Raw genomic sequence first — 278,137 nt, 5'->3', positions numbered from 1 at the left:
ACCTATACTGTTTATCTTCCTTGTAAGGTATTCAGATTTGGAAATTAACAGCCAGTTTGGGTGACAGATGCAAACTCTTTAAGGAAAAAAATGCATTTAATAACATTTATATTGCTTTATCTAAACTGGAAAACAAACAACCAACCTAAAATCCTCCTAAACTGTAACATAAACAAAAACAACCCCTATGTAGAGTTGAGTGGAAGAGCACGTGAACTCTCTCTTTTAACCTTGTAATTCTGATTCCTTGATTTCTGCCTTGATACCTTGATAATGAGAGTTAAGCAGTTGTGCAAAAAAATAATAGAGATTTCTTTTACCCTAACATTTTGCTATCTTAAGCAGTTCCCAAATTAAGTCATGTTTGATTTTAGTCCTTTATCTAGGGTCTACCAGGAAGGGTGTTTTATGTAATTCTGGCCTCTATTTAACACTAACCATTTAGTATAAAAAGAAAAATAAATATATGTCTATAATATCTATCATAAGCATCTCCCCAAATTAGTTTATTCCTAAATGATACAAAATTTAGGGAATTAAAACCAACTATCATAATATTCTACATAATGACGTGTTATTCTTTAATACCATCACCTAAAGTAATCATTAATGGCAATCGTGGTAAATTATTTTCGGAGAGTCAGTAGCTACTTTACCTCTGTTATCATTACTGGTTGTGTTATTTTCTAGAAGTAACTATGTGGGCTGACCAAAAGTAGGAAGTTCAGGTCAGGTTACTGGCCTTCCTATTTTCTTCCTGTATTTCTGGAGAAGATGCTTTTTTATTGCCTAGAGAAAATTAGGCGGGGAGTTTAGGTCAAGATTTTCCCATTGCAGACTGATTGCAGTACGAATCTGAAGTTCTCAGGTGGAAGGACCCAAGAAATGATCTTGTTTGGTTCCCTCATTTTCCGGCTGAAGAGACAGAACCCCAAATCCCAGGACATGCTCCAAGAAGCCATTGCACATGTGGGTAAAGTGACTGATTATAGGATTTGTCATTTTGGTGAAGCTTAAAATATTCTATAGGTAATATATGTAGAAGGAATATATTTTGTAAGTGGATGTGGGTGTGAAGAGTACCAGTGCTGAGGACCATAAATGTACGATGAGTCTATAAACAATTTAGTGTCTGAAAATGAAGCTAACAGTGGCAATTTAGTTGGCTTTCACAAGAGGTATACGTATACAGATATGGAAGAATGTTTATACAAAACTAAAACACACGCATAATTTTCCGCAGGCCATTATTTGCAATGCTGTGGACCTTGAGTTTGTGCTGTATTTTCCTGATCTGCACTGATTCCATATTATCCAGGCTAACCACAGTGATGCAGAGGGGCTAACTTTCCTGAACTAGACACTTGCCGGACCCTCAGTAGAGAAGTGAACTAACAGATCCAAGGATTTGTCTTTTAAAAAAAGGGAAGACAAGGGGAGCTCTTGGTCCAGATAAGAGTGGTTTGAAGAAAACCTGTCTTGAAATAATGAGGGTGTGTTTTACAAAAGATTACAGCTAGCTGCTTTGACTTGCCGTTAAATAAAGGAAAAAAAAAAAATAGTCTTAATTTTAAGAAGCTCTTTAAAGGAGGAGTGTTGCCATATATAACTGATTGGTAGGGGAATTGACCTCTTTTGAAAGAATCCTGGATTAGGTATTCATGCTTCGGAGATACAGTTGGCAGAATGTTGGTAATGTATGCAGAGAAAAGCTTGCCTCTTAAGGATCTCTTTAAGGTGAATAGACTCTCATCCTAGGCTAGAATGCAGTTCCTATCCACAAAAATCTAGGAAGATAATTGCGTTAACACACCAGTGTTACTGATTTATAGAGCAATAACAAGAGCAATGGAAAGACTGTTTTTTGACGATATGGAACTTTCTGGTTTTCAGATTCTGACATTTAGGGAGGAAAAGATGCTTTTGAACAGTTCCTTTGTTTTCTTGTATTTGTGCTTCAGTAAAATTCCAAAATAAGACTAATTTCTGTTGTTCTTAGCTTTTGTTTTCCATGTACTCTCTTCTCTGAGTATTTCTAAATTTCAAATTGGAGAGAAATCAACTTTCTGAGTACACTTTCACTAATACTAAAATTCATTATATACGATTGTTATTTTTAATATCTTGAAATGTTTTATTTATGTTTACATTGTACAAAATAGATATTGACATTAAGGTCATATGAAAGTAATATTCAGAAAAATAAGAACTACCAATTTAATTTCTTAAAAAAACCTCCAAAACGCTGAAATAACTGCTATCTAAAGCATATCAAATTTAAAACAATTATTATGACACTGCCCTTTTGAATAAAATTGGTTCTAATCTACTGGCTAAAAATATTTATGAAAACAGTAATCTAGTTCGTAGTTTTATCCAGTTCCACTTTGCATTTCCATTTGAGGATAATTTCCTTACATTCTATGCAGCGAGCAGGAGATGGCAGCATTACTTCAGTGGTTCCAGAAGACGGTCAAACTGCTCCCTTCTGTAAAGACAAGATCGGGAGCTGATGGAGAGTAGGCATTGTAGCAGCAGGTGCTGCAGTGTGTCTATCACGCAGGATACATAGGAAACAAATGTGAAATAAAACTATTTAATGCCTCTGAATGCTGCACATTTTTACGCATATTTTCCAGTGTAATAGCCCCTTCCCTTGTAAAAATGAAATGAGTCAGATGTTGAGATTTTTATGGGATTTAGAAAGCTGTACATGCTTAACAAAGAACTTGACTCTACAGCTGTGGGATTTTTAATCCCTTGTTTTTTTTCTATGGAGTAGCAATTTTCTAAGAACACTACTAATTTTCTAAGACACTCATCTTCCTTATTTCTTCTTATTTCTTTTTTATGGAGTAGTAATTTTCTAACACTAGTAATTTTCTAACATGCACCTTCCTTAGTCTCGAATTTCTAAACATTTTAAGAATGAGGAATAAGGAACCTGGGTCTCCAGTCCATAAAAATACATATGTGCACTTGAAACTACTACTGTCTGTTTTGTGACAATGTTACTTCAGGAGAGAAAAGATTAGATTGGTGAATTTACGGGCCTCAAGGTCTCAAGGACTCGGCTTCGTTTTAGTATCTGATTCGGTACCTCTCCTTGAGGAGGCAGATTCCAAGGAATATAAACCTATAGTTTTATATTCCTGGATTAAAGTCCTGGGTTAAGAAATACATAAATATACATCCTGGATATTTTGCTGAAATACTTTTTTAAAAAAATATATAAATTTATAGTTGTTATGTGTGTAAAGAACTTACTCTTTCTTACCTTTCTTCAGGACATTTAGCCAGTTATTGGAAGAGTACCTGGAGAATCAAAACTTATTGGCTTTACAAAAAAAGAGGAGAAAATGAAGGCCTAAATAGGAAGTTTTCTTGCTACCTATCTTAGGTCCTTGCTCTGGTTAAGAAAAAAAAGACAAAGGATTTTTTAAAATTGGAATATTGCATTCCAGCCTTTACCTTCATATTAAAAATCTGTATTATTAGACGTCTTGTTTAGGAGATAATTTCCCAAACCCTACCTTTACAATATGAACTTCTGTTGCTCATTTTCATTAACCTTTGATGTTTAATTTCTTCATGTCTGCATGTAATCTGCTTTGGGCAATGCTTGCTTTTTTCTTTATTTTGAGAAAGCAGCCCTTCCACAATGGCATAAACTTGATCTGTGTGTACTAAACAGAACATTTTATTAACATGATAACTTTTTTCATTAAAATCCTGGGTTAAGAAATACGTAAATATAGCTTTTATGGGTTCACCAGAAACCCAAAGGTGAACCTGAACTTTAGTCTACCATTTGGCAGCTTATATCACTGGCAAGGCTACTATATCAGAAATAATGACTTGAGTGTGAGTTTGAATGAATGAAAACCATAGACATTTAATCATAGTTCAGCCTCCATAAATACTAGGAAGGGAATATCTGATCTTAAAACCTATTTTCACCTTTTGCTTTTAATATGCTTGGTCTTCTCATTTAATAATTGTGAACAGAGCCACTGGCACTAATTTTCATCCTTTTTGACATACTAAGGACTTTAAAATGGGATTTGACAAGTTTTTGGTGTGTTTTTAGGGCCAACCACTGGGCATCAGATTAGTTAGTAGAGGTTGTTATGATGGCCATTTGAAAAGTGATAACTAAGACAGGAGAATGCAACGGCTTAAAATATACCGGGGGTGCCAAAAAATGTATACACATGACTTGTATTCATCTTTTGTTATAGGTATAGATTGAGTATTACAATTTTAATGCAGTTTTTTTCCTTTCTTAAAAATGTGTATACGTTTTTTTGGCACCCTCTGTATACATGAGAAAGAGGGAGGAAGGGAGGGAGGGAGGGAGGCAGGAAGGGAGGGAAAGAGAGAGGGAGGTTGTTCAGTTCATGCTAGCTTTATGGTCAGGGGTATTTGGTGCGAATCCTGGCTTTGCCAGTTAGTGATTGTGAGACACTAGAGAAGTCATTTAGCTTATATCAATCGCAATTTTTTTTATCCAAAATAGAAACACTAATTTTTGTTTTATGGGTGTTTTGTGAAGATTAACTGAGATAATACGTGTAAAGTGCTTAGCCCCAAACATAAATAATAGTGGTAAATATGATGATACAGAATTATCACAGCAGAATTAAAACTGTCCGTAAAATATAATCAGATTGCTTTTTCTTTGCAAAGCCCTAATCTATATAAAGATAGTTTTAAAATCAGTTAAAACTTATGATATCCCCTAAGGAATAGATTATAACTTTTAGTTACATGGTGCTTGAGACAATATATTTATGTAACCTTCTCAGAAAAGTCTTATAAATACCTTTCATAGGCCATGGACTTCCCAGTCCTATGGGTTTCATAGAAGCCAGTCTAAAGATTATTTAGAATGATTATAGAAAACTCTTGTGCCCAGTGGGACTTGGTCTGTTCAGATTCTTCCTCTTGGCTTCAGCTCTCCGCTGTGGCTTTGTGTCTCCACAGATAGTGTGCCTGTTAACAACATTGCTTGTGGCCCTTTAGAGCTATTACTCTAACAGCATTTCTGAAACAGGACATTCATTTTTGTACACTCCTTACGTACTGGATGTTTAACACAGCATGCTACTTTTCATTTCTATAGATTTTTGTTGTTGTTACCTATGAAACAAAATGAGTTTAAATATTTCCAAAATCTAGGCCTTTTGTCTTGAACTCTCTTTGATATTGGGTCCTTTGTGTTTTCTTTCAATTGCAATTTAGGTGTTTGAGCAATGAAGTCAGATAATGTCCCTTATTCTGCATTCTTCTCTCCCTGACTTTTCTTACGTCCTCAGGCTCCTTTTTGGCACAGCCCATATTAGCTTATAGATTGCATATCCAATTAAGTCTCTTGAAGGTGGGGAACATTCTTCCTATATGCTTTCCCAATGCCTAATATGATGTTTTGTTCAAAAGGTGCTTTAAAAATGAGGACATGTATATGGACTGTGGTCATATTTTGTGTATTGGGGATACAAGAACTGCCAAATATGGTTAAGCCAAAAAGGGGGCTCTTCATTCTGGAAAGATGACAATTGAAAATTATGACAGGAGGGGCAGCCGGTTAGCTCAGTTGGTTAGAGCACAGTGCTCTTAACAAGGTTGCCAGTTCAATCCCCACGTGGGCCACTGTGAGCTGTGTCCTCCACAACTAGATTGAAACAGCTACTTGACTTGGAGCTGATGGGTCCTGGAAAAATACACTTAAAATAAATAAAAGGTTTTTTGTTGTTGTTGTTTTTCCTTTTTAAAGAAAATTATGACAGGAAACTTACATGGTACAGTTTGAACAAACCCAATCTTTTCCAATTATAATTTAGGCTATATTATGTAAAAATTAAACAAAACAAAAAGCTATTTTACATATTAAGTAGATAGCATTTTACTCCAATAGGCTGAAAAGAGAAAGTTTGGATATACTATGTAGAGGAAAAACATAGAATGAATGGAAGCTGTATGTTTTGAGTACATCTCAACTTTAAAGGTAATGTGAGTTGTCACCATCTTGACATCTCTACCAAATTTGATCCAATCTCTTGGACTGCCAGGACCCTGGCTTTGACAGCAAGGCAGTTCTTATGCTTTCAGGAGTCAGAAAAAATGGAATATATCACAGTTTAACTTTATAATTATTTTTTCTTTGTCCACAAAACCCTTCATCATCCTCACCTTCCAAAACACTAACTCTGGTTAACACAATACTTCTGGCCCATGCCTGCACCCACACAGCTGAATAGCATTGCAGAAAAGCACACAATTAAACCACCTGGTTTCGTGTTAAATATAGGTGTGCAGGTAGATTAGAAATCATGGTGGCAACTTTGGAGAGACGCTCCTTTCTGATTGTTTCTATTTTCTCTCAGTGAAATAAGAACGCAAGGTCACCAGGAAGAATTAGGATGAGGGAGGAGATGAGGGAGATCTGAAGCAAAAGGAGACATCCAGGAGAATGATAGAATGGATGGGCAAAGGATTGATCCCATATCCCGTTCAGTCACTGCCCCCAATTCCTATTTACATCAAAACCCCCCCACAGAGTTGTTTATACTCCCATCTTACATTCTGTTTCCACTTCACCTTGAAACCACTCCCATCAGGTGCTCACAAACAAAACAACTTCTCGTCAAGGTTACCAATAAATTACATGTTGTTAAATGGAATGGTCTATTCTCAGTTTTTAACTTTCTTGACTTCGCAGTAGCTTTTGACATATGATCACTCCCACCTCTGTGGAAAACTTTCTTTACCGGTCTTCTAGGATACGCCACCCCACTGTTTGTTGGCTGCTTCATTGGCTCCTCCTTCCTGGTCTACATTAGCAATTCTTTATCCTGTCTCTGACCTAACTATTGGACAACTCAGGTTTCATTCCCTGGATTTCTTCTCCATCCACACTCACTCTCTTGGTGGTCTCATATATATATATATATATATATATGGAAGGCTTCCAGATTTTAATTTCCATTGCAGACCTTTCCCCTGAACACCAAATGCATATACCCAACAGCTCACTTGACATCTCTACTTGGATGACTAATAGGCTTTTCTAGCAAAACTTCTGGTCTTTCCTCAAAAAACTTAATTCCAGACCTGATTCCTCCCCATTGCAGTAAATGGCAGCTCTAGTCTCTTAATTGCTCAGGCCAAAAACTTGGGAGTCATGCTTACCGCCTCTTTCTCAGCATATCCTGGTGTTGCTACCTTCAACATACAGTCAATGTGGGGTGATCTCTGACCACCTTCATTGCTTCCATTCTAGTCTAAGTCACTTTTAATCTCCCACTTGGGATAGCTGCAGTTGCTTTCTAACCAGTGTCCCTGTTTTTCCCATTGACTCCCAACAGTCTGTTCTCCCAAACAGCAGCTACAGTGATCCTTTGAAAATTTAAATTAGATCGTTTTACTCCTCTAGTTGATTTCCATTGACTCAGAGTAAAAGCTAGTCCTTCCAATGACATATAAGGCCCTATATGATCTGACTCTGCTACTTTTATGATTTTTTCCTACTTTCTTCCCTCATTCACTTTACTTGCTTCAGGACCTTTGCACTTGCTGTGCTTTCTGCATGGAATGGTCTTCCCTATGCATTTGCTTACCTTGCTGTTTCATTCCCCTCAGGTTTCTGCTCAGATGACACCTTATCATTAAGGAATTCCCTTGATTACCCTACTTAAAAGAGAAACTCCTGCCCATATTAGGACTCCTTTCTTTCTTCTCCACTTTCTTTCTCAATTTGTCTCTGTACCACTCATTGCCATCTGACATCCTATATTTAAATGACTTACTTGTGTATTATGTCTTCCTCTGCTAAAACTTGATTTTTCTTTTTATAAATGGGGAGGTAAGGTAAGGGAGGCCTTTGTGAAGAAGTAATTCTTGAAGTGAGATATGGAAGAGGAGGTGGAGAAGTTGAGTAGGCCAAGAGAAGGTAAGGTTCTTTCAGGCAAAGGGAAATACACATACAAAGGTTTTCTTCCTGTGGGAGAAAGCATGGTGAGAGTACGGGACTAACAATGCCCCCATTCCCTCATATTACTGGCCTTCTCTCTGATGGCTGAAATCGTGGCCACCAGAGCTATCAGGCTCAGTTCAACACAATGATGACCAGAAAGTAACTCTGTTAGTCTCTCTTGTCCCAACTTAAAAAATTCCAGGAAAGAACTCTGATGAGCCCTCTTGGGTCAGGGGACTAATTGGAGGAGTGGAGTAGTATGCCTGGGCCAGCTTGGGTCACTTCCTCACCCCTACACCAAACCCTGTGGCCAAATACTATGGGTTCCATAAAGAGATGGCAGCTACCACTCAAACTCCATGTTACAATGGTGGAGAGACATGTTTCTCCGAGAGAAAATGAGGATGATACACTGACTGGACAAAGCACTAAAGTATGAGGGATTTTTTTCTCCTTTTTTCTTTTTTTTTGCTGCAGTTCAAGAATCAAATGGTTGGGGACATAGTATTCAAGAAAGCAAGGAGATGTCACCATGCTGGAGCTCTGAGAGGATAAAAAATCAAAACAAACAAAAAAACTTAGGAGAAGTTTTCTGTCACAGGAAAGAGCAAGCCAGTTTTAAGTTAATCTCTGCTCAGTTGATAAATGTGCTGTACAATTCCCAGGGAAATCTGTTGCATATAAAAGCTTTGTGTTAATGGGGCCTTATGGAATTAATAAGATGGGATGTGTCCTCATTTGAGGAGAAGAATTTTGAGAGCTACAGGAGCAGCTGTTAGATGATGTATGGTGATTGCCAACTCAACTGGGAGTTGGGAGTTTTTCAGAAAAAGAGAGAAGTTGATAGGCAGCTATCAGGTAAATGTTAGCACTATTTTTTTTATTCAAATCTCGGGTTTGTGCTCAGTATTTCCGATTTGCTTGTCTACATCCCTTTTCCACCATTCTGTGAGTTTATGGAGAGACTGGCCCAAAAAACTGTATTCATGAGCATCCCTGTGTTTGCTAATGAGAGGTACCAGCAGGGCGGGAAGGCAATAAGTCTGGGGTATTTAGTCTGAATTCCCATGTTGGTTCACCCTGGTCCTATACAATGGTACGGCATTCCCACCTCTCTCCAGGGATAGTATCACCTTTCTGCTATTGCTGGCCCTGGGATCCTGCGTCATTCCTTACACTTTCTCCAAACACTGCTTACTCTTTTTGTAATCAATCCTTTCATTATACTCTGCTCAGTTATCCAATTTATTTCCTGCTGGGACCTGGGCTGATATAAGGACATAAGGTATTCTAACAATTTTAGGGAGATAAAGAGGATCAAGGAGATTGCAGAATGTTTTGTGGAGTTTGTACAGAAGCACAAAGACAAATCTAAGGAGACTGAAGTTCTAATACAAAATGCCCAGCAGAGAACACTTATACCCACTGACACTAGACATGTGCAAATAAAGAATAAAGTAGCCTGAAGTCAAATGGACCAAGTCTATGCTGATCATCACAAAGATAGGAATCTGAATTAGGATACATTTTGGAGAAATTTACAGACTGATGATGTACTTTCCTCAATATTAAGCTCCAGCCAGTCAAAGGTTCATGGAAAGGTGGTAATAACTCACTTTTTCTATTTCCTTGGCATCTACACCCTCCAGCCTTAATATCTCCTTCTTTGTTACTTTTATTTAGCATGTCCTGTGATTCTTGCATGATATTGATTTGTAAAATAGGATTAACAAACAGGCCACCACCAGTTCACTGTGTCAGAGTAGCTCTGAAGGGGAAGACATCTGTGAGGGATAAATGAGAGGGAACTTTTGCAGCCAGAAGAACCTAAAATAAGCAGAAGGGAAAAAAAAACAACAACAACCTGGGACACTGCAGAATTTGGCAAGCAATTCATAACCCCAATTTTTCAATGATAAAGGGACTTTCAGGAAAAAAGTTGATGAAGACAGCAGCAGGCTGGGCACTCAGGATCAATAAGCATAGTTTTTTGAAGGTGTGTACAGTGATATTGCAGTTGTATTTGAGAGCATGCACAGTGCTAATCAATTGAATGTAAAGCATTAATTATTGTTCTTTATCATTATCTTAACTTTGTGACGCACCTTACAAAGGGCTTGCATATTGAAAATGCAAACATTAGTTGAATGAATAAATAAAAATTAATCTACTGAAAAATAAATACAAACCACCAGCATAGTAATAAATGAACACTTTTGTTCTCTGTTATATTTTGCTAATTTAACTGATTGTTGTTTTGTTTGGGATCTACTAATTGACATATTAATTGCCAATTATTATACCGCTGAAGAGATATGCTGAGCATCTGTTCACTTTGCTTAAAGTTAATTGCTGTGATTTCAAACACCTTTGGGGTCCATCCCTAAATGAGTTACAGAAAAATTGATGAATTTGTTAATCATTTATAAACAGCCATTGTGACATGTGTGTAAATATTCAAATGAGGTGCTCATGTTGTCAAGTTACTGCTTATTCCTAATTTGGATCTTGTGTTTCCTCGGCCATTTCTAACCTGAGCAAAAGTATAGGTGACAGAGCAGTGAAAGTATAATGCCTCTGTCAGATGAACAAGCAAAAGACATCCCCAGTTGGATAATCACTACCATCACCTTTATGTATTTATGAATTTCCATATTAAAGAATTCTGTTTTACTAGAATTTTATCAATGCACTATAGCTGTTTCAAAAGCTAATTTTGTGCCTTCTGTGGTCATTAGGTAAGAGGAAAATGAGAAAATGTTTTTCATATGTTAGGTTCATATGTAAATTTAGGTGCAGCTTTAGCCTTGAGATGAAACACTGAGCTCCTATAGATTTTTTTACATACTGTATAATAAAAGTCTGCAATCTGATACCTCACACATCTCCATTAACCTCTGACATTGAATTTGTTCTATTCTGATTGTTTTTTTATTGATACAAGTGTTTGGTGAGGAATTAAGGAGTTTTCCTTCACAAATGTTTTGTTTGATTTACAGCATTCTGGCTGTGATATTCCTGGTTAGAATATTTTGCTGTTGAAATTGTTGAAGAAAAAACATTAGTTGAATTCCCAAAGGACAGTGTGCATCAGTTCTATGTTAAGCTCTTTGTTCAGACTTATTATTTCAGCCTCCAAAATGTGTTTTCACTAACATAATAGCGCGATAAATGCAAAAGGTGTGTGCACAGCTTAAAACATTTGGAAGTGCTTCCACCCGTTGCTTTTATACTGGTCAGTTTACTTTTCCTATAATGGTATTTCTATTCCATGCTCTGCTCTCCCACGGGTTTCTGAGAGGTAAGCATGACCTGTGTGGGAATTCTAGTTTTGGACTTAAAAACTGGAGGGGCATGGCAGTTTTTCTCTTATCTGAGTCCTCCAACTTTCTCCCTTCTTGTGTACATAGATGTCCATTTCACTTGTTTTCCTTTGACTATTTATGTGCACGTCTGTAACTTATGGTACGTAAACCTTCCAGTTAACAAAGAGTTAAGTGTCACGTTCATCCTAGATTTTCCATGCTGTTTCATTCTTCTTTTGACCTTCCTAATCACTTCCTGAGCTTAAGCACTTAATTGTGAACCACCAAAATATAGTACCATCACCAAGACAGCCTACATCACTAAGACAATTTAGTGCTTTATACTCTGTATCAGCTTTTTTCAATATGGCAGCCAGTGACTATTGAGCAATTGTAGTGGGGCTAGTCCAAATTGAGATGTGCTGTCAGTGTAAAAAACACACTGAATTTCCAAGACTTAGCACAAATAAAAAGGATGTAAATCATCTTTTACAATAATTTTTATGTTGGTTACATATTGAAATGGTAATATTTTGCACTTATGGATTTAAATAAAGTGTTTTATTAATAAATTAAAAGTAGTATTAAGAATTTTTTTTCTCCTTTATATGAGGAGACTAGAAAATTCTTTTTCAAGTGTGGCTACCAGAAAATGTGGCTCACATTTGTGACTTGTGTTATATTTAGATTAGACAGCACTGCTCAACATCAATCTTTCTCAAACCTGGTTACCCATCAGAAACATCTAGGAAACTTAGAAAACACCCACAACTTCCTGGGTCCTACTCCACACCTACTAAGTCCAAATACATGGGTCTTAGGAATTTGTACTTTTAGAAAGTTCTCCTGATAATTTTGAGGCTGCCGGTGAGTTGAGCAACATCTGAATTTCTACTCTATGCCCCTCTCTTGCTATATCTCATGACATTTTTTGGTCCTGGATCTCATGTACTATAGAAAGTTCTCTTTATGTCACTGAATATGGTTGTGGGTAAATCATAAATAAAACAAAAACAGACAAAAAAAAACACAAAACCCCAACCTGCTTGCTTAAGTAGTTCCCTTCCCTTAACATATTTAAATTTAGAACTCTTTAAAAATGTGCTTAATAAGTAAGAGTATTTGCATGATGTTATAGAAACCATCTTATGTGATACAGTGGGACCAGCCATAATTATTTACTTTTCTTTAGGACTTTTACATTATTTTTTTAAGAGGAGTTTTAGGTCCCCAGCAAAACTGAGAGGAAGGTACAGAGCTTTCCTACATATCCCCTCCCCCACACATGCATAGCCTCTGCCGTTATCAGCATCCCCACCAGAGGGTACATTTGTTACAACTGGTGAACCTACACTGACACATCGTCATCTAAAGTCCATAGTTTACATTAGGGTTCACTCTTGGTGTTGTATTATTTACTTTTTAAAACACCATGGAGGGTGGTGATATATTTATATATCAAACATTTTATTTTAACTTAAAAAAATATGTACAGACATTCCTTTATCAATCTTTTGATATAGGGCCAGAATGTTTTCAAGATATACTGGTCTGCTGATTAGAGCTCTCCAGTATCTCTCTTCCATAAGCAACAGCCCAAACACCTCTTTTATAATTTCCATTCCATTTCTTTAAAATGTAGAACCATCTTAAATATACTTATGAGGCAATCTGTGTGCAGTACTTTCTAGATTATTTTGATTTTTTCTAACCTTCTGTAGTTTTGTCACTCATTTTGGCAGAGGTTTTTCTACTTATCTTTTGAAAGCACTTCACTTAGTCTCCACAAAGATAACAACTTTGATTTTGCTCTTATGTTTCGTAAGTTTCATATTTATTAAATTACAAAATTCCAATAGCAATTCCACCTGTCACAATCAGGTTTAGGAATAAACTTATTTGACTTTTGTTAAGCATAAAACTCATCTGGCCGGAGGAACATTGTAAAGGTCTCCTAGTAAGGCATAGTCTGCTGTTGAACATTAGATTGCCCTGGGTGTTGGTATACACTGAACAGAAAGAATCGCTAGCATGGTGAATTAATCTGGCAAATCAATTAATTGAAGATCATTGAGAGAAGCTCTATATGAAAAGCAATATAATAGCAATAGTAACTGATATTTATTTAACACTTACTATGTGCCAGAGAGACACACAGAGAGACACACACAGTGTCTCTCTGATTTGGCTCACAAACATCCTTTGAGGCATGATTTATAATTAGCTTCATTTTATGCATGAGGAAATCGAGCCTTCCAGAGATTGTCATTTAAGGTCAGACAACTTTAAGTTTGCAGGTAAAATTTAAATCCAGGTCAGTCTGATCCCAGCATCCAGGACCAACTTGTAGCTTCGAAAGCCTAACCCTGACAAGAGGTTTTATGCTCTCCCTTGCTGGAGACCTCACTTGGCCTGACATTGATCTATGGGACTGGGTCACGGGCAGAGACTCTGCAAAGCAAGCCATCATCATAACAAATAACTTGCATGTGTGTCCTAGATCAGAGGACAACTCTATAAACCTTTTTAGAATATGATGAAGCATCATGTAATTAATATATCGAATGGCTTAAACCAATGAAGAGATTGGGTGTTTTGAAACAAACTTTGCTGAGAATATTGCTTGAGCTAGAGCCCAGGCTTCATGGAGATAAATAAATTCTTATCCTTATTTCTGGACACTCTATCCTGGGATCCCAAAACCAGGTATTCATCATGCTGTCTCCTTTGCGGTGCTTTTTCTTGGTGTGATAAATGTGGCTTCCTGGAAAGGCTGCTTTACGCCAGCCTTGAGGCACAGTCCTTTTAGTTCAAAGAAAAATAAATTGGCTTCAGAAAAAATAAAACATCACTGTCAACCTTTTAATCCTTTCTTTTCCATCTTCTTTTTCCTGACTACGGTACCATGCATAGTTCAGTCTTCAGGGATCCATTGTTCATTTCTAGAAGAACATCAGATGACTCAGATGTGCACTTTTGAGTGCCTTTTATATGCTTTGTCACACCCACATTTGTATGTGATCATTAATCACTGATGGATCAATCACTTAAAATACTGCCTGAGGCTATCTCTGCCCTCAACCACAATTTTCCTCCCACAGGAAATCTGGGTGGATAACTTTGCTAAGGTGTCATTTGGTAATAAAATATTTTACCAAGAAGTTTTTAGTGAGCTATGAAACACTTAGAGCGATTTACACCTATTTTCTTGTCTTTGCAAGTGAATAATGGCATTTACTTTCTTTGAAGTATAATTAAGTCTGAAGAAGTCATTCTATTTATTTGGTAGGTCTGGATTGTCTGAGACTTTATTTGAAATTGCCACATTGGGAACATTTTTAAAAAATAATTTTGGCGTAAATGTTTTCTTAAAAAAAAATCAAGCTGTGTAGCTTCTCTTTTGCACTGGTAAGAGCAATCAAAATTATCCTGTGACGTTTTCAGTTCATAAAAACTTGCTGCCAACTGTTAGAGTAAAAGTGAGCAACTGTTAGAGACTTAAACTCAGTTGGACATAGATTGGCTGTGTCGTGTAATTTAAATGTAAAGATTTCTGGCTGCCAGAAAAAATGCTGCCATGAGTAGGACGAAAGGGAACAGGAACACTGAAATTACTCTTCTGTCAGGCCTGTTTTTGGGTGTCTGTGAGACAATATTAAGCATGAGTTTCATTTAATTTAAAAAAATGTTAACTTCATGTTTAAATCCGCTTTCGGTGAGAAGAGATTCTGTCATTTCCCCCCAGAAGATCTGCATTTCAGCATTGGAAAAACAATTTGAATATCAAGAGAGGATGGAAAGCTTGGACATGTATTTATAGATGGACAAACTCAAATAATTTGCAGAGGGCACTGGAATTTGAACAATGACTCGCAAGACTCTTGTAAAATAAGTATTGCTGGTATAATAGATGAGCGGTTCTCAAACTGGTTCCTAAACCAGCAACATCAGAATCACCATTTTTATTTTATTTTTATTTTTATTGGGGAATATTGGGGAACAGTGTGTTTTTTCCAGGACCCATCAACTCCAAGTCAAGTCATTGTTTTCAATCTAGTTGTGGAGGGTGCAGCTCACTGGCCCATGTGGGAATCGAACCGGCAACCTTAGTGTCATGAGTACTGCACTCTAATCAACTGAGTCAACAGGCCGCCCAGCATCACCACCTTAGAGAGGCAGATTCTCAAGTGCCACCCTTGTCTTCTTAAATCAAAAACTCTGAATTAATTTTGGTACATGGTGACAGATAGCAGTCCAGTTTCATTCTTTTTCATGTAGCTTTCCAATTCTCCCAGCACCATTTATTGAAGAGGCTGTCTTTTCTCCATTGTATGTTTTTTGCTTCTTTGTCAAAAATTATCTGTTCATATTTATGTGGTTTTATTTCTGGGTTCTCAATTCTATTCCATTGGTCTATGTGTCTGTTTTTCTGCCAATACCATGCTGTTTTGATTATTGTAGCCCTGTAGTACAAGCTAAAGTCGGGGAGTGTGATACCTCCAGTATTGTTCTTTTTTATTAAGATAGCTTTGGCTATTCGGGGTCTTTTGTGGTTCCAAATAAATCTGATGATTTTTTGTTCTATGTCTTTAAAAAATGCCATTGGGATTTTGATGCGGATTGCATTAAATCTGTATATTGCTTTGGGTAATATGGCCATTTTAACTATGTTGATTCTTCCAATCCATGAGCACAGAATGTCTTTCCATTTCTTTGCGTCTTCTTCAATTTCTTTTAAAAATGTCTTATAGTTTTCAGCATTTAGGTCTTTCACATCCTTGGTTAAGTTTATTCCTAGGTATTTTATTCTGTTTGCTGCAATTTCAAAAGGAATTGTTTTTTGTATTTCTTTTTCTGAGATTTCATTGTTAGTATATAGGAATGCAATGGACTTTTGTATGTTAATTTTGTAGTGGACAACTTTACTGTATTCGTTTATTGTTTCTAATAGCTTTTTGGTGGAGTCTTTAGGGTTTTCTATATATAGCATCACGTCACATGCAAAGAGTGACAATTTAACTTCTTCATTCCCAATTTGGATGCCTTTTATTTCTTTCAGTTGCCTGATTGCTCTGGCAAGGACTTCCAACACTATGTTGTAAAGCAGAGGTGATAGGGGACAGTCCTGTTGTGTTCCTGAACGTAGAGCAAAGGGCTTCAGTTTTTCACCATTAATTATGAGATTAGCTGAGGGTTTGTCATATATGGCCTTTATTATGTTAAGGTATTTTCCTTCTATACCTATTTTATTAAGTGTTTTAATCATAAATGGATGTTGTATCTTGTCAAGTGGTTTCAAAATGGATCAAAGACTTATGCATAAGACCTGAAACAATAAACTGCATAGAAGAAAACATAGGTACTAAACTTATGGACCTTGGGTTCAAAGAGCATTTTATGAAACTGACTCCAAAGGCAAGGGAAGTAAAAGCTAAAATAAATGAATGGGACTATATGAAACTTAAAAGCTGCACAGCAAAAAAAAACCATCGACAAAATAAAGAGGCAACCAACTGAATGGGAGAAGATTTTTGCAAACAGTGCCTCCCATAAGAGGCTAATATCCAAAATATACAAGGAACTCTTGTAACTCAACAACAAAAAAACAAACAACCCAATTGAAAAATGGGCAGACAACCTGAAGACACATTTCACCAAAGAGGACATACAAATGGCAAATAGACATATGAAAAACTGCTCAACATCACTAATCATCAGAGAAATGCAAATAAAAACCACAATGAGATATCACCTCACCCCAGTCAGAATGGCTATCATCAACAAGACAAATAGTAACAAGAGTTGTAGAGGCTGTGGAGATAAAGGAAACCTCATACACTGTTGGTGGGAATGCAGACTGGTGCAGCCGCTATGGAAGGCAGTGTGGAGGTTCCTCAAAAAACTACGAATAGAATTACCAATATGACCCAGCAATCCCTCTCCTGGGTATCTACCCAAAAAATCTGGAAACATTTATACATAAAGACACGTATGCTCCAATGTTCACTGCAGCTTTATTTACGGTGGCCAAGACATGGAAACAACCAAAATGTCCTTCGATAGATGAATGGATAAAGAAGTTGTGGTATATATACACAATGGAATACTATTCGTCAGCAAGAAAAGATGAAATAGGACCATTTGTGACAACATGGATGGATCTTGAGAGTATAATTCTAAGCGAAATAAGTCAGAAAAAGCAGAGAACCATATGATTTCATTGATATGTGGTATATAAACCAAAAACAAAAAAAGAATAAGACAAACAAATGAGAAACAAAAACTCATAGCTACAGACAATAGTTTAGTGGTTACCAGAGGGTAAGGGGGAAGGGGGTGGGAGATGAGGGTAAGGGGGATCAAATATATGGTGATGGAAGGAGAACTAACTCTGGGTGGTGAACACACAATGGGATTTATAGATGATGTAATACAGAATTGTATACCTGAAATTTATGTAACTTTGCTAGCAATTGTCACGCCAATAAACTTTAAAAAAAAACAAAAAACAACTCTGGAAATAAGGCCCAGCGTTCTGAGCTTAACAGTCCCTTCAGTACATTTTGTATACTAATATTTGAGAACCACTGCCGTACACAATTATTCCAATTGGAAGAAAATTTTGGCACCTCTCTCCAATCTCATCACTTAATATATGAAGATCTGAGGCTCAGAGAAGTCATGTGGTTCATCCAAGGTGTTGTTTCACGTTGCAAAGGACAAAGTCAAATAATAACCATTTAGTTAATGGAAGTTTACTGTAGGGATATATGAGGCATCACTGATACCAAGTCTTAGACTATCATTATGTAGACTCAAGCATACCTTTTTCACTGTTGCTATTACATCTAATACCTCTGATTAATGACCTTTTCTTCTCTTCTTCTACCTCACGGCTACTGCTTACTTATATCTTTACTGCCTTATTGCTTTTGCTTAATGCCTTTTTTCTCCATTGGTACCAGTTTTGCTGTGTTGTTGTTGTTGTTTTTGTGTGTGTCTTGTTTTCCAGTTTCTGCATCAGTCCACAGCCTGTGTCCCACTCTTTGTGTTATTATTTAAAGTCCCTAAGAGAGAGGATCTGGTATAAATTGTGGAGTTCCCCAATAGGCAGAGCTCTCGTGTCAGACCATCTCATTCACTCATTCATGTATTCAACAACTGTTTGTTGAGTTTTGTGTCTTTCATTATTCTAGACTTTGGAGACACAGTGGAGAAGATAGACAAAATATTCCGGCCTCCACAGCTATTAAATCCTATTTAGGGGGATGGACAGAAAATGGACAAAGAGTAAATATTTACAGGTTCACAGTCTCTTATCTGCGATTCTAAAATTCAAAAAGCTCTTCAAACTGAAAGGTATTTCCTAACTCAGTTGGCAAAAACGACCTGACCTGACGTGAACTTCTCTGGCAGCAAAACGTGACCTGGAGAAAGGTGAAGCTATTTGTGGTCTTTGTTTATTCCTCTTTGTATGAATTCCCATGCACTGCATTGAAGAAATACAAATGTTTGAGTATGAGGACCTGTCACAGGCCCTATGGGAGTATGCCATAAAGCCAGCATAAAAAGTCTAAAAAAAATTGAATTCTGAAACACAATTGGTTCCGTGGGTTTTGGATAAGGGTTGTAGCTATCTAAAAAGTGTTGCTAAGTGCTATGAAGAATTTTTTTTTCATCTATTTACTTAAAATAAACTATATACATACTATTAAGAATATTGATGAATTATTAATAGTCATTATCTCAAGGAAGTATATATGCAGAATTACGCGCTTAAAATAGAAATTTAATCCTGTTAGTTTGCAAGTTCTTTCTACAGGAAGCACCTGAATAGATCATGCTTTCTTGGCCTCACTGTGTTACTCATACAGATTCCTAACATGTCTCCAACACGGTGAGTTGTACCATCAGAGGAAGTTGACCTAAGTTTGACATCCATCTTATGAAGAAAAATTAATTGAGATAAGAGACTAGAGAAAAATGGGAAATGCTATGTATAATGTTATATATATATAACACATCTGTCTGTCTGTCTATCATCTATCTATCTATCTATCTATCTATCTATCTATCTATCTATCTATCTATCTATCTATCATCTTTATATAATGTTTTATATCCTAAACAGTAAGGATTGTTATAGTTCTCAGCAGACATTCAACTCTAGGGGAAGTCACTAATGTGTGGGGATGAGGAAATGTACTCACCAGTAGAAGATAAAGGGGCTTTTAAACAATTCAAAAAGAACTTAAAACTTCTAATCAATTCACACCAACTGATTCCTTAAGCACATGGAAAATATTATTAAAATTATGGCTCGATGTAGTAGGATATTAAGGCTCTTAAAGCATGGAGAGTGCAAGTACACGGATTTAAATTGTGCCCTTCTATAATGAGGACGTAAATGATTGTTTAGGTCAATGATGACTAAGTGGATTAATTAATGGCATGGAGAGGAGAGTATGAGGAGCAAGGGAATCTGAATTACCCCTCTGTGGTCCAACCTAAGCAAATTTATGGCCTTTTTTTTACATGCAAACATGGTAAATGGACATCTTCAATGCAATTTAGTGATAGCATCAGTCTTGCCAGCTTCACAGTTTGTGATATTGTTTATATTGAAAAATTTTCTCATGTTACGCTGCACGCAATAGTCACCTACTAGGAAGTATTATTACTAAATTGTTATCAATGTGTTTAAAAGTATAAGTGGCGTCTGACTCCATTGCCTTTCCTTATTATTTTAAGTGGATAATTTGTAACACTATTTAATATGCATTGAATCGTGCCATAAGCCCAGGATAAACCTAGTGAATATTGAAGGATGGATATGTATCTTGTTATGTGCTGAATTTCAGCTGTTCAGTGGTTTCTGGCTTTTTTGTCTCTAAAATTTTAAAATGAAAATTTACATTTGGCAAAAGATCATGCTGTGAGATCGACAAAATAACAGTGCTGGGTGAAAAGTTAAGAATCTCTTCATCATTCCTCTTGGCACGTGATCACATAATCTCTGCTTGGATATTTGAAATAATACTCAGCCACCTCTATTTCTTTTCATCATTCCATTTGTGCTTTACACAGAGTAAAGTACATGAGCAAAACTGCCTGTTTGTGTTTGTGAAGTTACAGAGACCCATTCTATTTTTCTAGTCTTTGACATATACTATTGTATTCTACCCTCATCTTCTCTTTCCCAAGTTGTCACGAAAGTTAGTTTTTGCAACTTTTCTTTATAGTTCAGGGTTTCTAAACCAATTTGTCTCCAGCAGAAACTCTTATTTTGTATTGTTCACTTAAAACTTCAGATACAGTCACAATAACTTAGCAGTGTTTTGATCAATACAGAATATAATGATACTAAAACTTTCCTGCATCCAGAATTATACTGTTATTTTGCAATCCTGTCGTATATTTCTATATTTATTCTTTTATTCAGAGCTGTTGTCTTTGATCCTTTTCTGGCACCTCATTTGAGCTATTCTGGGCCTTAAGATTTTTTTCATTCTGTCCTACAGATTCATGGTTGGTTGTGTAAGTGATATGCAGAAATTAGCCTATTTACTGGTAAGTTGGTAAGTTGATATGAAAGCTACACATGGAAAAAGTTCAAGACAACTGAAAAAATTCTGATTACATTGACTAGAATTTTTGAAGCAGAATTTTCATTCTGCTGTACATTTTCAGGTGATAACCCAATTGTTAACAATACTCTCAGTACGTTGTGACCTACATTTATTGATTTTAGAAAATGTCAGTTGAAGTTAATGTTCAAGATACTGAGCCATGAACTAACAAGTAATAGCTTCAAGTAGTGTTGATGTGTATAAAGTTTTCTGAGAAAAAAATACAATATCGTTGTACTTGTTTTCTATAATTGACCATAAGGATGTTAGAGATTCTTTTTTTTTTTTTTAAACTTATGTGGTTAGAAGAATGAGTTACAGTGTTGATTACAGATCTTCATTGCAGACCTTCAGCTTATGAGGTTAGGAGAGTGATTTATAATGTTGACTATAGGTCAGATTGTCTTTGAGAAAGCCGTGCTTTCAACACCACAGGATTAAAAGGAAAAACTGAAAGGAAAAACACTATATTAAAAACAAGCCCTCCTCCTAGCTCCTATTCTCAAACTCCCACTCTCCCCAATATCCTGCTTTATAAACCAGTGTAAAATTGATGCTGGTGACTGATTGTCTTTGCCTCCATGTGTCAGCTTCCTTCCCTACTGTTTTACTTTTCCCCAGCCTCTCTGTCTATGCTCATTACTTTTACTCACTCTTGTTCTAGCATGATTATTAAACTGGTTGGGTCTTGCTTTCAGGTCTGTCGGGAAGGAAATTCATAGCTATGGCCAAAGACAATGGAGGGAATTTCACATTTCTGGTTTTAGCACCATATTGCTAAGGGAATTCCATTGTCATGAAAAACTGGTTGGTTACCAGATTTCTTAGACTTCACTCATGGATGTAACCCTTACGAAATATCAAAAAAGGCAAGAATCCAAGAAAGCTGTACTAAATTTCTCAGAGGGAGTTATATTTTCAAGGTGGTAAACTTTTAAATGTATTATGTATGATTCCTTAAAATGTTATAACTGATTTCCTGATTAGGCAGAGTAACGTGGCCAAAACTATCAGAAAACTACAGCAAATAATAGTTTCGAAAAACTACCATGTAAGTATCCACACTGGATGTGGCAATATATATACTGCATGTTAGTTTCATAAATTAATTTGACATTCACTTTAGATTTAAGTGGCCTTACTTTTTATCTTTCATTTCATCATCTTCACTCTAGAGTTTCAAATTGACAAAAACTTTCTTAATTGCACCTCCATCTAACATGGATAACTTCGTAAGTAGAAATTCTAATTCATCTGATATTTTAGTAAAACCAAGTAACCAACATAAATGTGATATTATTTTTCATAAAAATGACTCTCTTGGGAGAAACCTATTGACAATGACAAACTGACCAGATTTTACTCTTCTAGTGGGTAATATAATCAGAAAACTGTGGAGTGTAGTCCTGAATAAATGTAAAATAGTTCTTTGGAGGAGTCTAATTATTGACAAATTATGAGTCTTCCAATGTGCCCCACTGCACATGTAAACTGTAGTTTCACTGAACTTACCTAATGACCTTGTACACTAAAAGAGCAAACGTTGAGTGGTTTATCAATGTCAGCGACACTCTAGCTGGATGAAATTTGAGTCACCTTGAATGTGTATATATGTTTTTCATTATAATAATTTGTTTAGGAGGTATATCTGTATTACATGTACGTGTGAAATAGAATTGTCTTCTGCAAAGAGATAACCAAATATTGAAGTGTAGGCCAGGGAAAACATTGAAGTGTGGACTCTGGATGGTAGAGGAGATTATAGGAAAGACCAGTTGTCAGAGAGCTAAAGTAGCATTTGGGATTATTGTTGAATGTCCCTCCAGCAAGTTTTATAGTTTCTCTGTTGTTCCCTGGGTAATAGAGTAAAAGTTGGTGATTTAGACCAGGAACAGAAAATCTGTAGCAATTCAAACATGGGCTAACTTTCAGTTAATCTTTGCTCTTTCTATTAGAAGGTAATTGGTTAAAAACATTGAATAGGATTATAATAGAAATGTGTTACTGTAGAATCAGACTAAAAATCTTGTAGCTAAGTGAAACTTCCCAGTCAGTCATGGTGCTCCTTACAAGTCTTCTCTAGTCTTTTCATCCAATTACAATGATTCACTCAGAACTCTACATTTTCTCTCCACCTTGTTCTAAAAACAGCACAACTCATTCTTAAAAGCAAAACCAAATCTTCTACAATTCCGATGTTTGCTTATGCCAAGTTATTGTACTAAGTTTAATTATTCCTAGCATTCAAGTTCTCAATGTAGGTTGGCTGTGCTCCTTTCGATTGCTCACTTCGATCTCAGTTCTGGGTGGCACAGGTATCAAAGCTCGGTGGGAGCTAACGGTAAGGACGTGGCACCTGGTGATGGGTGAGGGAGGTGCCTCAGTGGGGTAGCCTGAAGTTCGGAAGCTCTCAGGCCAAAGTGAACACTTTAACTTTTATTTCCCCAAACCTCCCCTCTCCCTCGTTGTTTCCTCACCCTGAAAAAGAGCCAATTATGAGAAAAGTTCATACAGGGACAAGACAGTCTAGTCCATGTCCTCTTTGGGTATGGAAAACAATGGAAAATCTCACAGGACTAGGATGGGAGCTGTCCAGGGTTATGGTGAGAAGGCATATCAGACGGTCAGAGGCAGACCTGGATCGTTCAAGCACTTCTTTAGGAAACTGAGGGATAAAAAGAAAACAGGGCCTAATCCCAAAGATTTTCAACTTGGATAACAAAGTGGGAACCATGGACTGTTTGGACTGAAAGGGAAGGAATGTGGCTTCCCGGGGTAGTTGGAAGAATGTACAATAACTTCAAACATTATAAAAACTCTTATTTCTTGTCCGCTGTTTGTACTTCTTGCATGTCTCACTGCAACCCCGGAAGTGTACTGGAGTATTTATTATTCTGGGCACTGAATTCTGGAAATTCTTCGTTGAGGTGGATGCCAAAACACTGATTTTTTATTAAAAGTATTATAGTAAATACATGTTGTCAGATATTTCCTCCAAATAGCTGAATAATTTGTAAGGTAGCAAGAGGCCACTAAGAGAATACTTTAGACTCATTACAAGTTAAGTTACACCCACCAAGTATTGTGGTCCCTGAGCAGCACTAGACTGAGTGCAGTGGACTGACGGTAGGTGGTTCAATTGAAATCAATGCTGAACACAATCAACGTCAAAATGGGATTGGTTCAAAGGATGAGTGTTATAGAAGTTCAGAAAAGAGAAAGAACTATATGGACTCGAGCGATCAAGGAACCTGGAAGGAAGAGGTGTCACTAGGGTATTAAGCAGTATTATTAAGGTATTCAGAGAAGAACAAAGATGTTTTTATGTTCCCCGATGGCAGGGAAGTTATTACATATTAAGGGAGATGGTGAAGAACTTTGGCTAAAACAGAGGTAAAAATTATATAGAGCTTTGAAAGTCAGTCTGAGGAGTATAAACTTTTTACTGAGGTAATGCTAAACTATTAATTTATGGATTGCGTTTTACAGTATAGCATCTTGATGAAAGGAGGGTTTTAGGAAGATTGTCTAGAAGAAATGCAGTTTGGTTTGGAGAGCTGCAAAACCGGAGTTAGGGACGACATTGAGGAGAAATCCAGATGGGGCTGACCGAGGCCCAGGGAAGGTAAAACGGGTAAGAGGATGAAGGGAGATGGTGCTGTCTGTGAGATGCAGCAGTTTGGAAAAGTTCAGACAGGCTCACAGTTAAGAATGATCACAGCTGAGAGGAGTGACAATCACAATGCTCCCACCAGAGAGAAGAAACCAACTTTCTATTTTTGGAGAAAGAAATCATGTGTCTTGATTTTTCGTGGTGGATGCACATGGCACAACTAGTTTCAGTGCTGAGGCTGTGGGCTCTCCCTGACTGCACAAACAGGCATTCTGGAAAGATTTTTCTAAGAAATTAACTGCATGGAATATGAAGGCCTGTCGCCTCTTGGTTGGTTCTAATCTGTTTGACATAGTATTTCTTGCCAAGATGATGCACGTCAGTTTCATTTTCATCACTGGATGAAAATGCTTGGAGCAGGGAAGCCAATTCTGTGCGTGGCTGGTACTTTCTAGGTTCATGGATTTCAGTAGCCTCAGGTGGTCGCCACACCTTAATTCCTGCAACCTCCCAAGCTCCTTGTCTTGAAGTTCTTTAAAAGCAAGCCTCAGAACCCTAGGATATAGTCCAAGCAATCGGTCAGCCCACTCATCTACTCAGCCCACTTGAGGCTAAACTGAGTTAGGGCAATCTGGTTCATTCTCCAAATGTTTATTGACAGGTTATTTTGTATCAGGTTTGCCATGGAGATCACCCTGTAGTGAGGAAGTCGCATAACCAGACTGGCAATTAAATATATCCTCAGACATACCATGATAAGTGCAGTGTAGGATAGGGCTTTGGAGCAGGCTGTCTTTGAACTCTAGCTCCACTACTTAATGGCTGTGTGACACTGGGCAAGTGACTTAACATCTGTGTTTCATTCAGTTCTGCCATCTGCAAGTGAAAATAATAATAGCACGTAACTTCCAGGATTATCTTGAAAGTTAATAGAGGTGATATAAAGAAAACTATTTAGAATAATACCTGGCACAAAGGAAGTGCTCAGTACATATCAGCCGGTATATTCCAGCCCAGAGGGAGGGTGGCACAGCTGATTATAGTTAGTACATATGAGAGGTTGATAGCTAGAGTCTATACTTTGAGCGTCATGGCCTCAGTGCTTGACCACAGGGGCACCTGAGGAAGAGGAGGAAGTGGTGAGGCAAGGCTCTGTCTTGTCCATCTCTCTGTGGCTACAAAAGTGGCAACAAATGTAGCAATAGTGTCTGGGGAGCAGTATTTCATAGGTGCTCAGTATTTGCTAAAAGAATGGGAGCTCTGTCCACAAATACCAGACGGTAATTCTAACAACTATGCATAGTATGAAATGAGCTTTGATAACCCACCTTATTACTGTCGATTGGGAGTCGTCTTAACTCATCCTTTTAATCATACTTTCTTCTCTTTTTTTCTCCTTATTCTTCGCGTACTTCTAACAGGAAAGGGGGATTGGACATCATTTTTTCATCAGTTGGTCAACCTCAAAATATTGTATTTTATCTATAGAAGCTGTCCTATTGTTGCCTCTTTGACTAATTAGGAATGACTTTGCCAAAGCAGAGAAAGTACACATCCCAGAAACTTGTTACTCACTAAACTCACTTCATGAATTAATCCAAAGTCATTTTCCACAGCAGTGGGATTGAAAGAGAAGCACAGGTAGTAATGAACCGTAGCACTTACCAGTTTACCCCTCAGAGCTCAGCCTTCTACCAGCACTTTGGTGCATGATCCCAAGAAGGCAAGAAGTAGAGAAAAGGGGTTAAATAAGCTTCTAAAATTGTCAAAAATTTCCAAGGGCCATGTTTAAAAAGCCTGGGATTAGTCTGTGGAAAACCACTTATTCAATTATTAAAACATAGTGATAGATAATGCTCTTTTTCCTTCACCAGCTGCCTGGATGTTTGTTAAAGCTGAGTTGTACCCATTGATAGTAAGGATTACCAAGGGTTTGCTATTAAGTGACCACTGTGTATTTCATTATTTAAATGCAAGGAAAATATAACTTACTGGTAAACTGTGCAGAATTTGAAACAAAGTACCCTTTTCACTTTTGTAGGAATGTAGATGCTAACCAAATGTGTCTGCATGGTTTCAATTAAGCGGAGGAATGTTAAATGTAAAGCTAAATTGATGAAAATAACCAAACTTTCTGACAAACCAATAAATTGGAGTCTAGAACTCATTGCCCATACTGTATGGCAGCCAGAGAAACATTGCTGCATCATCAATTTTTAGCTAATTTTTTGAGTTAGTTTATACATGAAAAGAAAAAAGGAATGCTAGGAAAGTAATTTAAATTCTTCCCAGCTATAAACAGAGAATATGCACATTGGATGTAGACCTTATTCTTCACAGTATGCCGTTCAACTGATTGTTTATTCTTTAGCAATTTCCTCAGTGAAATTTTTGGAAACTTAAGACAAAGTTTTCAGGGAACTCTCATGTCAACATTTTGGCAAATGATCTGGCAAAATGCTAGTCACTGGACTATTTTTCTTAACTCCTCAGAACTGTTCCTTTTAAAATGATGTTTTAATTTTCTTTTAAAATGATGTTTTAATTTTCTTTCCCTTAAATTTTTTAGTCTGCAAGTAGCTGTCATATTGAGATGACAATGTACTAGAAAAATTATGAGTTTGGAGAAAATTCTAAAATTTCTTGCTGAAAACAGAGGATAAAATTACATAGTCAGAAATCTTACTCTTTGCCTATTTCTGCTTATGTCAGAAATTTCCATTTCTATTAGAAATGTATCTCTGAATAGCTTTGCTTTATTTGGGGGGAATTGACAGGAAATAAACTTTTTGAACAACAACAAGCAAGTGGAAGCTGAAGGCACCCTCTTTACCACTATGCTCTTCATGTTACATGAAATGGGCATCTCTTGCTAAAACATTGCCCAGGAGCCCGGCCCCCCACATCTTAGTTCCCACTGTCCTATAGGTTCAGGGGTCTCCTGTGATCCTCTTTGCTTAGAAAGAACGGCTGCCAAATGTAGGGAGGAGGGTCTCTTGGTTTTCATGGCCCTGCCCCAAGCTCAGAGTGTGCCAGGTGTACCCTGGTTCTAATTTGGTACATTTCCAGTCAATGGCGTATTCAAAATCTATTTAGGCTATAATTTTAACAACACCAGAGAACAATCAAATTTTTTTTTAACATTTTTATTTATTTTAAGTGTGTTTTTCCGGGACCCATCCGCTCCAAGTCAAGTAGTTGTTTCAATCCAGTTGTGGAGGGCGCAGCTCACAGTGGCCCATGCAGGAATTGAACCGCCAACCCTGGTGTTACAAGCATCATGCTCTAACCAATGGAACTAACTGGCCGCCCTCAATTTTTTTGAATTAGATGGTCACTCAACACATTTGTTTGCTGGTCACTCAACACATGTTATTTTTTGCAGGATTAGTTTTTAGGGGCACTGTCATAAAACTACTTTACATATGTGTTTTTAGATCATGTTTTCAAACCTTTTAAAATGTTTTTCAAATTAACCTAAAATTTTAAACCAGACATCATTAAATATATTATATATTTACTTCAACTTTATTTCCCTATTTAAATTTTTCTTTACCTATTTAAATGGCATCCAGAGGGGGAAAATAATTTTGTTTGGGAGCAGGCAACACAGTTTTTCCTAAATGTATCTTTGTATCCAGTTGTTTCTAGTGGTTCTGACTTCATACAAATGCTCAGTTAATATTGCTGCTAGAGTTTCCATTAGCTTCTGTATGAGTATTTAAGACGTGTGGTGGTGCTCTACTGATCAATCAAGTATTTACGGCACCTTACATGTAATAATAACTATCCCTTCAAGCTTTGTGTCATTCACACATTTGATCAGCTTAAACTTGTCCAGTATTCATTCACATGACATATAAAAAAATTAAACATCTGAGTTCTGTGATAAGCCATTGGACATTTCCCCCCCCGTTCCGTTGATCTAGAAATATTGTATATCCTTTGCTCAGCCTTGGGATACAAACATAAAGACTATTACATGGTCTCTGCCCTCAGACACTCACAAGAGAGATAACAGTAATGCACTGATTGATAGATATATTTCAGACAGCTATGAATCCATTTAATGTGGTTTTCCTTAGGTCAGATTCCTCATTCTTTATAAAGCACCTTACTATATATGTCAGGTAATATTATAGGTTTTAGTAATGGATAAAACATGGTTTCTGACCTTTATTTCATCTATAAATTTATGCTGACAAGACTTTATCAAGAGTTTTGCTATAATCAAAATCCACTATACCAGTTGACAGGATAGTTTCAGCCAGGTGCTTTTATAAAATTCAGGCACAGAGAGTTGGTAGGGAGCAAGTTTCATTCTCAAGTTCAGGACAATACCTGAAGCTTTCTGATACTCTGGTTCCTCTGACTTTACCATCCTCTTTTCTGGGTTTGATTATATTTTTCTAATCACTTTGGCTTTAGAAAAATCCATTGTGTTTTTGTGCTTCTTCTCCATCCTTTCTTCTCTAGACTTTCAAAACTCCTTGCCCTTCAGTTCTATCCAGCTCTGCTCAACTGTCACACTAGTATTTAGCCTTTACTCAATTTATTGCCCATTCTAACATTAGAACTTTCAAAAGCTATGGAAGCATATCTAATAAATGTGTTGGACATATGTATCCATCATTATACATTATTACTCTCATTTTATGCCTTTGTTTTAAATATACCTGAGATAACTTTTGTGTCTAGACAAAAGAAATTAAATCATGGGGTAAGAAACAGTACTCTTGACCCCGAAAACTCAAGGCCTGATAAGCACAAGGTTGTTATAAGGGGCAGTGTATTTGAAAGTGGGGTTTTCAGGAGAGTTTTTATTCACAGTCCTGCACTGAGAAATACCATTAGGCCCATTTGATCAGATTTGCCCTTCAAGGACCACCTAGAGGATGTATGAACTTTCCTCTCACAACATAGAACCAAATGCAGTCAAGAAAGTTTTCTGATTGTCTGATGGTCGACTATTTTATCATCCTTTAATTACAGTTCTGTCTTGTCATTTTGGTAGAGAAGTGATAACATCCAGATTCCACAGTCATTTATGAGTAAGGGCCTGTTGTGTGTAAGCACTCTGATAGGTACTTTCACAGTAATTCATTATTCTTTATTTTAAGAAGTGTATATCTTGATCATTTATTATGTGCCAGGTTTGTGTGCTATATGGAAGATTTGATATTTGCTCTCAAGTTTTGGGAAAAATCCCATCGAATATAAAATATGAAGTTAAAGCCTCTCAGAAGGTTCATGCTAACTTTGTGTTGATTTTACCAAAATAATTGTGTGAAAGTTTCCCATATTCTAGAATATTAAGCAACAACAAAACAAAATGAGAAACTTTTAATATAGGGATGCTGTTGATATTTTTATTTAGTTTTCCCCAACACAACTCAAAACAAAGCAAAGATCACATATGGGGGAAATATATACATTTTTCTTTCTTTTTACCGTTTTTTCTTTCCTTTTTGTCTTTTCTCCTGCTTACGAGTCACAGTAATGTATGGTAAAGATAAATTTGTAATATAATTAATACTTTTGTATTTTACATGAATTTTAATGTAAGTACTCAAATTCAAACTGAATGGTTTGGATGAACCCAATTCATATATGAACAGTAACTAGTATAATTTTGGTCACCAGGAAACTTGTGTAACCTACTCTTGGTGCATTCCTTTATATTTTCCTTTAAAAGTGCTGCCTTTTCAGTGTTAAGTGCTAAAAAGATATTAGAATTAAACTTGGAATAGGCTCAGAACTCAGATAGGAAATCTCATTCCTAGTTCTAATTTAGCTGTCCCATTAGCTGTATTCCTTTGCTTCTCCCTAGTTAGCATTGGTTAATTTCTGTTGAATAACAATCTTTAGGAATTCACTAAAAATCAGTTTAATTTTAAGGGCCTTACTAATGATAATGGTAATAAAAGTAACAACAACAACATCAATAATAGTTGTTGCATCAATAACATTTCTTAGGCCAAGCGTTTTAAATACACCCTCTTTTAATCCTTACCGTCATAGATTTGAATTTGAGGCTTAAGATAATTGTGTTCAATTATTTGTAGTATCAAGAGAAACATTTGAAAAGATTGTAATAGCAGGGTAAAAAATGGACGAGAGTTTACAGTGTAATGGCAATCCCTGAGATTTAGTGGGAAACCAGTAGTATCCTTGGGGCAGTCTTTAGAAAATGCTTTTGCACATGGCAACTTTCTTTTTCCTTGGGATTGTAACCAGGGCATTTTGTTAACAGAGCAATTTATGTCAAATCCCTTTCTGAGCCCAAGAAAATGGGCCTTTTGCTTCCAGGTTGTATTTCTCTCATCCTTCCAAGGCCAACGTTTGAAAAAAGCAGGATTCAATAAATACAGGAGCCTGCTAGGAACACTTAGCCACTTGGTCTTGTGACTGTGGCAAATCATTCACTTGAGAAGAACGCGAAGCTTTTATTTCCCATTATGGGAAATACAATCTGGGTGAGATGTTCTTTAACGGGAGTTGTTTGTGGGTCACTTCAAAGTTACCTGTGCTTACCTAGGGATCTCTCCTTGAGGACACTGTTAGCATCAGCACCCATGTGTCTGCTTTTAGTTTAGAATGCACATTTCTCCTCTCCACACACCCCTCCCTTTCTATTTGTCTGGTAGCTTTGCGGACTCAGAAAGCCTCTCTCAGGATGCAGTGCAGAGGGATGTGATTGCCAAACAACCAGCTGAAATTTAGAACAATCGAGTCCCCTTTGGATGTAATTTTCTGCTTTACCAGCAGTTTGATAACTAAGGACTATAAAGGTTGGTGATTCCATTGCCCTATAGACTGTCCGGTTCACAAAATATTGAAACATGATATTTTCCAAATGCTGAGAAACTGTGATGGAGGAAAAGACTGATTGATAGTATTTTTTTATGTATAAATTCCTTCTTAGAATGGCCTTTCCTTATTGATTATCTACAGTAATAAATAATCAGCCCACATAAGTTATTTGAATGTACGTATCTATGGCACAAAAGCCATTGAAGGACTCTTTGCATCCTTTTGATGTAGAGTGATGATGTCTTTCCTTAAGAAAAAAAAGATTCTAGTTTGATTTTTTTTTAAAATGTTACATTCACTGAGAATGGGCTAAATACCTTGCACTGTGTCAGAGAGTAAAAAAATCACAGTTCCTGTAGCCAGGAAGCTTCTGATCTACAATAGCTCAGTTCCATAACCATGCACTGTCCTATGGTTTATGGTACTTATTATGATTATATCAAATATTATAACCAGAAAAAAGACAGTAATTTTCAAATTATATTTTTACTGTGACTATTATTTAAAATGCACTATATAAATAGGCAATACTGCAAGAAAGTGTTCTGCAGTCAAACAAGTTTGGAAATGTGTGATTAGGCCAAGTTGAACAGATTCCTTCAGTGATCCTCTAGGAGGAGGGATCCTCAAATTTACTTAGACCTCTTTTTCTTAAGTAGCTTCAGGGGCAAGGTCCTATGGAATACAACTTTTAATAAGTATATTAACTTTTAATAAGTTTAAAATGTGATTGAAAGGAGGCTTGTGGGGCTAGAAAGTTCCAAGGTGAAAGTTCTTATGGGACTGAAAGATCTGCTATGTCGCAGGAGTGTCTAGAACCTGGAAACATTGTACCTGACGTGCTAATGCTCCAAAAATAATAGCTCCTGCCTTGCCTTGTGTCCTCAGCCTTCCCACAGTCCTCTTCTGGTAAGGGATGACTATGGAAGGAATAACCAGGAAGATCACAGAGAGGGGGAGAGGGGGCAGCTGCATTGACACGATGGCAAATCCCTTGGCTTGATTTGGAGAGCAGCTGGGTTAGGCGTCACTCCATGAATCTCCTGGGATAACTCAGCTCCATGACACTTTCGTAAACCTGAGCATTTGTTTTACCAAATGAAATGTTTCCCTGAGGCTTTGTGGGTACACAGGGATGGCGGAGGCAGCTGTGAGTGAAGTGGCCAATACATTCCAGGCACCCGTCCAGGCCTCTTGGATTTCTCCTGGACATAGATGCCCATTTCAGGGGAGACTTCTAATGGTGCGTTCCAACTTTCCAAGTGCTTTCACATAGTTTATTGCATCAATCCTTCTATCAATCCCCTGCATTCATATGGCAGGGATCCTCTCTGTTTTAGATATGATATGAGCAATTTAGGTTTAGAGATTAAAATATTTGTCTAGAGTTACATGCTAAGGAAATAACCAAATCAACATTATCACACAGACACAGTGCTTCTCAAGAATCACCTGGATATTCTGATTTAATAGGTAGATGGTCTGGCCATAGATTCGTAACAGTCTTCCGGGAAACTCTGAGATGGCTGGTTTCTGCAAGACCATACTTTTGAGTAGCAAGGTTCTAGACCCCATTGCCTTCCATAAGTAAGAAATTAATTGAAAATGTATGGACAATTTATTTCTCGAAAACCATCTTACAAAGGTGTCACTTGAGTAACTGTAAGACTCAATGGCGGTAGATGTGTCTCTATGATCACATAGTTATGCTGCTCATACTCTTTCAGCCAAGTCTGTCATTGCTTTGGACAGGCAAACCCTGTTCTGTGCTTTGCATTGAATTCTCTTTTTTTCTAATTCACATTCTTTATTCACATCTGTCCATCTGTCCCCCCATGTTTAAATAGCTCACATTGTCCCTTCTACTAATTTGGATCTATCTAATTCTTTAAAATTCAAAACATATTTTACCAAGAATTTCCCCCAGTTGAATTAAACCATCCTAATCTATCTCAGGTCCTCATTAGTGAACACGTTTAAATATTTATCTATTAACTATTTTTGTGGTCTATAATATATTGTGCATAATCCACATCTTTATATAGAGTAACATCTACTATAAGGAAAGAATAGATTTTTAACTGTAGTTCTCTTGTATCCACAAGAGAACTACGTAGAGAAGTATGTCAAAATTATAACTTGATTTGGTAGAATGAGTAAGGAGTGCTATGTTACAATAACAATGTAAGGTAATGGTTTCCAGCTGGCTTCTGAAATCACACAGATTTGATTTGAATCCCAGAACTTCTATCTATGTGACCTGAGCAATTTATCTAACCTCTTCTATACAATGGGAATAAATGATAGAATTTGTGTTTTAAAATTATATGTTCAATAAATGTTAGAACAACATGTTCTGTTTTATAGGGAATAATTGATGTGTGCCTGGTATTGTCAAAATGTAACCCAGGGAATCTCACTTTGGCACCAATTTTATAAAATTGTACATGAAGATAAGGTGCTGAATGAATAGATTAATGACTAATTGACAAATAAATACCCTTAAAGGCTACAATATATGATCCTGCAGTCTTTGCTTTGTAAAGCTGTAAGATTTATTTTCTGAATAAAAAAATATTATTATGTATATTTATAAACTCCAGATAGAATCATATATATATATATATTTTTTTCTCTATATATAATTTATCTCTCCCTCTCTCTCTCTCTCTCTCTCTCTCTCTCTCTCTCTCTCTATATATATATATATATATATATATATATATATATATATATAATTCTCGTGCTAAAAATATATTTTGAAGGGTCTTGTTAGCAAAAAGTCTAAATGAAGATAATCTGTGACCTTATCAAAAGTTTATTTTCAGTAATGTGTGAAATAGGAAACTCAGTAACTCTTACTGGCTGTAATTAACATATACAAAATATTTTAAAGTAATTCTGCAATTTATTTATTTTTGGTCTGAAATATAAGAATTTGAATGTAGAACTGAGACTTCAGGTTTTTCCTGGAGCTTGGCCCATATTGTAACTTCTGTCCTTGACAAAAATCCTAGTGCCCCAGATCCTAGTTCTAATTTAGCTGTCACATTGGCTGTATTCCTTTGCTTCTCCAAGTTTAAGCTGCTAACATATTCAGGGGAGTCAGAACAAGAGAAATGTAGTTTTTTCTCAAGTTCACAGAGTGTGCGTGTGAATCTGGGCCCTGAAGAAAATGCTAGATATGGATAGTTCCAAGGGAGAGAGAGAGACACTAAAGGAAAAGGAAGACTGAGAGGAAAAAAACACATAGTGTGTCTTAAGGAAAGTAAGGAGCCTGGCCTGCTTTGAATGGACTGCCCATAGTATAGGATGGAGAAAGAGACATATGATGGAGTAAGTAAAGGGGAATTTGTATAATCCCATGTGATGGAGGAATTTGAATGTACTGTTGAAGGTTTGCACTCTAAGGTTTGTTTGTTAGAGCAATCACGTGATGAAATCCATGTTTTAGTGATAATATCCAGACATGTAGTGTGCAGAATGGTTTGGATCCTGGAGAGACCAAAAGCAACCCCATTTAGAAGTTGACTGCATCAATGCAGGTGTAAGGTGAAAAGTGGCATTCTAGGGAAGTGGCCATGGTAAAGCAATTGCATTAAAAGAACTAGAGTATTCTATTGTCTATTTGCATTTAGGAAGGGAATTCTGTTTATATTTGCATATAAAAAGGGAAAAATTCACCCTAACCTAGAGGTTACAAATCCAGGCAATTGGCACAATAAGTGTCACAAATGGCAAAACTGAGGTGATTTGTTTGCTCATACATATGTTGCTTTGAGGTAATTCAAGGACATTTGATTGAACATACTTTGTGGTCAACTGAGTCTCAAGAGAAAATAGAAGTAAAATTGAGAGGAAACATTACAGAAGTGGTAGTTGAAGTGTATGACCACATAAATTCTCTAATGGGATAAGCTGAAAAGGAGAAGATGCAGTAAGCAAAGAATGGAATCATGCCTACATAGAATGGAAAGCGGTAAAGTGTTAATTGGAGACAGAGGAGGACTGGTTAGTGAGATAGGACGTGAATCAGGCAGAAAGCAAAGTTGTAGGGTTTTTTTGAAAGCTGTTTAATTAATTGTGGGTCACATAGTGGAGAAGTAAGACGGCAGATTCTAGGGGGGAAACTATGTTCTTTTTAATTCACAACTTGCCTCTGAACTTCTATGCATACATTACTAATTCATGTACACATTCGTGTAACCATGGAAATATTTATTGAATAAATTTTGAAAAATAGTGATACAAAATTAAGCAGGATTACTCATTCTTGATAAATTTATATTGTGTGCAAAAATAGGCATAATCTTTTTAGCACATCAAAAAAATTAAATTTTTTGTGATCACTCCTATGTGATCACTCCTATAAAATACTTTCTCCATGTCCCCAAAATGAACTCCTGATATTTCAAACATGCTCCTTCCACAGTAAATGACAACACCATCTTTCCCACTGTTTGGGCCAGAGATCTTGGTGTCATCCTTCACTTCTTTCTTTCTCTGAAATCCTCCTCCAATCTGTTGGCAAGTTCTACTGGCTCTGCAATCGAAATATATCCAGAAATCTGGCCACTTCTACCCTTGATGGAAGACACCATCATTTTCCACTTTGGCTGTTACAAGTCTCCCAACTTGTTTCCCTTTTGTCCTTTCATACAGTCCAGTCTCCATACAACAGCCAGGGATACTTTCAAGAAGATAAACATATAGTTTTTTTTGTTCAAAGTTCTCCAATGACTTCCCATGTTACTCAGAGTAAAAGCCAAACTCCTCACAATGGCCCACACGGCCCTATATAATCTGGTGCCTGCTACTTCTCTGATCCTGACACCTGTGATGGCCTTGATTTGTCCAATTCAGGGATACTGTACTTGATGAGTCCTCTGCTTGGATCTCCTTGCGGCTCACCCTCTCAATTCTTTTCGGAATCTGTTCAGAGTTCATCTTTTCAAAGAGGCCTTTCTTAATCTGCTTATTTAAAATGATAAATCCTAGCTCTTTATACCCCCAGCCCTCTTTCATACTTTACTTTTCTTTAGTGCACTTGCTACATTATGACAAAATACGTATTTTATGTGAACACTATTGGAGTAAGGATTTTTTTTCATTGCTGTATTCATCGCAGCTAGAACTGGTTTGGCACTATAAGAAGCACTCAACATATATGACTAAACCAAATTAAAAACAAAGTCAGACTAATTTGATTTAACAAAATCACCTGCATTCATCTTATATTGTCCCTTGGAAAATTGTTTGTATTGCCCATAGAGTATTTTATATTTCAATCCAGTTATAATCCAATGATAAATTTCAAAGATTGTTTAAGTATTTTAGGAAATACTGGTTTCAAGGGGAGCATTACTTTATGGGAAGTAAACTACATTTGTAGTAAATGCATCAAGGAGCTAAAATATATGAGAAGGTCCTGGCATGGATTACCAGTGATTATCAGCTTCTCAACAGTGTTCTCCTGGCTATAAATATGTCTCACTTTCCGTAGTCAATGATTTAATGAGAGGCAGTGTGGCCAAATGGAAAGAGGCTGAGATTTTAAGAATCTATGTTACCCCTCATCAGTTATGTGACCTTGGGTAAATTATTTAACCTCTCTTAAAGCGATGATGTTTTCTTTTTAAAAAAATGGTAACAACAGTGAGTTCATTGTGATTATTAAATTAAATCTAAAAAATTATTTGAGAGCACAGACTTTATTTTGTTCATTATTATATTTTCAGTGAGTATGTGACGAATGAGTGTCACATAGTACAATCAATAAAATAAATATGTGTTGAATTAATGAATAAAATGTACAAAGCACTTAGGCTGGTGCCTGGCACAATGGAGGGACTCCACAAATGGTAGCTATTTTAATAATTATTAGTAAATTAACTATATTTCTTTAGTTATGCAAAAACACTTAGAGATTTAATCACATATAGTAGGTTCTAGGTGACATCAACTGTTTGTTCCTTATTAAATAGAATTGAAGATGTTTGAGCTTAAGGAATATTTTTAGCACTAGAAGTAATGTTTTCTTTCACTTTTCTCTTGATGAAAAGCACCATTCAACACTGAAACTATAGCTGTAGTTAAAATAGAAGCTGCAGTAAATTTTGGTTAACAGTTAATGTCAAAACATAATTTCCTTGAGTTTTTCTACAAATTTGATGGCACAGTAGAACTACAAATAAATGGTCCTGATGCTTTCAACTGAATTGTTTACCCATGCTCTCCATGTATGGTGCTACCATGGCAGAACCCAGATATGGCAATGACCAGTTACACCACCTTGTACGCAGACCTCTGCTGATGTGTTCAATGGCTACCAAGACAGCATTAGCCATATTTACCTCTGAATAGAGAAGAGTTAACAGCAGTGGGACTGGAATCAAAAGATCTAAGTTTTAGTCATGAGACTTCAGTAACCAGTCACATAATATTAAATTATTTGACTTAGTTCTTGATCTATGAAAGGTGGATAAAAAGTGCATGCCGTATCCACCTTTCAGTGTAATGTAGAAAGGAAAACTACTTATTTTGGTTGCTTTGGTTGTAATCAACAAAATAACATCTAACATTTATTTAAATAAAGGGACAGTTTTAATAAGACATCAGGCATAGTTTATGAAACCAGAAATAGGCTGTGTAACTAGGCCTGAGTGAAGTGCTGAAACAGAGATCTAGAAAGCCCTTAGAAACCATAGCTTAGCTGCTTAATCAACCACCTTTTCTCTACACAACTTGGTTCTTTATGTTGCATTGTGTTTCTACTTAATTTTCTTAGTCTTCCCCATAGACTGGCTCTGTTGGCTGGCTCATTAACATATGAAGTCCTCAGCTGGTAATTGCAACAACTAATCTAATAACTTGACAGGCAGTGTGTTGTCAGAAAACGAATTCAACCTCTCTATGTTTTAAGTGAGAATTCCCAGAAAAGAAAATATCAGAGACCTTGCTTGGGTTAGAAGTGCTTCTGGTCCAATCATCTATGGCCCAGATTTGGGTCATATGTCTTGCTGCCCTCTCGAAGGAACATTCTCTTTGAGACAGGGTATGGGCAAATTCTTTATTTTTTATTTATTTATTTTTAAGTCTTCACTTTTATCTTTTAATATTTTTTTATTTTTAAATTACAGTTGACATATAATATTGTATTAGTTTTAGGTGTACAACATAGTGATTCGACATTTATATAACTTACAAAGTGATCACTCCAATAAATCCAATACCCATCTGACATCACACCTAGTTATTATAATATTATTGACTATATTCCCTATGCTGTACTTTACATCTCCATGACTATTTTGCAACTACCAATTTGTACTCTTTAATCCCTTCCCCCTTTTCACCCGTTCCCCAACCCTCCTCACATTGGGCAACCATCAAAATATTCTCTGTCTATGAGTATGTTTCTGTTTTGTTTGTTTATTTTGTTTTTTAGATTCCACATATAAGTAAAATCATATGGTATTTGTCTTTCTCTGTCTGCCTTATTTTACTTAACATAATACACTCTAGGTCCATCCATGTTTTTGCAGATGGCAAGATCCCATTCTTTTTATGGCTAAGTAATATTCCATTGTATATATGTACCACTTCTTCTTTATCCATTCACCTATTGATGGACACTTAAGTTGCTTCCATATCTTGATTATTGTAAGTAATGCTGCAATGAACATATGGATGCATATGTCTTTTGGAATTAGAGTTTTGGGTTTCTTTGGATAAATACTCAGAAGTGGGATTACTGGGTTCTTCCTTGTCTCTTGTTATAGCCTTTGTTTTAAAGTCTGTTTTGTCTGGTAAGTATTGCTACCCTACCTGTATTTTTTGTTTTTTTCCATTTTCATAAAATGTCTCTTTTTTTATTAAAACTTATTGGGGTGACAATGATTAGTGAAATTACATAGGTTTCAAGTGTACAATTCTATAACACATCATTTATATTTTCATGAAATACACATATCTTTTTCCATCCCTTTACTTTCAGTCTGTGTGTGTCTTTCGATCTGAAGTGAGTCTCTTGTAGGCAGTATATAGGGGTCTTGTTTTGTCACCCATTCAGTCACCCTATGTCTTTTGGTTGGAACATTTAATCCATTTACATTGAAAGTAATTGTGGATATATATATAGTTATTGCCATTTTATTATTTACATTTATGTTCTTATTTTCCCCCCCTTTTTTTCTTAAAGAAGTCCCTCTAACATTTCTTGAAATACTGGTTGGTGGTGATGAACTCCTTAACTTTTTCTTGTCTGGGAAGCTAAAAGATTCCTCTGTTCAATTTGTTGCTATGTTAACATTACGAATGCTCTTTGTTATATTATATAGGGTCTTGCTTGTGAGAATCTATGGGAAACTTTCCTTTCTAGCCTCACTAGGAGTGCTTTTCCCAAATAGTTGTTATGTTTTAATCTTATGGATACCGAATCTTGTAATTTACTCTGTTCAGTTTTCACTTTGGTTGTTTGAAACCACAGAACCAAATTTGTGATCCTAATTAATTTATTTATTCCTTCAGGTCTCCAACAAATTAATGAATGATGTTTAAAAATTCTCAATTTCTCCACTTTTCTTCTATGAGTACATACTTGCATCCAAATGGTGTTTGTGGTACCTGTTTAAATTGCTACCTTAATTGCCTATTTCTGATTTTTTTTCTTTTTAAAATATTGCAAACTTACCTATAAACTGAAGGAATGATTTCAGGGAGCAGTAAAAGAATGGAGAGAATACCCACTATGGTAATAATGAGCTGAGTCTCGTATTTTAAAGAGAATGTAAGTTTAGCTTTGCTCTGTCACTGGAACAGAAGTGTTGTAAACACTTGAAAATCACTACATCCAGGCTTAGGCTCCCTTTGCTCCATCTTATTCTATAAACCTTTACTCATGCCCTTCAATATATGAGAGAATTGACCTCATTACTATTTATAGAGATTTTACTTACACAAAACTCAAGGCCCTTCAGAGGCTCTTAATGTTACAGTACCTGTCGAAATGACTTAAGTCAGTGAATTGTTATATGTTCCAAAATATTCCTGTAAAGAAGGGGTGTACCTCATTCCCTCTTTCCCAATTCAAGGACAAGAAGGGGTTCTGATTCTGTACACAATTGCATGAAAGGAAAGGATATTCTCATTATGTTGGGGAAAGTCTTCTGATGTGTCACAGACCATTCTCCTGTCAGACAGAATAAGGTAATGATAGACGATTTACACACATATATCAGGAGAAAGCGCTGTGTATTCTTTCCCTTCCTTCTTCAACTTTCTCTTTTGCTGAATAGTTTTCTTTAAAAGCTAATATCTCCATTGTAATATAAGATGCTATAAATATCTGTACTTCTTTCTCTTGGTTTAATAGGTTAAAAGTCACGTTTACCGTGGCATCCTTTTATGGAGAAGAAAGAATACAGAAAAATTGTCTATTAACAAGTAGTATATAGCTAGAGGAAATAAAAGAAGTTGTCTTTTCACAAGCTGAAGTAACAGCCTGATAAATTCAGGATCAGAGGTCATGGAGACAAATATTTGGTTTTATTTCTGAAAGGGCAGAATAGCATTATCAAATCTCACACCATAGCATAAAAGGTTAAGCCAATAACTGTGAAGGACTGTCCAGACGTTTTTCTTTTACATCTGGGGGTTAACCTCCATCTGGAGTTTTTGTTCTTTGCATGTTTTGAGTTTTGTGTGTATGTAGCCAAACTGTGAAAAAGTCCATCCTAAGGAGTCATATCTCTGAAATGATAGAGCATTTTCGATTAAGGTCCGAATTATTCAGTTGTTTAGCTTCTCTTCTGATAAAAATGATAACAATCAAACTGACAAGACTCAAGAATTTCTGCAAGGCATTTGGCTGAGCTACATATTATTTGCATTTTAGTATCACGTACCATTTAAATAAGAAAATCATTTATAGAAATACAAGAAGAAATCTTTTTAGCAAACCAACTTTGTTCTGCATAGGAATCAATATTTATTGTTTTAAAGTGATATTGTGTAGGAATTATGGATTTATTCCCTTGAAAACATACCAAAGGTGAAGGGTTCAGGATGGAATTCTCATTGCACTTTTTATCAAAGAGCTGTACTTTATATTATTTAATACAGTTACATTTCAACTTCAACATAGATTTTTCATACTAACAGCCAAGTGTTGCTTTTGATGATCTCTGTAATGCCTGTTTCTGCCTGTGCTTGTTAGCATTGTTAGTGGGGATTCTCCTTTAGCCGCCTGGGGTACCATATTGAAAGACAGTGCCAAATCTGGAAGGGCCTCCTATACCTCCAAAGAGAAATTGTGACGTGCATTTTGTATTTACTGATTGTGATTATAGCCCATGTTTTTAAAAATGGGTATTATAAAAATGTATGAATCACTGATAGCTTTCTTTAACCTTATTTTTTGATGATCATATATACATTTCCCAAATCATCTGGATAGGCATTTGCTGTAATATTTTTGGAGTGATTTCTATGTGCTTCCAGCCTTGAAACAGCAAAAGAAGGAAGAGTGACTGTGCCAGATCTTTCTGAGTCAGTACGTATCTAACCGATTGCTTTTCTTCAAGGAACCATATATCAATCAGGCTTAATTTCTAAGAAATGCTTTGTTAGGCTTGAAGCACAACTATTCATTATTTCTACAAGTATAATAATAGCAAAACACAGAAGCTGAAAAACAGTTTTTCTTTTAAAGGGAGCCAGTTTGTATAATTTATGAGCATAATCTTTTTATAAAATTTTACAAAAATCCTTCCGTCAAACTTTTGCATTCCAATTGAGCTTGATAGCTTTGAGGGTTTTGATGATCTAGCAGGTATGAAGCACAATACATTAAATGCAGTGTTGACAAAGGAAATTCACTAGCAAGGGTTTCATTAACTGGGGATTAAGCTAAAACCCTTTGCCAGAATTGCCAATAAATGAGACTCTAATCTAAAATTTCACATTAAGTTTAGTACAACTAAAATACTAAAATGTATGTGTTCACATGTGTGTGTGCTTGCTGAATGAGTGTATGTAAGGACAAATCCTAAAATGAGTTTTTTGTGTGTTTTTTTAATTAGTTGGCTGGAAAAGTACAATTTTTCCTGGTTGTTTTGTAAATATAATGTACTAAGTGGGAGAAAATCCCACAACTTAAAGCATACTCTATAGATACATCCAAACAGATGCAGAAATACATAACTGAGAGACTGAAAAGTAAACTCTTCACTAAATTCTATGGGTGGGTTTAGGCTGATTTGAGAGAATATCTTTAATTTTATTTTACAGAATGGAGATTTAAAAAAAGCTATTTGTAAAGTTGATTCTGAAAATACCACTCTGAAAAAATACTTTGCAATTCTTAAAACTTTTCTCTTCTATTTAGATTTGGTTATGGTTATTAAACTACCCTAAGTTTAGAATAAAGACAACTCAGACATTGTTGAACTTTTTTTTATACTACTGATTAAAGTATAAATTTTGAAGCAAAATTTTTTGTAATTGAACATATTAACAGAAACCAAATTTGATAATTAAATTATAAGAGTTTGCTATTTATTAACCATATTTTTTAGTTAAGGGTACTAGCTTTACCAACTTTTGGTCTGAAAAATTTGAATTGCTAAACTTCAATTTGTACTGTTACGATCTAATTTCAATCATGAAGTTTGTGATAAATATGGAGGTGTTTATAGAATAATCATCCTGGGAGCTTCAAATGAACTCAGTCTAGTTCCTACTCTGAGGCTGATACATTTTTACCCCGTGCCTGCAAGTGAGTGAACTGAAGCTTTGAGAAGTTAAGTGAGCTGCTGTAGGCCTTGCGTCTTGTTTGCGTCCTGTAAACGGGGAATAGGATGCAGGTAGGTTTTCCATCATCTTGTTAGTTTCCTTCATTGCATCACACAGCATTTTAATTAATCAATATGCATTTTAAAAGTTTTATTGTGGAATTTATTAATTCTAAATATATCTGAAATTACAGAATAGTATTGAAACCCTTATATGCTCGACATCCAGATTAAGTGATTATCATCAGCTCATAGCCAATTGTTTTCTTCATCTATATCCCAATTTACTTTGCTTCTACCATATTATTTTGAAATAAACCCTAGATAGACATTACACACATACACAAAAACACACATATATACAAAAGATAAAATTTAAGTTTATACTGGTGTTTCCACAGGACTACAGGATTTTAATCGCTCTAGTTTACATATATACTTCTTTTCTGTAATGCTGGGAATCCTGGTTCTCAAGTTTGTTAGAATTAACATATCATCTAATTTGCTAATTACTAATTTGCTTTTGCACATTACCCACATAACAACCTCAGAATAATAATAACATAATGACAATATTATTGCTGAAAATTGTTTAATGTGTGTGTGTGTGTGTGTGTGTGTGTGTGTGTGTGTGTGTGGTGGGGGATGTTTGGACTGTGTTTTTACCCTTGGGGTATAAATTCTATTTAATTTAATTCTTCTTCAGTTACTTAGAGATGATGGTAAAATGACTAGACAAATAAAATTCGGGACTGTTCAAGCATAGGAGAAAATCTTCCAGAGAGCCTCAGAAGTTTATGCGGCTGCAAAGTTAAGCACAATGTAAGAAATTGAGTAGGTATTGAAAAACAATTTCTTTACATCTTGCATTGGTCAGTGAGGTCAGATCATAACCAGAATACCATCTATGTTCCCTAGTTCTTTTCTGAAGAGACAATCGAAGACATTACGAGAAAAGAAATTTTTCCTTAGAGACTAGGAAAATATAAGTAGGAAGAAAACTAGAATTATTTAAAGTGGTGGATAAGCAAATGTTGGGAGAATAATTGAGTCACAGTCCTCAAATATAAACTAAGTTCTTAATTCCACTAAGAATAGAAAGTAAAGACTGGATGTGAAAGCTGATGAAAATGAAAATCAACCAACCATTTTTTGGGGGAGTTTTATTAACCTGAACAGGGCTATGCATTCTAGGGGAGACAAGAATATATGAGACATAGTTTCTGTTTTCAGAGTTAATGCTGTCATAGACACTCTCTGGGGATCTTCCCAGTCCCTCTTCTCTGGCATGTACTCATAGGGCTTGTCTCAAAACATGCCTAATTTTGTGGTGTAGTCTGTCTCCAGTCGTAGCTCATTTGTTTAGGGGTGGGTATGTGGACCTAAGTTTAGATAGTCATACTGTCTTTTAAAGAAAATATTATTTGAGACTAAAAGAGTTAGGTCTCCATCTGTGCTAGTCTCTTGAATACGGAGGTGTGTAACTCTGATGTAAGGTGGTCATTTGTTTTTTGGTCTGGTGGACAGAATTGCAACAAAAAGAGAAGCGGAAAGTAGAAAGAGGAAAGTAGCCGACGTACTGAGAGAAGGAGTGAGAAAAGGTAGAAAGAATAGTCCCCTGGCTCCCAAGAACTTTCCAGTTTTCACTTTGATTCTTTCTGGAGGCTTAGTTGTATTTCTGCCATTGGACTCTGTGAGACATTATTGCACATTCTTTTTGTTGTTGTTGTTTGTTTATTTTTCCCTTCTTCACTCACTATCATATATGAAGAATATCAGTTACATCTAAGGATTCACATGGAGTTATGATTGAATTGATAACACTTGCTATTATATAATAACTAGTGAGATTTCTTGAATCCTCTGTGTTGGTGTTTCACACTTTTCACTCAACAAAGGAGAAGAATGGATCCTAAGAAACAAAATGGATGTATTGTGCTAGATATCTTCTATTTGCTCCTCCAAATCTATTCTCTGTCCTTTCTCACCCTCAGGGTTGACCTGTATGGATCTGAATGTTGGATCAGTGTTCTCAACACTGTAACCATTTTCTCCTTTCAAATTTCCTTATTTTATTAACATTTTCTCCCATCCTTCCTTTTGGCTTGGGATGGTAAACTCTGTGTTACTGGACTGTCTTTGTCAGTTCTCCTATAGTGACAAGTTTGTAAACAGTATTTTTATAATTAACTCTCCTTAAATTATCCTATTCCAAGTGTATCAGAAATTTTCTGTGAGGACCCTGACTAATAAAGATGCTGAGTAGCTTGGGGCGTGTTGAATCTGAGGGTCCTAGAGATACATATTGAAGAACTTTCCAAAGAGAAGAGATGGGGAAAGGTCTAGACTGACAACATACATTTGGAAATCTGCAGAAAAATAGAAGATGAGGTCACCCATCTGGAGCACCAGGCTGATGACAAAATACTGGGGACACAGGTATTGAGGTGGCAGAAATCGCATGGGGAGCTCACAAAGGAGGGAAAGATGGCACAGTATTAAATTATTAAGAGAACAGGAAAATGCAACATAACAGTAATAAATGGGGGGAGGGCTTAAAAAACAGGGGAGGGCTTAAAAAAATGGGGGAGTGTCATCAGTTTTTATATGCAGTAGAGAGAGCTAGTAAGATGTAATTTAAATAAAGAAAAACTCTATTGAATGTAGCAACTGCTAATTCAAAATTCTGGAGGCAATTGAAAAGTCATTAGTGACCCAGTAATGTTGTGGGGGATAGAATACAGGTTGATGTTGTTGGTTGAGGAATGGGTTCGAAAAGAAGTGGAGTCATTTTCAAAAAAGGTTTTGTTAAGAAAGGAAGAAAAGTGACTGGACACAGTAACATGGCATGAAGTTTTGGGAGAGGTTATGCTTTTTCTGTTTTTTTAGAGCATAATGAATTGCTTTTATTTCGATATATATCCACATCACAGTATTAAGTGGTCCAAGGTTATACTTTTTTAACATAAGGAGCACTTCAGTATTCCTGTACTTCCTTGTAATAAACTTTTCTGTTTTTCTCCCCTTCTCTCTATCTCCCTCCCTTTCCCTCTCTGTCTCTCCCTCCTTATCTCTTTTTTCCTAATCTACTTACATTGGTCTCTGATGTTTGCAAACAAAAGAATACTGATTAAAACTTGCATCTTCTATGGCAATAATAAAATTAATTACCACCTCCTATTATGTGCCAAAGGAACTTCAGAGAAATTTCAGAATCATGGATAAAGAAATCACATGAAACAATAGCAGCAACTTGCATTTATTACATCCCTGGCACTGGGTTAAACTCTTCAAAAACAAGATCATGCAGCCCTATGAGGAAGGCACTGTTAGTGGTCCTTAGCAACTGTGGGTTAAGGAAGGTTAATTTTCAGGCCCAAGATCACACAGTTAATATGTGACCCCAGAACCTGAGTACATAGCCACCATGTATTGACTTTTAGGCTAACTATTGATATCGAGTGTACAGAACTGTCTAATTTCAAAACCCTGATCAGACATTGAAATAATGACTCATAGGTGGGGGAAGATACAGTCAAAGTTGAACCATTTTACCTAGTTAATAAATTGTTAAATATGCAATACTTTGCACTATACCAAATTAAAATTTTGAGAACCACCATTGATCACATGAAAGAAGGTGAAAATAAACTTGGAGAACATATTACATAGTAAACACTTAAATACTGCTCTTGTAGTAAAACTTGTGGAAATAAAATGACATTTTAATTGAAAGAAGGATAATTTTCAAAATGCTGGACTAGCAGATCCAGACATATAATTTGAAAATTTTCATCACAAACTTTATTCCTGTATCATTTTTTCCCCTCTAGTTCTCAGTCTAAGTTTCTCTGTTTAATACTTGGGGGGAGACCTTAAGTATTTGAAATTTTACTTGCCTTTTCTTTTCAATAGAGTCAGTGGAATAAAAACTCCTTAGGACCCAAAATATATAAAACAAGTATACATGAACAGTACTTTAAAATGCACTCAAGTTTATTAGAATCATATCCACTGTTCTTATTTGTGTCAAACAGAAAAATGAGATGGCTTAAAAAATAATAAACTTTTTTTTCTTTCAACAAAAAGCTCCTCAGATAAGGGTGGTCTCAAGTCATCAGTAGCCGATCTGACAGAGTAAATCTGAAACAAATTGCAGCCATGATAATCCCTCTCTGGTATGACATGCTGACCAGGAAAGAAATCACAAGTGTCTCAGAAATGAGTTGGCTTAGTTGGTGAACAATACATTCATTATCATCTTATGAGATGAATGTAATCTCTTTTATCTTTAGACATTAAAGTACTTTTAAGGTACAGGTATATTTATCTGGATAAAGTAAATGATCATCTAATTATCTTTAATAATTTTGAATCCAATATGGAAATTTAAAATGAATGCATTTTGTTCAGTCTATCATTTACTTGAATTGCTTAATGATCTGTGCATGAAATGGCATTAAATAAAATAATAGTCAGAAATTTGTGAAACTCAAATAAGGTTTAATTAATGTATAAGGCTGCCAAACAAATAAACATCATTGTTCAAATGTTTCTTGGGATGAAAATGGAAAGCAATGAATTCTTAATGCCCATATTTGGTTCTTATCTCTGATTTTGCACCTAAAAGATGATTGCACCGGCACTGTAGAATCATATTTTACATAACATTTCAGGGTTCCCATAATAATACCGTAATTAGTAGTTAAATCAGAGGTCTAGTCATTAAAATAGCAAGAGTTATATCACAGGTCAAAAGGCTTGATCTGGAGAATAGAAGTAAAAGGCTTTTTGTTTCATCAGGTTGGTTTTATTTTTAAAAAGTCTTTATTTTAGTTGCTTATATTTGGACTTAATACTTCTTTTTTATTTAGTCCATTTAATTTTGGTTGTCTCCACTCCAGACTTTTGACTAGCTCAAGAAATTATTCCAAGTAGAGTTACAGAGGGAGAGTTTCAGGTGGATAAAAATATGACACTTGCAGTATATGTTAAATAGCTTATGAGAAAATAGCATTTAATGCCATAAACAAATTTTTAAAAAGATATACGAGAGATGATTAAAATATGGATTAATTTGAAAAAGTATTATATTCAAGCCTCAGAAACAAGCTTTAATGCTAGGATTTTTTTTAAAAAAACTCTACGATAGCAAGCAATTAGAAAATACCTTTTTTTTTTTTTTTTTTTTTTTTTTTTTTTTTAGCAATTGATACCCGTAAAAAATTCAAATATACCAAAAAATGATACTTAGATTTTTTTTTGCAGGCTGATTCATGTGAAGTTTCAAATCTAGCAAGGAAGACCCAAGCGTGGTTTTTATTAAAGCTTAAACAACCAGCTAGTGTAATGTTCCTGAAGTTTCATCCATCATGCTACCAATTTCTTCATACTAAGGAAACACTATATTCTCTTGTTATGTCTCACAGACAAGAAATACATTCACAAAGTTTTGCCAGTGACAAATGGATAATTGCGAGAGTGAAAATCATACACAGCATAACGCTAGAAGGTGTTCAGAAGTTAGGGCAAGGAGATTTCCAAAGCATTTTACAATAGTATGAACCCTATCCAGTTGATCCTTAACTGGTGAAATTTACATTTTTCGTGGTCCCACGGAATTCAGAGTTTATACAAAAGTTAGCAGTGGAAATAATCCCAGGAATCACCCTGTATTTAGGTAGGGAAAACAAGTCTTTATGGAGAGCATGTAACACAATCATAGACCACTAGGATGAAGTTTCTGATAGAAATTATAGCACAAAGCTAGTTTGCAAGAGAGCTTATTGCTCTCATATTGTTGGCAGATTAAGACTAGTTAGGTGCTTTTTAACAACAAGAAAATATTTGAAAATTAAATATCAGACAAATGAGATGAATTTAGCTGCTGAATAAATTATTACTCATTATTACTTCGGTGAAAGCAGGCTATTATACTACCAGCTATGTTCAAGAAAACTCACAACGTGCTTCTCACTTATGGTGACCCTTCTTTGGATGTCTTATTATTTAAAGCAGAAAGTTTCAATCTCATAATTTTAGGGCTGTTCTGTTCTACCATTTTGACTCAGAAAATAGTAGTCTTGATAAGTAACCAATAAAAAAAAAAGGTGAAGATCAAATCTGCACACAATTCTTTTTATAAACCAAATTCAGATGTGCAAAATGTGATCAAACGACATTGTTCTTAAACCAATAACAGCCACACATACAATCAGAAATCCACAATGGCTTTGGTAAAAATTGATATGGATCAATATCCCTCAAATTAGCTAAATTTTCATTGATGATTAATATTGTAAAATTATTTTGAAAGTTTACTAAACTTGGAAAAAATAACAAAAAATGTAAATGGTTAACTGTGCCACTTTGAAAATTATCAAGGGATTAAACTGACAATAAATTTTGCAAAAAAAAAATCATTGTATATAAAAATTGATCATTAAAGGTAAAATCTTGATTAAGATATTTATTTTCATAAACATTGATTCAGATTGCACTCAGATACAGTATAGTATATAAAAATGACCAAAATGATAATATTCTATATTCAAATTTATGAATTGTTCACTTATTGACACTTAATTTTCACTTATTGACAGTTTAATGATTACTTGTGAGGATAAGACCAACCCTTTACTTCAGTATTTCACTCAAAAAAGTTACGTTCTGTAAATTTACTGAAATATTTAGGACAATATTTAATGCTTTCAGATATGGTCACTCTCATTCCACTTTGATTTGGTGAAGTGTCACTGACTTTTCACATTTATGGTGTTCTGCCATTATTTATTTTAGAAAAATAAGACTTGAATGTCAACTATAATTTTATTTATTTATATATATATATATATATATAGTCACAGGATGTAGAGTACAGCATAAGGACGAGTCAGTGGAATTGTAACAGCTATATACAATGTCAGAGTGGTAGTAGATTGGGGAGCGTGTACTTTGTGAGGCATGAAATGTCTAACTATTACATTGTTTTGTACACCTGAAACTAATAAAACAAATAAAAATTAAAAAATAAGACTAATTTATGTCTAATAAATATTCTCTATATTACTAGAGTTTATAACAAATTTAAAGAGATTCTCTGCATGTATGTGAGCATTGAATAAAGAAAAAAATGGAAATACGAAATTTAATTCCAGCAGTCTAAGACAAGTTCCATGTTTAATAACAAAATTTTTACCAATAAAGCCACTCAGTGTATATTTTTAGAACATTTAGGACTAGGATTTATTTCAGGTGGATTTTCACCATTTTCATGGTAATAGAGGTTTGAAAATTCATCATCTTTATTTTCTCTCTCTTATTTTTAATATCCTTTCTGTCATCAATCTCTTTATGAATCATTCACATGTATTTTCCTCACTTTTCTCATAGCCACAGTCTTAGCCTCTACACAGAACACTTCATGCCTGGATTACTCTGATTTGCCTGTCTTTAGCCTTTCTTCGCTCCTCTCTATCCTTTATATTGCTTTCTTACAGCCTGGATTTCCTTTAAATATCTATAATGATTCCTTTCATATGCAACTCAAACTTCTGGTTCGTTTTACTATCCGACATTATCTTGCCCGCTTAAGCAATCTTTTCTAATCAGATCACTTCTCTCAGAATTCTCATGTAGGTACCCACAGCCTCACTTTGTTCAGTCTCTCTTTACCTAGAATTCCTTTGTCTTCTTATTACCCCTCTGTTGTTCCACATCAACCTTCCTTTGAATATTTATTTCAGTGTTCACCTCCTCATTAAAGTGTGTTCTGAACAACCCTAGCCCATGTTGAAACTCTACATAATTGTCTCTATTGTATAAGTTCAGCCATGGACTTTTCTTGAATTGCTTTTTTAAATTAAGTCTTTCTCCCAGATTTTAAACCTAAAAGGAAAGTTCACAATGCATTGGGCTGTGCTGAGCAATAGAAACCATTAAGTCAGTGAATAATAGTTGGACTTGAAATGAAGTACTGAGATCTAAAGAATGAAAATGATTTAAAATGTTCTTTATCAATAATACCAAATACATATGCTATTGTCAGGCTTTAGAGACCTTAAATTGTTAAACAAAAAACCCAAAAATGGGAACTTAAATTTCAAGATCTCACATATTCCTTTGTGATCACATACATATTAAAAAGAGTTAGAATTTAAATTTAAAACAGAAAGAGGTTATTCAATGAATGTGGCCTTTTTCTATAAAAATAATTTATTTTATCAGAAGGAGTCATTAGAATTTAGCTAAAGAAAGGACTCTACCGATTTTAGCAACCCTTGTCCTTGACATAACTTAGGTTTTTACGAAAAAATGACTTTTTAAAAATTTTGTTGGTATAAAACTATCTCACAAGCACTGTAGCCATTATCTGCTGGAGAAGGCAAAAGGCCTAAATTACAACTACTTAAGAAAAGTGTTTTAGGTTCTTCATCAGTTTGCTGAGAGACTAGGATAAATTGAATTTGATTTCTCTTAACTCTTATCTCCAGCTTGATTTATTAAGATGATTAAGATCAACAACTAATTTCAGTGTTTCTCACAAAATATTCCATCTCATATGGCAATTAAAAATACATTTATCATATCATAAATGCTCAAACACCATGTTAGATTTTCTTTGAAGGGGCTACTCCAGACAGTCTGAAGTTGGAAATGCCATGTTCTCATCTCTGTTCTGTCTTCCAAATCATAGCAGTCCTTCATTTTATGGCTGAAAGAGTTCTCCGGGATTCTTCAGTTCTTTTTTTCCTGTTCCTTATTTTTACTTTACAAGTTCCTCTGATTTTCATCTTGAAGAACCAAACTGATTTTCTGAAAGTATAGAATTCACTAGTCCAAGATTACCCAGATGTAGTCTTTGTAGGTATGTTAACCTTCCCTCTTTCCTCTAGAATCTGAAGACCAGAGATTGAAGCCTAACTCTACCATTGACAAACCATTGATTTTAAACCAGATAATGTCTCAGATAATGTGCTTATCTGTAAAACCTGTGAGTGATAATAATGCCTGTTTCACAGAGCTCTTTGGAGAATTGAACTCACTCTGAAGTATCTGGGTACAGTGTCCTTTTCTACTTTGAAAAAATATATTACTTGACTGATTCTGGATATGCTATGATATAAAAGTTCTTAAAAATTAAATTATAATACATGTGGATTCATCACGTAATAGATTTATTTTTGATTTCACCTTCTTCATGTGATGCAGAACCAAGAAAAAGTTCATCTGCACTCACTGGAAAAAATGAGAAACAAGAAGCAGGAAGTATAGATGAGTTTACAGACAAAACTTTTTGTGTGAGATGCTCTCTTTCCATCTTTCCATTTTTTTCCATCAGTGTTTCCGTCATCTTTTTCCAATGCCAGCAGTGTGTTTGCCCAATTTATTCCTTCATTCGAACATGTTCACTGAGTACTTACTGTTTGCTAATCCTTTCTGCACCTTTAAGACTTCTAGTTATTTCTAAGAAGTGTCAACACTTTAACCAATTACTGTCTGATCTAATACTACTAACCTATTAACATTAAGTCCACTGAGCACAAATAAGAAAAAAAGATTAGAGAAAATGGTACAATTATTGAACATTTGATACTTTTAAACAAATATTATAATTACTTTATATAGCAATAAGAATTAAAAATCCAAATTGACCTATACTTATTATTCTCTCCTCAGTGGCATATCTAAGTCAGGGTAGGGTGGCAGGAGCAGTCTCCCTTGAAGGAAGGCAGTAAGGGGATGCACTGCCCTTAGAGAGTTTAAAAACAATAATGCAACCAACTTTTAGTCAATCTGCTTTTTATTATCACCATGTGCCAGGAAGCCTCCACAAAGTTAATTACAAACTATTCCTTGGAAAAAAAAATATTTTGTTTGTCTAAGTTTAAACAATTGATATGGTTACTGTTCAGTTTTAATTACATATGTATGTGTAAGCTTTAAATTAGCACATTTTAATTTCTTATTCTTTAATAAACGTCATTTTCTACATGAAAGTGATCTGGAAATTTTCCAGTTTTATAGCCTGACCCCAACACACACAGACTCAGCTACACACATTCATGTTTAGAGCAAGTTCTTAAGGCTTCCAAATCCTTCTAAGCTCACTGTGGGGGCAGTTCATGTTCACAACTCTTGTGATACTGGTTATTCTTGTTTTGTAAGTACTGGATTTGAAATCAATGATGACAGCATGGTGACTGCTAAGAGAAAGAAAGAGAACTTGAGTTGCATCAATTCTATTGTTCTATGTATTCCCTTAGAATTTTATTTATGTTTAAAACTTTCAACCTGTGGACTCATTTGAAGCCCTTAGACTTGATTCCGAAGAAACAAAAACAGAATTGCAATTTCTGGAATTTATTGTGAAATGAGATTTTTATGATTCTTTGTCACACTATCCTTGTACTTACGTATCTTCCTATTTGTATGTCTGTTTCTTTATGGTAAAGAACCTTTTCAAAGCTAAAACTGTTCCTTTTAAAACATGTTCCTTAATCAACAATAAGCAAAGATAAAAAAATCGGACTACATTGCCTATGAATACACAAAGATCAACTTTGATAAAGTCATTTACAAATTTGCAGAAGTTAAGCTTCCAAAGCAGAAAATGTAACAGTTATTATTCACTACTGTGATTAACTAATGCGCATGTATATAAACTTTTTTCTTTTTCAGAAAAACGCATTAATGTATAAATATGTAAGTATGTATTTAATGTATAAAATTTAATTACCTTTTCCCTATTTTGTAATGTAATCTTTTTTTATTTTTTAATTAACATGAATGTATATACAAAGTTCAATAAAAGAAAAATTTGCTGCTTACATTTCTTCTATGGCCATATTATTATTTGTTTCATTACATGATTACTGCTGGAGATAATTTTTTTGAATGAGGAGGTATTAAAAATGATATTCTCCAAGTATATTATTGTCTGTTCATCAATATTTTAGGTACCTAAAAGCAAATGAGAAAAATAAATAATATTTTCAACATAACTCCAGAGGATGCCAAAAGAGTTTAAACAACATACGTTGTCAAAGGTAGACATTGTGATTTTAAAAACAGTTTTCTTGTTGAAAGACAAGAGAAGGAAATATTAAACAAAGTTCCATGTGGACATACCTACCAACATTTAAATGGCTGTTTGTCATTAAAATAATTCCAGGAATTGTTAGGTAGCATAATTGGTGCAACAGTTCCCCAGCCCCCCAACACCAAGTTTAGGAGAAGCAATTAAAATGGCTGGCTATGGAAATTTTGAAAGAACATTAGTAAATTGTGTTTAAAAATTTATGTTTAACCCAGGTGAAAAAATCCAAAGCAAACACTAACAACATCTCTCCCTTTCATAGATTTAATGATTTCAAAAAAACAAAACAGAGCAGAAAATTTTTATCTTCAAGCCTGGCTACTTCCTTACTTTCCCTAACCATCTCCCCCAGTCAGGGGGACTAGACTAAACTAGACGAAAAAAATTTTTTTTTCCTGATCTCTCTAAACCAGAATGCTCATTCACATGACTTTACTCTAGGGAAGCTATTTGACATATGAGAAACCCAAAAGCAACAGAGAGAGTGAGGAAAGCTAATTGCAGGTCTTTGTCCTGAGATAAGAGCAAGAGGCCAAGGCCTCCAGCTTCTTACTCTAGACAGACCAACCTGTCTTCAGTGTGTTTGTACTGTTGATTGTGTGTTTTTAAGTTTGGAGACTTTTCCAAAGTGATTAAATATCCAGGGAACATGTCCTGTCTACAAGGAAAACATGGATTTGTCTTAATGTTTGAGTGTCCCAGGTAACACAGTCCAGGGACATGAGGAAGACTTCCTGGTAAAACGAAGCTTAACTGCTTCCAAAATTCTTCTTCAATGAAAATTTCTTTAATGAGAAGCAAAACTTTTCACTCGAGAATTAAAAAGAAGACTGAAAAACCAAGGTGTAAGTAGTTTGCATGGGACCCTTTCAGATGCTTTTCTTGAATATAGATTTTGCTAAGGAAAAAACTACTGGCCATACAAATGGACATTACACGATGGGATACATATGAAGGGGATGGCGTGAAGGCAGGCAAAATATGAAGCAAGACAGCTTGTCATAAATTATATGGTGAAGGTCATCTGCAGTACACCTGTTCACATCTATATTTGAAACCTGGTATCCAGCTACTCATTGGATGCCTACAGCCTTTTATTTTATTATACCACATGGTGTTGAAATGTGTTTCAAGCCCTAGAATAGTCATGAGCTCTTCCTAATATCAAATTGACTTCCACATATGATTACTCAAAGAAGGCTTTGGTGAATGGGAAATGACTAATCTGAAGAATGAATCTCTGCCAGGGTAATGATCTAGGTGACTACCTCTTCCCAGCCATATATGTATCCTGAAATTCTTAACCCAGAGGCATTCCAATGTCTCAGTAGGAAGATAGTTTGGTTGGAGCGAGGACAAAGTCTTTAAATAATTCTGAATAGGCAACTTCTTACTTTGCCTATGGGTAGGACTGGCTATGTGTCTAGATATTCTGTAATAATATGGAAAAATCTACATTGGACTCGTGGTTTTTGCAGCAGACACTAAGCCTTTCCCAATAAGCAGGACTCTTTGGTATGGATCTAGTAGCCTTTCATCTCAACAGAGAGTAAAAACATTTTATTAGATCCAAATACTTTTGTGGTAACTTACATAGAAGCAAATATCTAGGGTATCCTCGGCATTGATTTAAATGTTTTACATGCATTACTCTTGCTAATCCTTAAATAATCTATTGTTATCTTATCATCCCTATTTCATGGATAAAGAAGCCAAGGCAAACAGAGGTTAGGTGATTTGAACTGGAGTTGCTGGGATCTGAAACCATGTAGTAGCTTGTATTAGAGTCCATGTTCTCAGCCACCACTCTACACACTCTTCTGCCCATGACCTAGGGAAAGCTTCCCTCACTGTCAAAGGAGAAGTAATCACAGGTATCCTAATAGCACCATTTATCTCTGTAATGCACACATTATTCTATAGATGTTACATTTCTGTGTCCCACTAGAGTGTGATTTTCTTGAAGACAGATGCTTTATTCATTTTTGTTGACTCTTTGTAAAACGAATCAGTTTGTGATATTTGTTTTATGGACGGCAGTGCAGGAGAAGTCAGTTACATAGGAGAGACCTTTTTTTTTTTTTTTTTTTTTTTAAGAAGGGCACAGCTCATAGTGGCCTATGTGGGGATCGAACCAGAAACCTTGGTGTTATCAGCACCATGCTCTAATCAGCTGAGCTAACCTACCACCCCAATATAGGAGAAGATCTGATTCGTGTCTAATGAGCCTGCATTGCTATCTATCACAAAATGTAGGGAGTTTTTTGTATGTAACTGGCTCTATAACCAAGTCTGAGCTGGATATTGCTTTCTCAGTAATAAGACTGTAGAACAAACACAAAATGTACCTTTCATGACCCAAGCATAGGTTTTGGGAAAACCTTTAAAACATCAATTTGCTGTAACACAAAAAATTTTAAAATCTAATTAGAGTATACCAAGCTTCTGGATATAAATCACCCAAATAAAGGGGACAGAGAAACTTGTTAAACCAAACCACAGAGATATAGTCAGCAATATCCAGAATGTGAGAAACTCTGCAGGACGAATGACTAAGGTTCTTCAACAGTAAAGTACAAGCAAAAAGTAAAATGAGAGGGAGAAGCTATAGATGTTCAAATGACAAGCAATGAATCAAACCAAATGCTCTGTGTGGATCCTGACTAACAAACAAACTGAAACAAATAAAAACACTTCAGAAACAAACGGGGAAATTTGAATAGTGATAGGATAATATTAAGGACTTACTATCAATTTCTTCTTAGCTGTGAAAACGGTGGTTATGTTTTAAAAGAATTGTCATTTTTTTTAGAGACACACTCTGAAGTATTTAGGAATAAATGATAGGATGACTTGAATTTGCTTTAAAATCAGCTTGTGATATTTGTTTTATGAAATCCATGGTGAATTTACCCTGAGTGGACAGTTATTTAATCTGAGTCATGGGTACACATGTGATAGACTCATCTCATTATTTTTGTATGATTTAAACTTTCCCAAAGTAAAAAGCTTAAATCTTTTTTTTTTTTTTTTTTTTTTCATAAAAATAGCTTACAAGTGCAGTATGGTTTTCTTATATGAAAACGTTTGGAATTGAATACTTTCTTGTCACTCATTAGTCAGTTATTTGCTCTATCAGTTACATTTCGCTGTGTGCCAAACCACCCTGTGGGGACAGAGCCCCAGAAAGTGGTTTACAGGCTCTCGGCCTCACGTGGAGGGGTGCTGGTTCGGGTAATAGATGACCGTCAGCTGTGGCTGATTGGCCGTCAGCTGTAGCCAGTTAGCCAATTGGCCGCTGATATAACTGCTGCAGCTACGGAGGAGAGCCGAGGAGAGTAGAAGAGCAGAGTGGAGGAGAGTGGAGGAGAGTCGTCGGTCGGTTGGCAGAAAAACGGACAGGAGGTCGCACGTCCGGTGAACCCAGTGTGAGGGCAGAGCCCCAGAAAGTAGTTTACAGGCTCTCGGCCTCACGTGGAGGGGTGCTGGCTCGGGTAGTAGATGGCCATCAGCTGTGGCTGATTGGCCGTCAGCTGTAGCCATTGAGCCATTAGCCACTAATATAACTGCTGCAGCTATGGAGGAGAGTGGAGGAGAGTGAAAGAGAGTCGTCGGTGGGTTGCAGACAAAACGAACAGCAGGTCGCACGTCCAGTGAACCCAGCCTCCAGTGAGACCGTAGTGGTATGACTCCCCTGCCTATGGCTCCGTGGGTGTTCCTTTTTGGCGTCACCATATCCTGCGTTCTTGTGTGGGGAGCGGGAGCAGAGACCCCGCAGGCCGCCCCGCACAACAAATGGCGCAGCGAGCAGGGTCTCCCGCACGACAAATGGCACAGTGAACAGGGTCTCCCGCACAGCACATCCCTTGAACAACAGTCCCTTACTTTGTCCCTAAATCTGCAATTTGGGTGAGGGTAGGCGGGGACAACTCATCCTTGTTTTACGCAGCATCTTCTGGGGAATCTCACCTGGGATCTGGAAGATTTACTTTCAAGAAGATTCATTCATATCAGTTGTGTTAAAGAAAAAAAAAATGTTTAATGACACTTGTTAAAGATGGTAAGGCAGATTTTATTCAGGACCATTGTGATAAGGATAGGATTTTGCAGTTGGGGACAAGAGATTGAATTTACCTCTGAATACAACATGGGCAAGTGAGAATTTATAGCCAGGGAGCTCAGTGGGGGGCAGTGTAGAAAATTACTAAGAGGAAACAGGGTAAGGAGGGTTCTGGCTAAATTGACCTAAAAGAATTCTGGCTGAATAAAGGCCAGGTGATCAGACATCACCTGAAAGAAGTTGGCAGGTGAGGATCCCAATTAGATATCAAGAGTGATCGGATATCAAGGGTGGGTGGGAGCGGGGGTTCTGGTTAAACTGACTCGGCAGGGTTCTTGGTAAAATTGATTTTATAAGGAAGTGCACAGATGGGCCTAGGAAAAAGTTCAGGGATCTGGCTAAAGTTTGTTCAGGCAAAGAATCTTTGTCGGCTGGCAAGTTGGTGCTGGCTGTCAGCGTGAGAGTTCCGCCAGGGCTCTGAGCTGGGGCCTTGCTTTTTCTCTCCCTGAGCTGCTTGGGCTTCCTAAGGAACTGACCCACAGTGTAGATTCAAGAGGGAAGGACATAGACTTCACCTCTTATTAGGATGGTGTCAAAATCTTAGAGGTCAAATTTTAAAACTGACCTACTAACCTCCTTCACAGTCACGCACAGTGCCCTGGGACCGTGTCAAACCACAGAACTATTTTATGAAAATAACTAGAATATAGGTTATTGATGTTTGGGCCTTTAGAGATAAGCAGCTCTCCTTATGGTAGGCCCAGCCTATGAGTATAGATGGTGTCCACCTTCAAATAGCCAACACTAGGGCAGGCTGAGGTAAGAAAGGGGGACACAGATCCCTGGAATCGATTGGTATGGCTGCGAGTTCAAGTGTGGTGGCAGGGAAAGTAAACTACTGCTGAAGCCTGACTGCAACTGCCCTCCCCATATCTCTGCGGGATCGTGGAAATGTCCTTAGCGGACTGGCCTGTCAGGGCTGGCGCCTCACTCATTTTTTTTGCACCCTAATTGTGTGGTAATGCCAAGTAGTCACTGCCACCCAATTTTGCCCACGAATGTGGTACACACAGGAAATTCAGAAGTGGGGAGGAGTGTATGGAAAGGCTGACAATGGGTACATTTTGTGGACAAGATTGAGGGCTAAAAGAATGATTGGCAAAAGGGATAGTTGGTATACTGCTTGACTTGTACCAGAAAATGAGAGACTTAGATTTTCCCCACAAGTCTGAATGCATTCATTCAGCTAACATGTTCTCAAGGTTAGAACCACAAGTAAATAATGATTTGGAATATAAATGATTTTTCTTCTGAGACTTTTTCAGCTCATTTTTAACTATGTTTTGTTGCCAACCATATCTTCTGGGAATCCTTTTCTGCTTAGCTGATTTCCATCCATCTGTCTTTAAGGAATTACTTTAATTGATACATTTGCTTTGTTACCTGCTTCTTATGCAACTGTCATTTCAGACACCTCTATATTTGGTTGTTCAACAGACATTTATTAAGTACCTCCTGTGAATTGTGCTTGGCCCTGGAGATCCTGGCTATTGAGATTTTAAATGAAAAATATATTTCATGAGAGAGCTACAAAAGCGATGTGGCAACACAGTAGAGAGGAATGTTTGCCTTGGGAAGGTGGGGAAAGCTGCATAGAGCAGGTGACATTTGAGCTAAATCTTGATGAATGGGTGGGAGCCTGCTAGTTGGAGAGAGAGGAAATAACATGTTCAAATGTCCAGAGTCGTGAAAAATTCATGGTATGTTGTGTGATAGAGAAAGTTTAATGAACTGGCTCAATGGGGAGCGATATGATTGGTGAGGCACTTTCTCTTGTCATTGTTTTTTGTTTTTTTTTCTGACCTAGACCGAGAAGAAAAACATTCCAAAGAATTAAAGCTCTCTACATCACAGACTAACAGAACACTGGTGCCCTACGTGTCTCCCATGCCCATCTGGAGTAAAGAACCAGAGTTTCGACTTCCACTTATAGGCAAAGGAGAGCCAATGGAAGACGTGAAGCAGGTGAATGAAACGATCACATTTCTTTGACAAGGTAGTGGGTAGGAGGTGATGGGCTGGATGGGTTTGAAAAGATTGGAAGAGGCAGAGTCAACAGGATTTACTGTTTTATTGGCTCAGGAGGTGAGTGAAAGAGAGGAAGGGAGGCATTGTGTTTGGGCATCTACTACGGTGCTGTCATTTGCTGACAAACACGGAGGAGTTTTTTGGAGGAGTGGGAAGTGGAAGAAATGAGTTCATCTTTGGGCTAGTGATACCTGTGGAATCTGAAGTACATCCAGGTGTTGTAAAGAGTCTGATGGTCAGGAGTAACTAGTCACTCTTAATCATCTCCAGATTTCTCTTTAAGAAATGCTTCTTTCTTTTTCCATATTGGTGAGCTGCCTACAGACCTCTGGTTATCACTTGTTTTGGAATTAAGAGTCTGATGCTCTTGACCACTCCTGAGCATCAGACTCTTTTTAAAAAAGATTTTTATTAAAAATATAGCTAACATACAGTATTTTATGGGTTTCAGGTGTACACATAGTTGTTCAACATTTATATACCTAAAGAATAGATCACCATGATATGTCCAGCAGCCATCTGACACCGTACCACACGATCATAATATTATTGACTATATTCCCCATACTGTACATTACATCCCCATGACTTATTTGTTTTATACCTGGAAATTTGGACCTCTTATTGCCCTTCACCTTTCCCCCTTCTTAGTTTTTCAATTACAGTTGACATATTATTTTAGTAATTTTAGGGGTATGGCATGGTGGTTAGACATTTATATAATTTAAGAAGTGATCCCCTGACTAGTCTAGTTACCCACCTGGCACTATACATAGTTATTACCATATCATTGACTATATTCCCTATGCTTTACTTTACATCCCCATGACTACAGAAGTACAACTATCAGTTTCTGCTTAGCTGATTCCCTTCACCTTTCCACCCTGCCCCAACCCCCTTCCATCTATCACCCCCAAAAATCTAGTTTCCACCTGACACATACATAGTTATTATAATATTATTGACTATATTCCTTATTCTATATCCTATATTACCACAACCAATTTGTAGGATACTTAATCCCTTACCCTTTTTTCACCCACACTCGCAATCCCCCTCCCTTCTGGCAACCATCAAAATGTTCTCCGTATGTATTTGTTTGTTTTTTGTTTTGCTTTTATTTTGTTCTTTCAATTCCAAGTATGTTGGTTCTGGGACCTCTTTGGAGGGGCCCTGGTGCAGGCCCAGGTCACCCACTGCCTGTGACTGGCTGGGGACTACCTGTAGGAGTTATAAAGCAATCCTCAGTTTTTTGCTGTCTGAGCTAAACATGGAGGCATGTGGGAGAAGCCACGCTGAGAACTGAGGACAGCTGCCACCAGTACTGGGCCTGGGGTAGCTCTGAGAAAAGGCAGAAAATCCGAGTCTTGGTGCCACCTGCTGGCTTCCTTAAAGCTCAGGTGCTGATAAAGCCTTGTGTAGTATGCAAGTTGTGTGAGGCAAGGTCTCAGGGAGTCACTACAGTGGCAAGCGTTGTGGTCACCCGGTTAATGTGGACTCTGGTTTGGTGCCAGTCCTGAGGCTGGAGCTACTCAGGAAAAGTCTCCATAATTTTCCATGGAAGATTGCAAGGTGGGTGGGGCTGACTGCTTAACAAGAAAGTGTCTCTGGGGGAGTTGGATAGGGTGGGGTCCAAGTGAGTCAGCAGGGCAGAGCCCTGGAGCTCAGCAGACCAATCAGATTCAGATTTGACTGTAAGCATAGGGGAAGGGCTCAATACATTAAAAATGGTGGCCACCTGCCAGCCTCACAGGAGAAAGATCCCTCACAGGGAAAATGGTGACTGTTCTCCAGCCTGCCTCGAAGCCACACACCTCAGTCTGCTCCCTGTATGCCTGTGATGCCCCTTGCATTACTGTCTCTTCACTGGAGCCCAAGATGAGTGCCTGAGAGCAAGTAAGTCTGTGCACCAGCTGTTTAAGAGGACATCTGGGTTTCCCACAGCCTTCCCTCCCACCTGAACCTTGGAATCCCAACTGTTTTTCACAGCCAGATGTTGTAGGGGCTCCTCTTCCTGGCACCAGTACTCCGGGCTAGGGAACCTGGTGTGTGGGGTCCTTCACTCCTTTATGGGGAACCTCTGCAGCCAGGTATCCCTTCCAATTTTCATCTGCCACATGAAAGTTTGGGACCAGCCCATTTCATGTTTCTGCCCGTTCCTACCAGTCTTGTCATGGCATCTTCTTTATATCCATAGTTATAAAACCTCTGTTCAGCCTGACTTCAGGTGGTTCTTCAGGTTGATTGTTTTTACTTTAGTTGTAATTTTAATATGTTCATGGAAGGAAGCAGGCACAGTGTTTATCTACCCTGCCATCTTGGGTCTCCTCTCCTGAGCATCAGGCTTTGAGTAGATTCTGTACTTTGTTTAATTTGACAGGACATTAGTATTTCTCAGACCTTTGCTTCCCAACATCTCTATTTAAGACTGCTTTGGGGAAGTCACATCTTTTTTGTTAATGGTTATATTCTCTTTTCAATCCCTGGATTCAATGGTTCTTTAAGATAACATCTCTTAAAATATGTAAACATTTTTTTGGCACTATACTGTACACATATATTTTTCTTGCAATTTTCTCTTTCACTTTGTTTTCTTGACTCCTGTGACTGATGTCTTTACACTACGGCTTTTCTTACTCTGTTGTGTGTCTCAGAAACCAGTTATTCTTAATCATCTCAAAGTTTCCCTTTAAGAAATTCTTTTTCCATAGTGGTGAGCTGCCCACAGGCCTCTGGTTATCACTTATTTTGGAATTAAGTGAGTTTACATTGTTGAATTATTCTGTGCAACCTATTGTCATTTTTCAGCTCCTTCTAGAAATATAAGATATTGGCAAGTTGTAGCTATTATGTGCTGTTTTCTGCTGGGCACTTAGGTATCAATAGCAATAATAGCAAAGATTTGTATATGTGCCAGGCACAATTCTAAGGACATTATATGTATATATTAAGTCACTTGATGCTTACTGCAGTGCCATCAGGTAGGTACTATTATTAGCCCTACTTTATAGCTAGAAAAATAAGACACACTGAATAAATTGTTCAAGGTCTCACTGTAAATGGTCAAGTTCTCAACCAGATTCCTGTCTGTGCACCAAGTGGGCCTTTCACTCCACCATTTTGGTGTTCACAAATTGTTCTTTTTCAAACGAAGCTTCTCACAAATGTACAACACTGTTTTTAAGTACTGAGGCTACATGGCCTCTTTTCTAAAATTTAGATAATGTCTCAAATTACATGGATGAAATAGGTAGTCTTATTTACTAAGGTCAAACTGACAAATGCTATGGAAGATGTGTCATAGGAAATAAGTATTGAATTTGACCTTTGTGAGCTCCAGGCATTACTTCTCACCATTTTTTTCCCTAAAATCCTACGTGGCTGAGAAACTATTATCAGAACCTCATCGAGTGATTTAATGCAAGTCAGTGAGTACTTTCTATCAAACTGTGCCATTCCAGTGTCAAAAATACTGATGAGTACCAAGCGGTGTTTGGTGTCTAAGATCTAATTTTAGATTTTCTGAAAGTGTACGAGGAAACTACCATTCTGGATTACCCTGAGGATTTAATTAGATGTGTAGGCTATTAATTGGTCATTCTGATTACAGCATAAGTTATTATGCCACCAAGGCCTGATAAGTATTATGAAGATTGCACTTTTTGTCAGGAAGCCCTGACCTCTCTTTTAAGCATGGGGTCCATTCATAGACAAATACTTTTTTTCCCTAAACTTTCAGGCAAGTCAATATCAGTATACATAAAGATGTGTTTCCTGGTATCACAGAAGAACTGTTGGCTAGCTGTTTCATGTGAACAGCAACAGTGAGACAGCTTATTGGATGAACTACAGTATAAGGACAATTTCTTGGAAATATATTCCCTGATGAATATTTCATATTCTATCACTGTGTGGTTAAATGACATTTCTGTGTGAAAATTTGGAAATATCAAATTCTCTGTTTTTTTGAGTGCCATGGTAATTAATAAATATGACTTGATTTTTTAATTTTTTTGCAATGTGCATAGTGCATATTATACCATGGTTTCCCGAAAATAAGACCTAGCCAGACCATCAGCTCTAATGCGTCTTTTGGAGCAAAAATTTAATATAAGACCGGATCGTATGTTGTATAAGACCCGGTCTTATATTATATTAAAATAAGACCCGGTATTATATTATATTATGTTATGTTAAATTATATTATATTATTATATTATACCCGGTCTTATGTTAAAATAAGATTGGGTCTTATATTAATTTTTGTTCCAAAAGATGCATTAGAGCTGATTGTCTGGCTAGGTCTTATTTTCAGAGAAACACTGTATTTAGCTATTTAAGACAAATTTTTGCTCTTTTTTGTCTTTTTAAAAACATCCACATAGAGAAACAAAACTTACTGTGGCAATTGCTCGTGACCAATTTCAGTTTCCAGGTATGTTTAATTTCTGATGGAAACTCTATCATGAGCAGTATTAAAATTTTATACAATCCATGAATTGTAATTATGATGGTGAGGGTTGAAGTGTGAATGGGCAATAAAGATTTCTTCTATTTTTCTGAGACTGTTAGCTGCTTTAAAAGGAAAACTCATGTTATCTACTTCCTTATTACGGGAAGTAAGATCATTTAGGATGTTTGTCTCTTTTTTTTACATCTTATTATTCTCCAAAGTATATCAATAACTCCATTAAATCTTATTTTTTATTTAAAAAAAAAAAAAAAAAAAAAAAAAAGATTGCCAGGGGTTCTTTTTCAATTTTGGTCAAACAACTCTTTCACTTGATTACATTGTCAAATCCACGTAGTTTCTGAAGTGGGCTCCATGCAGTCTCCATACCTGAGAGAATACCAGACTTCCTGTTTCCTCATTTACATGACTTCTCAAAGTCAGCATTTTGATAATGACTTATAATGAAAACGATCCTTTTAAAAGGAATGGCTTGCCATTGCTATGGGCAGGAGGCCTTTTGGGTGACCCAGCAGCTTAAGTCATCTCTTTATTTGAGGATAAATGATGAAGGGGAGTCTGAATGGGTTACCAAGTTATAAATTAATCTTGAGGTACTCAAATGATTGTAAACCACCCGAGCTTTCCTCTCAGCTTTTAAATCATATGATATCAATCTTTGCTCATTTTCCTCTGGGTAATTTGTTATTATGCTTATGGTAACCAACTCCACGAGACATTAACCGGCAATCCACATTACCAGCGAGTATACATTACAGCACTAAAATAAAAATAAACTCATTGAAGAAATGGCTGGAGACCTCAACCATGCTTTTCTGTCTGCAAAATGGCATGACAGTTTGAGGATTTGTAACTGAAAATAAATTTAATTATGGCACTACCTTGCTGCTGCTAATTAGTGCCTGAGATGTGTATCAGGAGGGCAGCACTGCAAATTTGGAAGAGGGTTCATGACAAAGGCAGGATGAAAAAATGGGCTGCCTCTTTAACTCTTACTATCTAAAGAGACATTTAAATTAGATCCTGGAAATTACCTTTTCTGTTTATGTTAGCAAGGTATTTTTCTCTGTTACCTTGGTTGAATAGGGAAGCAGCTTTGTAACATTTTGCATTGCCTGCATGAAGTGTTTTGCATACCTGTAACCTTTCAATTAATGTTATTTATGTTTCAATAAACCACCACGCTACTTTTCCAGATGTTCTAATCCTTCATGTAAATGAATTTATTAGATCCAGCCACCAGACTCAATGAAATCTGCCAAATTCACTGTCTGGGCCACATACCATGGTGTTTAAGCTATATTTGCATAAGCTTGTTCTGTAAGTGTAATCTTATGTATCATCTGCAGAGTTAAAGTTTCACTAATGTAAATCCCTGACAAATCAAATACAGATGTAGCTTTTTGCCCTCAGGGTTGAGCCTGTCAATTTTCTGCTCTCATATCTACCTCCTCCTCCTGGCGCTGGGCCCCCCATCCTCAACTTTTTTTCAATACAACTAATCTTTCAAAATTGTTTATGTAAATACATTGCAGGTACTAAACATGGCAGTGAACAATGGTTGCTCCGGCCTTCTTTCCATCATTCTGCCAGACTGAAATAAGGTTGGCCAGGCATTTGAGGGGAGCTAGTTGTACCACCTGGAAAAATTTGCCCTGCCAATCAACGGATAGCAGACAGATTGTTTCAGTTTGCCTAGAGATGTTTTAGATAAGGAGGAGTCAAGCTCAATCAATGAATTAATGTCAGCCGGCAAATTCCATAACATAGCCAAGGTAAATAGGCCAATAGAGAAAGAGGAGGGGGTAGGCTTGGTGTGGGAGTGGGGGAAGGGTCTATCTACTCATGCCCACTCTTTATGGTTATTGTCACAACCTCAGTAAAAGGCAGGATTCTTCTTTAGTTTCAGTGATTAGCTTCAAAAACTCTTGACAGGTTTAAGCCATGTATAAAAAGAAGGAAAATATGACTGCTGAATGTGGAGGGCGTTAGTGTTCTTTGGGTTTGTTTTTGATTATTTTAAAGTCTAAATATGTTTCCTCCGCTGGTGCCCAGTTGCTATTTATTTGGCTTTAGCCTTTGATCCCCCTTATGCTGGCACATCATAAAAAACATATTCCTGCTCAAGTCTTATATTATGTAGTTTGTTTCTGCTCAGGGTATTCACCAGGCAGGGCTGTACCCACTGAATAAGCCTCTCTTTGTTTTTGATAGACTCCAGGTGTTTATCGCTATAAGTTAGTAATGGAGTTAACCGCAAGAAGCAAACGGAAAAAAGAAGGAATTGAGGAAAATTCTGAGTTTGATAACTTAGGAGTCTGCCTTCTGGCAAACCCCTTAGGAGAATAAATACCTAAGAGACCTAGCTTTTGCTTCCTAATCTAGTTGGATGAAATTGGGATTTCAGTGTGCGTAGATGCTCATTCATTTTATGTGTCCTATGAGTTTTTTCTTTGAAAGAGACCAAAAAACCTTTTTTCCCCTTGCATTTTCATCACGGTACTGAAATGAATAATGATGGCTATTCCAGGAGAGATTACTGATAGCCATATTCTTGATCTGAACTAGAAGGATTAATGCCAGAAGCAATTTTCCACCTGTGGTAACTTTTTCTTTCCCATTTGGAGGGGGAACAGCAGGGGGACAGTAATAAAATTGGGATGGATGTCTGATAACCAGGCAGTGAAAGTAATCAAAAGAGCCCTCCTCTTCTCCTTCCAATTTTCAATTGGGGTTCATTTTATTTTTGCATTCCTTTTCTGTTCAACCAGATATTGTTTCAGGACATTAGAAACTAATTTAAGGATATTTTGTGATTGTGAACAAGATTATTAAAAAGTTTGTCTATTTGTCTACCTTCTTTGTTTATACAAACGTATATGGCTTCTTCTGTGTTATGGATCAAAGCTTACTTTTGAATACATCGGGGATCCAAGAACAAAGATCAGGGCCTTTGGGGAATGTAGATTTGTTGCCATTAAACTAAGACTTCTAGTTTTTGATAAATTGTCTTTCTCATCTGATTTAAGTAAGGCAGTCTTAGGCATAATAAAGTTTGTAGCCAAATGAGAAGATTGTGGGGTTAAAAAATATTCATTGAAAGTATTTGGTACACACAGATGCAGTGCCTAAGGAATATGCATTTCATAAAGTACTACTTTGTGAAATAAGAAAGTACTACTTGAAGACATTTTTGAGCATGTGCTAGACATTGTTCTAATATCTTTCCATGAGTTAACATATTTAATTCTTTCACTGACTGATCTATGAGATAGTCATTGTTAACATCTTCATTTATTGAGGAGAAGGAACAAAGCATTTAGGTCATTTGCCCCAGCAGCAAGAGAATGGCATAGCCAGGAATAAATCATAGGCAGATTGACCCCAAAACTTATGTTTTGTACCAGGTTTGTGTACAATGCCAATAAGAATGGGATATGTTTCCTAACTTTCTGAAACTTATGCTGCTAAAACAGAATTTTCAGTTAACAAGATTTTATTTGAAATGTTAAAGGAGAAATGAGTTCCATAAAAGGTATAACTTAATACCAAATGTTCCATTATTTTGCTTGACTTTTTTACCACACAAAATATAGTGGTACTGACATAATAAGTCTACTCAAAAGTTAACATTTTTGACTTTCTTGAGATGGAGATTAATAATATCATTTAAAAACTCATTTTTGATGTCTATTTTCCATACCTAAATAGGTGTATACAATAAATGTGCGTAATCTCAAGCAAAAATGGTATTCATAGGACTACAAGTTAAAGAGACAAAAATCTATTCTTACTTTGGTCTTTCCAGAGTAGTAAGTTGCTTCTTTATTATATTTTATTATATTTCATTTTTTTATGGTCTACTGTTAATCCAATCCAAAGTTTTCAAACTCAAATTAGATTCTTCAGTTGCCCAAATAAAAAATTAAGAAATTTCTAGTTTTTTATTATCTTGGAAAGAGAGGGTAGCTATTAAGAAAGTAGAAATTGGAAAAAGAATTGGACTCTAAAGAAACTCTCTAGTTAGCTTTCCCAAAGGAAAAGAAATATTTAAGAATCAGCAATCTGTTTGGGCATTTGTCCCTCTGTTTATGTGCCAATAAAAGGACTAGGTTGGCATTCTTGATAACTGCAGGTCCCTATTTATTGAAAGCTCCATTTCCCTTATGGAGCCATGTGACCGAGAGGGAGGGAGAAAAAGGGAGGCAAATAGGTAGTTCTATTTTTAGGATACACCATTTGATAGTACCTTATTTTGGGGCGGGCCCTCTGCACAGACATTTCTGGATCCATTTATAGTCTATTTACCAAGATATACACTCCTTGGACATTCTATCACCTCTCTACTCCATAATATACATAATGGTTAAGAATGTTTTTTTCTTTAAAAATATATTTTTTTTACATTTTTCAATTATAATTGACATATAATATTATATTAGTTTCAGGTATACAGCATAATGATTAGACATTTATTTATAAGAATGCTTATTTAAATGTATGTAAACAGTCACAGTACAGCATTTCTTTCATTCCCCTTTACGTTTCTCAGAGTACATATTATCATATTCAAATGTGTGTGGAGCAGGTCTTTAGGCCTCTCTGTAAAGGTCAATACAAAGGATTTGTAAGTGCTCTGAACAGTCATCACAAGATGCTTTTTCAGGTACCTTGCAGTTCATGGGGTTTATGCAGGAAACATTCTTCTCAAGAAATAGGACTTGAGTTCAGCATGCGGCTCCACAAAATAACAGCCATTGAATCAGCCAGAATACCTCCCAGCAGGCTTGAAACTTCTCGTGGAGAATGTATACAGCTGGTGCCACAAGACCAAGCGTAACTCCAAACAAGGCCAGGGCTCCCTGCACATTTGCAAAATGATGCAAGTGGAGGAAGAAATCATTATGTTCCTCTCACTGCAAGCTGGCACCTACCGTAGCAACACCTCCAGAAACAATGAGAGCAGCACCCCAACCATGACCAGCAGCACCAGGGGTAAGGGACACCTACACACACTCTATATTGATCGCTGCCTCACCTCTTGCGTTTCAGCTGCCCAACTCTTTTAGATTTTTGTCTGAAGGAATAAGGTTTGGAGAGCAGTGCCAAAAGGATACACATTCCAGTCACTTGTCCAATTTTTCTAATATTTGCCAGTCTTCCAGACATGTACATACTTGGACCAAATTGCTTTGGCCCCTTGTGGAATCGCTTTTAGTGAACTGCATTTGGCATCATGCCCTCAGTAAGGGCATTGAGGCAGGCAAAGAGAAGCAGTCACAGGAAGTGATTGTAGTTTTTATTGAAACAATGTTCTTAAGTATGTTGTTTATCAGTATCTTCTTTATGAGTCCCCAAAGAGACATTTCTGTTAAGCCGCGGCCAAGGAAAGCTGTCCTGAGCAACTGGTATGCTTCTCACTCACAGACACCAGGAATTTTATAACTGCTAGTTCAACAAATATTCAAGTAAATAAAGTCTTAAGAACATAGTCAGAATTCACCATTTTCACATTACTGCCAAGTATTTCATCAACGAAATGGGCTAAAATTTATTTGGCATAAAATTGTTCTATCAGTGGTCATAAAATCTGCCAGTCTTTCAATGCAGGTGAGAAAACTGAGTTTAAGAATTTGCATTCACAAGAGATAACTGTGCTTCCAAGTCAATGAGGATGGTGATAATAATTTGTTTTCGAGAGTTTTTTTTTTTGTTTTTTTTAACCTACTCATATGATTTCAAGGATTTTTGTTTTGAGTTAATTGATAATAAATTGAAGGTGATGAGGAGGTAAATAGTAATGTAGAAATTCTGATGGTGGCAAGGCAGAGAAATGTATCAGGCAAAGAAAGGAAACAAATCTTAGGGACTACAAACCTCCAGAGGTTTTACTCTAACTACTGGCATGTTAATTGGGTCATTTACTTTATATCAATTTCATTTGAATAAAAAAGATAGAGGCTTTTATTTGGGAAAGACTCTATGCTGTCTTTGGTATGTGAACAGTAAACGACAAACATTAACTTCAGTGCCCAGAGGAAGGTGGCCAGATGATGCACTTGCAGGAAATGCAAATTCTTGGGCCCCATGTACTGCAAGAGAAACTCTGGGGTGGGACAAACAATCTCTGTTTTAACAAGCCCTGTAGGTGATTCTGATGCCCGCTAAAAAAAGTTGGAGAACCAGTGCCATAAAACAAACGTCAATTTACTCTATGGCGATGGTTCTGTGTCAAACCTTTTCTCACCCAGATTGACTGTCCTCATGCCTAGTCTCTCAGAAGGAATTGCCCCAGGCTACAGTATAAGAAACACTACCTGATGAAGGAGGTATCACTGATCAATTTTATATTTTTCCTTGCATTACAAGGTATTGTAACCATGTAATTATGATTCAAGTAGAGAAGTTATTCAACTGTTATGAGTCATCGATACACTTACCTCATGTAGTACTTTTTCTTCAGAGGTAACAGTTTACTATGACCTAGTAAGATTTTCAGGGCAGAGCTATTAGTAGTGGCTGAATTGGCTGAACTGTCAATCCCAGAGGTCTCCAGGGAGCAAGATCTGACACTGTGGTTTAGAATTGCAGAGTAACACAGCTAGAAACATGGAGTTTCATAAGAACCAAAGTGAGTCACACAAAACCTAGTAATTCTGTCCTTTTTTTCAAATTTTTGAAATTATAAAAATAATAATGCTTATTATATAAAAATGAAAACAAGCATAACTATATTTTTTTCAAAGGAAACTTGAAGTCTCTTATAACCCCCTCCATTTCTTCCCATCTTGTAAAAGTTCTGCTTAATTATTCTTCAGAGGTAATTACCGTGAACAGTTTGGATGTATCTCTCTAGAATGTCCAGCCTATAGAAACATATAAAAACACACCATATTTGAAAAAACAAATTAAATTATACTCTACCTACTATTATGCTACTTGTTTTATTCCACTAAAGTATATTGTGGGGCAAGTTTCTGTAGCTGGGATTTACAGAAAATGTGATTATGAAGAATCAATCCATGTATAAGCTTTGGTAGCTCACATTGCTGTGCCAGAGAGAACCAAAGAGTGTGTTCTGGGTAAATCTACAGCGTGGTTAGGAAGAGAACACTAGTACCAGTGAATCAGAACAATTATGAGCTGAATTGCCAGGGAATGTTCATGCGTGGTTTTGAAATGAAGACATGTGAGAGAGACATCAGTAAGGCTCAATTGCCAAAAAGTTGTTCCTGGTAGAGAAGGCAGCAAAATGCAAAGGATCAGGACAAGTAAAAAAGAAGAGGTGCAGGCAGCACTGAACTTTTCAGTTTTGCTCAAGCAGGAAACAAGTCATAATAACAAGAGCAGAATTGAGCACGGCGTCTGTGAGAATAAATTAAAAGACTGGTCTGGAGTGAAGGGGGATGTTTGGGAATAGTGGGAAATCCACTGGATTAGTGGGGCAGTGGGAGTGCATTTGGCATGAAGGCAGATAAATTTAGACATGATACTGTAAAATGTTTAGAGAACAATAAAAATGAAGACATTATGTGATACGGCCAAAAAGGAACATCTTTCCTTGTTTACATTTACTTATCTAATAGCTATCTCATCTTTTTGAAAGCAAACAGACACAGCCCTTCTTTTTCAAGCAGTTTCGTAAAAGAGTACTTTTTAAATAGTATCCAGTTTTGTAGAGTAGATAGTTCAATAATGTATATATCAATTTGAACTTGCACGATTTATTATGTGATGGTCTATAAACGAAAGTATTGATTTGTATAACAGTTAAACCCAGAGGAATAGATGCATGGCTTTAAAAACTATTTTGGTTATGTGTTGAAGTATAATTTGTATCTATATTTTTATTTCTAATAAGAGGGTTCATTCTGAACCACAACTCACTCACTACTTGCCACGCATAACAAATACTGTTCATAAAAATATATAAATGGCATAGGCATATGTCTGGTACTTCTTCAAAGGGAAACTTTCTCTGACAAAATACATATAATTCTTTCGGTGGGCCACAGGATTCACTGAACATTATAGCATCAAAGTATAATCATAGCTGCCTGAGAGTCGCCCTGGATAGAAGAGTGTTAGTTGGTTTTGAAACAGGCTGAACATTTAGCAAGATTTGTTTACTTCTTCTCTTTAGACTAAGATCAAATGAACAAATTCCAAGTGAATGTTATAATAGAAGGAGACAAGGGAAAATGAGCAACAATATTCCATTGCTGACCTTTCCCCTTGTATTGAAATGTGGTGTCCAAGATTTCACAGTTCCTCTCATGGTCCTGAATCATGCATAGGATAAACAGGATTTTCCCAAGAAAAGCAGCAGCATATCATGGTTTTACAAATCTGTATTTTTATGCCATTAATTAAGCCTTTTATGAGGTGGCTCATTATTTTCATGAGAAGACAGCACCACACTAAAGAATCTCTTTTAGACTTTATATAATAATAAAAAATGTTGGGCATGTTTTGTTTATTTCCTTTCTAAGTGCTACACAAATTTAAGTACAAAATTAGTTTTAAAAAGTCATGAAAGGATGAATTAAATTGTTTCCAATAGGATAGAAACACGTTACAGACAGAAATTTGGGAAAAGCCAAAGAAAGTCTTAATCTATCCATTCTTCCCAATCTATCTTCCCCTTGTTTTGCAAAATCCATCTTATTTTAGGATTTAAAAATATTATACCTAAAACTTTCCTTTCTCTCTTTTTCTCATGTTTCTTTCCACTTTTTATTATTGTTATATATTATTGTTTATATGTTGTTACTATTATTATTATTATTGTTATTATTTTAAGCTCTGCACTGGTGAGAGTTTGGTCTATAAGTCTGGGGCAGTTTTAGACACCAGTTATTTTGGTCTACTAATCTTTCCCAGGCTCTCCCTATTTTCAAAACACGTTCTAATTTGGGGTCACATGGATCATTTATAAGGAAATGCCTTTTTGTAATCCACTTGCCCCTACATATATTTTTATTTGTAATATTTACACAGCTAATTTGACCGGAGGAGAAACTGCTCTTGGAACATGAGTGATTTCTACACAAAGAACAAATTTAGTTCCAATCAAGATCTGCATGATTAGGAACGGGTGTTCAGGGCAATTTGGAATTCAGGGCAGCTACCAATGTAGCACACGCTTAGATTTTTAGATGTGGTGGTGAACTGCTGAAAAGAAACTGGCTGAGATTTGAGCATCATTTGAAGTGGAAAAAGAAAAATAGCTTGTCTTTCGGCTTCATGCCATTTCTTCCTTTGGTATCTGAAAGTTTTTTTTTTTCTTTTTTTCTTTTTTCTGGTTTGGGGGAAAAAGTGAGGCACCAAGGACTCTAATAGTAACCAACAATGTTTCCTCTATAAGCGAGGGATATGTGCCCAATATATCTCAGAAAAACTAGGTCTAGGAAATTGTAGACACATTCTTATCACCAGGATTAGAATAAGAGGAATAGAAAATTACAGTGTTCTCTCTTCCAACATGTTTGATACTGGGTTGTTTAGAGTAGTTTTAGCTGCAAGCAATAAAAACCTGACATAAACTGGTTTAACCTAAAGGGAAATTGTTCCAATTTCTACAGCCTAGAAATTCCAGAAGTAAGCCTTCAAGTCTGGTTAGTGTAGTAACTTAAAAACAATATCAAGTGCCAGAGCTCTTTGCTTGTCTCCCACTCTGCCTGGGCCTGTCCAGGTTGCTTCCCCTTCTGGGTGTGAGGGAACAGCCAGGAGTAACCAGGACTATCTCTTCCTGGGGTACCTCCAGTGGGAGGGAGACAAAAATTCCTCTCCTTCAAACAAGGTAAGGGATTTTTCTCTGCAATCTGGGTACACCTGTGAATCCATCAGAGCCATCAGGAGAATGCCATGTGCTGATTGTTTCTGAGGAGTCAAGCTTCACCCTAGTTCTAGCTGGGTATAGACTCAGCTCCTGTTTTGTTCCTGGATGCTGTTTGTTTGATGCCAATTGTGGAAAACATTTTTATGTGCCACAATTAAAATTTTATTCTTACTGGAGAGAATGACATTAGTAACCAGAAGTTAGTACCGTTTTAATGTAGAATCGGGAACTGGGAACAGTGGGTGCATGCGATAGAACCACGTGATATATCAAATTAATTTGTGGGGATCATCTGGGAACATAACCTCCTTTTAGAGCACTGTTTCTATGGAAAAATGCATTCTGAATTTAAAAAACCAACTTTCAATTAAGTAGGCTGCATTGATTGCCAACATTTAGCACAGAGTCTTGTATGGCGTAGGTGATCAATAAATATGTGTTGTATGACTTTGGAAATACAACCCATTTGTAAGTGGAAAATGCCTCTCTGCAACTCAACTCCTCTCTCAAGGAACTTTCAGTGGGAGAGATGACATAGATAAGAAAGCATTAGTGATCAGTGGAAGAAAGTATATAATAAAATACTGAATCGAATATCACCAAGAACTCCAATTATATAGTGCAGCCATTACGATCTAAGGGCAACCAGGGAGAAAAAACCAGCAATTATTGTCAGAGTGTGTATTTTTAGAGTTAAATAAAAGAGATCTAAAAGAATAAAAGAAACAATCAATATGTTATATTATAAATATTAGGTTGGTGTAAAAGTATTTACAGTTTTTGTAATTATTTTTAACCTTTTAAGCCACAATTACTTTTGCACCAACCTAATGTCACTTAATAAACTGTGAAATTCAGAATTATCCGTATAGTGTTAGATTTAGGTTCTATAGCTACAGGTCTGTGTTAAAACATTAATAACAAGTTTTTAAATCAAAGTATTGCTAACATGTGGTCAGATACGTTTTCAGCCCTATGATTGTCACATGTCTAAGAATTTCATCAGCTATAATTTTAAGAAAAATATTTTTCAGTTTGAAGAACTCACATAATAAGGACAATGTCCTAGATGTAGCTTTGTTTCTTTAGAGCCATGTGGGAATGGGTCATGTTGGAGGAGGCCACCACATTTGAGTAATAAATTGAAGAATCTAGGAAGCCTCTGTTGCCTCAAAATATGTTTTCTATTCTATCTCCCTGGTGAAATCCCACCAGCAGATATTCACTCTTTTGAGTCAGCATATGTGCTCTTTTGAAAAGCTAATCATTCACCTGAACATAAAAAGTAGCTCAAAATCATTCTTCCGTCTCTACAGCGAAACCTGGTCACTGAGACAATTTATTAACATATAATCACTGATTGGCACCTACCATGAACTGGACAGTATGTAAAGCTCTGGGTTACAAAGATAGCTTATAAGCAGTCTCTTTTTCAGAAGCCCACGATTTAATTGAAAGATAAGCTTAAACATTGTGATGTGATGGGAAATGTTACAGAGATGGCAATGCTGATTCACATACTCGGTGGGAAGGAATGAATACTTTGTGAGGATGTGGAACTCCAGCATAGGGCAGACAGCAAAAGGGGGCTTTGGTGAGATGGAATTTCTCAGATAGGCATAGGAATAGGGCATGATATGGCTAGACAAAGTAAAGCTAGCACAGGTCCTATTTTAATTATTTAAAAATAACTTTTGTAAGAGGAACCTTTTATAAAATAATATCTTAAATTGAAACATTCATGTAACATTTGTTTTAAATTTAGAATCAAGAGTGTAGTCAATTAATAACCCTTGACAACAGAATGTGTAAGACAAATGTTACAAGATACTTCGAATATTGTGGTGATGTCACTCTTGTTCTCCTTCATCTCCCAAATACATAACAGATGAAGGTAAAGTGACAGACATGTACACAAATGATGGTAATAATTGTAAGATTTGAAGTTACTCATGACTGACAAACCGTCACAACATTCCTTGCTTTTCTCCAAATACTCCTTCTTATGTCGGCAGCAATTTCCTGTGCAAAATACCAGAGCAATTTCTCTCAGGACTCAGTCTCACAGTCATCATCCAGACATTATTTCTAAATTATTTTAAATATTAACTTTGACTGTAAGTCCTGATAGTAGGATTCATGGATGTATGCTTTGATTTGTCAGCAAACCCTGTTCACAGCACCATCTTTAATCTTAGATCACATTTATGTGATTGTCAACCCATAGAAAGCCCTCCTCCATGTTTAAAGCGTAAGCTGTAGGACTTTGGTATCAAAGTCCTTGGAAGGTTCTCAGTCCTTGTTTTAAGTACGAATTACACTATCATGTGACCACATGGTTTCTCAGTCTTGGTACTTATTAATGTTTTGAACCAGACATTTTTTTTTGTTTGAGGGGAGGCCTTCTATTAGCAATGGAAGCATCTAGACCCACTAGACACCAGAAACATTCCACTCCCATCTGTGACAATCAACAATATCCTTAAAGTTTGCCAGATAACCTCTGGGGGCAGAATTGTCCTCAGATGAGAACTACTGGGCTATATACCATAGCAATATCCACTTCTCAGCAATGTAATTAATGTTTTTAGATCTATTTTATAGGGTTATAAGATGTTAAAAGGAAGCCTATACAGGACTCAGTGAGAGAGAATGGCAGAAAAACCAGATCAACACCTGTAGCCAATGATATCTCAGAACACACTTGACCACACATGACAGCATATGAGGTCTGACAATTAAGTTTGCGAACTTGTTGCAATGATGTTGCTAACCTTTTTTGGTATCAGAGGGATTATTCATTATGAATTTGTACCAACTAGACAAACAGTTAACCAAGTTTCTACTTGGAAGTGCTGAAAAGGCTGCATGAAAAAGTTACAGGACCTGAACTTTTCGCCAACAATTCATGGCTCTTGCATCACGACAATGCACCAGCTCACACGCCACTGTCTGTGAGGGAGTTTTCAGCCAGTAAACAAATAACTGCATTGGAACACCCTCCCTACTTACCTGATTTGCCCCCAATGACTTCTTTCTTTACCCAAACATAAGGGAAATACTGAAAGGAAGACATTTTGATGACATTCAGGACATCAAGGGTAATATGATGACAGCTCTGATAGCCATTCCAGAAAAAGAGTTCCAAAATTGCTTTGAAGGGTGGACTAGGCGCTGGCATCAGTGCATAGCTTCCCAAGTATTTCAAAGGTGACCATAGTGATATTCAACAATGAGATATATTCGCAAACTTCATTGTCAGCCTTGTATGACACAATCAGGAGGAAGTGAAGTGGGAGGTGAACCCTGTGGTATGAAACAATAGATTCCTTTTTGTGCGTGACGTTTTTTTCTTGGTTTTAAAAGTAACACATGTGTTTATTACAGAAGCAAAGTAGCATATACATGAGTATGAAGAAGAAAAAAAAAATTAGTCCTTGCTCTACCGGGAGATTTTGGTTATTGTGGTAAATTGTATTGATTTTTCTAACATTTACTGCTTTTCTATGTGATGTGTGGGGTCCTCCCTGTAATAGGATTACTCCTCTTGCACTCGTGAAGCCAGCCATGTCCATGAAACTTTCTTTGGCCAATGATATGTAAGTAGAAATGATGTGTTACTTATAAGTATAACCTTTGAAAGTATCACATCATTTCTCCTTGTCTCTTTTTTTTTCCTGCTACAAGAAGGACAAAGTACAAAAGAGGGGCTGCTCTTTCAGACTAATTAGTAGAACGAAGAGGACACATGAAGCAGAGCTATAACCACTGACTGCCAGCTGAAATGAACCAAGGGCAAGAATTTAACCTTTATTGTCCTGTCACTAAATTTTAGGATTATTTGTTACTGCAGCAAAATTTAACTTATAGTATATTTTATTCTAGTCTTTTCATATATATATGTGTGTCTATGTATTGAATAAAATATAGGTATATTAATTATTATATATACATATCTTTTCAAATATATATTTAAAGTAATTGGAGAGTTTTCACTTAACGTGTTTCTTTGTGATTTACTTTTTTCTCTTTGATAATTTTCAAGTATAATTATCCCTCTCTTACATGAATTTTAATGACTGCCTGATATTCCACTGTACTAAGTTATTATACTTTTATACATTATTTTATACATTATTATACTTTTACTTTATTTTTCAATTAACACCCGTACACATGATATTCCTACACAGAAATGTTTGTGTGCATCTATAGTTATTTTCTTAGGATAAGTCAAGGAAGGGAAGTTGCTGAGTAAAGATTATGAACATTTGTAAGTCTGTTAGTAGAGACTGCAAAGTTGTTCACTATAATTATCACTGTCTTAGACTCCCTCCAGGGTAGATCAAGGAGTCATTTCTTCACACCCTCATCAACACTGAAGATCAACATTAAGTGTGAAAAAAAGAACTTTGAAAAATGTCATGGAGTAAAATACTATGTTTTTCAGTTTCTTTTCCTGGCTTGCTAGTGAAATTATTGTTTGGCATGTTTTTTGTTTCTTTGTTTTTTTAAGTGCTCTGCCTCTTACTTTCAAAGTCAACAGTAAATTGGTTTATGAAACCTGATTTTCCTACTTAAGTTGAATGTCTAGCACGGGTAGGACCAAAGATCCAAATCAACAATCCAAGAATGATCCCTAAGTAATTTGGAATAACAAAATGTAGTAGAAATATTACGCGAAAAACTTTATATAAAGATGGTTTCTAGTAAAATTTGAAAGGAATAAAAAGGCAGAGAAGCAATGCTGTCTGCCACTCATTTACCCAGCAATTTTAAAAAATAAGTGGCTAGAAAGAGTGAGGTGTTGTTCAGATGTTGAAGCTAGAGTGTTACACAAGATAGACAGGCTTCCTCACTGCAGAGCTTGCAGACTAATGGCCAAAGACAAACAATTATACCAGCAACAGCCATTGAATTTGATGCTGCCCTGATAGCATAAAGTCACAGCCAAATAATGGCATGACAGGAGTTCCAAACAATATCAGACACCCTCTTCAAAATATTCCTGTGAGGAATATGTAACGAAGTAAGTGGTAATTTTAAGATTGAATCATGTTTCTTTGCTTCTCCAAGTCTGCTCAGCCAAAGATTTGTACAGTATAACATAGGAGGGCAGTATATAAGATATACAGAAAGAGAGGACATATTGACAAAACAATATCACCTTATATTTCAGGTCTGTCTGTGTTGCTCTAGTCTAGAAAGCAGTGAATATGTCTTAGCTCTTAGCTGATATTGCTTTGTTAACATTTCTCTGTGATGGTTCTGTCATTATTATTCCTCTATTTCCCATATATATACTACATTGAAAAGTTAAGTTCTTAGGCAAAAATTATAATTACCATATATTTATGTACACAAATATATTGATTTTATCTTCATGATTAAATGTTAGTTATTGAAATAGAAACGGGTTTTTAGAAGCTACATGGCTGTTTGGGTTTGTAAAACAAGTTAAACCTGACAATAAAGCATGTGCTTTAAATTTCCTTGGTTTGCGGCACTGTTTACTCTGGCGGCAGCCCTGTGCTTAAGTCAAGCTTTCTCTTGCTCCTCCATAAACTGTTACATGGTAGACTGATGTTGGCCAACCCCGAAGGAAATAGCTGAAAGCAGCACATTTATTTTCAATCTTATACTGACCAGTCATACCTCTAAGTTCCTCATTAGACTGTGAAAATGCATTCCAAGTCTGGGAGAACATCACAATATGAGTCCCCCAAATTTTGATATTTTATAGAGAAGAGAAGAGATCATCATAATTTAATTGAGACTTTGCAAAGTAAGCTGTTGTTTATCTAGCTCAGGGTCTTCATATCTTCATTAGCTTTTTAAAATTGTATCCTAAAGCAACGATTTACTAGATGATAAAAATATGTATTTACGGAGTTTGTCATGTTTTACATTTTGGTTGATGGTGTTAATTTGTCTTGATGTTTGAGTTTTGGTTAAGCAGAAAAAGCATGTCATTCATATATATATATATGACCTTTATTTGCTGTGTAGCTTTATGAGATAGTACCTCAATTAAATAGGAACTTAGACAAGAAAGATTCTTTGAAAGCTGAGATAATTTCTTGAACAAAAGGAAGGTTTAATAGTTATTCAAAACATTAGATAATTTTTTTCTGGAGTGGTGGGTTCTGCATGTTGCTATAGAAAGTATGATTTTTCTGCTTGTATTTTTTAGACACTGCTCTGTTCTATAGCAGCACTCTCGTTGGGTGTTTCCACTCTTTTCCAGCCAGAGTCGCCACCAAATCAAGCATTTTCATTCATTCATTTGTGCACTCATTTACTGTTTGTTCAACAAATGTCTCTGAACAATCTACTATGTTCTAGTTCCTTCTATTATACTAGGGCTAGATAAGAACTACAAAAAAAAAAATCCATGCCTTTGATTTATGTCCTGGAAAATCATAATACTTACATATGTGTAATGCGTTGTGACTTATAGAAATATTCACTTGCACTATGTTATTTGATTCACAACAACCCTCTGAGGTAGAAAAGACAGACATTACTTACATTTTATAAATTAGATAGCTGATTTTGTGTTTTTGAGTAGAATTTTGTGTTTTGAGTAGAATCTACTGAATATTAATCTAGAATCACAAGTTGAAATTTTATTTATATGGTACTTACAAATGTTGACCTAGACAGTAGCAGTCTCAGCAGAGTAGTGAGGAGGGAAGGATGATTGGTTGAGATGGGAAAGAGGTAGAGACAATGACCTTTTAGAGACTCCTTTTGAGGAAGTGGGGGAATAGGGTGACAACTGAAGGAGAACATGAGATCCAGGAAGGTCTTTTTAAAGACGTTTTTGAAGTATGTTCACATGTTAATAAAAATTAGCTAGTAACAAGAAAAGTACTAATGATACACGATAGAGAGAGGATTAAGCAAAAACTCTCTAAAGAATTTGGAAGAGCTCCAGGGTAAAGAATAGTCTTAGAAGAGAAGAGGAAGAGTTCATTCAGTTTAACAGGAGGGAAGACAAAGAATATAGCCATGGGTAGGTAAGTTGGTAGATTTGGTGGTGGAAAATGAGATAATTTTCTTCGAATTGATTCTATTTTTCCTAGTGGAATAAAAGAATCGTTAACTAGGAGGGAGGAGCAAGCAAATGGTGTTTGTGTTATAAGGAAAAAGGAAAGGTGTCAGATAGTCATTATATATTCCATTTTACATTTTTAATGTAATAGTTTTTTTCTTTCAATTTCCTATATAAAGATAAAAAAACACTAAACCTTAGAAATTTACATAATTAAAAAAGTTTTCACTATTGTTATTATTTATTTATATTCATCCATAGGAATTTTTTTTACCTTAATGTAAGATCATATAGATGATTCTAAACATCCTGTCTTAATGGACTAAATTTACGTTGTTGCCACATGCCAAACAGTACTTAATATGTCAAATTTTATTGCTGGTAATGACTGTTTGCTAGTTTTGAGGTTCAAAGGAAAGTGGTGAACAGGGAGGTAGAAAAGGGTAAAGGGTGTCAAATACTTGATGATGGAAAGAGATTTGACTTTGGGTTGTGAACACACATGTAACATACAGATGATGTATTATAGAATTGTACATTTAAAACCTATATAATTTTATTAACCAGTGTTGCCCCATTAAATTTAATAAAAAAAATAGGAAGGTAAAGTACAGCATAGGGAATATAATCAATACTATTGTAATAACTATGCATGGTTTCAGATGGGTGGGTACTAGACTTACTGCGGTGAACACTTCATAAGGTATATACATGTCTAGTCACTATGTTGTACACATGAAACTAATATAATATTGTATGTGAACTGTAATTGAAAAATAAATTAAAAACAAAAAGGAAGGGAATTCTGACCCATGCTACAACATAGATGAAACTTGAGGATGTTGTGCTCAGGGAAATAAGCCCAATAATATGATTCCATCTATATGAGTTACCTAGAGTAGTCCAGCTCACAGAGAGAGAAAGCAGAATGGTGGTTGCCAGGAGCTGGAGGCAGGGGGAAAATGGGGAGTTATTGTTTAGATATAGAGTTTCTGTTTTGCATGAGGAAAATGGTTCTGGAGCAGGATGGCGGTGATGTTTGTGCAATAATGTGAATGTACTTAATGCTACTGATGTTAAATTTTATGTTACGTGTATTTTACCACACAAAAAAATTAAAAACTAAAACAAGTAGACAAAAATATTTGCTGAATTAATGGTGGTTATATCTGTTGCTCAACTCTGCAACAATGTCTTATAAAGTTGAGTGATAGTTCTTATAAAATTTCAACAAAATTTTTATATTTCTAAAATGTTTACCAAGGGATGGATATTGTTTGGGTCAGTTCTCTATGACATTTCTATGTGTCTTATGACAGCTTTCGTTCCATGCTATCTTTCCAAGGCTGTTTTCTGTGCATGTGGCATGGTACTTGAAAGATAAAGAACCTTCTGGAATAGAGGGCAGATTTTCTTCCTGACTAGGGTAATAGATATAATAGTGCTTGCTGGAAAAGGTTGGGAAGATATGTTAGCAACTCCTTATAAGACCAGGATTTTCCTAGGCTCAGAATTCCTCAGCTGTGATACAGACCTGTTATGTATGCAGCATCCACCTAGACTTACATAAATCCCATGGGACTTGAGGTGCAAAGGGAATTAACACAAATATGAAACTCATGGTGACTTCTGTGCTGTGAGTAATAAAGTCTTTTGTCTCTGACCCAGGAGTCTTGTGTCTTTGGACAGCATTTATGAAATTGTGGCCAGCTAATTGTTAACTTCAAAATAAACAAAAATGTCAGGAACTTTTCACTGTTCCTGACATTTCACAAGCCATTTAACATCATTTTAAATTGCAAAGCACTCTTCATCTATTCCTTGGCATTCTACTTTTGCCACTAATCCTTTCCTTTATTTTTCTTTTCTTTCATTCGTTTTATTAGTTTTAATTTGCAGGATTGAATTTGAACAATTATCTCATTTAACATTTAAGACATATAATGTGTTTTAAAGTCTTTTAGTAATAGTATTTAAATGTTTGGTAACTTTTCCTAATTTTTTTTTATTTTTTATTTTTTATGTATAGTTAGTTCAGAAGAGTTTTCTTCTGGGTGGAAATAGTAATTGCTTCTGAGTCATAGCAAGCAATGGATTGAATTTTAAACTTTGAAGATCACATTCCAGCCAAACTATTTCCCAAGGAACAGAAGTCCAAGCACCTCCCTAAATATTAAGCAAATGACAGCAATAATTAGTAGGGGAGCTTTGAACTGACGATGGAGGGCAGTTCACTGTGGTTGACCAAATTTAGACGAGGTAAAAGGAAACCTCGTAGATACAGGCAGAGTAGACACCAGGGTCAGTCACCAGGGCAGGTCCAGGGAAGGCCCAGCTGGCTATTTTCAAAGAATGCAACCAAAGAGAGGGTCTTGGACTCCATCAAAGAGTAAGAGAGACACAAGCAGCATAAAATACTCTGGAGATGGCAAGGGAAAATTACACCCTGTGCTTTTAGGACAGCAGGATGTGGGTTGACAGAATCAAGCATGGAACTTTCCTACTCAAAATGAGTCAGGGGACTTCCTACTCAAAAGACTCCTGATCAAAGGCAGGAAGTAAATAAAGATCCCGATGCACCCGGACCCATGATACATTCTGCACAGTGAAACCCAGTCGAATTGCTTCCCAACTGGTAAAGAAATGTCATGAAATAGACGACAGCATGTCTAATTCTGGAAAAACAGATGGATCTTAGTTGGGCTCCTGAATTGTCCTTGTTAAAATTTCAATAAACATAATTAACTATTTAAATACGCAAACATTATCGATTTTAATGAATTTAATGTCAATTTAAGGGATTAAAGTTATAGGCCATCAAAACACTTATTGTGAGGTGCAGTACTTCAGTTATCATGGTATTCCATTTCTTCCTAAATGCAGTAATGTAAAAAAAAAAAAAGTTGTAAAAATAATAAGCTTTCATAAGTATTATTTTTTTGGGGGGGGAGATAAAGTGTTGTCAAATAAAGCTTTTCTATTGTGCTATTTCTACCTGTGTATAAAAGCACTTGGTCTTTGAGATCTGTTTTCATAATGCTGCATGCTTAGATTCTTCTTTTTTTTTTTTGAGAAAGAAGTTGGAATGGATCATTGATGTTTAAGTGACTTTTCTTAATGACAATTGAAACGAGTCACCAAGATAATCTTGATTAAAATTTTAATCATCATATTTATAGGATGTTGACTACCCCACCCCCACCCCTAAATAGCTTGCCTCACAGAGAAGGGAAACCAAATAAATGGGTGAGTTTGAAGGTGAGAAGTTGTACGAAGTTTGTCCCATATGCCATTTATTTCTTTATTTAATGAATGTTTAATGCAAAACAGATGCTTATCTATCTGCCCTTATGGAACTTTCATCCTGGCAGGGGGAGACTGACAATCAACAAATCAGATAATATGTCAGGTGGTGATAAGTGCCATGGAGGAAAATAGAGCAGGAGAAGAGGGATAAGGAATGCTGGGAGTGGGATGGCAATGTTGTCAATCAGATATTTTGAAAATACACAGCTGATTTTGATGTGTCCTTGTTCAAAGTCTTTAAAGCTGCCCCATTACCTTCAGCACCAAGATCACACTTCCCAGCCTGATATACTCGACTCTGCGTGGTTTGACCCTTGGCAAACTCTCCATTCTCAACTCCTTTAATGCCTCCAGACACACTCTTCGTTTGGCTGTACTTAGTTACGCGAACTCCCAGTTAGACCGTGCTATCTTCACGCTTCCATGTGTCGACTTGTTCATGCACCAGAAAATGCCCATCTCTTCCTCTCCAATTCTGTCTACCTAGGAAGCTGATTCTTATTTTGTAAGACTTAGACCTAGCATCAGGTCTTCTTAGAAATGATCTCAGATCCATTTTGTCTGCTGTCACAGGTCAGTTTCAAGCCTCTTGTTTCCAGGGCCCTGTGAATGGTTCCCCAAGTTACACAGACTGTTCACAGTTCCACAACACTGTTCTCTGTGCTTCTCTCTGTTCTGACACCTTTCACACTGTGCTATATACAGACATTTGGAACTGGGTGGGCATAAACAAATGGTGGCCTCACTCACTTCTAATTGGTTCTTCTCACTGCAGTGTAAATTACTTGAGGACAGGGTTTGCATGTTTTCATTTATATTCCTTGTTTCTGTCATGATCACAGTCCCTGGCCCATGGTATGCCTCTCACAAATGTTTGTTTAATCAATGAATTTCATATGTCAACATTCTAATCAAGCTCAAAATCTTGATTGATTTAGAGAAAAATATCCATTACAGTGTTTTTCTACACACTAATATTAAGATATAGCAACATGAATATATCCACCCCCATTTTTTTTTCTTTTCTCTTCACTATTGTAGATGCCATATCACATTCTGAGGACATGATAATGTCTAACATTCATGGAACTCATAGTATATATGCCAAGCACTGCTGTAAGCCTTTTACATGTAACAACTGATTTATTCCTCATGGCAATCCTAGAGATGGGTATTATCAATTTCCCTGTCTTGCATGGGCATAAACTACTTAAATATCTTTTCCAAGGTCAGTCATATCACTAGGTTTTAAATCCAAGTAGCCTGACTCTAATTCTTGTGTTTTTAAACAAAACACCCTATTGTCTAATTTTTACTAAGCTTCAGAATGTAAATTATTCATTCCTTAAGAGAGGGGAAAAGAAGCAGCTGAGAAAAATTGGCAGAGAATTTCAACTACTGAAATTTTTAAGGGTTGTTTGGCATGGTGTGGAGGGTGCAAAGTACCTTAGGAATCATGCCAGAGCTTTGAACTTAAGCCTCTAGGTACAGTAAATTAGACACATGATATTCTTGTCATCTGCTGTCTTCAATAATAATTCATTTAATCCAGTAAAGGATGGTAAATGCTTTGGAATAAATACAAGATGCTGTGGTTTCCATGGAGTGAGGTAAAAAGATATAAAACAAATAACCAACTCTTTGTAGCCGGCAAATAGTTTTTCCACTATAGACTATATGTCTTGTTGGTATAATAACAACAAACATTTGAAGACCATGCTTCCAGGCACTATTTCATTTGATTCCTTCCGGAGCGGAAGGTAAGTCGTGTGTATACAATCCCCATCTTACAAATGCAGACTCGAAATGTAAAAAGCATGATTGCAGCATGTGAATGACATCACTTACTCCTTTTTTCCTCTCCTCCTCATCTTGCCTTTTATAATTATAGCAGGCAAGAGACCTTAATTGCACTTGATGTTATATATCTAATATAAAGTGATATCAAAATCAGTACAGTTTTTCATTAACGCTAAGAAAATGATTTATTGAGAAATTATCCCTGAACTGGTAAAAATTGATACATAGGCCATCTCTACATGGTCTCTTCACTTTTTGGAACTTTTAATTGCTGTTCTTATTCACCAGGGTGCTAGTTCTTCTATGCCCATCCTGGAGGCTTCCACCTCCTGCATTCTTACCTGGGGAGAGCCTGGAATAAACAAGAATGGTGGTTCCCAGAAATCTATATGAAGCTTTTAATGATATTTTAGTGAGAGTGACCCATGGTTCTCTACAGAAAGCAAAAGACTTCATATCTTCTACCACATTGAATCACTATCACACCCTCTGATGTATGTTCCAGGTTTATAGATGAAGAATTGGCACATAAGATAAGTGACTATATTCTTCTCAGGAGTTTCTCATTGGCCTCTCTCTCTGTGTTTCTGTGAATTTAGGTCTGCTGGGAAGCATGAGAAAAGGTTTCTCTTTGCAAACCTCTCCTTCCCACCTTTCCCCATCTAAATAAACAGCACTATCACCTACCATTTGTTTGTAGTAACAAACGTAGGAGGTTTCTTGATTTCTCTAATTTCCTTCTTCCCACATCAAATCCATTGGCAAATCCTGATGACTTTAATTTCTAAAACATAACCAGAATCTTCCAACTTCTTTACATTGCAGAGTTCTGTCTATTTCTTTTAGGGCTAACATTCTTAGGACCTAGAACAGTATGTATATGCTATGTCAAAGGTGCTTGATAAGTATTTGTGAAATGAATATTTCAATTCCTACACATGTGGTGACCTTCAAAATGTTTAACAATATGTAGGGCAGTAGCTTAGACGATACACAGGAATACTGGTGTCCAGAAAGTTCCCTGTTATGCCAGGTCTTAGCCCTTCAGTTACTGTGTCATGAGGCAGATTTGTGGTCCTAAGGGAGAAGATGGATCGGACAGGAAGGTGGATGGTGGTTCAGTATTTTAACAACTGAACATTATAGTATGATTTTATCTGTGTGTAACAGATACCACTAGCTACCATGGTCTAAGGTACCATCGCTGTTCTCAGGGTTTCTTAGTTTCCACTATCCACCTAAGTTCTAGAGTGATGGTTTTAATATAATAATCAGATCGCGTTATTCCCTGTTTTGGATTCTTCTCATTACCCGTACAATAACCCAAACTTTTTTTTTTAACACTTATTTTTCAATTAGAGTGGACATTCAATATTACTTTATATTAGCTTCAGGGGCACAGCATGTGGTTAGACATTTATAATTTACAAAGTGATCCCCCCAATTAGTCTAGTACCCACCTGGACCTAGACATAGTTATTACAATATTATTGACTATATGCCCTACGCTGTACTTAAAACCCAAACATTTTCAGCCTGCAGATGTTCGGGGGATTTTTTTGACTCAAAGTCTTTGAACTAGCTACTTCTCCCCAAATACTCAATGGCTACCTTCTTCCTATCATGGGGAGAATTGAAGTGTAATCACATTTCTTCAGAATGAACTTTTCTGACCTCCCTTCCCTCAATAGTAAGGAGCTTTACCAGTCATTCTCTCTCTCTTTTAATTCTTTGGGTGGAACTCCTTGCTAAATATTGTGCTTGTGTTTTTATTTTCTGTCTCATTCTCTCCACTTAAATTAAGCAGAGCTCTGGAACTTTATATCTCTTGATCATTACACTATCTCCAACACCACCTAAAAAACAGTACTAGGTGCATAATAAGCTTTTAATAAGTATTTATCTTTTCATTGAATGAAGGCACCAAATATGCATCATAGGCCAGAGTGTTCACAATTCCTCACCTTAGTATTACTGTTTCTTAAGTGTTAGGAGATACTTTATTTCTATCACTGTGCTTATGAACTGAATACCACAGCAGAAGGAGTGTTGGAGATGATCCCACCAATAATTCACTAAAACTGAAGTATTTAAAAAGTTATGAAGCCATTAGGGAGCAAGGTAACATACTCCTCTTATTGTAGAGGCACATTTTTCACCTGGACCATGTCGTTTGGGGAAGGCTGCTGAAAATGCATCCTTTCTTCAAGAAAAGTAACTTGCATACTCATCTCATTTTCTAGAAAACATTCTGGCAGCCAATATAATCACCTTGCTGCAATAATAAATAAATGTATTTACCTAAATATCAACCAGTCGTCATGAATATTCCTTAGATCACAAAAAAAGATGTTGAGGTACAAAGATTAGGAATATAAAGTGCTCCATTAAAATAAAGCAGGAAAGAAGAAATCTGGTAAATTTTTATTCTGCTTTGGCTTTGTAAATGCTACAGAGTATCAGGAAAGTGCATTATTACTTTGTAAGCCAGCAGCCCCATGACTTGTAGACTATTTATTTACTACATCAAGAAACGATCAGGCAGGCAGAAAACCCTGTGAATCCTGAATTCTTAGATGAACGTGAAAATGTTACAACTCTGCGAGATTTGACTTGTCCTCAATTCCTCGGGAATAATCAGTTTGAGAGGGTCCAGGGAGAGCGTTTCCTGTTGCGGGTTTTCTTTGTCTGTTTCCGTAAGCTGTATCAGATAGGAGTTAGGTTAGAAGTGAAACATGACATTCTGACAGTGAATCCAGCAGACAGATTCTTGGCAGCATTCTCAGTTACACTTGAACTTCTGCTAAGCATGTGATGAAAGAGTGTTTTCAACTGCACCAGCTGTGGAGAGGTTAATGAAACAAAGGAAGAGAAACAAAAGTGCTCATAGCAGAAAGCTTCTGGCTTTGCTGATTTTTTTCTGGTTACAAACAATATGTCAGAGAGTTGTAACTGCTGTATTGTGTTGGCCTTAAAATCATTTTAAACAAGTTGAGCTTCTGAATGAAAAAGTTTCAGGGTAGCACATCAAGTGCAATTTTACATATTTTGGTCTAGGAAATGGGAAGTTCTTAGTTTGCCTTAGACAGCTTGAAATTAGGCACATTGTTATTTACTTTGCTGGCGACCTTGATCTTTCCTCCGAGAAATAGGAAACTACACAAGCTTTCTGATTCTCAAGATATGCAGAAGTCAAGGTGGTCTTGCCTTTGTGGCCTGGGTGGGGCAATTTGTGTTTTCTGTCCCTCTTCCTGTATTCCACCGCTTTCCGGAAGGGCCATGGCCTGTGGAACCTTGCTGAGCCTGGTGCTCAGGAGGTGATTTCTCAATCCTGTCTTATGCGCAGAAGGTCATTTGCTGTCCTGTGAACCAGAACTGTTTAAACTGGGAAGAAGAATTAAGCAATACCCTGGGAAACTGCCTGCTTAGGCCTTTCCCTGAAAGTTAGTGTACGGAATGCAAGAGAGGGGGGACATTCACCAACTTTCATGTCTCCCCCACATGTCCCCACCTTCGCAACATCCAAGGTCTGATGCTCAACGTACAGAAGTCATCTCTGCTACATTATTATTAATACATTCCCATAAGTTGAAAGAGGTTATAAGGAGTACCGTCACTTCACACAGGCTTGCATCAGGAAGAGAAGAATAAAACCAACTTGTTATGGTCAATTTCAATATTGACTGTTAAACTGGAGGCCTGTTATATAAGTATTTGGGGGTAGAATGAATGTGATTTACATCTGTCATCTGGGAGAGACGGCGTTTATGTTTGTTGAGTTGAACTGGGACAAAAACAAATTATGGACATCCTAAATTTGCAATGATTGAGAGAAAGTTTAAATGTTGTTTCTCCCTGTAGTTTATCTAATATCTATCTGCATCGTTTCATCCATCAGTGGCTTAAAAAACTCAGAGATTCAGAAATTTCTCCTCAAACAAAATTGATTATGATGGAGACCATTTCTGAAGAGTTGCAGGACTCCCTACAAGTCTCAACATCGAACTCTTTCCCCTTCTCTTCCTGACCCTCAGGCTTCCAGCTGCTCTAGCTCATCCATTCTCTCTGCTTTAGAATCTTCTCTTCAGTTGTGCAGTTTCTCAGGAGTCTTCTCTGTGACTCCTGGATTATTCTCTTGAGGACTGGAGCGCCCTGGCAGCAAACACAGGAAGCAAATACACCTGTTTCTGAACCAGAAGACAGTCAGCTGTACCGACATCTGGATTTATTAGGTTTGTAAATTAGGGAATGATTAATTACAGCAGTGAGCCCTTTTAAACTATATTTGCCGCAGGATAATAAATGTCATTGGGTTTACACAAATGTGATGTGCAGAGAGGTCTGTTTGGGAGGACTCTGAGGTAGATCTCAGTAAAGTATTAGAAGAAGTAAAGAAGGGCAAAACTGGGGGAGGTGTTGAGTTCGTTGGAATGGTTTGTGAGAAGCTATGTTTTCCCCCCAATTCTGCCTGCACTTTATAACCATAAAATTGTCAAATACTGATTTGCATGTCAAGACAAGAAGTTTTCGCTTCTCCCTTTTCACTTTGCAGCTAGCTTATGAAGAAGAAAGCAAGTCATAGTATTTTTTCCACTCCCCACCTTTCCCTTGAGAACTCAGTAAAGCAAACATGACTTTTACCTATGCATTACTTAGAAGTCACTGACAATTTAAGAAAAAGAAAAAAAAAAAACAGTTTCAGGGTGAGACATCTTCAAAGATCTCATTTAATGCATCATTCTTAGCATCAAAAGCAAAGCTGTATTTTTATTGTGAGTAACATTTTTCTGGACCTTAGTTTTTAATCTCTAAAATAGAACTAAAATGCCTGGCTAATAGAAAGAAGATAGTTCAACATATGTGTAAAATCATGATATCTAGCAGAAAATGTGCAAATAAATTTAAGGTTCTGTGTTCTTCCATATAAGAAATATAATACTTTCTGAATTTGATAGCAGAGGTGAACATAAATTAATTCCCATAATATAATTTTCACAAACGCATATAATATAATTAATTGGTAAAATTAGCTTCGAGGAGACACTTGAATTCTAATTCAGCGAATAACTTCATCTTTGCATTTTCTTCAGAATTTTTGGAATGTGTGAATATATTCAGTGGGCAAGAGCAAACAGAAATCTCAAATCTTAGTCTTGGTTTGGAAAAAGTAGAAATAGCATGAGTATTGGCCACTGAGAGTCTGTGGCTTTCCCAAGAGACAAGATGTGCTGGGCGTGGTGCCTTAGATTGTGGAGGAACAAGATTACAGGGCTTGGAACAAAATATTATTCTACATGGCCCAACAGGGCATGTTATCAGATACTTAGTACTGGCTGCCTACCTGGGCAGAGCACCAAGAAGAGAAGAGTGTGGGATAGAGGAAATTATTTGGAGGCTGTTATTCAACACTTACGACCCATGTGAGGGAGCTGTGGTACAAAGTCTCTTCTACTGCAGTCTGTATTAAAATGTCCACGTCTTCTGTTTTTAGGAATATGTTGTTTGATTCAAATCATTGTTTTAAAATTGAAAAATAAAAACAAAGAAGATAATAGGAATGAAGGCATTAGGTTTAGCAAACAGAAAAGATCACTGCTGTTCTTTTTAGTATCAGCCACTGGGAGGGAATCCCTTGTAGTTGAATCAACAAAGGGGTTCAAGAGGGACTCCCTTTACAGATGGCCCTTCTCCCTGGAAAACGAAGAGAAGCGTTGAACATGTAGGGAGATGATTAGCTGCTGGCAGGTTACCTCTGGCTTGGAGCTAAACAAAATAAACAAAATAAGGGACTCTTTACAACATTTGAGAACTTTGCTTTAATAACCCAAACCTGAAGCGGTGTTGCCAGATAGATTCACCAATTGGCTCTCCCACAAAAGCTTGGAATCCTGCTTGCGTTAGTCAGATTTCTGTTTATTCTAAAATTATCTCCAAGTGTAAGAATTTCTACGTGTGGACCATGACACCTAGAGCAAATGTGTGGCTTTCCTTACTAAGGGCCAAATTCTCCCAGGAACATCTGCTGTTTAAAACCTTGAAACAAATATAACATTGTAGAATGTAACTTCACAAATAACTTTCTAGAAACTACACTTACAAGCATATTTCTTTATTCTGGACTGTCTGCTTTATTCACATGTACAAATATCTTCCAGTAGTAAATTAGAAAAAGATTTCTATTTATTTAATCACATACTGCAAAATGAAAGACTTCAGGAAAACCAATTGTCACATATTAGTAATTTTCTATAAAGTTCTATAAAATTGCTTTTAAAAATTATATATCAAAGCCAAAGGTAAATATTTATAGATTTTCAGATCAGTTTCTTCTAAGAAGGCCCAAAAGAAGATTTTAAAAGATTTTAAACTGTACTTCTTTTAAAGTCCAGTTTTTGTTTTTTTTCCTCTAGAAGACTTATTTATTTATTGAATCACAAATCTAATTTCTAAATTATTACCTTTTAAAATTTTCTCGGAGTTATTTTGTAACCGTTATCTGCTCTTAGGATTTACCCAACAGCTTGCTTTTCTTCTCCTCCTCTGATCACTGAGAGAACTTGGTAACATCATCACCATCATCATCATCACTCACTGGGAACCTATTATGAGACAGTACTTTGTTTATGTTATTTCAACTGTCCTAATAACCATGCAGTATTTACAAGTGAGGGCCCACAAGATAAATATAGCCCCAGGGGCCCAAGGCTAGTTGGCTCTAGAATTTGAACTCAGGTTTGTCTCTTCCAAAATTCTTCACAGTCCCTAGTTCCGATATATGTAAATTTAGCAAAATGTTAAACATTGGCTGAGCATGGTATCAGCACATTCATAAGCATTACTATATCCTGTGGACCAAATCCTTTAATGTGCCTGCATTTGTGTCTCAGCATCTCTGAGGATGTGGGACTCAACCACACCATAAACTCTGTTGGTTTTTGTTCTGTTGTCAAAGCATGGAATTCTCTGCCAAAGAATCGTTCAGACATGTTGGAGGAATCAAGCTTCCTGAATTGAGCAATGCATAATTTGGTCTAAAACTGATATAACAACCGGAAATTCTACTTATCCACTGAATCATGCTGATTACACACCAGAGTCTTGTTCTTTAACCACACTCATCCCGTATTTTTTTCATCCACAGAATTCTCACAGCCGACAAAGCAAATTTCAAAACAGATACGCGAAGGGATGATAGAGCTTAGGTAACTTGATAAAAATTGTAAAGGTGAAATCAATTTCAAAGATAGCTATAAGTCTGAAACATATAAGTAACATCCAAGTTTTTGATAATGAAGTCATGTTATTTTATACTTTCAGAAAATAGAAAAAGAAAAAAAAAAAACAGAATAAAAATAAAAATTGAGATAAAGCCTAAAAGTCGAAAGCAATTATGGCGATCAAGTGAAAGACAAATAGGAATGTTTAGAAAAATCAGATAACAGTGATCCAAGAGAGACAACCCTCAGGACAGAGAAACTTACAAAGATAAATACTGATGTAAAATAATCAGGGCACAGGGTTACAATTCAAAGTAAATTTTCCAAATTGCACATCCTGTTTAAAATGTGTGTTATGGAGTTTTCCATGAGTCTGCTACAGTGGGAAAGAACACTGGATTCGGAAGCAGAGGTCCCGGTTTGGGGTCTGGCTCAGTCGTTGGTTATCTGCATTTTGTTGGACATGTTATTCAGGGCCCTGTTTTCTGACATGTAGATCAAAGTGATGCTATTAAATGTCATCCAGTGTTAAAGAACTCAATCTAGCAGTGAGAAGAATTCAGAATGGCAATTTATTATATGGCAAGATTACATTTTCTTACCATTTACAAATACTGTAACTGATGACAAGTTGCACAGAAACAATAGCATTCAGAGAACCTATTCCTTTAAACGGTAGCTTTACCCTGTCACTATGACAACCACATTTTGCTAACATTATGGGGACATCTCCTTAGATGTTATTCTATACAGTGCCTATTTGACCCTTCTCACTGATTAGAAACTGACTGCAAATAAAAGGTTGATATTTTAAGGTCTATTGCTGTTCTTGAGGTCTAGATTAAATCAGTGTACAACTACTGTAATTTGTGTCCTCTGTGGAATAGGCTTTAGTTTTTTGCTAAAATTCTCCCTATATTTGCCAAAGTAGTAAATCCGTTAATTTCAAATACACAATAATGCATAAAAGTATAGTGTGGTAATTAGAACAAACTTTAAGAGGGTCTAATGGAATGTATATTAGAAAAAAGTAAAGGTGAGTTTGACTTTGTAATGTTCACATAGGTTTTAAGATAACACGGATAATTGTTTTTCTTCTGGCATTACATAAAACTACTTTTCGCATCTCTTTTTGTGCTTTTAAAAAACGTAAATAGTCATCTCTGCCAATACCCTTGAGTGATACGAAAACAAGTCCTCTCCCTCTCCCATTTCCCTCCCTCTCTCCCTCTCCCTCCCTCCACCTCCCCCCCCCCCCCCCCCCACGCACCTAAGCACATCAGTAGAAGGTACAGGCTTTTCTCATGTAGGGGATGATATCTGTGGGCACTAAGAAAGGCAGATATTAAATATGGGCCCATGATGGAGTTTGGGAAGCTGGTTTGAGGAAGGGAGCATTAGTGGGAATCAGCACTATAATCTATGAGCAGAACTGTACTTTCTCTCGTAGTGCCTTTTATCTGTGAGAACTTAGGGAAGTTATTTAAACCCTCTCAAGTGCAGTAACCTATTCTGTAATGTTGGTATAAAAATAGTATCCATGTGGTAGACTTATTGTCAGTAATAAATGAGAGAACTTAGTTTTGTGCTCCATAAGCTCTCAGAAAAGTAACCTGTTTGTTCTGTTTTCTGGAAGTGTGTGGGTGGATTTTTTTTTTTTAATCAAATGAAAATAAGGGACTTTTCATATGAATAAAAGCTAAAAAAGTAAATGTGAAACATTTATAAAGATTATAGAAGAGATTTTTGAATTCTAAAATGTTTGGAATATAGAAATTACTGAGTAAAAATAAAGTCATGAACAAATCAAATCCTTTTATCTTCATGTAAATAATTAGTTTTTCAGAAAATGTTTTTAGATATACAGATGTATTTACATGGGAGACAGAAAAAAATAACTTATCAGTGAGGCTTAAGCAGATTTATAGCAGAAGTGGGGCTAACAAAGGCAGGTGTTCCCTCAAACAGGTTTGCAAAATCAGAATGGTCCTGTAGTTCAGTGATATCCACTTAAAACTATTTATTTATTTCTTTTTTGTCAGGTGTCTTAATTTGGGACTCTTTCTTTCTAATTGGGTTTCTCTGCCATCATCTTGTGAGTAGATATTAAAAGCATCTAGTGTCAGCTAACATTAAAAAAAATCAATAACCAGAGTGACAAAAAAGCATTAGTAAGTGAAGGCAGAAGCCAGCGCAGTTAAGGGACCCTGTGCTTTATCTCCAAGGTGGGCCACAACATAGTCAGCATGGAGGGGAGGAACCTGGGTCAGCAAAGACTCCTGTTCCCCATTCACTCCTGTTGACTGAATGTTAGTAACTACAAGACTCCGGGTGGGTGAACAAGACAGGAGTTCAGGATTAATGAACTTCCAGTCACAGTGGGAAGCCTGGTCAGTGTGGGACTATAGAGGTACACAGAGGATAGGTACATGGCTTGCCTAAGGTTGTTTGAAAAACAGGACATTTCACCATGACATAGATGATATGGGACCATGATGTAATAAAGAGCCTATTCTATCCTACCTCTCAGCTGTGAGGCTCTTAAAAAATATCACCTGTCTGTATTTTTACTAATTTTTAAAACCCTCATTTATTTGAACTTATTTAATACATATCAGAAGCACACACTATAAAGGCAATTTATATACTTTGTATATAAATAAAAAAATAAAAGCAGATATATTGAAGGAAAAAATAATAAAAAGTTACAGCCGTTACCAGATTTCAGGACTGTTTTTTTCAGTTATTTTGATAAAATTTTTCAAAATGGATAGTATTAAACTTTACGATATTGCACGGAAGGGAATTTGCTTCAAGTAAATGCTTAAGGTGTAAATGCTTAAGATTCAATTGCTTAAGAAGTAGGAAACATCTGTAGTTTGCTGTCATGCCACAATAAAAATACTCAGTTATTTACTTAAAGCCTACATGAATAATTCTTCTGAGCACTCATTTTGGATTTCCATTTTACTGAGACAGATATGATCAGAACATTGTTTATTGAAGTAAAAGTCAAAACCTTCGGACTTACACTCTAAATTCTTTACTAATTCTTGCTGTTATTTATTATAATAGTGGTGATGGAAAACCGGGAGCAGATGGGAGCACCTCTCAGAGGGAACTCTGAGGGCACGAGGTGGACCAGATTCCTGACTGCCACCCAGGAACGGGGCCCTGAGAGCAGCAATGTGCTTTTCTCAAGGGCAATGAATTGGGTGCATCTTTATTTTCATGTTCTGGTATCTCCCTTTCCTTTATAAGATTTCCATTTTCTGTTGTTGTTTTTTTGTTTGTTTGTTTGTTTGTTTGTTTTTTCAAATCTTTGTAAGTTATAGTCAAGAGAGAAGGAATTGATGCTCACCAGAGGAAGAACTCTGAAGAGCTGTAATGATAATAATGACTAACATCTTTTGAGGGCCAGGTGACAGGTACTTCATTGAATTCTTTATTCGTAAAGGCATTTGCTCTTTTCTCTACTGTTCAATGCCTTAGACAAAAAAACAAAGTTTTACCAAAATTGCAAGTGACACAAAACTAGGAGGATTAGCGAATGAGTTAGAAAACAAAAGGAATTCACTCTCAGTATTTTATGAACTAGAAAGATTGGTTGGAAGAAAGAAGTTTAAATTCAACAAAAAAATGAAACTATCTTACATTTAGATTCAAATAATCAATTTCTTGTGTGGAGAATTGTGAAAAACTGATTTGGTAGTAAATGTGAAAAATAGGTTTTAACGCAAGTTCTTATAACCCAGGAGTGTGGGTCTGTTGCTAACCTCTTAACTCAATAGTGTACTCTAGTAATTGCAATACAGCGTCCAATCAAGGGAATTATTAGTCTAACCTCACTCGCTGCCGGTCACACAGGAAGTGCAGTATTGAGTCCTAGGCACCACTTTTTTGAGTTGACAGCAAACTGGAACATGTTCAAAGAAAGGATGGTGAAGGGTCTGGAAACCATATATAAGGAATAACTGGAGGAATGTGTTCATTTAACCTGAGAAAATGACAAGTTGTGTTAAAAATTTCAAAGGCTGTTCTATGGAAGTGAAGGTAGATTTTTTCTGCATAGTAACAGAACTGAAAATGAATGGGGGTGGTCACTAGGTAGTAAATTTGGACTCACAGAAGAAAATACTTTTCTAACAATTAAAATGATCACAGACAAGCTAACTCAATAATGGGGAGTTGCTGGCCATTGGGAGTGTTGGGCAGGGTTTGGGTGCCCAGCTGTCAGCGGTAGAAGAAGAGACTCAGGGTTGCAGAACCCTTGTGAGTTTGAGGTAGAATCAATGCCAATACTTTTGATTACTTCCTATAAGAAGCATAAGTCAGGGTTTCAGGCACAATTTTCTGCTTTAGTAACTAAGGCCCAACTTCATTTCCATGATAACCCACTCAGGATACTTTTATGCCTTTGGGGAAGATGGTTCCCTAAAGCCAAGGCTTCCCCCAAAACACACACACACACACACACACACACACACACAGACACTTATATTTTACAGCTTTCCTCCTTTTGCCATCACTTAATTTTTAAAAAAAGGGGGCAAGAGCAGTAGATGAATAGCAGTAGAATACATCTAAATCAGAGACACAACCAGCAACTGATGCAGAAATCTTTTCCTCAAGTTTATTTCTGCCTCTAATTGCAATAGTTCATGATCTAGCTCGGCGCATGCATATGAGCTAGGCTGGTGACTTCTACCTTGTGGGGGGAAAGGTATACTGCAGACACAGCAAGAGGTAAACACTAATAATGTTTTCTCCATAACAAAAATCATGAAAGTATTGCATTAAATTACAAGAAAAACCCAAAAAACAAAGTTGCAGATACCTGTGTATTTTCTTGGGGATTATAGAGTAGAAACTCTGTATGGGAAAAAGAAAACCTGACTAAAGTGTTCTATTGTCAGCATCCATCCTAATACAATTTCCTGAAGCTTTTTGCGCATGTGTATTAGCAGCTGTTGTATTCTTCAGTGTGAATCCTTCCTTCATACTGAATTGGAGGACCAGGTCACAGGTTTATAAATGGAGAAGACACTGTAGGGATGAGTCTTACCCCTCTTTGATGCTTCTCTCTCTCCCCTTTCCTCCTCCTCCTCTTCTTCCTTCTCTTCTTCCTCTTCCTTCTCCTCTTTTTCTTCTAACAAAGGGGCACACTTTTTCTGGAGTCCCATTCCACTCCCAGTCCCCAGCCTTCAGACTAGAGACGAAGAATGTATTTTTGGTTTAAGTCTGGCATGTCAGTTTTATCTGTGCATTGCTATTTGCTGACTCCACAAGGTTGCAATGTCTTTTTGTTTTCTTTTTGTAAAACAAACAGGACAGCATAAACTATGGAGAAATGATTAATAAAATTTCAAGAAGTCAATTGAGCATGTATTGAATTATGGATGCAGAATGTTTTCCTTATTGTTGCCTGGTTCCGTCCAGGCTGCCCTGGCCGGGTGGCTCAGCCCAGCGTGTCCTATGTGGTTTGGGGCCTTTACTATGGGCGGGTCATTAACTGGCTGGTGAAGCAGCAGCACATTGTTCTGTTATTTTCAAACCACAACAGCCTCTGTGGAATCCAAGAGCCATAAAAACATAGTTCTGATGCTGCCTGACAGAGGCATAATTCATGAACTCTATAATTTAAAGGGATTTCAATGCAATTCTAAAACTAATAAAAAATGAATTGCTTTTGGGGCACACTGATAGCTTTTTTCACCAATTGATTCTACTAATTTAAAAATACAATCGGCTTCGTAGCTCTGTGTATGTATAAAGATAACTAAGATTAAATCTGATGCCAGTAGTTTCAAGTAAATCCATATCATTGCTGTTGGACCCATGAGAAGAAAAAAAAAAAAAAAAAGAAAGAAAGAAAAAAGGAAAAAGAAAATCCCAGAACAATTTATGGCCTATAGCCAGTAACAAAGTGTTTCTCCCTGTACCTTTTTATCATCCCCCCACCCCCATCCAAATGTTGATTATGCCCAAGTTAAAAAAAAAAAAAAAGTTTTGGTAACTTTCTAGAAGGTTTAGATTTCAGTCTGGATTTAAAAAAAAAAAAAAAAAAAAAGCCTCAAATGAAAGGCTCTTTTTAATCAGATAATTGACCAGTCAGTAATTTTAGCCTGTCTGTGACACACCAGTTGGCAGGTATAGAGGTACACAGCCCTGAGCCTTCACCTCTGTCCCCCCTTTCCTGCCTCCTGGGACTGTCACTGAGCTTCTCTGTCTTACTGTTGGTCCCCAGAGACTGTTCCCAAACATTTTGAAGATCAGAAAAGGAGAGCCAGCTGTCAGAGGTGACCATGCAGATGGCAAAAAAGGGACTCCATCCCTCCATCACCCACCTGGGGGAAAAGTAGGGCCCCACTGAACAGCTGTCTTACATCCAGAGCACCCACGTTTCAAATTGATCCCCAGTTTCCTGAATCCTGGCTCTGAAGTCATTTGGGAGGCTTTGGTGGGGCTTTATATACAAGCACATTAACTCCTCTATTTTAACTCCCCCATCATGAGTAATGGCAGTTCAAAAATGCCCTCTATAATGTCATGTCACAAAAGGCTCAGAAAATTATCCCTTACCTCCATTGTCTGCCTGTTTTCTTTTATTCCTTCTCTACTCATCACGTTCCCTGGCAGCCATGAATGAAATGTAACATGCTAAATGACTGACATCCATTAAAGCTCCTCGACAAACCTTGGACCAAGTTTTGAAAGGCCCTTGGAAGAAAAAGAGTTGTGTGCTCTTTGAATCTTGGTCTGCTGAACGGCTGCCAAGTGAGGGCTGTTCCATTCAAAGGGCTGAGTGAATAAATGAGAATAACATCCTTGGGGACCTGCAGGATCGGTTTACTCTGAAAATGCTCAGCTTCACAAAGGGTCAGAGTCACAAGGTAAATGAAAATGGCTAGGAGGGGACTTTGATGGCCGAAACATGGTAACAGTAGAGGACTTGAAAGAAAACTTTATTTAAAAAAAATAAAAAAGAGGGGAAAAAAAGGAGCAGGGATGGGGGGACCTCAGAGCTGCAAAGTCAATTGATAAGAATAAAACACTTTGACAGAGACATTCATGAATATTTGTTTGTAAATGATACACAGGCAGTATATAAATACATGTGCTTATGAAAATGTATAAACTCTTCATCTACCCAATCTGTAAACATCATGAATTAATTTTATTTTACACATGAATAAAACTGGATGAAGCCTGTTAGCTCATTTTCTCAGTGGGCTATAATGTAAGTACTCTAATTTTCATCTTAGTTGCAAGCGATAAAATCTAGTGAGCCATCAAACATGTCCTTTTTTTTTTTTTTTTTTTGATTACTCCTTGTTTTTTATTCCACGTGCTAGTTCTCAGAATGATTTCTATTTGACCACGTTAATGGAGGTGTATTAGCAGCCGTTCTAGGCAAGGAATTCAGGAAAACCACAGGAATTCTTGACATGTTTCCACAGAGGTACCTGTCACAGAGTCACTCCAAGGAAGGCCCCGTGGCTCCTCCTCAGTTTTTCAGATCATTTTTAGATGTGTAGACTGTGCTGGTTTAAAGAAATCCTAGAGAATTAGTTCCATCAGATTATGTCCAGTGAAGATGTAAACAAAGTTCTGGTCCCTCCTTTTATTCAGCAAATGATAATTACAAGGGCAATAGCTGAAGGGGTTGAAGACATGTGGCAAATGGCTGCCTTGCCGCTGTGCATTAAGGAATGCTTCCTAGTAGAGATGGTATGTCGTCAGACCAATGCAAGCTCAGAGAGAGGGATGTAATGCACTGGATGGTGCCCACTTCCCAAAAAGATATGTCCACCCAGAATCTGTGAATGTGAGCTTATTTGGAAAAGGGATCTTCGCAGATGTAATTAAGTTAAGGAATTTGAGATGAGCTCATCATGGATTAGGGTGCCCTCTAAATCCAATGACAAATGTCTGTAGAAGAGAAGAGAGGGGAGAAGGAAATGTGAAGACAGAGACACACATTGGAGCCAAGTGTCTACAAGACAAGGAAAGCCAAGAGTTGCCGGCCGCCACCAGAAGCTAGTGGAGAGGCATAGAACATACTTTCCTGCAGTGCCTCAGAAAGAACCCCTCCACTGACATCTTGATTTTGGATCACTGGCCTCCAGAACTGTGAGAGAATAAAGTTCTGCTCAGTCACCAAGTTTGTGGTAATTTGTTACAGCAGCTCCAGGAAACTAATACAGATGGCAATGGCTGTGTATTATGACCATCACGAGGTCTTCTAGCTTGAAATTGCTGCTCTCCAGTAAGAGAGAAATCAGTTCTTGCTGAGACAGCCCACTGAATTACTGGGCCACACTGGCCAGGTAGAGGCACACTCTGCACAGGGCTTCCCTGGCTATCACTTTCCCAGGAGAAAGCTTCCTGGTTTTCAATAACGAAACATGCCTCCTCAGTAACACTGTTTAGATGCTGTGTTTAAAGGAAACAAGAAAATGTTCCTTTAAACTCATTACAGTATGGGAAAAGACTCATGTTATATTCCAAATGCAGTGGGTATCAGAATCGTTTGTAAAGGCTGCTGACGTCCAGAAGGCCACCCTACTCCACACAAAGCCACTGTGTGTGAACAAAATGACCTGTTCAGTAATTAGGAATTGATGTTTTCAGCATTTTATTTTCTAACTTACTAGTTTGTTACTTACATGTAGGCAGCATCGTGTTTTCACCATTTGGTTGCTGTTTTGGGGTTATTAGGTAGCACATTTAATTTTTTTCCATTTAAAATAATGGCAAATTGGCTTTCAGTTCTTATTTTCTTTCAGAATGTCTGATTCTTGAGAATGTACAATGCATATTGAACAGCAGAGATCCATACGTCCTTTTATTTGTATATGTACATATTTTAAAGGAGCGTGATTGCAACCTTGGAGAAAACCTTTTAGTAAAAGATGTAACTTATTATCTTTACCTAATTATCTGAATTAGAAATTTTAGGGAGTAGCCAATGTAATGTTGATTTCGGATCCTTTAGTGTTTCCAAGTTCTGGTAGATTATTCTTCGGTTTTCATTTATAGTACTGACTAAAAGAAATGTTTGAATAAAGGTAATTAAAAGAGACATAAAAATGTTAAAAGAACACATTTATTAAGCTTGAGTTTTTGGGAATCAGATTGATAACACAAAATGCTTTATATTTAACTATTATAGAATTTTTAAGGAATACAACATTTGAGGAAGATTTTCAAGTATATCTAATTATCATCAAAATGTTTTTAGGTGTCAGTAGCCTAAAACAGTTAATCTGTTTTCCTGCTTCAATATTTCCCAAGGAGTAATATATTGGGAAAAGTGGCTGAAAGTATAAATTTATAAAGCAGGAGTCATAACCAATAGTTCATATGTAAATATCCATTTGACTGTTTAAAATATGCATGTGGAAGGAATCCTAGTTAAAAAAAAGGAAAAACATAAATAATCTTGTGTAGATTTATCACAATTGTGTGTTCTAAAAATCTTATCTTTAAAAAAAATGTCAAATAAGACTGACACGTGGAATTCATTACATTCAAGCTAATGGTTTCAATCAAATTTATAACAGAGCTGAGTAGGCAGCAAGCATTTCTGGACCTCTGTCTCGAAGCACAGAGTACCCAGAGACACACACAGAGGAAATCAGGGCCCAGATTGCTGAAGGCTAATGCCTCTGCCACCCACATTTTCTGCTCCAGGGATGAAAAAAAAAAAAAAAAATATATATATATATATATTTAATTTAGGCTCTCTGAAAGGACAAAATAAAGTGTTGGTAGGATAAACAATATTGAATGTTTTTAGTGTTAGTACCACGATAAGTTCATAGCAGAGTTGGATGGAATGGAGGGAGAACACCATATTTCTTTTTTGTGGCATGGCGTGATACATTTTCAAGACTTAGTGGTTTACACGTGGAGAAAATAAGAAAGAACAATTTATGGACACTGACAATGCAAATGCATGTTTATTGTTTCTTTTTTTTTCTCATGCATCCAAATGTGATTTAAAGTTGATATTTATCCAGATAGTTTTTAAACTCTAATTTTTATTTGCAGTATTTCGTTAGTTCTTCATTTACTATTTATTTTGTTAACTTGAACAATGAACTATCTCTTTGTTTCCTTTGGGGTGTGGGGATTGGTGAAAAGGATAACTCTATGTGAGTGTCTGGTTTCATTTATTAATTTCTTTTTCAAAGATATGCTTTGAAAAGAATCAGAGTTTGAAACTTATTGTAAGCTATTGGTTCCGTTGAGGTGTGATGGGAAAATTCTTTGCCTGTGTGTGCAGTTTTGGCCTTCAGGGGGCAGCGAAGCTAAAGGAGCTGGAATGCACTGCCCAGTTTTCATGCTACCTGAGTAACCTTTGTTCAGAAATTGCAGCAAAAGCCAAAGTAAGCACTTCTTCCCCATCTGTCACTGCATGGAAGAGAGCTGAGGCAGCCATATTTAATCAACACTGAAGTCTCCCCGTGGGTGATGTTCGTGCCCTTCTGTAATATTTTATTCTAAGCCATTTCCCAGACAGCATTATTGATTTGTGTCATTATTCTCCCCCAAGCTCCGGGAGCTTGTGCAATGTGATACCAACTGCAGTTCTCCTCAGAACCAAAAAGTAAGGTGACTGCCTGCAACATTCAGATTTACCCAGATGGCATATTATGCAGGGTATTGTAGGCATTTAAACTCTTACTATCTGATATCAGTTGGTTATGATGTATTTGCAAAAATAGAAAATTACTGAAAAAAAAAAAGAAAAGAAAAAAAGGAGTTTGGTATTTGTTCCTTCTGCTTTTTCACTTCTTAACTAGTAGACTTATGATCATAGTGAGTAGATATTGTACTTTAGGTATTTTGTGTGGGTGGTTTGGATGAGGAACTCCCCTCCCCTGGAAGACTCATTAAAAATAATAATACATTTGATATTTATCTTCAGTAGGGTTCTGAAATTCTTTCCTTTCCCTTCTCTCAGAGGTAAAGAAGAACAGCAAACACTTTCTTCTTTTTTTTTAATGACAGATACTGGGTTGTAAGAGGAGGCTTGGTTGTTAAATAGATAAGTTAGGGATGGAAGGAAGGATTGCAGGAGAAAAACTCAGTGCTTTTCATTATTTATCACAGGTTCTCTTACTCTCAGGAAATGGTCCATTGACCAGTTTTCTCAAAGACATTTTTATTTTGAGTCCATTAGCAGCCTTAAAACTGTACATAATTTTATTTACCTTTTAGATATAGTATCCTAAAAAGTAACAAATACTCTCCACTTTATACCTCATCTATACCTTATATACATATCCTTGTATAAAGGTCTATAAAAAATTAGGTTGGTGTAAAAATAATTGCGGTTTAAAAGGTTAAAAATAATTGCAAAAACAGCAATTACTTTTGCACCAACCTAATACAACCTAAATATTTGCAATTTTAGCACCAAGTTTTTGTTTTGTCTTCGGCCCAGTGGAGTAATGGAAGTTGAAGTGCCCACTCCTTTCCTTCGCCTCCATAATGTTTTTTCTAATTATTGCATAAAAGATAGCCCCTTTGATACTAAGCCTACATTTGTAGATGTATGCACTTCAGGGATCCTTTTGTCAAATTCAGTTTAAGTTTGCTATTGGAATTTATCATTGTATAATAATCATTATCAATACAGAATTCTGCTTGCCACCTTTTAAAAGATAAAGTTACTATGGTAATAATTTGTCTCAATACCATGCTAGAGAATAAATCAAGATGAGAATAATCATAATATTACCAATTATTGAACATCTTCTATGCTTCAGGTATAAGGCAATTTATTTACTTCAACATCCAACTCTCACAAAAACTATAAGAAGTAAGGGTTATACTTAATTTAAATTGAAGTTCAGAAAGATTAAATAATTATTGTTGTTTTAGTTATCCCACTCAAGTTACTTCTAAAGAATAGTCATATAATAAAGCCAAGAAAATTCTAAGAAAAAATTAATGCAAGACACTTGTCTTGCTACATGTGAAACTATATTATAAAGACATTACCATTAAAAGTAAATTATTGGCACAGGGATGAACAGATTGATAGGATTGCAAGAAAATTCAGTAATAAACCCAAGTAAGTACAGCTAGTAACTAATTTTACTGCAATTTCCATTATGACAGATGCCTGGCTAAGTGTTCTGTATACTTTCTATCACTTAATCCTCACATGGTCCTAGGAGGCATTATTATCTCTACATTTTAGAAAAAGAAACTGAGCTTAGACAGATAGATTTAGTAACTTGTCCAAAGTTACACAGTTAATCATTATGAAAATAAGTCTTCCTAATTCTAGCATCAAACTGCTTTACCATTACATACAGTCTGTCCAATGTATTATGGAATTTAGTACATAAAAGTAGCATTTTAAATTAGACAATGGAAAAACAATATATTATTCAGTAAGAGGTGCTGGGATAATTGCATAAATTCAGGGAAATACTCAATTGAATATTTAATCATAGCAAAATAAATTCCAGATAAATCAAGTATGTGAATATAAAGAGGAGATCCATAAACATCCCAAAAGAAAATTAGGATGAATAATTTTATATTTTTGGGAAGGCCATTTGAAATATGACAGGAAAGCCAGGGATCATAAAGTAAAATGTTGATAACTTTGACTAGGAAATGTTTTAAATTTTTGGCTACTAAAGATATGTTAAATAATTTAAAAGACAACATACTAGGAAAATATTCATAACATATCTGCTAAACAAAGTACTAATGATCTTAATATATAAAGAACTTTTTAAATCAATAAGAAATAATTATAATCAGTGCTTTAATATCAAAGTGGGCAAAGTTTATGAATAAGTACTTCACAAGAGGAGAAATAGAAATGCTCAAGAATATCAGTAATAATCAAAGAGAAGCAAATTAAAACATGAGTCAGATCCCATTGTTTTACCTGTCTGATAGGGGAAGATTGATGCTTTGGTTAATAATGGTTTGGGAAAAATGGGTATCTCATGAAATATAAGTTGTTAATACTATTACTGAATCAGAAATAAAGACATCGTCATTTGTTCTAAGAATTCCAAAAATCTTAAGAAAATAATTACAGAAATAAAATACAACATTTTTAGAATATTCGAGTAGATTTATTGCCACATTATTTATTATGAAGTAAAATTGGAATCAACATAAATGTCTATAATGAAGGCATTTCTTATAGACGTTATAGTATATGGATACAATGGAATATTATGAACCATTAGAAGTAATGCTACAAAGCTGTGTTTATGAGCATGGAAGTGTGTCCATGACATTTAATTTAAAAAAATCCAAGCGACAAACCAGCTATGAAAACTCACATGTGAATACTAATATATGAGTAAAGAGAAGTGTAATGGCTATTCATAAAAACATTATTAGTATTACAACAGTTTTTAAAAAAAAATCTTTGTGATATTTAAATATATTTACCGTAATTATTTTTTGTTTTGTTTTGTGTTATGACGTCCTATGCTGACTACCAGGAAAGCAGCAAAGCTGTTTTCCTTTTGGGAAACTATTGGAAGAATATAAGTATTCCTGCTGGGCAACTACTCTCTTCTCCTTTTTAATGCTAATATGACCTGCTCTGCCATTACTTTGGTTTGCACATGGCTTTGGCTAATCTTGACCCATGCTGTCACGGTGCCATTTCTGCATTTATCTAACTGGTCTTACTGGTCGCTGGATATTTCTTACTTTAAGTCACAGAGAAAAGGCATCTGATTGACACATGCTATCTCTTCTTTTCTGCAGTCTAGACTATGTCAAATGTTATTGGCAGGCTTGTGGTTTGGCTGTCCTTGGGTCAGGTGCTCACTGGGGCTGGTTAGGGTATTTCATGATACCCAGGTTACCCAGGTCTGTCCCTCAAGTAGCAGTTCTGAGCAAGACCATTTCCTTTACAAGGGTATTCCAGTGCGTAGGCAGGGATTATCTATTTGGATTTAAAGCTATCATGTAGTGACTATCCTATTTACTTTCTATGACTATTTATTTAGCAATTTAAAGAGATGGTGGGGGAAAATACATATCAGAATTTTTTGTAAGTAACTGTGGAAATCCAGAAAATAGAGGCAACAGAACTATATTCAGTAGAGAAACTGATTTTGCTCAGTTTAAAAAAAGTTTGGCATTCAAATAATGAGATGTCATTAGCAAATTTGACCTCCAGGTGCAAAATACCCAGACCATCCAACACCCTGGTGTACATTTGTAAGAGCCATTTAGAAATTCTTCACAGAATGTGTAATATGATAATTTTTGCCTCAAGAAATGTAATATGTAAATATTTACAAAATTAAATATCAAAGAAGATAGAAAAATACATTTAAAATGACAATTTAAGTAGGTTAGTCCAAATTTCTTTAATAAAAATTTATAGCAATATTAACTTGTCCACGTTGTACCCATTTATAATTTGCATTTCTTATAAATTCTGATTGACAATGATTTGGACTGAGCAATTACTGTGATTTACTGTTCCTAGATATCGTATTACAAGTCACAAATCTTATTTATTCATAAACTGAGATAAGAAATTTAGGTAATGACTGTCCAAATTTATATATTTAATTATTTGTTTGAACGAAGCAAAATCAAATCTTCTATAATTATCCAGGGGGTTGATTTGCATGGCCAATGTCAATAATACTGAAAAATTAGAATAAATGTCGATATTGCCTTATAAGGCCAGTGCTTCAGCCCACATCTGAGTGTTAGATTCCATGATATTACTCCTTTCCAATTATATTTATGAAAGGTTTTAATTCAAGTAAACATAATAGTTTCCATTTGTTATTTCATTATTTCAAAACCATGATGAAAATTTTCAATGTGTCTTGGAGTATGCTAGCACTGGGGATAGAGATTAAAGGATTCAAGCGGGAATTTGAAGAATTCAAACTTTAGTAAAGGAGACATGAATAAATAGATTGTAGCATGTACTGTTCTAGAAAAGTGTTCAGAATGTTATAAGAAACCTGGACATTATTCCTTTTTGCATTCTTGTTGAGAATCATCCACATACTAATATTCTTATGAACATTCAAGTGTTTCAATATCCTGGTTTTTAGTGTCTTCTCAGGGTAGAGCCATAACATGTTTTGGAGTTAATACATAGTCTACACAGACACACACAAGCCCTTAGGCATAACTTCTACAGATATGAAACATGACTTTAAATTCTTGCCAAACAATACTTCTGGAGTGTTTCTTGCTTGATGAGAACTGTTGTATTGAGTTCTGACAGCAATAAAGGTGTTTCATCAATCCATCTCATGAGGTAGTGGTACCCATCTACTGCAACCAACCGAACACTTTATAAAGTGTAATATTCTCATTTCATTTCCAAGCACTCACTAAATACATGGAATTTTTTTTTTTTTTTTTTTTTGACACACACATTGTTGATTTTCTATAGGGTAAAAAGAATGTGTCTTATTCAAGTAATTTGTATTCAATCTCTTATGCTCATCTTGTTTAAAATTCCTTCTTTTTCCTACTTCCTAATATCAACTTACAAGTCATTTTGTAGTTTCCTGGGTGTCTTGTTTTGTAGATAAAAATCATGTAATACAAAAAGGAAAAGTGAATTGATATATGAGCTAAACATTTCCTTGATGGGTAACGCAAAAGACTTAAAGAATTCTCTTGATGATCCGTTTCATTTCCTAGTTATACAACTTAGAAAAAGATAACCTTCCAAAGAATCCATTGAGAAAGTGCTTTTCTAACCTAATTGTGAGATTTCAATTTCAATTAAAGTAGGACGTTTCTCCAAACAGTCTGAAATTGAGGATAAGACTGGAATCTTCCTTTCTCAGCTAGGGCTGTGAGCCATCAAACTTGCCTGGAAGGACAGGAAAATGTCCTTCCTGTCCTTCCTGTTTTTATGTTTAGAATAAAAACCCTAAATTTTCAGAAAATATATCACGACACTTTAAGACAAATGTGTGGGAGAAGAAAGAGATGTGATGTCTTTTGGATACATGTAACATGACTTACAGCCACTTGCTTCAGCTCAGCTAATAAAAATATTGTTAGACTATGGAAAATAAATAGGCTTCTTTCAGAGAACAAAATGCTGAATGATGTGTGAATTATTAGAGAATTAAAGGTTAAATAATTACTTGTACAATAGTAAATAACATAGAAACCTGCCAAATAGAAATGCCAAATGTTTAGAAAATGGAGTAAAAAATGAAAATATTTTCTTAATAGTACATAATATAATGTAGAGATCAAAACGCAAGATAAAAAATTAAAATACTAAATAGAACAAAGGCTAAACATTTCAGAATGGTAATAAGCAAGCATTTACCTAAAAGACAAATGAATAATATATTGCATTTTGCTTAAGGTTTTCATGACTTATCTTGAATAAAATATTGTGAGTTTCTCCAGAAAAGGGTTAGTGTTATGTTTTGATCCTTTGGCATGATATCTGGGAAAAAAAAAAAAAAAGGCTAAATGGTCATTATTAATGTCCATGTTTTGATTTGTGTAGTAGTTAAAATGCATATGATTTGAATGCAGTCTTTCTTCCTTTTCCTTTTCTCTCTCATTTCCTCTTTTGTTTTGTTGAGAGAGTGGGAGAGTTGATATACATGTTTTCAATTTTGTCCCATGTCTGCTCCTATTTAATCTTTAAGCCTGGGACAATACCCACTAACCCACCTGGAGGGTGGTGTCTGCATTATAATAGTCTCATTGCTGAAGCTTCCTTGTACAGTCAGAATAGTCCCTATCAGCTTTGACGTTAATTATTTCTTAAATATGCTGATTGGAGACCTATTAAGATAGAAGAAAACAGCGATCTTTGACCTACTCGTTCCTCTGAAACATTTTCAATTGAGTGGAGAGAATATGCAATAATAAGTGGTACCGGTTGACAGGTGTTCTTACAAGGAATTGAAAAAGGTTCATTAAAACCCTTGAGAGGATCCTTGGCCTGTTGTTCTCAGACCCACGGCTCCCTCTGCAGGTGTTCTGCTCCTGATATTGATACTAGCTGGCTACATTTCCCAGGGTCTGGTGTCCGCCTTCTGGCTGGGCTTGGCCAATGGCAGGCTCTGGTGGGAGATTGGTGGGCGGGAGAAGAGAGAATCCAGGATATTCCTTAGCCCATCTCTCTGCCTCTGGTAGCATCTTTAGCAATGACAGCTTTTCCTCCCTGGCTCCAGGTCCCACCAGAGTTGCTTGCCATGCTCCAGCTTCTCCTGAGGAGTCTTGAACCCTGGCTTATACAAGAGCGTCTTCTTCCTTTGTCTAACTGGCCTAGTGGCGGCAATGACTTGATGTTGGTAATCTCTGGGTTTTCTCAGTATCACCAGTTTGATTTCTCAGGTTCTCCTTTCACCTGTGTAATGAATTCCCTGGATACAAATCACTCAAAGTACTTTTTCTTCCTTATTAGATCTTTCCTGATCTAACTTATTTTTGTAACTCATTATTGAATAAATTTTCAAAAGGAAATCAGTGGTTATTTTATTGTACATGATACCAAATAGTTTAATAGATTTATTTTTTTCATAATTGAGTAATTTTTTGGATTTGTGTTAGTATGATTTTACCCCATAGTTGCTGTACCCCCTACAGTTACTTAGAGAACGTCTACTCAAAGCACAGAACTGGGAATTGAATGCTCAATTGGCTGTCAGTAGCTTCCTGAGGATATTTTGGCCTCAACCATACCATTGGACATGTTGCATCAAAAATGGGTAGTCGTGGCCGTCTGAAAAAAATTGAAGGGTCAAGTTAACTGTGAGTTTACTTAAGAAAAGGAAGTGAAGAAGAGAGGAGAAGAAAGGAAAAGAAAAAAACACTTTGAAATACATGGGTGCTGTAAAGCCAGGCTCTGTCACAAACTGCTGCTTTGGGCAAGTCATTTGACTATGTTGAGCCTCAATTTAACTTAAAAGGATTTGCATGAGTTCAGATGCCCCTGCTGAATAATAAAGCGGTAAATGTATCCAGTTTAAACATTAAGGACTATTTGTTATCACAAATGACAAAAGTCCCTAGGTGGAACTGCTTCAAGTTGTCCAGGTTTGGAATTCAGGAGTTTGTGGCATCCCTAAGGTTGAGTTCTTTGTATTGTTTTCTCTGCCATTTTGGATGCCCCTGAGGTCACAAAGTTCAAGACAGCACCTGCCCATGAGACAAAATCAGGCAGAAGAGGCCCTCTCTTTTTTCAGTCTCTTTTCATGAATGCAAGACTCTTTCTCAGAAGTACTTCAGGTGGCTTTTGAAGTTGGAGTGAATCATTCTTAAATTTGGACATATTTTAGAAGTAATTTTAATTTCTATATTTGTTCATAAACCTTTGAGACTAAGAATAGCATGAAAGTTTTGGATCAAAATAAAATTTTTTAGAAGGCATACCAAGGAAAGTACCTCTTTCTTAGTTTTAAACATGTATGAGGGTTGATCCACACAGAATAATTCCTTAGAAGGAATTTTTTCTTCTTCTAAGAAATAGTAATAATTACTAAAGTTTATTGAGCACTTACTATATGCCAGGCACTGGGATAAGCACTTTAATCTCACTGCTCCTTACAACCACTCAGTGAGGTAACTGCTATCAATATTATCCCATTTTACTGAGGTTAAATAATTTTCCCACTGTTCCTCTGCTGGAAAATTTGACAGAAAGCAAGATTTGCACTCAATGCTACAAATCCCTGCCTCCCAATGCTACAAGGATGTCAACACATTCTTTTATCTAGAATTACCCAAACAAAACCTTGGGGTATTATGGATTTTGAAGCACTTTTTTCCAGCTGCCTTGAAACATCTTGTTATTAGAGGTTTTCTCTAAACATCCTTTTGATTCATTTTGTGTATACCAGGAGTGCCAAAAAAATACATGCACATGACTTGTATTCATCTTTTGTTTTTGGTATATATTGAATATTACAATTTTAATACAGCTATTTCCTTTCTTAAAATGTGTATACTTTTTTTGGCACCCTCTGTGTGTATGTATATATATATACACATGTATACATACATATACATATATATACACACATGCATATATATGCACACATATATATGCATATATATACACATATGTATATGCACATGTATTCACTATATTTATTCATATTCACTTAATTTAGCATCCATTTAAGTATTTATTAGCTCAGTGCTTCTCAAACTTTAATGTGTCCCAGAACAAGAACCACCTGGGGATTTTGCTAAATGTAGATTCTGACTGAGGAGATGGGGTGTGGGGCTAACCAGCTATCAGGTGCTGCCCAATGCTGTTGGAATGGGAACCACAGTCAAGAGTGGAAAAGTATTTATTGACCATTTACTTGGTGGTGGTGGTGGACTCTCCATGGGCTGGAGCTAGCCTCTAATGGCTTGTGAGAGCCAATTGTTAAATTTTCAGGAATACTGGGTACTGCTTGTTAAGCACAGTTGTTATATAAATGTTGTTATATAAATGTCATATAAATTATATAAATTTACAATAAAACAAATCGTAGATAAGAGCAATAAATTCTCACGACTCACTAATTATTTTGTTACGTTTCTCAATTGCTGATGCTCTTAACTTTTTTTTAATGTCTATTGTGGAAGTACTGCTACTCACCGCTTCTCATGTCTGCATTCAGGGACGTCATGTTGAAAGCTTGAAATCAGTCACGGCAGGAATATTTACATTATGGAAACTGGAAAATACTACAAATTAGGAATTTTCCCCCTGGAGAGACTGTTGTTAAAACATTTATTAGCATACTGCTCTGGCAATTCTAGGTTGCATTAGCACTTTATGTTCACTGATCGAGAAAAAAATCTGGTTGTCATTCCAAACATAGAGCTAGTTTACACCGAGTCTAATTTTACAGACTGGGTGAGAATATGAGGGAGGGTCTTTAGTTTCAATTTTTGAGTTAGCTGCACGGCAATTCCTGAGTCTACGTATTTGTGTTCTTATTCTGAGGAGGGATAGGCTTGGAGCTCACTTCGTACCTGCCTGTCTTTTGGGCTAGTTATTCATACAAGAGAGGAGAGTACAAGTAGAGTGATTTAGACATGTCCAGTCTGTGCTCATACATCAGTGGCTACATATATGAAATGTCAACTTGCTCTATTGTTTGGTCTCGAGCATCCCCTCATTACAGTCATTTGTTCTCTGTGGTCTGGGCACAGTTTCCTATTCTGCCTTTGGCAGCTGAGAGCTATTATTGGGCCTCACATCTGTTTCAACAACAGTGGGTCCCTGGTCAGAAAGAGTAATTAAAAAAGAAGTCCAAAACAAAATGTCATAACTTACGTTGTGCATATACAGTAAACATGGTTACCAGTAAAAGAAAGAAAACCCTTTCATATGGTTGGAGTTATTTACAAAACCATGACAAGTGATGAAAGGCCTGAGCCGTATTTTGAGTTTGAGGCTGCAAGAGAGGATGCTAACTCGCCAACTTTCCTGATGTAGGATGCTTTGTAAAGGCTGTGCTAATTGGTAAGATCGTTCCCCGGTATGATCAACTCTATGAATAACAAAATGTAATGGGTCCCAAAACATTTGCTCAGTCTTGCTGGTTCATTCTCCCATCAAATTTTCACTCATCAAGATATAAGTACAAAGTGCTGGTGATTTCCTGGAAGGCTAAATAGTTTTCCCTAACCTGGCAGCAGCAAGAACAGTGATGTTTACATTGTGCTGATGAAATGCAAGTAATAGACAAAACATAGAGAGATGTGGGGCCAGGAACCTGTAAAAATTCCATCACATTTCTTTCACTCTGCTGCCTAAGTAAGAGATGAGGAAAAACTCAAAATCTCATTTTCCTTCCCTTCATATCTACAAGAACATTCTTTGTATTCTTTTATTATGAACAGAGTCTCAATGATGTGTGTGTGTGTGTGTGTGTTTGTGTGTGTGTCTGCTTTTGAGAAGCACAATTTTCTTCCTCTCAAGACTTTGAGCATTTAGAAGTGAACCAATGACTAACGCTAACTCTAAAGTTTTTAAAAACCAATTAATAAATGTCCTTTCTGTAAACATTTTCTTTCCTTCAGGGTCTGAGGCAGGGTTGGGTCATGAAGGCGATTGTGCTCAGTTTTATTTTAAGCCTCTTAGCCCTACAGAACAGCTGCATGAAAGCTGGGACCCCTGGAGAATACGACACACCTGGTTCCATTCTTTTCCTCTCACCCACATGAAATTTTTAGGGTTTTGTTGTTGTTGTTGCTAAAAAGGCTGCTACCCATTTCCATGGTTGACTTCCTCTATCCCAGATAGTTCTGAAACTGGTTATGCTTTAACTTAGTGGTTGCCTATCACACTCATTTTGTGTTTAATGGTGTGAATCAGCATGATTCCAAGGCAGTTAAGGGGGTAGACGAGAGCTAAACTCCATGGATTGGAGTCCGAGTGTTGCCATTTACTAGCTGTGTGACTGGATAAAACACTAATTTGTTTGTTGTTTTTAAATAATCACTTATATGGGACTTGCTATATGTGAGGCACTCTTTAAGAGCTTTGCAAGTATGAATTCGTTTAATTTTCTCAACCTGAGGAGAGTTAATCTTTCATTAGTCTCCATTTTTCAAACGGGACACTGAGGTACCAAAAGCTAGTGGGGCATATTGATTAAGAGTCTGGACTCTGGAGTGGCACTGCCTGAGTTTGGTTTCCAGGTTTGCAATTTACTGGCTATGTGTCACCTCAGGCAACAAAACAACAACACATCTTACCCACCCCATTACTATCATTCCATTTTTAGAAGGATTATTTTTTTAATACTGAGAGAATAGGAGTGACATATCAGAATGAATTACAGGCTTTTAAATAGAATAGATTTCATTCTTTAAACAAAACATTATATTCTCCTTGCTTTTCGTATTTTGTAATAAACTGGTAAAAATTTCAACATGGTCTTACACCAGTCTGGACCAGTATTTGGGAACCAGCATCTCACTAATACACCCCTGGAGTGTTATTGTTATTGCAATTAATACTATAGTAGTTAGAGAGACATCCATTGCATTTTTGTGATTTTTGGCTCAGTATGCTAAAAAAAGACAAAAGGAAAAGCAATATCATTCATACAAAGAAACTCAAAATCCTATATATTCTTATTTGGAGAATAGTGGTACATATTACATAACTTCTATAATATATATGGAAAATTTTAAATTTAGTCGTTCCAGAAAGCACATATTTAGACCATAAATTTTATCGTCCTTAATTTTTGGATACCACAGAACACGTCGTGAGTAAACCTAGCATATCTGGGATTCGAGGTAGTTCTGCTCTGTGGGTGTGTGCCAATCTGTAATGATCCATGGTTACTACACTGCACTGTAATACCCCAGCCATCAACCAACGAGAAAGCCCCAGAGACTTCACTGGACATCTGAAAACACTGCTGTGAGAGGAGGCTCTGCCTGGCTATTTTCCTCTTTTTCCTGGAAAATATGGCCAGTTTACTGCTGTCCTATCCCAAGGCAGCAGAAATGTGGTAATCTCTTCTTTTGCTAATGGACTTTCCATAATGTTTTCCACCAAGAATTATTAAGTTCTCTTGACCTTTATCAAACTGTGGTAGGACTGCTCTCTTTTCCCTCAGTTATCTTTCACAATCAGAAAACATGTCAAGATACAATGGAAATTGTAGATCTTTTGTTTTCCTTTTAGCAATTGACTTGGATGCAGAAATTATTTCCTGGGCAAACCTTCTTAGCACTGATTTGATAGATGTTGCATGTAAAGTAAGGGGCATTTTTATTGTCTCAGTTAGAAATTTTGAAAAACTGCACATTATTTGTTGTTTTCATTCCTCTGTATTTTTATTTTAGTTTTTTTTTTTTTTTTAATTCAGCCTTTTAAACTTCTTTTGAGCATGCATTTATTCAGAGTCCTTTCAACATATACATTGAAAGGAAATGTGTGGGTTGCTCTGAAGTTCCCACTGTGGACATTTGACTGACATTAAAAAACAAAATTCCGTTCATGCCTCGAGATTAATGGAAAAATCAGTGCTTTAAAAAACTATTTTACTTCTAAGATGTTTCCTGCCACAACTGAATATGATTTAATGTAGGTGATTCAAAGTTGTATGTCAAGCAACTAGGGGTAAATGGTTTATCGGACTTACACTCTTATAGTTTAAAACCTTTGGTTTTGTGCGTTGTAGAAATGGGTTGGCAAAAAATTGATCACTGATCATCCTGTGCTTCTCCAATGGAGTGGTTTAGGCCTCAATTCACTTTTCAGTTTCCATGTCGAGGTTAGATAGTTGAGATACTAAAAGTGTAAACACTTTTTTTAGACTATTGTTGACCTTTGAACAGCATGATTTGAACTTTATGGGTCCACTTATATGTAGACTTCTTTTTCATTAAATACTGTAAGGGGGGTGGGGGGTGGGAGATGAGGGTAAGAGTGATCAAATATATGGTGATGGAAGGAGAACTGACTCTGGGTGGTGAACACACAATGGGATTTATAGATGAGGTAATACAGAATTGTACACCTGAAATCTATGTAATTTTACTAACAATTGTCACCCCAATAAATTTAGAAAAAAAAAAAAAGAATAAATGGAAGGATTTCTACTGTCAAAAAAAAGAAAAATACTGTAATTGTATTCTCTCTTTCTTATGATTGTCTTAACAACATTTTCTTTTTTCTAGCTTACTTTATTGTAAGAATATAGTATATAATACGTATAATACAAAATAACATGTTACCATTTATGTTATCAGTAAGGCTTCCTGTCAAGAGTAGGCTATTAGTCGTTAAGTTTTTGTGGAGTCCAAAGTTATATGTGGGTTTTTGACTGCACAGAGCGGGTGTTGGCACACCTAACTCCCACCTTGTTCAAGGATTAACTGTAGTTTTGTATTTTTTCCACTTTTCAGTAATGTTTTCCCCCCACTTTCCCCCCCACTCTCAGTAATGCTTTTGTTTCATTTCTTTATATTAACTCAATGAAGTATATAAAAACTGAAGGGAGAAAAAGACAAAATCTTTTCTTCCAACATCCTTTTTTTTCAGCAAATTGTTTTACTAAGATATAATTCTCTGGCATCTTTTTTAAGTCTTTGCTCAAAGCATGACTTACTCCTAGTTTGAGAATCCTTTACAGTTGGTCAATGATCTGATCAGCTACCAGCTCTCAGATAGAAGTAGGAAACAGCCTGGCTCAGCATGTTGGATAACAATCTTATATTGAACCAAAATCTATCTCCTTGAGGTTTTAATCTTTGGATCCCATAGGGCGAGTCTAATCCCTTTCTCATGTGACGAACCTTATTTGAAGGCAGTGATCACATTCTACTGAAGTCTACTTTTGAGGTTAAAAATCTCCAATTCTTTTAAATTTCTTCAGAAAGTGTAATTTTGAGTACTGTCTCTATTCTTAACTGCAGTCCTCTGTGCTCTGAATTTAGTCTCTCTTACAGCCTGGCTCTCAGAAATGAGTACAACACCCAGGAATGTCTGGTCAGGGTAGACAGTGAAGGATACGATTCCCTCATTGGGGGACTCAAATTCTGTGAATGAACTCCTTTTGGGGAGTGCTGAACTTGCTAGCCACTTAAACCAATTAAACCACTAGATATTTTTATGTTTTGCTGTGATCCATATTTCTTCATGGCCAAGAATATTTTATTCTCTGTCATTTGACTTGCTTTGTAGCAAACGAAAATGTGCTTCCTTCATCCATTCATCCTCCAATAAAAAATGTAGAAAATGGCAGCACTGAGAACAGAGTCCTGTGAGATACTCCTGGACCTCCCTCCATGGTGCTATTGGTTAGCACTGATTTTTCCTTTTAACTGTAAAGCATTCAGGACAATCCATCCATCTTGTTCATAAGATCATTTTCTTGTTCATGGGTTACTTCCCTAAGTGAAAAATGAACCTAACAGGCATGCTTTATTCCCTGTAAGCATATTCACTTTTCAAGTCATTACTCCTATATGGTACTCGTACTTAAATGCTCATCGGTTCTCAGCTAGTTCATTATTAGGCAGAAAAATCTTTGGCTTGTCCTCTTATCCTATGTCACCAGGGCCTTGAACTCATTTATAGACACTAAATGGTGTTTCTATCATGCAGGGCTTCAATTCTTTTTTGCCTGGTTCTATTCTCTCTTTTAGCTCCAAGATCACTCTTGTTTTCCGAGTTGAAGAGTTCCTTCCTCTTGGTGTTTCATCAACATTTCACCATTATCTCAAGCAGATAAATGGACTTCTTTTATAATCTTTTTTTTTTCTGGCAATGACTAAAATTCTCCCTTAAACATAGGGATTTTTAATACTATTCTTTGCAAGTTTTCAAAAGACGACTTTTCAAGTGTATTTATTATTTGTCTCTGCTGAAGTCTTTTTTCTATCTTTTGTTTTCATTGTTAAAGCTGACTTGGGCTGGATTCTTCTTAGGTATATATGTTCCTTTTTGTACTAATTTTAGCTTCTGAAGGTTCATGCTGAGATAATGACAGTGGTCTCTCCAAAATATTTGAAATCTATCTTTATAAATTCCTTCCAGACCCTGCTACTCTTGGCTCTCACGGGTCTAGAATCATATATGTGCGACCCCTTTCTTTTGAATTCCTGTCACTGTAATGTTGCTTGCTAATTTCTGGTCCACATTTGGTCCATAGGAGTGGTGCTTCTGGTTGTTTTCTGTCATTTGAGATCTGGGGTCGTCTCAGGGTGCAAGAGAGTGTTCCTGCAAAAATGCAAATAGTGAAGCTATCCTAGCATTTCCTTCGCTTCTTGGTCATTTATGTTCCACTTTTTATATTTCCACCTTGTTCTTTGAATGGTATAATTGAGGGGCAAAAACAAAACAAAATAAACACTAAACAAGGAGCCAAGTGATTGTATTCTAGGCATAGCTCAGCCACGAACCCACTGTGTGGCCCAGGATAATTACTTGGCCTCGTTGGGCCTCAATTTTCTTCTCCATAAAATGAGGCAGTTGGGAAAGATTACTCCACCTCATTAATCCTATAAACCTTAAAAATGAAGCCTGAAGAAGACATTTTGGTTCTGGACCTTCATTTAGGATTCTGGGCTACATCGGTTCCAGTGATACCTCATGTTTTGCTGCCTTATTACTGGGACTTAGGTTTCTAAAACTTTGTACATTTTACTTCCTTTATTCTCACTAGGGAAAAATGTTAATCAAGGAGAAAATTGGAAAAAGAGATATAACTTTAATAGAATAATTTGAATGAAATGCAAGATAGTAAATTAATGCAAATTCATATTCCTTTCTCAGAAATTTTTATCACTAGCAATGTTTCTAATTTTGAATTATATGACATCCTGGGGGAGATTTGTAACCAAATGTGTCTACAGCAGAACAAGCATTCATAGAAAGTGAGATAAACAAAGACTAATAACACTGATATTTCTGCAGCAAAATATGAATATGCATATAAAGTGGGATAAGATTATGACATTTTAGTTAAGATCAGGTATGCAACCCATACTTACGAAAAACTTTCTCTTTTCAGATTTTCTTCTGGATTTAAAAATTGTAGATAAGAGATTATCAGCCTATATTAGGAAAATAATTGGTGCATAGATAGTGGAGATCAAAGTCAGTTTTATTTACTGGTTTTTATTTTTTATCAGAACAGAAAATGGGAAATTGGGTATGATATTTATCCACTTTATTTTATGAAGTTCATCCTGGGCCTTCAAATGAATTTAACATGGACGGAATCCACCGGCTGCCTCGCCAAGTAGAATTGACTACGGTCTCTCATTGTATGCTAAGCAAATTATTTCATTGAGTAGATATTTATTGAATTTGTACTAGGTGCGAAGTCTGGAACTAAGTAAATGGGAATATAAGAATGAATATGTCACTTACTTATCACTGCCCTTGTTGAACTCACTAGTAAAGAAAGGAAGTGAGACATTGTGCAATGTTTCCAAGTTAACAGGAGCTATAACCTAGTCTTGTCATTCAAGAAAGAACTCTGAGAATATGTATTTAGACTGAAACATGAAAAATAGCATGGTGCCAGTCAAAGGAGGAGGGTAGGCAATGTTCACAGAAGCAGGCATATGATGGGTCTGTGGATGGGAGGAATCCATTCAGTGAGCTCAAAGAATCTAGTAAGGTGGAGTCTAGAGAATGAGAGAGAGTAGCTGGAGAGGGGTTAGGAGTTAGACAATAGAGATTCATGTAAGCCATTTTAAAGAGTTTGGACCAGTTGGTTACCATGTCAGTCTTCTCTGCTAATGAGTCCTTCTTCTTCTCTTCCTCCTCTTCCTCCCCCTCCCCCTCCCCCTCCCCCTCCCTCTCCCCCTCCTTCTCCTTCTTCTTTTTTTTCTTCCTTTTCTTCCTCCTCCTCCTCTTCTTTTTTCTTTTTCTTTTTTTTTCAATTACAGTTGACATTCAATATTATATTGGTTTCAGATATACAGCATACTGGTAGACTTATACAACTTACAGAGTGATTTCCCTCATAAGTCTAGTACCCACCTGGCTCCCTACTAATGAGATGTTCTTCGAGTCATGGACTGTATTCCATTTTATTGAAGGAAGACAGAAAAGGAAGGAAGGAAGGAAGGAAGGAAGGAAGGAAGGAAGGAAGGAAGGAAGGAAGGAAGGAAGGAAAGAGGAAAGATGGAAGGAAGGATGAAAGGAAAGAAGGAAAGAAAGGAAGGGCAGAAGTGGATTAAGAATGGATAACTAAATATAAACATTGAAGAAAACTTGAATATTCGACATAGTGCTAACCATTTTTAAGAGTGGAGAGGTGATTTCTCAGCTAAGCATACATAATCTGGATTTGTAAATACAGTCTTAACATATTCTATAATTTTAGGGAAATAACTTTGTTCTCAGGACCTACTTCCTCTTCTGAAAAATGAAATAGTTAGCTATCATCTCTAGCTCTGAAATTTGATAATTCTATAAAAAGAGTTTTCAAATGAGTGTGGAGCAGATTTCTATCATTTGCACAATTGGTTGCAAATTGCAGTGTGATTCTTGTGGATGCCACATCATGAGAAAAGGATCATGGGAAGAGTCTGTTTTCAGGAAGGTATATGCCCACATACATAATCTAAACTTTTTGATTCATCTTTGATTGAATATTCATCCTACTTCTAACAATATAGTATGAAGGAGCTATTTTTCTTCAAATTTATATTCAGTAACGCCCTCAACATTTCTCAAATTACTAGTGTCAGTTAAGACAAGAACAAAACAAGAATGTTAAAAATACATTGTGTCTCTATGCCATTGCCACAAAAACTGAACAGCTAACTTGCCAGCTAAGGCTTTCTTTTCAAGGAAGATAATTTGCATGTGGGGCTCCATTCAAGTTCTTTGAAAATGTGTCCAAGGAAACATAGCAATTGAAATCATTATCAGGAACTTGTTGTGTTTCATTCCAAATCACACTTGTTTCCAAGACCCTTTTGATAAGTTAGAAGAGGATCAAGAGAGGGTATTTGGATCTCATTCTTCGTCCTTAAACAAATAAGAAATGTTTGATTATTCTCTAGTTTGGTCAATGGCAACTTGATCTATTTCCCTGTGTTATTCCTCCAATGTTCGCATGTAAAATGTATATTATTAGGCTTAGAACTTTGAAGAACTTTTGCAGATGTACATGTAAGACAGTTTTAGTAATTAGTAGACATTGTAGTTGGCCAATTGGAGAACAAACTTGGGAGTCTATGAAACCAGTGGACTTGATCACAATTTTTTTTTTTTTAATTAGGTTTTCTACAAGGGAGATGCAGGAGAAGAGGCCAGGTAGGTGTTATAGAGGGGCAGAGAAATACCAATATCTTAGCATTTACTATATAATTGAAATAGTGAGCTGCTGAGGCAAGAGTGGAGAGGTTGAAGTCCAGTGTCACCTGTAAGGTCCTCACTCATGCTGCACAAACTTGGGGAGTTCACTTGCTCTCTCTGGGCCTCATTGTGTCTTCTGTGATGAATGAGTCAGACCACATGAAGCCCACAGAGGCTCAGTTCTGTAATTCTGAAGTTTTCTTTTCTACAAAATCAGAAAGGCAAGTTGCTCTCCATACAAAAATTTACAATTGCATATTTTGCTTCAGAGCTAAAATATCATAGAGCTTCAAGTTTATTCTAATATTTACACTGCTTATTTAAGGAAAGGAAGACTTTTAATTTCAGTCAAAAGAAATGTAATAGCTTATAAATTGTTAATTAAGCCTGAAACAAAACTGTAGGCAAAAATAGCAAAACTGAAACTGTCCTACTTTGGTCATATCATGAGAAGTCGGGGTTCTTTGGAAAAAACAATAATGCTGGGACAGATAAAAAGCAGCAGGAAAACAGGAAGACCACGTATGACGTGGGCAGATTCCATAAAAGAAGCCCTAGGCATGAGTCCACAGCAGCTGAGCAGGGCTGTGAGGACAGGGTACTGTGGATGTCACTTATTCACAGAGTCTCCAGGAGTTGGAGCCAACTCAAAGGCACACAACACACCCCAAAATTATCAATTGTTTTAATTTTCACTTTGAAGCTTCATTTGCTTTCACCAGTGAATGTGCTTTGAATCCCAGAGACCAAATGTGAAGAATCACTCCAATTACAAACATAGTTGACTGTTTTCCTTTGCACCGACACACACACACACACACACACACACACACACACGCACACACTACTGGGGGTGCCAAAAAATGTATACACAATTTGTATTCATCTTTTGTTATCAGTATATATTGAGTATTACAATTTTAATACAGATTTTTTCTTTCTTAAAATGTGTATACATTTTTTGGCACCCTTTGTATATACATGCAATTATATTTACATGTTTTATATTTGTTCATTATTTGAAACATTTTTATTACTAACTTTTTAATACTACTTTATGGTTTAAGGAATAATGTTTTTCATGTACTAGCATGTATGAAAATGCTATTAGTTTATGGGAAATTGGTACAATCTAGAGTTTCTAGGAAATTTATTCCAGGAAGTCAGCATTACCTAGAGTAAACTTCTGTCTGTCCATGTCTAGACTCAAGAACAGAGGTTTCGACATGTCATGAAATGATTAGTAGCCGTAAATTATCTTTTTGATTTTGTTTGCTTGCTTGTCTCTATCCTGTTCTACTAGTATCACCTGCTGTTTAGCATTGCCTTACTCCAAAGTAGGTGTCTAGATTCCTCTTCCGTAAAATGAGAGGAAAAAGGGGACTCTGCCTACAAAAGAAAGAGGCTTCAAGAAAACCATTTCAAAAATATTCTTAGTTCTCAGAGGAAAGTCAAATACACGAATATAACTTGTAATTAAAAAAATTTTGTTCCTATTGATGTCCAAAAGGATTCCATGTAGCTTACAGTATAATACAAGAGGGCAAAAAAATAGAAAATCATTAATATAAGAATAAGGTGAACCAATCTATTGGGGAGAAAAGAGCAAGGTATATATATTTTTAATGTTCTGTTTGTTTTGTTGGTTTATTTTAAAGAACTGAAGGTCCAATACTGAACTCTTACCCTAGGGAATTTCTACATACTGACAAAATTTGCTTCATTGTGGGACAGGGCTGTTCCGTGAAATTACTATGGCATGTGAAAGTCTCTGACTTAGAGGCAGCGGAGACTGACGAGTAGTAACTATCAGCAGTTACCATCTGACAGTTATTCTGTGGCTTAAGGAAAATGGCTTGTGGTCATAGTCCAACCTCTGCTGGACAGGTATCCACATCATAGGAAACCACCACTAAATTTGGTGCTGAGACAAACTATTATTGGCAGCAAAGGGAGAAGGCCTGAATCAGCATTCAGACTTGAGAGCTCTGACCATCTAACCTGGTCACTCCAGGTCAGAGCCGAGAGAGGCGTGTTTGCAGGGTAAAACGGGAACATGGAAGGATCCCTTGACTGAGCGCACTTGACAGTCTATGGAAAAAATGATCCTTTGGATCTCTAGGCTTTCACACCTGGCACATTTTTATGTGCTTAATTTCATCAAGAAAAAGAACCCTCCCCCATATTGAATATGATCTTTTGTCAGGTAATTAGAAAGCTATAAGAAGATACTACAGGCATATGACTATATAACAGTGTATCTAAGCATTCAAGGTTGTTTTAAACGCAGTCTCTGTGCTGAGAGAGCTCACATTTTTACAGAACGGTAAAGTGATGATGAGAAAAAGCAAAGAAATCCATGCCCAAAGGTCATTCCGCAGTGAAAGCATACTTTTCAGCAAGCTGGCAGGTTCATGGGCAGTTCACTGCTGACCACCTCAAGGACAACGGAGGCCCGACGGTGGTTCTAGCCAGACAGCGGCGTACTTAAGGCCTAATTTTTTAAAAAACTTGATGTCCTAATAGGTTCTGGTATCTACGGCTGAGAAGTATCAATGGCTTATTCTTCCAGTAGGAGTTTACTTTGTTTCCTTCACTTCTCCATATCTGGTTATTTTTATTCGACACACAGTAAAACACATCCCTGAATGGAGAGAGCATACTAATGGATCAAAGGTGTTCCAAGGGCATTGCCACCAATATGTCAACAGTGGAATTTACCTGGCTCAAGGGACCCAACAGTCATTAAACAGGGTAGCAGTCGGAGGCGCCAATGAGCTCTACAGTGTTATAGTTAACCTTGACCTTGATAGGGTGGGTGCACCTCCTGCTGGTCAATAAATGAGGTAAATTTAATGGCAGCCTTTGAGGTGAACCAATATTTTATTCCTTGGCCAAGCCTGAAAATGTGGCTGGCCAGAGGGAGCAGAGGGTGATATTTAGGAGTGTGGAGAGGCAGGCAAAATGCTCGTAAAGGACTTGGAAAATGCTTATAAACGTGGTTGAAAAGAGACAAGGCACTGGAAACAAAAGCAGATTTTCCAAACCAAATCTCTGAGATGCAATTATATTTTTTTTCTGAAGACAGGCTCTGGTTGAACTGTGTGGTACAACTGCTAACAGCCTTTGCCAGAACGAGTCAAGTAAACATGGCAAAGAAATGTTTTGTCCTTTAGGGAATATTGACTTTTTTCTTTCCTGTGACTGGTACTTTTTTTTTTTTAAACCCTACCTGGAAACAGTTATAGTTGTTATAATGATATCAAAGTAAATGCAGAGAAATGAATTAGCCCCGTAAGTACTTAGCATATGGTGTTGTCGACATAGTCAACATAACAGAATAAAAGTTTTGTGAGGTTTTCCCTTTCACTTGACATTGTGTTTGCTTAATTTTTTTGGATAGTCATAATTTTTGGCATTTGAATTTAAAATATTGTATCTGCTTTTTACACTAAATCAAAAACAATTTTTTACTAAGTTACAATAGTGTTTTAAAGTGAAAGGAACAGAATATAATTGTAAACAAAAGTAGTAGGATTGACATGATTAGGGCAAATATAATCTAATTGCTATCTTAAATGCAAATTACTATGATTGAAGGCAGAATCTGATCTAATAACTCATAGTACTTAAAATTACATTTACCTGTTATTTCATAACAAAAAATCATTTTCTTTATCTTTTCATCTAACTGACTTTTGATTTTCAGAGTTTTCTCTGTAAATGATTTTGAAATTGAAGGAAGGGTATGGAAAAAGGCTCAGTAAACTTTTAGTGTTTACTTATCACCTCAACATACATTTAGGAAAAGTCAGGGTATATGTAATTTAGAATTACTAGAAATACTTAAATACTTCTTCTAAATACCTAAATATTTCTACTAAATACCTAAATACTTCGTATTTATCAGTCTATTTTCTCACAATAATGAAAGTACAACTCTTTGACATTTCATAAATCCTTCAACTTGAAACAGGCTAGGAGTTTATAGTGTTTATGCCAATTAAAGCATCTGATTAATGCCTCTTTTTGAAAGATATCAGCGTGCTCACATAAGCCTCTAAAAGAAATATGTTAAAAGCTATAATGCAACAACAATAAGTGTTTGGATTGCCTTTTTTCCCCTTTTAAATAGCAGTGTGGCCTCTACCCCGCAGGTTCCCATGGATACCATTCTTATCCTCAAGGGCCTCATGGTGACGCAAGCGTAACAGCTGTAGACACCACCAGGGGGTGCCAAAGGACAGCACCTGTTTGCATAATAGGCTAAAGGGCACTACACAAAGAGTAGAAGAGAATTACCCAAAGCGATAAAATTAGTACTCGGATCAACTTTAGGCCATGGTGGAGTGTCTTCTTGTGTTAATAGATTCGTGCAAAGGATCTTCAATAACTAGAGATGGACGGAACCATTGCAATCATCTGGCAAACCTCCTTGTTTTATACACAAGTCTATCGAAAGACTCCATTGGTGAATTGTTGCAGAACTGGGACGAGTACTGGGACCAGAACTGAGGTCTCCAGACTTTTCCATCAGTTTCTTCCACTCCACCATGCTATCTCTTCACAGTGAAAATGCTGCAAGGGGAGTTCATACATTGCGTTTGACCTAGCTCTGTTGTCCTTTTCAACACTTTGGTGGCTGGAAAACCATCTCCTTCCATGAACTCTAGATTTTAATGACTAGATATTTAGAATTTGCCTCCTTACTACCTCCTTAGAGATTCTTATGGAAGAGAAGAGGATTCACTTTGAGGACTTTGTGTTCTACTTAAGGAAACCACATAGGGAAACTACTTAGGAAAATTAACCTATTGGAGTGTGTTCTAATTCTTCACTTTTTATCTCTATTTTTTCCATTGAGCACCAGCTGCAGGATCTTTCTTATTTCTATTGTCAGGACCCTGTTGGCCTCTTGTCAAAACTAACAGAATCTCTCCTGCCAAAAAATACATTAGGAACTAATATTTTAAAATACATGAAAATGTCTGTATTACAATGCATGCTAAAAACCCATTTTTAACTGATACAGATCCAAAGTCTTCACGTAAAACCTATGTTGCTGCTTTGTGATAGAACCTCCACCTTCTCCATAAACAACCAACTTCAGGCCCACATTATGGATCTGGGTGAAAAGCCCAGTGCACAGCATAAATTAGAATTAGAATCATAACTGAAACCTTTTAGAGGGCCTATCGATTTTAATATGCTTGGTCCATAGAGGCGGCTTCAATGAGTCCACTTCCTCCTAATTTGACAGCTGCTTTGTTATGGTCAGAGCTTGGACTAACGAGGTTACAGCTGTCAGGGTTAATCAACAGATCCAAATATGACCAAGGAATTGGGTAACTGGTTTCAGTAAATTGGTGCAAATGTACAGATTGGGTGGGCAGTATTTACAAGGGTAACTGAAAACAAACTTTCATAAACTGAGCCAAGCATGATCTCACTAGTTCTCAGCTAGACTTTGGGGAGATAAGACACAAATTACAGAAACAGGAGATGAAATACAAAAGCATTCATCGCTCTGAACTACCCATGAATAGCTTGTTTCTATCCAGCATATTTTCCCTCTTAAGCTAGTATCTAATTTAATTCCAATACTTGAACCTGGTCATTCCCTAAAAAAGTTCTCAGACTGTCTTGATGATTCAGCTTGGGATTTGTGCATTGTTTACCCTTGCCGTGGGACTTTATGTAAGAGCTACGCCCCCCCCCCCCCGCCCATCTGTGCACTTATGAGAGCATCCAAAGTGAGTGCCACGATGGCTGCACGTCCATTTTGTTATGAAAACATCATTCTATTAATATAAATACAGACTGCATTTGCCAGGGCTAACTAGAACAGGTGCAAAGTCTTTAGATGCTTGCTTGCACTGAGCAATGAAGAGAGTAGACAAACAGTTTTCTGTGGTGGCGCTACTGGTGTCGATGTAACATTCATCTCTGTTGCATTCCTTGATGGTCATGGAAGGTAGCCCGGGAAACTCAATCCGACTAGCTGGTAGGGTCGAAAGGGAGGAAGGAGGAAGAGAAAGATAGCGATGACATGGTCTCTAGGATTCTGTTTATGCAAATACTCTCCTCTTGATCTGGGGCTCACATGGGTTATGTACAGAGTGCATTCTGTCAAATCTCCTGCTGTGAGTTAGGGGATGCTGCCAACAAAAATATTCTGCTGATTCTGAATTTAGAAAACAGCGTAAAGACTCCTAATGTTTCTGGTCTTCCTTCCTTCCTTTCTTTCTTTTTTTTCTTTCTTTCTCTTTTTTTTTTTTTTTTTAAATCTTATCTATGTGACTGTCACTGTGTTTTCCATGGTTTCAAATTCACTTTGTAGTTTTCCATGCAGGAGAAAGTCATTGCTGAAAGGCACAGCTGGGTTCCTATCCCTATCTTCAGAATTATCTCAAGATTTCACTTCATCTTATGGAGTGAAGGCATTAAATGCATGTGCTCTTTGTGGATAAGTCTTCATAAATAAACAATAAACACTCTATAGTTGTGGATCTTCATACTTTTGGGGAGCCCATGCTCAGAAGTGAGTTCTTGAGGGCATGAGTATGTCACATACACACATGCACATGCATATATGTGCATACGTACATATGTGCACACACTCATATGTAGTAGTTTTGGATTAATTGTTGCCGATTCTATTATGGTGGTCTCGTCTACGGTGATAGGCAGAATTCTAATGGCTCCCAGGATTCCTGTCCCCTGGGGTACGCGTCCTGTGTAATCTTCTCTCCTTGAATGTGAGACCTGTGAATGTGATATTGTTTCCGAGATTACCTTGTGTTATATGGCAGACATGAAGGAATTTCAAAGATATCATTCAGGTCCCTAATCAATTTACTTTGAATTAATTAAAAGGGAGCTTATTCTGAGTGGTGTGACCCAGTTAAGGGAGCCCTTTAAAAGAGAATCTGGGGCCCTCTCTGAGGTCAGAGAAATTCTCCTGCTGGTTTTGAAGAAGGCAGTTGCTATGTTGTGAGACGGTCCATGAGAGGGCCACATGACAGGAACTACCGAGACTTCTAGGTGTTGAGACAGGCCCCGAGCTGACATCCAGAAAGAAAACAGGGACCTCAGTCCTACAATAGCAAGGAACTGAATTCAGTTACAACCATGTGAGCTTAGAAGAGGCCCCTGAACCCTAGATGGGATCGCAGCCCTGGCTGAAGCCTTGATTTCAGCCTGGTGAGACCTTGCGCAGGGAACTTGGTTAAGCTAAAAAACGATAAATGGGTATCACTTTAAGCCACAAAAGTTGTGCTAATTTGTTGCACAGCAATAGAAAACGAATAAACCGTGTTCAGTACAAATTGTATCTAGGCTTTGAATATCAGCAGGACTGGCATTCTCAAGAAAGGGAAAAGTGTCCCCACATTGTGCACACCACAAATTACCTGTTATAAAGAACATCAAATTATAAATGATGGCAGTGGTTGTTACAGTCTTCTTGTTAAACATCTCATTTTCTTCTCTGCCTTGGGGTTAGTAGCTACTCTTTCATTTATCAAAAGGGATAGGCGTTTGTTTGAATTCTGATTTAAGGCTTCAAAACACAACATCATAATCAAGATGCATTATGTTTTTGTTACGGGATTAAGTAATTATTCATGAGGTTTCCTAGCTTTTCCTCTGTGCTACCTTCTAAAGAGGAGTCTGGCTTGTCACCAGACTAATCTGTGGGTTTTGTCATGAAGAATCAGAAGGAAAGGGAAAGGAAAAGATGACAGGAAGCACAAATGCCGGGGCTGGGTATTTGGTTTGGGGGGAATATGTCCTGGCAGGGACCTTCCTGACCATGGAAGCAGGGATCCCATATCCCAGTGCTGAGAGCATTGCCTGGCATGTAGGAGGTGTTAATAACTATTTAGAAATAAAGACATAGATGGCAGGCAAAAGTGGGATTTTGAAGAGGCATTCTCAGCTCTACAAATCGCCTTCATGGTATTAAAAATCGAAGTAAATGACTGAGTGTTTTTTTAAATGACTTTCATGAACTGGACTCTGTTCTTTGGACTATAATACCACGTAAAGTCTGGGCCACTGGGATCAAAGATTTGTAAACATACATGGGTCACACATCTTAAGTGCTTACGATATTCCAGGGACTGGGTCCTTATGACGACTGTAACATGTAAGATGCAGGTCCTGCCTTAGTGCTTCTGCTATCATGGGAGATCATACCAGGAGATCCATCTTCCTCTGGTGTTGGTAAGGTCAGCAGCAGAAGGGCAAACTCAGACACACCCAGACTTGCAGAAAGGCTCCTCCACCCATACCATGGATAGAATGGCGCAGTAGGCCGGCTGTCCATTCACGCCCAACTTGTCGGTCTGAGCAGAAGTGAAACATAAGAACCACCCAATTTTCTATTTACTGCAGTGAATCATTGATATCCTCAGCCTTGATTTTATCTCATGATTTGTACAAATCCAATCGAATTATTAGTATTCTGAATCACATACAGAAATGTAATGCTTTAAAGGTAAAGGACAATGCCCCGTTTCCATCTGAAGTGATTCTTTTAAATAAAGCACCTACATACAAAACTTGGGTAGGGACATAGGAAAGGGGAAAGCTGCTCATTCTTTTTTAGATTAAATGTTAGCAAACTATAGTCTGTGAGCCAAACACAGCCATTCCCCTGGTTTTGTAAATAAACTTTCATTGGAACACAGCCGAATTCATTTGGTAATGCTTATGGGTTTTTTGTTTGTTTGTTTGTTTTGTGCTACAGTGGCAGAGGTAAGTAGTTGAAACAGAGGCTGCCTGACAAAGCCTAAAGTAGTTCTCCTCATTCCTGCATAGAAAAAGTTTGCTGAGACCTATTTCAGAAAGGCTTCCCTTATTTATTAGTTATCCTGGGGAAAAAAAATTTCTATGGCAGTAGAGTTTGGTTATTTAGGAAGAGTTAGGAAAATGAAATGTTTATAAGGATCAATTTGAACAATATCTAGCCCTGAAAACAATAATTAACAGTAACTGTGTTCTTATTAATCAAGCTAAGTGTTTTGCAAACATTGCCCTATTTTATCCCATAATAACTTTATCAGGTCCTATTATTCCCATTTTACAGGTAAAAAAAAAACAAACACAAAAAACCTGAAGCTGAGTTGGGACAAGGAACTGTCAAAAGACAGTTGCTTCCTGTTGCATCTGGGATAAACCCATGTATCCATGTCTATCTTGATCCGGAGCCTAGAACCTAAATATCACACTATAATAACGTATCAAGATAATACATATTGGTATATCCTACACAAGACAATTAGAAGAGAAAAAAATCATTCTATTTTGGGCCAAATGCATATTTTGGGGTTGGAAATATATAGTACTAAGAAGAGTGAATGAAACATGAACTTAGGAAGACAATTTTTCAGTGTGGTTTACCTGAAACCTCTGATTTTTATTTCTTGTCTTTGTGGAACAAGAACCATTCATTAATCCAACAAATGTTAACTGAGTATTTACTGTGGCTAGGTACCTGATGGCCATGGAAGACCACCCTTTCCTCCAGATGGAATGATGTTTACTCACATACACTTTTCTTTTCACTCTCGGGACAGAGGAAGATAATGCTTGCCAAACTGACACAATTCTTAGGCAAGAACTTCTGGTTACAAAGGGGGATAACTTTCCAAGTCTACTTTAACAAGAATCACATGTCAAGGGGTCTCTAGGTAACCTAGGATGTCAATAAGAAGCCCTCAGTAAATGCTAGTAGAATAGAATTGAATAGAAGTGGTTTGCCTGTGAATAACACCAGGCTTTTATTACTAAGGTTTGGAAAAAAGCCTCTAAAGGCGATGAAAATTGGGGATTAGGGAATATCAATAATAATTCTTTTTTGTTTTTTTTGTTTTTTGCATTAAAAGGTTGCAACTGCTTCCTAAAAGTTTGTTTAGAGCAGTAGTTCTCAACTGGGGGGTGATTTTGCCTCCCAGGGAATATTTGAAAATATCTGCAGACATTGTCACAACCCCAGGGGAGAGTGCTAATGGCATCTAGTGATTAGAGGCCAGGGATGACACTCAACATCCTACAACGCACAGGACAGCCCACAGTGAAGAATTAGATCACCTAAAATGTTAATAGTGCAAAGGTTAAGAAATTCTAGCTTAGGGGTTTTATTAGCTTTTGAGGGCAGTAGAGAACTTATCCAATTCAGATAGTCACATGGGCAAACGTAGAGAGCAAGTCTTATTTGTTCAAGAAGAAACTTATACAACAGCAGAATCTAGCCCATATGTTTTTAACTACTACTGTGTTTCCCTGAAAATAAGACCTAGCCAGACAATCAGCTCTAATGCATCTTTTGGAGCAAAAATTAATATAAGACCCAGTCTTATATTATATTATATTATATTATATTATATTATATTATATTATATTATATTATACCGGTCTTATAGTAAAATAAGACTGGGTCTTATATTAATTTTTGCTCCAAAAGATGCATTGGAGCTGATTGTCTGGCTAGGTCTTATTTTGGGGGAAACACGGTACTGATTATTTGTAGGTATAGAATGAATTTTCAGATCCAACTATTTTTTTTTTTTTTTAATATCCTGGAACTTATCATTAACTTTTATATGAGTTTCCTAGAGCTGTCATAACAAAGCACTACACACTGGGGGGCTCAAACAATAGAAATTTATTGTCTCACAGTTCTGGAGGCTAACACTCCAAGATCATGGTGTCAACAGGGTCAGTTCTCTTTGAGGGTCATGAAGGAGAATCTGTTTTATGCCTCCTACCTGGCTTCTGGTGGTTTGCTGCCAGTCTTTGGTTTATGCAGCGTCATCCTGATCCCTACCTTCATTGTTACATGGTGTTTTCTCTATGTCTCTGTGCCCAATTTTCCCCATTATAAGGACATGTTGGATTAGAGGTCATCTTAATAATCTCCTTTTAACTTGATTACCTCTTGATTAGACTATCTCCAAATGAGGCCACATCTGAGGCACTGGGTGTTAGAATGTCAATATATATATATATAATCAGTCAGTTCAGATAGTCATATGGGCAAAAATATATATATATATATATACTTATCCAGTTCAGATAGTATTAGGACTGGGTTTTATATTAATTTTTGCTCCAAAAGACGCATTAGAGCTGATTGTCTGGCTAGGTCTTATTTTCGGGGAAACACAGTAGTAGTTAAAAACATATGGGCTAGATTCTGCTGTTGTATTAGTTTCTTCTTGAGCAAATAAGACTTGCTCTCTACGTTTGCCCATGTGACTATCTAAACTGGATAAGTATATATATATATATTTTTATATATATATATATATATATAAGTATATATATATATATATTTTTTTTTTTTTGACCATGTGACTATCTGAACTGACTGATTATATATATATATATATATATATATATATATAGACATTCTAACACCCAGTGCCTCAGATGTGGCCTCATTTGGAGATAGTCTAATCAAGAGGTAATCAAGTTAAAAGGAGATCATTAAGATGAGCTCTAATCCAGTTTTTGCCCATGTGACTATCTGAACTGGATAAGTATATATATATATATATATATATATATATATATATATATATATATATATATTTGCCCATGTGACTATCTGAACTGGATAAATATATATATATATATATTTTTTTATTTTGTGTGTGTGTGTGTGTGTGGGGGAACAGGGGACACAATTCAACTTGTACAGCAACACTGGCCAATAATGTTTTAGAAATGGCCAGTTCAGTAGTTATGCGTTTTCACAGTGTACTGAACATCCACTTTCCTTTTAAGAATCTAGAAAGGCAGACGCTTCGAAGAGACCTAGTCGGAAAGATTCAAATGAACTTTCATTATAAAATGATAAAATTGATATGAAACAGGTTTAGCTTTCAATTCACTCATGGCACCATTGTCTGACACAATAAGTGAGCCTTAAACTCTTTGTGAGCCTTCAGCAAGGTCTACTACCGAAGTCATAAAACAGATAAGTTTGCTTGCAGAAAAGCGGCATTTGTCCTGAAACTGAATATGACCAACTTAATTTGTGCTTAAAGGGAGACTGAGTTGGGCAGACTTGCTTACATTATTGCCTGTTCACGTTTCTAAATGGTCTCCCTGCAGCTTGTGGCCACCTTTGGTGGTCAGTGAAGTACTTAAACAAAAGAGCCCAATGTGCTCGCTGCAATCCTGCCACCCTAAAGCGACCAGCCAAAATTACCTGTGACCTTTCCCAGGCGTGTGAGCAGAAAACCCTTCTCGAAAGAGGGAGCGATAAAGAAATTTGGACTTTACTCTTTCATGGGTTTGCTCATAGGAATGTTTATTGGCGAGACACTAAGAATAAACCCAGTTATTGAAGAGGGAGCTGGGAAGTTGACAAGCATGGCTAAACCCAGCAGAGAAATTTGATGAGGAAATTAGATGCTGTGTAGATGGTGTGTAGTGATTAGTCTTCTGAAAGCCAGGATTATTATATAAGTAAGAGGGGGCAGGGCAGCTTATTGTGTCGGACAGACTCCATTTATACAAGTATTCTTCCAGTTGATTCTAACCATAGTGCTGCATTTGTTTATACATTTCTTGCAAACCCTTTTCCTTTTATGAGATGAAACACCAAAGTAGCAGCATTTTCCCTTCAAAACTAGATCTCAATAAGAGGAATTAGGATTAATAAAAATGTGCAGCTAAAATCTCATCCTGAAACAGGTTTCTTTTAATGAAGGCAATGTACTTTAAACTTTGTATGTTCATTAATGCTTGGGTTTGAGTGCACCGATAGCAATAAAGAATCTTGGCCCTATAATCACATAACACAGAGGAAAAGAGGTGAGTCAAAACCCTGATCAAGTGAGCAGTTTAAAGTCTTATTCAGTGACTTCTATCCCAAACTGGCTCTTTTGCAACCTCCAATCTCACATAATCATTTGTTCTGAAATGCTTTTCTAATTATGCTTTCACTCAATTGATCAAATGAGGTAATATGTATTGGGCTAACTTAGCACAGTACCTGGCACATAATAAGTGCTCAATAAAGTAGATTATCCTCTCCTCATTTTAATTCCCACCTTCACCCCACTACCATTTTCATAGCCACACACCAAAGGCAAAAACAGTGTAAAAACACGAATTTCAGCTGTCCACACGGTGTGATTGCTGGTATTTTCCTCAGCACCCTCTGCATTGTCATATGTAGCCAGACCAGCTGCAGATTAAATGGCTTGCTTAAACTGTGGTAAACAAATTTTATGTGTGGATTTCTTTGACAGCCATTATGACCCTTTTGTGGGAAAAACTCAACCTTAGCAAGCTAAAAATTCAAGTGACTTCAAATGTGGTCCATGTTTCAGATTGTACAGACCAATTTTTTCTGTCTGAAGTTGCTAAATGCAGGGAGAAAGCATTTGCCTGTCTAATGTCAAGCATGCAACTAACAAAAACTACATTTTGGGATGTTTTCTAAAACCATGTCATCCTTGATTTTTTTTTTAAATTTAAATAATGCATTTCATCTGGCCTTATAGTTACTGCTTTAAATGAATTATTGCAGGTTGTTTGCTTAGATAATATATCCACCAAGTCACTCAAAAGAGAAAGAATATAGATTAGTAATACATTAATTTTCTGGAGCTTAATTAGTTAATAAGTACAATCCATTCTTGTCACAAACAAGACATGCAACAGAAACTTCTCCAAGTCTCTCTGTTGAAATTGCCCAGGAACTTCACTGGGTAGAAGATGTCATCAACTTAATAAATGGATTTTCCGCCTATTTCCTAAATGTAACCCAATATTTTATATATACAGTGAGAAATGAGGCACAAACAAAAAAACTCCAAGAAATTATTTACTAATGCTGATGTGTTATGTAAATGAAGTTAGGGTATTTAATATAGAGTATTCTTGATGTGTGCTCTATACATTTTATGAATGCATGCCTTTTGCAATGAAATAGCACTCAAATTGCACATATTGCAAAAGTTCTTTGCATATCTTTAGTCGCTTATTCCTTGCAACAATCTAATGGGCAAGAAATATTTGTACTCCCATTTTACAAATTAGAAAACTGAGGCCCAGAGGGCTTAAATAATTTTCTCAAAATCACAAGCTAGTAAGTGGCAGAGCTCACGTTCAAAGCCAGGCAGTTTGGCTCCAGTTCTTGTGTTCTGAAACACCATATTACTTCTTAATGGAGAGAGAGAGAGAGAGAGAGACAGAGAGAGAGACAGAGAGAGAGAGAGAGACTCATGATGGAAGAAAATTCTCAGAAGAACAATCTCAAATCAACTATCTAAGCTTTCACTTTAAGAAACTAGGAATAAAAGAGTATAATGAAATAAAGAGTATAGTGTACCCAAGAAGAATAAAATAATTAAAAGTAAATATCAGAAATCAATGAAATGGGGGAAAAAAACAATAGAGAAAAGCAATAGACCAGCTTTCACGCAAAACTAGACAAAAGAGAATTTGGGTCTATATGCATTGTATTCAACTAATTGATTTTATTTTTAATTCATAAAGCAAAACAAATATTTTTAGGATCTTAATATTAACCCTTTACTAAACCATCATATCTAGTCACTGTATTTATAAACTACTTAGAAGTTTATATTATAAGCTTGAGAGCATTTCTTGTGTAGTCCAACAATTTTACATTTAAATAAAAAAGCATGTGTTTTGAATATGCATAAGCATTTTCATTCTTCATTTCACACTGGTTTCACATATTGTTGAATTAATTGTTTTGGGCATGAAAATCATCAGTTTTTTCTGAAGTGATCATCCTGCCTCACAAAATGCGGAAGAAGTACAGTGCCATTGAATTAGTCACGAATGCTTGCTTTGTTTTTCTTGCAAAGTCTGCCAAACCAAAAGTGTTTCAGGGGTTTATTTTACCTTTAAATGGAAGGACCAATTCCTTGGAGGGAAATTATATTTTGCACATTACAGCTTAAAATTATATTTATTTTATTTTATTTTTGCAGCAGAGGTATTGTGACAAAACAGTTTTTTTTTCTTTGCAGTCATTATTTGCCAAGAGAGCCTTAAAAATGTTGCTCATTTTCCTTTCTGAAGACTCTGCTATTTCAAGTATGTTTTCTCTCTCCATTTTTTGCCAGCTGTGCAAATTTTTATAAAACAGCTTCAATATGAATCTTTTATGACTGTTCTTCAGTCATCTGAGTTATACTAAGCACGAAAGGCATAAGAGATATCCACTTTGGATACTGGCTCAGAGAGAGAGCAGCATGCAAGCCACACAAAAGAAACTGGATCCTCTAACAGCTAATTAAAAAAGCATTACTTTCCACCAGGGCTGACCTCCAGCCATATAAAGGATAAAGATGGCTGTCTGTCAATCATGTTTACCTAACAAATTCTGGCACGGGATCATGATGAATGGACAGATCTAAAAAGGGATGATATTGCTCAGAACTCCTTGGTACTCTTAATACCACCTTTAAAGAGGCAGAAGACCTCATCAGTAATTCAAAACCCCTGCCTCAGTGCTAGGGATACACCAGGGCTAAATTTGCCGAGGACGGCAAATACTAGATACAAGAAGGCAGGAGGAACATGTTTTCACATCCGCCAGGATTTTGATGTAAGCGTACTTAAGATATCATAATGAGTTCATGTACTCTAATGTTTTTATTCAGACATTTTAAAACCTATTTCATTACTTGACGGTAAACCAAAGACATAACAGTAGTCTGTTTTTGTTCTTCCCTGGAGTTATCTCAAAACTAACTGGCAGGAAGGAATCCCTGAAGTCATTTAGTCCATCTCCCTGTTTCCAGGCAGGTCAGCAATATCTCTCTCTCCCTCAGTCATAAAAATACTAGGAGAAGGAGAGTTCATGATTTACTTTGCTATTCCACTATCATGATGGTAGGTTGTTACAGCCAAGACATTTCTCTTAAGTCTACACTAAATTCTACCATTTTTAAAGCAGCATTTCATTCTGCTCTTCATTAAAATAAAGCAAAAACAAAAGAAAATAAAAGCAAGTCTTTACTATCAGCCATAAACTATCTCTTCACAACTTTCCACTATGGGATCAACCTGGTAAAAGTTATGATTATCTCCACAGGCTTTCTGGTCTTTGTGTTTCAGCACAGTGTTTATTACCTAAGGTCTGTCTTTGTCATTCTTGCTGAGTTTACGTTGTTTGCTTTGATACTGATTTTGGACCACAACAAGGAAAACGGTGATTTTTTTTTTTTTCTCATTAGCTAATAGTGATAATGAAAATAACAATAATACTACTAATAAAGCACAGTTCCTGGAGAATAGGAAATATAATTTGACTGGCTATTTGGATGATATTTACCTGTATTTTTTAGCTTCACATACTATATCCTGAGATGGTACGATGGCAAAGAACAATCTGACTGTGTTGGTAGGACATCCTCAGGTTCTTACTTCTTCAAGTCCTCTTTATTTTGGGATTTATTTTAATGCATTTTGCTAAGTCAGGTTGAGACTGTGATCTATCATATCTCTATTCTTTACCATCTTTGTGCAGAGTATTTATTATTTTTTATTTCTCCCTTGAATCAGGTGAAGTAAGATGTGAAAGTATCTTATTTTGGCTTTATCCCAATTAAATATTATAATTTTTTTTTTATTCTTTGACCATGCTCTGTCTGTAATAGGAGCATCTTCATTTTCTACATTTCCTTAGTATGCACATACAGCTTTTGTAATACACTTATAATTGTTTTCTAATTACTTAATGTAAGTTAGTCTTGTCTTTTCAAAGGAAAGAGGTAGTAGGAAGTTATGTAACCTCTCAGTGCCTCAATTTATCACAAGTAGAACCAGGCACAATAACAGTACTTTCTCATAGGATATTTATGAAGATTACAAGGATTGATGCAGTGCTTAGAACTATTCCTAATATTATACATCATAAGCAGTGAGCTAACCATCCATTTAATGTTGTAGCAATATTAATCAAAAATCCAAGGAACCAATAAAAATACAGAATTCTTTAAAGATAATTTCTGTGTTTTTACTCAGTTGTATCTGTCATATGTGCTCCTCTTTTTCTCCCCTTCTGGCTGATATTCTCCCACAAGCAGTTTTCCTTGGTCAGGCATCCTCTCAGGTATATGCTCCTTCATCATTTACAAAGCTACATTATCTCAATTATTTCAATGCATTTATAGGGTATACTTATATAATTGCCTTTCAGAATCAACTCATCATACTTATTTTCTTTTTCTGATTTGTTAAATTTGCAGTTCTATGAAGAACATTATCAGGCTAATTTGGTTTATTGGTCTCACTCATCATATTAAAATTTTACTTAATCCAATGATTTTGATCCTCATAAATAGATTTTGGGTGATGAGTTTTAATATATTTCCAACTTTTGTCTATAATTTAAATGGTAATGATTATTCCATGTCCATTCTCCTTTAACTGGAGAATACATCAGTGCCAACCTTTGGTCTTTTTCTAATTGCTATTAAAAGATTAAGTTATAATTACCTAAATATTCTAGTTGATGAGATTATAGCTTTTTAATTTTTGCATGTCTACAAACCCATTATTTTAGTGTACAAGGAAATGAAACAAGGAAATGGGGGACTTCTACTTAGTAATATAAATTCAGTGTTATCCTGGGACTGTGTGTGTGTTTGAGATTTCCTTGCCATTCCTAAGAAGGGAAAAAGACTTTAGATAATTTATGATATATTAACGATGCCTAGTTGAAACACATCTGTAACTTGCAATGTTTAATAGTAGTGAGAAAGCTTAATTTGCCCTCTCTTTTTTTATAATCCATGTTATAAAAAGAAAAAAAGGAATATTTGAGTTTAGAGAAAGTGAAACACTAAGCAGGGAATATTATGTGGCTCCTTCTTTTTATTTGCTTTCCATGAGTTTTACCCTAAAAGTCCTCTAAATGTCTGTCTTCATAACAGCTTTTGGCACTGTTATTTTTGGGTGACCTAATAAAGAATGCAACACAAGAAATAAGTATAAGGGCTTTGGGCCCTGTGGACAAATATCTGCAATCAATCATGAAATTTACAACAGATACTAAAAGGAGAAGTGATTTTACAGAGAAAGGATCTAGAATGGCATAATGTCATCATAGGAAAAGACTCTAAATGGCATTCAATTCCAATGTACTCCAGAGGGGCAACTGATATTTCATAAATCATCTACATTAAAATATTATGTTGAAGGGTTATAAAAATTGAGGCATCAACGCATGTAATTTAAAGTGCTTGGCTTTAAAACTAAGTCACTCCCTTGAGACTGATAAGAAATATAGCTATCTCCTATGCAAAGCTTCATCATAGAACTTGTTTAATCTCAGAATTACCATAGTAGAAGAAATTTTGAAGTGTTCTATCAATGACTTGTAAACTTAAAATTCCAGTGAGTTACTTCTCTTACCACGCCAATCCTGCATACTATGAGCATCCAACACCATTTTGAAGTGATTGGGTCAAAGAGTGGAACAGTTGTCCAGGTTGAACTTTCAAGGAAGGAAAATACAGTATGGTAGAAAGTGAGCTGGATATCAGACAACCAATGAGTTGGACATTTTGACATCTATAATGCTTTATATAAAAATATTAAGTGAATACTTCAAATGAGGCATCAAGACAATCAATGTCACAATTCAAATAGAGCTATAAGACTTTGAAGCAACATTTCCCTTTTTAGTTTCATGGAGAATTCTAAACATTTAAAGAAGTAAGTAGAAGTATAAAATGAATCCCTAGTATTGAACACTTGGCTTCAACATATGACCAGTAGTGTTTCATCTCTATTCTCACTTCCTCTATTAGTGTATTACTTTGAAATAAATTCCAGACATCATATTACTTCATCTATAAATACCTTGGTAGATACCACTAATAGATAAAGATTCTGCAATGTTTAACATAGCCACAATATTATCCTTCTAAAAGAATTCACTGTATTTCCTTAATATTGTCAACTAATATTTACATTTTCCTGATTCCTTGTAACTATTTTTTTATAGATATAGCATGTTTGAATTAGGATCCAAACAAAGTCCATGAATCATGTTTAGTTGATGTGTCTCTTCAGTCTGTTTTAATTTATACGTTTTTCCTTCTTCTTACTTTTTCCCCTTGTAATTATTTGTTGAAAAAACAGGGATGTTTGTCCTATGGTTTCCCATATTCTGGATTTTGTTGATTACATTCCTACTTAATAAGTTTCACTGTTCTCCTGTAAACTGACAATAAGGTTTAAATGCTTGAATAACACCACATTTTCAAAGAAGATGGCCCCAAACTAATCCTCTTAACCCTTCACTCACAAAGAGAGTAGAAAGAATAAGGGTTAGAAATCGGAGCGGATGTTTGAAGGGAGGAGTTGGTATGTTTTGAGTTCTTTTTCACCTCAAATCAAGAGAAAGGGCTTTAGTGAAACCACTCTGAGAGCTGCATTTAGTCAGTATTTGGATTCTGCCTAAAAAACATCTAAAAGGTTGGTAATGGAAGGACTAGCTTCTTTGATGTGGAGCCAAGGAGAGCTGACTGTTGAGATTTGCACTCCTGAAGTTTCTCAGTCTAGAGGATGTGTGAGATTATTTTATGGACCATAAGTGGGAAAGAGTGGCATGGGATTAGTTAAGATTCTAACAAGAAGACTACTAGAAGGAAGACACTGGATACTTACGGAAAGAAGCAGCAGCAAGAGACTGACCAAAGTACAGATGGATTTGCCCTTGATAATAGAACTTGAAAGAGACATCTGAAGCCACGGATGTGCTGTGGTTTTTTAGGGATAGTTCTCCCAAGAACTGATGAAAGTTCCTAGTAGCGAGAGTCAGATCCTACTTTCTGCCTTTTTCACTGTCCAGTTGGGAGGAGCGTCTTGATCAGAGAGGCAGAGTTGATGATGCCTTGTGATTGGAGCACATGGGAAGAAAGACAGAAATTATCAGAAATGGCCTCAATTCTTGCTTAAATGTTTTCAATACAATCCCAAATCATGATGATATTTGACCTTAATATTTATTCTTTGGTGTACCCCACCCAAATCTAGAATGTAACCTCCATTATAGACAGGAACACTTGCCTGTATCATCAGCAGTAATTACAACAGTGCATGGCATGAAGAGTTGCTCAAGAAATATTTGTTAACTAACTTACTACTACTTTATCTATCTTTATATGTGGTTTAAGTCTTAAATATTGGTATCACTTTAGTAGTGTTTGCAAAATTTATTTAATAACTATTAAATTGATCTCTTTTTCTATCTTTGGAAGGAAAGAATATACATGTTCTTCAGTCATTTTTTTTTTAAATTTAATCTTATCAAAGATCTAAGTTATCGTCTTTCAATTTCAGAAATTGAAAAGAACAAAATCAAGCTTCTTATTTTATAAATGAAAAAGCTCAGAGAGGATAAATGTCTTATCCAAAGACATAGGAAATCCAGTAGAATATAGTTTTTCCATAAATGAGCTATTTACCATTTCTCTCATTTGTATTAAATTTGCTCTGTTAATTCTATTGTAAGCTTATTGTTGATGCATTAATTTATACTTCTACCTAAACTTCTACAGCATCTATGCAAGTACTGGGCACAAGTGTCCCCTTCAAACAATATAGGTTGATTAATTGAGTTATTGGAATATCAGCATGCCACTAAAACAATATCAAGAAAAATACAAAGTATTATAAAAATTGTGATATTAATATTATCTAAGTGCTTCCTTCCAACATTTAAATATCATTACAATAATTACTTTAAGTAAAATTACATTTTATATTCAGAACTGCATTTACATGAGTGTGTAAAGACAAATTATATGAGAAAACATTTACCCAGAGTTTCTTTTGCTACTTGAGCTATGGTTTGCCCATTTGAATAAATAAAGGAAAATAAAAGACAACTAATTTGGACAAATTTTTAAAGGGGTATAAAACAGATAAAGGTCTACATCATTCTCTTTACCAAGGATGCATTTAAGGTAATAGAAAGAGCATCAGTCTCAGAGTTGAGTGGTAGACTTAGTGTCTCATGAAGCAGCTGTGTGCTATTGGCCTTCCTGCAACTGTATGAGCTTTCATTTTCTCATCCCTACTATTTCTTTGCAGAGTTCAGTGGGTAAAATAAGATAATAAAAGTAGAAGCATTTTTGAAATGATAAGTGTATTCATAGAAGATTCTACTGGTGCTTATGTAGACGTCTTCATGCTTAGCAATAGGAAAACAAAGCTCGTGCTTCAGCAACCATCCACTATTTAGAATCATAGGTGTCAGGCGAAAGGGCAGTGACAGTCCCTATGTGTCTTAACTGTCTTTCACACAGGTTTCCTAAAGTTGAAATGTATCCCACTGGTGGTACCTGCAGTGACCTCAGATGATACCTCAGTGGACATTTTAAGTTATGTGCTTATTTCAATGTATTTTAGAAAAAAACAAAGCAACGAGACATCAAACCTTTAATATGATGGATATTGTTTTCAACAATATTATTTAAGCAAGAAGTCATGGTTTTAATATAAAAAATTAAGACAATACATAAATACAGTGAATTAATGATATATTTTAAATGACTAAACTTTGGGAAATACTTTTCTACACCCATCTGTGAAGAATAGTGGTCACGTGGCTTCTGTTCTTGAAACCCAGAGATGGAAAATTCACTGCTGGACCAGCAAACTTACTCTGTCTTTGGAAACCTCTGAACATCTCAATATCTTGCTCTTGTTTGTGCAGAACCCAATTCGTTGTGGCATCCAACATTTGATGTGAGTTTTGCGAAGCAAGGACACCCAGACAAGTCGAATTGCTTTTATTCACCACAGTCATTTTTCGTCTACCCCACCACCCACCTAAAGGTCAGTAAAAAGAGCAGCAGAGTTGGGCTTTAATAATACAGATTATTTCAGTTTTCTGAATCTTTACAGACTTTTTAAGATATTTTGATTTTGGCCAATTTTATGTGGACTAATAATTTCCTTTTCAGCTTTAAAAATTTTATAAACTTTGAGAGAAACTTGTTTATATTTTCTGAATTTTATGACACTTTATGAAAATTGTGGCTCTGTTAAAGTTTCGGGGTGAGGGGAGCGGAGAAAGGGTCATTCCAAATTTTAAAATACTTGTTTTCTGCAATATATTTTTACTCTGTTAAAATTACAGTTTGTTGTTTACTGAAGGCAAGAAAACTTGAGTATTCCAGCTGCTCATTTTCTAAACTTGGTTTACATTGCAACTTTTGTTTTCAAGCTATAATTCTGCTATCATTTCTTTGGGAGATGTCTATTATATTAGTAAAAAGAAGAGAGTTGATTTAACTTAAAATGCATCAGCATATTTTATTTCTGATTACTTCCTTGAACTGCGACTTCTGAGTTCTCATGAACAGAGACGCTTCTCATACTTTTTCATGTATGCAAAGGAACTAGAAAAGAATAATGCAAAGGAACGAAACCAGGGCATCAGATCCCTGAGAAATGCTGCTTTCTATAGCATTGTCTGATTGAGAGGAGTAGTTTGATCAGAGAGGCAGAGTTGATGTTCTATGACTAGAGCAAATGGAAAGAAAGATAAACTGCAAGAAATAGACTAAAGTAACCCCCCCCCCCCCCACACACACACACGTCAAATTCACCCAGACCCACAGCATCATTATAATTCTGCCAATCCATGGCAGTCCTGATGAAAGTGAGCTGACCAACTTCCCAAAGCAAGCTCTTAGGCCAGGAGGGACTTCTAATAACCTTTGATATCCTGTGAGTGTTTCCAATGGAAGTGAGTTTCTCATCTGGGAATATTATTTAAAAACAAGATCTTACTACCCTGAGAGGGGTTTCTACAAAACTTATGACTGCTACAGCAAGAAAGTCTATACTGCTACTGTCATAACTGAGGTGAACTTCTGTTTCATGCCAGAACCTCAGCGACAGTCTGGTTGGGGTGGTAGATGAATTGAGGCTAAAAAGGGATAATGGAGGAAGAAACTGACTTGGCTAAAGGGACTGGATCCCCAGAGTGACTAGGAAGTACTTAAATGCACGTGTTACAAAACAATAAGAGTGAACTTGGACTTGAGTCTGGCAGATACTAATGTTATAGGTTGGTGAATTTAATGTGTGGAGCAGATCAAGGGAATGGGTGGTGATATGTCATGTCGGTCTAGCAATGACACTGTAAATGTGGCAATAGTTGATTCATTTATAGTTCACCCTCACATACCACAGAAAGGTTGCATTTTCATGGCCTCTATTAGATATGACTTCTTTTCCTCCTACACTCCTTTTGGCTTAATCCATTACTACCACACAGTTTTTTTAGTGTTCTCTGAACTTCCCAAGTGTGCTGCCAACTCAGGGTATTTGCACTGGCTCTTCTCCGGATCACCATTAGCTTAACGATTGCCTTTGTGTGGATTAGAAAAAAGTGTCCCTTTCTCAAGGCTGTCCTGGGCCCCTTTCCTTTGCCTGGCACACTCTCAGACACACGCAATGTTGCTTCTGTCACCTCCTTCAGGTCTTTGCACAAGTTGTCATTTCAGTGATGCTTTCCCTGACCACCTTATTTTCAACTTACACTTTCCTTCATTTTTTTCGGCACACATTGTTTCTCTTCTTTCTTAATTTTTCCCATAACACATATCACCTTCTGATATGCTACATATTTCACTCATTTATTGTATTGGTCTTCCCATACTAGAATGTAATCCTCTCATGAGGGTGAGTATTTTTGTGTGTGTCTGTTTTATTCATGGCCGTATTCCAAGAAAAGAGCCTAGAACATATAAGTGCTCAAATATTTGTTAAATTTTCTTTTAAATACTACTTGTTATCTATCTTTCTTTGTTTCAAGATCATGCCTCTTAGCTGTTACCTTAATACTGAGGTTAATCCATAACTACAGTTTGTTCATGGACTCTACTCTTTCTAGAAACTTTCTCTAGGCTTCTCTTTAGATTTGCTTCTGCTTCTTACAACCTGAATCCCTTCATATGTCATAGCTTTAATTGCTATAGCAAACTAATTTCTATTACTAATTCCTATTGAAGCACTTTTAAACTTATTTTTTAATTTATCCTGCACATGACCACTGGTCAGCTTGTAAATCAACTTTCTTTGGATCCTACACTTAGACCCTTGGCTGTGGCTCAGGATTCAAAAGATGATTACCCAGAGCTATCTGTCTTCCCTCTTTTGAGTGAGGCAGATACCTAATATATCCAGGTGTTAAAATTTTTTATTTAGTTTTATAAGATGGAAATGTGATTTTAGTTGGATATCAAAGATTTTCAAAATGTGTTGATCTATATTACTTTCTCAACCTACTTCTAGTTAATTCTCTTTCCTTTTAAATGTCCCTTATCTCATGTAATGGCTAGCCAACCTGGCTAGAGATCTTAGTGTCTATAAATCATGACTATCACTTTGTCAATTCTATTTCTGAAACATCTCTTGAATGCGTGTCTTTCTCTGAATTCCCATGTACTAGTATGCTTCCTTAGTTAGATTTCTTTAGACCTAACTTCTCTCACTTCAGTGATATTACACACCCCTACCAGAATATCTTTTAAAAATACTAATACAACCAGGTTTTTTTTCTCTTTAGAATCCCTCCATGATCCTAACTAGTTCAGTAACATTAAGAAAAAGAAATAAAAAGTTAAAATATTTGAAAAAGAAGGAAAAGGTAGATAACATGATGATGCAAATATAATCTAGAGGTATCTGTAAATAATGTAATAGAATTAATAAGTAAACTTAACAAAGTTGCTAGATACTAGGTAAATGTATGAAAATCAATTATTTTAACCTACTAGCAATAAACAATGGGGAAAATTACAAAATAAAACAATTCCATTAATACTAGCACCAAAAATTAAGTATTTATGTTTAGTGGAAGATATATAAAATCTCTACACTGAAAATTACAAAACATATTAGTGGATGTTAAAGAAATGCTTATTAAACTAGCACCAAATAATTCTGTCTAGAAAATATTCTCCGGTCGCTTCTGGAGATGTTATATATACCTAAAGCAAAGTAGAAATGCAAAAATTGTTGTCAATTTACTTGGAAATACAAATGTGCTTTGCTCATCCTTACCAAAATAGATTCTTATTCTCTAGCAGGATTGCAAATAATTTTAAAAATATCTTAGTGACAGTTCACACATTAATTTTGCCTTCATGAATATTAAATGTATAGAGAAGTAGAATTAAAGGCCGAGCACATTTCTATACGTCGAATACATGTGTTTGCTGTGAAAGAAGAAGTATCAGATTCAAAGACTTATTTATATATTTGGTAGCATGCTTGCTTTTTCAATAGCTGTGATTTGAATATCTGAATAACTGCAGGTCTGTCATGTAATTTTCTAAAACAACAAAGTGTCAAATTTAAATTCAATTTTTAAAAGGTGCACGAAGCAAGATTTAGTTGTTGCATTTTCCTTGAATGGGGCCTTGTCAAGCACTTGGTTGGGTTCACCATTGCTGAAAGTTTGCCCTTGATTATGACTGCTCTGCACAAGTGTAGGAGAGCAGCCAGTTTCAACACATGATTCTTGGGGTTCATTTGGGGTTTTGATGGCAATGTGCAAAACTCATATATTTGTTGTTGGTTGAAAATCTTAATTGACATATTTCTAGATGTTGTCGGACTACATAAGTTATATCTGGAAATGAAATCATTGGTGCAAACATTTCCTATTTTGAACAAACTAATTAGGTCAAAATGACTAATTCCCAGTTGCAGAGTCATGAACACAAATTATGATTCATGGAAGTAGGCATGACTGCATATCCAGGGCTTGGTAACGCTTTATTTGTGTGCATTTAAGGAAGGCAGGCAGGGGCAGAAGTTCATTTGCTGCACCTGTTACAGAAAGTTGTGAAGGCAAGTAATAGTCTGGAATGATCTGCACATCATGCCCAGTGGCACTTCAAGAATGACCACATATGCCAGCCACACAGTGGTAACCCTGATTCTTCAGTCTTACCATGACTCACACGCAATTAGTACAGAACGGGAAGAAACTGAAGGGAGGGACTCAAAACCTCCACTGTAGTCAGAGTTACAAAACGAAGCTGTTGAGGTGGGGATAAAGAACATATTTTCCTCTCAGTTTTCTAACAAGTGGTAGGTTTGCATCTTTTGGTTTAAGAATAGTTGTGAAGTGTATACATTATTCTTATTAGTTATGCTTCTGAATTTGAATCAGGGGCTATCTGCATCCCACGCATTTTTTTTTAGAAAAGCATTGGTATTTTCTGGAAATTCAATGCCAAAGATTTAACAAACCCTCAGTTCCTAGTGTTTTGTAACTTTCATCTGCTCTTCCTGGTAAGAAACAAAACATAGGACAGACAAGCATTGCTTAGTGAAACTGCTATGTATGTGCTAGGTGAGGTCCACATGCTTAGTGCACACTGATGGAAGCACAGATGTTTCAAGTTATATCCCATTCCAGGGATGCAGTGGATATTGGTTTTGCATTGTAACTCAAATCTATATACTTATTTGATTTGGTTTTTAAAGAAACAATATAAGGATCTTCTTTCATTACAGAATGTGTTTGGAAAGTACAAAAGACTTCAGTAGTTTCATTCTATTCAGCTTAGATAAGTAGCCAAAAAATTCAGAAGCCCAATCCAAAATTATTCTTAGTTTTACTTGCCAAAAGATCAGATTAAATATCACATAAGAATAGGCTTTCTTGAAAGATTTCTGGTTCAGGACTTCCTGAGTTTGGCATGAAACAAGGACACCACAATACTACAAGTAGTTGACTCAGACTGGATTATGAGCAATACCTACGAGTCTAAAATAGAAATACTATTTGCATCTTCTATCTGAATAACTCATAAGGATTTATTTTTATCTATTTCTACAACAGCATCAGATTTAAATAACACTTTTCCTCCTAATGATTTTAATTTAGGAGTAACAACAAATATTTAATGGTTCAAATGTACTTTTACTTGCAGTTTGCCGAAATGCCATTTTTCGAAAAATAATTGTTTGTCCTAACGTAGAATACATATCCTTTAACCGCTTGATCATTACATTTCTCTTTCATGCTTCTGTGTGGTATAATTTTTGTGCTTTAAATAGTACACTATTAAGACATGTGGAGGATATTTTTGACTATATCATACCTATGGGTATTTGGTTTTCAAACATAATATGGTTTCTTAAAAGGTCTGGTATTGCAAAAACAAATTTAGAGTAAAATTACTCTTGTAACCATATCCCTGAAATGGTTAGAATTCTAGCTGTGGATAAATCCCAGTTCCTGTACCTCTCCCCCTTAGACCAGCCATCCCCAGTAATTAGACTGCCAGGCACTCGTGCTGGCAGCTCCTGCACTGATTTATAGGCTTTGGAATTAAGGATTTTTTAATGAAGGGTGGTTGCTGAGTGTTTCTTAATGCCTCCAAGTGCTACAAATACTATATATTTTACATATTTGGTGTTTATACATTTTAATCCACACCAGATATTTATATTCCTTTTTTCTGTACTTTTAAATCAATTATATTCTAATTACTTGCTTTAGGTTTTTTTTCTAAATGAAATAAACCAGCCTTAAAAGGCTAGGTATTGCATGATTTCAACTACATGACATTCTGGAAAAAGCAAAAACTATAGAGAGAGCAAAATGATCAGTGGTTGACAAGTGTTCAGGAGAAAGGGGAAGGGATAAATAGGTGACACAAAGTGAGTTTTTAGGGCAGTAAAACTATACTGTAATGGTAGATACATGACATTATGCTTTAACAAAACCCACACCACTTTGCGGCACAAAGAGTGAACCTTAATGTATGCAAATTAAAAAATATTTAGGAGGTTGGGGGATCTCAGGAAGGAATGCAGATTGTAACAAGACAATATATCTATATTTCAAATGTATGAAATAATCTCACTGAAGTGGATGAGGTAAAAGATGCTGACTTAGATAACTTTGGAAATGAGCAGAGTCTGTAAGACTAAAGGTGAAAGATGCAGCTGTTATAGAAGGCAGTGTGGAGGTTCCTCAAAAAAGTAAGAATAGAATTACCATATGACCCAGCAATCCCTCTCCTGGGTATCTACCCCAAAAATCTGAAAACATTTATCTGTAAAGATATATGTGCTCTTATGTTCATTACAGCTTTATTTACTGTGGCCAAGACATGGAAACAACCAAAGTGACCTTTAATAGATGATTGAATAAAGGAGATGTGGTATATATACACAATGGAATACTATTCTGCCATAAGAAAAGATGAAATACTGCCATTTGTGACAAGATGGATGGATCTTGAGATTATTATGCTAAGTGAAATAAGTCAGACAGAAAAAGTCAAGAATCATATGATCTCACTGATATGTGGGATAAAAAACAAAGCAACAAAATAACAAGATAAAAAAAATAAAGGAATAAAAACTCATAGACATAAACAATAGTTTAGTGGTTACCAGAGAGTAAGGGGTGAAGGGGGTGGTAGACGAGGGTAAAAGGGATCAAATATATGGAGATGGAAGGAGAACTGACTATGGGTGGTAAACACACAATGTGATATATAGATGATGTATTACAGAATTGTACACTTGAAACCTACGTAACTTTACTAACCAGTGTCACTCCAATAAATTTTAATTTAAAAAAAAGACTAAAGGTAAAAGGAACTGCACATAAGTACTATACTCTAGTTAATAAAGTTGCTTCTCATGGGCGTACAGGTAAACAATTCTGATGCTGATACATGTATATTAGAATTAAAATTTTAAGTAAATGGGTGGCAGATGATGGGAGTCAGATTTCTCTCTGAGTGGGATCTACAGCTAAACTAGGGAAAGAGGCCAGAGTGATGCATGTGGTAATGGTTTAGAACTGGAGACAATCAGTATGAACTCATATTTACCTTTATATAGATACAAAATGTAACATATAGACATAGTTATAGATATTTGTGTATTATAGGAGTTAGTATATATACGCATATTGCTTTGCTCAGCTGAGAGGATCTAGAAGTAACATTATCAGTATCAAAGATCACATCTGGTGCCTAGATCGTGGTTTCTAATCTCATTCCCCAATAAAAGGAACCAGGGCTCCTTTGAGAAATGGCTGACTGTAGGGCTGGGGAAGGAAATATACAATGTAAGCCTGGAGCATCTTGTAATGCCCAAAAGGAAGGAACTACTCAAAATCAAAGCAAAATATACTGATGGAGGCATGTCAAAGAAGTATAGAAACCAACGGAAAGATCTCCCAATGGCAAAGAGGAACAATTTGTGTAATAAATAAAGTAACACTGGTTATGACCCAACGTATGCAATGATTATCCATGAATCCATACTCATATAAATAAATAATTGAATAAATTAATAAATGTGAGAGAAGAGACAAATCTCCTGTGTAGAAGCATTTCAAATAACTTATGTAGATTCTCCACCCTCAAGGAGGGGGAGCGTAACTCCCCACTCTTCAAGTATGGTCTGTTCATAATGACTTCTCTCCAAAGAGTACACTGTGAAAAGGAGGATGGATGGGAAGAGTAACCTTACAGTGGAGAAACCTGACAAAGCTATTTCAACCAGGTGATGAAGGTCAACATCAACAGTCATAAATCTGGTTGATAGTATTTACTTTTTGACATGATGTGATGAAAGGCACTTAACCTTTATGATTTCCTTCCCCAAATCCAAAACCCCAGTTTTATCATGAGAAAATATTAAACAAATTCCAATAGAAAGACATCCTACAAATACCTGACCAGTACTCCTCAAAACTGTAAAGGTCATCAAAAACAAAGTCAGTCTGAGAAACTGTCAGGGCCAAGATGACATGGCAATTAAATGTAATGTGAAATTCTGGATTAGACCTTGAAACAGATCAAGGACATTAGGTAAAACTAAAGAAAGCTGAATAAACTATGTACTTATTTAAAAATAATGTATCAATATTGGTTAATTTATTGTAGTAAGCATACCATACCAGTGAATGTAAGGAGTAACTGGGTACACAGTTATGGGCACGCTACCATCTTCCAATTTCTCTGTAAATCTGAAACTATTCTAAAAACTGCAGTATTGAAAGGAAATTACACAAGTAACACATGCATGTTTTAAAAAACACGTTAAAGCAATCGAGAAGAACGCTAAGTATAAAATGAAAGCTCCTCAGCCTCTCTTGCAGTTTTAATCACTAGTGGTAACAATATTGACACTTTGGTTATTATCTATTTTTCTAAAAATTTTCTGGGCATATAGAAATGGGTATGCATGTGTGTGCGTGTGCGTGTGTTGCTTTTCTTACATAAATGAGATCATTAGAACATATTTTGTAATTTGCTGTTTTTTATTTGACAACATAATAAGAACATTGTTCTATGAGGTGTGTAGACATCTACTTCACTCTTTTAATGACAACCTGCTTTCTATATTGTGAATGTACTATGCATATATTATCTCTAATTTTTGGCAGATAGAACTAATGATGTAGTATACAGCTTAAGAATACGTCCTTACCTAAATCTTCCCTTCCCATTCAGTCTGTTGTTTAAAAGAAAAGCTTCAAGAATTTTAAAGTCTTCTCATTTCTTTGCACTATGATCTTGGGATTTTATGTCTTGATTGGGGAGATAATAGAAATAGTTTTACAATATTATTTTCTATTATTTATTACTTTTAATATTTATGTCACGATAATTAATTTATCTGGAAAGTATTCTTTTCAATTTTTTTTCTCCTAAATGTACAGTTGTTTTAATAACATCACTTATTGATAGTCCATTCCCCCTGGGATTTGAAATGTCACCTTTTCAATATACTAAACTCTTAAATAAGCATGGGATTGAAAACTGTCTTCACTTTATTCTATTATTTGTCTATTTCTGTAGCATCAGAGTTTTAATTATTGTAGCTTTGTAGTATGTTTTGATAGCTGGTAAGATGATGTCCTCCTTATTCACCCTCCTTTAAAAAAAAAATTCTTATTCATTACTGTGCAAGATAAAATTAAGGATTAACTCTATAAAAAAATATACTTTCCGTCTGTATTCCTCCTCTTGCTCTTCCTCCTGTTCCCCCATCTCCACCTCCTTTTTATTTTGTTGTTAAATTTTGCCTGAAAGTTTTTGTTGGGTTGTTTGCTTCATTGTCTAATTTTCATGGCTGGCATTTTGAACAAGATTCTTTTGTAAACATTTTTTTTTTAATTGGCTATTGCTATGACACATTTTACAAACGCTATTTATTTAATATTTATAATTTAACTCATTACTGTATTGAAAGTGTTTTATTAGTTTACTTTTGCTCTTGTTACTCGTGGATTTTCTGTTTGGAAAATGATACCCAATTAAAATAAAGAAGATAATTAACTGTGCTCACAGAATTAATCTTATGGCAAGAAGTCTCTCAATAACAAGAGTGCTACCCCAACATCTAGGTCATTTGCATATTTCTCTAGAGGTTGTTACTTTGATCCATTAATTGATTTACTTTGGTGAGATATATTACATTAGAATAATTGTTTATGGTTATAATTTCATTATATGTTTATGTTTATAACTATGATTTTTTTCTGAATATGGTATGAAACAGCTTACTAGGTCAATGAGTGACTACTTTATATGGAAACTACATTCTGATTAAATGTAAGTATTTATAAACATTGGACCAAAATTATGTAAATAATTTTAAACTTGTTCCATTCTGTCCTGAGAAAAGAGTCTGGTTGTCATGGGAAAGCCTAGTTAAATCAAACTATTAGATTACATTGATTAGAGAATAAGCACATTGTCAAATAAGATCTCATTTAATCCTCATAATAACCTTTTTTAGTTTGATATTATTATTGTCTATTCTTCGTAATTGCCTAGCAATCAAATTAAGGTAGGGACAAAATCAAACATCTCCTGGTGCACACGTTACTCTTTAATTTGTATAAATCTGGAATGGTTTTTGCTTTGAGTAAAGGCCATAGACCTTCATTTGGTTAAAACTTTAAAACAAGGACTCTGCTTATATATTTCAAAGTCAAATTGCTTTTGTCCTTCCTCTCCAACCATAATAAATAGGATTTTTTGGGGGGAAGGTGTGGGTAGCATAGGGACCTTGGAGAGAGAGAATTGAAGGCAGGGCTTAAAGGGAACACTTGAAAAGGGAACAAACTGGAAGAATTTTGTGAGAAATTGGGACTTAGGAGCTGCTCAGGAGAGGAAAAGTCTTAGTAAAGCATGATAGGTTAGTCTCAAGCAAGTGTAGATGGATAAAAATATACGTGTAGGTGATTAGGTATTGGTGGGTAACTGATTCAGAGAGGTTACTAATTAAATTGCAATGTAACACGTCTCAAATTTACTGTGAATTGATGCTGAATGTCAGACACGATTACAGTTTGCGAATCTCTATTGCTACCCATATTAATCAAGTAACATATAGAATTTCACATGCCTCCCCTCCAAATGACACTGCAATATTTTAGAAACATTGCCTTGTATGCACCAATACTGATCCTCACATCGCTCTATTGCCCTAAAACATTTTTGTTGATTTAATAAGAGATGTATTGGTGTTGTTATTTATATTAAAACACAATATGCCTATTAATATGAAGACTGATGCTACTGATATTAGTTAATATGTATTCAAATATATCTGGGAATGTGCATATTGAATAAAACGTGGTTCATCTAACAATTTTCCATGAACTGTATGACTGTTCTTAAGGCATTTTGATTTTAACAATGAGAGCAGAATGGATGTTGAGATTTGCCACTTTATCCAGAAAGCTTTACTCTTGAGAACTGAGAAGAAAAGTATAACAGAAATAGAAAGACTTTGTAGTGAAAAACACTTGACTAGACATCATTAGAAAGTAAAGTGGGATGCAGAAAAGCAGTGCCACGGCATCTTGCTACTCAATCACTGAACAAGTATTCACCAAGTACTACTGGGTGCAAGAAACTTTCTTAGATACTATAAAACCATGTTATCTACCCATTTAGGAAATTATAAGTTAATTGCCATCTAGTCTCTTTTGTGTGTGTTTATGTGTATATTTCTCCATGGGAAAATCGACTTATAGATGTAGTGTCACATTAGTGTTCTTTTTCTTTTAGCATGTTGTTATGGGAACATATACCAAGATTAGTGGTTAAGGGAGGGTTGGTAATATTTAAGCAAGATTTGTTGTTGCCAGGCACTGCTTCTTTAAAGGTAGTTAAAAGGACTCAGACTTGGAAAGACTTATACCCAGAACCACAACTGCTGTGAGGATTGTTCAGATGGTGAAGAGAGATGCAATGCTATGTTCTGAGAGGTTGTCCCGTCCAGCAGAGTGAAGGTAGTAGCAGTTCTGACATCAGTCTCTTCAGACAATTCAACATTCAGGCGTCTGACCTGGAAGGTGAGTCAGAGGCATCAGCCTCAGGATTAGTGGCAGTAGTTATAGCACCTGAGCTATGGAAAGGGGTTCAGGTCAGAAGTCTTTTCCATAGGATGGATGCTGGCCAGAACTGGGAAGATTACCAACTAAAAGATTCCGGCACAAGAAACAGTCAAAACTCAAGTCTCAGAACCAGGACAAAAACACTGGACCTCACTAGGGACATGATGTTAAGTCTTCTAAAAGTGGCTTCTTTCTGATTAAATACTCAAAACCAGAACTGGCTTTAGAGATACGATGTGAGCTAAGCATGCAGGAAGGAGACTTAGCTGAGAGAGGAGAAGAATAGTCAGATCCAGGCAGGGCAAAGTTTAAGTTGAAGGTTGTTTGTTGTTTGTTTTATTAATCAATATATGATGGGTGGTGAATGCCATTTAGAGACATGTAATTCATTTAAACATTCAATTTTCATATTTTGGAATGTATTTTATCAGGTTTGGCAATAAATTTATGCTATCTTTATAACATGAATTGGAGAGATTTCCTTTTCTATGGTTTGGGATAGTTTAGCAATGTTGGAACAATGGAAAAACTTGGCCTTTTTGGTTTTAGTGGCAGACTACCTCTTAAAACATTTTGTGTTTATTGCATTTATCCCTCATTTCTTAGCAATTTAAGGTACTTTAGAGAACCTACATTCTTATGCAGGAGGCATAAATTGGAAGGTTGGAAACTGGAAAAACAATGTTGAAGTCTCACTAGAAAGGAGTGATGGAGTCAAGGCCAGAAACAGCCTCTTGAGGGCTGTTCTATAAATACTCTTGGGCTTTTCAAAGAGACATTGCTTAAAGGGCAATATTTCTGTCTTTTATTTTGATTTTGACCTAAGCTCTCTTTATCTAAATTACATGATAAATATAATTTATTTATATTTATGTAAATAATATGATTGTTGTTTTTGAGTAACTATTTTCAAGTCGAGAAAAACAAGGGTCTAGTAACCACATTGACATTGGCAACAAATGCAGTTCAGAGCCTTTAAAAGGTGTGAGGTTCCACAGTTTTTAAATGATTTGTGAGCCATGTCTCCTTCTTATAATGGGATGACTTTGGCCAAATATATACGTGTAAAAAGAGGAAATGACAATAAGGTTTGCTTTTACTGATGTCCTAACAGTCACACACACACATACACACACACAGAAATTATCTGATGTTCAGAAACTAAAAGAGATATCTATGCATCTTAATAAAACATTTCATTTATTTATTTTCTAATATGACAATTTCATACATGAAAAATTCTTAAATGCCTATTGTGTGCTATATTTATTATTGATCATTTAAAAAAATACTCTATGTTGGCTCCTAGACTGAACATAAAAAAATATTATTAGTGTTTATTCTAGTTTAATTTAGGTAGGAAACTCTAACCCTAACATTATTTAAAGAGAGAATCTGGATTTATTTAATTAAATTTCATAGCACACTATATGAAATTTTATTTCATTTGTGTTGATAAAAATTTCAAGCATACTTTAATGAAACAAAATGAGAATATTCTAAGTATAAAGAAAGAGTTAATATAGAAAATATAGATGGCTTTAACATTTCCTCTGTGTTTCTAACTTGTATGTTACCCATAATATTGTGAGATTTCCTGCGTGGGAAAAGGCATAAGGCTGTGGTCTTGGGGGCATGGGCTCAAGCTGGGTCTGCTAGCACAGCCAACTCAGGCACACAATGAAACAAATCAAACGTTTTTTGTGCTTTAAGGCAGGTTCAATTTAGAAATGAGTTGTATATATTGCTTACTTTGTCTTTATATTGCCATATTGCCAAATTTGGGTTATGATTTCCTTGAGGAAGCCAGAAAAGTGAAACACAATTTAAATTCATTTTCTAAACAAGATGTATAAACAGATTTTTGTGTAGTATGTGTATTTTTTTCATTTATTTGAGAAACAAAAGGCTGAAGCCACTTAACAATATAGTTATGTTCATTTTAATTCTTTGACTATAAATTCCACAATTTAGCAATTGCATACATATTTTCTAAGCATAGATATTTTATTAATAATGTTCTCTAGCGAACCATATTCAACCAGTCAGAAAACACTGTTAAATAGCCATACTTCTTTTGAATTTGAACAATGTTTTGCATGTGGACATTGCTGACTGTGTTATTCAGGTTAATATAAACTATATACCAAAATGTGATTTATGTTTAGGGGCTAAGCTCAATTTGAATTGCACTCAAATGTATACAATATAAAAAAAGGTATACTCTTTATATATCTCCTGTATATAGCATAACTGAAAAACAGTTATGAAAAATAATTGAAAAAAGCATAGTTGAAAGACAATTATGCTATTCTGAAGTAGAATGGAAATTGTTGGCCATTTTCTCAGCGTTCATCACCCCATTTTTCCTTCCTAAGAATGCCTTAGTTTTCATTTTTGTGTCTACCTCTCTTCTGGGAAGCCCAGAAATTTCAAAAAAAAGTTCATGTTTTGTCTAAGGCAATCCCATGATTCTTCCCACAGGAATAGAGTTAGAAACCTAGGCCTAAACCAATTAGATCCCAACAATTATTTCACATATGACATGTGATCCAATTTGGGCCAATGAGGAAAGATTATTGAGATCTCTGAGAAAGAAGTTTCTTCTCTTCTAAATATGTTATGGTATACAAACGTGAGGCCTAGAAGTGTTACACAGCCATTTAGCAATCAACTTGTGGATGCAGCCCACATATGGGGACACAGCCAAAGGCATAACAGGGATATGGAGGCAGCTGCTGGATTAAGCCAATTCTATCACTCATTTGCTCTACCTCTGTAATCTGTTATGTAAATTTTTGCATGGTTTAAGTCAGTTTGCATTTTCTCATCAAAAACATTCTAAATTGATACACTTATACATGCAGAAATGACACATTTCAGATTTTCAGCATAGTTCTATTTGAAGAATTAAATTAATTGTAGGGAAAGCAATTCATTAAGTGTTAAAATAAATATGATATATTTTTAAACATTTTTAAGTGTCTTTAAACATTTTTAAGTGTTAATAGATTTACAAATCATAAGAATAATTTGTCAGACCATGTATGCTGATTTGGAGTTTGAAAAGTACGGCCTCCAATTTCAGAGCTAATTTTATTGGCATGGTATTCTCAAATTTTGACAAGAGACTAGAAGCACATCATCAGAAGCACATTAAAACATTTTCTCATTTGTTAATGATTTATGGTATCCTTGCTTTAGTTCATCATCAAACAGGTATTTATGTATAATTTGCTCTCTCACCATTCTTCCATTCAGATTTTCATAACAGTAGCTACTATTTAATAGTGAACAATAGTACAGATTTTTGTACCCACATTTAGCTGAACGTTTTCATTCATTCAACATTCAAATACTATTATTTTTTAGTAGACTACCCAGTCTGTTCCAGCACAGTGCTAGCCCTTGGTATTAGCCATGTTGCAGTTACAGCCCCTGACTTCCAAGGGCTCACTGACTTGTAGCTTAGAAAAGAAAAGGAGCAACTAATTCATAGTGACAAGAATTCTATGGGGCTAAGTCTTACAAAAAGACCGGGTAGGTGGCATGCAATCCAGACTTAGGTATTTAGAGGAGACTCAGAAAAAGTGATGTCTAAGCTGAGACTGAAAGGCCAAAACGTAAAGAGCCATTTTAACATGGGGAGTTCTCAGAGGAGGAACGAAGGGGTAGAAGTCGGGTTCTGGGTGGAGGAAGAGTATACAGGCACCGAAAGAGAGAACATGGTACAGCCTGGGCAGCTATGAGTAATTCAAGATGCTGGCGCACAGAACACCTTCGCATCATCAGATACTTGATTGTGAAGGACCGTGGAGGCCTGTTAATAAATTTGAACTTTACTGTGACAACAATGGGAAACTTTGGGAGAAAGGAATTTTAAAACAGGACAAGTGAGAGACTATCTTTAGCTTTTATCACACAATCAAAGGGGTCTAGATTAGCGGCAGGGAAACCCATAGGAAAACATTTACCGTAATTTGAATAAGAAATGATGATGGCTTGAGTTCATTCTGGAAGACCAACTAACAGGTTTTAGTGATTAACTGAGTGTTGTGAAAAGTTGAGGTGTTAATTGAATATATTATTTAAAGTATTAAATAATTGGCAAAAGGCTCACTCCCCTAGAATTCCTTTGGACTTGAAATTGTATTCATAAAGTTATCAAGATAGCTATACTCCAGGGAAGGGAGCATGCATACAACTGCCACATCAGTATAATAAGCTGACTTCATCTTCTGAGTAATTGAAAAAACAGCCTTGTATTTGAGCACAGTGGACTGCCTAGGCAGAAGACTGTGCATGGAAGTGTAGGATTCTCACCCCCAAGGGGTTCTAATGATCACAATCTCATCAGTACTCTTGAGCAACGAGTTCAGGAGAGACACTTGGCACCAATCCATGATGGATTATTACCTATGCCTGTGGTTTTGAACTTCAGAATAACTGAGATCATCATTGTTAGGAAATTTTAAAGTAGTAGAAAATGGGAAAACATGCATTTCAACATATAATTAAAGGCATTTGAATTAAGGTTGTTTGGGGTACTTGTAATTTGAATAAACTGTTAAGAGAAAAGAAGCAACTAAAGACAGAAGGTATAAACTCAAAAGGAATTTGCTTGAATGAACTAAGAATCAACAAAGGAAAAGAGAAAGGTCAATACATTCTTACACTGAATTTCAGTTGCTTTTGTATAGCAGTGTATCCTTTGCAGTAGTTTGGTTTTTTCTTCACTATGTATTCTCTAAGTAGAAAAAGAAAAAGAAGAGAAAAAAATAGCCTTTGTCACAAAAACATTTCTGATCACAACATATTGCTACTCAATCTCTTACTGAAGCGCTAAAAACAAAACAAAAACAAAACAATAGGAATGTGAACTTTTGTTACAACAATGTATAAGCCCTTTCCCTTTCAAGGTAAAATAGTCTACACTTTATATATTGCTCCCTATTGTTTACAGTCTGAAAAGAAAAATAGCAAGAGGTGAGTGATACCTACAAAAATTTGGTTTTAATATACTCCATTTCGTCAACCTTTTCCTTTATCATTAGTGCATTTTCTGCCTTTTGAAATGTTTTTCCTTACTCCAAGGTCATGAAGATATTCTCTTAATGTATCTTTTAGAACGTTTGTTACTATTTGCTTTTCACATTCATATCTAAAATCTACCTGGAACTTATTTGTGTGTGTGTTGTGTGTGTATGAGGTTCAGAATAACTTCCATTTTTTAATATTGATATCCAATTATCCCAGCACATTTTACTCTCCACTGCTCTACAGTATTAACTTTTTCATAAATCAGCCTAGATATGCATGTCTTTTTTGTATGATCTCACTGTAATTAATTTCTCTAATGTATCATTGCACCAATAACTATTTTAAACACACATTATCATTGTTCTATAGTTCAATATTCATTTAGATTTACCCACATATTTTTTCTTTATAATGCTCTCCATTCTTCCATCTAAACTCCTTTTTCTTCTACAGGCATCCCAAAATTCCTTCTGAACTTATTTTCTTCTGCCTGATGACTATATTTTAATACAGGTCCTCGGGAGAGGAATCCTCTCAATTTTTGTTTGTCTGAAAAATACTGACTTCTCCTTTATTCTTAAAGTATATTCTTGTTAGATATAAAATTCTGGATTCACAGTTATTATTCTTAGCCCATAGATTATTATTCTACTCTCTTGTTTTAATTTTCATCTATTGGAAAATGGTCTCTGTATAATTATTGCTCTTTTGGAGAGAGTCTGTTTTACTTCTCTTGCTTTCTTTTTTACCCAAGGCATTGGTAGGTGGGTTCAATGGGTTTACTATGATGCACCTAGGTGTGAATCTCTTTTATCCTGCTTAAGGTTTGTAGGGATTCTTAAACCTGTAGTTTAATATGTTTCATCAATTTTGGGAAGTTCTCAACAATTATCTCTTCAAGTATTTCTTCTGCCCACATTTCCTCTATCTTCTGTTTCAAATATTTATATATTAGAATCCTAGCCGTTTCCTCTAATACTTGTATCCACCATTCTGTATTCTTAGTCTCTGTCTCTGTTTCTCTCTCCTTTATTCTAAATATATATATATATATATATATATATATATATATATATATATATATATATATATTTATTTTTTTTATAGCTACTAATTCTGTCTTTAGCCTGATCAAATGTGCTGCTGTTCCTGTGCATTGATTTCCTAATCTTAATAAATGTTATTTAAATTCAAAAATGTATATTTGGTTCTTTCTTTTAACTTTCAGTTCCAATTTCCAATCTTGTCTGTTATTTCTTTGAACATAGAAAGCATAGTTACTTTACAGCGTGCTTCTTATATCTCCATATACCACCAATATATGGAAACTTTCTGAATTTGTTTCTTGCTTTTGTTTCTGCTGAATTCCTTGAATGTGTTATTATCTGCTAGTTTGACTGGCAGGTCATTATTTATTGTGTGCCATATATTGATTTTGCAAAAATGGATACGGAAAATATTTGAGGCTATAGGTGGTGTTTTCTTTCTCCATAGAGGATTTACATTTGTTTTTTGCTAGGTGCCTGGGCAGTACTGGGAGTCTGGGATTCCTCCAGTTCATTTCAAGTATTTCTGTTTTTCTAGTTCACCCTTAAGGCACAGCCAAGTCAAAGCAAGGAGACTCACCAGGACCCTATACTTCTGACAGGCCCTGACCCCAATCTCTGATCCTTTCGTCCTGCAAGTTTGCCGAAAGTATATCTCAAATTCACAGGTAACCCACCCAAAATCAGGAAATGTTCCCAGAGAGAAAATGGCCTTAAATCTCAGACACAACTTTCTAGGCTCCTATACTTTCCCACTTTTCTGCCCCAATAATTCTTCACTATCTTGTAGATTTCCCCCTTTTTAAAGCATAGACCTAAAAACATTTTGTCCAGTCTTCTAGTTTTCTTTATGTTGGACAGTTGCTTGGAATTACTTCTGTTTGGAACAGAGTGGTTTATCTAAGTATGAACTAACTGACCCATCTTCTCAAGAAAAACAAAAGTGGTTTAGATGTAAGAGAAGAGAGGTGGAGAGAATATTTTATAGTCTAGAAATAGAGACAAGCAGGAAAATCATAGTAGTCTACTGAAGTTGCTCAATATGTGATTTAAAATATATATGAGCTATTCTGTATTTAAATAGCAAAATCACTTTCATTTTCTTGTCTGGTTATAGGCCAGAATTGTAAAGTGAAAACAGAATTGTAAACTATTTTAGATTTTGCTAATTTAATTCTCGATTGTTTCATGTTAACACTACGGTCAGCTTTCTCTGTGTTCTTATCTTGTCATGTAACTCAGTTAGATCAAGGCACAAGTTATGATGACTAGGCTCATTTGCCTGTTGCTTTTAGAATAGAAACAGCAGAGAAGTGGGGGGAAACAGCAGAGAAAGAGCTGTAGTGTCAGGAGAAGAACTGGAAAATCACTGTCTAGCAATCTTTCATACTTCATCTTGGAGCATTTTTAAGATTCCTTAAAAATTCTACACCTAAAGGATTGAAGTGACTAGAGTGATAGAAAGGAGCAATGCATGACTGTCAGCTAGTATTGCATTTTTATACAAAAGAAATTAGGTATTGATGTAGTTTGAGAACAGCCGACCTTAGGCTGCCAGGACCTGTCCAAAATTATGTTACCATGATACACTGCTGGTGGGAATGTAAATTGGTACAGCCACTATGGAAAACAGTATAGAGATTCCTTTAAAAATTAAGAATAGAATTACCATACAACTCAGTGATTCCTCTTCTGGGTATCTACCAAAAAATCTGAAAACTTTTACCTATAAAGATATATGTCCCCCTATCTTCATTGCAGCATTATTGATGGTGGTGAAGACATAAAAACAACCAAAGTGTCCTTTGATAGATGATTGAATAAAGAAGATGTGATACATATATACAATGGAATATTACTCAGCCATAAGAAATGATGAATTACTGCCATTTGTGACAAAATGGATGGATCTTGAGATTATCATGCTGGGTGAAATAAGTCAGACAGAAAAAGTAGCGAACTGTATGATTTCTGTAATATGTACGATACAAAATTAAAAGCAATAAACAAACAAGACAAACAAACAAACAGAAACTCATAGACACAACAGTTTAGTGGTTACCAGAGGGTAAGGGGGGAGGAGGGTGGTAGAAGAGGGTAAAGGAAGTCAAATATCTGGTGATGGAAAGACAACTGACTCTGGGTAGTGAACACACAATGTGATACATAGATGATGTAATATAGAACTTATACAGTTAAACCTACACGATTTTACTAACCAATGTCACCCCAATAAATTTAATAAAAGTAAAAGAAGTTATGTTACTCATGGCTTTGGCCTCTGTTGGTTTGGCAGACCAGATACTGTGAAGAGCCCTTCTAGGGAGAAAAAAAGAGATCTGTCTAAAACACTAATTGGATTGTGTTACACACAATTTGTTGTGTTTTTGTTCTAATTGGATTTCTGGGCTTTCAGGAAATAAAGGAAAACTCTGAAAAAGCCACCACTGGGGAACAAAAACACAGCAAAATATGAGCTGCAAGTGAAATCATAAACTTGAGAGTAACTTAAAGTTACATGCCTATATTAGTGCTATAACTGGGAAACTGGGACTTGGGACAACGATAAGGTGGGGGACATGAATCAAAGGCTCCGCAATTAATCTAAGAACTTTCCAAGGGGATAAAGTTGTCCAAGGCCAGTAGTACCTTTCTGCTTCTAATAAAAACAAGCAGAATTCTTCTCCAAAGATAAGCATCCTCAGTTTAGGACCCCAATTTTTCATGGATGAAGGTAAACCAGATAGAACTCAGAATTAAAGATCACTAGGCATGTAAGAAAATTAATCCCTATGAGTGAATTTTAGTAGAAACCACAAACAACGATATTGAAATTATCAAATAATAAATGTAAAATAACCAGGTAGAAATCTTTAAGTAAGCCAAAGAAAATTATGTCTAACATGAACAAAACTACTGTCACATGGTGGCTTGTGAACCATTTTACATTCTTTCAACCCTACGTCTTCTCTAGGCTTTGATTCAATGATTAGATCCATATTAGCTGCAATCAGATTGTGTAGGTACACACTGTCAGTATGTTGCCTCAGACGTTGTAGTTTCTACTTCTTCCTTGAGACTTCTCTGACACCACAGCCTACGAACCCACTTGGCACTCAGTTGTGTGCCCCTTGGGGGATTTCATGCTCATGGCACCACCTTGGCCAATGGGGATAATTTGAACGTAGTAAACTTGATCAATTTTTTTCATAGTTAAATATTTTCTGCGTATTACTTCATAAACCTTTCTCATATCTAAAGTTTGTAATGATCTCCTCTTATATTGTCTTCTAACGTTTATAGTTTTGTCTTCCACATATCACTCTTTAATCTACTAGAATTATTATTTGGTGAAGAGATGGCTATGGCATACAGTAGAGATCCAATTTTTCTTTTAAATGTGAAGGAGCAATTGTCCTACCCACAGCATAAGTCTTAATCTGGGTTCTTCTTTCTGTTCAATGAATAAATTTATCCATGTCTGTTCTAATACTATAGTGCGCTAATTAACTAAATTTTATGATAAATCTTGATACCTGGTAAGAATATATTTTTCCTTACTCTTTTTATTTGGCTTCTTCAATGTCTTGACTCCTCTAAGGTTTTCCATATAAATTTTAGAGTTATTTGTCAAATCATTGAAAAAAACACCTACTAGTGTTTTTAAATTGAATTTAGAAATTTATCAGAGATAATTTATATTGTTATAATTTTGAGTCCCCCTAACCTTGAACATGAGCCATATTTTTGAATATTTAGGTCTTCTTTAATGTCTTTCAAAAAGTTTCAACGTTTTCTCTATGCATATCTTGTGCATCTTTTGTTATATCTTTGAACAATTTCCCTTTTGTTTCAACTATGAATGGTATCTTTCACAGATTATATTTTTTAATATTACTTTCTAGCAAATAATAATACAGTTTTCTTTGTATATTGATCTTGTATCTAGCCATCCTGCTACAGTCATTCACTTTTCTAATATTTTGTCTATACATTGTTTTCTAAGTAGATAATCATGACATATGCAAAGTAATATTTTTTCCTTTCAGATACTTAGAACATTGAGCTTGGCCACATGACTTGTTTTAGTCTTTGTGACGTTATTAAACATGATAGGAATGGAGGCTTAAAATATTGTTGCACAATTGGGGTGGTCTTCTGGAACTCCTATCTTTAGCCATGAGAAGACCATGCGTTGAATAATCATTGGTCCATGAAAGATGAAAAACATTAGTTGTAGATCTGAATTCAACCCATGGCTTGGAGCAAGCCCAGCCAATCCCAGACTATATAAGCCAACCTCAGCAAAGTCAGAAATAAATGTTTACTGAGGAATGTCACTGAGATTATGTGGTTGTTGTGGCAACAGCAGACTGGTGCAACATTGGATCCTTAGTCATGGGAGAGTGCTCCCATTTAAATAAATGTTTCTGATGAACCTTACAACCTACTTCCCATTATATTCTACGCTTTCTAATCCTATACCTGTAAAAATGACTCTCACACTTACTCTCTTGGTTCCTGCCTTTATATTTTTGCCAGGTTTAGTAATTTTTTGGTGTGTAAGCTATTTTGTCTTAAAGTAGAGACAGATGTTTTGAGAAAAAATACCACCATTAGAAGGTGACAAGGTTAACAGAGCCAGATATTATGAGAGCTATAACACAGGTAGATAGGCATAGTCATTCAAATGGTAAGAAATACATTAAGATGACTGAACAATTATTAAGTTTCAGACACTATTCTAGATGCTTGCATATGCATTTGCTTATTTAATCTTGTAATTTTTTTTTATTTTTCTAGTCATTCTTCAGAGCTAGTAAGTGAGAGAGTCATGATTTGGTCTCAGCTCTGACATCAGTGCCTATGCTCTCTCTACTAGACCCATATTAATCAAAGTGTTGTCCATGGACCAGCACCATCAACACCATCTGATAGGTTGTTAGAGACGTAGTGTTCCAGGCCCAATGCAGACCTTCTGAATTAGGATCTGCATTTTAACAAGCTTTCCAGATGAGTCCCATGCACACAAAAGTTTGAAAAGCAATGCATCATTGTATATGATCTTCTCAGCACGTGTGTACTGGGAAGACTTAGAAACATTTAACAGTAACCCTCAGAAAAATCAGTCTCAAAAAAATCTTGATAAATAACAAATCTCTCAGTGGCCTTAAAACAAGATCCAAATGAGGCTTAGATTTATGGAAATTCTGACTGATTTTGTCTATCTCTTTCCCCTATTCATACTAGAAAACCTCAAGTTATTTGAATCAGTTATAGTGAAGGATATTTATGAAGAAGCCACTGTGTTCTGAACATAGTTCTAGGCAAGACTAAGCGGAAAGACATGGAGTCTTTAATATAAAAGAAAAAAAAATAGTTGAAGCCGAAAGAAAAGAACATGTAAAAAACACCAAAAATCACATAAATCAGGATCTAGGATATAAGTAGTCATATGACAGATATGTTTTATGCTGGAGGTATCAGTGACCAGAGATACATGAGTTTAAGTCTTCCTGTAAAGTTGATTCTAGTCAGTGCTTTAAGGGAAGAACTGTGGTTCACAAGGCAGCAAGTACCAAGGCATTTCATTAAGTAGAAATGCCGAAAAATATTTGTTTAGAGATGAGGCCCAGAAAATCATTATTTATATATAGAAATGAAGATGTGTGTCTAGAGAACAAAGAATGAATTGAGGTCAGATACAGTTAAGGGTCCATGTTGGTATGTCAAACATTGGAAAAGAAAGTAAGGAATAACAGAGAGGAAAGGAAAGGAAAGGAAGAGGGAAAGAATGTTGTATGCATATGTGTTGGTCTGGGTTCTCCAGAGAAATAAAACCAGCGGGGGGTGGGGGGGAGAGAGAGAGAGAGGTTGAGAGAGATTATTGTAAAGAATTGGCTCATGCAATAATGGGGTTGGCAAGTCCAAAATCTGCAGGGCCTGCCATCAGACTGGAAATTCTGGCAAGGGTGGATGTCGTAGTCTTGAGCATGAAGGCAGTCTAGAGGCTGAATTCTTTTCTCTTCTACAGTAGGGACCTCAGTCTTTTTTCTTAAGGCCTTCAACTGATTGTATGAAGTTCACCCACACTATGGAAGGTAAATGCTTAACTCAAATTTACTGATTTAAATGTTAGTCATATATAATGTCTAGATTGGTGTTTGAGCAAACAAATGGTCACCATAACTTAGTCAAATTGACAAATACAATTAACCATCACAACATATGTGGGGCACTGCAATTGTCTAAGATGTCCTCTCAGAGCTGGTGGAATATGGTGATAATAGCCAATGTCGCTGCCAACTTCTGCAGTGCAGGGTGTGGCCAATGAGGTTGAATCAATATTATTATATCTAGGAAATGTTTTTTAACTGCATTTTGATTATTAGGTTGATGTTAATATTATAGATATTCAGTGTCAATATCACAGAAGTTGACATGAAATCTCCTATGTTATTCAGCAAAATTAGAGTTCTTGATTCAGTTCTGGACACCATGATTTGATCAAAGTAGAGTTCATTCAGAGTAGAATGTCCAGAATAGCCTGTTCTTGAATTAAGAAGATTTAGGAGGATTCAATATTTGATTGTTAACATATCAAAGGAGAAAGTTAAACTTATTCTATGTTGCTTCAGAGTACTGATTAGGACCCAGGGGTAAGAAGTACATCAGGTAGGTAGAATTTCTTAGCAAACAGAATTTCACAGAGCCTAGCCAACTATCTGTAAAAGCATTCCTGGAAGCACTGAGCTGAATCTGGCTTACACTCTCTCAGAGGTAGTATGCAGGAGTTTCCTGGGTAGGATTTCAGGTTGTCTATTCTGCCTCTAAGATGCTGTGATTCAAAGGCAGTTTTTTTGCTTAGTCATTTTGCTGCCAGTTCCTCGGCTAAATAAATATTTGGGTATAAACGATGTCAAAAGGAACCAGAAAACTTTGGAGCATTTATCTGCTCGTTTGATCTCTGTGTTTGTTTTTAGATCAGCAGCTAAGAAAGTGAGTGGAGTGGTGGACTTTTGGGTAATTTTTCTTTCCTTTATGCTTTTCTGTATTTTCAAAATTTTCTACAATGAATGTATATTAATGTTATTTTTAACAAATCAAAGGCAGTGGGTACAAGGCTACAGTCTACTTTATGTTGACCACAAATGAGCCTGTGTATAGAAGCTTTTCCGGCCCTTAGAATAGAGCAGGGGTCTGTGAGACAGCAGCTGGGAGGCAAGAGGAGCCAGAACTTTGCGTAACCTCTTATTTTTTTAAAAAAGTCTCATCGTGGTTTTGACCAGTATTTTTTAGCATACAGCTATTCCAGGCCCCCTATTTTCTAGCAGATTCATAACACCAAAATTAACATGTGATTTTGCTTTCCTTTCTTAAGTTGGCAATGTCCAAAACTCAATGTCCCAGGGTGTGTCAAGGGGGTAAAACCTAGAGGCTGGTAGAGACTGCTCAAAGCTCCTCTTTCTGTGATATGCCAGGAGGTCAAGGCACTAGGGAGGGCTGAGCTCACGCAGGCTTCAGCAAAGTGTAGTGGGAATATGGAGTATATCTAAGTGGAAGGCTCCTAGCGGAAAGAGATCTCCCACTTGCATGCATTCATTTCAGGTTGGAGAGACCACCAGCCAGATATGAGAGCACAATGCCAGGAAGCGAGCTGGTTACACACTTAGACCAACACCTTTGTGTCTCACTCCACTGCAGTTCGGCTCTGCAAAGTCTCCGCCTAAGGATGGGCAGTGTAGGTCACTGTTAACTACTGTATATATTACTTTTTGAAAGAGACCCTGCTGGAAATAATGAACTCAGTGACAAAAGAACTTGAACATTAATATCTGATAGAATTTACTGCCACATAAATATGTGTTCATAAGTCCCCAGAAAGACTTCCAGCAACAGATTACATCAGGAGTTGACAGAGCTATTGTCACTAGAATCCTGAAGCGCTTCTTTAGAACAAGGTTTTACTTCTATAAAGGTTCCCCAATTGGTCAACTAAAAGTTGGCTGTGACTTTTCAAGCTCGCCGACTCAGCATCAAATGAAGCTAAGTAATAATTGGCCAGTAATCTCCATGTTGTTCTTTTGACCCACCAGAAAAAAGCCAAGCTAAAGGCTTCAGTTATCATTTATATAGTATATTAAGAAGCATGTATTCAAACTTTGAAAAACTAATTCAAGGCTTTTCTTAATTATGAAGATGACGAGGCATTAAAAGAGTAAATCAGATTGAAAAATTCCATAGTATTGCCAAGAACAGTAGTGAAGGGAGTAGTTTCAGTACTTTCTCTGGTATAAAGATGGACTGATGGCTTTCATGCTGAGGCTGAGATCTCTGTGCCAACCAAAGGATGAGCTTGAAAGGGAGGTGGAAGTAGAGCAGGGAGATGAAGTAATGGAAACTTTCCCTTTATCTTATTTCTAGTGTGACTCAAGGCTAAAACCCGTGAAGTTGCCCACCTTTGTCAGGATATTATTGCTTTTGTTACCTAGTTGAAAGCATTCTTAAGCGATATGCTACTATAAATGAGCAAAAATATCTATGTATAAGAATAGTCTTTAGAATGTTGTTTTAGCAACTTAAATGTACACCAATAGAAGGCTAGTTAAGTCATTTATCTTCCATTCACACAATGGGCTACAATGTGCCTCTAGAAAAGATTGATAGAGGGCTATGCATATTGGGATGGAACAATCACCAAAACACAGTAAGTGGAGAAAGCAAGGGGCAGGATGACATATACATTCCAGTCCCTCAAATTGAAGATGGCAAATGTTGATGAAAATATTAAAATTAAAAGTATACTACTCAAAATTTAAAAGACTAAATAAGAATAAATGAAATTTAAATGATTACCATTTAATTTTTTTTTTGGTGAAAGTTTGTAGCATTTATGTTTCTAAAATTACTAAATGTTAAAATTGCACCAAGACTTTTGGAACAATGCAGAGAATGCTTTACTATATTAAGAAACAAAAAGATGGATAGATGATAGATAGACATATACACATATACGTACATAAATCTTCATATATGTATTGGTGTGTATATATATATATACACATATATATGTGTGTGTATATATATATATATATATATATATATATATATATATATATATAGTATATGTGTGTATATGTATATATATAGTATATGATACTTCATATATAGTGACAATGTAAACTGGTTGTCCCAACGGACAGCCTGAAGTGGAGATAGGGCAGATTGTGGGACTGAAGTAAAGGGGATGGGTAAACTTTTCACTATGCACCCCATCTCAGTGTTTGATTATTATTTTTTTTTTTTTACTTTAAAATGCCATAAGACTGCTATGGTATTTTTAAAAAGAACAATATGAAAAAAGTTAATAAAATGCTGTGTGAAGAAATGGTTTGAGAGGAATATTTTCATGTAGGACAGAGGATGTTTAATATAATTTCACCCATCACCAGCTGTAGAAAATGCAAAGTTCCCACTTGTGAGATGGGAATACCAATGAGCTATACCAAAAGCCCTCTCAATTAAGAGGGTTTGCCTTGGAGGAAAGGATTTGCTGTCCTGGTTGGGAGAAAGAGAATACAATGAGTTCTATTCCTGGAAATAAAAGAAAACAAAAGTCCAGTTATCATCTCAGAGGGGTACAAGAATTCTGGGACATCTGTAACTTTCTATGTTTGCTACATCTTTATTCTCTTCTTTCCCCCAGAGTCAAAAGCTACAAACCAGGTTAAAAAGGTAAGATCTCATCCTTGGTGACAATGTAGGAGGAGAATGCTCAAAGGACCTTGCTTTCTCTGTGGCAAGTCTTGGGTGAGGTTGGTAATGGTGGATAACATGCAAGAAGACAGTGGGTCAAGTTGGAGAAAGGAGAGCAAGTTGGGGTCCTGTGGCTTGTTAAAGCAAGAAAATACAGCCCTGGGATAGAGAAGTGGTCCTAGACTTCAAATGTCTCCTGTTTGCCCTCTATCCATGAGGCCTGGGTGATAAATCTTCACATTTTAGGCTTGTCAGGCTTCTGATCTTTGGCCTCCTTTTGTGGGTAAGAATTACCACAACTTCACTTGCTTTCTGCAGTGATCAGTTCCTACTTAATACCTCTGCTCCAGTCAGGTTCTTCCTCCACATGAAGCATTATAGACTAACCAGAGGGCCCCTAGGGCTCTCTGGACCACACTTGGGAGAAACTCTGGCTCAAATGATGCATGACTAGGAAATAAAATACAGTATATCAAATAGTTGTCCTCACTTATCATATCCAAATTGTGACAGTTGCAAGGAAAAAATACAGAAAACCTAGTAACACAATATACTTGCTTTAAATATTACATCATCTTTCAGTAAAGGCGGCCACATTTTTGTGATGTATGGGATGTATCTTAGTTAAGTGAGTTCTTTGCCCTTGGGTTTTGAGCTGTGGTATGCCATGGCTGAAAAATGAAAGTGTAATAGGCATTTCACTGTATTAAAAATGTGCAACATCTTTTCTCCTATTTTGTGGGGGATAATTTCTGTACAATTTTCTTTCCTGTTGGTTTAGAGAAAAGGCGTGAAATTATTTAGTACAATTATCACAGGTTATCTTGTAATAATAGTTTGGTTTTTAGAGCAACGATTTTGTTCTGTAATGTCTGATTTTGACTAAAACATGAGTGGAATTATTTATTAAATTGGTCATTTTTTTTTTCATCAGTAGCAGCAATACACAAAAATACAGATGTACAGATTTATTTCCAACAGTGTAGTTTATTTCTGATGATATGCACATGTATCTGTAGAGGAAGAAGGTATATGTGGATTTGTGAGTTCATAACGGAAAAGATAATTTTTCTTTTGCTGGTTAGGTAACCAACTTAAATATTTGAGATGGGTTAATAGGCTTCTGTGGACTGAATTGTGCCCCCCCACCACCTCCCAATTTCAGTATTGAAATCCTAACCCCAATGGAGATAGGGCCTGTAAGGTGGTAATTAGGGTTAAATGAAGTCCTAAGGGTGTGATCCTGATAGGATAGGATTCCTGTCCTTATATGAAGAGGCACTAGACACCGCTCTCTCTCACTCTCTGTCTCCCTTTCTCCACCTGAGCATAGAGGAAAAGCCATGTGAGTGCACAGATGTTTACAAGCCAGAAAGAGTTTTCACCAGAAACTGACCCTTCTGGACCTTGATCTGGGCCTTCTAGCTTCTAGAACTGTAAGAAAATACATTTCTGATGTTTAAGCTAGTCTGTGGTATTTTGTTATAGCAACCCAAGCAGATCAATACATAGGCCAAATAAGTATCCTGGGAATAACAGAATCATATACAGCGTCTAACTTTAGGAGCACCCAGAATTGTGTGCATTTAAAATATTTTGACAACATGAAATATTTTCACCACTTAATTTTTATTTTAGAATTTGCCTTCTTATAAGTTCAAAGTATTTAAATATGACTTTCTAGATCATCTTCACTCAAGGGCTAGTAAATTCAAAACATAATACATCCAATCTCAGCTTTTTATTAGGACAGATTATTGGAAAACAATTCGTGTTTCCCCAAAACTAAGACCTAGGACCTAGATGGACCATCAGCTCTACTGCGTCTTTTGGAACAAAAATTAATATAAGACCTGGTCTTATTTTACTATAAGACTGGGTCTTTATAATCTAATCTAATCTAATCTAAAATATAATTCCAGGTCTTATATTAATTTTTGCTCCAAAAGATGCATTCAAGCAGATGGTCTAGCTAGGTCTTATTTTTGGGGAAACACAGTATAATAGAGGGTTACAAAGGTCAGAGGTGAATTTAGTGTGGAATATTTTTAATCATGCTCTGGCTATATCTCCATGGGGTACCAAAACAAAAGAGTCTGTACATCATTTCCCCTATCTTTAAGGATTTAGTATAAGGAGATGAGCCATTGAGAGCTCTGAGAATAGACATGACCGTTCCCAACTCTTGACCTCGTGATTTATTTGTCAAAGCTTTAATAGTTCTCTTCGATCGTGGTACAATTGGTTTAGTTTTATTAGCTTTTTTTTTCACTCCAAACTTTTCAGTGTAGCTAGGATATGTCTATCTCTGTCTCCATCTCAACTTCTACCTCTGCCCTCACCTCCATCCGCACCTACCTATACCTCTATGCCTGTATCACATTTTCCTGGGAGATGCTAGTGCCTAGCTTTTAAGGATGTCACAAGCCCTCTGCAGCCACATGCCTCACTAAATCTGCTTTCTGCTTTGTCTGCAGGAAATTAAAATCTTGAAAATAAAATGCGGATGGGTGACTCGCCACCTATTCCAAAAAGTGTAACAAAAGAGGGTGAACTCAGAGGAATAAAGGAGCTTGACCAATATTATCTGAGAATATTCTTTCACAGCTGAACAGCTCACAGTTGGAACAGTTGTTTGACGCTGAAACCCCTCATAAGCTTTAAACATGAGCTCCATATTCCAGTCTAGGTTTATGCCAGTGCCTTGCTGATTTGAAAATGCATCAATATCTCTAGACTTGTGTTGGACACAGCAAAGATCTGGAAACCTTCTCTCTTCTTGGAGGAGAGGGAAGGACGCCTCATGCACTGGCTGTGACCAATCAAGTTTTGCTTGATGCCAAAAAATTAAACACAGTAAGGCCAGACCCTGTCCACAATGAGTTGATTGCTTTAAATAAGGGAGATTTCCTGAATGTTTAAATTGAAACTTCGACTTTGATTAAAGCAAAGAGAAGTACCAGGATGGCTTCCTAACTATTTAGTTCCTAAAATTCCTGTGAGGTCTGGGGATGACAAATTCAATTCTGATGTGCTGTGTTTTACACTCTGCAGGCTGTAGTAAAAGGGAAAACTAATCAAGCTTGGGTTTCCCATGGGCTGAGCTTTAAGATGTTTTCCTATTTAAAGCCATGGAAATATGTTAAAACCCACATAGGCAGGATGAAGTTTACACAAGGCGAAATCTACTGACTATGTTTTTGCACAGTGTGCATATTTTGGCTTTTCATTATTTTTGGTGTGCTTAATCTTTCATGCTATTTAAAATTATATTCCTACTACATTTTTATTGTGAATATGAAAAATGGTTTAAATACATATATACAAAAATATATAGCTATATTACAAAATGATTTTGTTGTCAAGTAGAACACATTAGCTTGAATTTAAAATTTGGAGTAACATATAAATAGATGGCTATATATCCAGTCATGCCAAGATAAATATTAAGAATTTGTTTTTACAGCCACTGCCATCATCATGTAATTGAAATATTAATTACTATGTAAAAATCAAGTGAAAAGAAACAGGAAAGGGTACTCAATGGATCCATAGGTCATTCAAACAAGCTAAACATTTCATATACAAACAAGAAATTGAATTTTACATAAACCGTTGTTTGTAAACAAATCATAATTAAACATGCTTTCCATTAGAAAATGGAGCAAGAGAATTCCATTCATGTCTCTGTTCCATTTTAAGCTGGCCATCAAGCTGGTTCCTCAGTAAGTCTTATGTCAATGAAATTACAGGCAAAACCAAAGCCTTATAAGGAATTTAAAAATGTTATATGTGTATGTGTGTACATACACTCTATCTATCTATCTATCTATCTATCTATCTATCTATCTATCTATCTATCTATCTATCTATCATCTAGCTAGGTATCTAGCTATCTAGCTATCTAGCTATCATCTGTCTATTTATCTATGAATCATCTAATATCTATCATCTCTCTATCTATCTATCATTTTTGGAGGGTAGTTATTTTTAGAAAATTAGAAGCAGAATGATTATCGACACTGGAATTTTATGCCATAGGAGAATGGAAATTTCTTCATAAATATACACAGCAGTTATTAAACTTAATCTTTGATTCTTTCTGAAACTTAACAAATAGGTAAGCACAATCAAAAAAACGAATATTCTCTTCATTCCTCACAATATGACACACTTAATGTTATGTTTTGGCGAGGAGTATAGTGCTCAGCTTTTGGAGGAATATTAACTCTTTCAGACCGTATGATCTTCAACAGTGTGCTCCTGTCTCCTGAGAGGGTATCGCCTAAATACATGTTCACTGATGGCACCCGTGGCTTTTCTGTTATGTCTATGTTAGATGACTGGAGGGACATATTAGACAATGAACATCAATTTACACATTTAAATCATCAAGCTTGCTGGTATTTCTTTTTTGTGTGTTAGCTTTGGAAGACATGAGACAGAGTCAAATTAAATTCTCTAGACGCTTAATAGAAGTGGCAGAACTAGGCAGTTGTTAGCCTTTGTATAGACAAAGTTGATTAAATGAAAACTTGACCTTGGTTTCTTTTCCACAGTTAGGCCCTTTGAAAAGTCAAAGCTTCTTTGCTTAGTGTAACAGATGATGGATCTTTTAAAATTTATGCTATTTTTCCTACTTATTTGCAGAATATAAGAAATCTTGGAGTCTATTTATTCTTATTTCCAAATTTTATAGATAAGGAAATTGGGAGCCAGAGACTTGAAATGCATTTCGGTCCTGCAGCTGTTCAGTGGCAGGCCTGGGATTGTCCCTAAGACCAGTTCTTGGCTTTCTGCACTGAGGTCCATCACTGTTCACTTCCGTTTCAATGATTTCTTAACATTTGTCATTAAAACCAGGTAGCACAAGATAGGAAATCACCTTAAAACATGAAATTCACAATGGAAAGTTCAAAGTTATTTTGGAAGAGGTTTTATTTCTCATAAAAAAGAATTTATCAACAGTTTACATAAAGGGTGGATGCACAGTTACTACAGCATTGCCTGTATAATCATTTTCTATCTTTCTTAAAAATATAAAAGTTTTTAAACAAACAAAAATAAAAGTTCAGTAATAGAAAAATATCATTTTGACAAACCTTTCCACTATAGTTAAGTATAAACTTGGCTCTTGTGGTCTTTGAGGAATTCATACTTGTGTTAGAAGGGAAGTTAAGGACATATTTATGTGAATACCAAATTAGCTGTTTCAGAAACAAATAAACTCTATCTTTTCAAAATGAGAATGTTTGAACACACGATTATAGATCTGGTTGGTTTTGATCTTTGGAAGTCCGTGGTGAATTGCATTGCATGTTCTGCTCCTGCCAAACTACACCAGGAGCTGTTGTTATTGCTGATGAGAAGTTTGACTTTACCACCATAATATAAATGTTAGTTTAAAGTTTATTTTCTTTATGGACATGTTCATTTGGATTGATAGGACTGACTGCATTTCACCCAGAGAACTGGTTGGTGGAACTTTCAAGTTTTGTGCAAATATTATCTGAAGTTGAAAATGCTTTTATGACATCAGATTATATTATTAGATGATTGGTAAGGGAACACTGTTGAATATTAGAATTATTTAATTACTTGTCAAGCTTAATTGAAGTTTTTGCTCAGATCAGTATAAGATTTAAATTGGATTATATTTTGTTCTCTCAAAAAGTGGGTTTTTTACTTTTTGAAGCTTATTGAAATGATATAAAATTTTTCATTATAATTGGTTCTTCGATCCAGAAGGTTAACACTAATAGTCTTATGTAGTTTGATGGTAGCATCCTTTGTTGTGTTAAGAATTCCATAGACCTATGCTACCCAATAAGATAGCCACTACCTATATATGACTGGTGAACACTTGAAATGTGGCTAATCCAAATTGAGATATGCTATAAGTGAAAAATACACACTGGATTTCAAAGGCTTAGTAGAAAAAAGGACATAAGATAGCATACCAATTTTTTAATGTTGGTTACTTTTTGAAATGATAATATTTTGAAATACTGTATTAAATAAAATATAGTGTTAAACGAATTTCTTGTCTCTTTTTCTTTTTTTGTAATGTGGCTATTAGTAAATTAAAAAATTACACATCTGAAAACTCTAAAATTACATATATAATTTGCATTCTGTTTTTATTAGATAGAGCTGCTGCATATGGTCATTTCCATACATAGAATCTTTGTCACTTCTCCCTTAGCATAGTCTTAGAAAAAACAGCTTGGAAATTGTTCATCTAAACTCCATCCTGAAGTATGCATTGGCATTTCATAGAAGTCAGTGGACACGCTACCAGTGCTTGAAAGTTGAGCTGTCTATTAACAGGTTTTGTTAATAACAGAAGAAAGGTTGAGTTAATTCAGAAGTTGTTTAGTTCCTCTTACATTAAAATTTTTTTTCTTAATCAATCCATGAGAATTTGTTTTTGGTTACATGAGATAAGTTGTTCTTTCCACTTTTTCACAAGAACAGAACTGGTATAACAGACCATTGTAGGTCATAATAAATTCTCCTGTCCTTGTCAAAATTAATCGTTGTTTTATTTGAAATAGCTGAGAAAGGCAAATGTAAGAGTTACTTATCTGCAGTCTTCCTGCTCCATAGATAGTTTCCTTTTTTTTTTGAGCGAGACAAGACAGCTCTTTAATACTTTTTTTTGACATTCAATATGATTTTATATTAATTTCAGGTTTACAACATAGTGGTTAGACATTTAGATAATTTAAGAAGTGATCCCCCAGATTAGTATTGTACCCACCTGGCACTATACATAGTTATAATCGTATCATTGCCTATATTCACTATGGTTTACTTTACATCCCCATGAATATTCTGTAACTACCAATATGTACTTCTTAATCCCTTCACTTTTTCACCCTACCCCCAACCCCTCCCATCTATCACTCCAACAAATCTAGTGCCCATCTGACACCATACGTACTTACAATATCATTGACTATATTCCTTATGCTATACCCTACATCCCCATGACTACTTCATAACAACCAATTTGTACTTTTTTTTTTTTTTTTTTAAGATTTTTTAATTGGGGAAGGGGAACAGAACTTCATTGGGGAGCAGTGTGTACTTTCAGGACTTTTTTCCAAGTCAAGTTGTTGTCCTTACAATCTTAGTTGTGGAGGGTGCAGCTCAGCTCCAGGTCCAGTTGCCGTTGCTAGTTGCAGGGGGCGCAGCCCACCATCCCTTGTGGGAGTGGAACCGGCAACCTTGTGGTTGAGAGCCCACTGGCCCGTGTGGGAATCGAACCAGCAGCCTTCAGAGTTAGGAGCATGGAGCTCCAACTGCCTGAGCCACTGGGCCGGCCCCCCAATTTGTATTTCTTAATCCCTTCCCCTTTTCTCATTCACATTCCTAATTCCCCTCCCATCAGGCAACGATCAAAATTTTCTCTGTATCTATGAGTTTGTTTCTGTATTGTTTGTTTATTTTGTTCCTTTGATTCCACATATAAGCAAAATCCATTGCAGTTGTCTTTCTCTGTCTGACATACTCCACTCAGCACAGTACCCTCCAGGTCCATCCATGCTGCCACAGATGGCAAGAACACATTCCTTTCCAAGACCAAGCAATATTCGATTGTATATATGTACCACCTCTTCTTTATTGTTCCATCAACAGGTACCCAGGCTGCCTCCACATCTTGGCCATTGTAAATAATGCTGCAATGAACATATGGATGCACATGTCCCCTCGAAGTGATGTTTTGGTTTCTTTGGATAAATACCCTGAACTGGGATTACTGAGTCCTTCTTTGTCTCTTCTTATAGCCTTTGTTTTAAAGTCTATTTTGTCGGGCATATGTATGGCCACAACAGCTTTTGTTTGTTTGTTTGTTTACGTTTTCATGAAATAACATTTTTGTCCCTTTTATTTTCAGTCTGTTTGTTTGTTTCCATTTTCAAGAAATAACATTTGTGTCCCTTTACTTTCAGTTTTTGAATCTGAAGTGATTCCCTTGTAGGCAGCATATGTTTTTTTTTTTTTTTAATGCATTCAGTCCATTTCTTACCCATTATGACTTTTGATAAGAGCATTTAATCCATTTATATTGAAAGTAATTGTTGATAAGTATGTAGCTATTGTAATCTTATTACTAATAATTTTTATATAGTTTTTTACCTTAAAGAAATCCCTCTAACATTCCTTGTAATACTGGTTTGGTGGTGATGAAGTTTTTCGGCTTTTTCTTGTCTTGGAAGCACTTTATCTGTCCTTCAATTTTAAAGGATAATATTGCTGGGTAGAGTACCCTTGGTTGTAGGTCCTTGCTTTTCATCACATTGAACAGTTTGTGCCAGTCCCTTCTGGCCTGCAAAGTTTCTGTTGAGAAATCAGCGGACAATCTTATGGGGGCTCCCTTATGAGTTACCAGTTGTCTTTCTCTTGCTGCTTTTAGGATCCTCTCTTTCTCTTTCACCTTTGCCATTTTAATTATAATGTGTCTTGGTTTGAGTCTTTTTGAGTTCATCTTGTTTGGAACTCTGCACTTCCTGGACTAGTGTGTCTATTTCTTTCACCAGGTTAAGGAAGTTTTTAGTTATTATTTCTTCAAATACGTTCTCAATCCCTTGCTTTCTCTCTTCTCCTTCTGGTACTCATGTAATGCAAATGTTGTCCCAGAAGTCTGTTAACTTCTAATTTTGGGGGATTCATTTTTTCTTTTGCTGTTTCCACTGGATGTTTCCTGCTACCTTGTCTTCCAAGTCACCGATTCAATCATCTGCTTCATCTAGTCTGCTAATGATTCCTTTTAGTGCATTCTCCACTTCAGTTATCATGTTCTTCACTGCTGATTGGTTCTCTTTTTATGAATTCTATATCCTTTTTTATGCTTGCTTTCTCTTTGTTGAAGTTCTCACTAAGTTTCTTGAGCATCCTTATAAACATTGTATTGAACTCTGTATCTGGTTGGTTGTTTGCTTCCATTTCATTTAGTTTTTTTGTTCCACTCCTCCCCACCCCCCACCCCGGAGTTTTCTCTTGTTCTTTCATTTGGGACATACTTCTTTGTTTCCTCATTCTGGCTGCCTCTCTGTGTTTTTTTCTATATGTTAGGTAGATCTGCTATGTCTCCCAGTTTTGGCCAGGTGGACTTATGTAGTAGGTGCCCTGTGAGATCCTGACACAGTCTCCCTGGTCACCTTTGCCAGGTGCTTCAGGAGAGACTCTTGTGTGGATTGTGTGTGCCTTCCTGTTATAGTTGAGCTTTGATTGCTATTGACACTTCAGTGGGTGCGATTGACCCTCAGGCTGATTGGCTGTGTGGTTTGGCCACATAAACAACTTACAGGCTTCTGTGCAGTGGCCTCACCCCACTGAGTGGGATTCTTCCCAGTGGGCTCTGGTGCCTGTTGAGACCACCCTTTGGTGTACCACTTGTGGGGCTAATTGGGCAGTGGCCTGGAGCCAATCTCAAAGTACGTTGGTTCTGGAGCCTCTTGGGATCCTCTTGGGATCCTCCCCTTAACAGGACGTCTGGGTTTCTCTGTCCTACCCGGGTGGTCAGAATCCCCACTATTTTCACAGTTGGATATTTGGGGGTTCTTCTTGCTGGCACCAGTACTCCTGGCTGGGGAGCCTGATGTGTTGCTGGGGTTCCTCGCTCCTCCAGGGGGCACCTCCATAGCTGTTATTTCCCTTCTGATTCTCAACCACCACAAAGGTTTGGGGCCCACTTCACATCTCCCTTCCTCCTACCAGTCTTGATGTGTTTCTCTTTTTTTAATATCCTTAGTTATAAAACTTCTGATCAGCTAGACTTCAGATGATTCTCCAGGTTGATTGTTCTTTAATTTAGCTGTAATTTTAATGTGTCATTGAAGGAAGCAGGCACAGTGTTTATCTACTCTGCCTTCTTGGATCTCTTGATAGTCTCTTTTTTCACAAGGTAGAGAAGGAGAATCACCATATGTGTGGCAGTATCTTACCATGTTTCCCTGAAAATAAGACCTAGCCAGATAATCAGCTCTAATGTGTCTTTTGGAGCAAAAATTAATATAAGACCCAGTATTATATTATATTATATTATATTATATTATATTATATTATATTATATTATATTATATTATGAACCGGTCTTATATTATAGTAAAATAAGACTGGGTCTTATATTAATTTTTGCTCCAAATGACATATTAGAGTTGATTGTCTTGCTAGGTCTTATTTTCGGGGAAACACAGTATTAATGGGAAACATAGAAGACCAAGATAAACCTAGAACCAAATAAAAGAGAACCCCCCCCACTTTTCCCATCCATTTGAATTTGTTGATCCTGAAATATTAAAACAACCATATAATTGATTATAAGTGAGATGTAAGATCTTATGGGATCATGGCCAGTGTCTTATTTATCTTTATCTTCCCACTACCACTAGCTGCACACCAAGTACATATTAGGAAGTCAGGAACTTTTTGTTGAATGGAACTAAATCATCCAGAAATATGAATTATCTTAATGAAAAAGATGTTTTGGGGGGCATTACTTGTAACAAAGTAAAGAAAAGGAACTAAGAGAGAGTAGGCACCAAAATATGAACTTACTCCTGAAGTATCTCTTTTAACTTTCATGGATATAATGTGTTTAATTTAACTAACTTTAGTTTAGGAGGGAAGTTTCTGTGCTCTTTGAAGCTTGTGTTCCTACTTACAAGAATGCCAGAACGTCTGTCAGTCAATAGCACATGCAAAATTTATCAAGTGTATTACTTGACAAAGAGGTTACTCTGTCATTACCAACTAAGTTGAGTCTGCCAGAGAAATTTTTTATGGAAGAGTGTGTTGCCAAAAAAAAGTGTCTCTTGATTGATGGCCACAGCTGACCTAAACGCACAAGGATCACTGTGTAATAAGCCCTTTATCATATATTAACCACAAAACCCAAGGCCAAATAGCAGTAAGGGTCTTGTTCAAACCCACAAAACCTCAGAAAACCAGAGACTACGAGGATTTTCATCCTTTTTGCAACCCAATGACATCTCACAGCCTCTGTGTGAGATTGAGTGTCTGGTGTGTGAGCCCGGAGAAGAGATACACTGAAAAACCTTTTGAATTGAAGGTTAATCTATAATCCCAAGATTTCCTTCTTTTACTCTGGTTTATTCTATTTTTTAAAAACCATTTTATCTTAAAAAATGTGAGGTGTAATCATAACATTTTAAGCCATAAAAATGAATATGCATATAGATGGCTGGAATGTAAGCCAGACCAACAATATTTCGTGAGAGTGGTTTATATCATTTCATTTTCTCTTTTATTTTGGTAAATGCCAACTTGAAAAGGGTGCCAATGAGAGGGACAATCTCTATGCTTTTGTAGTACATGACAGTCTGCAAGATTGACTGTAATGGCTACTCAAGCCCATATGGTCTACCATGTATTATTCTAATTTCGTCTTTGGTCTAAACTACAAGCTGCATTGAAAGTACCTAAGGAGTATCAGCAGCATTTAAACCAATAGGACCTCAGGTTTAGTCCTTGTATGTTTGGGAGAGAAGGGGCTGGTCGTCACTGGGTCCTCAGTCAGTATGAGCACTGACGGATTTGATATATATATATATATATATATATATATATATATATATATATCAAATATAATTATGATAATTATGATAATTATATAATTATGTAGTATGATTTATAATTATGTTTACTATTTTAATATTTATATAAATATATAATTATTAAAAGTATATATTACATATTAATTATAATATATAATGATTATATTACATGTATTATATATATCCATATATATGTATACATATATCTATATATATCTATAGATATAGATGTCTGATGACTAAGCTGACTTCTGAGACTGTGTTCTATTTAGGAAAAAAGTGTGAGGATGGTATATTATCTAATAATTGTCAGGTAAAAGGCCAGATACATATTGGTGTTAGGGCACATGAATAAATCAGAGAAACCTCAAAGGACTATTTTTTCTCTCATCTGTCTGCCATTTTTATTTATTTATTAATTTATTTAGTCACTTGGTAAGAAAAATCTTTTTGGAGGTGGGGGCAAGGTCAGTAGCTCTCAGTGAGAAAAGTCAGTCACAGTGTTGGGTAATTTCAGCAGTACTAGGAAAGGCTCTTCAGTTTGGCTCAAGTCTTTTATTTGTTCAGTAATGATTGAAATTTTACAACTAGTGCTTCATTTCTATGACTAAAGACTTTTCTTTCAGATGACAAATACTGTCCTCACTTCCCTCATAGGGAATGGGGTGGGAATAGGCAGACAGTTCCTTAGTTATGTGTACCTTAGGGTTAAATCCTGAGAGAAGGTATTCATAGTGTGGAAGTGGAAAAAGAAAAGTCACAGCCTGGGAAGGCATGAGCTAGATAAAATCACGGAGGAGAGACTGACTGCTGACTTTGTGAAGCTGAGTAAGGTTGATCCTAAGGAGAGATACCTACCAAGATCTCTTTATAGGCAAGATGATGGGGTTACCCGACTCCCATCACAACCAGCAGTTGAAGCAAGTAAATTATTCTTGGAATGGCATCACACTCTAAGAAGAACACAAAGAGATCCAAATTCCAGCCCAAAAGATGAGAAAGAGAGAGAGGGACAGGGAGAGAGAGAGAGAGAGAGAGAGAGAGAGAGAGAGAGAGAGAGAGAGAGAGAGTCCACAGTCTGGGTCAAATTTGAGAGCGTCAGAACTAGATGGTGAAAATATACAGAGAGAATTTTGAATGCATGCACTGGGCTTATGTGTTCAGTTCTTATTAGGGATAAAGCCTACACTTTGGCCCTACCTAATTTTTATTTCAAAGGGATAATGAAGTGTTTATAACCAGCTATGTTTAGCATCACAGCTTCGCTGTGTCATTGATGGCACTAAGTAGTGGTTATGTACCCAAATACCACCAAAGACTGTGTTATTATCTTCCACCCCCTCTAGCTAAGAAGCCAATGTTTTGACATATTTGCACACTAAATAACCTTTTCTCAGCAACTAATAATTTGTCCATCTATTTTAGAAGACTAATTAAAGACATTTATAGTTGTTTGTTAGAGTTAGTTTATTAAAAGAAATGTCTGCTAGATATTAAGATGTTTCCTATATTTACAGAACTTCAGGTAGAGTGCTTGTGCATTTATGTAATTATACGGCAATTTGTTGGCTATCCCATAGAGTTTCTTTTTTCTCCTCTTTATTACCTCCATTTCCCTCCTGGTCATCTACTGACTTGTTCTTTTGTTGTGGTCACTTATTCCCAGAGAGTCCTATGGCTTGACAACACCTGGCTCATGCTCAGGGGTCAGGGAAATAGCTCCATACCTGATTGTTGTGGTTCAGTGAAATCCTACTCTTAATTTGCCATCTGATATCCAATTCTAAACCTCAATAATTGCTTAAGTATACTCAGTCAGGTTTAACAAGAAGCTGATCATGTGATCTCAAAATCTTTCTCTAAGTTCAGCTAGATCATGGGAAAAAGCAAAAGACACTTTACTCTATCCCATTAGAGGTTAAAAGAAAGAACATTGGGTTTTGTTTGGCAAATAATCTCTTGGTAAGATTTGCTTCATTGCCAAATTTTCTCTAAACAATCAAGCATTTCATTTCTAATGATTGATTCAGATGACCTATCTGGAACAGATGTTAATTAGATGAGCTATAATTACCAGTTTCCCACCCATTATATTTACAAAAATAGACTATCCACCATCTTGTCTAGTAATATTATAAACCATAAGATTTCAAAGATTGACCTCTTATAGTACTTAGTTTCTATACACATTTTGGAACTTGATTGTACTATTTTATATTACTCTCTTATTACTTCATGTTAGTAAGCCTTGTTTTCCCAGTTATGGTTACAAACTATTGCAGGTAGGGGCCCATATTTTATTTCTTTTTCTTTTCCTAATATCCACAGAAACTCAAAATAGTGCTAAGAGCAGAAGTAAGCTCTGGACACATGCTTGTTTAATAGCATTGAACAGCTCCTCCAGTTTTCATATCTGAAACTGCTCCTCATGAGCAGGTTTCACTGTGGTACCTGATGGCGTTGTTGTCAGTTTGAAATGTTGGTCCTCCTTCTCATCCATCAAGATCAACTTACAAATCACCTCCTTTGGGAAGCTTTCTCTGACCACTCTTCAGATAATTAGCCCTTCTCTCCACAGCACTTTGTGCTTGCTTTGATTATTGTGTATTCTACCTCCTATGTAAATCCCTATTGCTTGTTTAAATGTTTGTTTTCCCTTTTGGAATGTGAACCTTTTGTGAAGAGGTCTCTGCTATGAGTCTTCCATTTGGCTTGGCATATTAGAGGCTGAATCTGTTGCGTTCGAGAATAAATATGAATCATTAGGGCTGTCCCATCCTTAATGAACTGCTGTTTATGGCTATTGATCTGCTTTGGATGAAAATTCCAGTAGACTTTAAAGGAAATTGCAAATGATGTTTGATAGTTGAAGGTCTGTGTTGATCTTTCTAGTATTTATTTTATGCAGTGCCTTGGCATTAGTATGTCTCCACATATACTTTTTTTTTTTTTTTTTTTTTTTAATATCCCTGTGAAACTTGAGTTCCTCCAATTTCCCCTGCCTTTGCCTTCCAGCTCCTGCTTTCTTCACTTGCTTTTTGGTTTTAAACATTCTCTTTGTACATTTCTATGCTTGATATGTTTAAGAGAATATTTATTTCAATTTCCACTTTAGTTTTTATGCCACCTGGAAGAAATAGGAGAGACCTCTCAAGAGGAGAAGACAATCTAGAATTCTGGAAGTTGTTTATGAGCATCTTAGCTCTATGGTCAGTTTGGGACAGAAGGTCTCTGCTGTGAACAAAGAAAAGCATGAGTACGAGCAGAACTTAGAAACACATGAAGTAGAGGTCAGAGTCCATGTATCAAAAGTACTTCCTCCTCCAAAATTATTCTCAGCAGGGCTCCTTTTAGAGCTAGTTCATGGAGGGCAATTGGTATATAATTGAATTTTCTAAAAATACCTTCAAATGAAACTTTTCAGTAAGACAACATAATAAGATTTAGTCCCACAATGGTGTCTGCAATCCTGAGAAGCTGTGCAATGTTTTGGATTTTCTATAAGCTGTCTTTCTTAAATTAGGTGAATACCGTGTTTCCCTGAAAATAAGACCTAGTCGGACAATCAGCTCTAATGCGTCTTTAAGAGCAAAAATTTATATAAGACTCAGTCTTATTTTACTATACTATAAGACTGGGTATAATATAATATAATATAATATAATATAATATAATATAATATATATATATATATAATACCAGGTCTTATATTATGTTTTGCTCCAAAAGACACATTAGAGCTGATTGTCTGGCTAGGTCTTATTTTCGGGGAAATAGGATACCTGTATATCAAGGGCCAAATCCATGCCTGTGAAAGGAAATTATTCATATCTCCATGTGCTGTATAAAGCACATGCTTCCTTGAAGACATGAGATAGGCATATTACTCTTAATGGGCTTTAACAAGGATGATGGGAAGGACTGACAATATCTCCCTGTTGGGGAGAAAGAAGAGATGATCAAGCATCATCTAGACTTGTGATCCCCTGGGCATGATTCCATTGTTGTGTTTGAGGATTTAAATTATTTGCTTCCTTTAATTTTTTTACATCCTTATAGGCATACTGTCTCTTGAGATCTGTTTTTAAATACTTCTTTTTACTTTCTCACATCTGTGCTACCTCTTAAGGCAAGATATATTATGCTTCAGCCTAAAAAAGACTTCCTGCACACTCCTGGGGTCACCAAGACACGATGTATGATTTTATAGTTTTGTCCAGCCTAGAGTGGACTTAAACTCCCCTCCCAGGTCAAGTCTGTGTACCTTGGGCCCCTCCTGTCGGCTTTGGCAGGATTAGACAGAGTGCAGAATCAGCGTCCACCATATTTATGGGTGGAGTTTGCCAACCAGCAGTGGTTTTCTTTGTGCATAATGCTGGGCAGGATGCCTGAATTATGCTGTCATAAAGAGGCACGCCTGGAAAAGTGGTGCTGAGGCAGCAGCAGACACAAGTGCTCATTCTGTTCCAAAGGTTACTGTACATGTTTTTCAAGTGTGTATTGAAAAATTCATCCACATACAGTTGCATAGTTTCCTAGTGACTCTGAAACCAAGAAAAATAAGATAGTGGAGAAAAACCAGTGTCTTCTAGAAGTAAAATATGGTTAAGCATGCATTATGTTTTCCATTTCCTTAATGATCTGTAAGGTAGATGTAAGCTTGGTGAGGAATGAGACTTTCAAGGAAAATGTGATCAATGGTTAGCAGGCCTGAAACTGTTTGGAAGATGGGGGAAATGGCTGAGTCCCCCTATGGCTGCAGGTAGTATATTTGTTTCTACAGGATGCAGTGAGAAGGGAGGCAGGAGGTGCAAAGAAAGGCCAGGTCATGAGAGGGTCATGTGTCCCCCTCAGCAGTTTAGACCTTGTACTGTAAGCAATGAAGAGCCTTTGAACAATTGCAAATGGAAGTGGCTTGTGTTGGTGGGAAGATGTGGAGCTTAGGCGGGAGCAGGTAAACAAACACCGAGATATTCGACTTATTAGCTGTGTGAACTTGAACAAAATAAGTTTCTCATTTTTAGTTTGCTTATCTGAAAAATGGATATAAGAATAGTGGTGAGGATTAAATAAATTTATACATGGAAAGCACGTTGCTCAGAAAACGGCACCTCAAAATAGGATAGGTAAATTAATGTTTGTCTAAAAAAATGTAAGCAAATGGTGCTTATTCTCCTCTACTTACGGTGTTTTCGTTATGACATGGCCATGGTTGGCTAATTTGTCAAATATGAGTCAGGAAAATGAAGGTCAAGAGGTCACATATTTACTCTCCAACAAATCTGAAAGGCACAGAGAATGTTTAACATACCTCAAGGAAAATGCCCTTAACTTACACTGGCAAATAAAACAGCACATTTTTAAATTCTTTTGTTTCACCTAATTTTCTGGAGATCCTGAACACAATGTTCTAAGCCAGCTGACTCATTTGTTTCAGAGAACTCAATGTCTAATACTTTATTATTTCCCTCCTTCTGGCCTTATAGCTGGCACTTGAAAATGGCATGGAAGCAGAGGCGTGGTGGTCAGTAGTACCTGCCTAAGCAGGTATAGAAATTCCTGTGCTATAAAGACTTGTTTGTGGAATAGGTTCTCTTTTTAGTCAAAACCTTTGAAAAGAAATTAACAGACCTCATGCTGAAAAAAGAGATGTTTAAAAGTATTAGCCAAATGAATTGATAAAATGGAAAAACACAGCCTGGAACATGGAAGAGCTGACTTCCAGCTTGAGCTCTGCCAATATCATACTATATGACATTGCATGGATTGGGTCACCTCTGACCCCCAGTTTCCTCATGGAAAATGGTGGAGTTGATCCAAATTGCCCAAGTCCGTTTCAGGTTTAACTGTGTGTTATTGTGAATTTTACTTCATGTTTCTAGGCTCAGTATAGCATCATCACCCAGACTCCAAAGCCTGACTCTTTTCCCAGCATCTGTTCAGTCAGCAAATCCTGGTTAGCATTTCTGTTAAAAAATCAGAGCTTTGGAATCAAACTTTAATGCAAATTCCAGCTTGGTCATGTATTAGCATAAGGAAGTTCTTTATCTTTCTTTAGACTTCAGTTTCCTCTTCTGCAAAGTGGGGCAACAATCTATATCATAGGTGGTGTGGATTGAATGAGATAATGCCTGTAAAGTGCTTAGCATAATGCCTAGTGTTTAATAACTCATAGCTATAGTAAAAATACGCCTTCCAAAAAGCTTTTGAATTTGACTCTTCATCTTTACTTGGAATACTAACGCCAAACTGGTTTCTTGAATTTGAGTCCAACTCTTTGCCATGGCAAAGAGATAATTTTTCAAAAACACGTGGTATTATAGCAAAAACAAAATTTATATGGGAGTCCCCAGAAATAGAAGGTGAGGATGCCTAGAAAAGCAGGGCCAGATCTGACAAATTTCAGATCAAATGTTTTTGTTGTTTTGTATAAAAGGGACAAAAGTAATGTGCTTCTTGAACTTTTCAGGGTAATTTAACTGAGGTTGAAGCTGAGTTCCGGGGTGTGTGTGTGTGGGGGGGGGCGGGGTAGTATTAGGAACCCTTAAAAGGGTCCTCTGTACACAGCATCTATGACTCCCCACATTTTTCTTTTGCGGACAGACTCCTGTTTGTCAGCTGAGCAGAGGTGTGGTTGATTGATCTCTGTGTGGGCAGGGACTTTTGGTTGGATGAGGCACGGACTTAGGTAAAGAATAAACTTTCTAAATCAAACCAGGCCACGTCCTGACGTCTTCAGATTTAATTTGGAGCACAGCACAAGCTGCTCTGGCACATGGCTAGGGCTTCACTTCTCTATGTCCTTAACTAAGATGGAGTGGGGGAGGGGGGAAGAGACAGCCAGAAAAACAGGGGCTTAAACTGCAGCATCCATGATTTTGGTTAGGCATAGGCATTTCCTGCTATGGGTCATATGTAGTATAATAAAATTCACTGGAGTTTTCATTTGTGAGAGGAGTCTCTCCTGCCTGAAAAATAAGATCACTCTCCCGCCAATAAAAATAAATAAATAAAAGTTTAGATTCCATAACTGACCTGCTAACACTCTGGTTCACCGTGAAAAAAAGTCAGCAGGGCACAGCTATTTCAGAAGACAGGGAGCAGAGAGGGTTAGCGTGACACCCAGAACAGCGAGCTTTTAAAGCCCTTTTCAATTTCAGGCCAATGGTAGCAACAGAGCCCAGGAGTGGGGAAGGGTAAGGGGGGCCCATCAGAGGCTGGTCGGTGGCGTCACATTACAAGGCCGGAGGGACTGGGAACGGGAACATTTGGCTCTCATTACAGAACAAAGGGACAGGGTGCTAGAAAACAGAGCGAATCTGGGTCAGAGGTACCTGACTCTCCCACAGGTGCTGTAGTCAATTTGCACATCTCCACTCAGGAGGGAACCTCCCAAAGCTGTCTCCCCACCAGCTGCTTTGCCAACAATAACATTTTACCAGGAACACAGCTTGTCAAAACCAGCGTTTTAGCTAGAGCAGTGGCTGATGAAAATAATGTTTTCTCAGGGGCAAAGCTCATTGCTCTTGAGAAGCTAGAGCTGTTAGCATGTGATTTTCGTGAAATCTCCTCCAAATACTCACGATCTTTATATACCATTATTATTTTTTTTTTTTTTACAAATCTCTTTCTCTAGTAAATTGTTTACTTTCTCTTGGAGGGGATTGGCAGGGAGAGATGACAGAAAATCTGTGATTCTTAGGAAGAATAGATATTATTGATCATAATTCAAGATCTAAACTTTACATTTGCTTTAATTATGACAGGGTTGCACATAATTTGATTGAAAGAACACTACTGTTTTTCTCCTCAGTTTTTTGTTTCTAATCAATTACTCCTTGTTTCCCTCTTTTCCAACCTGCCTCTGATGAAGCATTATTTTGAAAATTAATTTTTTTGGTAAGTTAGTAACTGGTCAAAGTTTTTGGTGGCTCCCCTGACTTCTCTGGTTATTCTCTCTGTCTTTCTTTCTTCTGCTTCTTTTTACCCTCTTCTATCTCTTTTGAAATTATCTCCAGGCCTTAGAAAGGAGAGGAATTGGCTTAGATGCCACAGAGCCTGAGGGTCTGCCAACTTACCACCCAAACCTTGTAACTGTATTTTGAGTCATTAACGATGAAGCCCCAGAAATGTTGGCGGAGGGTATGTTTCATCTGAAACAATATAAAGTGTACAATGAGAGAAAAGCAGGCCTCAGGTATTTGCAGGGGTCCTGTTATGTGGTGGTTGTGATGAAAATAGGCTTAGTGACTTTAACAGCTGGCAATTTATTAGCAAACCTGGTTCTACTAAAAAAAAATATGGAAAATCAGAACTGATGTAGAGTGTTAATCCCAAATCCTTTATATTAGCAAGACTTCTGTATTGTGTTAACTTTTACTATTGTGGGGAGCGGACATCTTTTGGAGCAAAAGCCTGGGCAGATGAGCTTCCTTTGTCAAACACCACTCTCGAGGGATCCAGGTCTTGTCTGCCTGTGTCATGCATCCTAGAAGACAAATAATTTTCCTTTGTGGGATTTGGCAAAACCGTGGGAAGAGTCTTCAATCTTAGTTGGTGTCACTTTTGGGAATCCCTACATTTGTGGTAGCTCTTTCTGTAGGCACATCATCCTGAAAAGTTGCTTTCCCTTTGGCTGAGCTTTTATACACAGTAATTGAAAACAACACATTTTCTGCTGCCAACTGGAGACACCAGAGCGATCACTCTCTCTTTCTACTTTAGATTTAACAATGTGGCGGTGGATGAGATGGGAGACATGCTCTAAGTATTCAAAATGAAAAACACCAGAACACAACCGTTATTTTATGAAAGAGGCTGGAAAATGGTTAGTAAAGAAATCACAGATGTGTTTCACAGATGAGGGGGAAGTGAGTACTGCGTTCTGAAAATAACATGACAAGCACAATCTATTCGTAATTTTGTTTAACATATTACTTTTTGGGTTTCGTAAGCTTGACTTGGGGGGTTTAATTTTCACTTTCAAGAGTATCTCTGTACGTGTGTGTGTCTGTGTGTGTGTGTGTATGTGTGTGTGTGTGTATGTGTAGTTTCACTTTCTAGGGAAACATAATAGTATTTTATAGAATATTGACAATAGTTATTTATTCATGTTCATACATGTTTATGTGTAACCACACTAAATAAAGAAAGCTTGATGAAACATGGAGATAACTACTCTCTCAAATTAGAAATTACTGTTTTGAACTATTGCCCAAGAAAAGAAACTCAGAAACAGGAGTATATTTTAAATAATGGATTACTCAAAATAGACCTTTTGTTTGGTGGAAAAAACAAACAAAAATAAACAAACAAACAAACAAAAAACCAACAACAAAAAAATCTACAGTTACAAATTGTTCACTTTTCCCTTAATTTTGACTCTACAGAAGATCTAAATGTTTTGTGCATAGAGATTATGCCTTGTTTTGCAGGGCCATACACACAGCAGGCATTCAATGAATGTCTGACTAATGAATTAAGGGTATTAAAGGAGTATGAAATTTTATAGATGAGAGGATTTATCTGTTCCTATGTTTAGCTAAACTTTTAAAAGAATTTTTTATGTATACTTTCATTTCTTTGAATAAGCATTTACATACATTTTAGTGAGTATTTTTTCAGGTAGTTTAATTACGTGTCTACATGACACAACTGGTTATTGCAATAAAATAGAGAGATCCTAATATTTAAATCTCTTAAGTGGTTGTGGTTGGTTATCATCCACAACAAGTGATATCTAAGGAGAATTATTCCGTGCTCTGCTAGTTTCAACAGTCCTGGAAGAGAAAGGAGCATGCCACAGAAACAAAAACAGTATCTCTAGATCTTTGTTTGCTTTTGGCAAAGCGTTTAAACATATATTTCAAGGTGTTGTCAAACTTTTGTAAGAATGTGTATTTTGGTTCATCTCTGTTGTTAGCATTCTTTTTGTGGGACTTAATAAAAAAAAGTCTAGATGTTCTAATTCTTTATTGTATATATTCAGTTTAGGGCCTTAGATAAATTGTAGTCAACCTACTCTCATTGAATATCCATTGGAAGAATATTGCTCTTCTAGAGAGGAATCATTTACTTTGATTTTTAACTTGCAAGTGCATATGTAGTGTTTGCTCTATGCCAGGCACTATTTTAAGCATTTAAAAAATCTTAATGCATTTAATCCTTATAACGCTATGAGGTAGGTACTTGTATTATTATGCCCATTATATAGATGAGAAAACCAAGGCATAGGCAAGCTGAGTAAATGCCCATGGCCAAACAGGTAGGAGGTAGAGGAATAGCCTTTGATCCCCTGCATTGTGACATGAGAACACTTGCCCTACTCCTCTAGGACAGTACTGTCCAATAGAAATTAATGCCATCCATATATGCAATTTTAAATTTCCTAGTAGCCATATTCAAAAAGTAAAGAATAAATGATACCTTACATGATACCATAGCTAAAGTGACATGTAATACTTACCAAAACAATATACAGGAAGCCCCCATATAACACGTTGTTAGATTTCTAAAAAATGCCATGTTATGCAAATCCGTGCTATACCAAACAAAGAACTAGTACGAAAAAGGGGGTTAGGTTCCAAAAATTTTAAAAAAAAGCATACTATTATGTTTTTATAATTAAGAGAAATATCTTTATTAAAGCACTTTTCACCAAAAGTATAACATATTAATATGTATTAAATAATGTTTTCTTTGTCATCGCTACTAAACACCATTAACCAAGGGCATTTTCTTTTGACAAGATATCTTCATCCTCTGAACTTAATACTCCACGGACAAAATGGATTTAAAATTCTAATAAATTTTAAAATTCTGCAGTCAAATCTGATACGACATCCATGCTCGAATGAAAATTTTCAAATGAGATACCTTTTGCTCTTAAAAGCTTTTATTACGTTCCGTGTTCTTTGGGGATTTCCCTAATTTTAAATGAGATATTTTTTGCTCTTGGAAGCTCTTATTACGCTCCGTGTTGTTCAGGGATTTCTCTAATTCTCAAACCATGTTAGAGTGAAACCGTGTTCTAGGATGCCGTGTTGAACGAGGGTTTTCCCCAATTCTCGAACCACGTTAGAACAAAACATGTAATAGAAGTACCGTGTTATGCGGGGGTTACCTGTATTTGTTTAACAAATATATTTTACACTACTTCCTCTTAAAAATATAAATTAATTTAAATTAAGCAAAATTAAAAATTTAGTTACTCAGAAGCACTAGCCAAATTTCAAGAGCTTAATAGCCACCTCTGTCTTTTGGCTACCAGATCGGACAGCCTAGCTATGAAGAGTAAACTTTCCATGCATGTATTCCTTGGCAATAACTCCAGAGAATAAAACCAAGGATAATTAAGGGCAGGCCTTTTTGTTCTCCCTATCACTCCAGGAACATTATCATGGTAGAAGGAAAAATAAACACTGACTCTAAACTTTTGATTTACTGAAGAGCAGAACGCCATTGTTTGTCCTGAGAATATCCTCTGAGGGTGCTTTTTGATGGGTTTGTATTCTTAATACGACCATTTGCAACAGTGCCCAGACCATGGTTTATCAAGGGGGATCCATGTGCCTTATCCAGAGGCATTTTCTTTTGGAAAGAAACATTAACACCACCAACCTCAGGTGAAGAAAGAGGGGAGAGGTGAGGTGCCCCACCCTCACTTGTACCATGTTTCCACCATTTACACATTGACAAATTAAAAAATAAATCTTATTATGGATTTGTATTTCCTTTTTAAATATAGACATAACCAATAACACAAAATGTATTTGGAAGCTGGGGATGTAAAATCAAATATTGGCTAGTTGTTTGAGAGAGGATAAAGGAAAGAACTTTTGTTTTCTCTTGATCACTAAGAATTAAAAAAAAATAAATCAAGAGATGGCATATTCTACATTACATGTGGCAAATCTGCATACATTTTGTATTTATGCTATGAGTCTAATATAAATTTAATTTTTAATGAAGACAAACTTCCCACTCAGATCTTCTACTATTAATTTTTTTTCATTATTGCATGAAACAAATATTTTTATAAAATGATGTCAATATTAACTAATTATGTTATTCTTTTTAGGGTTTTTATTTGTTTTACTGAGGGAAAGTATATTTAAATTACAATTTTTACCTTTTCAAGTTTTCATTAAATGGGAGGTCGTGTAGGATGTAGTAGAAAGAGAAAGAGTTCTGGGATCAACGGATCCAGATTTGAATCCAGGAGAGCTGAATTTTAATCCAGGTTCTGCCACTCAAAAACAGTTTCTCTCTAAACTTGAATACTTAATCTTAGTGAGTTTCCAGTTTCCTGCGCTGTAGATTGGGGGCAATAATGCATATATCTTGAGGTTATTAAAAAGAACAAATGACCCCCTTTACCCTCTTCTACCATTCCCCTTCCCCGTTTCCCCTCTGGTAACCACTAAACTCTTTGTGTCTATGAGTTTAATTAAAAAAAACGAATAAATGAGAAAACATATATAAAATGCTTATCATAGAGCTTGACGCATATTAGGAAACTTATAAAATATTAATTCCTTTTCCATAGTTAAACATGCCCGTTCTTTCTTATGAATGGATCTTTAATCCATTTATATGCAAAGCCTCAAAAAAATTTTAGTAAAAAATATTAAATTTGGTTTATGATATCTTCAATCCTTACAACTCCTAAGCATACTTATGTCATTCTTTTCCCTTAAAAGTTTCTAAATTATGCCTAAATCAATCATTCAAGTGATAAAACTGATTCAAATGGCAAATCATTCAGAATCTAAATTTTGGACAATTTCCTAGAGGAAGGGAAGATAGAAAGTGAACAACAGAAGGGGAGAAACAATAAATCTTAAATAATAGTATAGTATGGTGATGTAGTGGTAATGGAATAAAAAGGTATTTGCTTTAGGATTAAATCCTTCTGAAGGCTTTTCCCTTACAGCCTGTCAATAATGACTGGAGGCCCACCAAAGTCATATCATGATGTCCACAGTTAGGCTATTTAAAGGCTGCCATTTCATTTCCAGATTTCACTCCTTCTGACATCGCTTGCACCCTTGGCTACTCTTCAGCAGATCATCTCTATGCTACATACGCATTTAGAAAAGCCCAGAGTTAACCCAGGAGTGCGAGTGAGAGTCATCAGTAACATTTATAGTTCCTGAGCTCCTCATTGTGCCATAACGTGGGTCAGAGGGTGCAACTTTCAAGAGAAAAAAACAAACCAAACATGATTGCGATTTCTGCTTTCACATTAACGTGACAGTGATTGCTACAGCTAAATTCAAGCTTGACCTCATTTGTCAAATGATTTTCTCAATAGATTTTTTTCTAGATGTTAACCACTATTCTTTTTTTTTTTTAAATCAGAAATTCAGCATTTAAATTATGTTTGATCAAAGGTAGATTTTTAAAACTGCAAGAACAACCTTCTATTGACAGGATTCAATGTGAGGAACATTTATATAAATGTATTGAATGCATGGAGTGTAATGAGACACTCTTTAGTTTAATAGATAAAAGAGTATTGTGGGGTGTTTGTTTGTTTGTTTGTTTGTTTGTTTTGCAGTATTGGAATATATGCTCTGATCATGGAAACCAGCTGTCACGCCACTTCTTAGCACTCAGAGGAAACAGAAACTTGCATCTTCTGTACCGTAATGCATGAGGCAAAGAGATTAGGGTAACTATGGAGGCGCAGGTGGTTTTATGTATTTTGGCGAGGGTCAAGGAATCATCTTTCTTTGTACTTTTTTTCTCCAAATTGGGCATTGCCTAAAATTGGCGCATTCAGCAGCACTGTGGGGAGAGGTATGTACAGGGCACCATTTCCCTCTAAGGCAAATACCTTCACTGCTGGCAAACTCTTAGAATTTGCAAGCTCAGCCAGCACCTTTGACCCGACCATGCAGCTGACTGCACAGTTGGCAGTTGGTAGCTTCCATTTACCCTAGGTCAGCTCCTGAGGCATCAACATAAAATGAAACAAAGATTTGGGCAGTAACTTCAGAAATAAAAATGGAATGTCCGATAGTTTGCTGCCGTCTGCTCAGGCTGAGAATCACTTATTAAGCTAGTAGAGACGGGAAAGTCAGGGGAGAGCAGCTGCTCAGGAGAAAGAAATGGATAATCAGACATATTATCTGAAGATTCAGGTGGAGAAGTCACTGCTTTAAAATAGTCAACCAGCTGATTGCTTAAGATATAGCTGGGAATGCCACACATCTCAGTGGGCAGAGATTGTCACTTCCACATTCTCAGTGTGCAGTACTGTGCCTAATGTTTGGTGCTCAGTCAGTGAATATTTGGGCCATTAACGAATAAAGCCTGTGGCTGAAGGCTGTCATTAGTGGCAGAGTGCTCATTAATCTTGCAGATGTGATAGGCCGTGATTCTATGGATCAGTCCTGTGATTTAATTCATTAACTTTGATATTATGGTCACTGGTATTAATAAAGTAATACTGTAAAATACATACTGACAGAGATGCAGCCATGTGCATTTTTTCCACCAACTAATGGGACCAGGAGAAAAGGTATCTAAATAAAGAATACAAATGCATTTAAGGGCTATATGTATATATGTTTATATACAATTATTTTTTTCTAGTTTATATATCTAAAGGATAAAATTCCCAACTCATATTTTCTACGAGGAACAGGATGAGGAGGAAGGAACTAATATTTTTCTTCCATTCCGACTGTATGCTATAGTTAAGCTCTGTGCTTTGCAAAACTTCTTTCACTGTGTTTCAAATTGACCATATCAAGGGGGGAAAAAAATTCATTCCTCTTTTGTAGATAAAGGTGCTGAGGTTCAGAGAATATGCATCTTGTCCAATTTTACAAAGTGAAGAAACCGTCAAACCAAGATACAACCACAGGTATCTTTAATGCTAACGTCTCTTTACTTAAAACTCAAGATGGCGTCAACTCTAAAGCACTTGGAGTAGACACTGTGTATAAGGAGATTATCTTCAATAATTTTATGTTAAAATAAATATACAGAGACTAGATTTCTATGTAACAGGAAAGATCATTGAGCAAAATATAATGGATTAAAAAGATCCTTCTCAAAAAATACAAAATATGCAAATATATGTAGTAATTTAAAATAAACTTAGCAAGAAAAATACCAAAACTAAAGAAAAGAAAGCTACAAAGGTTTACTGCAAAGGAAAATATAAAACAACACATGGAGAGATATATCTTGTTCTAAGATAGAACTTTTCAACTTTGTAAAGTTGTCACTTCTCCTACATATTAATGTACACATTTAGTAAAATTCTTGTCCAATGTCCACAAGGTCTTATTTACAAATTTAACCATTTATTCTAAAATTCATCTGGAAAAATAAATGGAAGAAAAAAAGCAAGATTTAAAAAAATAAAATAAATGGCTTAAATAATCCCCTGTGACATTAATGGTACAAGATATTTTTTAAAAGAACAATAATAAGGCCCACTTATATATCAGATATTAAAATAGGTTATAAATCATAGTACTTAGAACAGTGTGGTACTGCTATTAGAATGAACAGTAGATCACTGGAAACTGAGAGTAAATAGACAATAAACAAATAAATAGATGTGTACAAAATGAATATGATAAAGATGGAATTTCAAATCAATGAGGAAGTAATGCTTTATGCAAGTAATGGTAATAAGCTAGTTGGTTAAATATGCAAAATGAGTTAGATAGCCATTACATTAGACAATTTTGTTCATGTGGTTTATAGAGTTAAATATAATAACTTATAGATGCATGTCTAGTTGATCTTGGAGTGATGTGCAAAGGATGAAAACATAAAAGAAAATATAGATAGATTTGGGTTGAAAGCATCATAAATAGAACAAATTACAAACTATAAAATATGAGTATAACATGTTGCAGAAAGATTGTTAATATCTTCAGATTTATAAAGACTTCATTTTAAACAAAAAGAATGAATGCTGCAATAGAAAAAGAGACATGAACAGGCAAGTCACAAGAACTATATGACCAACAAACTTATAAATCTATTTTTAAATTCTCTAGGAATCAACGATATGCTAATTAAAACAAGACATCATTTCTTGCAAATCACGTTCATATGTCAGGGAACATCTTTCTTGCAGTAGCAAGTTTGTTCTAGTACTCGTCTCCCATTCTGCTGCTGCCCTAGTTTGGGTTAGGCAGAGTTGGCTCTCACTCAGCATTTTCTGGGCACCATTTTCCCCCACCTCAGTGGCAACATTGAGAACCTCTATATGCCAGATACCTCCTTGAATCTTCTTGGGTGAAAGGGAGATACGGCTTGTTTTCCTTTTGAGATACCTTCTGTTGGAGGAATACCTGGACCATCCTTTTTACTCTCCAGGAGCTTACTAAATTTTACTGAAACAGCGTTTCATGGATTCCTAGCTCTCTTTTAGACTAAGGTATGATTTTAATAAGGAACTGGCCTGAGAAACAAATCCTGGCATCAGACCTCATGTGGCGCTCAGAATCTGGAATAGCAACACCCTTTCAACTATTAAGTCTTTCTCAGAGGTCACTCTTATTTTGCTGGTATTTTCTCTCAGACTTCTTGCAAATAATCTGAGATGAACCCAAAGACTCCAGCCTGTATGATTTGCTCTTATGGTTGAGTTTAGACAACCCCCTTCTTTTCTTTACTCTATCATAAACCCATAGAGTAGAGTTGACTTTCTTTTTCTTCTCTGTATTTTTAAAATTTCTCTCATGAACTGGCATTATTTCTGTCATTTTATAATGTATTTTTAAAGAGTAAATATTACATGTATAGAAAATACAACTTTTATTTTATGAATTCGTAGCCCACGATGTTGAATTCTTAGCCATGGTCGAGGTCTACAATTTACTTTATTCCAGGAAGAATACACAACATTTATATGTATTTTAAATTTAATAAACAAAAATTGAAATTAAGGGCTTAGTTCAATTTTAAATTACTCTAGTCTTCTTAAGTCATCCTAACTTTTTGCATTTAAATTACAGCTAAGACTGTTGGGTAGAAACTCACAGCTTGACCTGGCATTGTATAAATTTAGTTGAGGATTTTTTTTCAGAATAAAATAGAATATTTTCCATATTCAGTACCATTATGCTTCCCACAAAACACTAAAGGATATTTGAGGAAATGTTTCTAATTTTCATAGTGTCTCCTAAAAGTTGGTTTGGACAGGGAAAAGAGCTCGAGCTATAAATTTTTTAAAGGTGTTTATGGGCAACTAGTAATTTGTTCTAAGTTTACATTTCATATATTGAAACCCTATTATGATGACAGAGTTCTTGACATACACTGTAATGCTTATACTTTAAAATACTTATGTAGGCTGGTATTTATTTACTCCATATAATTTGATTAAAAAAATTTTTAAGAGCAAAGATTATGGACCTCTTTTTTGTTTGGTTTTTAAACATCCTTCCTGATGATTAGCTGTGCACTTGTTATTAGAAGTTATTAAATAAATCAACCAACATATATCGATTGCCACTTATGTGCAATATTTAATAATAAGAAATAAAAGTCTCTTAAGAGAAAAACAAGTTTTATGCATCATACCTGCCCTGCAATCTTTTCGGGGGAAAAAACACATGAACACACTTCAGAGATTAACTGCAAAGCAACACTTAATGTCAATGAAGTGACAAAGCTGATACTGATGTAAATGAATATGTAACCATATTGAGGAACAAAAATAATGGTTATGCCTGCCACATATTAAGCACTTAAAATTGTTTGAATGAATGTATTTGTTAAATTATGTCCCTTACTTACCTCATAACAGCCCTAAAACAAAGCATCATTAGCATCACTTTTGATGAGGGGGAACTGACTATCAGGGAGACTCAGTTGATAAGCTTTCTAAGTGGTAGAATAGAGGGTTTATATCCACATCTGTTTGACTCCAAGATGCATGTTTCTTCTTCCCCACTATATTGCTTCTTGCAGAGAGAACACTTTCATTATGGCCTCTTGGATAACGTGGATCTTTCATTGTAGATATGTTCACTCATCAAGTTTTTCTTGCAACGTACTATTGACCATGCACTACGTGCCACACGCTCAGTAAAATTGGACAATGTCCTCATTAAGTTTAAAGTCTATTCAAAGGATAGCAGTAAAAGTGCCACAAAATAAAGGCAAAATTAAAATTTTAATAGTACCAGGAGTAAGAAATACACAGTGCTAGAAAGTTTATAATAGATAGATGCAATCTAGTCAGGGTGTGTCAGGATCCTAAAATCTGAAAGGCAAGTGACTTTAAACTTTGCAAATTGGAAAAATAAAGAATATGCAAGATCCAAAAGACAAAGAGGAAAACAATGATGATTAAGAAGGACTAATGATGGCCAGCACAACTCAAACTGAGAAAGAAAAGGGATCATAGTGCAAGATGAAGCTGAGAAAGCAGGGAGGCACACGACCATTGAGGGTGTCATAAACCATGTTGAGTATTTTGGTTTTATTCTGACAGTAATCACAAGCCAGTGAGGAATTTTAATTGGGGAGCAGTTAGGGTGAGGGAGCAATGTGAAAGAGCATCTGGATAGAATGGGGAGTTGGATTGGAGGGGGCCACAGTAAACTTGGATAGACCAGATTAAAGGCTTTTTGGTAGGCTAGTGAAGTTATGGTGGTATCTTGGACGACAGAGTTGGTAGGAAAGATACAGAAAGAGGAATGAATTTCTGACTTTATTCAGGATATAAATCAGCATAATTTGGTGATGGATCAGATGTGGCAATGAGACGGCTAAAAGAAGGGTAGGTCTCAAGGATGAATTCAGATTTTTGGTTTACGTAACTTAAAAGATGTTAGTTGCAGTCACCATGACAGGAAACAGTCAGTTAAAAGAAGATCAGATTTTGGTTTTTGATGTATTGAGTGTACAATACATTTGAGACTGGTTGGTAGACATATAAAATCAACTGTTGGGTATATACCTCTGTAGTTCAACGAAAGTTCTCAGCTACAGAGATAAATTTGTGGGTCCTCTGCATTTAGATGGTGATTGAAGTTGTGAGTATAAATGAGATTATCTACAGAAAGATACAGAGTTTGAAGAGGAAAGGGCCAGTGACTGAGCACTGAGCAGAAAGAACATTTATTGGCCAAGTGGAAGAAAATGTACTTTTTAAGGAGACAGAAAAGAGACTGGAAGTAGGAGAGTAGTATACCTAAAAACCAAGAAAAATAGTATTACAAGAAAGGAGTGTCCCAATAATATTGAATGCTTTCGCAAGGTCATTGGAAATACTTCAAGCTGAGTCAGAGAAGGAAGGAAAAATAATTTCTCACTGCCAACCCTCTTGTCACAAAGAAATGAGGTGGAGATATAAATTCCTCTTTTTTAATATTTAAAAATATGAGTGTGTGGGGGGGAACTAAACCCATTTCTGAATAATTGTTACCCAAGGAGACCTTATGAAGAGCTATTGTACCTATTTTTTCCATTGCTATTCCCAATTTTGTTATCATTGGGTTGTCCCACAGAAATAGTGCTTACATTAGTAAATACAGGGCCTAAAATATTTATCCAAGGATCACTTATGCTATCAGGAATAAATTATTGTTGATTATGTGTGCAGAGCTGACTGAAAACCTACTGTTGTTAATTTAGCAAACACACCACCATTTCAAGATGAGAACTTTCAGGCAACAAAAACTTTTCTAAGGCTTTTAAATTTGATTCATTTGGAAAGTCCATTTACATTCTCAAAGTATTTTAAAACTCTTTCCAAACTTGGTTTTAACAAAATATTTATCTTTGACTCATTAAAATTGCCACAAATATCTTGTAATATAAGGGAAAAACTTTAAATATATGCACACATTCGGAATTAAAGTGATTTGAGCAAGAAAATGACTGGATCATGAGAATCTCATTGAGCGATTGTCTAGAAAGAAAGGGGGGAACCTGGAAAGTGAGATACTACATTGGAGGTTGTTGCAATAGTCCAGATAGGAAATATTTCTGTTCCAGGCATCTAGCCTAGGAGATGGGAGAGGGAAAAAAGTTATAATTTCTGGAAATAGGTAGAAAAATTGAAATGATGTTGTGACTGACTCAACGTAGAAGCATAGATTTGAGATTCAGCAAATGTTTATTAAGCACTGTTCCACCTGTAGTGTTTTCTCCATTTTGTAGAAGAGGAAACTCAGAGAGATGGAATAATCTGCCCCCAAACACTTATTTAATAGGTCATAGACCTGGAATTTCTATTTAAAATTTCTGACTTCAAATGAAAGGCTTTTTCTAATCTAAAGCCATAGCAAGCGTTCAGCAAAAGAGCTCAAACAAGTAATAGAAAATTTAATGAATGTATAACGCCATCAAATACACTTGGTTAAGAACTGTTTCAGATGGAAAAGTAGCTTCTTCTAATGGTGCCTTTTCTGTAGGGGGCTAGACTTTTGATGGCAAATAAAGAAAGTGAGGAAGGTCCATCTCGGGTGAGTACACTGGAGAAGCCCACCCTCACAGCTGAGTCATTGTAGGTCATCGTGTTCATACTTGCTTGCTCATGGTTGGTTGCACAGTGAAGTACCACACTGAACGAATGAGATAGTCACTATAGATCAAATCGTGACCAAACCCTCAAGTTTTTATCAAGGGGAGAACTCCTTTTTGTTCTTTTTTCTTATGCTGAGGAAAAATGCCGTCAAGAAGAAGGAGGCACATCTTGCAAAGAAATAGAAAATTAGGCCTCTAAAAACACTGTTTATATACCCTACAGAAATCAGCTCTTATTTCAGTCAGGATCACAGAAGACTTGGATATATTTTATATTTTCTTTTCTGAAGTGTAAAAAAATACTTAAAAGTGCATATATAGACTGAACATAGATTTATTGCCAATGACTTTTGTAAGGCGGGTGGATTGAGGCTGCTAATGTAAGTTTATGAGTACAGCTGGTCCATTTAACGGCAGGTTTATAGGCACACCTCAAGAACTGCCCCATGTCTGTGGAAGGTATAGTATCAAACAAACTCTGTTGGACATATGGGCCCATCTATGGGCCATGTACTATAAACTGACCCATAACTACTGCAGCTGTGATCATAAACCTTTTTAGAAAACAACTAGAAAATCTGACTTAGAAATGTTTGCTGTGTTTCAAAATGGGAAAATGGAACGTACAAAGTGAGTGCCAATGCAATGGCTTGGGTGAAAATATCACAGGCTCAGGTTAAACCAACAAAACTGACTTCACTCTCACTCTTCATTGTTTTCATAAATCTCAATTGAAGGATCAATGGCAATTAATTTTCTGCTTTTAAAATGCTAAGTGCCTGAGACCCCTGGTATTCCACTAAACACCCGGTGTTCCTCAAATAAGTCACCAGGATGTTGGTACTTACCTATAATGTTGATATAGTGTTTTATTACACAGGCATACCTTGAAAGATTTGTCTTCCATGTAATGAAGATGCATTTCAAAGTTGAGACTTTTCATCTGGTAAGAGGGCATTTTGCCTTTCCTCTGACATTTTGAAATATTTTCAAAACCATTTTATGGAAGAGACCACCAGTGGACTAGCTAAGTGCATTATAAAATCTTATGGAAATACTATGATTGGCTTTTTTTTTTTTTTTTTTTTTTGTATTTTTTTACTAAATATTGGCACATGGCTACAAGACTTTCTCTGTCCTGAGACCTGTCCTTGGACTAGTCTACATGAGGTAGTAAGAAAGCAAGGATTGCATTTAATTTATAGTAAATATAATTTATAAAGCTGCCATAAAAATCTCCTTGAAGGCTAGAACAGTCTTAACCACTTTTATACTTCCGTGGTGCCTAAAGTTAGGACTTGCGGAATAGGCATTGTTGCTTGTTCTGCAGCGTGCACAATGATTTCGTATTAAGAGAGGGCACACAAAGAAAGGTAATTTTACTTCTGCGATAGCAACAAAATATCACATTGCTTTCTTTTCTTCTGAATTACCTTGACCAGTCCCAATTGGTGATATTGATGTTTCTTTTCTATTACCTATGAAATAATATTTTTTTAAAATGTGTATAAAAACCACTTTAATTTTATCACCTATTATCTGAGAAAAAATAAATAGTAATAGGAAACAATATGTGTGTGTGTGTGTCTGTGTCTCTGTGTGTGTGTGTGTCGCCGTAGTCTGAGACTGACCTGGTCTCCATTTCTTTTCTTTTTTTTTTTCTGACAAATTGCTAAATCTATTGAATACACTTCAGCACATTTTGAATTACATTGAGTACATTTGTAATATGACTTTGATTAAAGGAATCTGTCATTGACTTTGTAGTGTACTAGAGTTAGCAAGTGGAAATCGCTCCTAAGGAGGAATATTTCTTATATTAGACCCAAATTCTTTATACTTACCTTTCTAGTTGGTTCCCTTGATAGACTTGCAGAAAAGCTAATAAAAAGGCTTTTAAGTTTTCAATTGTCATATTTTGTCAGTTCATAGAATATTTCTGAAAGGTGATTTCATATCCTGAACATTGTTATAAAAGATGACATTACTAGTTCTTGAACAGAATAAATGGCTGTGGCTAATCTTCCCATGTTATCTAGGTGACTTTTTATTTTTTGGCTTTCTTGAACCTGGGTGAGTAGAATTCAAGAGTAGGACATTGATATATGTTGTTTGGTGGTAATTGGATTTCTCAGTGAGAAACACTGAATTAATTTCAAGGTGACTTTCAAAATATTTGAAGAAAATGTAGATAATTGTCCACTTATGTGTTTTGAATGGAATACCTACTTAAAAATATTCAGAGTCTAAGCAGTCATCATATTAAAAATTGTCAGTAGTCAACCATTTGAATGAGATGTTTAAAAAGTGACATAGAGGTTTACACATTTCAAATTACTTTGTTGTATTTTATTTCATTCACTGTTCACAATACTCCTTTGAGGTGGGCATTTCAGGTACTATTTTCCCATTTTGCAAATGAAGAAACTAAGGCTGAACAAGATTTTGTTGTTTTCTGTAAGTCTCACTGCTAGAGATTTACCTTGACCTTTAACAGAAGCCTTAGATTCCATAATAAGGCTATACCTAAAATTCACATTACCTAAGTAGAGGAGGGTCAAAAAAATCCAATTCCACTCACACTTTTAAAGTTATTATTGCTATTACATTGGAATGCTGAAAAGAGAGAACCTCATATGAAACAGAACACATGACAGGTACACTTATTGTAAGAACGATGTTGGAAATTTTTGCCATTTATAGCACTGGCTTGGGAGGGCAGAGTTAGGTCATCCTTTGGACAGCTGAAGGGAGGGGCTGAATGAGCACATGGGGGACTGAGAATGGGATGTCAAGATGACAGGGACCAAAACACAAGCATCACCATTTGACTGGAACCAATCACGTGTAGGTATCTAAATGAACTAGAGCCAAATGTGGAAAATAACACTAACATATCTTCTTTTATTTTTTAGTTTCTTGCATTATTAAATTTATAAAATGATGACACTTCACTTTGGGTAGGAAATGGAAGTAGAAACCACCCCAGAAAGAACTATTTAACTCGGCTACCACATCTGTTCAAGTACAGCTGGGCATTCCAAAAATCTTTGATGCTTGTTTAACATGTCAGTTATTTTCTGTTAGAGAAGAAGTCAGGAAACCATTTGTAAAAATGTTATCTAATTATCTAAGAGCCTAATTCATCTTAATTTTAATTTTAACGTTGTTTGGTGATAACATTAATTTATTTACTATTCATCCAAGTTTATAATTTAATTTCAGCTACGTTATTTTAAATATAATAATAAGGTTGGTTCTTCTACATCTGATAGTACCTTGAGAAAACAATGTTAAATAGTCTCATATGTATGTATATATAGTTTTCCTATTCAATGATAAGTCCAATTCTTAGAAATAGGGAGCCATAGAAAATCTTATTTTACTCAATCCAATTATCTCTATTTTTTCCTTGCCTGCCTTCTATTCAATTGATCAAGTTTTTTTTTAATTATTCTTTTTTTTCCCCTTGAATATAGTTTGGAAGACTTATAGTCTACTTCTATTTTTATTAAAGATTAATCTTAAAATTTAACGTGCATAGTGTTCTTAATCTAAGGTTCTTAGAAATTCTAATTTTCCTCCTAGCCAATAAAGAATCATTGGAGCATGTTTACTCCAAGCATCTCCTACAGTAAGAGTTATCCAGTATTCTACTTACACCTCATTTTTATCTTCCAAAATTAATCATTTCAAAAATATACAGCCAAAGGTTATTTAGAATTACTCACCTGTTGACCAGTTTAATTTCACATCATGTGTTTTTGTGTTCTACATATTCCTTTTGGGTTCAATTTCCTTCTTAAAATACATTTTTAAAGAGTTTTATTCAGTGATGTTCTTGTAAATGATAAACTGCCTCATAGTGTTTGTCTAAATATGCCTTTAGACCCTCTGTTTTGGTTTAACAACAGTTTATTTTGTGTTTGTTTGCTGTCATTTTCACTCAGTACAATGAACTTGTTATTACATTTTATTTTATTTTTTTAATTGAAGTTTATTGGGGTGACAATTGTTAGTAAAGTTACATAGATTTCAGGTGTGCAATTCTGTATTACATCATCTATAAATCCCATTGTGTGTTCACCACCCAGTCAGTTCTCCTTCCATCACCATATATTTGATCCCCTTTACCCTCATCTACTACCTCGCTCCCCCCTTACCTCTGGGAACCACTAATCTATTGTCTGTGCCTATGAGTTTTTGTTTCTCATTTGTTTGTCTTATTCTTTTGTTGTTTTTGGTTCATATACCACATATCAGTGAAATCATATGGTTCTCTGCTTTTTCTGTCTTACTCATTTCGCTTAGCATTATAATGTCAAGATCCATCCATCTGATCCTATTTCATCTTTTCTTACTGCCAAATAGTATTCCATTGTGGATATATACCACAACTTTTTAATCCATTCATCCATAGAAGGACATTTTGGTTGTTTCCATGTCTTGGCCACCGTAAATAAAGCTATATCAAACTTAAAAGCTTCTGCACAGCAAAAGAAACCATCGACAAAATAAAGAGGCAACCAACTGAATGGGAAAAGACTTTTGCAAACAGTGCCTCCGATAAAGGGCTAATATCCAAAAATAGTAGCTAATAAAGGGCTAATATCCCCAAAATAATACAAGGAACTCATGCAACTCAACAACAAAAAAACCAAACAACCCGATTGAAAAATGGGCAGAGGACCTGAAGAGACATTTCTCCAAAGAGGACATACAAATGGCAAATAGACATATGAAAAAATGCTCAACATCACTGATCATCAGAGAAATGCAAATAAAAACCACAATGAGATATCACCTCACCCCAGTTAGAATGGCTATCATCAACAAGACAAATAGTAACAAATGTTGGAGAGGCTGTGGAGAAAAAGGAACCCTCATACACTGTTGGTGGGAAAGCAAACTGGTGCAGCTGCTATGGAAGGCAGTGTGGAGGTTCCTCAAAAAATTATGAATAGAATTACAATATGACCCAGCAATCCCTCTCCAGGGTATCTACCCCAAAAAATCTGAAAACATTTATACATAAAGACAAATGTGCTCCAGTGTTCATTGCATTTTCTTTTGACTTCCTTGTTCCTCCAGGAATTCACTGTTAATCTAATCATAATTCCTTTATAGGTGATGGATTTTTTTCCTTTTATTCTTAATGATATTTTCTTTATCTGTGATGTTCTGTAAATTTGCTACTTTGTGTTTAGGTATAGAGTTATTGATCATGCTTGGAGCTCATATTTCTTTAATTTGAGGATCAAGTCTTCATCAATGTAGGAATATATCTTTAAGTATTACCTTTCTCCTGTTCTTTTTTCTCTTCATCTGGAACTTACAAATATGCTGTAACTCCTCTTTCTGTGTTCCATATCTCTTACTCTCTTTCAGACTTTCCAGTTCTTAATCTCTACCTCTGTTATTTTGGGGTCCATTTCTTATTTCTCTCTTTAAAAAAAGAAATATATCTATCTTTCAGTTTATCAAATTTTATTTTATTGGTGTCTATTATTTAATTCTTTTTCAAGTCTGTCAAGTTTTCTTTCATGATGACTTTAGGTTATTGTATAATTTCAATTTTCTTTTTGTGTTTTCAGTCGTTTTTAAAAATACCTATTTTGTATGCCCTGTCAGATTGTGTCTATTGTTCATGTTATTGGAGTCTAAATCAGCTGTTTATTATGCCTTCTGAAACTTGTTCATGAGGAATTATATCTCTGGATATTTTATATTTTTGAATTATAAATCCTAGACTATAGCAGCTACAGTATCAGTTCACGAGCTAACGTTTCTGTTGTTCAGTTCTCATTTTATTCCTAGCACTTAGGGAAACCTATTTTTGTTTGTTTCTTTGTTTGTTTTTTTGCATATTTCACCTGTGTATTTAAAATAAAGGTTTCATTTCATCTTGAATTTTTAGGTGTTAGAAGTGGGAAGGTTTACAGGCTGTTTTTATACTTTGTTACAGGTAGCTAAAAGAGGCATAAACATGCTTCTGGTAAGCACTTTAGCAAATTCATAAAACTAGGAAGAATTAAATCTCAGTGTCTTGCATATATTTCAGACTACTGGATTCTAGAGATTATTACAGTCATTATTGAATCTCCAAGACAAAAGTAAGTAATTACTTCTAACACAAGAGTTTTCTTGGAATTTAGTGAAGTTTAGTCTTCACAGTAAAAGAAATGAGCTAATCTAGTTATTTTCCAGGGTAATTTGAAAAGCTCTATCTAAATGCAAAAATTTCAGTGCCATATCCTTGCTCATTGTGTTAATGTAAATATTCCATTGGATGTCATTTTACAATTCTGAATTATTTCACCTTTCATATTATTACTAAATGCTTATCCAGATTTCTGGGCTGTTTGCTTCCTTTCTCATATAAACCATAATCATTCTAAATCACTTGAATTATTTCTTTAGAAAAAAAACATGTAAGGTTCGTAGTTCTGTCTAATTTTCTATTTCATGATTTATCAATTTTCCCTTCCTCTGTGGTACATTTGAAATAAGACCATGAAACTACAAAGTCTCCCATACATGAGATATTTGATTATTTCCTGCCTCTTTTATATATATGTCCTCTGTTTTATATATATATATATATATATATATATATATATATATATATATATATATATATATATCCTTCAAGGGGAAAAAGGTTTAGAAGGTTTTCTATAGTTGAATGACTAATTTAATATACTCCTGGGTAGCAGTAATATTCATGCCGAGAAATTATAGAAAGTTTATAATCTATAATCTTTGTTCTGGTGGCCCTTCATAGAATAGCACAACAGTGTTGGAATCACATGGAACATATGGTCTATGAATCAGTTTAAGAGTGTGTGCAGTATGAAAAAACATGTAAGAGGCATATGTATGTGAATGCACATGCTAATAATACAATTATGATTTAAACTGTCAGTGTAAATCACAGAAATGTTCACAAAACAGGTATTCATATAATTTAGATTTATATGTGAAGTGATTAATTTTATATATAAATGGCTATATAGAGGAAAATTATTAATTTTTATATATACTAGTCAAACCAAGTATTCCAAGTTCATTTGTACTTGAAATACAAATCAAAATAAACTTGGTGAACATTACATTTTAAAAGATTATTATTACGTATTGGTCTTGTCTATTTTTTAAAAATTGTGTCAAAAATTTTGTATTCCCATCAGCTTTGCTAGGCTCTTGGGGGAGCTACTTGGATTTAAAAATAAACAAATGGCAAGCACAATAAAACCAGAAGAGATTCAGCTTTCTTTAGCAGAAATACAAGGGACAAAAATCAATAGCCTTAGAATTTTTAAAACAGACAACTGAATGAGAGAATGTATTTTTCAAGTCTTAGCAATCTGGCCTTAAAGATTAGGAAAGAGTCCATTTTCTGAACCTTAGTCTTGATAAAAATTACTAGGATTGGGAAGAGTAGAAAGATCCAACCAATAGGGTGTGGTTGGCATGATGTCCCGGACTTCCAATTCTGGTGCATAATAACATCCTACCTGATCGTCCATATTCTTTCTTCTATGATCTACTGGCCAGTTGCAAATGATCAGTCAACGATCTGTGAAATCAAAGAATCCACAGTACTTGAAGAACTACACAGAGAGCTTCCCACCTACCAGGCTATACTTGTGGTCTTACCTGAGTAAGAAATAGTTTGACCGATTTAAGCCACTGAGAATTGGGAGTTTGCTGTATTAGCTAGAATTATATAACAAATAAAATGATTTAAAAATAAGTATCCCAAACATATGTATCTATCAACCAAAGGAAGTTATTTGAAAGATGCAAATCATAAGTTACATATATAAAATAATTTATTTTAGTAATTTTTTCTTAGCTCTTGTTACTAGTGGAGACAAAACATATACACTAAACATCCTTGGCTTTAATGAGCTTCTTAGAAGAAAATTTTAAGGTAGAAAATCTAAACTTAACCTAGGAAATAGCAAGTACTCAATAACTCTTTGATGAATAAGCTCTCTAATAACTGGACCTCATTCTTTTATGGGTTATCAGTCAGCAGATGGCATTGTACATTGTATTGGTTAACTATCACTGCATTACAAGTTATCCATAACTAAGCAGCTTAACATAATTAACTTTTATTATCTCACACAGTCTCTGAACTATGCTGGTGGTTCTGACGCAGGCAACTCTTTCATGAAGTTGCTCAAGATGTTGTCTGGGTCCACAATCATCTGAAAGTTCAACTGGGGCTGTAAGATTTGCTTTATTCTCCCTGGTGGCTGGCAGGGCTTACTTCCTCATCACATGAACCTCTGCCTCTCCACAGGGCTGGCTGCCTGAATGTCCTCATTATATGGCAGCTGGCTTCCCCCACAACAATTAGTGAGAGAGAGAGAGAGAGAGAGAGAGAGAGAGAGAGAGAGAGAGAGAAATAGGTAGAGATAGAAAGAGAACCTTGAGAGGGAAGCCTAAGTCTTTCATATCTTAATCTCAGAAGTGACATACTTCCCTTCTGCCATATTCTATTGGCCATATGGACCAATCCTGGTACAATGTGGGAGGGAAATACACAAGGGTAAGAATATGATGAGGAGGGGGGGATCATTGGGGGCCATGTGGAAGGCTGCCTACAACGTATGTATTATAACTTTCATGACGTTTATGAATGTAGATTAATTATCATTAGTGTTACAAAAATACTGAGGTGAAAATGTTTATTATTTTATTACAAGGAAACACATGCTCATTGTTCAACAAAGTTTTTGAATAACATAGATGTATATAAAAACAGTAGAATTTTCCCTGCAATGCTTCTCCTTTATTCTACCAGCCTTCATCTACTTTATTTTCTTTCATCCAGAGGTATGTTACCCCCTAAAAGTCTTCAACTGACAGAACAACTCCGAGAAAGACTTTTTTTGAGAATATTTAAAACTCAGGTCTAGGTTACTTGAAATCCTCGAAGTCCAGGGTTATGTTTTAAGCTCTGTTGTTCTTCCAGGTCACTTAACTCAGGGTTTACAAATAGTAAGAAATTAGTTAATATTTGTTGATTTGAAATGAATTTAATTCAAAGCAATGCATGTATTTTCAGTGTAGAAAAAAAGAAAATCACATGGGCCTTTTTAATAAGATTTAAAAATAAAACTGGTTTTCAATAAATCCATTAAATAATTGGAAATAAAGAAATCCAGACCCTAAGATATAGTGCATGGCCCCATTTAAATGATGCTAAATTAGCTGAAACGTAGGTACTGTAGCTCCCTCAGGACTTTCAAAGATTTTTGGCTTGAATACAAGACTCACAAAATACTGTCAGCTGGGGACTTGGGGCATGTTTTCCAAAGGGCTGCCTGGTTCCCTATTCATGTAAAACTTTGTTTATCCAAAAGCTTCATATGTACATTACCCTACTGTATCCACCTTTCTAGCATCTAATGACAGAGCAAACTACTGAAATTTTAGTCTTAGTTAAAACAATTATAACAACCCCTTAAAATAGCCCTCTTTAATATTAGTAAACTGTATTTGTGCACAAACTAAACTATCAGAATATTACATCCTATATATGGAACATTTTTATGGTAAAAGCTTGAACTGAACTGTGGCATTTATGTCCAGTTTTTTGGTGTAACTATTCATAATTAATAAATGCATATACTTTGATCAAAATATTTTTCATAACAACAGGCATTGATAAGCATTCATTCTATAACAGGGACCAATCTATTAATGTATTTTAGCATTTACCCTGAAAAAGTAAATGTAAAGCTAAAGCACTTTTGTGTATATTCTGGTTTATCAGAGACAGTTTGACAGAGGAGTACTTTGTTATTCAGAAGTGGGTCTCTTGTTTTCTGAAAATTTATAACCTTTTTAGTTAAAGGTACATGTAGCATAGATTCACCAAGTAATCAACTTCATTGTGGAATACTTTTGTAGACACTTTGCTGCAGAATTCGTCCTATCAGCTTTAAAAATTTTCTTACGTCACAGAGATTCTTGCAATTTTCTGTCGCACAGTTATTGTGATCAGCATGTAATTTATGAGTTTTTATTTACATGATTATTATTCTTCCATGTGTAGCATGCCATGATTTGTTGCCAACTCAATGGCCATTTTTCTCACCTTGCTTACCACAACCTGATTTTTTTTCCCAGATATTTAGTGATACTGTACTTAGGGAATATAGGCCCCATGTCCAAATCCAGGGGATAAACCATGACTATTTAAAGCCAATCCTGGGAACTTAGTCTCCTTTGTTAGTGAAAGTAGACAGGTGAACATGTGATCCATTTCTGGCTGAGACACCAGGATAAATATGTCGTAGGGTTTCTGGGAAAATGCTTCTTCCTTGATGAGAAGAGAGATGTACAAGGAATAACTTTCTTTTTATGCTTACCTTTGGATGTTGTACAGAAAAGAAGTTATGACTGAAGCTGCTGCAGCCAAATTATGACCATGAGAAAAAAACAAATTTTTCTTCCCGCACTCTGATCTTGTTAAGCTACTGAATTTACCAGTCATGAAACCATCTGTTTCTTGACTTCCGTTGTGTGAGATTATATAAAAACCTTTATTTGACTATTTTATTATTTGCACCCCAAAGTATCTTAACTGATATACCATGAATGGTACTTTATATGTACCATTTAAGGGACTAGTATTTATGCAGTTAATTTATTTATAGCTCTGTTAGTGGCATTTTGTTTGTTTTCACAGTTGTTAGTAATGGTAACTGTGAATAATGCTTGATATCCTCTTAAGATTTTTCTGTGTTTATATTTTTATAAAGTAGACAATATCAGCTCCATTTTACTGATGTCAAAAGAGAGGTTTACCTCTTCAATAAATGGTGCTGGGAGAATTGGATAGCCACGTGCAAAAGAATGAAACTGGACTGCTATTTGTCACCATGTACCAAAGTTAATTCAAAATGGATCAAAGACTTAAGCATAAGACCTGACACAATAAACTGCATAGAAGAAAACATAGGTACTAAACTTATGGATCTTGGGTTCAAAGAGCATTTTATGAATTTGACTCCAAAGGCAATGGAAGTAAAAGCTAAAATAAACGAATGGGACTATATGAAACTTAAAAGCTTCTGCACAGCAGAAGAAACCATTGACAAAATAAAGAGGCCACCAACTGAATGGGAGAAGATTTTTGCAAACAGTGCCTCCGATAAGGGGCTAGTATCCAGAATATACAAGGAACTCATGCAACTCAACAACAAAAAAACAAACAACCCAATTGAAAAATGGGCAGAGGACTTGAAGAGACATTTCTCCAAAGAGGACATACAAATGGCAAATAGACATATGAAAAAATGCTCAACATCACTAATCATCAGAGAAATGCAAATAAAAACCACAATGAGATATCACCTCACCCCAGTCAGAATGGCTATCATCAACAAGACAAATAGTAACAAATGCTGGAGAGGCTGTGGAGAAAAAGGAACCCTCATACACTGTTGGTGGGAATGCAGACTGGTGCAGCCGTTATGGAAGGCGGTGTGGAGGTTCCTCAAAAAATTACGAATAGAATTGCCATATGACCCAGCAATCCCTCTCCTGGGTATCTACCCAAAAAAATCTGAAAACATTTAGAGATAAAGACACGTGTGCTCCAATGTTCATTGCAGCTTTGTTTACGGTGGCCAAGACATGGAAACAACCAAAATGTCCTTCGATAGATGAATGGATGAAGAAGTTGTGGTATATATACACAATGGAATACTATTTGGCAGTAAGAAAAGATGATATAGGAACATTTGTGACAACATGGATGGATCTTGAGAGTGTAATGCTGAGCGAAATAAGTCAGACAGAAAAAGCAGAGAACCATGTGATTTCACTGATATGTGGTATATAAACCAAAAGCAACAAAAGAACAAGACAAACAAATGAGAAACAGAAACTCATAGACACAGACAATGGTTTGGTGGTTGCCAGAGGGTAAGGGGGGTGGGGGGTGGGGGTTGGGAGATGAGGGTAAGGGGGATCGAATATATGGTGATGGAAGGAGAACTGACTCTGGGTGATGAACACACAATGGGATTTATAGATGATGTAATACAGAATTGTACACCTGAAATCTATGTAATTTTACTAACAATTGTCACCTCAATAAATTTAATAAAAAAAAAAAAAAAAAAAGAGAGGTTTACAGAGCCGTTACATTAAGGTTACCCAGCTGATAAATAATGGAGCTGAGATTGGATTCTTGACGTAAATATTTAACTTCAAAGACGGTGCTCTTAGTTACTGAGCTACACTGCCTCGCTCGTGGGCCATGATACTGCCCAGGAGCATCTCACCCTGCCAAGGCTGTGTTCTTAACTCATTTCTCTTAGTTATAACTTTTTGTTTTCCTAAATTTCATTTTCTATTTATATTAATAAAATTGTCAAACATACAGCAAAGTTGAAATAATTTTATAATGAACAGCTAAGTACCTTCCACCTATGTTCTGCAGTTAACATTTTAATATCGTTGTCTGATCACATATCACGTTTTATTATCACCACTAATCACACCTTTTTTATTTTCTCTTCTTTAATTTTTAGTAGCTTTCTAACATATATATACCCGCACATTTCATTAACAATGGATTTGATGGTCCCTGGAATGCTGATTTAGTTTTCTAAAATCTGGGTGTGTTAAGTAGTTATTTGAGTAAGTGATAACTCTCCTTTAATACTATTTTGTTGCATGTTAAAATAACAGAATTGTGTACTACTAGCATTATTACTAACAGATTATAATAATCATTATGAGAACGAGTTCGGGTGTGAATTTTTTTGGTTCAGTATAGAGAGGCGACACGTAATGTTGCTGTAATTGAACTAGGACTGTCTTTCACTTCCAATTATATTTCCACAATGGTTAGTAATGGTGCCATTAAATAATCATTGAAATAGACAAATTGCTTATTTATTCTTATATTGTTCTTGAAACATTTCTGATTCAGAGGGCTCATGCATGTCTTTTCTAATTTCAAAAGTTTGAAGAAGTTGTTCTCTTGATTCACCAGTGAGAAAGTTGTCTGTGTGTATTCTGTGTGAGTGTGGGGTGCATGTGAGTGAAGCCACAGTCCTCTGTTTGAGATTCCCCTGTGCCCTCTGCCATATGTTTCTGTTTCTGAACCTCTGGCCAGACTCTCTTAGGCCAACAGAATAATTCAGCAAAGTTCTTTAATTCAGTTGTAATAGCCCAACTGGGAAATATAAAAGAAACCAGGTTTGTAGTGTGGGTCTCTAGCTTCTCTTTTCTATTTCCATAGCTTCTAACTCTTCAGTTGCTCATAGCTAAACCTCTTGGGTAGGCAAGAGGTGATATTTAAAAAAATAACATGTATTTTTATCCCCATTATGTTCATATGCATAGGCAAAGTGATGGTATTCTTTGAGGGAAGGGGCTTAAATATTTCATATAATAAAGAAAAATCAATGTGTATCCCAACTATTTGATATACAATATGTTATTATCTGGCTTTTTTGTTTACTATTTGCTCTCTTTTCTCCTAAGAAAAAGCAGTGTCATTGTTTAATTGTTCTGTGGTTCCTTTACTTGATATTAGTGCATTTCTTTGTGTACTTTTTGTCCACATGATAGAAATATTTTATCATTTTCTTTCCTTAGAATGTATTTCCTAGCCAATTTCTTGGTTATCATTCATGTTTCATTCTTTTTAAACAAACGTTTGTTGAAGTCTTCCTTTGTGCAAGACACAGCCTGAGAAACAAATAAAGTATCTTCATGCAGCTTTTACCTAATAATATCTGTAACTCCTCTCTATTTTGTCTTCTGATTTTATATAATTTGATATAGAAGTAGCAAAATATATGTAGTAGTAACATATTTTTTCTAAAGTTGTAGTTTCCTATCTTTTTCTCCCCCACAACTAGATGTGTTCTCTTTCCTCTCAACTATTGGATCCGTGTACAGAAATGGGATTTATATATTACATGCTACTTTAAGTACCAAACAATACTTCAAGAAATGAGACCTAATTTGCAATATGTCCTGTAAACATAAAGTGGAAAAAATATTTTGGTAAAGAATGTTTTTGAAGAAATATCACTGTGGTGCTTCACAGCCTTTCTGAGGAGTGGGTTATGAGAAGATCACACATTTTCAAGGCCTAATGCAAATGCTCACACTGCTAAGAAATGAAAGGAATATATTATTATAAACATCCACATTATCATTAAAGTGGCCTTTACTCCAAAGCAGTTATTCTGCCTGGCATCACAGAAAGAGTATATTTGTCACTGGGGAGAAAGAGGTGTAGTGATGACCACTTCCTCTGCTTTCTCGGGTCACTTGGCTGAGCATCTGCATTTATCCTGGAGAAGTCCGTCTTCTTTATTTTGATCCAGTCCTGGTTCCTTCTCCTCTTCCGGATGTCAGATCTCTTCTGTCTAAGGCAGTCCTTGCTCTGTCCCTCAGTCCCCTATCCACCCCCATGAGCCTCCATCTCACTGATAAATACTATGAAAAAAATGAGCAGAGTGATCTCAGAGTCACAGCCGGGGAAATCACCGGGCTTATTATTTGTCATCTGTTTCTCCCACTGGAATGTGACCTCCAGGGAAGCAGAGACCTTTATTTTTTCATTCACTGCAGTATCCATCTACGACAGTGCCTGGCACATAGAAACTATGCTATTATTACTGTTGGTATTTTTAACTTCATGCTCAGGGATACACTCTGCTCTCCTCCTTTACAAAACAGTACAGTACATGGGCTTCTCATATTTTATCATGGGGTAGACTCAAAGCCACGTGGTCACATATACTGCCTTGGGGTTTAGGCAAGTGTTTTGTTAGGTTTAGTTGATTAACTATTTCACTGGGGTAGAACCAATGGGTATAAGAGTACCAGCAGGTGTTTATTAATACTACAACCTTATTTTGTCTCGCTGTTCAGGACTGCCAGCTTCTAAAGAGGGAGACGCCTGAGCCTTTTGTGTGCCACATGACAGTCTTGTATTTTCCTCCCCCACAGGTGTTAAAACAAAACAGGGATAAGCAGATTTTGTAATCTTGCATGTTCTGAGCCAAGCAGAAGCTGTGCAACTTGTTTTCATGGCACACCTCATAGTGGCTGACCAGGAATTAAGTAGAACATTATGAGGGACACATTTCTATTTCTTTAATTAGACCTCTGGCCAAAGATCTGTTGGAAGTGAGCAGAGGAGTGATAGAAAATAATATTTTGAAATATTCTACATCTTCAGCTTTGTACCGGGGCATCAAGGCTGGTTCGGGATTTAAAATAATCATATACTTTGCGATAATTCAACATAATTTGTAATTGGAACAAGACTTCATGTATAAATACCTTCAGTCAAACAAGTCTTCATTGGTTCCATCTTCATTGTTCCTTGAGAAACTTATCTTTTAGACTATTTATTTGATAAATCAATACTTTCAGCAATGGGCAGAAAACTCATGTTTACATATTTGCTTAGTTCCATTGCCCTATTTCTTTTAGACTGAGATATACACTAATATACCCAGCTAGTTTTTAAATGTTAAAAATCAATTTTAGAATAGTTTTTATAATTCTGTAGTTTATTTTTTTATAAAACTTGAAAGCTTGATACAGCATTTGACATCACAGGATTGGAAATACTGATTTATAGAACCCTCATTATCTTTTATGCATTATTCCAGGTGCTATGTCGTGTGTGTGTGTGTGTGTGTGTGTGTGTGTGTATACTATACACACAAAGATATATATGATATCTTTACCATAAACTAAGATAATACATTACAAACAAGGAATTTGAATCTCAGAGAGGTATAGTAATTTGCTTAGAGTCACACAGCTAAATTATTGCAGCACCAGTATGTAAACATTTTGTCTGACTCCCAGATATCTGCCATTTCTACCACATCAGGTGGAAGATTAAAAATCTCAAAATTCCTTGAACAAAGCATTTGAGTATAGTTGCTAAAACAAATAACTTCAAGTCCAATTTATGGATCGTGTTTAAGGGAATGGTTCATACGTAGATCCAAAGTGAGATGTTTCAATGAGTACAGGCAAGGCCGAGACAACTTGATGCCTAGTGGTGATGGTTGTATTACTGGTAATTTTGTCAAATTTTCTTTGGAGCTGCATCAAAGTACAATTTGAAAACACAGTCCAAACTTTGATTTATTTTTTTGAATCTAGAGAAATCTGGATGCACAAAAGTAAGCTCTGGCTTGGAGAGCTCACCAAGGAGAACCTATAAGGGGGAAATGCAGTGCCCCCTTTTCCCACTGTCCCTTAGTGTTCTGGGATCACAGGACCTGGGACAGATCAAATCATCCAGTAGTAGCAATAACAATGTGAAGTTTATTTACTTCCCTGCTGGTAGTCTCTTGGTCAACCATTCTTTTCCTTCCTTATTCCTACAAGTTAAAACAAACCCACACCAGTCCCTCAGAGTCTCTTCATCTAAATCTCACTATTATGCTAACCACCCCCCACATCAGCACTACCAACACACAAACACACACACACACACACACACACACACACACAATTATAACAGAATTAAGTTTGTTTCTATTCATTATTACTATTTATCGTAATGGAATTTTGTTTTTTTTGTTTTTTTAACAAAGCAGCAAGTTTCTTCTGCTAATTACGTAAATGGAATGTGAAAGCATAGATTGCTTGCTTGCAAAGAAGAGAATTTTGATAGTTAAGAAATAAAAGTGGCCATCTGATTTCAATAGGAGTGGGAGTGGATAATGCTTGCAGACACTTCTTCTGAAGTTATTCATTTATGCCTGGCCAGGTTTAGCTATGATAACTTCATTTTTGAAATGATATATGTTCCAAACACAAATAATGTCCAAATCCAGAAAACAATCTTTGGGAAATTACAACTTTCAGGACTAGAGCTGAAACAATGCCAGCTCTAAAGTTTTGTAAATTGGGCTCTAAGTGTGAAATCCTTCCAGCTGTTAAATGCATCCCATATCAAATTATATTCAGTTTTTCAGCATATTTCCTTCTGTTTAAAGACTCCTGAAAAACAAATGCCTTGAAGCTAAGATGTAAACATTCTTTTAAATTCTTTAATGATTATGAGAAAAGCATATATAGAAAATAAGTATATACAGGTCGTATTTTTGGATTTTTTTTTTTCTATACGGCTTTCTTAGTTTTCAGAATAGTTCTTCAAAAGCAGAATGAACTGTAACCTATAACCTGCCCACTTCATTATTTAGAAAGCTCCAAGCAATTGCACATGAGGAAGTGTGGATTACACTCTTTCTTTAGTAGCTGTGACTTTCAGAGACTGACACTTTCCCCTGTTGATACAACAGCTGTGTGAAGCCGATGAGTCCCTGGAAGGAGGCGATGAGCCCTCACCCTTCCTTTCAGCTTCAGGTAATTTATTACGAGTAGGACCCAGTCACACACTCTAATGTAGAGAATGTAACTGATTCGCAGCCCAAATTCTCTAACTCTCTTTATTCTTGAAAGATGCAAGCTTTAATCTGTATTGGTGAGAAGTATAAAATTTTATAAACTTTAAAATCTTTGATTTTCTGATACTCATTTTCTATTCATTCAGACTTCCATAGCAGAATACCCTAAAGGAAAATAAGTATTCCCCTGGGAAAATGTAAGGTAATTTTTTTCTGCTTTACTAGATGCAAGGGAGGCAAGAAAAGTGAATGGAAATTTGCCAGTCACCTGGCTGGTGGATGTTTTCCTGGCCTGTTTGGTAGGAATCTGTCACTCATAGAACTTAAGCCATACAAGTCCTTAAAATTATTAACTGATTCCTTTTATCTTGTCCTTATTTTCTTCCGATTCGCAACTGTTGTGAATTGTGAAAATTAATAAAGGGAAACCTCGTAGAATGAAATCGGGAGGCCAGAAGGGGGAGCTCTTAAGTCCCCATCTTCAATTACCCCAAACAGGAAGAGACTATACCTTGCATCACCAACAGGAAGATGTTTTCTACTTTACTGCTACAGGAGGAGGAAGAAAAATGTTCTCCTTGCCTGGCAATAGCTCAGCTAATGAGAAACTGTCACAATGAAAAGCCACTACACTTTGAACTCCCATGTTTCCTCCAATGGACTCTTTGGAACAGCTCCCAACTACCCCCATCAACACATGTTGCCTGAGTGCTTACGTTTTGCCAGAAACTATGCTAAGTGCTTAGACTATATCAGTGAATAAATTCCCCTATCTTTGTCCTTGGGGAACTTACCTTCTAGTGAAGTCTTTATTTCTATTCCCCAAGCTACGTTCAATAATAGAAATTTCATTAGCTTTTCAGTAACGCTGAGGCTTAGAGGCCCAAGGCACAAAAGATTTCATCCAAAAAGCACTGTTTGAACCAATGTCATAGAGTAAGCTGAAAATTCTGCCTGGATAACTGCCAACTTTTACTTTACTTTAAAAGTTATCAGTTAAAAACCCATTTTAGGGAGACAATTTTACATCAGTGTGGGCACCAAAAACAGAGATTGGAATATTGAATTCTGAATAATAACATGGAGTTGTTTAAGAGACTAAAAACTGCAAAGTCCACTAAATTAGCACATTCTCTGTTCGATCTTGTGCATGTTTGAAAGATCCTAATCTCTGATAGGTCCACTGGGAATAAAGAGACCATAAAGGCTACTCAACTCTGCTCTCAAATAGAAGGTGATTCATAGATGAGGAGTCCATTGAAAACACCATATTATGAATTTCTTCCCTAAGTGTGTTGCCTCTTCCTAGGCACGCCAAAAAGTAGATGCACACAAACCAGGTCCAGTGGCATGACTTATCTTAGCCCTTGAATTTACCTTTAGTGGTGGCTGAATGACCTCCAAAGATGCTCATACACCCTAATGCTTAGAACTTGTGACTATGTGATGTGAAATAGCAAACAGGATTTTCAGATGTAATTAAGGAGAGAGATATCTTTGGTTATCCAGGTGGGTCCTTAAAAGCAAAGAACTTTCTTCAGCTAGAGACAGCTAGATGAAGCAGAAGGGGAGGTCAAAGAGTTTGGAATGGTGAAAAGAACTCCTCTGGTTGCTGGCTTTGAAGATGAAGGAGGCCATAGACCAAGGATTATGAGCAACCCCGAGAAGTTGGGAATGATGCACAACTGCCAGGAGGGAAATGGGGACTTCAACTTGAAAACTGCATGCCACTGAATTCTGCCAACAACCTAAATAAACATGGAAAAGTTTTCTCCAGAGCATCCAGGTAAGAGCCAGGCTGGCAGACACCTTGATTTTGACTTTGTGAGATCCAGAACAGAAAAACCAGTCAAGGTAACAAGTTTGTGTTTAAGCTGCTAAATTTGTGGTAATTTGTTACAGGAGCAGTGAAAAACCAGTACACCTTCCAATGCAATTTAATCAGTCAACACTAGGTCTTCAGTCACGTTTTTGTTAGAAAGAAATACATAAACTGTCACATGCTGGGGTTTTGTGTATTAACATTTACATTTGTCAATAAGAAATCTTTCTGAAAAATTGGCACTTACGTATTCTCCTGTGTTTCCTAAGTGCTTTAACATTCTTTATTTATTACGTCTTTACCCAACATGGAAATAACGAGTGCGTGAAGATGTTGCTACTTAGTGTTTTTTCTGTGCCAGACTCCTCCCGTTTGTAGCACGGAGGATCGTGTACAATAGTGAGAGCTGCTTGGGGCCATCCATGGTGTCGCAAAAGTCTTGGTTGACAAGGACCCAAATGAGCTGCCTGAAAGGTTTGTATGCATAAATCCTGGATGGGAAGTATGCAGTGACTGAGCAGTTCCAGTACCTCAGGTTGAGTGCCATCTTCATCACCTAGCACTTCCTTAAGTGGATGACAAGCATAGAGTAAACTAGAAAACCTAGCCATCAAGAAAGTTGAGTTGACTAACAACTCAGAGCATGTCAGGCAAACCAGGGGAAGACTTTATCTTTCTTTGTCTTCAGCACAACAATAAACCCAGTCACATCATATATGCCATTTTATCCATATAATTTCACAATGAAATCTAAACCTTTTTTTTGAAAGACTGCTAAATGCAGTGACAAAGACGTACTTTGTGCTTAACTCTACCAACTCTATGCTCATTCGATAGCCATATGATTCTAGAAATCTGATTTTAAAACAATCACCGTGGCTTCCAGGGAATAATTACTTTAATGATCTTTTAAATATTTTCCCCATAAGATTTAACCTTGCTGTAAATTCTTTATTGCCTCTTTATATGGTGATAGGGGATTAGGCAGACACTGTTCTTGAGTATTTACTGAGCTAAAGGAAAGTGGCCAATAGATAGCCTAAAAATCATGGGGAAATATTTAAGGGTGAAATGAAAATTCAATATTTCCAGAACCTACAAAGCAACCAAAGTGAATGACAAAAACAGATGTATTATGTCAAATTAACAGTAAAGAGAACCAGAAAACATCAACTTTTACAGTAGGTTTAGAGTGAGAAACTGTTGTAGTTTAGTGATTATACATTTCAAAATGATTTTGTTAAAATTTGTAATTTGAAAACCACATTAATATACTAATAAATTAAAAGAAATGGAGGAACTCTATGATTTTTTAGCAAACATATTTCCTGTTTTACACTTAGAAGGAATTTTTTTTTTTGGTACCTCAAAGTCATGATTTCCTCCGACCAGAGATCTACCAGGAAGGAAGAATTAAAGGATGGGAAGAAGGAAAGGAAAGGAAAGGAAAGGAAAGGAAAGGAAAGGAAAGGAAAGGAAAGGAAAGGAAAGGAAAGGAAAGGAAAGGAAAGGAAAGGAAAGGAAAGGAAAGGAAAGGAAAGGAAAGGAAAGGAAAGGAAAGGAAAGGAAAGGAAAGGAAAGGAAAGGAAAGGAAAGGAAAGGAAAGGAAAGGAAAGGAAAGGAAAGGAAAGGAAAGGAAAGGAAAGGAAAGGAAAGGAAAGGAAAGGAAAGGAAAGGAAAGGCAAAGGAAAGGAATTGCAGCATCACAGAAGGGGAAACTAAAAAGACTAATGAGATAAAATTTTTATATCCATCAGATTATATGAAGTAGAAAATTATATAGTACTAAGTTTTGGTAAGAATATGCAGATGTAGGACTTTTCATGTGCTACTGGTTGGAATGTAAACTAGCCATTCTGGAGAGTAAACCGACAAAACTCAGTGAAACAAATACATTCCCTGTTATTCTTCAATACCACTCGTGAGTATTTCTGTAGCACATGTCCTTATGGAGACATGTTTGAAGGTGTTTCCCACAGTACCATGGGTAAGAGAAGAGAGTTGGAAGGTACCTAGAGGTCCAAAAAGTAGGGAAGTAGATAAGTGGTAGGTGTGTTTTTAGCAATATTCAGCAGTAGTAAAAAACAAAACAAAAATAAAAACAAAACAAAAACGCACATCAAATTGATAATGTCAACGTGGCTAGATCTTAAAACTGTAAACTTGAGAGAATAAAAGTAAAAATACAAGGAGAACTATTACATAATACCAATCACATAAAGTAAGGGCACACACATACAATAGCTCAATAACACTGTATTTTATGAGGATTATCATTACATAGCCAAATACATCTATCAAAACATGAATGAGGATGCCAGTAGAAGGGAGGAATTACAGTGATGAAATGGAATAAAGAGGAGGAAACAAAACCTAAAACATGAGGGAAACTTGTACAGTCTAATGATGATGGGTGCCACGTACTTGAGGGAAGGAGTAACAGCATTCCCAGCACTTACTGTCCAAAGCAGAGTTGGGGGTAAGAGAAATAGGAACAGATGTTCTACAAGGAGGTTTTATTACAATTATATCACTCTCAGTCCTTTTTGCCATGTCTTCATGGTTCCAATCACTATAGCATGCAAACTATGGAATTCAACAGAACAAAAACTCGAATGTTCAACTAGAGTGCTCTGGATTCGTTTCCTTTTGTTCACAACAGGCTATGACAAACTCAGCAGGTAAAAACAATACACATTTATTATCACATGGTTTCCATGGGTTAGGAGTCTGGCCGTGGGTTAGCTGGATCTCACCAGGCAAAAATCAAGGTGTCAGTTATGGCTATGATTTTGTCTAAAGCTCAGTATTCTCTTCCAAACTCACTGGTGGCAGAATTCAGTTCCTTGTGGCATAAGATGAAGCCCTCATCTCCTTGAGGACATCTGCCATTTCCTGTCATGTGATCCACTGCACGTCATGGCAGTTTACTCCGTCAAGGCCATAAGGAACTTTGCTATGGCTTTTAGTCTCCTTTAAAGGTCTCACCGGATTAACTCAGGCCCACCCAAGGTAATCTCGTTTTTGATTAATTTAAAGTCAATTAAATAAGGACCTTAATTCATCTGTAAAATCCATTCACATAATCACAGGAATTATGTCCCTTTGAGATAGCAGGGCAAATATTCATTTATAAATTTGGCAAATATTAATAGCATAGCTACCATGTACCAGGTCCCAACAAAATATGTGAGAATGAAGAATAGGAAAGACTAATAAAATACAGGACTTGGCCGTAAGGAGCTCTCATTCTAGTGGTGAAGAGAGATACATACCCATTTATTAAAATGAAATAACATAAAGTAAGGTGGAAAACGGTTAGAGTTTGGATTCTGGCACCCAGTTGCCTACATTCAAATCTTGGCTGTGTTTCTTAGTAACTGCATGACTTTGGAAAAGGGCATACCTTTGTTGTGGAAAGAAGAAAGGAGAGAGGGGCAACATGAAAGAAGAGAGGGAGGAAATGGGGAAAACATAGAGTTTTTGTGAAGATTAAGTGAGTTAATAGACATAAAATGTTTAGAACAGCACCGGGCACATCTCAGCTCTGATAACAGAGGTACCTATAAGGTCCTATAGGAACATTGGACCGTATTGTTTAAATCTATAGTTTTGTAGATTTAAATGAGACTGAACAAGTTAAGTGACTTCCCAGCGAGTTAAGTATTCACACAGTTAATGAGTTATTAGACCAGGAACAGAAAGGAGGTAGCCCTGATTCACAGTAATTTAAGGCATCATACTCAGTAAACAAGGGCCCAGGTAATATTAGGGCTAAGAGTTTGAGGATGGAACTGAGTTATTTCTTTATTATGTTGGTACAATGATCTCTGCATAACTCCTCCACTATGTGACTTTCCTTCTTTAAGTGATGTAATAATGACTGCATATACAATAATGATAATAATAATGATAAATATTATAAATCTGTCAAGTCCAAAACAATTTTCAGAAATATCACCTCATGTTAAAACAACTGCTAAATGACTTTCATTATGAGCCCTCAAATCCTTTTCAGGAGAAATAATTGGATAATCATTTTACCAGTTCAATAAATATTTTTAAGTGCTTTCTTTATGCCATGCTATATAAATTTTGTTAAATTGTAAAACAAACTTGCTAACCTAAACTGAAAATAATGCTAAATAATTTTCCATTTTTCATGACTCAGTGCTTTATAATGAGCAACAACTATGTACCAGGTATTGTGGATACAAAATGAATAAAACAAATTTATAGCATCTCCAGGCAAGGAAAAATTCCATCTATGCATCAAACTAGGGCATCTGCTGTAGTAATAACGACAAGATTCTAGAGAGATTGCTGGCTGCTTTGAGCTGCAGGACAGCCTGTTACTGCTTAACTCTCCTCAATTGTGTCTGTCATGGCCCGCACTGAAATGAAAAGTTATTACTTGGTATTTTCCAGGATTAGTTTGAGCATCTGTTTATCCTGAACAGTAAATAGAAAAGAATTGCTACAAGATAATGAAGTTTGATCAGCTTAATAAAATGAGCAGTGCAATTCAATTCCGCCCAGCAGGCAAACTTTTAAATTCATATCCAAATTAATAATAGAAATGTACGCTTAAAGATGCTTTGATCCAAAGGATTCCAAAGGCTTTGCAAATTTAGGTGGTTGATGGTCAAGAATGGAGTTTACACACAGCTGTTTGAAGTAGCAGAATCGTGCAGCCATGCCTTCCACTAAAAGCAGAGTTAGGCTCCTAAAAATTCTACTGTATCATGGGGGAAATAGGATTTGGGAAAATAAAATCAGGACTTTATGAGCAATTTTATATTCTTGAAATAAAGCAATGATGATAGTCATAGCCAAATCAAGAGATTACCAATGAAGTTGAACACCTCTTAAATGTTATAAACAATTAGTACATTATGCTAATTCCTATTTACCATATTTTATTTACAATAAACTATCATCCTAAATGAAATATAGATTTGTATTATTGCAATATATATACATACATAATTTCTGTCCAAATGTCTTGTTATAGTGTTCATATTATTGATCACACAAACTGAGACAGTTTGAGGAATGAAATGGGGGACTGTTAGCCATTGCACTGGGACGACAGGTGTCAACTAGGAATGTCCCAGGCAAACTGGGCCATATGGCCACCCTCTGATCAGTGCTTTTTTGAGTTTTCACATTTGTTTACTCCTGCATTCTGGGCCACACTTTCCATCTCACAATTCCACATTGCCTCATCTCAGATTTTTCTCTTTCAGCACTTTTCATATGGATCACTTTTCCCTCCCTCCTTCACTCAATAATTATTTAATGAGCTTGTTTCACATATCAGATATTACTCTAGTAACTAAGGATATAGATTCAGTCCTTCCTTGACCTCCAGATGCTTATATTCTAGACTGGGAAGGGGCAGACTTTAATTAACTAGTTACATAATTACATGTAATTACAATTTTGAAGAGTGTTACAAAGGGGAGTCATACAGTGTCTGTGAGCATGTAATCTCAGCTGAGAGGTGAGCGAAAGCTCTTTCTTCACAGCCATCCTGAAAAACACTCTAGAGAATATGTTTACTGTTCCTCATCTCAATCCGTTGTTGTTTATACTTTTTTCTGCCATTATTTCTTTGTGCATCCCCTCTTTCTAATGATTATTTTTTAAAGTTTCCTATCTCTAGTTGCTGCTTTTTTCTAATAATACAGTATAGTATTACACCAAACTCAACTTCTGCGTGTTTAACATGAGATATGCAAAATTAATCTGTGCTCCAATTTCGTGAAGAATTCAGATATGCAATATAATGCAAGAAAAGATGCCTATCTTACCAGCAGACAAGTTTGTCAGACAACTTCTATGAAGTTTATCTTAATCAAAATGCCAGTATTTGGTCCCTTAATCAATAGTTGGTTGCTTTCAGTACTTTGCCTGCTCTCGAGCTCATGCCTCTTCCTGACCCTTCCCTTAGAAGTCAATGCTCCCTATGGTTCTGTTTTTAGCACTCTCATAATTAGTTCCCCTCTGAAACCTTTTCTACTTCGATGTCTTCAACCACCATCTCTGTGCAGATGACTGAAAACTTTATTGTCTGCTTTCTAAAGAGTTCCCTACGAAGTGCAACCCTGTGTGCCAGAGTCACTGTCCAACTGACAGTGACTGGCAGTGGAGTCGCTGACACCACCCCGGTTTAGGCCACCATAATCTGTCATTTAGATGAGTGCAATAACCATCTTACTGGTTTCCCTGTCTCCAGTCTGCCCCCATCGAATCCATTTTGCCTACACAAACATGATCTGTCTAAACTGCATATATTGTCTTAAAACCCTTCCCTGGTTCACAATGTTCTTGAATTAATGTCCAATATCTTAACGTGGACTGACAGACCCTGAATAATCTGGCCTCTGGTTTTTTCTCCAGATTAATTTACCATTCCCCAGCTTGCACTCTCACTGCAGTCCTAAAAGAGCTCATGCTCTCGTTTAACTCTAAGCCTTCGCACATGCTTTTCCTTCTTCTGGGCATTCTTTTCCTCTCTCCCAACTCACTTCCATTCATCTCTCAGGTCTCAGACTCTTGGAAGCTTTCTGGAAGCCCTAAGACTGGATTAGGTGCTTTTACAATGTACCTTCGAAGTACCTTCTGTCTTTTATTATAGCCTCATTTTATTCTTGCCCTTTAAATTACGCACATTTTCCACCTGGCTGTGAGGTATATTATTGCATGAAATGTAAATGTTACCATAGAATGGTAAGATTGAGCAGGTGGGTGCTCAATAATTATTTGTTTCATATAAAGACCTGGTTGGACTTTGGTAGGCGATCAGGGAAGACCACAGGTAGAAGAGTATCAGCAAAGATGTATAAGGAGATTGAAGACTACAAGGCAATTATAGTTATTAAGTCATTTGAGTAAAACTTAAGTTTATGTAGCAAAAAAATGGGGACCAAGGCTTAAATAGCTGAGGCCTTGAATGCCAGATCCAGATAGTTGATATTTATTCTGAACTTTTGCTGTGTATTGGATTCACCTAGGGAGTTTTTAATATAGCACCATTACCTGGGTTCCCCCTTCACAGTCCTGATTTCATTAGTCAGGGGAGATACTCAAACACAAGCCTTTTTAAGAAGCTTTCTAGGTGAATTAACTACCGGTGAGAACTACAGATCTAGTAGACAATAGGAACCACTGAATTTTTTTTACCATGATCTGATGTATAAATTAGTAATAAAAGTGTGCAAATGAATGAATGTCTACACACACTAGATCCCCCTGTTATTGGTTATAAGACTTTTTTCATGCTTTATAAAAATACATTTATTTATTTTTAAAATGCCTTATTTCCTTTTGTTATAGGTAACAACCATTTAACACATAGTCAGTTGATTATTTCATGTTTTAAATCTTATTTTTCTTCTTGGTGTGTAAACACAAGTGCTTTAAACATGATTTGAACTATTTTTTTCAGGATATACATTTTATTCCTGAATATTTTCTATTGTCTAAATATTTTATGTAAAACTTACTGTTTTTAATAATGTCTTAAGAGACCTGGCAAAGAAAGAGGTAGAGTGTGAGCCGTATTTAAATGCCACCATTTCTCATGATTTAATCAATTATTTTGCAAGCTCCCTCCAATTCTACCCTGAGCCACAAACTGCAGAAAACCTTCTAGTCAAAGCACAGAGCATGACGATAGAATTCCATAACATGCTGCCTCCAAGAAGTAATTTGACTATACTGATTCATTTTTACTTTTGACAGTCTTGATTTGATTCTGTATCACTAATAGAGGCTTTTCAACACAATTCATATATTCAGTATGCATTATTAGCTTTAGGATGTTCTTAACTTATTAAAATTATAAATATACGTATATGTTAATGTCAGAATTCCTTGCTGATAGCAGTTATCTCTAAGATGTTCTAAAGATCTTAGTCTAATATTCAAAGGGGAAGTTAGCAACATTATATACTATTTTTTTAAAAATAATTATTCTCATCTCAATATAGTGTACTTGACAGGCAGGCACAGAGATTATATGATATAATCAGAAAAAAAATGATCAAACAAGTGGGTGCAATCCTATCTTAGATTGAAAGAGTTGAATTATAGCACTATTGCAAGAGTAAACAAAAGAAAAGAATTGTCATTATCCAATAAATTATTATAATTTTAATCCCACTTGAGAAAGAATTCTGTTCTGAGAAATTCCAGTATCTATGCCTCTGTAAAGCATTTTTTTTAATAGTGATTCTTTTGTTAGGCCAGGATGTAATTTTTCCTAAGTGAGAAGGAAATTGGTTATAAGAAATTCATAATTGGGGAATAGTAAGATTTAAAACTGCCATATTTTCATCAGATATCACATTTTTTCCTGATTTCCATGCTGTATCCTGTGTTCATAAAATATTTCTAAAACATCTAATAAAAAATAAAAAAGCAATGGGAAACTCAGAGGCTGCAGTCCAGCCCTTTATAAATAATCAAACAACAATCAAGTATTTATGCTAGCACTTCGGCAGAATGGCCAGAGCTGAAATTCATTGAAAAGTTCTCTTAATTTAAGAATTGTAGTTGTACCATACAATCATAAATAAAAGCAATAACTATCAACTTTAGGAGGAAGAATCACTCAAAGTATTTTTTGAAAAAAAATACTGTTTTATCATCAAATTTGAAGATTAAAAAACCTTTTTCTCTTGGTAATGTATGATTATACTTAGTTGTGTGTGATCGGTGAAAGACGTCTAGAGGGATTGCTCAAGGTTACAGGAAAAACTCGAAGGAATTCTTGCAGCAACATCCTGAAATAAGAGCTCTCACATAATAGATTCACTGTGGTTTCCTTCGAGAAGCAAGCCTTATGTGAGGAACCCGCAACTTTTAACTATCCAGGATCAGGAGGAGGCTTGACTCATGCATCTGAATGCTTTTAGCTTTAGTTTACCCCTCTGTTTAAAGAAGGGAGTTATGAGATTAGCTTAATTTGATCATTTTCCTTTTCCCTTTGGTAATCTCCCTCCTGTACTATAAGTTATATGATGCTTCCTTTGCCCCTCAAATGAAAGCTAAAATGAATTTTCCAGGCACACTATGTTATAGATGGAAACTCAAAAATTTACATAAGTGTTCTGAATCTATAGATCTATGTACAACTAAGAGCTGAAAGAAAACAAACTCTTTTTCATCATGAAGACTATACATGCAGTGAGAAAGAATTATACAGCGATGGGCAATGGGGAGGGTGGAGTTTTGTCCTTGGATCCCCAAATCAGGCATGTAGCTAAAGTCTCATCTGGAGTCTTGACCTCATCATCCTTGTCTTTGAACCTCTTTACCATGATTTTTAATTTTAATAAAAAATAGTAATATTTCTATGTTGATAGATAAGCACCTTAATATTTTTAAATGGCAAATTTTCTCAAATTAGGTATTATAATAGTGGAAACCCTAATGAGATTTTCTTGAAATCATAAGTATCCAGAAAAATAAAAAGGCAAGAAATCAAAGAAATTTTTGAAAAAGAAGAATGCTGGCAGACTTACTCTACTGGTTATTAAAAACATAATACAGAATGATAACAAGGCAGAATGGCCTAGGTTCAAGAATCAAAAGGCAGAGCAAAGAAATAGAAAAGGAAATATAGAAACGAATCTTAATAATTGTAATAAGCATTTTCTACATGGCAAAATTACTGTCACAAATAAAAATAAGCAAAAAGTAAGAAAACCTAACAAACCCAATAAAATCATTTAATGAAACTAAAATTTAAAAATCTAATATGTTGCACAGGAATAAATTTAATGAATGGTGCTATGACAGTGGATTAAATAAACCAGATCTTAATATTACAACCAAGTAAGTTTCAGATATATTAAAAATTAATGTCAAAAATAAAACTACAAAAAAGAAATATTTGGTTAACTTGTCATCTGAGACCAGATTTTGGAAAAAGAGGAAATAATTGCCAAGGGAAAAAAAGTCAGTATATTTATATTTGAGTGCATAAAAAGCAAACCACAATATATCAAACCCTATCATAAGCAAGACTAAGGGTCAGCAATAAACTTGGAAAAGTAATTTCAGAATAATGACAAAGGATTATATCATTAAATAGAGTTCATGCCAATCAGTAAGTTTGCCATAGAAAAATGGGCCAAGTGCTTGTAAATAGAGTTCACTGACCAGGAATATAAATGTGGCTAATAAATATAATACAACATGTTTGCCCTCACTTCCAAATAAGGACATATCAACTTGAAATAAAACAGCACCTTGACCCTCAGCTTAGAAAAGTGAGGAGAGGAGAGGTACCATGGAATTTCATGCATACCCTACCCAAGCCCCTAGCCCATCTCTTATTAGAAGGGCATGCTCACCCATCCTTTTGAGACCCCACTCTAAGAATGACACAAGGATTGAGGCAAACTACAGCCCCTTTGGAAGACAAGTTTGGCTGTTTATTACAAAACTAAACATAATCTTACCGTATCACACAGCAATTGCACTCCTTGGTATTTACCAAAGAGTCAAAAACTTATGTGTACACAAAAACCTGCACATATTTACAGTAGCTTTATCCATAATTGCCAAAAACTTGGATGCAACCAAGATGCCCGTTAGAAGGTGAATGGATAAATAAATTGTGGTAATCCAGGTCATGAAATATTATTCAGCACTAAAAAGAAATGAGCTATCAAGCCATTAAAAAAAATGAAAGAAACTTAAATACACATTACTATGTGAAAGAAGCCAATCTGAAAAGCCTTCATATGAGTACTTATGTACTGTGTGATTTCAGCTGTATGACATTCTGGAAAAAGCAAAACTATAGGGGCAGTGAAAAGATCAGTAGTTAAGTTAGGGGGAAGGAGCATGAATAGAAGGAGCATAGAGGAATTTTTAGGGTAGTGAAACTATTCTGTATGATACTATAATGGTGGGTACAATTCACTATACATGTATCCAAACCAATAGAATGTACAGCATTCTATTGTAAGAGTGAACCCAAATGTAAACTGTGGATTTGGGGTAATTATGATGTATCAATGTAGGTTCATCAATTGTAACACATGTACCTCTCTGTGGGGGATGGTGATAATGGGGGGCAGCTAAGCCTGTGTGGAGGCAGGAGTTATATGGGAAGTCACCTTCTGCTCAGTTTTGTTGTGAATCTAAAACTGTTATTTTAAAAAGTTTATTTTTAAAAAACTAGGAGAAACAGTTTCATTTAAAAGTAATATGAGAAGATTAATTACTGATAAAATTATAATGTGTAATATAAGGAGCTAAAAATTACATCCTGCCATTAATTTCACTTTTCTTTAACCTAAAGAGCATGCAATGATGTAAGTATGCTATTTTTTAATTTTTTTTTTCCCATTATTAAAATAATATATGCCTTTTGTAGTCAAAATAGAAAATACAAAAGAATAAAAAGAAGTAAAAATTCATATTTTGCTGGATGTTTTGTTTACTGATCCTACTTTACTGGAGATTTAACAAATTCACAGTTTGTGATATACTTCTATCTTTTAATTATAAAAACTATGTATTATTCGTTCCTTCATGGTGCATTTTTGTAAGAGGTCAAAAAAGGTTCACTACTTTATATGGTTCTACATCTTGTGATATGATCTATAATGTTTAGCCTCTGATACGGCTGCAGTCTAGTGTTTCACTGGAATTTTTCATTTTCACTTTCATGCCTTAAGTTGCAACCTTAAATTTATTGCAATATTTACATATATGGCAGCTGTTAAAATGACAGTAGTTGAATACACTTTGGGAATAGTTACTCGGGCAAATGTGTACACACACACACACACACACACACACACACACACACACACACACATTCAAGTTACCTGTTTCTTGTAAAGTTGAACTTTTTTTCCCTGGTGGTGAAAAAAGGACCTATGCGTTGATACTTATGTGATACTTATGTAATAAAATTACCCAAATCACCCACTCCATTCATGCATTTTTTTATTCATATCAATATATACTGAACAGTTTATGGAGAACCTACTCTGTACCAGGCAGTGAGCCAAACAGCATAGTAGCATAGTCAGGGAGAAGAACACCTAAAGAAAAAAATAGTATTGTCTATGGCAGGAACTGCTGAAAGGTGGTATAATCAAAATACTGTGGAATCACACAGGGGAATAGGAGAAGGTGACCCTTGAGTTGGGTGTTAGAGGATGAATGAGCAGTGACCAGGCAGAGAGAATAACATTCACACCTGCATGGAGCTATGAAAAGAAGAAAGATTGAGGCAGGAAATAAAACTTGAAAAGAAGGTTTGGATCAGCTTGTGATGAGTCTTGGGTGCCAAGCTAAGGAATTCGGGTTACATATTGCAGGTCCTGGGGAGTGAACAGAACTTTCTTTGCAGTGGAGACTGTCATAATCACTTTGGACTGGGAAGAACATTCTGCAGCAACCTGAGGACAGATTAGATTAGGAAGAAACTGGTGATAGGAGAACCAGTGAGAGGCTGTACTCAATTCAAGAGATAAGGAGGGCTGAAACTTGGGCAGTCTCAAAGGATGGAGAGGAGTATTTGATCAGCAAAGCTATTTGATCAGCAAAAATAACAATATCTAATGACTGATTAAAAGGAGCACTGGATGAGGAGGAAAGGTAGAGAATAATTTCTTTTTTTTAATTGGGTATGAAAGTCAGAGAGATTGGGAAGGTATTTTAAGAAGAGGTTTAGAATCAAAGAGACTTTTTTGAAGGATAAGTGATATTTGATCATGTAGATAAATGTGAAAATACTGGGGTGGTGGGGAGACAGAGAATAATATAATTTTTTAAATCAAGGCCAATGTATTTGAAATGTTTAACGTTTTCATTTTTCCTATGTGGGAGTAGGAGAGAAAAGAGCAGATAGACCTACTTTCATATAGACAAACAGATGCCCTGGCAGAAAGGGTAATGGGTAGCTAAATATGATCAGAAGGAAGGTGCCTGACACAAGGAGATTGACAGCCCTGAGTTGCCCTCTGACCTTTCAGACCACTGAGAGAATTTCTATAATGTGCATAGAACTTAACCCAAAGCAGAAGAATGGGTAGAAGTCCTGGGGCTTTGCAGTGAAAGGGTGCCTGACATCGCCAAAGGAGACAGGTGCTTATAGATTTGACACTTCTTCCTCAGTCTCACTTTCCAATAGTGTTGTCACTTCAAAATGGCATGCAGACCACACATGAAACCATTGAACTAAGAATGAAGTTTGTGTTCCAGCCCTCGCATCTCTACATTCCACAAATATGACTTCCAACAAACCCCCTATTACGTTTGTGAATCTCAGTCTCACCAAATATAAAATGGTATGATTAACATGTTCTCTGTCTACCCCATTCAGTTTTCTGAGGAATAAATGGTGATGCTAAAAAAGGGGGTGTTGAGAACTGTAAATCACTATTCAAATGCAAGGCATCCATGTGGTTATTTTCACTATTATTGCTATGTTCACTCAGCTAAAACCATAGGATCCCCAACACTTGAGAGAACTATCATTAGAGGTCCAGTTTAATTTAGTGGCTAAAGAAATCTTCAAGTTGTATGATGAATTTCACCAATCCCAAACCATACTTTGCGAATCATGATAAAAATCAGGAACATAAGACTTTAGGCATCATTCTCTTTCATCACCCTGTAGTTCTTTCTATTCACCCAGTTCTGACTCCTAACTTGATGTGAGCCACCAGAGCCAAATTGCAAAGTAGATTTCAGGGAAGCATTTTCCAATTTGTGCAGTCTGTTCTTCTGATTTGTGGGTAGAGAATGGGAAAGAGAGTAAAAAAAGAGGGACCTTGCATTCATACCCAACTGCCTCCTCAACAATTTTCTTAGCACAGCCTCGGAGGTATTTGATCTAACACTCACTTCACTTCTTAGCTCAGCCCCCTGGCCTTCATGCCAAGCTCGCTCCTGCCTCAGTATTGCTCACAGCTTCCCTGACTACAACATATGAAGTATTAAATTGGTACAAAAGTAATTGCAGTTTAAAAGGCTAAACATAAATGCAGAAACCGCAATTACTTTTGCACCAACCGATAACCAAACATGACCAATCTCTAATTTCCTTGCCCTGCTTCACAACACTCAATAACCGGAAGATGTAAAATATACCTGTTTCTTACCTGTCCCCCCTCATGTCAATGGAAGCTCCACAACAATAAGACTGTCTCTTGTTTACCATTGTAACCCCTGTGCCTGGTACATGGAGGGCATTCAGTAAATACTTGTGGAAGAAATGAATGTATGCATCTGTAAAATGGATATACCCATTTCAAATGTCTTGTGTTCTTAGGAAGATTTTAAAAATTAAAAATATAAAGGAGTAGGAGGATGATTGCTCAGGATTAAAATAAAGAAATAAAGAATGCAAAATTCAGGCAATGGATGGGCTTTGAAGTAAGTGATCATGAGGGGAGGGCAGCATGAGACAAGGGAGGAGACAGCAGGTAAAATCGCAGGTTCTGTTTGGTGACTAACTTAATCTCCAGTTACCTATGTAGGAATTTTCCAGTTTGAGGACCCCTAAATCCCTCATTCTATGCAAACCTTGGTCTCTGGCAGACTGGGATAGTTGGCGACCTTGGCTTTTAGCATCAATTTGAATTCCCCATTCAGATTTATTGGTGATGTGACCTTGGCCAAGACATATTCTCTGTGATTTTAGTTTCTCATTCGTAACTGAAGATGGAAATACCTGGATCAAAGGTTTGTAGGGATTTCTTAAAACGGACTATATAAAAGACACTTAACACATTAGATGGTTCGTAATGAGTGCTAGATAAACAAGAAATGATATTATTAAGAAGCCTGGCCTATAATTGGCATTCAATAAATGCCAGCTTAAAGAGGAGGGAAGATGCTAACCCCTGAGTATTTTTTTGTGACTTGGATGATGACTTTTCATTATAGAATTATATTATCTCAAAAAGTGTACTAAAGAACCCTTTCATTTCAATATAAATTTGCCATTCTGTTTGCAGAGCTTTATCACAACCTCTTCATCTAGTAGAAAAACACTCTCTTCATTGTCTTCATTATTATCAAATAACTATGTAGTACAGTAAAAAAAAGAAAATATTCTAAAATTTTATACATTTTAAAACATTAGTTAAATATTTTTTTTTACCTGTAAGTACAAATAATTCATTCAAAGTCCTTCAAATAAGCTTGGAAATACCATATTATAGGAAAGCATAATTTTCTTATCAACAAAAACAAATGCTCCAACTAGTTTTATGAAATAAAAGCCTTTCAAATAGTCACTTGAAGTTGATTTGAAGAAAAAAAAAGTTTTCTTGTCTGTTTCTGTTAATGCCCACATGAGTTTTACTAGTTGCAACTGAAGTCACAAAAACCAGGGTTTGATGCTTAGCTGGCAAGAAGCCAGAATAATGAAATTAATAACATATGCTGAAGAACCCATTTGTAACAATTTTTCGACTAAAAAAAAAATTTAAAAAAAAATGAGGCAGCTCAAAGCTACTGACAGGGCTTTCTTCCCTCCACCCACCCATTTATTTTCTTTTGCTTTCTATATGTCTGAATGTTGAAGCCGAAGGTTCTTAGTTACTTTCACAATTCACGTGACTTCGACATTTAAGCAATCCTGTCGCTGTTAGACCGTTTATTTTTGTTGTTGTTTTTTTAAGTCAGAGTTGAGTTCTTCAAGTCTCTGCCAACCAGAGACACTCTCCCTTTTGGAGCCGAGCCACATGCTACCAGGGACACTTACTGAGACTGGGTCTCGGTGGTTTGGCTGGTCTCACCTGTCAGCAGCTTGCCATGGAACTCTTCTGCAGGTAACCTTCAAATCACAGAGCCCAGGGCCAAAGGTGTCTGTGTCTCATTGAGAGAAGATCCTCTGAAGCCTTCTCTTAGAACTTCTTCACTCTCACTTGATACACACCGCTCGCAAGCCTGGTAAGCTAATTTTCAAACATAGTAAATTAGGTGCAGCAAATTTGGAGGAAAGAAATACACAGACTGAAAGCAGCAACAAGCAGTCACTGATAGCTAAGCAGGAGTTGGAGACATGCTAAAATGAGGAATAGGAAAAATGCAGCACTCTCTGACCTTCCTAGAATCAAGAACTTTTACCCACTCAGCAGATTGGGGGGCATCATGGGATTTCAGGAAGCGATAGGCTGTGAATTACTGGTGTCAGTGTTCAGGTAGATAAACATGAGTCATAAGAAAATGGCATAAGAAACCTCAACTTCAGTATCCGCCATTGAAGAATGTGGGTGAGACTGTCATGCATTTTGTTCAGTGTTTAAAGATATATGTATATCTTATATATATATATATATATATATATATATATATGTTTATTATAAAGCAATGCATATGTTATTAATGTATCCACTCTTCCTACACACAAATATTGAACCTTTTTACTATGCTATATCCCTGTATGATATCTCATTGCTTTATGCCAGGAAGAAAACATATATTAGATATAGTTCTGTCTCTTAAGGAACTAATAATTGAGTAAGAAACTAAGAGGATAAAAGCATGATGTATTATACGTGGCAAGGGTGGGGGAGGTGAGGGGAGCAAACCTTGGAGTACGTGGTCTTAAAGACCAGTCAGGAGAGAATGTAGCGAAGGAACATGCTGGGAGGCCAGTGGAAACAAAGGAGCTTCAGGAAATAATGAGATAGAGGGCAAAAAGGCTTTGCCAAAGGGATGACAGGGAGAGATTTGAAAACAAACTGCAGTGATGTTAAAATGTTACAGAGGTCAGAGTTATCCACAGAGCGGCCCCTTGCTTGTGGCCTAGTTTGTTCCATTTAAGGTACTTAATGAACTCAGAAACCACAAAAAAACATTCCACTGTGTACCTGTGAATTGATCACGAACACCCCCACCATGCTTTGTGGCCCAACTCCTTCTGCTACTACCAGACACGGAGGCCCTTGAAGGAAGCGCCAAGCCAGTACGAGGCAGAGATACAGTTAACAAAATGCTCTTTTAATAAATAATTTTAAAGAAAGCATTGGTAACTTGTAAAAGGTCTGCTTTATAGCTCTGCCAAGTATGTTACATATAGGACACTGAATATATCGGTGTCCTTATTATGAGCTATTCTTTCTCTTCTTCCTCTTGAATTCAGGAACAAACAATGAGAAAATTCAAGCAAAGATCCTTCATAGTAAAAGAAGATCACATTTGGCTTAAGGGTCTTACATATGTGTCTATAACTCTACTTAAAAAAAAAGAAGAAATGTAACAACTTAGTGTCAAAGGCATGCCATCTTCTTGAAGGTTTCCCTGCACTGTACTGACTTCTGGGAGTTTATGTGACTACCTTGGGTGGGTGATGGGGGAGGGAGAAATGATATTCTGTTGAAGGTTGTCATGATATTGAGTAGCAGACCTGTTCATTATCTCTAGAGAGAAACATATGCATTTGAGCTCTGCAATACAAATTGAAAACAACGTTTCACGAGTGCTGTCTGTTGTAGTGAGAAAAGACTAAACACCACATGGAAAGTTCTTTTGGAGGAAATACAAAAGCTTTACTGAGGACATATGGCTGATCTCAACATGAAAGGAGGTGTGACAGGAGAAAGAAAATCAAAGCTGTGTGAGGCAGGGTGAATGTATAGAAGGAAGAGCACAGAGGAACTGAATGACATTAAAAGTCAGTGAATTGGGCGTCCTAAATTATTTAAGGGGGACTAGGCTCCAAAGAGAAAACTGGGGTGTGAAAAATAATGTGGCAGCGGGCATACAGGTTATAGACATCGAATGTCACAAGCAATTGAGAGAAAGAGTAATACAAGCAGGGAGATAAGCAGTGAATCACAAGATTTATGGCACAGGCCTTGGTGTACTGGGGGTATAAAATTCAAAATTTCTTAAATATCTCCATAAGTTTCTTAAAAATCATAAGGTCCTTAAAAAAAAAAAAAAAAAAAAAAAAAAAAACAAAACAAAACAAAAAAAACCTGACTAAGTTTTAAAGCTGTTGAGAAAGAAAAGGGACATTTACTCTTAATTGGGGCATCAACGTAGTAAAAATAAGGGTGAGATGATAAAATAATATGGAAGCACATCCAGGATTCTTGCAAACCAGAATAAATCTGGAAACTGTAAAGATGAGGAAAAAGCCCAAATTTTTCTACGCATTCTCTTCAAAAGGAAAGCAGCCAAAGTAAAATCCATGTAGGAGGAAGGAGGATTGAAGAATCAAAGATGGCTTTGTTGCCAAAGGCAAGAAAGGCTAGGATACTTTTCAATATTTTATATTCAATCCTAACAAATACAAGATGACGTGCTGAAAACTCTTCACGGTACCCTACAAATGTGAAGCCATGGAACCCACCCAAGAATCCTACTCCATGGTTGCACTGTGATTATCATCTCCAGATGAAATGGATGGACGAAGAAACTGAAACCTGGAAAGTTTAAATATGTTTTTGAAGAAAAGCAGTTAGTAAGTGGCAGAGTAGGTTTGAACCCAGCATCTATGCTTTTCATCTTGATGGTATATTCACGACTTTTTGCCCTCAGCCATGACATCAGCAACAGTCTGGAAGGCTAGTAGATTTTTCTCATTCTAAGACATGTGACATAATGATCACTACTGTATGTTAGAGCGAATCTCCTCCAGGGATCACCCAATTATTAAGTTAGTAAATGTGTTTACCCATCTTTTGTTTCCTTCATTCATAAAATAAGCATTATTGACTGTCTAGTCTCTCCACAGATACATGTTTGACTCCATGGGAAAAACAGAAGTTGTAGAATATAGTTCTTGCTTTCAAAGACGGTGCAGTAATTGGAGAAGGCTAACTGCTGTAACAATCCCAACACAATGAAATGTTTCTTTTCCCCTTCCAGGGGAGTTTGCATAGGTGTGGGGAGGCAGAATAGAGGGACTCTACTTTAGAGTTGCTCAGGAACTCATATCTTCACCGTCAAGGGTTCTGCCCTCCTCCAAGAACTGGTTTCATTCAGCTGGTTGGTGGGGAAAGAAAAAAGAATCACCTTTAGGACGTTCCTAAGGGCCAGGCCGAGGGGTGCTCCTGGCTGATGTCCCCATTCCATTGGCCACCTATTGTGTGCAAGTCCGTGCCTGACTAGAAGCTGATGACCGAGCAGAGTCTAGAAATGTCTACCGAAGTTCAAAGTCAGGAACAGACTACACTGGCTTTTACTTTTGGTTCCAAATGTTGGATCAGTGAGGCTTTGGAGGGGAAAATATACACTTCTCTAGGATGTTCAAGCAGGAAGGGATTTGATAGAGTGGATCAGAGACTAACAAAATCATTGTAAGAGCAGACTGCACCAAGGTCAAGAAAGCTGCTGCTAATGGTTAGGAAATCGGGAAGGGCAGGATTGTCAGGGAGCCACAGCTGATTGCCAATAGCCCTCAAGTAGGTGGTTTCCAGGAAATGCTGGCAAAATCATCATGTTGTCTTCTGGCCCTGTGCTGAGCCCCACATGTTTTCCTGTCACTATCGGAGCAGCAATGGCCTTTCCTCTCTCCCACCAGGCAAATCTCACACACGGGCCTCTGATTCTCAGACCTTAAACTGAAACCCGGTGGCAAGGGCATCCAGGAAGCATGGTGTTCAGGCCTTCAACTCCTCCAGTAGAGGAAAGAACAAAGAAGGGTGTGAAGATGGTTTTAAGATGACAATAGACAACCGAACGTGGGGTGGGGGACATTTTTATTTTCTTTATACAAATTTTAGTTTAGAAATTATAGAAAGGGAAAACTCTGTGTGTTAGAATCCTATGTATTAGACCTTGATTCAGTCTTTCATCCATTGCTGTTAAGCTGTCTTTTATGTTTCAGCGCCAGTTTTCAAAGTATAATATTTGGAAAGTTAACATATCATATTTGTATTTGAGGAGCTGCATTTAGTTTGGGGTCAAGGATGATTTGTTTCCTAAGAGGTTCTGATGAAAACAAATAATTATAAAAATCGTTAGATTCAGGACAGATGCCATCTACCTACCATTAAATTGATGGGTAGTAACCAGTCCATGACATGAATGAGTATTAACATGTAATCTTTGCCAGCAACAGTGACCTCAGTCTCGTCTCTAATTTTAGCTCTAGCTTCTCAGGAACCGTTAGTCAAATCATTGATTTCACGTTATTTGTGATTTGGCGGTGGGTGGGGAGGCGGGTTGCAATAGACCTTGTACAGTACAATGAAGGATTTTCTTTCTTTTTTTCTTTTGCTGGAATTCTGTGGTTGTTATTATTTTAAACCATAGCTTCAATTCGGTTTCAATAGTTCCTCGTGACTTTGTTGCTTTATCAATCTCTATGCTGAAGTAGTTCCATGCCTTAGGTGTTCATTTTGTAGAGAAGATTACAGTGAAGCAAGTACAGTTGCAGATCACCGTGTGTGTATATAACCAATCAAGTGTCTAGGGCAATTCATAAATGCAAGCCTCAGCCTATGCCTACATATAAAAATGGAGGTGATACAAATCCACTGGTGTAAATGTCACTTTCTGGTGGGTGAACAGGACCAAACAGTTCTGTAGGATTTAATCAAGTCTGACAGCGGCAGGCATCAATCAGTGTGAGCGAACTCCAAGCATCTCCACCTCAACTGTGTCTTCCATGGGGCTGCAGGCAGAATGTGAGCAGTTTGCTTTTATTATGAATGATGAGTGCATATTTACTAACATTTACTGAAAAGTGTAATAGTAGCAAATGCTTATATGATGTTACTACTCATCAGACATTGAGTTGGAACTGTTATGTTACAGAGGCCAATCAATTAGTAAGTTGCCCAAAGTCACAGGCAATAGTCTGATTTCAAAATCCAAGTTCTTACCCACGGTGGTAATATATGGCCTGCAACTGTAGTGATTTTGACTGCCTCAAGTGCACATAAAACAACTGCCTATGTCTTCAAGACTATCATACTCAATGAAGGCGTTATTATAGGAAGAGATGAAATCAGGCACCCTTTCTATTTTCACAATCCTGAATTAAGGGCGTAAGGCTCATCCTTCCCTTGAGTGAGTCCTGTTCTCGTTGGAAATGATTGGCTTCCTATTGCAATCACAGTGTAAGTAGGGGCAGGGAATATGGGAGATGACCTTTAATGAGATTTTTTTCCAGGAACTCATCATGAGTTATGGCATAAATATGAAGAAGTTACCTTAGAGGATTGGGGTAGTTCTAGGCTATCAATATGTAATTTCATTGCAAATGAATTTCTGTATGTATAATTTTAATGTAAATCTGTATCTGTCTAATGTGTCAATTGGAAAGCACTATTTGTAACAGCAAAAGATTGGAATCGACATGACTATCTAGTACTGGTTAAATGAATGATAATCTATCCTTATAATGAAATGTGCAATTTAAAAATTGAGAAAGCCCTCTACATATTCATGCAAAAATATTTAAAATATACTGTTGAGGTATAAAACATCATTCAGAGAGTATATTACCACTTAAAAAGTATAAAAAAAGATAAAAAGGATAAGAAAAAAGTAAACCTATAACTGTATTGGCTTACACAGGAATAAAGTTTTTCTGGAAAGATAAATAAGAAAATAACAATGGGGGTTACCTGTGAAGTGATGGGAACTGAGAAGAAAGGGAATAGGATGGGAGAAAGACTCTTCCCTATATATCATTTTATCTGTTGTATTGTCTGAACCATGGAAATATGTTCCCTATATTGAAAATTTATTTAAAAATTAAAAGAAGCATTTATTGAATACTTGGGCATGGACTATCCCAGGTAGGTACTATGGGTGGGGTGCACAGAAAAGACAAGGTTCTCAAATCTTTCTTTGGACAAACAAAACATATGCTACTTAACTCTTACTTAAACCACAACATAGAAGGAAACACAAATTAGGGAAAGAAGGACTCCTGCCATAAGTACTAGGGGCATGCAGAGAATGTGCTGAATATAATCAGGAATATCTTTCCCAGGGAACCGAATTGCAGGTCTTGGTTTGAGAGAACCGAGATATGGTGTCATAAACAATGACCATGTACATGCAGCATTATGGCAGATACAAGTGTGGGGATCACACTAAAGATTTTAGTCGTTGAGTAAGATTGACGGGCTGGTGTCTTGAGAGGGTGGAACATTGGTAGCTTGAGTCTCTCATCACAAGAACAACAGAAAAGGGTTATATTTATTTTATTTACATAGTTGAACTAAGTCTTGGTTTATATTTATATTCTACTCTCTTTACTAACTGGATTCTATTACTGTTTGTAATAGCTTTTAATGGATCTTCTTAGATGTTCCAGGTACATATTTAAACCACTTATAAAAGATAATAATTTTACTCCTAACTTTATAATTTTTATGTCTCTATATTCCTCTCTCCCACCCCCCGCTTTATTGTAATTGCATTGGCTGGAACCTAAACACAATTTTTAATAACAGTAGTGATACTGGGTATTTTTCTTGTTCCTAATTTAGAGGAAATCATGTAGCTGGCTATTGAGATAAGATATATTTTATTATGTTAAGGAGTCATTTTATTAAGTGTTAATTAAGTACTTACATAGGTTTTTTTTTTTTTTTTTTTTTTTTTTTTTTTTTTTTTTTTAAGCAAGAATAGATATTGAATTGTGTTGAATGCCTTTATAGCATCTATGGAAATGTTCATATTTTTTTTCTTTTAGACCTATGAATACAATGGATTATAATAATAGATTTGCAACATTGAACCATCCTTGCATTTCACAGTTATCTACACTAGATTATAGCATTCTGTTTTTTAAGGTGTTGCTATATTCTTTTTGCCAATATTTTATTCAAAAGGTTTGTGTTCATATTCATAAATAACAGGTCCATATAGTTTTCTTCAGGATCTGTGGCAGGCAGACTTTAAGGTGACATTGTAGTGTTTATGCCCTTGTACAATCGACTTCCTTTGAGTACATATTGGCTCCATGACTTGCTTCTGACGAATAGAATATGGCAAAGGTTATGGGACAAAACTTCCATATTTACCTTACCTTATATACATCTCCATTTGGCTAGCAAACTTTCTCTTGAGTCTCTCACTTCATTGGTGTCTTTGAAAAAATTAAACTGGCATGAATTCTACCACCGCAAATAAATGAATTCTACTAACCACCTAAGTGAGCTCAAAACCAGATTTTTCTCTAATCAGGCATCCAGATGAGAAGGCATCCCAGCTGATATGTTTATGGCAGAAGATCCAGTTAAGCCATACTTGGACTCCTGACTCATAGAAAATACGAGATCATAAATGTGTGTTGTTTTAGGCTGCTAAGTTTATGGTAATTTATTATGCATCACAGAAGCTAAATAATATAGTGACAATCCTTATTAGGCTTTGGAATCAAGGTGGCTTATGTTTTCTGGAAAAGATTGGGAAGTTTTTCTTGTTTATTTATCCTCTGAAAGTAATTAAGTAACATTATCTTCCCAAAGTTCGGTGGAAACTCTCTGTTAACTATTTTCATCTGGTGCTTTTTAGAGAGGAAGTTCTTTGACAATTTTCTCTATTTCTTGTATAGATTTTTCTTTTTTTTTTTTTCCAGGAGTCAGTTTTGGTAAACTATATTTTTCAATAAAAATGCTCTTTTTGTTCAGATGTTTTCATTTATTGGTATTGAATTGAGCAAAACACTCTCTTATAATTCTCTTAATTTCCTTTATTTCTGAACTTAAAAAAAACCAGGTCAGTGAGTGTTTTAATCTATTTTTTCCAACAACAAACAGTTTTGAATGTTTTTATTGCTTTCATTTATTTATTTATTGGTTTATTTATTTTCTAATTAACATCATCTTTATTAATTCCTTTTTAATATTTTTATTTCTTTTCTTACATTTTAGATATATGCATATTCTGTTTGTAACCTTTGCTGTTTATTGATAAAATATTTAAGACTACAATATTTTCTCTGAAAATTGTGTTCATTATATCTTGTTAGTTTTAATATGGAGTGTTTTAATTATCAGCATTTTTAGACATTTTATAATTTGAGATTACATTTTTTAGCAAGTTGTTGTTAAGAATTTTCTAACTTCTAGGAACTGGGGGCATTTTGTTGCTTTTGTTAATTTTGTTTCAATGAATTGTGATCAGATGATATTTTATGTATTAATTTTACTCTGGAGTATACTGAGATATTCTTTCTTGCCAAGTATGATTCATATCTATAAAAGTTTTGTGGATACTTGAAAATAAGATATATTCTCTATTTTCATGGTTCAATTCCAAATATAAAGCACTTGACTTCTGACATTAAATATTGCTGTAAGGATATATGAGGGAAAACTGATTGTTTTATCCCATATAAGTGATATCTTTTCCCAACTGCTCAAAGGATTTCTTTATTTTTTAAGTCCAATAACTTTACTAAAAATGTTCAGGTGTTGAATATCTGTAACACATGACCTGAGTGCTTTTTATTAGACCCAAGTGCTTTTTATTTTAGGAACGTTTTCTTCAATTGGATATATAAATATTTTATCTATTCTATTTTCCCTTTCATAGACTCCTTCTGCATATGGTGTGTCGCCATTTCCTATTTTCTATTGCTATTTTCTCTCTAATTCTTTTTAATTATTTATCTCAATTGTGTCTGTTTATTTTTGTCATTTCTTTCATCTGTGTCCACTGATTATTTTTCCCCTCAACATTTATTCCCTTTTGAATTCCTTCTATATCTTTCCTCATTTTTTTGTGCTTTTATTTTTCCTTTTTCCTTATTGAGTTATGCAGTTTTCCCTACGACAATATTCTCTTCACCTCTTCCCTAAGCTTTTGCTCTCCTGTTTTGTGGTCTTCATCCCCAGAAGCCATTGTACATTCAGTTAAAAATTTTGTATAGCAAAATATTTGTTTAAAATTCAGTCTGTTTCATGGTGACATTTTTCTTTTTTAACATGGTAAGCAGTTTGGTTAATAACTTTTGCTGCTTGTTTCCTTCTTTATTGTTATGGCTTCTCTGCATAGATGTGTGCTAATTTCTCCTTATGGTTTATTATTGTATGAATTGAGTGTGGACCTGTTACAATTAGAGATTCTTATTAGTGGGGGACGGACAAGGTATTAATCTAGAGTAGCCTGTTTTTGTTTTCTTGGTAACAGACTCTATCTTACCCTCAGTTATCACAAATCTAGGTAGCTTCATGCAAATATGGCTTTCTGTATGATTCTGTTTTTGTTTTTTTCTTTTTGTAAATCCTTCTCTTTTTCTGATTTAATAATTCTATTTGGTTAGGGGTAAGGGATGATGTCTTCTGCCTTCAACTAGCTCACTCCTGTTTCTACACCCCACTTTGAAGATATAGACAAGTATTTTGATCCTCATGTCTAACTCTCCCCTTCACAAAGTACATTTTGATTATGCCTTCAAAAATCTGCCACCATCGTGTTCTTATTCTCTGCTGTCCTTGCAGCTTCTGTATGCACTCTACTGCTTTTGGAAACCTTTAGAAATATTGTAATGCCAAGTGTTAAAAATGGAATTTGTACTTTTGTTTTTAACTTTGCTTATATTCCTTTTGGTAGTACCCAAGAATAAAAGAATTCTGGATATGAATTTCCATGTCTATACCAGAAGTCAATAAATGCTTCTTGAGTGACTCCGATCAACAACCTCTAGTAAAGTTATATCACCTCTACAGAGTAACTATTTACTGCATTGTGGCAAACATCTGGTTTTATTTTTTTTTAATTTTTTCTGTCTTGCTTCCTCTCCCTCATACTGTGATTATGATGGGGCCATCAATTTCATTACCGTACTTCCTGAATATAAGGGTAGGCACACAATGTTATCCCTTAAGGCAAAGTACTTAGCCCAGTTTAGGCACATGACCCAAGCAGTATCAAGCAGAGCTCTTTGGGGAGATTATTATAGAGTAAGCGGATATGATCTTTCTTCTTTCCAGATTTCAAGCCATACAAATCCTGTAAACCTTGTGCTCCTTGAAGGTTTTTTCCTTCACATAGGAAAAAGTTTGCCTAAGAGTGCAGAAATGGAGGGAGAGAAGACAATTCCTCATGCCATCTCTTGAGTACCTATCTAACTATGCCTAAAACCAGTCTGTTATTGTTATGTGACCCAATAAATACTCTTTTTTGCTTGAACTAATTTGAATTGAGGTTTCATCTCATGCAACCCATACAGTCATGACTGATTCTAAGATATTTAAGTTTTCCAGATTTATTATTGACTTAGGGATCTTTTTTGAAAATTCAAAACATTTTCCAATTATTTTGACTGATGAATATGATATATATGAGATTTTAAATATGTTTAATTAAATTATACTTTCATAAATGTACTTTATTTTAAAATTTATTCTCTTATTGCATCATTAAAACTCAAACTTAGATTTCTATACAATAATTATCACTGTTTAAAAGAAACTGAAAAAAATAAAAATAAAAAATAAAATTTTTAATTTTTGTTATGTTAAGTTTTCATGTTTGTTTTTATGTTTTATGTTATGTTATGTTTTTATGTTTTATGTTATGTTATGTTTTTATGTTTTATGTTATGTTATGTTAAGACTGCAAGCATTTATGAGATTTTCTTAAAAATGTCAGATAATCTTCCCACTATTCTGAATTCCTTTGATGTGTTTCCTCAGATATAGCTCTGATTTTCAAAATATGCACTCAATAGTTTTCTGTTAACTAAAATATAGCAAGGTGACATCATTCCTTTCAGAAAGAACATTGCACAACCTTGAATTCCTAGGAGGTAAACTTGCCTTTGGTAGATGGTATAATGCCAGACCAGTGGTTATTTTCCTGTGATGCTAGAGCCAGATGGAAATATCGGCAACTCTCTGTGCCATAAAAGGCTTGAGCAATTTTGGATACTCATGGTCACTTCACCTCCAATGACTTTGTGACAATGGACAGTGTGGCTTTTTAGAGTCTGAGAATGAAAAGAGACTGTGTAGAAACAGTGCTCCTTACTGAAAAGCAAGATTTACAATTTACACATCTGGCTTTTGGCCATTAAGCAAAGACTTTTCTACGGCCAATGCAAGCAAAGTTGTACTTCAAAATCAGATAGGTCTTAGGTTTATCTTACTTCTATTGTTATCATCAGGTATCCTACCTGTAAAGAATCACTCTTTTATTAAAAAGTGACTCCCTGATAAGCACACTGGCTTTGCATGACTTCTACATACTGTAATAAAAAAACAATATATATGAAATAAAACAGAATTTGATCAATATCTTTAATGTAAAAATTGTGTAGTACTGACGATATGCCTAAACTCTCTTACTGTATTAGACAAAAATCCTTAGATAAAAGAGTATAATTTAATAAATATTTAATAATATAGTACACATATATAATAAATATAAATTCCATATTTCTTAGAAATCTACATGCTGAAATAAATGTTCATAGAAACTGATAAGTTTAACTGTTATTCATGAAAAAATCTTGTTTTTCACAAATATAAGTAAAAATTAATAATTACAAATTTACATAACACTTTACCTAAAAAGAAAAAGACGGAGGCCCAGTGGCGATGTTAAATTCTGGGCAGCTAACCTCACCCAAGAGTTCCTCAATTGAGAATAATTGTCCTGAGTGTATGTCTTAATTGGTCTTGGCTGCTGGGCTTGAGCTATGTCTTAGGAGGAACTCATTTGGGGTAGTGGGGGGAGGGGAGGCAGCTGCCTGAGACAGCTCTAAATGAAATCCAAGGCTTGCAGCCACAAAGTTAGTTCTGAATTCACTCTTCCTTTCTCATCTTCACGATAAATGGGTGTGCATGACCCTCCCCCTCCTCCAGCCACACTGTAGATATTCCTATGATTAGTTTTCTTCTTCCAAGCTGTCCACAGGTTGATTTTAACCTGATTTGAACAAAGAAACACGTTGGTGCAAGGAGCATAGGTCATACATGGGAGCCCGAGTGTGGCCCAGGGTTGTCTTGTGTAGTATTTTTGAATAATGATACACATGACTCAGGATTTAGAAGGGAGATTATAGTAAGAGCAAATGCTTATTGGGTGCTTACTAAATGCCAGGCACTATTAGTGCATTAAAGTACCGTCATTAAATAACAGTGTGTATAAGATGAGCACTGGTATTCTTCCCATTTTATAGAGGAAGGAACTGAGAGCTGGAACAAAGTTCCCAACTTCACACGACTACTACGTAGTCGATTGGGAATTCAAACCCAGGTAGTTTGTCTTTAGAGGGCAGGCTTTTAATCACCACATTCTACTTTCTCCAATGCGGTGTTTCATCCTCTTACATATTAAAAGATTTTGAGGAGAACATAAAATGAAGGACTATTTGAGGGAGAAAAAGGAAGGTTGACCCCTAGAATCAAGACAAGCTATCAGGGGGCAAGAAGGAGTTACTAAGAAGGAGCTGGAAGGGAAATGACTAAAAATCTCTCTCTCCCCCCTTCTTTTTCTCTAATAATTCTGAATGTATTAATAAAGAGGCAGGCTTGGAAGAAACAGACATGAACAGAGAAGATACAAAAAATTAAAATACTATGTTTTATACTCTTAATTGAGAGTGAATTTCAAAATTTCTAATATAAAAGATTCAAAGTCCATCAAATCAAACTGAGAAATAGATGTTTAGGAATGAAGCCATGCACTAAGTTACCAGATAGCTCAAATTCATAGCCACTTAATTATTTGGTTTGAAACTTGTACAAAAATAGTTTGCATGGTAAATAAACACAAAAACTGAAAAACGTCTTACAGAAATATGCAAAGTGTTTCTTATTAAATTTGCCTACCACAAATCTAACCAGATTAATATAATTCAGGGAAAGAGAGTTTTACCACAGAAATTAAACAGGTGGTAAACTTACCTTAGTTTGTAGTTTATTTAATATAAACTTCCAACTTTAAAGAAACATATGTAAAACTTTTTGCATTGCATGGTGGAGATGTTTATTTGTGTTTTAGCCATCAGCATGCCATTGGCCATTTCAACACTGGGAGGATTAGCTGCAAGCAAGATGAAAATGGTATCATTGTCTTAAGTGTTTTAAGATATAGTTTTCCTTTTGTTCTGGTTAAAAAAAATTATTTTGGGGGCCGGCCTGGTGGCTCAGGCAGTTAGAACTCCGTGCTCCTAACTCCGAAGGCTGCCAGTTCGATTCCCACATGGGCCAGTGGGCTCTCAACCACAAGGTTGCCAGTTCAATGCCTCAAGTCCCGCAAGGGATGGTGGGCAGTGCCCCCTGCAACTAAAATTGAACACAGCACCTTGAGCAGAGCTGCCGCTGAGCTCCCGGATGGCTCAGTTGGTTGGAATGCGTCCTTTCAACCACAAGGTTGCCGGTTCGACTCCCGCAAGGGATGGTGGGCTGTGCCCCCTGCAACTAGCAACGACAACTGGACCTGGAGCTGAGCTGTGCCCTCCACAACTAAGACTGAAAGAACAACTTGACGCCGAACAGAACTCTCCACAACTAAGATTGAAAGGATAACAACTTGACTTGGAGAAAAGTCCTGGAAGTGCACACTGTTCCCCAATAAAGTCCTTTTCCCCTTCCCCAATAAAGTCTTTAAAAAAAATTATTTTGATGTCATTAATAGTATTCCAGGCATTTCTGGCAAGCCTAAATGTTGAGAATAATAAATGGAATATTCTGAAGATATATTTTGTTGGACAGAAAACCTAGGAATGTCTGAATCATCTGCCAGACCAATAACCCCTCTGTGGGAGGTCGCTGAGAGAGATTATGTGTAAGACACTGATTAGCAAAAGCAGTGATTAGTGCTTTTGATTATTAGCTAGCCTAATGATCTACTGCAGAATATCAGTGAGTTAGGAAGGGTAATGCACGGGAGTCCTTTCCTTCTTCGAATAGACAGGCCCAGGTTGCTTCAAACCAAAGTAGGCCATAATGAGCTTTGTCCACTTCAACCCTAAAGACCAATCCCAAGACTCAGATCTTACCACCACTATGTAAGAAGACATGAATCCAAAGCATATTCATCAACACCAGAGGAAAGGGGAGAGTGAACTTCTTGGACAAGTTGAGCTCAACTGCCCTGTAGGAGAATAAACATTCCTACGTGAAAAGAACAAAGGTGGCCAGAGCGTCTCAGAGCTGTCCCGAATTTCTTATTGTTCTGATTGAATAAATGAAATGGATGGCTACTGAAAGCTATGAAGAAAATAAAACAGACTAAGGTAATAGAAAATGACAGGGTGGCAGTGGCTATTTTAGATATTGGAGACATTTAAGTACAAGTAAGTGACATTTAAGTAGGTACCTACTTCATATGAAAGAATAACTCCAGCAAAGATGGGAAGAAGAGTGTTCCAGGAAGTGGGACTGCTCAGTATAGGCCTTAATATAGAAACAAACTGGAGTGTTTCAGGAAGAGCAAGAAGTCCTTTGTGGGTGGAGCGGACTGAGGCAAGAGGAGAGGGCTATAAAATGAGCCTGGAGAGGAAGGCAGAGGCCAGATGAGGTAGGGCATTGTAGGCCATGCAAAAGAGCTTGGATTTTATTCTTACTGTAATGGGAAGCTATTGGCAGACTTCTAAGCAGAGTGTAATAGGAACTTATTTGTTTTTTAAAGATCACTCCGACTGTTCTGCTGAGAATAGATTCCATGAGGACAAGAATGGTATTAAGAAGACCAGTAAGGAGGAAAGTTCCTGCATTTGTTTATAAGGTGATAGGAGTGTGAACTAACAATCAGCATTAAACTAAAGGTGGTTCTGTCTCCCTTGAGAGACAAATTTAGCAAAGGTCAGAGGTGTCCCTTAAGCATCATTGTGAGGCTATTTCCCTAGTCATTGGCTACCATGTAGCTACAGGGAACCAATGAAACCATCATTTCAGTTCCCAAAGCCTTTTATGAATGCCTATTTAATGTTATCTCCAGAATCTTCTGATAGGGGTCAATACAGACATGAATACTCCCCCAAGGTAACATTGTACAGTATCTTCAATTGTTACCTTCCATTCTATTTTCTATCTGGATTTATGCTCTGTTCTAATTTTACCTGAGTTCATGAGAAAGGGTTGTACAATGAGCATTGGGTTACAGAATAGCCCAAGTAACGCAATGCCAACATCACGTGATGATGTTTCCTGCTACCTTATAAAATTTAATAATGCAACCCCCTTCATTATCAAACTCTCACAAAGTTTCTACAATGAGTCAAACCCCATAATTTCCCACAAATAAACTTTATTACCCTAAAAAACGAATCTTTCCTTTCTTGATTCCACTGAGAAATTAAGGTCTGCAATACTAAAGTCTTCATTCCAAAGCCATCTTCCTGCCTTCTCCCATTCCATCACTGAAGCCTGTGTAGCAACTTTAGCCAACTACAAAGCCTGATTATTCTATCTCTAAATCTGCCATATTTTTCACTTTCCAAAATTCCCGTAAGAACATTACTAATGTAGCCTGATATCCATTCAATACTAAATACTAAATCATTCAAGTGTCATTGACATTATGCAATAGGAACCTTTTGTAGAATAAGAGCCCGAGGCCTACAAATATCCTACAAAAGCCTTTCATCAAAAGCAGAATAAAATAACTCTAAACCATGGCCCCCAGTAGCCCACAGGATCTCAGTCCCATCTACTCTCCAAACTCATCTTCTATCACAGCCTCTCATTTGGGGTGTTCAGAAACACACAAGGGGGCTACTTTTCCTAGTTTGTCCAGGACTTTCCTTGTGTTACCACTGAAATTCCATGTCCCGAGAACCCCCTCCATTCTGGGGAAACAGGATGGATGGCTACCCTACCACAGGTTTGCTTTCTTTTTTCAGACATGCAGTCTGGTTTCTTTGCATGGGACATTCTTCTCCCAGATGCTTCTCTAGCTCACTTCTTCTGACCATTCAGTTCTTTATTCCAAAAAGTCTTTTCAGAAAGCCTGCCCCTAATCACCTGGATTGTTATCTGATATTATATCTTTCATTTTTCCATTTAATTATTTTTTTGTATGTTTCTTCCTCTAGCATATAAACTCCATGAAGTACTTTATCTTCCTCTCTGCTGTATCCCTACCTCCAAGCACAGTACCTAACACATGGCAGCTTCTCCAAAATTATTTGTGGGGTGAATAATTTTTCTTTTCTGTTCTAGTCTTCATGTCCTAAACATACAGGTCATAATCAGAGGTACCAACAAAAACAGACTTTGTGTTCATTCAATAATTTAAAATTTCAGAACTAGTAAAACTTTATGAACTATGTCAAGCCAGCAAGTGGGAGAAGGCACTGAATTCAGTCAGTCCATGCTGAAAGGCTTAACCAGATGGACAAATTGTTTAAGTGGTTTAAAACTGTATCTAATGAAGAAATTGCTTCCTTCATGTCCTTTTGGAACTGTTATGACTCCCCTTCCCCCTTTCTAACATGAATCAGTTCTCTAAAATGGGGATACCGCCTTCTGTAAATTTTGTCTGTAGTCTTGCACGGGGCAAAAGGCTTATCACGTCCTTGAACCCTTATTCTGAGCGTATTCAATACTAGATGCCTAGAACAAGGCCTGGAAGTTTCCTCAAATTCTGGGTTCTTTGTTGTTATTTCTAATTTTAAGATTTTCCAAAATAGAATTTCTTCCTGACCCACAGCTTTGTTCAGCTCAAATTACCACAGCAGTCCATTTAGAAACCCTCCTTTCCCTCCTCCAATGTTCCTACATATTCTTAGACTCGTGAGCCCTTACTAGAAAACCCATGATTTTGTAACTCCCCAAAAAATATTAGGCATGAGAAGGTGGGATACGCAGAGGTCCTCTTTTACCTTAAATTCCATTCTTCTGTTGCCAGGTATGAGGCTGAATACCTTGGAAGTCCCTCCCAGCAATGGACAACTGACTTCATTTCAAAAAATTAATTGAAGTAAACCTTACCCAAGCCAGCCGCTCAACCTTACAGATGAACAAAGGGCTGGAGAGGTGGAGAGGCCAGGTGGCTATGTCACTGCACCTCCAGAGGGCTCTCTAATGATTCTGCTAAGAAGGTAAGTGGACCCCTGATAATAAGTAGATCGGAACAGCCTGCTTTAAAATAAGCACCGGGAACCTGGATACGGAATGTTTACTGTGTTGTCTCCTGGAGCTGACTAACTGGGCAGGCATCTCCAGGAGCCCCGCCAGGAGAGCTCTGCTGAGAAGTGACACTTCCCCACCTCCCACACTATGCTTGCCTTCCTGACGCTGAGTGTGCTATGAAACAGGAGGTACAGCTAGTCTATCAGAGGTGCTACCAAAACCACCAGTGGGTAAGACAAACAACTAATGGCAGAGAGGACCATAATTTGTTTTCAAATTCTGTCTTTCAAAACCATGTTTCTCCCTCAATGGTGTGTTCCTTGTCGGAGGAGAATTGTGATGTCGGTTTGCTGCTTGCAAAAAATGCTGAGGCACGTCTTTGTAATGGGAGCACCCTAATAGATAGGGTAGAGAGTCAGTTGTGTAGGAGTGGGCCTTTCCACCTGGCCAGCCTCTGGAATTTCAAAGGTAGAACTCAGCACCCCTCCCTCCTTTCCCTCTCAGCAGACCTCAATCCTCCCCAACCTCAGGGACTTTGGTCTGTGCCGTAAGAAATGAAACATATTTCCCAATGTGTTTTCTTTCTTTTTTAATAAAAATATCAAAGGCATACTTATCAGTGGCTGTGGAGGGAAAGCTGCGGCAAAGGCTATTTTTTAACTGGAACATGCCCCGTGCTGTGACACACTCATCCAGGGGCAGCAGAAGATTGATGGCTGGACATGTGGAGGGAACTGCCACTGATTGAAATCAGACAACTGCAAACAGTGAGGGAAGCCGGGGGAAACCATTTTAACCACAGCCATCCAGTCTTAGCACATTTGGACAGGGCTTTTCCTCGGCCTGCCGTCTGCACCACAGAGCTCAGAGGGGTTTGGCAACATAAGGCCAGGGGTGAATGGGGGTCTGTGACAGCTTCAAGGCTACCTCCTCTATGTCTCTATCTCACCTGCACCTTTTTCACAAGCTCACAGCCGAACAATTACCCATCAGAGGCCTTAGGACTCCACATGAAAAGTAAGCAGCCTATTTTCACAAGTAGAGAAGAGAGATAAAAATGATAAACCCCACTATTCCCCTGGCCTAAATCCCTGATGTTACCATCCTTTAATTTTGTGCAGGATTCTTTATTTGCTTTTCAATGGGCCGGGGCTGAGAGGAAGGAAGTCATGGGAAATTGTCAGTGCATTACTTAGTACCCATCACCAGGATGGCAGCCAGAGTTCAGGGTTGTTAACAATTGTGCAGCTATGCACTTGAACTGAGACATTTTTATTTCATTAGGGGTGTCAGTTTACAGCCATTAGCTAAGCAGATTGGCCAGGACCGAAAGGCCTTTTTTGTTCCTTATCACCAAATCTCTCTTCCATTATTCAGGTCTTTAAAAAAGAGAGAAAGAGAGGGAGAACAAGTTTAAACACATTATGTTTTGTGACTTGTTTCCATCCTCTGGCTCAAACAGTTGAAAACAGGTTTTATTAGAAATCATTATTTAAATTCCTGCCCGGGAGCATATCGATCTCCCGTGTATAATGGTTCCCAGATCACGGAAAGTAGCAGAGACGGTCTCCAATGGGCCGACATAATGTCAGTGACAATTCATTTTTTTGCCAGTTAGGATGCTGGTTTAATATCCTGAAAAAGGCACTTAACACCACCCTTTCATAACATCTGTCAGGGCCCGTCCAGTGGCTTGTTTCTCACACTGTGGGCTCCTAGGCAGTTTGGGGCCTTTTTCTGAAACATGCTTCTCTCAGAGGCTGCGGAATTCCTCAGACATTCAACCACCCCCAGCCCTGGGGCTGAACACTCGCAGACCAGCTGTTACAACTTTCCAAGGCACTCCTAAATTTTCTAAATGTGTGCCATATAAAAATAAAATTTAGGACAGTGAATGTTCAGGAGCTTTGTTTATAAGAATGTAACTCATCCCGTGTGTATGGCCTATTATTTCCACATTCTTCTACAGCACTCATAGTTTCATCTTGGTCCTCAGAACAGTTCAGTAGGAATCTTAAGACTTAAAATTTGGGACAAGTGGTCATTGTTTCCCCTTTTCTTCCTTACTTTTTTTTTTAAGTCCCATTTTTATTTGGGAAATTTTTAAAAATACATATGTTTTTGAAAGAAAATTATAGTATACTCTACACTGGGATTTAGAAATTGTTAAAATTCTTCTCATTTGTTATTTGTTCACTCACACTCATACTCACTCACACATATATTTACACATTATCACATACTCACACACTCACACTCTCACACATACACAAACATACACACTCATGTAGTTTTGTGTGAACTGTTTGAAAGTAAATTGCAGACATCCTGACACTTTATCTCCAAGTAAAACAGTGAAAATTTCCTAAGAACCATATAACAACAATACCCTTATCATACCTAAGAAAATTAACAATTTTATGATTTAATATAAATCTACTGTCCATTCCATATTCACATATCTCCAATTGTCCCCAATAGACTTTTATAGCTATTTTCCCTCTAATCCAAGATTCAGTCAAGATTCGCACTTTGCATTTGGTTGTTTTGTTTGTTTTGTTTTTTATGATGATTTTCTAAGGAATTTAGGTCACTTGCCTTTTAGAGTGTCTCTCCATATCTTTGTTATTGAAATATATATCAAAGCACACAAGTCCTAAGTGAACTGTTTCATTAATTTTTACAAAGTGAACACACCCAGGTAACTTTTTCAGATTCAAATTATGCAGCATTGCCTGGACCCACAAGCTTTATGCAAGCTCCATCCCAGTCTTTGCCCTCAGCAAAAAGTAGCCACTATTCTGACTCTATCATCATAGGTTAGTTTTCCGCCCCTTTGTCCTGCAAACTATATTCAGTTAGTTCTTCAGATGGCACAGGACGTCTACTAGAGTTGGAGCCCTGATGAGATATCCTTTAAGCACATATTACACCAAAATTGATCTCTCATCTGTTTCAGAGCTCTGATATAAGCCTATCTTTAAAAATAATTATGCAAATGCTTCTTAATCTACATTAGCCAATGAAGTAAAAAACAAAAAAAATTAAACGTGATTTTTCCTCCTTTCCAGTTGCAATTCTGTCATGGTGTTCCTTACAAATCTCTTAAGAACCTGTAATATTGTTAAAGTTTTAATATTTCTCAGCTGGATAATAGTTTATAAAGGTATTGCATTAGTTGCATCAGTCTTTGAACGTTAAGCAGTGTTTTTGTGTGTGTGTGTTTTTGTTTTTAAATAAGAATGAAGACTTAAGAAACCTAGACCCTAGGATGCCTTCTAAATGTTCTCGCCTTTCCTTTAAGGAATTAGACTATAAAACAAAAAGAAGCTCACTGAATGGAATACATCATTACGTTATAACCAAAAATATTGTTACTTAGAGCAATTGAAAACAGGTTCTTCATGAATAAGCAATGAAAAGAACATACCATATGACCATGGTCTTGATTTAACCATGGCTTCTTTCTAATGATCTATTTTGGCTAAGAAGTAAAGAATTGTGTCTTTAAAAAACCATATTCTACATTCATTATAGTTGCTGAATCTCTCTGCTCATGATATTTTGATAGATGCAAGGGAATATTTTACACTAAAATTTTAAGTATCTGGAGATAAGTGATTATTTTTAAACATCCATTTTATACTACATGTGTAATCAACTTCCATCTGACTGAATTTTATCACAGAGGGATAGTAGTTGCCTCTTTATTGCAGTTCTTTAATTCCCTGACAAATATTATTAGTGTTTTTCTCTAAATATAATATTATTTTAGAATCCTTCTTGTAAAACAAAAGGAAAAAGCTCAGAGTTTGTTGAAGGTTGAGTCAGTCTTTGTTTGAATGCCACAAATTACAGTATTTATGAAGTGAACCAAAGTCATCATTTAAAAGAAAACAATGATGACAGAGTTCAAATAAGATTGGAGCAGATATTAAGATTTGATGTCACCTTCTTATAGAGAAGGTCCTGGAATCTTTAAGGCAATAAGAGGTTAGGAAGTGAGGTTTACTATCTCATTTAAATAATGACCTCTTCCACCATATTAGGGAATTTAACCATTTTCCAACTTCAACCTGATAGCAACTACTATAAACTGTCAAATCATCACACATTCTCAACATTATCCAACACAAATTTGTTTGACGTTTGTAGAAATTCCAATATGGCTGCAGTTCTATAAACTGTTTCTCAACTCTTCTCATTCAAGTCATCATTATCTCTCTCTACATAAACTGTTAACTCGTTTCCCTAAGTCATGAATAAGACGTAATTATTAAACTTCCATGCAAAAGCTTTGAAGTAGAATTTTTAGGTTTAACCTTGGTTGTATAACAACACAACAGTTACATGTAATTCTAGTATTTTAGTGTGATTAACTTTATCTTATATAAGCAAAAAAAAAATAAATAAAGTACAGAATAATAAAAAATATTCAAACTGTTTCAATAAGTCTAGAAGTCAAATGCTACTGATAAGCAGTAGATGTTTCTACAACTCGCATTAGTTACATGTTGCAATATATTTGAAATGGAGAAAATTATCTATAGTTTTCAGAACACAGTAAAGCAGTAAGATGTCTATTGTGATTTAATATTAATTGTCTTGTTAAATCATTTTATAATAAACATCTTGTGTTTTTAACAGTATAAAAAGTGGTGTGTTAAAAACATATAGTGAAGATAGTTCCCCAAAAATATAACGCTTATTACTTTTATTATGGATAATTTTCTGTAAAATGCTGATGCTCATGGAAACAATGAGAAAAAAAGAATGGGAAAATAGAAACATGCAAAGAAATAGTCTTTCCAATATGAAATTGATGTTAATACCAATACTACTAATAATAGCTAATATTTATTGTTATCTTCATAGAAAATATATCATTATGTTTAGTGGAAGTGATCTTAGAAAATGTTCACTAACATTTTATTTTATAATCAGAAACATTAAAATGGTATGATTTGCCCAAGTTTACATAGAGAAGTAAAGGAAAATCTGAAAACCTATTCATACAGCTAATATTTCCTGAGTGTGTACTATGTGACAGACACTGCACTTGGTCTCTGGATTCTTATTCCACTGATTTTCTTCAATTCTAGAAGAATGTTTTATTGCAAATACATAAATTTCAACTCAGACTGGTCTAAAATATGAAGGGCATTTATATGCTCATGCGACTGAAGCAATTCTAGAGGAAGTGTGCTGATTTTATCTATTTGTTTCATCTCTCAAATGCCTACTTCCTACTTTGTCTGGCTCCCCATACTTCCAAGGATAAGTGCTTTCTCACTTACATTGTGGGGAAGAGAGGTAGTGATAAAGAGACAGAATCAAATTGGATTATAATCCCATTCTTGGCTCTACTGTGTTGCCATAAAGACTAAAAATATTGTCTGGAAAGAGATACTTTCTATTTCTACAGCAAACTTTTAATGAAATTAGCATAAAACTGTAAGTTAAAATATAGTTTTGGATAAGATTATGGTGGTAATTTTCTCACTACTTTCTGTTGATGTTATTTTTCTTGTTGTTTTTGTTATTGTGGCAAGAACAGTTAACATGAGTTCTACCCTCTTCACAAATTTGTAAGTGCACAATACAGTATTACTAAGTATAGGCACAATGTTTTGCAGTACATCTCTAGAAGTCATTCATCTTGTATAACTGAAACGTTATTCCTGTTGAACAACTCCCTATGCTCCCCTCCCTCCAGCCCCTGGCAACCATATTACTCTCTGTTCCTATGAGCTTGACTATTTTGGATACCTCATCCAATGGGATCATGCAGTGTTTGTTCTTCTGTCGCTGGCTTACTTCACTTAGCATAATGTTCTCCAGGTTTATCCACGTTGTCACTTGGCAAGACTTGCTTCTTTTGTAAGGCTGAATAATATTCCATTGTAAATATACACCATATTTTCTTCAGCCATTCACACATCAATGGGTGCTTAGGTTATTTCCATATCTTGGCTATTGTGAATAGTGCTACAGTGAATATAGGAGTGAAGACAGATTTTTGTGATCATAATTTCAATTCTTTTGGATGCATATCCAGAAGTGTCATTGCTGGATTATATATGGTAGTTCTATTTTCACTTGTTTGACAATTAACGTGATTAAAAAATGAGCATGTTACTTGAACAGACATTTCTCCAAAGAAGACATACAGATGGCCAATAGTTATACAAAAAAGGCTCAAAATCACCAATCATCATTGAAATGCAAAACAAAAGCACAATTAAATATGACTTCAGACCTGTCAGGGTGGCTATAATAATAATAAGTGTTGAATAGGATGTGGAGCAGTTGGAACCTTTTACATGGTTGGTGGAAATGTAAAGTGGTACAACCACTATGGAAAAAGGTATGGAGATTCCTCAAATAAAAAAAGATAGTTGTGTTTTTACATGTTTCCTTAATCCCTTTACTTCAAATACTCATCATTGAATGTCAAAACAGAAGCTGTAATTGAGACTGAGAAAAATACAAGTGTGGTGTTTCGGTGAAAGGTGGCAGAAAGTTAGGGAGAAGGAGAAGGAGAGGAGAAGAAGAAAGAGGAGGAGGAGGAAAGAGGAGGAGGAGGAGGAGGAGGAGGAGGAGGAGAAAAAGGGAGGAGGAAAGAAAAAGCATGAAAAGGAAAGAAAAGAAAAGAAAAGAAAAAAGAAAAGAAAAGAAAAGAAAAGAAAAGAAAAGAAAAGAAAAGAAAAGAAAAGAACAAAATCATCTGGGAAAACCAGAAGAGAAGCAGCAGTTTGAAGTAAATTCAGAATCTACCGTATGTTCATTAAATAAAAGGAGCATCAATAGTCATGAAGCTTACATATGTAACAGCAATGATACTTTCACTTAAAGAATCATTATTTTCTGACTTTTTTGGGTTTTAAATTTAAGCATAAAAGGACAAAACAAAAAAAGAAAAAAATGTAGATGTAACCCTAGTACATCAAAATATGCTTGGGCACTAACCCTCACATGTATATTTTATGCAGATATTTGCAGAAAATAAAGATAAATTTTAACATCATTCTCTTTTTCCCATCAAAATAAAAAATTCTTTGAAATAGAAAAGGTTTGATCCAATCAAGGACGAAATTCGTGGTAGAAAATATTTCTAATTAAATTGGTCGCCAGTCTTAGATCTTCTAGCTTACTAGATCATTTTGCTTTACAGTGTAAGAGAGAAACAAGGCAATAAAGCAGGTAAATGGAAAGGAGAAAAGACTTTATACAGAAGGAAGAAAGTGAGAAATCACCATGGAGGACATTTTGAAACCATTTTCACCCAAAGGCATTCCCCAAATTTGACATACTGTCCCAAAGTTCTTGCTGTATCCATGCCCTAGGGTCACAGAAACTAAGTGGATCATGGACTTGTTTGATTTTTTTTAATGCTGTCTTCTGAATATAGCTATTTTCTCTAAAAGTAGTTTCGGGGAAGTATAAAAAAAAGTCTTGGTTTTGTTTCAAAATGTTTTTCTAAAACAGTGTGGCTTAACCAATGCTTCTTCTTTACTACCTTTCATTCTTTACCTCCTTTACTATTTGGATTTCTACCCCAAATGTCAGATTGAAACTGTTCTCTTAAAAATCACCAGTGATCTCCTAATTACCAAATTCTGAGAACTTTCCTTTATCTCCATCCTACTCAACTTCTCTGTAGTCAGTGGTCCTCAAACATGATCACACACCAGGTGACTCTTAACGTGAAGCTAATAGTGAGAGTTACTATTATAGCTGATCATAATAATGATTGCCTGAATTCTGCTGATGCTCTTTCTTCCCTTGGTTATGCTTTGGTTTTTTTGCTGTAACTTTAAACATTTCAATGTCTGTTGCTCCTCCTGCTTTCTTAAATCCTAACTGCATCTCTTTCCTTGTCCATACTCAAAGTTTTAAAAATACCCTTCCAAATCAACATCTGCTCCATCTTCTTTCCAGAACCCCAACTTGCTTTTTTTTTTTAATCATTCAGGACTAGCCACCTGCATATTCTAACAGCCTGTCAAGTGGCAACTCATTTCTTCACTCACCAAACCCATGTTTCCTCTTGCCAAACAGCTCATCTTCTTGATTTTCCTTTTGAAAAAATAAAATACTTCAGATAGTAATAATAATACAATTTAATTAAAAAACAAAACAAAAAAAACTAATGTCAAACCCTGTAAGAAACAGACAAAGTGAGCATTCTGAGGATTGAGCCTGTGCACCAGCATTTTTGAAAGCTCTCCGAGTGTTATAATGTCAAGGTTGAGAACTATTACTAATCAAAATTTAGTGTTTCATGAGCATACACTGGTTTTACTCATGTTTTACCTTCACATAGAGCATGACTCCTCCAAATGCCAACCATAGAAATGAGTCATATTCTCCCAGAAAGTCTATTGCAACATGTCTTCTTTCCTAGATTTTTTCAGATTCTTATTGCCAGAAATAGTTCCCCCTTAAAAAAATCTAAATAGTAGTTCTTAACTCTCCTGTTACAGAAATCAAATTATGCTGTATATCATAGTAGCTTCTTAGTTTGTTTTATTTCTTCATTGAATGAAAGTTCAAGAGCAGTGGTTCTCACCCTTTGAGATGCATAAATATTTCAGGGAAGAAGGTCACCCTACACATTCCCAGTCCAAACCATCCAAAATTCTTATTTGATAACCTGGATGGTTTCCAAGTTATTGACATACACCGAAGGCAGCTGTGCTATAGATGATCCTAGAATCAAACTTTGGGAAACATTCTCTCAGACCAGAAATTTGTCTGTCTCTCTCCACTCTGAATCTCTAGCAGCACTCTGCATATAACAGATGCTCATTGTATAATGAATAACTGGGTCATCATTGATGCTTGAGTCGTAAGAGTCACTTCTCCTCAACGTAATGAACTTGGAGGGTTTATCCCTCACAGGCTGGTACAGTACCTCAAGACCTCCTCAAAGGTCTCTGTGAAACTCTCTGAGAAACCACCAGCAAAGATGATGTTTTTTCCAGCCCCTCCCTTGCGTTACTCCCTAATGCTATTTCCATGGAAGCATGTATTATACTTCCAGATTTGTTCAACCTTATCCATGAAATAAGTTGAGGATTTCTCACAGTGAGAAACACTTGACTTTGTTACCATGCCAAGCTCTCTGAATTAATCACACTGTCCGCAGATTGGAATAGTTCCACTGGTCTGGATTTCATAGCTATTTAAAGCGGAGCTATGGAAAAGGATTGCTCAGCTATGGAAAGGGAACTCACAGACTCTCTGAGGCATAATCAATTGGATTAGGAGTCTCTCTTCTGAAGCTGGTTTTGTAACTTTGTCCCTTCTGAATTTTCCCAGTCACCAGTCATTTGGCCTTTCAAGCTCAATTGAAGAGAAGGTACATTGCTCACATGATTCAATAGGTGAAAATAATTATAATACAATTAACAGCAAATATTATTGTAAGAATGATATTTCTGTGCCAAAACCAACTTTAAAAATTATAGACTTATTTCAGACTCTTTAGAGAGCAAAAAAATTATTTTCTTTGATTTACACTATAATGCTAACTGTTACGCTATGTTGCTCTTTATATCACCATGGCTTAGTGTGACAATGTTTTCATTAAGGTAGAAAGCAATAAAGAAGGACATTTGAAAAGTTTAGCCTGATTGTATTACTACCCCTTTATCCTTCAGCAGCGTTTTTAATTAAGAAAGAGCAACCATTATACAAAATCAAAGTGGAAAAACCAGGAAGCAGGAAATATTTTTTAAAGCATTGTGTTGTTTTAAGATTACCTAAAGAAAATATGACAAAATGAATTAAAATTTAATTATGCTATTACTTCTAGAGTAGAAAGGTGGTTTTAAGTCAGTTTTATTCCCTTATTAGCAGTTTTACCGATTTTTTTTCCTACTTACAAACACTGGCAATATTATAATTGAATAACTTTGTTTTAACTTCAATAATGTGAGACTAGGATACTTGAGATGTATGAACATCATGATCTTACTGGGCTCAGAGAGAGATATAAATCTAGATGATAGAGTTTGTGGAATAATTTATTGATGGAAAGTATGATGTAAACCTGTTTCTCCTTTCTCTCAGAGATGCTTGGATAGTTCCTGGGATAATTTTTACCTTCACAACATATTTAGAGCAGTAGCAATAGTTGGCTCTTGTGTATCATGATTTTATATAAACAGTTTGTGTTTTTACCTTATTGGTCTTGAGATAGTACATTTATTTAACAAAAATTTATTGAACTCTGCTACCTGCTGGGAAGAAAGTCAAATAAAACAGAATTGCTGCCCTCAAAAGCTCACAATCTAATGGAAAAGTGATTAAAAATAAACAAATAATTCCAACCCATCAAGAGTGTAATCATAGCAGCTTAAACAGGGTGCTATGGGATTACAGAAGAGACAGGGCCTAATTCCTTGGTGAATTGTGGAGAAAACTTCGCAAAAGTTGTTTAAACTGAGTCTCCAAGTAGGTGTCTGTCTGACATGTAACAGAGGTAGAAGCTTTAAACCAAAAAAAAGCAGTGTTTGCCCAATGAGGGGTTTCACAAATTGTGGTTTCTTGGGGGAACTCCAAGTTGTTCTACATGGTAGTAACACAAGATATGTGTGGAGGAATTACAGAAGACCGTAACATCAGAAAGAGTGTAAGCCAGGGAGCTGGCTTCTGTCCGAGGCTGTGGAGGCTCTGAGGCATTTTAACCAGGAAAGTGACATAATCCCATTCGTTTTACTTTTAAACAGCTTTATTGAGGTCTTATTAACATACAGTAAATGGTTTTTTACATGGAGTTATGTATATATCCATCATCACAATAAAGGTGATAAACATATTCGTCACTCCCAAAAGCTTTCTTGGGCCCTTTGGTCATCTCTCTCTCTTTCTCTTTCTCTCTCTATCTCTCTGTCCCGCAACCAAACCCAGGAAACCACTGAACCATTGATCTTCTTTCTGTCAGCATACATTAATATTTTCTAGACTTTTACATGAATGGAATCATTTTGTCTGGCTTCTTTCATTCAGCATAATTATTTTGTCAATGTTGTATGTATCAGTGATTTATTCCCTTGATTGCTGAGTAGCATTCCGTTATACAGACATACCACAATTTGTTTATCTATTTACCTTTGATAAACATGTTGGTTGTTTACACGTTTTACCTATTACAAATAAGGCTGCAATGGGTATTCATCCCTAGGTCTTTGTAAGGACATACGCTTTCATTGTCTTGGATAAATACCTAGAAGTGGAATGGCTGGATCTTATGATTGGTCATGTGTAACTTTTTAAAAGATTTTCAAATAGTTCCCCAAATTGATTGTACCATTTTACATTTGCATCCATAGTGTAGGAGAGTTCTAATACCTCCAAATCCTTGCCAATAGTTGGTGTGGTCAGATTTCTCAATTTTAATAGGTATGTAGTGTTATTAATTGTGGTTAAATATACATTCCCTATGACTACAAATATTGCGTATCTTTTCATGTGTTTATTTGCTACCTGCACATCTTCTTTGATGAAGTGTCTATTCAAATCTTTTGCTTGTTTTTAATCAGGTTTTCAAGTTTCCTTATTATTACATTTTTAGAGTTCCTTAGATAGTCTGGATATGACACTTTTATCAGATATTGTATTTTGCCATGTATAATGTACACCCACGTTTTTGGCCCAAATTTTCAGGGAAAATATCTTTCATTTTAATTTTTTAATTCAAATTTTTATTTGTTTACATTTATGTACTTCTTCTTAGTATTATAAAGGAATTTTAGCATTTGTTTTTTAACATATTATGGTACAAGAAACTTTATGCAACAAATAATTACAAAACACATGAACAGATACAAGGTACAAGAAATTTTATGTACTGGTAACAAATTTACAATATTTATGCATCATAGAAGGCCAAGAACTCTTTGTTGTTGTATGTTTATCATTCATCGTTAAGTTCAACAAAACCAATTATCATATTCCAGGGTATTATTTTGGATACAGATGTCATTATTGGTGTCTGGAGTTACACTTTTAGCTCATAAGCATAAATAAAAGTATTAAAAACATTTATGTAGATATGGAATTAGTACTACCCCTCTACTGGTGGTACCAAAAAAATGTATACAAGTGGACACTTTGGTTAACATTGCTAAAGCAGTGGTTCGCCATAATCAGAAGTGTCTGGACGGTGATGGTAACCACTTTGAGCACCTCTTGTAATTGCAGAAGTCGAATATGACTTGAATTCATCTTTTTTTATCAGTATATATTGAGTATTACGATTGTAATACAGTTTTCCTTTCTTAATATGTGCATACATTTTTTGGCACCCTTTGTATAATGCACATCCTTATTTTTCCCTCACAAATTTGGACAAAAAAGTGCACCTTATATATGGCAAAATATGGTATATGATTTGAAAACATTTTCTCCAGTGATGAGGCTTGTTTTGTGAAGAGTAGATGTCTTTAATTTTTATGAAGTCTGATTTATCAATTTGTTCTTTTATGAATCATGGTTTTGGTGTCATTTCTACGAAATCTTTGCCTAAACCTAGCTCATAAAAATTTTCTCTTTTTTTCCCCTGGAGGTTTATAATTTTAAGCTTTACAATGTGTGTGTTTCACTTGGAGTTAATTTTTGTATGTCGTACCAGGTATGGATGGAAGTTTCTTTCTTTTCCTTTTTTTCTTTTTTTTTTGCATGTAGATGTCCAATTGATCTAGCACTATTAGTTGAAATTATTTTCCCCTTCTCCACTGAATTGCTTTTGTACCTTTTTCAAAAATGAATATTCCAACCTAAAAGACATCTATAGAGCACTCCACCCAATAACAGCATGATACACATTTTTCTCAAGTGCATATGGGACATTCTTCATGATAGACCATATGTTAGGCTACAAAACATGTCCCAATAAATTTATAAAGATTTAACCATACAAAGTATCTTCTATGACCACAATAGAATGAAACTAGAAACCAATAACAGAAGGTTTTCTGGAAAATTCACAAGTATGTGGAAATTAAACAACACACTTAAACAACCAATGGGTCAAAGAAGAAATCACAGGGGAAATTAGAAAATGAATGAAACTTTGAGATGAATGAAAACAAAAACACAACATACCAAAATTTACGTGATGCAGCAAAAGCAGTGATCAGAGGGAAATTGATAGCTGTGAATGCCTACATTAAAACAATAAAAGAGATCTCAAATCAATAATCTAACTTTACACCTTAAGGAACTAGAAAAAGGAGAGCAAATGAAACCCAAAGCCAGTAGAATGAAGGAAATAGCTGTCCACAAAATGCTGAAAAAGAGAGGACAAAAGAGGCAGCCTGCTCTTTGAACCTTAGCATACTGGATAAATTATAGTACACTTAAAATAATGGCATTGTCATAAGGAAATTTTATTATAGGGTCAAAATAATAATAGATGTGTAGCTGTTAGGTACATAATAAAGTTGACATTTGTATGTCATTTATTACAAAAGAGACTTTGACTTTGGAGAACACAGATTTAACATAACTTGACCTTAAAATTCTACTCGTGGTGTTTTCACAGTACAGATGTTCACTCTGAGGTTGCAGGTTATTACATAATGTACCAATGGGGAAAATATTCATTTCAACAGTACGTGGCCAATGTTATTCACCATAAAATTCTGTCAGAGCAACAAGTCCCTGTGATATACCTATTGGTGCATTAAGAGATAGACTGAACATTTTCAAGGGAAATCACAAGGTTGGCTTCAAGTAAATTTTTTAAAAGATATAAGCATAGAAATCAGTTGACTTTCAACCTCATGAATTTGAGAAAGTGTGATCTTACCCAAAGTACCTTGAATTAACCTAAAAATGAAAAATTTCCCACATATGTGCAATACGGGGTAAATTGAGTAAAGTCCAGTTTTATACGTATAGGGAATGAATTGTTACCACTCAGTTTCTGAGAGGAAAAGGCAACTTTCTGTACTGGCTGATATACTGAAGAAACTAAATGGTTTTCCTAAGTGAGATGGCCAGGAAAACCGCTGTGAATCGTTGTCATGTACTAGAACTTTAGATAAATTTAAAAACCATACAAAGCCATAAAAAAGGGGGTTGAGTTACATAACAAGTAAACAAAAATCAGATCTCATAACTTGTATGGGTACAGTGTTCTTTATACAGCAGACAATGCCTAGTTATAAGCACCATAGACAACTACCTCTGCCCTCCACACCACATTCAAACATGAAGCAAACTGTGGTCCAATGTGGTAAATCACATGATAATGCTTGCTTATGGTTAGGTATCCACAGAAAATCAAATATGAGCAACACAAAGAAACCTAGAATCTGATATAGCCAGAGGGTCAGGGCAGCAGCATTTCATTTTAAAATCTGAAGGAAAATGGTCTCAATAGTCAAGAATCGTGCTTCAGGACCATCAGGCACTCTAGGCTTAGGTACAGTTTCCATACCATCAAAATCTTCTTCCATCCTTAAATGGATAATCATCTTTTTCCATGAGGTGAGAAGTCATTTTACAGTATGTGAATTCATAAACAGAAACAAAAAGCAAAATATAAAATAAACCATGTAGAAATTCAGGAAAACTTAGAAAGTTGGTTAAATCTGGAGTAGGAATACCACAGGATTTCGATACTATTGTATTCATCTCTTTATTCAATAACCAGTTATTGAACACTGCTAGTCTGTGAGGTGAAACCAGTTGTCCAAATACTTACCATGTGAGTAGGGAGGCTGAGATTTCTGGTCTTATCTTCATTAAGAATCTAGGCCTAGGTATAAGATTGGGCAGAAAATGGTGGTTGGCTATGGAGCATTCAAAACCACAGAGCTCTCCAAAGCATCGGTTCCTAAGAGAGGGTGGGGAGTGGGCACGACATGCAAAGAATCAAGACTTAGCAGAGAGACCTGCAGCAAGATTGTGCAGACAGGACAACAAACAGGAACAGACCCAAAAAAGACAACTTTAGACATAGGCATGGAGAAGGAAGCCTTTCTTTAAAAGGATTTTCCTGTGCAATAGTGCAATTAAAACACTGGAGGTCCCTTTTTTCCCAATTATCTCATTTTTTTACTCTAATTCTCATTTTATGAAAATCACAGACTTCTTAAAAATCTTTTCCATTGACCCCTTAATCAAAGTAGAGTATCTTTTGGAAATGAACTCATATATTTAATGTTGCATTCCCAGCCACCCACCCAGAGTTTTATAAGCAGTAAGGGCCTCATAATTTTTCGGTGAGTTCCAATTGAAATTTGTTATGTGAATATTGTAGCAGCCCAATATATAATCATAACTACCTGTTGCCATGTATTTGGAGTTGCTGAAGAGTCCCTGGGTGTCCGCCTGAGAGATTATGAGCACGTTCTGTGCAGCTGATTCTTCCTCGTGAACACTCTACACTATTGAGATTGCCTCGGCAATTAGTGCATTGGTTGGCTTTTCTGACACCAGAGCCAGGGGTTAGTGGTATCTAAGCACTTCCTGGAGCACATATTTAAATGCTGTACTGAACCCACTGGACACTGTTTCTGCATGCATGCTATAGACAATATGCATTTGAAAAGATGCCTCTTTAGTATCTTGTGATATGCAAAGTGCACTTTAAATAATCCTCTACCAGTCACCAAAAGCTTTTCTGCTGGGAGAAACAAAGCTGACAATAAATCATCTTATTGTGTATCATTGACCACAGAGGTGTTCCTAAGAGCACCATATTTCTATTCAGGATTCCAACTCTTATTTCTCTTTGATATTATTTTATCTGGTTAGACAGGAAGCTGACACTTTCAGATTCTTTAGAAAACATAACCTTATAACTGCAATAGATTTCTATTACATTAAATATACTTTATACCTTTTATTTATATTATTCGCATAACTCCTCTCCCTTTCCCAGACACACTTCTCCTTAAATATCTAACCACTCTTGTGAAGTAGACATAGATTCACACACAGCAAAATCTATTCAAAAGGTTCAGTCTGTCCGACCTTGTGGTAATGGGGCACATGCATTCGGGTTGGAATAACGATAGACTCGTATTATAGAAGAGTTCAAAAGTGCAACAAGTAATTAAGCATTTAATTTGTCTGACTGTGTTTGAATTTAATTCTTCCTTGAAGAAAATTGCTTTTTCTCTTCCATCCTCTATTTCTCACCTCTCCCTCCCAAAACACAAAAGACTCAGCTCTGGCAGAATGGCCAAATTAGTTTAATTACTGTCCTGTTTTGTTTTTCTGGAGAGTGATGACAGCTGATGATAGATATAAAAATGCAAATGCAAAACTCACTCAAGAAAATTCTTTGTAATTAAAGTTAATCTCTGAATAAATCTAATACTTAAACCTATGTACCTATGAATTCTCCAAGTTACTCAAGCTCAGAGGCACAAGATCACTAAATCAGTATAAATCTAATACATAAGCTTTGTACTTTCCAAGAGAATCAAGCTCAGACATATAAGATCTCTAATTAACATAGCAAAGTCCATCAGTGACAAGCTGTATTTGATGTTAGAATATTTTTCTTTTGCTGCTCTATTCCATGAAAGGAGTGTTTGCATAAGGAATAGCAATATTTGACACCTGCACGGTGTTTTACACATTTTGGCAGCTCCTATAAAAAACAAACTCTGGATCTATAAACAGTCTTTTTATACAGGAACATACACAGCAGACAAAACACATGAAGGTGTGGCCTGCATGTCCAAAGCCACCAAATTGAACAAAAAGCGTCATAATCCTTGTCATGACTTCATTGCTTTCATGTTAAAACACAACTTTTTTTTTAAAACCCAGAATCAGACATTTTCAGAAATGCTAGCCTATAATAATAAAGCTTTAATGGAAAAGCTCACTGTTTCCCTAATAGGAAATTGTAGCGATTTTTCTTCATTGTCTGCTTTAGATATTTTGGTATTGTAAAATTATTATTATAGGTTTCAGAAGACCACTCTCCTGGATGGCACCTGAATTGATTACTAGGAAGAATTAGGGGGAAGTTGATGGCCCTAAGAACTTGAAGGGCAAATACTTATTGGATTTAAGATGTACCACGTGATGTGACATAGATGTGTCATCTAGATGGCTTTCAGACTAGAAATAAGAGCATTTTGGAATGTCCATCAAGAGTAATAAAAGTAGGTAGCCAATAGGTGTGGTTAGAGAGAGATACAGTGATAAAGGGCAGAGTGACAGGATCTAGAGTGAAAAATGCAGATGTTACCTCCCCTAAGTGATGTTGATTAGCATGAAAATGTATCTGCTTCATGCCTGTTAACTCATAACATCTATAACTAAAAGAATGAAAATAAAACCTTGAAGAATGGTTTCTAAGCTTTGCTTTTCAGATCCTTAAAGTCCTTAGAATTGCCTCAGCAATCATCTCAAACAGCAAAATAAAGGCTCAGCTGATGGGTCTCTGAATCCCCACCTCCACTTTAATCAGGTGTATAATAGTATTTTACTTAGAGGATGGTCTCTACTGCTAAGAAAAGTTTGTAAATAGATATTAGAATTACCTAAGTACAAACCACCTTTATGAAAGTTTTCAGTGGACAAGACAACTGTTTTAGGGGAAAACTTTCTCTTTTTTTGAAGCCTAAGAATTTGCCATGGCAAGAATCAAATAATTTCTTAAAAACATCTATGCCATTGTTAGTTGATCACAACATTGTTGTTGTAGGCAACAAGAGATAATTGTATTACATAGGAAGAGACACACCTTTAAACGTCTAAGACAAAGGGCTCTATTAGACACAAAGACCAGTACATGGGCACTTCTACGAACACAGCACTGGCTGTAAAATGGTCAAGGAATGGAATGACATTATAGGCAATCGTAGAGGACCAGGATACCCATGCAGATGCTACGTGTGGCAGTGATGCTCAAATAGTACATCTTAACTGCAGTGGCTTTCTCTAGGACTGGATGAATCAGAAGGGCAGAAAGGGCTGAGCTTCATGTCTCTGTGTGATGATCTGCCAAGGCTGTCTTCACTGGGATTTCGAAAACATCTTGGATGGAAATTCACTACACTTTCATCCATTGAATCTAAAACATGAGTCCAAAAGACTGCATTCTGGAGAAATGACCTCCAGAAACCAGCTCTTTGAGTATTTCACTCATTTTTTTGGAGGTTAGGTGAGATATGCTAACTAGGAAAAAATGGTCGATATATTTTGAGGCAAACGTTTGCTTTACCAAGAGCTAAAAGTATTAACTCTTGAACAAAGACCAAATTGGACAAGAGCCTCTTTAATTTTGGAAATTTTTGTGGGAATGTCTGGAAATAAAAAATGACAAGTGAATGAGTTGGAAATTACTACAATAATTACACAACTTTGAACTTACCATCATAAATTGTAGACACTTGTTAGAATGCATACTAGAGTTTCAACAAAGCAATACTAATGGGCATAATAAATCTTAAACTAGAGCACTCAAGTATTTAAAACAAGCACTAGACCAACCAAAGAAAATATTTTAAATGAGCAGTGCTAAATGAATCAAGTCCTTTTCAGGTAGCACAGGTCTCCTGGATCTCATGGTCTGGAGCATACCAGATGGTTTTTGCATGTGTTAAAATCCTATTTGTGAGTATTAGTAAATGGGGCAAAAAGTAATAATGAGATAGAACATTAAGGATGTAATAGAAGTTCTAACACTGGTCAGGCTAATAACAGAGGGTAGAAAATTAGTAGGATGTTGTTAAAAGGAACTGGGGGTGGGGGGAGAGAGAGAGAGACAGAGACAGAGAGAGAGAGAGAGAGAGAGAGAGAGAGAGAGAGACAGGGAGAGAGAGAGAGAGAGAGAGAGAGAGAGAGAGAGAGAGAGAGGAATTACAGGACAACAAAATCTTTATTACAAAGTCATCTATACAAAAGTAGTATTTCTCTTTTCTAAAACCTGTTACAGAAATAAGTCTAAAGTTTCTTAAATATATGATGGCATGATCACTAAATATTTAAAAGTAATAAAATAAATCTGTAGTATCTTTGTAATATATAAATTCTAAAGCCAATGAACAGGAGCCAAATGCATTACATATATAGTGTGGTCATTTATTCCTTTGGAAGGATACTTTCTTTAGTGGTCCCTTTGCAGCTATCACTAGCAGTAAGGGATATCAAGCAATTGTTTTCTGAATATTAAAGTGGAACAGTAAAAACTAAAAATTGCTTAAATTCTCATCACCCTTTTTAAATAAAAGCAAACAGAGCATAATTACTTGGTCTGTTTGCATTTCCCATTTTTTTTCCTCATCAGTACAATGGAAACCATTTAAGCCAATTTCAGCTATTTCTCCATCATGCTATGTGTTTGTGATGAGAAATCTGGCAAAGTTCACTGGGGAGGTTTGCATAGCTGGCCGACTTAGATAGATGCTCTCTTTAAAGTGTGTGTGGGGGAGACAGTGAGGAATAGTGGCAGTACGCATGGGTGGAATTCATGATGCTGAAAATCTCAGAAAAAAAAGGGAAATGCCTTTGCTAACTCAATCATCTTCTGCTGACAGTAGCCTAGCCTTGGGGAAAAGAAAAGCATTTATGTGACTCTTTTCTCTATTAACTTTCAGGCTGATTTGAACGTGGATTTTCCTCTTTTACTAGACAGGGTGCAATGAGCTTGATTTCTCCGTTCTCTCTGAGGACCTTGGCTATTCCCATAGCTGACGAATCTATGCAAAACAGCCCTGCAGAATAGCAAGAGGCTACCAGAGCTTCCCACATAGGGTCTTACTTTCAAATGTCAAAAAAGGAGAATCACCTATTCGTACTTTCCATTTCCCCTCTGCCATGGGGAAGTACTCAGGGTCCAGCTCTAAAATTCTGATTCTTTATATTTCTACACACCAGATAAGTGCATTTTCATTATAATGAGAGTGATTGGAGTTCATCAGTGGTCTTCTTCTGTCTCTCCAGTCTTTCATTTTTAAGAGACTTTATTATTTAGAGCAGTTCCAGATTCACAGCAAAATTCAGAGATTTCCCACATCCTCCTGCTCCCTCACCTGCATAACTCCCCCTACAATCAACATCTCCCCCACGATCAACATTTGTATAATCAATGAACCTACACTGACACATCATAAGCACCCAGACTCCATAGTTCACAATAGTGTTCACTCTCGGTGCTGTACATTATATGGGTTTGGACAAATGGATAATGGCATTTATCCATTATTACACTGTCACACAGAGTATTTTCACTGTCCTAAAAATCCTCCATCTATTCAACCTCCCTCCCCCTCCTGAGTGCTTTCTATCTCCATCTCAACCTATGTATGTCATAGCTCCTTGAATGTTATAGCTCTTAATAAATATATGTTGAATTAATAAACGAGTCTTTAAAAGACCATAACAACATGCTCTTCTGGTTCAGGCTGCCTCCGGACAAATGGATCTAACCCTTTTCTCTGTGAAACACATGACTTAGTAAGGGTCTTTTTATTTCATTATGCACCTGGTACAATGAACCAAATACACAGGAACAGCTGGGAGAGGAGTAACTGGTTACACAGAAATTTCATGTGATAGCCCCTTTGGTTATTGTCAGTTCATCAGAAATAATGTCAGGTAGGATGTGCTCAGCAACTATTTGTTATGATTGATCACCTATTGATTACAGAAAATAGGCAAGAATTTCTAAGAAACTGTTTTGCACGCTATTTAGTTCTAAGCCTTCACTGTTTGAGAGATTAGTTCTTGGGAGAATATCAAGGAAGTCACTGGTGCTCCATGGGCAGCAGATAATTACAATGAGTTCAGAGAATTCTCTTAAACAGTATTTTATATTCAGTGTTGGGCCTTCAAGGGAGAGGGTCTGCAAGGATGCTAGTGGAACACAAGCAAATCAGTGTTCCCCTTAAATTGGACTATGATTTGCAAGGAGGTGATTTTTATGAAGCTGTGATTTTGTAAAGTGAAACCCATTATGTGATGATGACATTGATGTTCTTTTTCCAACGGAATATGTGTAAAGAGCAACAAATATTATTTTTGAAAGATATCTTACTTAAAGAACTTCTCAATGAAAAATTGATTCATGGTTAAAATTTACAGTTTTCACATTAATGTCACGTTTCACGCTTGTACTTATTAACGTACTGAGTATTTAAGTTAAAAGAACCAGCTGATCCAAGGCCTAGAGTTGCAAACTTTTGTTATATGAAGATTTTATTTTACATGTCAAAAACTCCATAAATTTCCATGTAATGTAATCCTTGAAACTTAGTATTCTTTGATTGGGAATGTATGTAAGAGGACAGACGTGAATGAATTCCGTGGTGTTTTCAATTTTTAAGATTTTTTAAATCACAACAAAAATTCATTATATGTGAAAACTCACATTGCACGCATGTGCAAAATATATTCTTTAGTCATTCAGTAGCCAGTGCTTGACTTTATTGGAAAATGCATTTGTAGATTTTCCTTGCAATAGCTTGCTGGCCCACTGGATTTTGTGGCCACAGCTAGTGATCTAGTAATCTAGAGAATAAACCTGCCTGTGTAAGAAAGATCTCATTGGTGTTTCAGGAGGCCATTAGGCAGCCTTCTGCAGAAGAAACAGGAAATACTCTTTTGGGATAAGCTTCTCTGCAAAATGCTACATGTCTGCACAATGGGGGCAGTGAGTAGACCAC

At 36.1% G+C, this 278,137-nt stretch overlaps 1 long non-coding RNA gene across 1 annotated transcript; it reads left to right on the top strand.

Annotated features, from left to right (window-relative positions):
- The first annotated feature begins 60,166 nt into the window (after positions 1–60,166).
- On the top strand, positions 60,167–256,453 carry LOC141571901 (uncharacterized). The gene is made up of 3 exons (XR_012496949.2): positions 60,167–60,310; positions 144,603–144,724; positions 256,267–256,453. It is a non-coding gene; the product is annotated as an uncharacterized LOC141571901 (long non-coding RNA).
- The last annotated feature ends 21,684 nt before the right edge of the window (positions 256,454–278,137 follow it).

The sequence above is a fragment of the Rhinolophus sinicus genome, chromosome 2 (assembly GCF_057876585.1).
Source record: "Rhinolophus sinicus isolate RSI-liver-muscle chromosome 2, RSI-T2T, whole genome shotgun sequence".
Taxonomy (NCBI): domain Eukaryota; kingdom Metazoa; phylum Chordata; class Mammalia; order Chiroptera; family Rhinolophidae; genus Rhinolophus; species Rhinolophus sinicus.
The sequence above is the reverse complement of the archived record's forward strand: the minus strand, read 5'-3'. Positions and strand labels throughout refer to the sequence as shown.